Genomic DNA, 285090 nt, shown 5'->3' on the forward strand with positions numbered 1-285090 from the left:
AGCGGGATGGAGTCAGTTCCGGGCTCTCACCTCCCCTGTGACCCCCCTGCCCCTGAGCCGGGTCCCCAGCAGGATCCGGGTTTGTCTGGACTGTGACCAGGGGCAGGCGACATTTATCGATGCTGGTGACGAGGCCCCGATCTTCACTTTCCCGCTGGGTTTCCTCCCTGGGGAGAGAATCCGACCCTGGCTCCGGGTGTGGTGGGAATCCCGTCTCAGCCTGTGTCCCTGAGACACACAGCAGAGGGGAACCGGAAATCAGCCTCTCTAGCCTCATGGACCCCAGTCTCTATGATCTTGGAGGACTCCTATCTACCCAGCCCCTGGCTCCTCATCTCTATGGTCCCTGGAAGATCCTCCCCCTCCCTCTATTCAGCCCCAGGGATGGGAGGGGGAAGGGGAAGGAAGAACAACCCCTGGACCTGCAGGAGGGGCAGAGGGGCCCCGAGGGGCAGAGGTGGGGGCTGGGCAGGGGGCAGGCAGAGGTGGGGGTGGTGGGGACACAGCATGAATCAATCTGGTTTGGGAAGGTTGTGGTGAAGCAACAGCAGGGAGCATTTTGTACAGATCTAAAACAACAAGGAGTACTTGTGGCACCTTAGAGACTAACAAATTTATTTGGGCATAAGCTTTCATGGGCTACAACCCACTTCATCAGATGCTTATAATGGAACATATATTTCAAACTTTTAAGTCTGTTATTGAGTGTCCAGGGTGGTTGAAGTGTTCTCCAACTGTTTTTTAATGCTATAATTCTTGATGTCTGGTTTGTTTCCATTTATTCTTTTGTGTAGAGACTGTCCAGTTTGACCAATATACATGGCAGAGGGGCATTGCTGGCACATGATGGCATATATCACATTGGTAGATGTGCAGGTGAACGAGCCCCTGATGGCGTGGCTGATGTGATTAGGTCCTATGATGGTGTCACTTGAATAGATATGTGGACAGAGTTGGCAACAGGGTTTGTTGCAGGGATTGGTTCCTGGGTTAGTGTTTTTATTGTGTGGTGTGTAGTTGCTGGTGACTATTTGCTTCAGGTTGGGGGGCTGTCTGTAAGCAAGCACTGGCCTGCCCCCCAAGGTCTGTGAGAGTGAGGGATCATCTTTCAGGATAGGTTGTAGATCTTTGAAGATGTGCTGGAGAGGTTTTAGTTGGGGGCTGAAGGTGACGGCTAGTGGCTGTAGACTGCATTTGCTCCACTCCCTCAGACAGAGACAAACACCCGTATCTACCAAACCAGACAGTATCTACGCAAAAGTGGCAATTCTTCAACAACAAAAACTTCAAAAACAGACTCCTACGAGAAACTGCAGAACTGGAATTAATTTGCAAACTGGACACCGTCAAATTAGACCTCAATAAAGACTGGGAGTGGATGGGTCACTACAAGAACTAAAAAAAAACTAATTTCCCCATGCTAATTTGCTCCTACTGTTATGCACACCTTCTTGTTTGAAATGAGCCACCTTGATTACCACTACAAAAGTGATTTTTCATCCTGTTGATAATAGCCCACTTTAATTGATTTGTGTCAACCTCCCACTGGGTAAGGCAACTCCCATCTTTTCATATAATGTGTTATATATCTTCCTACTATATTTTCCACTCCATGCATCTGATGAAGTGGATTTTAGCCCATGAAAGCCTACGCCCAAATAAATTTGTTAGTCTATAAGGTGCCACACGGACTCCTCATTGTTTTTCCTGATACAGACTAACATGGTAGCCACTCTGAAACTTTGTATAGATCTGTGTCCTTAGCTCTCATTGGGGTCTCCCAGCCCAGGATCAGCACGAGGGGAAGGGATAAGATCAGGGAAAGAAGGGAGCAGCCGAGGGGGATGATCTGTGACAGGGAGGAGAGACACAGGGAAATAAACAGGGATGGAAAGTGAGGCTAGAACAATAATGAATAGAAAAGGACAGTATAAAAGGAAAGGGAACGTGAGCAGGACAGAGATTTATTACATTACTGAAAGTGAGACTAACGCATTAATTCCCTATATTAATCCCTGGCCATTGGTGCTATTTTAGCTCCATAAAGAAAACTGTTCTCAGTAGCTGGGGAATCTCCTTCCCATACGCTGTGGTTATTAGAGTTCCTTCTCTGCACCTTTTACCTTCCTGCTTTCCACCTACTTACTGTAAATAAAACATTACAGATAATTTTTCTTGTTTGTTCCACTTTAATGTTGTACTTAAAGTACTGCACAGGATCTTTTCAGGGGGGATAAGGCAAAACACCACATTTATTAGTAATACGTATTAATTAACATTGTATCATATGCATATGATATATATTACACTCATGCACTCGCACACACGCACACTCCATCTTGTTGTTGTTACCAACTAGTTTCTCCCCTTAACTGCACTGGCCAGGTGAGTTAGATGGGGAAGGGGTGGAGCCAGGCTTCTGCTGATCCAGCTGGATGCTCCCATGTTGACAAGACGAGACCCGGGGTCCTGTGCAAGACACCTCATATTTATAGCAGCTTCCCTCTTATGCAAAACTGTACCAGATTCAAAATTCCAAATCTGTATCTGTGTCCATTGGTCCTTTGTGCTGCTTCCTTCTGGGTGTTGTCCCAATGCTTTCAAAAGAAGGTGCTTGCTTCTAACCCCCCAGGCTGTCAATATGTCTGCTCCACTTGACAAGTTTTATTGTCCTTGGGTCTGGCTTCCACCCCCTCTCCAAGGGTTGCAGCTGTCTGGAGGTGCTGCCTTCCACCCTTTATTCATTCACACCTCGTTCATTCAACAGGGCAATTGATTAAGGGAGTGGGGGTGGGGAAGATCTTATTTTACTCCTAACAAAAAGACATTTCTTCTACTTTAACTATCCTTAGGGGCTATAACATTATACCAGGGCTTAACACATATGGGCTTGGCTACACTTGCAAATTTGCAGCGCTGCAGCAGGGTGTGAAAACACACCCTCTGCAGCGCTGCAAATTGCGGCGCTACAAAGCGCCAGTGTAGTCAAAGCCCCAGCGCTGGGAGCGCGGCTCCCAGCGCTGTCCGTTATTCCCCACAGGGAGCTGGAGTACGGACAGCGCTGGGAGAGTTTTCTCCCAGCGCTGGGGCTTTGACTACACTTAGCGCTTCAAAGCGCTGCCGCGGGAGCGCTGCCGCGGCAGCGCTTTGAAATGCAAGTGTAGCCAAAGCCAAAAAAGTTTCTACATGAGGCTCTGATACAAAGTTTCCATATACCAAGGCTCATCAGTACAAGGTTTGTTTCTATATGAGGCTTTGCTACAAAGTCTCATGAAACAGAGGTCACACCTGGGTAGACACACTACAAGGTTATATGAAGAGGCACAATGTAAAATCGTATGAAAATTATCAGATTTATCCACATTGTTCCAGCTGCAGTTGTTGTGGGCAGAGTCATGGGATTTGTTTCCTGACTTTGTTGTGTCCCCCCAACCCACACAGGGAATACCGTGCCTAGGAGGAGAGTTTGGGTTTTACTGTGATGTGTCACGATCCAGCCTTTGCTCTTGCTCTGACCTGTACACACCAGTGTACATCAGGAATTTCTCAGCTGCGCTCTGCGGAGAGGTGACTGGTTGCACAGGGTGCGATCCATGCAGGGACTCGGGTGTTGCAATGCTGAGTGTCACAGGGTCTAGTTTTAGTATTTAGGTAGTTAGAAAATCACAGGAACAGACCTGTGACTGCAAAGCTGAGTCAGGGACCTAAACTCCCTAGACAGTGCAGGAGCATCATGGGCACCTTAGAGTGCGATTCAGAAAAACACAGCTCACTAGGCAGGGGGCCATCTAAGCTAGACAAGGGGAGATGCTGACAAGGGGAGGGCTGTCCTGAGCCCTTCCCCCTTCCCAGATAGGTGACTAAATCAGGGGTGCAGAGGGGTGTCTATCCCCGCTTAACCACCCACAGACAGGAAGCCAGTCTCTGGCATTTCTTGCTGGAATGAGGTAGGCACCTGCGTTGTTTTTGTGATGTCACCCACCTTATAATTTTTACCCTCTCTGTGGTTAGAGCACTCAGCTGGCATGTGGGACAGCCAAGTTCAGTCCTCCCATCACACTGTCTAGAGTAGCTCACAAATGTGAGTACCAACCTCAGGGCAAACAGTTACAAACCAAGGCACAAATCCCACGCTGGTTGTGAGTTCTGTATTTAGATTTCACTACCAGGTATCAAGTGTGAACCCCTCAATCAGTATAGCAGCCTGAACGTGGAGTCACAGACAGTCCCCTTGGGGACTCCTGTCTATCTGGCTGTTTTTCTCCCTCTGCTGCATCTCCCTGGCCCTCCTGGTGGGGCTGCCACATTCTCAGCTGCAGAGTCAGGGAAGCTCCTGCACACAGTTTCTATGGTTAAAGCCACCAGCTGCTCTATCCTGGCCACAGAGAACGGTGGAAGAGGTGGAACAGGAGACAGCCTCTCCCCAGATCAGAAAAAACCATGAATACAAACCTGCCCACCCCAAGGCAAAGGGAGCAGGAGGTGGCAGCACTTAAGGCAGAGCCTCTCCCGCATCCAGAAACAGGAAAGAGCCCCCGTCAGCCCAAGGCAAAGGGATGTGACAGCCCTGAGGGGGAGACCTCTCCATTCATATCTCTGAATTTAATATTTCAGACATGTAGAAATAGTCACCAGAACCCACCTGGGCAGAGTTAAGAGTGTTTGGATGCTGGGCACTGAGAAGGTTTCTGCCAGGGCAGGCTCTAGGCACCAGCAAAGCAAGCAGATACTTGGGGTGGCACATTTGCAGAGGGCAGCATTCGGGCCATTTTTTTGTGCTGGGGGGCCAGCAGTAGAGCCCCATAACACTCACTTCCTCCCTTCTCACAGCGCTGCACAAGCAGAGAACCCAGGGGAGTGGACCCTGGGAGCTGTAGTTCCTTGGCTAGCTCCTTGCCTATAGAGCCAGCCCTGGAGCAGGGAAAGAACTACATTTCCCAGCAATCCCTTGGCAGCTATCAACAGGAAAGGGACGGGGAGGCAGTGAGGTAGCTGAGCCATGCCGCAGCTTGCTGTGAGTCCAGAGCTGCTAGAAGGGGGTCGCACTGTGAATGAGGAACAAGTGTGCCCAAGGAGTAGAAGGCTTTGGCCCAGATATCCCCTTCAGAAGACTTCCCCAGACTGGATTAGGGATACTGGTGTGACCTCACCTTGCAGCCCCCCAAAGAAGGAATTGGGTGGACTAAATGGACAGTGCCCTTCTCTATCTGAAGCCTAGCAAGGGAGGTACGTGGATCCCACTAGAATTTAAAATGAAAAGTAAGGGAGGGGAGGCTCTGCTAGAGGACTTGGGCAACTTTAGATACAGTACCAGGCACATAGGAGGAGCCATGGAAGCAGAAATTGACTTTTCCTTTCCAGATTTAGCTAATATTCAGAAAGGGAATCTAGCGTTTGCCTTCCAGATTTGAACATCTCAAAATTCAGGAGGGCTCAAGCTCCATTTGGGCAGCTGTTACTTCATTTCTCCCAAATCAAATATACTGATTCAATGTAACTTGCTGTAGAAAAAGTAGGATAAAATTGAGCAAGAAATGCTTCCTAGTGGTTTTTAGGACGGGAATTGCTATTTTCAACAGCCATTGCCTTTTTTTTTTAAGATTAGTTTAGTTTTATTTGTTTAAAAGGACGACAGTGATTTGCATTGGCAAATTCCCCATAGAAAGAAAGATTGGAACAAAAGAATAATAAAGTCACCTCAACTTTTCCTCATTTATGTAGGACAGTCTTATAATATGCATCCACATATCCTCCAATCACACAAGCTGAAAATTGTTCCACTTTACTGCACTTCTGTAACCATACAGGAACCAATCCTGTCTGTGTTCTATGCACATCCAAAATTCCTGCCCTCGGAGCAAGTTACCAGTTACCCAGGGCTGGGACAGCAGGAGGGTGCAGGTTGGTGGGGAAAGCCCAGGGCTGGGGCAGCATGGGGGGCAGAAGCCCAGGGCTGTCGGGGGGCACAGCCAAATTTTTTTTTGCTTGGGTCGGCAAAAAAACCTAGAGCCGGCCCTGGAGCTGACCCTCCAGACTCCCACATGCCTGAACGCACCATCTCCCAGAACTCCATGCTAAGGTGAGAGCCTGCTGGTTTCAGCTGCGCTATCTCCGGAGGCACACAGTAGTTGTGAAGCATTTAACACATGGAGAGACTCTTTGCACACGTCCAACACACTATTCCTCTCTCACTTAACCAGATAAAGCACAAGAGTTTTCAAATCATGTAGCACAAAACAACCAACCTAACTGCAGTGCCCCTCACTAGCTCACCCTTCCCTTGGGAGTCCTGGGGGCCATCTAGGCCTAGGAAAGCAGGCAGGGCCTCCAGCCTCATGAAGCAGCTGCATGCTGGGTGACTTTGATCTCTACTTTAGAGTAGGAGAGAAAGAACAGGATTCATGAAGGGACTCAGGTGAATGTCACCGCATCTAAATTCTAACTGCCTAGAAAATCACTGGAACGACACTGTGAGCCACAAAGTCTGAGTTACGGGGGGCTGTAAGTGCCTTAGAATGGGATCCAGAAAAGTCAGCCTGCTAGGCAGGGAGTTATCTCACTGATGGGAGATGCTGAGCAGAGGGGAATGGCATAGGGAGTCTAGGCCCCTCACTCAGCATTGTGGATTGCAGGGCTGTTCCTGTGGTGGTCTAGTGGCCATTGTCCCTTGATAATTTTTTTTCTAGATTTAATAATTTAGCCAGAGTGGAGCAGTTCGATCAGAAAAGATTGTGGGAGCCCCACATCAGAATATCCCAGACCCCCGTGATTAGGGCAGTCACCGGAGAGGTGGCAAATCTCTGTTCAAACCTTCCTCTCCATCAGGCAGAGCGGGGAGTAGAACCTGAGTCTCCTATATGCCAGGCGAGTGCCCTAACCACTGGGCTCAGTGTTATAAAGGAGCCTCTGCCAGCATCTCCTCTGGGTTTTGCCTGAGCCCAATCCAAAAGCTGTGCTCAGCGCACTCCTACAGGATTGGGCCCCACAGGCATGATAGGCTTTCCTCTGCCTGCCTTTTGCTAGGAGGATCCTTCTGGGGTTTAGGTGTGAGGCCGGTGTCTGGATGCCTAGAAAGAGGCAGCAGCAGTGCCCAGGCCCAGAAGCAGAAATTTAGGAACCTTGGGAAATTTTACCACAGAAATGTTGGTGCTGAGTGAGTTTAGACCCCTGCAGAGTTAGGGGCAGCCAGGCAGAGGTTTTCTGGATTTCAGTGGCACTTAATTCTGGGAGTCAGGGGTTGAAACCTGAGCTTTAGGCATCTAAGTCCAATTGCAGATCTGGGTCTTCACCGCTCTGTGCCTCAGTTTCCCATCCGTGAAATGGGGATAACATTTACCTTCACTGTAAAATGCTTGAGCTCTACAGATGACAAGTGCCACGTTAGCGCTCGGGGCGCATGAGGGTGATGAAATGGCCCATGAGTCTCCACATGTCCGTGACCTGCCATCACAGGGACAGACAGAAGCTTAGAGGAAGGAAATTGTTTCTCATTTTGACTCTCTGGGCTGGTGTATCCAGGACCAAGAGCAATTCCTGCTGGCTCAGCTGGAGGAACTGGACAGGGAGATTGGGAAGAAACTAAGTGAAAATGCCACCAACTTTTCAAGCCAATAGCTCATCTCAACAAGCTGATCAGTGAGCTGGAGGGGCAGGGCCAGCAGCCAGCAAGTGAATTCCTGCAGGTGAGACTGTTCCAGCCACCCAGATCCCTGCACAAAGACTGGACAGCTCCTGAATCCTGGGCACTGGCGTCCAGCACTCAGAGATCACAGTGTAACTCGGCGAGTGCATGGAAGAGATGGGAATTATAACTGTTCTTTGCAGAGTTACAGACGTGCAGATGATAGAGATGAAAAGCCCCATTCGCTCAGACAATCCATGGCTTTGGGGCCAGAGCAGGGTCTCCATTTCTGGTGTTTGAAAAATCCCTTCTGATCCCCGTTGATGCCTGGCGGTTACCGTTTCACTGGTTTCCTTGTTTTCTCTAATTCTTTCCCTGCAGCCTTTACTGTCCCTGAATAGTCTTGTTTCTTAGGCTGCCTCCCCCTTTCCATTCTCAGGTCAGGCTGGTTTATCCTCAGACCACGGGACAGCCCCATAGGGAGCCACTGCCTGATTCTCAGTCCTGCTCTCAGCTCAGCGTTGTCAGGGCAGTCACAGGCTAGTGCTGGCCTGGAGTTCAGTGGGCTGGACCCAGCCAGCCATTTTTATGCAGAACTCCCCAGTGTGCTGAGAGCTGCATTGATAACACCTGTATCCAGGGGCTCTGCTGGGCTGGGGCCTTTCCCAGATTGGATTCTGCAGCTGCCAGCACGTGGTTTGCTGAAATCTCATCCCCTGGTGCTGCTGCAAACTCTGATCCCTTCCCTCATTCTGTAAAGAGGGTCTAAACTTACCATGCACAGGGCAATCACCCTGGATCTCAGAGGGTGACAGCCCCACCCATAGGCAGCGACTCCCTCCCTGGGTGCTCTGGGGCTAGAGCCCCCACAGGGAAAAACTAGTGGATGCTGAGCACCCACCGGCAGCCTCCTATCAGCACCTCTCCATCCTCCCAGTGCCTCCTGCCCACAGACGGGTCCGATTAGTGCTTCCCCCTCCCCTTCCTGTGCCTCCCACCTGCCGCAACCAGCTGTTTTGTGGCATGCAGGAAGGAGGCTGAGGGGGGAAGGGAGGAGCGAGGACACGGCCCACTCAGGGGAGGGGGCAGAAATGGGCTGGATTGTAGCCCTGATGGAAGGGGTGGAGTGGGGGTGGGGCCAGGGGCAGAGATGGAAGTCGAGCACCCCCCTCCCCCGGCATAATGGAAGGCTCCCCGCTGTGTGAGGTATTAGACTGAGAGCTCTTTTCTGTCCTTTCCCCCTCTAGGACATCAGAGGCACCACGAACAGGCACGTGACTCCTTCTCACCCCCCCTCACACTCCTTGAGCCTGGGCAGGGGTTGGACACCAGGTGAAAGCCACGTCTCCCCAGGGCACCTCAGCACAGTGTGCGGCGCAGGGGTCCCATTTCCGCTACTTTCACTTTGTTCAAATTAACCTTGAGGTTCTCAGCCCATGAACAAAACAGTGAATTTACCCATCCCGCGGGAAAGATTATAAGAACATAAGAACGGCCACACTGGGTCAGACCAAAGGTCCATGTAGCCCAGTGTCCTGTCTGCTGACAGTGGCCAGTGCCAGGTGCCCCAGAGGCAACGAACAGAACAGGTAATGATCCAATGAACAGAGCAGGTCATCATCAATTATGAACTTGTTGTTCCATCCTGGGGGGACTGGCTGCCTGTAGACACTGGGGATGTAACATGGGCCTTTCACTGCCAGCTCTCTGCTTACCATAGGTGCAGACTTTTATTTTTCCCTCAAAGTGCTCCAGCCCTCCGAGCCCGCCCTCTCTACCGCTTCCTACCCCTGATCCAACCCTTCCCCAGAAGCCCCCTCCCACCTGCGGCTTGCTGCTCTCTGCCCTCACCCCAAGCGCTTTCCCCAGCTGCCAAACAGCTGATCAACGGCCCCATCGAACAGCTGTAGCAGGTGGGTTCTGAGCACCTGCTATTTTTTTCTGTGGGGGGTTGAGGTCCAGAGCACCCCTGGAGTTGGTTCCTCTTCTGCTTAGAATAATGGGATTGAGCAGTGACCAAGTATAAACAGGGATATACAATGAGTCTTAGCCCACGTACTGCTGTTAATGGGTATAACAAGGCATGCTCTTCGGGGACTGCTGAGAGGATCAATTCAGGAAAGAGCAGGGCATTCACAGCCCAAGCCTACACCCAACCAGCCAAACAGAGAGGACTTCACTTTCATCCCAGTGGCTAACCAGAAGTCAAACAAGCAATTCCCTCCAGATTCCCAGTATCACCACCAGCACCACTCTATATGGGGACGAACGGTTATGAAAACCAATACTTCAGTAAAAGAAAAAAAAAGGTTACAAGCCCCATACCCAGGTCAATATACAAGTCAAATCTTACTCACAAATCACGCTGCTGCCAATCATTTAGAATCTAAAATCTAAAGGTTTCTTCATAAGAAGAAAGAAATATAGATGAGAGTTAAAATTGGTTAACTGGAATCAAATACATACAACAATTGCAAAGTTCTTGGTTCAGGCTTATAGCAGTGATGGAATAAACTGCAAGCTCAAATCAAGTCTCTGGAGTACAATCAAAACAGCTTTGGATGGGTCATTCAGTCCTTTCTTCAGAGCTTCAGTTTCTAGCAAAGTTCCTCCAGATGTCAGAAGCAGGACTGAAGATCAAAATATAGGGGTTTCCAGGGCCTTTTATATCCTCTGCCATGTGGACGGAAACCCCTTTGTTCTTACTGTGGAAAATCACAGCAGCAAAATGGTGTTTGGAGTCACATGGGGGAGTCACAGGTCCATGCATGACTCAGTTTGCTGGTAGAGCAGCCATTGCTCACATGCTATCTTGAACGTTCCCAGGAAGGCTCCTCAGAAGTGGACTGGAGTCTCCCAAGGTCCACTGTCAGTTAAGTGTTTCTTGATTTGGCACTTACTCAGAAGAGTCCTTTCTCAAGAAGCTGACCAAATGCTTCACTGATGCTACTTAAAATCAAACACATTGAGAAACAAGCAGATAGCCACTATTCATAACTTCAAATAAAAAAACGACACACATACAGACAGCATAACCATAACCAGCAAATTACAACGTTTTCATAGACACCTTACTTGACCTTCTTTGTATAATATTTGGTGCAGCTCTAGGACCTTGGTTGCAACAATGATCTATACGGTCACAGTTCATTTCAATAACATCACAATGGGCAAATCGGTAACGCCTAAATTTTAAACAATGGCCTAATTCTGTATGTCTTGAAATACCTCTTCAAAATACGGGACTCCAGGGCACGTGTTTCAGCTGCATCCACAGCAGGAACTGGAGTCAGTGGGCGCTGCGGGTGCCCAGCCCTTTGGAGAACCAGCCCCTCAGCACTTAGGTCAGCACCCAAATTAGGACCCTAAATCAAAAGAGATTCTTGACATTTGGATCCAGCCCCTCAGTGTGCTCTGGCTCCTGTGCCAGCCAGAATGGCTGTTTGTGCCTCCTCCCCAGCAGCTGAAGGCACAGGGAGCGCCCCTGGGAGGGGCGGGAGGGAGTGGGGTTGGGGCAGGGACAGGCTGGAGGAGGGAGGGGTGGAAAGGACTAGAGGGGTGTGGCCAGGATGAAGCTGCTTCTCTTATATCCTGCACCCTGGCAAAGCCCCTTAGGACCATTAAAGCTGCGATGCGGCTCTGGCTGGAGCTCAGGACTTGCCTGGCGGTTGCTAAGGTCTGCACTGGCCCTTGCAGTCACTGAATAGGGGCCTGCTGAACCACCCCTCTCTCTGCCTCAGTTTCCCCATCTATACAATGCCTGGGTGTCTCTTGGCATTACAGTCTATGGAGGACGAGGGCCTCACGGTGCTGAGCTCTGAGCAGACGCTGAGCAAGTAGACCCAGAAAGCGAATGAGTCAGTGTCCTGATCCTGAAAAGTCTCAATTTACTGAGAAAGGGGCAGAGCACAAAAATGCCCCTCCAGCTGCCTGACTGAATGTCTCTCCGTAACCCGCTGCACACGGTACATCCCCAGGGCCGGGGAGAGAATTGACAGGTACGATATGAACCATTCCAGTCTTTTTCCTTCCTGTAACCCTGAACCAAAGCACTGAATCTGCTCTGCTCTGCAATGCTGAGTGAAGACCCAGGTACCTGAGACAGCCGCAGGAGAAAGGTGTTTGAACAATGCCTGCAAATCTCAAGCCCCGCGGAGACCAGCAAATGATCAGCACTTCCCTCTGCTGAGCTGCAACGTCTATTAACCACGTTGTTAAACTGCTGCAACGCTGGTCCCGTGTAACTAGCTGCATCCGCAGCAGCATCTCTGCCCAGCATGGCTCCCCCACCACAGCTGAATTCCCTCTCCTTGACCCCAATGGCGGCTTCCCAGACTGCCCCAGGCCTCCTCAGTCTGTCCCCACATCCCCTCCTGCAGCCGCAATGGGCAAGTGGCCTGAGAGGTCTCTGTTTATCCCATACCAGGTACCCTGCAGCCCCTAGTGCGAGCTCCCCGCACAGCCGCTGCCCTCGGCCATTGGGCCCCAGCCCTCACCTGGGGGACAGGAGCTTGGTCTCCCTGTAGTCCCTGGTCTCTCTGCCTGGACTGACAAACAGGGAGAAAATGGGGGCAGGGCCTTGCTGGGAGTGGTTGTGTTACAGGGGCACCTGTCCCACTAGGGCCCAGGCTGAGATCCCAGCACATTCCACAGGCCCCTGAGCTGCCATCAGATGGACTTTCAGCCTCGGTCTGTGTGGTGATGGGGGAGGCACTGGGTTACTGCCCAGGGGGAGCTGCTGGGGGGAAGGAGGAGATTTACCTGCTCACAGACAATTTTAACAGTTCTAAAGCTTCAACTTTTTGAATCTCAGTGTCCAGTGTCATTAAATAGTTCTGGTCTGACCAAAATATTATCTGATCCCCCCATAATTTCCCACAACCGTGAACATTTTAATTGGAATGAAAAGCTTAAAACCCAGATTGTTGTGCCGCTGTGAAAATTTAAATCAATAAATATAAAAATTGCTTAAAATAAACATCATCTGTCAAAATTATATATTATAACAAAATTCTGCCCAGCCTGACTATCACTCCTAACACACAGCTCCTGAGGATGCCTCAGTGACTTTCCACACACGCACAGGGGCTGATTGCAGGACCGGAGCCCTTGTGGTACCTTGTTTCAGTAAAGCCTCCAGGGGTGAAATTGGCTGGGTTCTCCCTGCTCTGCAAACAGCCTGAGTCATTTTCAGGCAAGGAAACACCCCCTTGCTGCTGCAGGCGGGGCATAGTGTGAATTCAGGAAATTGAAACTAACCCTGATCCACTGCCCAGAGGGAGCCATGGCTGCAGAGAACCCTGTGGAAAGTCTCCAGGATGAAGCGACATGTCCCGTCTGTCTGGAATATTTCACAGAACCTGTCAGTCTGGAGTGTGGGCACAATTTCTGCCGAGCCTGCATCAGCCAGTGCTGGGAGGGATCCGCTACAACCGCCTCCTGCCCTCAGTGCAGAGAAACTGTGCAACAGAGAAACCTCAGGCCCAACAGGCAACTGGCAAATGTCGTAGAACTCGTCAAGCAGTTGAGCTTACAGGCAGCAAAGGGAGCAGGAGGGGACGGGGTGTGTGGGGAACACCAGGAGGCTCTGAAACTGTTCTGTGAGGAAGATCAAACCCCCATCTGTGTGATCTGCAGAGAGTCCCGGGCTCACCGTGCTCACACAGTGGTCCCCATCCAGGAGGCTGCCCAGGAGTACAAGGTTGGAAATTGCTGTTAGATTTAATGGGTTAACTTTGGGGTTTTAATTTCAGGCTAATTTCACTGAGAGTTACCTGGCATATATGTTACTCATCATTCAGCTCTGTAAAGTCTTCATTGTGTGGGGAGATGCTGTAACAAAATTAATGATCTGGCAGTGTGGCAACAGAGGCAAAATATCAAATCTTGAAAGCAGGATCTACCCCCTGCCCCAGAAACACCGCTCACTCCATACCCCCCCTCTCTCCATTGCTTGCTCTCCCCCACCCTCACTCACGTTCACCGGTCTGTGGCAGGAGGTTGGGATTCAGGTGGGGGTGCAGGCTCTGGGCTGGGGCCGAGGGGTTTACAGTCGGGGAGGGGGCTCTGGGCTGAGCCTGGGGCAAGGGTTGGGGAGCAGGCGGGGGCTCCAGGCTGGGGCAGAGTGTTGGGGTGCAGGTGTGGGCACAGAGTGCTGGCTCTGGGAGGAGGGTCAGGGCTAGGGCAGGGTGTTAGGGTGCAGGAGGGGGTGAGGGAAGCTGGCTCCAGCTGGGCAGCACTGACTTACCTCAAGGTACGTCTACACTATGGGACTATTCCGAATTTGCATAAACCGGTTGTGTAAAACAGATTTTATAAAATCAAGTGCGCGCGGCCACACTAAACACATTAAATCGGTGGTGTGCGTCCATGGTCCGAGGCTAGCGTCGATTTCTGGAGCGTTGCACTGTGGGTAGCTATCCCGTAGCTATCCCATAGTTCCCGCAGCCTCCCCCGCCCCTTGGCATTTCCGGGTTGAGATCCCAGTGCCTGATGGGGCAAAAATCATTGTCGCGGGTGGTTCTGGGTACAGCCTCACCCCTCCCTCCCTGAGCAGCAGACAACCGTTTCGCGCCTTTTTTTGCTTGGTGAACTGTGCAGACGCCATAGCACAGCAAGCATGGACCCTGCTCAGCTCCATATCGCAATCGTGAATGTTTTAAACACCTCGCGCACTCTCGTGCAGTCTATGGTGAACCAGGACCTTCAATCCGAGGCGAGGAGGAGGCGGATACGGCAGCGCGGCGATGACAGTGATGAGGACGTAGACACAGAATTCTCTCAAACCGCGGGCCCCTGCACTTTGGAGATCCTGATGGTAATGGGGCAGATCCTATCCATTGAACGCCGATTTTGGGCCCGGGAAACAAGCACTGACTGGTGGGACCGCATTGTGTTGCAGGTGTGGGACGATTCCCAGTGGCTGCGAAACTTTCGCATGCGTAAGCGCACTTTCATGGAACTTTGTGACTTGCTTGCCCCTGCAAGATGAGAGCAGCCCTCACAGTAGAGAAGCGAGTGGCGATAGCCCTGTGGAAGCTTGCAACGCCAGACAGCTACCGGTCAGTCGGGAATCAATTTGGAGTTGGAAAATCAACTGTGGGGGCTGCTGTGATGCAAGTAGCCAAAGCAATCACTAAGCTGCTGCTACGAAAGGTTGTGACTCTGGGAAACGTGCAGGCCATAGTGGATGGCTTTGCTGAACTGGGATTCCCTAACTGTGGGGGGGCGATAGATGGAACCCATATCCCTATCTTGGCACCGCAGCGCCAGGGCACCCAGTACGTAAACCGGAAGGGGTACTTTTCAATGGTGCTGCAAGCACTGGTAGATCACAAGGGACGTTTCACAAACATCCATGTGGGATGGCCAGGGAGGGTTCATGACGCTCGTGTCTTCAGAAGCACTACTCTGTTTAAATGGCTGCAGCAAGGGAATTACTTCCCAGACCAGAAAATAACAGTTGGGGATGTTGAAATGCCTGTCGTTATCCTGGGGGACCCAGCCTACCCCTTGATGCCATGGCTCATGAAGCTATACACAGGCAGCCTGGACAGTGGTCAGGATCTGTTCAATTACAGGCTGAGCAAGTGCAGAATGGTGGTGGAATGTGCATTTGGCCGTTTAAAGGCGCGCTGGCGGACATTACTGACTCGCTCAGACCTCAGCCAAACCAATGTCCCCTATGTTATTACTGCTTGCTGTATTCTCCACAATCTCTGTGAGAGTAAGGGGGAGACCTTTATGGCGGGGTGGGAGGCTGAGGCAAATCACCTGGCCGCTGATTATGCGCAGCCAGACACCAGGGAGATTAGAAGAGCACACCAGGAAACGGTGCGCATCAGAGAAGCTTTGAAAACGAGCTTCATCAATGGCCAGGGTACAGTGTGACTGCTGTGTTTGTTGATGAACACCCAACCCCCTTGATTGACTCAGTCCCTGTAAGCAACTCCCCCTCCCCCTTCGAGTACAGCTTACTTATGCAAATAAAGTCACTCTCATTTAAAAAGCACAAATTCTTTATTGATTCATTATAAAAAGAGGGAGAGAAGTAAGGGTGTGGTTTGGGAGGAGGATAGGAGGGATGGAGAAGGCCATTAAAAAAAATTCACAGTAACAACATCCTTCTGGTTGGGCTGTCCACGGGGGTGGAGTGGGCGGGTGCACGGAGCCTCCCCCCACGCGTTCTTACACGTCTGGGTGAGGAGGATGTGGAACATGGTGAGGGTTGAGGGTGGTTATACAGGGGCTGCAGCGGCACTCTGTGATCCTGCTGCCGTTCCTGAAGCTCCACAAGACGCCGGAGCATGTCAGTTTGATCACGCAGCAGTCCCAGAGTTGCATCCCGCCACCGCTGATCTTCCTGCCGCCACCGCTGATTTTCCTGCCGGTCTTCCTGCCGCCACCTCTCATCTCGGTTGTCCCTCCTGTCCTCACGTTCATCCATCCTGTCCTCACGTTCACTGTCCTCTTTCCTGTAATTTGAAACCACGTCCTTCCACTCATTCAGATGAGCTCTTTCATTGCGTGTAACTTCCATAATATCCGAGAACATCTCATCTCGCATCTTCTTTTTCCTCCGCCTTATCTGTTCTAGCCTTTGGGATGGAGGAGGGATGGTTGAAAAATTTGCAGCTGCACGAGGGAGATAAATATTTAGAAAGATACATTTTACAGAACAATGGTTATACTCTTTCACAGTGAACAGCACTATTCACCTAGCACATGTGATTTCCCTACAAGGTCGCATTTTTCATCTTAATAGTGAGTGCTTGCAGCTCTGGAGTTACAGATCTCACAGACACAGGTCCAGGAATCAGAATTCAGCTTGCATGCGGCCATGGTAAGCCACTGTCTTTCGGCTTCTGTAGTGATTTACCCCTCCCGCGCAATGCATGGCTAATACCACGCTAGCTCCCTGCTAATCAACAACCTTCCCCCCCCCCCACCCCCCCACCCACTGCGTGTCTGGTAGCTTGGGGAAGATCGCCGGTTACCAAACACAGAAAAGATCATCGGCATTTTACTCCTCCCCTCCCCCCGCTTCGCTACGTGCAGGAAAGTGTTTTTTTTAAGCTGCTGCAGTCCACGAACCCAGTAGAAAAATGGCCACCCCCCTTACTTAAATTCCTGATTTTTAACCAGGCTATCCTGAACGATATCACTTTGCTGAGGATAACAGGACAAGATAAAGAGCGGATGCTTCTTGAATGCCAGCAGTCACCGGGACCATACGCTGCTATGCTTTGCCACGCAATGATCCCTGATTACTTGCTACATGCATGGCATGGTAAAGTCTCCTACCATGGTGGGCGGAACAAGGCTGCCTTGCCCAGAAACCTTCTGCAAAGGCTTCTGGAGTACCTACAGGAGCGCTTCATCGAGATGTCCCTGGAGGATTTCCTCTCAATCCCCGGACATGTTAACAAACTTTTCTAAGTAACTATACTGTCTGCGAATGCATCCCAAGTCCTCAGGGCAAATCAATCATTAAAAAAGGCTTGCTTAAAAAACAATGTTTGCTATTTGCAAAGGTACACTCACCAGAGCTCCCTTCCATGCCGTCATTGTCTGGGATAGTGGCTTGTGAGGGCTGGGAGGACGGTAAATCCGTCAGGGTGATAAAAAGCTCCTGGCTGCTGGGGCTCACGGAGTGCTGTGTGCTCTCTGCTAGGTCTTCCTCCTCTTCTTCATCTTCATCTTCCCCGTCTGCATAATCCTCAGCCATGGCAGAGATTACAACCCCCACCTCGGAATCCACGATCAGGGGTGGGGTACTTGTGGCGCAGCCCCCTAAAATTGCATGCAGCTCAGCATAGAAGCGGCATGTTTTTCGACCTGCCCCGGACCTTCCGTTTGCTTCTTTGGTTTTCTGGTAGGCTTGTCTGAGCTCCTTAACTTTCACTCTGCACTGCACTGAGTCCCTGCTGTGGCCTTTATCCATCATAGCCTTAGGCCTTGTCTACACTACAAGACTATTTCGAATCTACTCAAGTCGAATTTGTGGATTCGACCTTATGAAGTCGAATTTGTGTATCCACACTAAATACACTAATTCGAACTTCTGAGTCCACATTAACGGGGCCGGCGTCGACTTTCGAAGCGGTGCACTGTGGGAAGCTATCCCACAGTTCCCGCAGTCCCCGCTGCCCATTGGAATGCTGGGTAGAGCTCGCAATGCCTGCTGGGGGAAAAAATGTGTCGAGGGCGGTTTTGGGATACTGTCGTCATTGAACCGTCAATCACGCCCTCCCTCCCTGAAAGCACCGGCGGGAAATCTGATCGCGCCCTTCTCTGGTCGGTTACAGCGCGGACGCCACAGCACTGCGAGCATGGAGCCCGCTGCGATCATCGCTGCACTTATGGCCGTTGTCAACTCCTCGCACCTTATCGTCCACCTCTTCCACAGTCAGCTGCTGAGAAATCGGGTGAGGAGGCTCCGGCAGCACGGTGAGGAGAATGGCGCAGGCCTCTCACAAAGCAGGGTACGCCGCGCCGTGGAGATCATGGTGGCAATGGGTCAAGTTCATGGTGTGGAACGGCGATTCTGGGCCCAGGAAACAAGCACGGACTGGTGGGACCGCATAGTGCTGCAGGTCTGGGATGAAACAGAGTGGCTGCAAAACTTCAGGATGCGTAAGGGCACTTTCCTTGAACTGTGTGACTTGCTGTCCCCTGCCCTGAAGCGCCAGGACACATGGATGCGAGCAGCCCTGAGTGTGCAGAAGCGAGTGGCCATAGCCCTCTGGAAACTTGCCACGCCAGACAGCTACCGGTCAGTAGCGAACCACTTTGGCGTGGGCAAATCTACCATGGGGGTTGCTGTGATTCAAGTAGCCCACGCAATCGTTGAGCAACTGCTCTCAAAGGTAGTGACTCTCGGAAACGTCCAGGTCGTCATAGATGGCTTCGCCGCGATGGGATTCCCAAACTGCGGTGGGGCTATAGATGGGACTCACATCCCTATCCTGGCACCAGCCCACCAGGCCAGCGAGTACATTAACCAAAAGGGCTACTTTTCAATGGTGCTGCAAGCACTGGTGGACCATAGGGGACGTTTTACCAACATCTTCGTCGGGTGGCCGGGCAAGGTTCATGACGCGCGTGTGTTCAGGAACTCTGGTCTCTTCAAACGCCTCCAGGCAGGTACTTTCTTCCCGGACCACAAAATAACGGTTGGGGATGTGCAGATGCCTACAGTGATCCTCGGGGACCCGGCCTACCCGCTAATGCCCTGGCTCATGAAGCCCTATACAGGCGCCTTGGACAGTGAGAAGGAACTCTTCAACTACTGGCTGAGCAAGTGCAGAATGGTCGTGGAGTGTGCTTTCGGACGTCTCAAGGGGAGATGGCGGAGCTTACTGACTCGCTCGGACATCAGCGAAAAGAATATCCCCGTAGTTATTGCTGCTTGCTGTGTGCTCCACAATCTCTGTGAGAGCAAGGGCGAGACCTTTTTGGCCGCTTGGGAGGTTGAGGCAAATCGCCTGGCTGCTGTTTACGATCAGCCAGACACCCGTGCCGAGAGAATATCCCAGCGGGAAGCGCTGTGCATCCGGGAGGCTTTGAAAGCTAGTTTCCTCGCAGAGCAGGGTAACCTGTGACTGTCCACTTGATTTTAAGAGAGCCTGATCATGGGCCTGTGTCTGTATGTGTCGAGTTAGATCTGAGCTCACAAACCCGGTTCTCCAAGTTTCCCCCACTTCCAAAGCACGTTTTAAAACTAATAAAATGTAACAGTAATTAATAATAAATCTTTCGTTGACTTTGCATTTCTGTTCCTGGGTTGAAACATGGAAGCATACTGTGCTGGGTTCGGTGTGCACTGATGTACAGACCGCTTGTCCAATACAGGACGGACAGCCTCCTGCTCCTACATAGGTCTGTGGGGTGGGGGACGGTTTACAGTGGTTGTGCATGTAGGGGTGGGTTTGCAGGAATGGGTGGGTTTGCAGGAAGGGGCGAGGGGTGCCGTCTTTGGATAGGGGTTTGCATGACGGCTGTGGGCTGTGGGTTTGGGCGTTGGAAGGGGTGAGGGGTGTGGGGGAAGGGTGAGTATCTGTCCCTGGATGAGGGCTCTTTTTGGGGCTCAGGGCAGCGGAGAGGCTCGTGGCTACTGTCGAAGTGCATGGTAAGGGAAGCCTGCCTTTACATTCGGGGATGGCAGGCGCCAGGACCCTGGACAAGCATACACATCAACGAATGACCCGGGGCAGCATACACCACACAGACTGACCCTGGTGCCTAGTGACTGCAGTCTGTGTGTGCCCTGCAGTTGACCCTGCCCCCAAGTCTGTACCCTGGTAATGTGGGCTATGCACTGCAATTAACCCCCCCCCCCACACACACAAAGTCTTCTGACACGAGAAACGTGACGGAAACAGTGAGTAACAGCAAACCACTTTTAATAATGTTATACACAGTGGGGGGTTGAAACTTGGATTTGGGACTGGGTGATCCTGTAAGGGAAGAACTTCTACAAATTTAGAGCGCGAGAGGTGTCTTGTACATTAGCGCTCTGCTGCGGTGCAGTGAGAGTTCTCACGGACCCTACCGCCCCTCCTTCTTGTAACTTTGGGTGAGGGGGGACAGGACTTCTTGGCATTGGAGGGCGGTTGCAGATGCAGTGCAGGGGGGCTCTCTCCTCCTGCCTGCGGTCCTGCAGAACATCTACAAGGCGCCGGAGCGTGTCCGTTTGCTCCCTCATTAGCCCAAGCAGCGTTTGAGTTGCCTGCTGGTCTTCCTGCCACCACCTATCCTCCCGTTCGATGTGTGTGCAATGCTGCTGACACAGGGTCTCCCTCCACTGTCTCTGCTCTGCCGCCTCTGCTCTGGAGCAGGCCATCAGTTCCTGGAACATCTCGTCCCTAGTCTTTTTCTTTCGCCGTCTAATCTGAGCCAGCCTCTGCGAGGGGGATGCCGGGGCAGTCCGGGAAAGAGCCGAAGCTGTGTGATGCGAAAAAGTAAGTGATTTCCTTGAACAAATACAGGTTTGCGGACAGTGAACACAGTCAAGTCAGTTTAAGAGAACAAGACTATGCAGGGCACCAAGTCTCGCGAGATCTCAGAACTAGTTCGAGATTTCGGAGTACGCTCTCATTGGCGGCGCCATTGCACAGGAGAGCGGACAAGCGGGGAGAGACAGCTGAATCCGTCTTGCAGACAGTCCTGGTAAGCCTTACAGTAGATAATGCTTATCAGTTAGTGGATAGCTGTGCTCTCCTGCTAAAGGCAATGTGGAAAGCAGAAAGGACGAGCCTTTTGCAGCCCCTCCCGCCAGTGCATGGGAAAGATCAATGTATGCTTGTTCTCTGTGGCCTCTAGCACGTGGCTGTTAGGTGAGGGTCATTGTTATGCAACCTAATTTTAAACCATTAACAATAGTAACAATACACTAATTGCCCTACTTAGATGCAGTATTTCCAGAACGAGATCACCCTGAGGCGGGTCACCTGTGCCCAGAAAGAGAGGATGCTAAGGGAAGCGCTGCACCGACCAGGACCATATGCAGCAATGCTCGTGGAGGCGATGATCCCTCTGTATATTCGGATGTCCTGGCAAGGAAGAGTTTGCTTCAACGGAGCGCCCAACAAGGCACCTCTCCCAAGAAACCTCACGCGGAGGCTTTTCGAGGAACTGTATGACACCTTCGTTGAATTGTCGCTAGAGGATTTTTCTTCAATCCCTCTTTGTGTGGACCTACTTTTCATATAGTTTAATATTTACAATTTTTTATATAGTGTTTCTATTTTTTCTATACATATTTTATAAAAAATAAATGTTTACACGTCTATAGCACTTACCGCCTGATCCTTCCCCTGATTCTGAGTCCGGGTTAACGGCAGGGGAGGGTTGGTAGGGGATCTCTGTGAGGGTGATGAAGAGATCCTGGCTGTCAGGGAAAGTGGGAGTGGGTTCGCTGTCGCCTGCGCCGTCCTCCAAAGACCAGTCCTCATCTTCCCCATCAGCAAACATCGAGGAGGAACTGTCCCGGTACACTATTCCGTCCTCGGAGTCCACCGTCACTGGTGGGGCAGTGGTGGCAGACCCACCTAGAATGGCATGCAGTGCCTCGTAGAAGCGGCATGTCTGGGGCTTGGCTCCGGAGCGTCCGTTTGCCGCTCTGACTTTTTGATACCCTTGTCTTAGGTCCTTGACTTTCACGCGGCACTGCATCGCATCCCGGCTGTATCCTTTGTCTTTCATGGCTTTCGAGACCTTCTCGAAGGTCTTTGCATTCCGCTTGCTGGAGCGCAGCTCCGAGAGCACAGACTCCTCGCCCCACACAGCGATCAGATCCATGACTTCCCGGTCAGTCCATGCTGGGGACCTCTTTCTATTCTGGGATTGCCCGGACTCCTCTGCTGGAGAGCTCTGCATCGTTGCAGGTGCTGCGGAGCTCGCCCCGATGTCCAACCAGGACGTCAGATTCAAAGTGCCCAGACAGGAAAATGAATTCAAATTTTCGCGGGTCATTTCCTGTGTGGCTGGCCAGAGAATCCAAGCTCGGACTGCTGTCCAGAGCGTCAACAGAGTGGTGCAGTGTGGGATAGCTCCCGGAGCTACTAAGTTCGATTAGCATCCACACCAAGCCTAATTCGAGCTAGCCATGTCGAATTTAGCGCTACTCCACCTGTCGGGGTGGAGTACCAAATTCGAACTAAAGAGCCCTCTACTTCGAATTAAATGGCTTCCTGGTGTGGACGGTTGAGCGGTTAGTTCGAAATAACGCTGCTAAATTCGACTTAAAGTCCAAGTGTAGACCAGGCCTTAGAAATTCTTTCAAATACTTTTTCATTTCGTCTTTTGGAATGCAGTTCTGTTAGCACTGAATCCTCTCCCCAGATAGCGATCAGATCCAGTACCTCCCGTGCAGTCCATGCTGGGGCTCTTTTACGATTCTCAGGAGACTGCATTGTTAATTGTGCTGATGAGCTGTGCGTGGTCACCTGTGCTGATGAGATCTCCACGCTGGGGAAGCAGGAAATGAATTTCAAAAGTTCGCGGGGCTTTTCCTGTCTACCTGGCCAGTGCATCCGAGTTCAGAATGCTGTCCAGAGCGGTCACTGGTGCACTGTGGGATACCGCCCGGTATCCCAATACCGTCGATCAGCGGCCACACTAACTCTAATCCGATATGGTAATACCGATACTAGCGTTACTCCTCTCGTTAGGGAGGAGTACAGAAACCGGTTTAAAGAGCCATTAAAATCGATATAAGGTGCCTCCTAGTGTGGACGGTTGTGGCGTTAAATCGGTTTTACGCTCCTAAAACCGATTTAAACGCCTAGTGTAGACCAGGCTTCAGGCAGCTCCTGGTCAGTAGTGCAGCGGGGCTAAGGGCGGCCCTCTGTTCTTTGCAGAGTTCCCAACCCTGCACCACTCCTGGAAGGGGCCAATGTGCCCCTGTGGCCCCTGGAGGGGAGCATGTGGCTACACATGCTGCCCCTCTCTGCAGGAACTACTCCCGCAGCTCCCATTGGCCACAGTTCTCCATTTCTGGCCAATGGGAGCTGTGGGGGGTGGCGCTTGCAGGCAGGAGCCCCGTGAGGAGAACCCTGCCCTCACCCCAGGCTGCAGGGGCAAGCTGGCCCCTTCTGGGAGTGCCGCACAGCTGCCAGAGATTGCGATCGACTGGGAGAATCTCCAGAATCAACTAGTTGATCGCAATCGACTCGTAGGTTACCACTGGTCTAGCTAGACAAAAGGTGGGAAGGGAAACTGAGGCACAAAGCGGGGCAGTGAGTTGCACATAGTCACCGAGCATGTCAGTGACAGAGCTTAGCATAGAACCCAGATCTCCCCAGACCCAGTCCAAGACCTGAATCACTTTGCCATGCTGCTATCTTAGCATCTGCCCCACCCAGTGATGAATTGTCTCCGTTAGGTGGGAGAGATGCCTTGATAAAGGTCCCAGGCCCACCAGGGAGATGAGGTTTCTCACTGGGATTCTGAACTCCTGTGTTTCTCCATGAGGGGTTAAACTCAGCTACCGCCGTCCTGCACTAGAGGAGATCACTGGGCTAAACGCTGCATGGGACCCCGAGCACCTTCAGTCCGCACACAAAAGGGCTCCAGACAGCTCAGGTCCATGCCAAGTACCACTGTGATTTCACTGGATTGTAGCAAAACCAACCCCAGGCTGGAGCTGACCGGTGCCAGTCTGACCTGCTCTGTTGTGTACGTGGGCAAGGACCAGCCAGAGCTGTTCTGTTAGTCCCACCAGGCAGCCTGTTGTAATCTCCCAGAATGCACTGCTTCCGGGATCTTTACCAGGGAATGGGACTGTGGGGTACCTGCCCAGGGGGCAGTGCCATGGAGAGGGGTTAGGACAGCACTGGGGCAACCCCCAACCCGTCCTTTATACAAATCTGCATTATATCTAATTAGGGAGGTCACTGAGGCATCCCCAGAACATCGCCTATACCCACGTCTGCCTGCATGGGCCCGTCCTCACCAGTATCAGTCACCCTGTGTGGACCCCACCACCGTTTTTTCCAGCGTGCCACCCGCCTGCATCATTCTGCATGAAGGTGCCACCCCAGCGTTGCCCCCACCCTCACGGGTGTCCTCCTGCAGCCTCAGTCTCCTCCTCTCCCTTTTGCACCAGACAAAGCTACATCCAGTGCTGGGTCCCTGCCGGACAGGGATAGTGCTCCACAAAACAGGACTGTGCAGCTTCAAACCAGACGAATGGCCTCCCGACATCTCACGAGTTTTGCCCTGGTGCTTAGACCAGCTCTGCCCAACCAGTGCAGCCCCAGGGCTTCAGGGCTGAAATCCCAGCCCATATTTAAACCGTGGTGGCTTCTGAGATTTGTATCACTTTGTCTGTTAAACCTTCAAAAAACAGGTTTATTGATTCACCCCCATGTGACTCCAGTGCCCTTTGTTATACTCTGTACCATTAATCAATTCACAAATACCAGTAAAGCTTGGGTATAATTGAGATCTCTTGTTAATTACTAAAAACACTGAACCAGAATTGGTAACGAGTCTGAATGTGACACTCTCCTAGTTTCCATTAATGAGGTTTCATCACCTTGGTGGTCCTGATGTCCCAAAGCGATTAGAACCACAATCATCTTGGGTTTCGGTTGGAAAAACACCCACTTCCAAGCATCTCTCAACTATCCAGATGAAACTTCCCAAATCATTTCTGTTTCTTCAGGAAAGAATCCAGGCCCATTTGAAAACTCTGAGGAAAGAGAGAGAAAAGCTGCTGGGATTGAAAGCGACTGGAGAGAGGAATTGCCGGGAATATCTGGTAGGTGCCTGTTGTTATGAACCAGCTGTGGGACTGGCAGTGGGAGGTCTGATTGGAGGCAGACTCCTGTGTGGCCTACGTGAACATGGGCTTGTGTGTGTTTCTCCATGATCACGGATTGCTGGGTTTGATTCATGTGTAGACAAGCCCTAAGCTTTCATTTCAGTTGATGAGTAGCCCTTGTGGTTTGCCTGAATTCACACAAATGTCCCCGTGAAGTGCTTGTCCACTGTGTCTGGACATTTTGTGCATTTTTAAAACATTTGTTTCTTTTAACTCCCCTGACGTCTCTGTCAGTGTAGTGCTGAGTCCTGCCTCCTGCTGCTCTGGATCTGAATTTCCACAGACCATAAATAACAGAAGATGCTGACCATGACTGACAGAGAAACATCCCTTTCACAGGGATACAGGGGCCAAAAGGGAAGGTGTGAGAGAATCCCCTGCCTAGTACCCACAGGGTAGAGTCAAATGTCAGAAATCTGAGGATTTTCAAAGAAAATCACCCTCCTGCACACTCAGCTCTCCATGAAAGGACCCTGGGCTCCATCCATGTCCCTGACCAACCCTTGCCCTATTTCATACAGAAACAAACACAAACCGAGAGGCAGAAGATTGTGTCTGAATTTCAGCAAGTGCAGCAGTTCCTGGAGGAACAAGAGCGACTCCTGCTGGCCCAGCTGGAGAAGCTGGACAAGGAGATTGTGAGGATCCAGAATGAAAATGTCAGTAAACTCTCCAAGCAGATTTCCCGTCTGAGTGAGCTGATCAATGAGATGGAGGGGAAGTGTCAGAAGCCAGCGAGTAAATTCCTCCAGGTGAGACTGAATGAGAAACATAGGTGGGTGCTCCAGGACAGCCAGCTCTCCCCCTCAGTGCTACCCACCGTCAGCCCTGCTGATCAACTCCTCCCCCTTCTTCCAGCACCATCTGCCTGCTGCGATCAGCTGTTCCACTGTGTGCAGGAGATGCTGGGAGGGAGTGGGAGGAGTGGGGAGGGAGTGTGCTCATGTTAGGATTCCCTCCCCACTTTGAACTCTGGGGGACAGATGTGGGGACCCACATGAAATCTCATATTTCATCAGTTTAAGTTAAAAAGTTCCTCAAGGCACAAATTCCTTTCCTTGTCCTTGCTGCCACCACCACGTGATTTAAACAAAAAATCAGAGATGGGTCACTTGGAATCCCTATTCCCCCAAAATATCCCCCCCCAAGTCCGTTCACCCCTTTCCTGGGGAGGCTTGAGAATAATATACCAACCAATTGCCTTTAATGTTAGTACAGACCACATCCTTATCTTTAGGACACTAAAATCAATCAGGTTCTTTAAATAAGAACTTTATTATAAAGAAAAAAGTACAAGAATCACACGTGCAAAATCAGGATGGAAGGTAACTTTACAGGGCAATAAAAAGATTTCAAACACAGAGGACTCCCCTCTGGACTCAGCTTCAATGTTACAAAAACAGGACTAAATCTACCTCTTAGCATAGGGAAAATTCACATTTCCTTGCCTTAGTTAGAATTTTTGTAATCTTAGATGGATCATTTTAGGTAGGTTTTCAGGAGATGTTGTCTCTGCTTGGTCTATCTCTCTATCAGGAGAGGGAACAAACAAACAGAGCCCAAACAAAACCTACCGCAACCCACCCAATTTGAAAGTAGCTTCTTTCCTTATCGGTCCTTCTGGTCAGGAGCCAACCAGGTTATCTGAGCTTCTTAACCCCTTAGAGGTAAAGCGATTCAGTACAGCTGCAAGGAGGTATTTTATGTGACTCTTTCCTTTATATTTATGGCAGCTCACAAGAGGAGACGAGGAAGAGACAGGGTGGAGGTTGAGTGGGAGTGGGAAGAGTTGGGTTGGGGTGTGGCAAAGGTTTGGAGTGGAGGTGGGGCATGGGGTTGAGCACCCCCAGGGACAATTGGAAACCGGCACTCATCATTAGAAACATGCCAGACCCCCACAGAGGGAGGAGCGGGCTGCTGAATCATAAGCACTGGAGTCCAGCAGTCGGAGATCTCAGTGTCACTCAGCATGTGCATTGCTGACATCTGAGTGAGTATTATTCTTAGCAGAGTCACAGGGATATGAAAGATGGAAAAGCCCCATTAGCTCAGGGAATCAATGGCCCTGGGGCCAGGGCAGGGGTTCTTCCCCCATACTTCCTAAACCCCTTCCCTGGAATCCCCTGTGTGCATGTGTGTCAGAGAGGACTGAAAATCTTTTGTCTCTCTCTCCTCTAGGACGTCAGAACCACCTTGAGCAGGTATGTGGCTCCCTCGCACTCCACAATGATGGGAAGGAGCTTGATGATGAGGGTAGCACCGCACCTCCCCGGGGCTCTACAGCAAAATGTGTGGGGAGATCACGTGTTGGATACAAATCTCTCTGATCAGCTCCATCCTGGGGTGCTCACTCTTGTACAGAAGACTCTGGAATTCTCCAGTCAGTGGGAAAAACTGACCTCAAGTATTTTGTAGAGATGTCACATCCCTGGGGGACTGGCTGCCTCAGGATGGTGGAGATGGACTATGGGCCTGTCACTGCTGGGTACTGGTCACTATTCAGCCCAGGGCAGTAGTTTTCAAGAGCCTTTCCCCATCTGAGGGCTGTTTGGAGACCTGTGAGAAATGAGCTGGGGAAGGGGGAGTTGGTGTCTCAGTCTAGTTCCTAGAGGCAGATTTCTACAGCACTTCACCTGGGAACCTCCTGTCCCTGAGAGCATGGAGGCCAAGGAGTGAATTGGCCATGGAGACTCAATTCCCCTTTTATCCCCAGAGCTGGTCTCTCCAGACCAGAGTTGAAGAATATTAATGACCTTTGAAGGGAAGGTTGCTTGGCCCTGGGCTGTGTTGCACCTGCTCTGAGGCTGGGAGAAGTCGAGGAATTCTAACTCCAGGCCCATGAGAGCAGCGACTCACTAGCCAGAACTTATAATAAGTCACACAGTAAAATATAATCACGTGAAATTGTTTCCCTCCAGGTGTGAGAAGGGGAAGTTCCAGCAGCCAGAGGAGATTTCTCCTGAACTGGAAGAGCGAGTCAGTGGTTTCTCCCAGAAAACGATTGTGCTAATGGAGATTCTGGGGAAGTTCAAAGGTACCTAGAAGGGATCTAGGAATGGAAATTGGGATAAGCCTCTGAGAAGAGAATGGTGCTGATCAATTGGTTCACACTTAGATGATCCTGTTAAATTAAGAAATGATTCAAAGACTTTAAGGCCAGAAGGGACCATCATGATCATCCAGTCTGACCAACTGCACACTGCAGGCCACAGAATCTCACGCACCCACTCCTGCAATTGACCCCTAACCTCTGTCCTCAAAACATGATTTTAAAACTTCAGGTGTAACTGGTTGAGCACTCAGCAGTGCGGCGCCTCCTGCTGGTCAGTCAGGGAATTAGCTTTCCCACTGCAGAGTGCCCACTGCTGGCCAGTGTCTCTCCTGCCTCAGAGCCCCCCATTCCCCTCCTGGACTCCAGTGCCCCTTACCTTGGGGTTCTGCCCACAGCAGTACCCCCACACTCTGGGTCTCCTCTCCCAGGGGCATCTCAACCCTCTATACCCACCGTCCCTCAGTGGTTACTGCCAGTCATCTAGCCCCCTTTCTCTGGGGCAGCCTGCAGTCCACAATGTCCACTCATCATTAGCAAAGGGGTTGAACCTACTGCCTTTCTAGCCCTAATACCATCCCTGGCCCTTAACAAGGCCTCAGCCTGGGGACTTGCCAGGCCAGAGCTCCCCAGCTCTGCCTGCCCCGCCCCAGCCCTGCTCTGTGTAAGGTAACCTGTGCTCCCAGGCTGCCCTGCAGTGAGACTCTTGCCTGCCTAGCTCCCAGCCCTATGATCAGGGCCAGTTGTGGCCTAATTGGGTGTGTCCCCAGCTGCGGCTGCCTCCCCAGTCAGCCGACCTCAGCTGCTTTTCACCTTTTACCTCCTTTTATCCCAGGAACAGGGTAACTGCCCCACTGCACAAGTTACAGAGAATCCACCATTGACTCTAGTTCAAATCTGCAACTGACCTGTGCCCCAGGCTGCAGAGGAAGGAAGGAAATAAATCCCCAGGCTCTCTGTCAATCTGACTTGGGGGGAAATCCCTTCCCCACCCCAGATATGATGGTCAGTTGGATACCGAGCATTTTGGCAAGACCCAACAGCCCAACAGACACGTGGCAAAGAACTCTCAATAGCTCAGAGCCCTCCCCGTCTACTGCCCCATCTCCGGCCATGGGGCACATTTCTCAAAGTGGATCCAGCCCATCACTGAGCTCTGGTCCCGTTTGCAGCTACTTTGGGCCAAATGGGCTGTAGAGAAGGAGAAAGCCCCTCCCCCCACGGTCAGGGATCCCTCCAGCACAGGCACCTCTTGTGCCTCCTCCCCAGCAGCTACAGGCACAAGGCGTGTTCCTGAGAGGGCTAGGAATGGGGTGGGGGTGGTGAGGGCGGATGGAAGAGAGAGCAGGTGGACAAGGGACAGAGCGACATGGGACGTGTAAAGCTGGGCCTCTGACACTCTGCACAGTGGCCTAAACACACGGGGGCCATTGTCATAGGGATGTAACTCTGGCTGGCTTCAGAACTTCCTCAGCCTGTGCCAATGTTGCCGGCCCAAAAAGGCCTGAGGCAGCAAACAGTGGTTCGTTGCCCGGTGTGCGTCGCACTAATTATCACACCAGGGTGGAGAATGCAGAAAAAGTTTATTTGAGCCCAAGTAAGGTGCCAGGGAGATATTTACAATCTCAAATCCTGCACACAGATACAAGCTGTGTGTGTCTTCTTATACATGACTCCAACAAGGCATCCTCATTACCCCCCACTAGTCTCCTCCCCACTCCTATATAGTACATTCAGTGTATAGTTAACAATTACATCAAACAGGTTAAATCATCCTTGACAGCAAACAATTTATCTCGTAACTTTTCAAGGCTGTTACCTTGGTTTACTTCTGAATTTATTACCTTGTCTCCCCTCCCCTCTTTCTAAACTAAACACAAGTAGGGCCTCTTTTTACTATCTCCTGCTGTCCGTGTTGTACTGATAAGAAGCAGTTACACATTCCATTCTCACTTCTAACTTGGGAATTCAACTAGAATTTAACATAAAGGGACTCTTAGACCAGCATAAAATAACTTTGGTCCATTCAGGCCTGGTACAGAAAAGCTTCATTAATACTATATTTTTCTACCCTCCTGAGTTATCTAGGGATATGCCTAATGGCACCAACAATCCCCCCCTTTGAGAATACTCAACAAACATTTGGCTGAGTTTTCTCATACTTTGAAGACAAAAAACAATTAAACTCTAGGGAGCTGGGGTATTCAGTTCCACATTCATCCTCCCTATGGACCCGGTAGGATTCGGTATGTGGAAGCCCACACCCACCCTAACCGGTCCACATGCCCGGAAGGAGCACTGTGAATGTCCATACTTCCATCCAGAAAGTGTCCAAGTATGTCATCCCCCTGACCACAGATCAGATGGTTCCTGATAGTCTGTAAGGGCAGTGGGCCAAGTCTGGTGCTCAAGATCCATCTAAAGATACCAGATCCCACTGCAATACCTTCCCAGTCTCAGTGATTCTCAATACCATCTCTGTCAGCAACTTCTGGGTCATAGAACTAAGGGTGGAAATGACATGTAACCCACCAACTCCAGCCTGTCCTTGGGATAGCTGAGCTTTAAAAATAAGGCTAGTGGCCTTTTTCTAGGTGGCCCAATTTCTTATCATGTTCCCAGCTTTTAAAAATATTTCAAATGGTTGCTATATTATTGGCCTGAGTCCACAGAGATCTGGTCAATTCCCTCTTCTTGCAGAGGAAACAATCTAGGCTCTCTGTTGTACTAATCTAATGGCAGCCCCTTGTGAGCAATACATGCTGGAGGATTTATCCAAAACACAGGGTGCAGCCTGTAGAATAAACCCCAAAATCTAATCAATACCACAGTCTCAAACAGGGGTCCCACAGATTTCTTCCTGCCAGTGTATAATTCTTGGTTTCTACACCAGGGTCAGTCCTTAATGTCCTTTTTGGCCAGGAAATCCTGGATTCTGACACTGCACAACGCTGTTGGTGGTCACCAGGACTTAATAAGGGTCTTTCCAGCATAGAGCCAAAGCAGTCTTTCGCTGGTGGAGCTTTACATTAATCCAGTTTCCTGGTTCCAAGAAGTGGCAGGCCTCCTAGGGTCTTTGTGTAGTTTGTCTTTACCTGTGAAAAAAAGAAACCTAACACATTTCATTAGTGCCTGTCAGCGATTTGCAGACTCTACAGCTGTGTGGGCACATTTAATTAAGCCCCCCTTGTCTTGGTTGTTAGCTAAGTCTTAGCTGAGAGCAGTGTCCTGAAATGGGGCTAATGCCCTATCTTTAAACTCAGCATGTTAGTTATTTTTCCTCAGTTAATTCGTTCTTCTTCCTTTGTCCTGTTTGGCTTCTTTTAACCTACAAAGGAAACTTAGCCTTCACTTATACATCTTTTTCTAACAATGAACACATATACATTGCCTTTATACAGTACATTAGTCTTATTATTTAAAGTTTGTCACATCTATCCTTTTACTAAAAAAACTTTTCCAGAGCTTTGGGACAACAAGCTAGGACAAGCACACCCACTTTGTGAGTTTATTTCATAGAGCCTCTAGTCCAATAGTTTCCCACCATCCCCAGCCCTCTGGCTAGAAATCTGAGATAGCCAGAAGGATCCAAATACAATATGGGGAGTGGGTTAACTTTCCATATCCTTGCTTCCAAAAACTATTAGTATGCAAGTTTTACTAACAATTTTCAATTAAAAGATTTGGCCAATAAAGTTTCTCTTTCTCTTACTTAAGGAGATGTATTAGACTTTAGTATATCACATTTTTCCCAATTTATCCAAGCACTTTGTATTCCAAGTTGAACAAAACAAGTATCTGTATTCCAATCCAGACCATCCCATAAACAAAACAATTTTGGCCACCAGACAGACACCACAAGACAGAACATAAAACACAAAACATAATTTTTACTGTGCCATCAAAGGCATGGTATGTTGAATGCTGTTCAGCTAGCATCAGTTTTCTCTGATTATCTGAAAGACAAAAACAGAAGTCTACCCTTTCTGGGCAATCAATCATCACTGAAAATATACAAGTACCTTAGTTGATTTCAGGCAAAACAGGGGAATTACCCCATATTTTCATATATATGTTTCATAGGCAGCTTAGGTCTCAGTGACTTCTACTTTATCAGTTAGATAACTTGCATCAATACAGATGCTTCCTGACTTGCTCTTTACTTTTAACTCCTGCTTTTAAACACTGAAAGAAAACATCACCACTTATAGTGCCTTTAGAACCTAATAAGATTTCAATTACATAGCACTATATACATTTTTTAGATAATTCAACTAAATGGGTCATAACCAAATGATTGCAATCTAATAATTTCTTTGCCTGAATTTATTTACAAACATTTCAAAGACATCAAGAATTTTTCTCTTTAGCATTTTTACAAAGTTCAACTGCTGTTCCCTCCAGCAACTACGGAGTTAACTTTTCACACTGCCTTAAAATCACTCACTTGTTTTCTCCAACAACCACTTTTCTCAACTTAAATCACTATTACAAGTATCCTCCTGGGTATTTGAAATCCCCATGTTTATACCTATTTACTCCTTTCTTCCACTAGACCCTCAAAAGTTTCCAACCCGTTTTCCAATCTCTCCGTCTGTTACTTGGCCCGCCTGGGCCCGATCCTTCTTTTCTAGCTGAACCGTTCTTTCCCTAGACACCAATTTGCTCCACTGCCAGTTTTAACTAAGGGGGGGGTTGGCTTCTCAACTAGCCCCCACCCTTCTGGTCTTTTTCCCTAAAACATTTTAACTCACAAGACTACCTAAGTCTTCCCTTGTGAGGCTTGCCACCTGGGCAAAACACATGGCCCACTGGTGTTTAATTATTTAATTTCCCCTTGTAGCAAACACACTGCTATTACGGTGTATGCTGAGCACAAATAGTTAAATTTTGGCAAGTCCCTGAAGGACTGGTACTTGCTTAGCCAGGGCTTCCTTTTCTAACTGGAAATCCTGTCTCAAAACCTGCAACTTGCCCTGGGTGCAGGTTTGAGTTGCTGTCTGGGTCATGATCTATGCTCTTAATTGCTCAATTCTAGTTATCAAGTACATATTTGTTCTTTTTCTCCAACTACTCTATTGCCCAGTCCTGCTGCAACTGGGGGTAGATCCCCTTTCCAGTTCTCAGACTTACTGCAGCTGAGAGTAGGCTCACCTTTAATCATGCAATCCTCAACATATAACACCAACAGTTCCAAACAAAAGAAACACAACATAACAAAGGTAAAACAAATAGATGGTGTAAATTCTATAGGGCTCCCCCATTCTCAATTACTCACCAAACTGTGACAAATCTGTTACCAATTTATCTACTGCAGGACGTTGGGGGAGGACAAAACACACCATATAACCAAACCCCAAAGCTTCCCCAAGCCTTAAGCCACTTTAATACTCACACATATCCAGACTGACCACGTCTGTATATAACATTCAGAGAAGGGGAATAGGTGGACAGGAGATTATTCTGTATACAGCTTATCCAGTATTTCCAACATGCTTCCACTCTTGGGAGAGCTGTTCTTTTACACCCTGGAATCTCCTGTAGTGTCTCTTTCAGAGATTCCAGTTCAGGTCACCAAGCCATACCAGCTATGGGATTGCAAAGACTGTTAAATCTCACTGAACAGTTAAGCTTTGCAAATGCAATCTCAGTTCTGTAACTTATATTACCTTTAATTTACCTCTGTCTATATTTTCCCACAGCCAGCTAGGGCTAAAAGCAGTTTTTCTTTTGTACTTAACATAGTCTGACCTAATACACAGAGCAGCTCTCCTTATCTCTGGGCTTAGCTGAGTTTCAAATTAACCCATTCCTAGACGAATTGCTCACACTGTGTCAGAGGCTTTTCCTTTGGTAATTAAAAGCTCCTCTGAGATATATGATCTTATCTAGATTGAAGATACCTTCTAATGGACATTGTTTAGATGGATTTTCACGCGTGTAAAGATTCCAATTCTCTAAATATCTGCAGGTTTCAGGACCATAATGTACGTACATGTACTATGCTGGGGTACCCTTAGGGGGTGAGGTAGAATGTTTAGACTGTCCCTTCCCCCATTTTCCTCTTACACACACAAAGAGGGGGGCCCTGTCCGCGCTAGCGGCTCATAAACTAAGAATCTGTCCCTACAGGACACTCACACAGGAGAGATTAACGAGGATGACTGACTCTTCTACACCTCCTTTCAGCAAAGAGCTTCGGCTAGTCTCTGGGAGAGGAGCCGCTACTCTGATTGCATTCAGTGAGATGATCAAACTGTCAGTAGCCCACACGGAAAGGAAGGGGGGGAGGGAAGATAGGTTCACACATTCCTAGACCCAGGCAGCTTCCTCGCCGGACGATGCCAGGCTGAGTCAGCCCACCGTGGGTCAGATCTCCTAAAGATCCACTAGTTACTGGGCTTGCGTTAGACTACTCCTGATCATTAGCATTTGCTTCACAGGTTAATCTGGGCGTCTTCCAGTAACAGACACTCACACTGGTATACACACACACACACACCAAGACCATTATTCCCATGGACAATCCTCCTCCCAGTGCAGCTCTGGGGCATATGATGGGGGATTTTTACAAGAGCTCTTTATACAAACAGATTCAAAAGCTACCCATTCGCTAACAAAACAAAAGTAATTGAAGGATCATGTTGTAATTAAGTGATCCTTCTGGTGGCCACCTTTCCTGGCTCTCTAGTTGATATTGAGGCCAGTCTACTGTACAGAACCTTTTTAGTTTACCCTTAATCATTGGATCCAAACCAAACACTTTCCAATTTGCTAGAATGCATTCTGGGGGCATACACCGTGCCCTGCCTGTACTCTATCCCTGCCCCATACCTATGGGAAGACACTGGGCGTCCCCAGGTCTTAACAGGCAAACAAAAGGTTAACAGCACTGAACTGTTCCTACCTTATCCACAGGACTGGTTCCTCACCGTCGCCCGCAACTGCTTCTCCACTATCTGAGTGCGTTGCACCGTTGTGCCTTCCAAGGTCGGTCTGACACGTCCCTGCCGAGGCCCCCGGTAAAAGCACCGGTGCGCGCTGGCATCGGCTGTGACTGTCGTCCATCGGCCATTGGAGGAGTCCGGGCAAGGCACAATTTTGCCTCGAGCCCACCCAGGGACGCCAAGACTGTTGCCGGCCCAAAAAGGCCTGAGGCAGCAAACAGTGGTTCGTTGCCCGGTGTGCGTCGCACTAATTATCACACCAGGGTGGAGAATGCAGAAAAAGTTTATTTGAGCCCAAGTAAGGTGCCAGGGAGATATTTACAATCTCAAATCCTGCACACAGATACAAGCTGTGTGTGTCTTCTTATACATGACTCCAACAAGGCATCCTCATTACCCCCCACTAGTCTCCTCCCCACTCCTATATAGTACATTCAGTGTATAGTTAACAATTACATCAAACAGGTTAAATCATCCTTGACAGCAAACAATTTATCTCGTAACTTTTCAAGGCTGTTACCTTGGTTTACTTCTGAATTTATTACCTTGTCTCCCCTCCCCTCTTTCTAAACTAAACACAAGTAGGGCCTCTTTTTACTATCTCCTGCTGTCCGTGTTGTACTGATAAGAAGCAGTTACACATTCCATTCTCACTTCTAACTTGGGAATTCAACTAGAATTTAACATAAAGGGACTCTTAGACCAGCATAAAATAACTTTGGTCCATTCAGGCCTGGTACAGAAAAGCTTCATTAATACTATGTTTTTCTACCCTCCTGAGTTATCTAGGGATATGCCTAATGGCACCAACACCAAGGTCTGCACCGGCCCCTCCAGGCACTGAACAGCAGAGTCACAAATGGCCCCTCCCCTCTCTCCTTTTCCTGGTACAGGGGGAAATCGGACCCTTTGAGCCAGCCCTCCCCCACCTCAATTTCCAGCTTGATAAAATAATTTTACTATTATTTCCATTTCTGCCTATGGAGGACGAGGTCCCGTCGTGCTGCTCTCTGTAGAGGTGCTGAGTAGACAGACCCAACAGCTCACAATTAGAGCCAGAATTTCACAAACTCTGAACATCTGGTTAGTGTCAAAGGGACCCAAGTGGGTAAAGCCTTTAGAAAAGTCTTTGCAGGCTCTGGGTCTAGGTTACGACAAAAGGCAGTAAGTGATTGAGACAAACCAACTGGAGTCTGAAGGGAGGGAGGGAATGAGGAGGGAAAAGTAAATCTCTTACAGATTGTGTGTCCTGGGATAGTTGTGAGGCTGCAAGGCTACTGGCTCCATTGCTGAGAGATGCCTGACTGAGAGGGGAAATAGATTTCAGACCTTTTAATATTAAATACCTGAGTGTGTCTCTGGGCCTCTCTGTCTGTTTCTCTGTCATAATTATAAAACAGTTTCCGAGTGGGGATGCTCTTATGAATATGAAAGTCTGAAATCTCACCTCTCTTCTCCTTTCTCCCCCAAGACACTCTGCCGTCTGAACTGGAGAGAAAAAGGGGAGTATCATTTGGAGAACACAGACAGGGTGAGTCTGCAGATGAAGATTGCCTTTAAATTATGAGAAAATTCCAGAGAAAACGTCTTCATGAGATTGTAGCTAAAGTTACCAACCAAACTGACAGCGACCATGACACACACAGCCCTAAAAATAACGCATTAAACAGTAAGGAGATCCAGGGGCCCATGTCTCCCCCAACAACACACACACACACACACTTTTAAAGGTGGGATGACCAGGACACTTTTCAGCATGGGCATAGTTTGGGGGAAGAGGGCCACGTTGCCCCGCGACACACACTGCAAGCCTTGGGCAGGGGTGGAGCATGGCAGGCAGTATCTATGCTTTGGGCAGGGCAGCTGAGCAGCTCCTCTCTGTGTAGTGCAGCCCCTGCCCGCAGCACCAATCTCTCCCTGGTGCTGGCCTCTCTCAATGGCCCCACCCCTGCTCCTCTTTCCCTGAGGCCCTGGCCAGGCCAGAAGCCAGAACCAGGCTGCCATCCAGAGACTGCACTGGGAAGCCCTAGATCCTCCACCTGCCCAGGGTGGTGCACCCTGGGGAGTGGGGATATGGGCTGAGGACTGCTGCCAAAGGCCCATGGATCCATGTCCAGGGCAGGTGGAGTGTCAGGGGCTCTCCATAGCGAGCAAGTCTCCCAGCCTGGCCAGAAGGCAGGGCCTCAGTTAGGGCCATGGAGCAGGCGGAGACACAAAAAGAGTCCTGACACCACCCTTAGTGCTGAGTTCATCCCCATTCTGATGAACAGAAACACACTTAACTGAGTCACACGCGAACATAGCTCCCTGCCACATCCCTCTGCTTCACCCCGGTGCAGAGGGTCCCCCATCGCTCTTCTCCAACATCCTGCCTTTCCTGTGTGCAGGGCTGGGCTCTCCCATTGGAGCCGCTCCCTGCTTCCTGGATTGGGAGATGCTCTAGCTGTGAGACTGTCAGCTCCTCCTTTCGCTCTAGGCTGGAGATGGTGCTACCACACCCAGTGCCACCTCCTACTCTCTGGTTTTAAGTGGCTGTTCCCCATTGCTGCACCTTCCTCTCTGTTCCCTGGCCTAGGACTGGAAGCTGCATTAGGGGAGGGAGCTTCCCTCTGGGGTATAAAGCTGGTACCTGCCACTTCTGCTCCCTCAATACAAGCTTCTGACGCCTTCCTGGCTGTGTCTGTGCTGCTGGGAATGGGGCAACACCAGCAGCGGGATGTGGGAGCTGAAGCCTCTGTGATAAATGAGAAACTAATGAAGTGGAACCCATTACAAAGACTGAGGAGCTGCAGTGACATCTCTGCTCAGTCTCAGGGCTGGTCTACACCGGCGGGGGGGCGGGGGTGTCGATCTCAGATACGCAAATTCAGCTATGTGAATAGCGTAGATGAAGTCGAAGTATCTTAGATCGATTTACCTCTCGTCCTCACGGCGTGGGATCGACGTCTGCGGCTCCCCCTGTCGACTCCGCTACTGCTGTTCATGCTGGTGGAATTCCAGAGTCAACAGGAGCGCATTTGGGGATCAATATATCGCGTCTCAATCGATTACTACCCACCGATACAGCAGGTAGTCTAGACGTACCCTCAGGTGTCCAGCACAGAGGCTGTTCCCTGGGATCCGGGACTGTCCCAGCCAGAACGGGGCTGCTGGGGAGTGTGAGAATTGGCCCCAGACTCCCCCAGGGCTGAGCTCTGCCCCTAACGCTCTGATTCTCTCTCCAGTGAATGTGACTCTGGATCCAGACACGGCTCATCCCAAACTCATCCTGTCTGAGGATCGGAAAAGTGTGAGACGGGGAGACACGCAGCAGCGACTGCCCAACAACCCTGAGAGATTTGACACTCGGCCCTGTGTGCTGGGCTGTGAGGGATTCATCTCGGGGAGACATTGCTGGGAGGTGGAGGTGGGGGGTGGGCGATACTGGGCTGTGGGGGTGGCCAGAGAGTCTGTGGGGAGGAAGGGATGGATCAGCCATAGCCCTGAGGGGGGGATCTGGGCTGTGGAGCGATGGGAGGATCAGTTCCGGGCTCTCAGCTCCCCTGTGACCCCCCTGCCCCTGAGCCGGGCCCCCAGCAGGATCCGGGTTTGTCTGGACTGTGACCGGGGGCAGGTGACATTTATCGATGCTGGTGACGAGGCCCCGATCTTCACTTTCCCGCCGGGCTCCATCCCTGGGGGGAGAATCCAACCCTGGTTCTGGGTGGGGGGATCCCGGCTCAGACTGTGTCCCTGAGACACACAGCAGAGGGGGGAACTGGAAATCAGCCTCTCTAGCCACACACAGCCCAGTCTCTATGACCTTGGAGGACTCCCATCTACCCAGCCTCTGGTGCCTCATCTCTCTGGCCGCTGGAAGCACCTCCCCCGCCCTATCTGCAGCCCCAGGGATGGGAGGGGGAAGAACCCCTGAAGCTGCAGGAGGGGCCCTGAGGGGCAGAGGTGGGGGCTGGGCAGGGGGCAGCACTAACAGCTGGGCAGGGGGCAGACGGAGGTGGGGGTGGCAGGGTCACAGCATGAATCAATCAGGGTTTGGGGGGGTTGGGGAGAAGCAGCAGCAGCCAGGAGCATTTTGTACAGATCTGTGTCCTTAGATCTCACTGGGGGCTCCCAGCCCAGGATCAGCAGGAGGGGAAGGGATAAGATCAGGGAAAGAAGAGAGCAGCAGAGGAGGAGGATCTGCGACAGGGAGGAGAGACACAGGGAAATAAACGGGGATGGAAAGTGAGGCTAGAACAATAATGAATAGAAAAGGACAGTATGGAAGGAAAGGGAACGTGAGCGGGACGGGGAGATTTGTTACATGTTACTGAAAGTGAGTCTGTAACTCATTAATTCCCTGTATTAATTCCGGGACGACTGTCCTGTTGTTGTGCCATTAAAAAAACTCTTCTCAGTGGTTGGGGAATCTCCTTTCCATGCTGTGGTTATTAAGGCTCCTTCTCGGCTCCATTTACTTACTACCTTTAGTTACTGACTGTAAATAAAACTTTACAAACGATTCTTTGTGTTTGTTCCAATTTACTGTCCCAGCTGCAGGTGCTGGTGGCAGAGTCCTGGGATTTGCTTCCTGACTTGGTTGTGTCTCCTCAACCCCCACAGGGAATATTGAGCCCCTAGGATGAGTTTGGGTTTTACTGGGATGTGTCATGCTCCAGCCGGGTCTCTGTCTCTGTCCTTAATTTGTAGGCAACTAGAAAATCAAAGTCTGCAAAGCTGTTAGGGGCCTAAACTCCCTAGACAATGGATGGGCATCACAGGCACCTTACAGTGCGATTCACAAAAGCCAGCTCACTAGGCGGGGAGCCATCTCAGCTAGGCAATGGGAGAGGTGACAAGGGGGGAGGGGTGTCTTAAGCCCTGCCCCCTCTCACAGACAGGTGCCTAAATCAGAGCTGCAGAGGGGTGTCTACGCCTGCTTAGCAACCCAGAGACGGGAACCCAGCATCTGAAGTCAGGTGGCTCAGGCTCCTAAGGCGTTTCTTGCTGGAATGAGGTCGGCACCTGCCTCGCTCCACAGGAAAGGGTGAGGGGAGAGAAGCAGGAGGTGGTTTTGGTGCTATCACCTGCCTTATAAGAGCCCCATGGTGAGAGCACTCGGCTGGCACCTGGGAGACCCACATTCAGTTCTCCCACCAAGCTGTGTGCAGCAGCTCAGGAACATGAGTACCAACCTCAGGGCAAACAGCTATAAACCAGGGCACAGACTCCCACTGGTCGTGTGTCCTGTATTTAGACCTCACCTCCCAGGTATCAGGTGAGAACACTCAAGCACTAGAACAGCCTGAACATGGAGTCACAGACAGTCCGCTTGGGTTCTCCCGTCTGTCTCGCTGCTTTTCTGCCTCTTCTCCTGCTTTGTCTCCCTGTTTCCCCTGCCGGGGCGCCCCCCCCCCCCGTGGTACCGCAGGCCCCGTGCCGCTCTCAGAAGCGGCTGCCACAGCACCAGGGCCCTGGGGCCCCGGGGGTGTGGGGGGCAGGGGCGGGCAAAGGGCTCCATGTGTTGTTCCAGGCACCACCCCCAGCAGCTCCCATAGGCTGGGAACAGGAACTGCGGACAATAGGAGCTTCGAGGGAGGTACCTGGAGGCATGACAAGGGCAGCACACAGAGTCCTGTGCCCCTCCACCCCCTGGGGCCACGCAGGGACGTGGTGAGAGGTGCGGTGTGGAGCCAGGGCAGGCACGCAGGGAGCGCGCCGCTGCAGGTAAGCGGTGCCAGGTCAGAGCCCAAATCCCTCCTGCACCATGCCCCCAACTCTCTGCCCTGAGACCCCTGCCTGCACCTTGCACCCCTCCTGCACCCCAACCCCTGCCCTGAGCCACCTGCCTTCACCCTGTACCCCTCCCCCCTGCCCTGAACCCCCTGCCTGCACCTCGCACCCCTCCTGCACCCCAACTCCCTGTCCTGAGCCCCCTGCCTGCACCTTGCACCCCTCCTGCACCCCAACTCCCTGTCCTGAGCCCCCTGCCTGCACCTCGCACCCCAATCCTCTGCCCTGAACCACCTGCCTTCACCCGTACCCGTCCTGCACTCCAACTTCCTGTCCTGAGACCCCTGCCTGCACCTCGCACCCCTTCTGCACCCCAAGTTCCTGTCCTGAGACCCCTGCCTGCACCTCGCACCCCTCCTGCACCCCAATTTCCTGTCCTGAGACCCCTCCTGCACCTCGCACCCCTCCTGCACCCCAATTTCCTGTCCTGAGCCCCCTGCCTGCACCTCGCACCCCTCCTGCACCCCAACTCCCTGTCCTGAGCCCCTTCCTGCACACCGCACCCCCTCACACACACCAACCTTTATGATGTTCGCCTTTAAAAAAATAAAATTCCCGGGGTGAATGAAATGTGCTGCGCACGCCTGTGAGTGTGATCCTGCAGCGCCAGGAGACACAGACAGGAGGGAGCGGAAGCAGCAGGCTGCCGGCTGAGCAGCTTCCAAGCCACAGGGGGCTGCTCTGCCTTTGCTGCTGGCTCCAGCAGGGCTCCCGGAGCAAGCTCACTCCCCACCCCACTCAGCCCCGCCCCTGCCTGACCAGTAGGGCCTAAAAAATAGGAGGGCCTAAGACTAAAGCCACATTAGCCTAATGGGTAATCGGGCCCTGCCCAGAGACCTGGAGCAGGAGACAGTGTCTGCCCAGCCCAGGAAGAGCCATTAATAGAACCCACTGTACCCGATGACAAAGGGAGCAGGAGGTGGCAGCGCTGGAGGGAGAGACTCCCCCTAATCCAGGTACAGGAAAGAGCCCCCCTCAGCCCAAGGCAAAGGGATGTGGCAGCCCTGAGGGGGAGACCTCTCCATTCATGTCTCTGAATTTAATATTTCAGACATGTAGAAATAGTCACCAGAACTCAGCTGGTCAGAGTTAAGGGTGTTTGCATGCTGGGTACTGAGAGAGTTTCTGTTTATTGCGGGGGGGAGGGGGGGGTGCGTCCGTCTGACCCAGACCCGGTTAGGTGCCACCGGACTGCAGTAAGGGGAACCCAAGCAACTGGGCCCCAGGATCCTCTGATAATTCAAGCCTCTGGGACTGGAACAGAGCCCATCCACTGCTCCAGTCTTGGGATCCCAGGGCACATTCTTGGGGGGGCTCTCTAGCCCCCTATCTGAGGTGTGAAACCCGCTGCCTAACCCATAGTGCAGAGCTGACCCTGCAGACTCCCACATGCCTGAATGCACTGTCTCCCAGAACTCCATGCTAAGGTGAGAGCCTGCTGGTTTCAGCTGAATTCTCTCTGGGGGGCTCATTGTGACCATTTAACACATGGAGAGACTCTTTGCACACATCCAACATTATTGCTCTTTCACTTAACCAGCTAAAACACAAGAGAGTTCCAGGGCCGGCTCTAACACTTCTGCCGCCCCAAGCAAAAAAAAGAGTGCCACCCGCCCCCTCCCCGAGCGCCGCGTCGCACCGCCATGTCCCGCCCCAAGCGCCACGTCGCACCGCCCCAAGTCCCCAACTCCCGAGCGCCACATCGCGCCGCCCAAGTCCCCACCCCCCCGACCCACATGTTGCGCCGCCCAATTTCCCGCCCCCCTCACCCCCGCCAGTCCAAACCCAAAACAAAAACCAAACCCGATCGCGCCCCCTCCCAGGTGCCGCCCCAAGCACGTGCTTGGTAGGCTGGTGCCTGGAGCTGGCCCTGGCTGCTAAGGTCTGCACTGGCCCTTGCAGTCACTGAGTAGGGGGCCTACTGAACCACCCCTCTCTCTGCCTCAGTTTTCCCATCTATACAATGCCTGTGTGTCTCTTCGCATTACAGTCTATGGAGGACGAGGGCCTCACGGTTCTGAGCTCTGAGCAGATGCTGAGCAAGTAGACCCAGAAAGCTTATGAGTCACTGTCCTGATCCTGAAAAGTCTTTTTACTGAGAAAGGGGCAGAGCACAAAAATGCCACCCCAGCTGTCTAACTGAATGCCCTTTGGGGTTTTAATTACAGGCTAATTTCACTGAAAGTTACCTGGCACTGGTGTGATTGTACATTTTTACACTAAAGTCTCCAGGGATTAAATTGGTTGGATCCTTCCTGCTCAGCAAACAGCAGGAGTCATTTTCAGGCAAGGAAACACCCCCTTGCTGCTGCAGGCGGGGCATAGTTTGAATTCAGGAATTTGAAACAAAGCCTGTTACAAACTGCCCAGAGAGAGCCATGGCTGCAGAGAACCCCGTGGAAAGTCTCCAGGAGGAAGCGACATGTCCCGTCTGTCTGGAGTATTTCACAGAACCTGTCATTCTGGAGTGTGGGCACAATTTCTGCCGAGCCTGCATCAGCCAGTGCTGGGAGGGATCCGATACAGCCGCCTCCTGCCCTCAGTGCAGAGAAACTGTGCAGCAGAGAAACCTCAGGCCCAACAGGCAGCTGGCAAGGATCCTAGAACTCGTCAAGCAGTTGAGTTTACAGGCGGCAAAAGGAGCAGGAGGGGACGGGGTGTGTGAGAGACACCAGGAGGCTCTGAAACTGTTCTGTGAAGAGGATCAAACCCCCATCTGCGTGGTGTGCGACAGATCCCGGGCTCACCACGCTCACACGGTGATTCCCATCCAGGAGGCTGCCCAGGAGTACAAGGTAGGGAATAGCTGTCAAATTTAATGGGTTAACTTTGGGGTTTTAATGACAGGCTAATTTCACTGAAAGTTATCTGGCACAGGTGTGACTCATCATTCAGCTCTGCAAAGTCTTCATTGTGTGGGGAGATGCTATAACAAAATTAATGGTCTGGCAGTGCGGCAACAGAGGCAAAATATCAAATGATGAAAGCAGGATTTACCCCACCCCCAGAAGCACCGCTCACTCCATACCCCACCTCTCTCCATTGCTTGCTCTCTCCCACCCTCACTCACGTTCACCGGTCTGTGGCAGGAGGTTGGGATTCAGGTGGGGGTGTGGGCTCTGGGCTGGGGCTGAGGCGTTTGCAGTCTGGGAGGGGGCTCTGGGCTGAGCCTGGGGCAGAGGGTTGGGGTGCAGGAGAGGGCACAGGGTGCTGGCTCTGGGAGGAGGGTCAAGACTGGAGTAGGGGTTTGGGGTGCAGGAGGGGGTGTGGGAAGCTGACTCTAGCTGGGTGACACTGATTTACCTCAGGTGACTCCGGGTCAGTAGTGCAGCGGGGCTAACGCAGGCTCCCTGCCTGTCCCGACCCTGCGCCACTCCTTGAAGGTGCCAATGTGCCCCTTGGCGGGGGGGGGGGGGGATGTGGCTACGCACGCTGCCCCTCTCTGCAGAAACCACTCCCGCAGCTCCCATTGGCCACAGTTCCCCATTTCCAGCCAATAGGAGCTGCGGGGGCGGTGCTTGCAGGCAGGAGCCCCATGAAGAGAACCCTGCCTTCACCCCAGGCTGTGGGGACATGCTGGGCATGTCTGGGAGTGCCGCACGGCTGGGGCAGGCAGGGAGCCTGCCTGCGCTGCCGGAGATCGTGATCGACTGGGAAAATCTCCAGGATCTACTAGTCAATTGCAATTGACTGGTAGGTGATCACTGGTCTAGCTAGACAAAAGGTGGGATGGGAAACTGAGGCACAAAGCGGGGCAGCAAAGTTGCACACAGTCACCCGGCATGTCAGTGACAGAGCTTAGCGTAGAACCCAGATGTCCTTAGACCCTGGCCAAGACCCGAACCACTTTGCCATGCTGCTACCTTAGCATCAGCCCCACCCAGTGATGAATTGTGTCCGTTAGGAGGGAGAGACGCCTTGATAAAGGTCCCAGGCCCAGCAGGCAGAGGAGGTTTTTCACTGGGATTCTGAACTCCCGTGTCGCTCCACGAGGGGTTAAACTCAGATGCTGCCGCCCTGCACTAGAGGAGATCACTGGGCTAAACACTGCGTGGGACCCCGAGCACCTTCAGTCCATACACAAAAGGGCTCCAGACAGCGCAGGTCCATGCCAAGTACCACTGGGATTACACTGGGTTGTATCAAAACCAACCCCAGGCTGGAGCTGACCAGTGCCAGTCTGACCTGTTCTGTTGTGTACGTGGGCAAGGACCAGCCAAAGTCGTTCCATTAGTCCAGGGTCTCAAACACACCCCCGCGAGGTTATTTTCTGTGGCCCGCGAGCTCCTCGCGGCCTCCCCCTAGCATTTATCTAGAGCGGCTCCGGCCCCACGCGCACCAGGGGCAGGGCAGGTTCCCTTCCTGTCGGCCGGCTCTGCCCCGGCGTCGCTCCGGGAAGCGGACGGAACCTGGGGGAGCAGAGGCGCAGGGGTGTGTGTGTTGCTGTTGCTTCAGGCACCACCCCCAGCAGATCCCATTGGCTGCGGTTCCCCGTTCCCAGCCAATGGGAGATGCTGGGGGCAGTGCCTGAAGCAACAGAGACACACACACCCCATGCCCCTGCTCCCGCACGTTCCAGCGGCTTCCCGGAGCGGCGCAGGGGCAGGGCAGGCAGAGCCTGCCCTTTCCCCAGTGCACGCTGGGACAGAGCCCGCCCCTGAACTGCTCCTGCAGTCGAACCTCCTGCCCTGAGCCCCTTGCCTCATCCTGCACCCCGACCCCCTGCCACACCCCTCCTGCACCCCAACTCCCTGCCCTGAACCTCCTGCCGCACCCCGACCCCCTGCTGTACCCTGCACTCTGGCCCCCTGCCCTGAGCCCCTTCTGCACCCCAACCCCCTTCCCTGAGCTGCCAGCCGCACTCTGCACCCAACCTCCTGCCCGGAACCCCCTGCGGCACCTTGCACCCCCACCCATTGCCCTGAGCCCCCTGCCACACCTCTCCTGCACCCTAACTCCCTGCCCTGACCCCCTGCTGCACCCTTCATCCCTCCTGCACCCCAACTCCCTGCCCTGAGCCCCTGCCTCACCCCACACCCCTCCTGCACCCCCTGGGGGCAGGGAGGGGGCAGAGTTGGGGTGGGGATTTTGGGGAAGGGGTTGGAATGGGGGCAGGGAAGGGGTGGAGTGAGGGCGGGGCCGAGGGCGGCGGGACGAGGTGTCAGTAATGCGGCCCTCAGGCCAATGTACTAGTCCTCATGTGGCCTCGTGGTCATTTGAGTTTGAAACCCCTGCATGAGTCCCACCAGGCAGCCTTTTGAAATCTCCCAGAATGCACTGCTTCCGGGATCTTTACCAGGGAATGGGACAGTGGGGCCTCTGCCCAGGGGACATCACCACGGAAAGGCTTTAGGACAGTAGTAGGGCAAACCCAAAACCATTCTTTATACAAATCTGCATCATGTCTAATTAGGGTGATTACTGAGGCATCCCCAGAACATCGGACATGCCCACACCTGCCTGCATGGGCCCGTCCTCACCAGTATCAGTCACCCTGTGTGAACCCCACCACCGCTTTTTCCAGCGTGCCACCTGCTTGCATCATTCTGCATGAAGGTGCCACCCCAGCCCTGCCCCCACCCTCACGGGTGTCCTCCTGCATCCTCAGTCTCCTCCTCTCCCTTTTGCACCAGACAAAGCCACGTTCAGTGCCGAGTCCCTACCGGACAGGGACAGTGTTCCACAAAACTGGGATTGCGCAGCTTCAGACCAGACGAAGGGCCTCCCGACATCTCACGGGGTTTGCCCTGGTGCTTAAACCAGCTCTGCCCAACCAGTGCAGTCCCCAGGGCTTCAAGGGTGAAACCCGGGTGGCTTCAAGGATTTGTATCACTTGGTTCTTTAAACCTTCTACAAAACAGGTTTATTGATTCACCCCCATGTAACTCCAGTGCCCTGTTATGCTCTGTACCACTAATCAGTTCACAAATACCAGTAAAGCTTGGTTATAATTGAAATCCCTAATTACTAAAAACACTGAACTGGAATTGGTAATGAGTCTGAATGTGACACGCTCCCAATCTCTATTAATGAGGTTTGATCTCCTTGGTGGCCCTGATGTCACAAAGCGATTAGAACCACAGTCATCTTGGGTTTTGGGTGGAAAAACACCCACTTCCAAGCACCTCTCAACTATCCAGATGAAACCGCCCAAATCATTTCTGTTTCTTCAGGAAAGAATCCAGGCCCATTTGAAGACTCTGAGGGAAGAGAGAGAAAAGCTGCTGGGATTGAAAGCGACTGGAGAGGGGAATAGCCGGGAGTATCTGGTAGGTGCCTGTTCTTATGAACCAGCAGAGATTGGTAGTGGGAGGTCTGTTTGGAGGCAAACTCCTGTGTGGCCTTGGTGAACATGGGCTTATGTGTGTATTTCTCCATGACCATGGATTGTTGGGTTTGATTCATGTGTAGACAAGCCCTAAGCTTCCCTTTCAATTGATGAGTAGCCTTTGTGGCTTACCCAGAAATCCCCCCAAGTGAACTGAATGTCCCTGTGAAGTGCTGTCCACTGGGTCTAGACATTTTCTGCATTTTTAAAACGTTTGTTTCTTTTAACTCCCCTGACGTCTCTGTCACTGCAGTGCTGAGTCCTGCCTCCTGCTGCTCTGTGTCTGAATTTCCACAGACCATAAATAACAGAAGCTGCTGACCATGACTGACAGAGAAACATCCCTTTCACAGGGATACCGGGGCCAAAGAGGAAGGTGTGAGAGAATCCCCTGCCTAGTACCCACAGGGTAGAGTCAAATGTCAGAAATCTGAGGATTTTCACAGAAAATCACCCTCCTGCACACTCAGCTCTCCATGAAAGCTCCATCCATGTCCCTGACCAGCCATTGCCCTATTTCATACAGAAACAAACACAAACCGAGAGGCAGAAGATTGTGTCTGAATTTCAGCAACTGCAGCAGTTCCTGGAGGAACAAGAGCGACTCCTGCTGGCCCAGCTGGAGAAGCTGGATGAGGAGATTGTGAGGATCCAGAATGAAAATCTCAGTAAACTCTCCAAGCAGATTTCCCATCTCAGTGAGCTGATCAGTGAGCTGGAGGGGAAGTGTCAGAAGCTAGCAAGTGAATTCCTACAGGTGAGACTGAATGAGAAACATAGGTGGGTGCTCCAGGACAGCCAGCTCTTCCCCTCAGTGCTACTCACCCTCAGCCCTGCCGCTCAACTCCTCCCCCTTCTTCCAGCACCATCTGCCTGCTGCAATCAGCTGTTCCACTGTGTGCAGGAGATCCTGGGAGGAAGGGAGGGGGAGGAGCGGGGAGGGCGTGTGCTCATGTTAGGATTCCCTCCCCACTTTGAACTCTGTGGTACAGATGTGGGGACCCACATGAAAGACCCCCTAATCTTATATTCCATCAGTTTAGGTTAAAAACTTCCCCAAGGCACAAATTCCTTTCCTTGTCCTTGGACGGTATTGCTGCCACCACCACCAACTGATTTTAAACAAAAATTCAGAGATGGGTCACTTGGAACCCTATTCCGCCAAAATGTCCCCCCCAAGCGCATTCACCCCCTTTCCTGAGGAGACTTGAGAATAATATACCAACCAATTGCCTTTAATGTAAGTACAGACCAGATCCTTATCTTTAGGACACTAAAATCAATCAGGTCCTTAAAAGAAGAACTTTATTATAAAGAAAAAATACAAGAATCACACCTGCAAAATCATTGATAGAAGGTAACTTTACAGGGTAATAAAAAGACTTAAAACACAGAGGACTCCCCTCTGGACTCAGCTTCACAGTTACAAAAACAGGAATAAAACTACCTCTTAGCATAGGGAAAATTCACAAGCTAAAACAAAAAAATAAGCTAACGCATTTCCTTGCCTTAGTTAGAATTTTTGTAATCTTAGATGGATCATTTCAGGTAGATTTTCAGGAGATGTTGTAGCTGCTTGGTCTATCTCTCGATCAGGAGAGGAAACAAACAAACAGAGCCCAAACAAAACCTCCCCCAACCCACCAGATTTGAAAGTATCTTCTTTCCTTATGGGTCCTTCTGGTCAGGAGCCAACCAGGTTATCTGAGCTTCTTAACCCCTTAGAGGTAAAGCGATTCAGTACAGCTGCAAGGAGGTATTTTATGTTACTCTTTCCTTAATATTTATCGCAGCTCACAAGAGGAGGTGAGGAAGAGACAGTGTGAAGGTTGAGTGGGAGTGGGAAGAGTTGGGCTGGGGTGTGGCATTGGGGAAAGGTTTGGAGTGGAGGTGGTGCCTGGGGTTGAGCACCCCCCGGAACAATTGGAAACCAGCACTCATCATTAGAAACATGCCAGACCCCCACAGAGGGAGGAGCGGGCTGCTGAATCATAAGCACTGGAGTCCAGCAGTTGGAGATCTCAGTGTAACTCAGCATGTGCATTGCTGACATCTAAGTGAGTATTATTCTTAGCAGAGTCACAGAGATATGAAAGATTGAAAAGCCCCATAAGCTCAGGGAATCAATGGCCCTGGGGCCAGGGCAGGGTCTCTTCCCCCATACTTCCTAAATCCCTTCCCTGGGATCCCCTGTGTGTGTGTGTCAGACAGGACTGAAATTCTTTTGTCTCTCTCTCCTCTAGGATGTCAGAACCACCTTGAGCAGGTATGTGGCTCCCTCGCACTCCACAATGCTGGGAAAGAGCTTGATGATGAGGGTAGCACCGCATCTCCCCAGGGCTCTACAGCAAAATGTGTGGCGAGATCACATGTTAGATACAAATCTCTCTGATCAACTCCATCCTGGGGTGCTCACTCTTGTACAGAAGACTCTGGAATTCTCCAGTCAGTGAGAAAGACTGAGCTCAAGTATTTTGTAGAGATGTCACATCCCTGGGGGACTGGCTGCCTCAGGATTGTGGAGATGGACTATGGGCCTGTCACTGCAGGGCACTGGTCACTATTCAGCCCAGGGCAGTAGTTTTCAAGAGCCTTTCCCCATCTGAGGGCTGTTTGGAAACCTGTGAGAAATGAGCTGGGGAAGGGGTAGCTGGTGTCTCAGTCTAGTTCCTAGAGGGCAGATTTCTACAGCACTTCAACTGGGAACCTTCTGTCCCTCAGAGCATGGAGGCCAAGGAGTGAATTGGCCATGGAGACTCAATTCCCCTTTTGTCCACAGAGTTGGTCTCTCCAGGCCAGAGTTGAAGAATATTAATGACCTTTGAAGGGAAGGTTGCTTGGTCCTGGGTTGTGTTGCATCTGCTCTGAGGCTGGGAGAGGTCGAGGAATTCTAACTCCAGGCCCATTAGAGCAGCGACTCACTAGCCAGAACTTATAATGAGTCACACAGTAAAATATAATCACGTGAAATTGTTTCCCTCCAGGTGTGAGAAGGGGAAGTTCCAGCAGCCAGAGGAGATTTCTCCTGAACTGGAAGAGCGAGTCAGTGGTTTCTCCCAGAAAACGATTGTGCTAATGGAGATTCTGGGGAAGTTCAAAGGTACCTAGAAGGGATCTAGGAATGGAAATTGGGATGAGCCTCTGAGAAGAGAATGGTGCTGACCAATTGTTTCACACTTAGATGATGCTGTTAAATTAAGAAATGACTCAAAGACTTTAAGGCCAGAAGGGACCATCATGATCATCCAGTCTGACCAACTGCACACTGCAGGCCACAGAATCGCACCCACCCACTCCTGCAATTGACCCCTAACCTCTGGCCAAGTTACTGAAGTCCTTGAATCATGATTTTAAAACTTCAAGTGTAACTGGTTGAGCACTCAGCAGTGCAGCGTCTCCTGCTGGTCAGTCAGGGAATTAGCTTTCCCGCTCCAGAGCGCCCACTGCTGGCCAGTGTCTCTCCTGCCTCAAGCCCCTCCATGTCCCTCCTGGACCCCAGTGCCCCTTACCTTGGGGTTCTGCCCACAGCAGTACCCCCACACTCTGGGTCTCCCCTCCCAGGAGCATCCCAACCCTCTATACCCACCTTGCCTCAGTGGTTACTGCCAGTCATCTAGCCCCCTTTCTCTGGGGCAGCCTGCAGTCCACAATGTCCACTCATCATTAGCAAAGGGGTTGGACCTACTGCCTTTCTAGCCCTAGTACCATCCCTGGCCCTTATCAAGGCCTCAGCCTGGGGACTTGCCAGGAAAGAGCTCCCCAGCTGTGCCTGCCCCACCCCAGCCCTGCTCTGTGTAAGGTACCTTGTGCTCTGCTCCCAGGCAGCCCTGCAGTGAGACTCTTGCCTGCCTAGCTCCCAGCCCTTTGATCAGGGCCAGTTGGGGCCTAATTGGGTGTGGCCCCAGCTGTGGCTGCCTCCCCAGTCAGCCGACCTCAGCTGCTTTTCACCTTTTACCTCCTTTTATCCCAGAAACAGGATAACTGCCCTGTCCCTGTTCTTTTATTAGTTGTCCCCCGCAATTAGTGGGTTTCTGAGGCCCTGTGGAACCTCCCCTTAGGCTGGGGGGGGATCCGTTAGCATGGGGTGGGCTTTGCCCGCCCTGTTTCCCGGAAACCCAATAGATACACAAGTTACAGAGAATCCACCACTGACTCTAGTTTAAATCTGCAACTGACCCGTGCCCCAGGCTGCAGAGGAAGGAAGGAAAAAAATCCCCAGGCTCTCTGTCAATCTGACTTGGGGGGAAATTCCTTCCCCAAACCAGATATGATGGTCAGTTGGATACCGAGCATTTTGGCAAGACCCAACAGCCAGACACGTGGCAAAGAACTCTCTATAGCTCAGAGCCCTCCCTGTCTACTGGCCCATCTCCGGCCATGGGGCACATTTCTCAAAGGCGGATCCAGCCCATCACTGAGCTCTGGTCCCGTTTGCAGCTAGTTTGGGCCAAATGGGCTGGAGGGAAGGAGAAAGCCCCTCCCCCACGGTCAGGGATCCCTCCAGCCCAGGGGCCTCTGGTGCCTCCTCCCCAGCACCTGCAGGCCCAAGGCGTGTTCCTGAGAGGGCTGGGAATGGGGTGGGGGTGGTGAGGGCGGGTGGAAGAGGGAGGGGGCTGGACGAGGGATAGAGGGAGGTGGGCAGTGTGAAGCTGGGCCTCTGACACTCTGCACGCTGGGCAAGACACATGGGGGCCATTGTCATAGGGATGTAGCTCTGGCTGGCTTCAGAACTTTCCTGCTTGTGCCAAGGTCTGCACCAGCCCCTGCAGCGACTGAACAGCAGAGTCACAAAAGGCCCCTCCCCTCTCTCCTTTTCCCGGTACAGGGGGGAATCGGACCCTTTGAGCCAATCCTCCCCCACCTCAATTTCCACCTTGATAAAATAATTTTACTATTATTTCTATTTCTGCCTATGGAGGACGAGGTCCCGTCATGCTGCTCTCTGTAGCGGTGCTGAGTAAACAGACCCAACAGCTGAAAGTTAGAGCCAGGATTTCACAAATTCTGAACATCCCGTTAGTGTCAAAGGGACCCAAGTGGCTAAAGTTACTTTTATGCCAAAGTCTTTGTATGATCTGGGTCTAGGTTACGACAAAAGGCAGCAAGTGAATGAGACAAACCAACTGGAGTCTGAAGGGAGGGAGGGGATGAGGAGGGAAAAGTAAATCTCTTACAGATTGTGTGTCCTGGGATAGTTGTGAGGCTGCAAGGCTGCTGGCACCATTGCTGAGAGATGCCTGACTGAGAGGGGAAATAGGTTTCAGACCTTTTTATATTAAATACCTGAGTGTGTCTCTGTGTCTGTTTCTCTGTCATAATTATGAAACAGTTTCCGAGTGGGGATGTTCTTATGAATATGAAAGTCTGAAATCTCACCTCCTTCTCCTTTCTCCCCCAAGACACTCTGCCGTCTGAACTGGAGAGAAAAAGGGGAGTATCATTTGGAGCACACAGACAGGGTGAGTTTGCTGGTGAAGATTGCCTTTAAATTATGAGAAAATTCCAGAGAAAACATCTTCATGAGATTGTAGCTAAAGTTACCAACCAAACTGACAGCGACCATGACACACACAGCCCTAAAAATAACACATTAAACGGTAAGGAGATCCAGGGGCCCATGTCTCCCCCCACAACACACACACACTTTTAAAGGTGGGATGACCAGGACACTTTTCAGCATGGGCATAGTTTGGGGGAAAAGGGCCACGTTGCACCCCCACACTGCAAGCCTTGGCAGGGGTGGAGCATGGCCGGCAGTATCTATGCTTAGGGCAGGGCAGCTGAGCAGCTCCTCTGTGTGTAGTGCAGCCCCTGCCCACAGCACCAATCTCTTCCTGGTGCTGGCTTCTCTCAATGGCCCCACCCCTGCTCCTCTTTCCCTGAGACCCTGGCCAGGCCAGAAGCCAGAACCAGGCTGCCATCCAGGGACTGCACTGGGAATCCCTGGATCCTCCACCTGCCCAGGGTGGTGCACCCCGGGGAGTGGGGACATGGGCTGGGGACTGCTGCCAAAGGCCCATGGACCCATGTCCAGGGCAGGTGGAGTGTCAGGGGCTCTCCATAGCGGGCAAGTCTCCCAGCCTGGCCAGGGGGCAGGGCCTCAGTCAGGGCCACGGAGGGGGCGGGGACACAAAAAGAGTCCTGACACCAACCTTAGTGCTGAGTTCATGCCCATTCTGATGAACAGAAACACTCTTAACTGAGTCACACGTGAACAGAGCTCCCTGCCACATCCCTCTGCTTCACCCCGGTGCAGGGGGTCCCCCATCGCTCTTCTCCAGCATCCTGCCTTTCCTCTTGGCAGGGCTGGGCTGCCCATTGGAGCTGCTCCCTGCTTCCTGGATTGGGGAGATGCTCTTCCTGTGAGACTGGCAGCTCCTCCTTTCGCTCTAGGCTGGAGATGGTGCTACCACACCCAGTGCCACCTGCTACTCTCTGGACTTAAGTGGCTGTTCCCCATTGCTGCACCTTCCTCTTTGTTCCCTGGCCTGGGACTGGAGGCTGCATTAGGGGAGGGAGCTTCCCTCTGGGGCATAAAGCTGGTACCTGCCACTTCTGCTCCCTCAATAGAAACTTCTGACGCCTTCCTGGCTGTGTCTGTGCTGCTGGGAATGGGGCAACACCAGCAGCGGGAGGTGGGAGCTGAAGCCTCTGTGATAAATGAGAAACTAATGAAGTGGAACCCGTTACAAAGACTGAGGAGCTGCAGTGACATCTCTGCTCAGTCTCAGGGCTGGTCTCCACTGGGTGGGGGTGTGGGGTCGATCTGAGATACGCAACTTCAGCTACATGAATAGTGTAGCTGAAGTCGAAGCATCTTAGATCGTTTTACCTCTCGTCCTCACGGCGTGGGATCGACGTCCGTGGCTCCCCCTGTCGACTGCGCTACCGCCGTTCGTGCTGGTGGAATTCCGGAGTCAACAGGAGCGCGTTTGGGGATCGATATATTGTGTCTCAATCGATCGCTACCCGCCTATACGGCGGGTAGTGTAGACGTACCCTCAGGTGTCCAGGACAGAGGCAGTTCCCTGGGATCCGGGACTGTCCCAGCCTGAATGGGGCTGCTGGGGAGTGTGAGAAATGGCCCCAGACTCCCCCAGGGCTGAGCTCTGCCCCTAACGCTCTGATTCTCTCTCCAGTGAATGTGACTCTGGATCCAGACACGGCTCATCCCAACCTTGTCCTGTCTGAGGATCGGAAAAGTGTGAGAGGGGGAGACACACGACAGCAACTGCCCTACACCCCTGAGAGATTTGACACTGCGCTGTGTGTGCTGGGCTGTGAGGATTCACCTCAGGAGACATTGCTGGGAGGTGGAGGTGGGGGTCGGAGCGCCTGGGCTGCGGGGGGGGCCAGAGAGTCTGTGTGGAGGAAGGGAAGGATCAGCCTTAGCTCTGAGGGGGGGATCTGGGCTGTGGAGCGGCACTGGCTGGGTCATTTCCAGGCTCTCACCTACTGTGTGACCCCCCTGCCCCTGAGCCGGGTCCCCAGCAGGATCCGGGTTTGTCTGGACTGTGACCGGGGGCAGGTGACATTTATCGATGCTGGTGACGAGGCCCCGATCTTCACTTTCCCGCCGGGCTCCGTCCCTGGGAAGAGAATCCGACCCTGGTTCTTTGTGGGGCCAGGATCCCAGCTCTGCCTGTGTCCCTGAGACCTGCAGCAGAGGCAGGGACCAGAATTTAGCCTCTCTTGCCTCGCACACCCCAGTCTGTATGATTGTGGAGGACTCCCATCTACCCAGCCTCTGTCTCCTCATCTCTATGGCCCCTGGAAGCACCTCCCCTCCCTCTCTGCAGCCTCAGGAATGGGGGAGGAGGGGGAAGACCCCTGGGGCTGCAGGAGGGGCCCTGAGGGGCAGAGGTGGGGGCTGGGCAGGGGGTACCACTAACAGCTGGGCAGGGGACAGGCGGAGGTAGGGGTGGCAGGGACACAGCATGAATCAGTCAGGGTTGGGGTGTGGGAAGAAGCAGCAGCAGCAGGGAGCATTTTGTACAGATCTGTGTCCTTAGATCTCACTGGGGGCTCCCAGCCCTGGATCAGCACAAGGGGGGGAGGGGGGAAGGGATAAGATCAGGGAAAGAAGAGAGCAGCCGAGGGGGATGATCTGTGACAGGGAGGAGAGACACAGGGAAATAAACAGGGGTGGGAAGTGAGGCTAGAACAATGATGACTAGAAAAGGACAGTACGAAAGGAAAGGGAACATGAGCGGGGCGGGGAAATTTATTACATGTTTATGAAAGTGAGACTGTAACTCATTAATTCCCTATATTAATTCCTGGCCATTGGTGCAATTTTAGTGCCATAAAGAAAACTGTTCTCAGTAGCTGGGGATCTCCTGGCCGTGCTGTGGTTATTAAAGCTCCTTCTTAGCTCCTTTTACTTTGCTACTTTCCAGCAACTTACTGTAAATAAAACATTACAAACAATAATTCTTGTTTGTTCCACTTTAATGTTCCAGCTGCAAGGAATATTGTGCCTCTGGGAAGAGAGTTTGGATTTTACTGTGTGATGTGTCACTAACCAGCCTGTGCTCTGCCTCTGTCCTGTGCACACCCATGTCAATCAGGAATTGCTCAGCTGTGCTCTGCGGAGAGGTGACTGGTTGCACAGGGTGCGATCCATGAAGGGACTCAGGTGTTGCAATGCTGAGAATCACAGTGAGTAATTTTTAGGCAGTGAGAAAATCACAGGGACAGCAGCACTGTGACCCTCAGAGCTGAGTCAGGGGCCTAAACTCCGTAGACAATGCCAGGGCGACACAGGCACCTTACAATGTGATTCACAAAAGCCACCTGAGTAGGCTGGCAGCCATGCCAGCTAGCCAATGGGAGATGCCAACAAGGGGGGAAGGGGTGTCCTAAGTCACACCCCTCTCATGGATAGGTGCCTATATCTGGGCTGCAGAGGGGTGTGTCGCTCTGCTTAGCAACCCACAAACAGGAACCCACCGTCTGATGTCTGGGGCCTCCAGTTGCAGCAGCTGCCAATGCCTGGTAGTGATGGTGGCAGCAGCTGAGAGCCCCAGGCCCTTTGAAATCGCCCCAGCAGTCTGCAGGGCTCCTAGGCGCACATCCTGGATGGGTGCAGTGGCACATTAGGGGAAGGAAAAGCACTGGACCTTGGCAGGAGCTGCACTGAGCAGGGGTGGGGAGAAGAAGCCCTGGACCGTGGTAGCTGGGTTGGGCAGAGTGAGTAGGAGAAGCCCTGGACTCCAGCAGGAACCATGCAGGGTGGGGTGGGGGACAGAAGCTCTGACAGCTGAGTCCCTCTCTCTCCCATGCCCTCTGTGTGGAGCTGGCTCTCATAGGCGGCAGGTTTGTATAATTTTTGGTGGGGCCCAAAATGGTGGTGCCCCCCCGCTCCCGCCCTGTAAGCCGATATAAAATGAAGCTACAATGCGTCAGTGCCACAAGATTACAAGGGTCAATTAAAAGTGGAAACTCAGAAGCAGCACTTGCCTACTTCAATATACAGTATTATATTTTGTTGCACCTGTTCTGATGAAGTGGGAATGTTCTTAATATTTTCTCTGAATATTGTGTGGGTGCCTCAGTTTCCCCTGCAAGGTGCCAACTGAAGGTGTTGGGGACAAAGATCAGGTGGCCTCCTTGTCTGGAATCGAGACACAAAGGTCAGAGAAGGGAGTGTCAGTTTGGAGCTGGCTGGAGAAATGGGGAGAGGCCCAGAACTTGGGTCTGGGCTCCCCACCCCCCAAGATGGACCTGACTGAGGGGTCCTGTTTTCTGTACCCACAAGCTCTGTTCTAGACTGTGATCCTGTCATCTAATACACCTTCTGTTTTACTGGCTGGCTGAGAGTCACGTCTGACTGCAGAGTTGGGGTGCAGGGACCTCTGGCTGCCCCAGGACCCCGCCTGGGTGGACTCACTGCGGAAAGCGCATGGTGTGGAAGGGCATGCTGAATGCTCCGAGGTCAGACCCAGGAAGGTGTAAACTGCTTGCCCTGGAGACAATATGCTCAGAGAGAGGAGGCTCCCCCAGAGTCCTGACTGGCTTTGAAGGAGTGGCTCCAGAGCATCCCAGCATCCCCTTCCACACCATGCGCTTCCCAGAAGTCCGCACAGGCACTGACACTCCCTCCTCTGGCTTTTGTCAAGAAGGCTAACAACATTTTGGGCTGTATAAGTAGGGGCACTGCCAGCAGATCGAGAGACATGATCATTCTCCTCTATTCAACATTGGTGAGGCCTCATCTAGAGTACTATGTCCAGTTTTGGGCCCCACATTGCAAAGAAGGATGTGGAAAAATTGGAAAGTCCAGTGGAGGGCAACAAAAATGATTAGGGGGCTGGAGCACATGACTTCTGAGGAGAGGCTGAGGGAACTGGGATTGTTTAGTCTGCAGAAGAGAAGAATGAGGGTGGATTTGATAGCTGCTTTCAACTACCTGAAAGGGGGTTACAAAGAGGATGGATCTAGACTGTTCTCAGTGGTAGCAGAGGACAGAACAAAGAGAAATGGTCTCAAGTTGCAGTGGGGGAGGTTTAGGTTGGATATTAAGAAAAACTTTTTCACTAGGAGGGTGGTGAAGCACTGGAATGGGTTACCTAGGGAGGTGGTGGAATCTCCTTCCTTAGAGGTTTTTAAGGCCCGGCTTGACAAAGCCCTGGCTGGGATGATTTAGTTGGGAATTGGTCCTGCTTTGAGCATGAGGTTGGACTAGATACCTCCTGAGGCCCCTTCCAACCCTGATATTCTATGATAATCTAAACTGACCACCAAATTTAAGTAGCGTGTTTTTCCCGTCATGTGAGGACTCTGGGGCACGGCTGGGGATAAGGAACTTGGGGTGCAGACAGGCTGCCCCAGGGCTAGGGCCAGAGAGGACTCCCCTCCACCTTCCCTGGCAGCAGCAAGCTCCAGGGGAGGGACCCCTCCTCTCCTCCCAGTCACTGCATATGCTCCTAGGGTCCCTCTCAGGTCCAGAAAACCCACTCGCCTCCCCTATGTTGGGTACCGGGGGGGGAGTTGCCATCACGTGTGGCCTCCCTTTCTGCCACCCCTCACCATAGCCTCACTGGGGATGGGGCTGCCCCTTGCCCAGCATGGTGCAGGAGTGGGGGGTGCAGGGTGGTGGCTGGGGAGGGGCAGAGTATCACAAAATTCACCCAAGCCCCAGCTGCTCAGGTCTAGGAAGCTCCCCTCCCCAGTGGTGTAGCCAGGTTCTAACATCAGGGGGAGCGAACACGTTAAAAAAAGGTGCCAGCCAACATATCCAATTACTAATCAGGTAGTAGGGTTTACAGTGCTATAACAAGAGATTATGCTATTACCATTATCCAGTCAGCTTGCATGCTACTATTTTGAATTAGTGATAATTCAGAGAGAGATAGAAAGAAGAAAGCTGAATTTAGAGAACAATTATTAACCAGATTCCTGGTTATCCACCAGCCACTTTGCTCCAGCCCATGGCACAAAGCACCATAAACGCAGTAGAATCTGGCCAAGAGACTATTCACCTCAAATTGGCATCTGCTACACTCTCCCCTCCCCCGCCTCCAGTCCCCACTATTCAGGATGTAGCTGAGTGAAAAGGTGGCATTGTGGAAGCATTTAGCAGGTAATTGAAAACTCCTATAGAGCACTGCATAGTCCCTGAGAACATTGCTGAGTTCTGAGCACTGGGGCTGCAGCTAGTCAGCAGTGAGATGAGGAGACACAACTGGCACCTTAAAGCACCTTTACCCCCCCCCCCCCCTTCACAAGCTGCACTAAGCACCGTTTCACAGCCCCAGGTGCAACACTGAGGGAGGGTAAATGGGGGGGGCAATAACCCAAAGTCGCTCCTTTGCCTCCTGGCCCTGCTGATCCCTCAGCCCCCTCCGCTGAAGAGAGACCAGGAGAAAAAAACATCCCCCCTCCCCTTTTCCTTCCCTCTCCACGGGCACCAGCTGGGCTTCAGAGCCCCCTTCCCTGCCGAGTGGTTGCCTTGCTCTGCACGGGGCTGCTGCTCCTCAGTCCCCCGCCGCACTTGGGGGGGGGGCTGCCCTCCTGGCAGAGCCCACCCTGGCCGGCTCAGGGAACTGGGCAGCTGCGAGCGGATGGGCGCCTCCTCCTCCTCACCCCCGGGGAGCCCGGCAACCAGCCGACCTGCCTGCAGCCCCCGAGCCAGCGAGCAGGGCTGGGGCTGCAGGAGGGCGGTGCAGAGCCCAGAGCCAGCTGGCGGCCACACGCAAAACCTGGTCCAGACTTCAAGTCCGGAGCCCAGTGCTGGCTGCCTGGAAAGGTGCTGATTTTGTAAAATGTGCTCAAAGGGGAGCGGCTGCTTCCCCCCTTCCACCCCACTACGCTACTGGGTGGGCAGGGATGCTCCGGGGCTGGGGGTGGTGGTAGTGGCAGGGGCCAGTGCCTGCTCCATGCAGGGCCAGGGGAGAAATCCAGCTCCAGATATTGGTGGAGCACAATCCCCAGCCCTGAATATTCCTGGTGCTGGGGCACCTGGAGCCAATATAACTTGGCGCCTCTGGGCATAGGGTGCAACAGGGGCTGGCTGCGGGCAGGGGGTGCAGGGCTGGCTGGAGACGGGCTGGCTGCAGGGCTGGCTGGAGACAGGGGTTGGCTGCAGGCAGAGCAGTGGGTGTGGGGCTGGCTGTGGGCAGGGCAGGGCAAAGGCTCCCCTGCTTCTACCATCCTGGCCCTTTAAATAGCTGCCGGAGCCCTGGGGAAGCAGCGGGGCTCTCATGGCTATTTAAAGGGCCGGGGTGGCAGAGGCAGCTGGAGCCCCGGCCCTTGAAATAGCCCCTGGAGCCCCCCGCTACCCCAGGGTTCTGGGGGCTATTTAAAAAGTCCAGGGCTCCCGTTGCTTCTACTGCCCTGGCCCTTTAAGTAGCCACAGGAGCCCTGGGGAAGTGGCAGGGCTCCAGCGGCTATTTAATTAAAGGGCTGGGGTGGTAGAAGCAACAGGAGCTCTGAACTTTTTAAATGGCCCCCAGAGCCCCACAGCCCTACCCCAGGGCTCCAGAAGTGGGGCACTGGTGGCAGTTTAAAGGGCCTGGGGCTCTCCCCAGCACTGTGCTGAGATCTCAGAGCTGACAGGTAAATCCTGGAGGAAGGAGATTCCCTGATTTACTCTCCAGGTGGGGCAGATTCTGTCACTGACACCATCAAACCCTCCTCCAGGGATGAGCTCTGTCCCTAATGCTCTGATTCTCTCTCAGAGCGAATGTGACTCTGGATCCAGACATGGCTCATCCCCAACTCTCCTGTTTGAGGATCAGAAAAGTGTGAGATGGGGAGAGACACAGCAGGATCTGCCCGACAACCCTGAGAGATTTGACACTGAGCCCTGTGTGCTGGGCTGTGAGGGATTCACCTGGGGGAGACATTGCTGGGAGGTGGAGTGTAGGGGACGCTGGGCTGTGGGGGTGGCCAGAGAGTCTGTCGGAGGAAAGGGACCGATCAGCTGTAGCCCTGAGGGGGGATCTGGGCTGTGGGAGGCTCTCACCTCCCCTGAAACCTCTTCGCCATGAGCAGGCTGCATGACTTGCAGACGGTTCGTTTCCAGACCGCACCAAGAGAACATCTATACACACTTGTGCTCCATACCCTTCACTTCCTCACCCTCGGATCCCGCCCTGTCACGAAGTGGCAGGCCCCCCTGCCACCTTTCGAGGGTGAGGCACCCTGGTGGGCCAGCCTATGCTCTACCCTGGTCCCGAGACCTGCCGGGGTTATCAGTTGGCGGCTCCTCTACAGGGCCATGAACACGGGCGTGTACTTTGCAGGGTTTACCCTCATCCCAGACACCTGCCCTTTCTGTGGTGTGAGGGAGACCCTGGCACATATTTACCTGCAGTGTGCCAGGTTGCAGCTCCTCTTAGACATCCTGTTAACCCTTTTGGTTGCACTTTTCCCCTCACCTTGTTATTTACGCACTCCCTATCCATGGCCCCATGAAGTCACGGACCTCCTAGTCAACCTTCTCCTGGCCCTGGCTAAAATGGCCATCTGTAAAACCAGGGAGAGAAGGTTGGCCGATGGGGGTCTTCTGTGACTGTGGAGCCTATTTCCTATCCGCCATCCATTCACGCATCTGGGCAGAATTCTTCTGGGCGGCGTCCACTGGCTCACTTGTCTTTGAGGAGCAGTGGGCGCTGTCCAGGGTTCTCTGTTTGGTGTCCCAGTTACATTCCCTTCCTTTGACCCTTTGTCCACACTCCTGTCCCTGTTATTTCATTAGTTGTCCCCCGTAATCATTTTGTTTCCAGGGCCAGTGGATCCTCCCCTTAGGGTGAGGGGAGGTTCTTTAGCAGTGGGCGGGCTCTGCCTGCCTACTTCCTGGATCCCAATAGGACCCCTGAGAGATTTGTCACTAAGCCCTGTGTGCTGGGCTGTGAGGGAGTCACATCGGGGAGACATTGCTGGGAGGTGGGATGGATCAGCTGTAGCCCTGAGGGGGGGATCTGGGCTGTGGAGCAGTGCGGGGATCAGTTCAAGGCTCTGACCTCCCCTGTGACCCCCCCCTGCCCCTGAGCCAGGCCCCCAGCAGGATCCGGGTTTGTCTGGACTGTGACCGAGGGCAGGTGACATTTATCGATGCTGGTGACGAGGCCCCAATCTTCACTTTCCCGCCGGGCTCCGTCCCTGGGGGGAGAATCCGACCCTGGCTCTGGGTGTGGAGATCCCAGCTCTGCCTGTGTCCCTGAGACACACGAGGGGGGGGGGGAGGAGGGGAGAACCAGAAATCAGCCTCTCTAGCCTCACATACCCCAGTCTCTATAATCTTGGAGGACTCCCAACTACCCAGCCCCTGGCTCCTCATCTCTTTGGTCCCTGGAAGCTGCAGGAGGGGCAGAGGGGCCCTGAGGGGCAGAGGTGGGGGCTGGGCAGGGGGCAGAACTAACAGCCGGGCTGGGCACAGGCGGAGGTGGGGGTGGCAGGGACACAGCATGAATCAATCAGGGTTTGGGGGGTTGGGGAGAAGCAGCAGCAGGGAGCGGTTTGTACAGATCTGTGGGATTAGATCTCACTGGGGTCTCCCAGCCAGAGCTCCTGCTGAAGGGGCCAAAGTCACTTCAGGACAACTGGTAACACTGTAATGGTCACACACACAACGGGCGGTGGGGGGAGATGGGTAAGGGGAGCAGTTGATGGAAAAACCATTATACAACCTTAAAAAAATCATCATTGGGTCAGTCTCATGATTTTTTTTTCCAACTCCTGAGGTTGGCAGCACTGGGGGAGGCAGGGACAGGGCGGGTTTAACCAGAGGGAATTAGAAGAAGCAAGAAGGAAAATGTGAATGAAAATAAAACAAGAATAAAGGGAGAGTCCAGGAGAAATGGTGGAAAACAGGAATGAGAAGAGTGACAGGAAAATATCCCTGCCAGGGGAACCAGCCTGGGGGCAGCAAGAGGGGAAGGGATAAAATTACGGGGGAGTGAAAGGGGAGGAAAGGAGCAGCCTTGGGGGATGATCTGTGACAGGGAGGGGAGGAGAGTGGGAGAGAGACAGGAAAATAAACAGGGATCAGAAGTGAGGGTTAGAAAATACAAAAGGACAGTGTGAAAGGAAAGGGAACGTGAGTGGGACAGAGATTTAATACATGTTACTGAAAGTGAGACTGTAACTCATTAATTCCCTGTATTAATCCCTGGCCTTTGGTGCTATTTTAGCTCCAAAAGAAAACTGTTCTCAGTAGCTCGGGATCTCCTTGTCATGCTGTGGTTATTAAGGCTCCTTCTCAGCTCCATTTACTTACCACCTTTAGTTACTTAGTGTAAATAAAACATTACAAACAATTATTCTTGTTTGTTCCACTTTAATGTTCCAGCTGCACACACACGCATTGTCTCTTGCTCCTCGAATATGCACACACTCTCCCCCTAACACACACTTGTATTATTGTTGTTACTTCCTGTTGAAATGAGCAAGGCACCTATGTTCTCTGTCATTATATTCTATTGAAGTTGGTTAAGGATTTCAGTGCTGTTATTTTAGGGGGTTTTTTTTGACTGGTTTGTGCATTTCATAATTTTATTTCTCTCTAATGCTTAAATTTAATTCTTTCAGCTTTATTTAATTATTTAATTCCGGGGCTTTTAACATCACTGCCCGTTGTGCTCGCCCCCATTGGCGGTGCTGCCGGTAGAGTCCAGCAGCTTCTGGATGCTACAGACAGGGTCACCAACGGCAGGAAACAAAAGGGCAGCTGCCCTGGGGAGGCCCCAGCAATTTAAAAGGGCTCAGGGCTCTCAGTCGCTGCAGCAGTGGTGGCCATGAAGGGCTGGCTGTGGGAGTCTGGTCCCCAGCCCCACCCCTTCCAACCAAGGCCCTGCCCCTTCGGGGGGGCCAGAGCCACCCTCCACCTTATCCAGAAGGGACCCAGCGTACTCGTAAGTCCCTCTACTTACTTTCACCCCTGCCTGGAATCACGGTTAAAGTTGTCCCCCCTCCCCCTCAAAAGAAATCTGAAATGGTGCCTTGGTGAGCCAGGAGTGGCCAGGGGGCTGTGGGAGGGCCATGGGCTCTGGCCAGATGCAGTCCCCATGTGACAGCATGAAACCCTCAAATAATCCCCTATTTCCTCACCTTGGAGTCACAGCTCTCCCAAGCTGCTCCAACTAATTCCTCCACCATTTGGTCTAGCTCAGGGGTCAGCAACCTTTCAGAAGTGGTGGGCCGAGTCTTCATTTATTCACTCTAATTAAAGGATTCTCGTGCTGGTGATACATTTTAACGTTTTTAGAAGGTCTCTCTCTTTATAAATCTATAAACTATTGTTGTATGTAAAGTAAATAAGTTTTTAAAAATGTTTGAAAAGCTTAATTTAAATTTAAATTAAAATGCAGATCTTATCAGTTTAGTGCAGTGGTTCTTAACCTGGGGTGCGCACACACCCTGGGGCAGGGCCGGTGCAAGGATATTTTGTGCCCTAGGCAAAACTTCCACCTTGCGCCCCCCTCCCCCGCACATTGGTTCATTGAGGGGCAAATCCCAGTGAGCCTTTATAGACCCCAGGGGCCGGCCATGCCCAGGGGCTGCTCCCCAGACCAGGTTCCCCGCTCCCCATGCCCTGAACTCCCCTGGAGGGTGCAGAGCCCCCCTGTGATGCCTCCCTGTCCCACCCTGGTGGCTTCTGCCCCGAGTCCACTCACTGGCTTTGCCGGACTTGGGCCACTGCAGCAGCTCGGCAGGGAGGAGCCGCCTTCCAGAGGCAGCGGAGAGCCAGAGCGTCCCGCTTGCAGCAGCACCGAGCCCCAGCCATGGAGGAGCCGGCGCAGTGCAGGAGGGCAGCAGCTCCGCAAAGGTGGCGGTGCTGCTAGCAGGGAGCAGCTGTGCCCCCCTGCCCCTCCTGCCCAGGCTGCGGCCTGGTGCCCCCCGGGGGCTCCTGCAGGCTGCAGTTGATGTATGTGGGCACCAGCCCCCCAGCTCCCCTCTCTCCTAAGTTATCCCTGCTGGGACCCCGTCAAAACCGTTAGAATCGGGCCTTGCACTTCCTAAATCCAGCCCTGCACATCAGGGTTGCAAAATTGTATTGGGGGCTGGGTAGGGAAGGCTGTGCCTCCCAAAACAGCCTGTCCCCCTCATCCGACCCTCACCTATGTCCTGCCCCGACTGCCCCCCTCAGAACCCGCAAGGGTCACAAGCAACCCATCAACCCCCCGTGCTCCTTGTCCCCTGAGACCCCCTCTGAGACCCCCTCCCTAACTGCCCCCCAGAACCCCTCCCCACTCCCTACCCAACTTGCCCCACTCCCTGTCCCCTGACTCCCCCAACCCCATCAGATCCCCTGACAGATCCCCAGAACCACCACCCCAACAGATCCCCAGAACTCATGTCTACCCGAACCCCCTGTTCCCCGTCCCCTGACCGATCCTCCAACCGCCCCCTGCCTGCCTGGTCCCTGCCTTATCCAACCCTCCTCCCAGCTCCGGCCAACTCCCTCACCATGCTGCTCAGGGCAGCGTGTAATGATGCCGTGCGGCCCACTACAGCTCGCAGCCCTGCCCCTCCCCTTAGCATGCCACTCAAAGCGGCAGGAGCTGCAGAGCTTCCCAGAGCGCTGGCACTGGTGGGTCGACACGCTGTGGCTCTGCAGGGGGGCGGGGAGCGGGCAGGGCCGGCTCCAGACCCCAGCGCGCCAAGCACGCACGTGGGTCGGCATTTTGCCGGGAGGGCGGCAGGCAGCTCCGGCGGACCTTCCGCAGTCATGCCTGCGGGAGGTCCACTGGAACCGCGGGACCAGTGGACCCTCCACAGGCACATCTGCAAGAAGTCCCCTGGAGCCACGGGACCAGCGACCGGCAGCGCACCGCCTGCGGCGTGCCGCCGTGCTTGGGGCGGCCAAATTCCTAGAGCCACCCCTGGGAGCGGGGGAAGGGCCAGGGGAGCCTCCCCAGCTGGGAGCTCAGGTGGGCCAGAGACAGGACGTTCCTGCGGGCCGGATGTGGCCCGTGGACTGGAGTTGTTTGCCCGCCCCTTTAACAGCTGGTTCTACACCGGCTTCTAAATTTAACAACTGGTTCTTACGAACCGGTGGGAACCAGCTCCAGCTCACCACTGGCCGGGGGGCGTGTCTGCCTGCTGCGGCCCGGTGCCCCCCCCCGGGGGGGGGGCTCCTGCAGCAGATGCATGCGGACAGTGGGCCCCAAGCGCCCCCCGGATCCCTCCTCGCCGTGTTCGGGCTCTGAAGCTCCCAGGAATGTGAGCCACCGCCACCGCCCCTCCTGCAGCAGGCTCAGTGCCCTGGCCCTGGCAACTCACGCTCCTGGGAGCCGCAGAACCCGAGTGCGGTGAGGGAGGAGCCGGGGGGGTGTGCCTGCCGCCAGTCTGGGGTCCCGTCCACTGGCCCCGCTCAGCCTCTGCCGGCCTGGGGTTCCGTTAACTCAGCCAGCTGTGTGCTGAGTGGGGCCGGCGGCCCGATCCCTGGCTGGCAGCCGTGTGCCAGGAAAAATAGGCTCGCGTGCCAAAGGTGACACGTGTGCCGTAGGTTGCCGACCCCTGGTCTAGCTACACCTCACACTAGGAATACAGCTGAGGTGCATACAGATAATTTCCCAGTGACTAGTGACAGCCCCATGAGGGCAGGGTTAACGTTGCACTGGCTGGTACCTTAACTCTGTATTTCTTGGTTTTCAGACGTTTGAGTTTTGATGAACTTAAATCAGGTGGGGGAGATGGTCACATAAAAGATTCTAACTCCTGTTGTTGAGAGAGACGAGCTTTGGAGCTGCACCAAGCTCTTCTTTAGGTCTGTGTTGCTGGAAAGCTCATCGCTGTCCCCAAAAGAAGTTGATCCAATAAAAGATCTCACATCATCCACCTTGTCTCTGTAATATACCGGAGCCAACATGGCTGCAACAACACAGCAAATCACTTCTGATGAACCTGATGTTTTGAAAGGACTGTTTATTACATCTAATACACTATACTTATTGCTTGGACAGATTATTAAAAACACAAGGAGTAAATAATCCTGTGATATTTGTTTCTGTCTTTATGGAAACTTTACAGTAAATCTACATTCAAAGTGATTTGCTGTCAAATACATCGCAGATTGTTTTCATAGCAATGTAACATTTTCATAGCAATGTAACATGAGACTTTTACAGCTTGTGGAATTAGTCATCTCTTTGTTTTGCTGAATTTTATTCAAGAACAGTGGGCCCAATACTCCTCTTGGGGGAGATTTGTAGCAAATAACTTCCTATATTGTCAATACAGGACATTTACTGCACCAAATCCAGCAACCAGTCTAATTTTCTGCCTGTGCTGTTATTGCAGTTTTTTATCTCTGTGTGTGTGTGTGGGGGGGGGTGAATCCTTTTTTTCTTGTAAAAAAATAGAATTATGCTCAGAATCAATTGAAACAGAAACCTGCCTCCTTTTCTCCTTCTGACCTCAGTGGGAATTCAGCATGTGCCTGAAGTTGATCATGTGTTCAAGAGTGTCACTGAGTAGGGACTTCAGGCCATACTAAAAAAGGAAATTTATACATTGTGTAACAGATTATCTCCTCCTGTGTGAAAAGCCATTTAAGGGGCAATATCATGAGGAAACCAATCAGAGTGCAGCTATTTAAAAATGGCAGTAGGGTTGTGAAATTGTTTTTTTGTTTTGTATAAAACAATTTGCTTATTTTTCACATTTTAATCACATTATTGGAGAAAAAATAGATTTTAGTTTTTCTTTCTTTCAGTTTTCATTTTTGCTCCCTTTTCTCCTTTGAGACAGGATAAGAGATGGGCGAATAAAATGTTTTTATTCCATTTGATTAAGGGTTCTCATTTTGAATCAATTTGAAATGTTTTTTTTTCATTTAGCATCATTTCATTGAAAAATTAGAAACATTAAAATAGGAAAAAATCATTTTTCCAAAAAATGTCTAAAAACCATTTTCTATTGAAAAAATCATTTTTGTTTAAACATTTTTTACCAGCTGCATTGTTGTCAACTCTCATAAGTTATTGTGGGTTTTATTTTAAGTCTCACAGTATTCCGTAATTTTCTGTAAGTCCGAATGCTCTAGTTATGAGTTTTTGAGAATCTCAGATTTCATTTAAAGTAAAAATAAATTTCTAGCTTTTATGATTGCAGGGGGAAGTTTAAGATTCTGACCTGAGTGCACACTCAGGGGTCAGAAACCAAATGGCAAAAAAATAGAAACTCAAAATGTATTTTTTTAAATATTGATTTTAAGTCAATCACTTCTTTTTTGACCCAATTGTGATTTTTTTTCAATTATGTATGTGCATGCGACGCAGGGAGAGGAGGTTTAGAGAGGCCCGGGCCACTTCCATCTTTTGAGGTCCCTCGCCATAACAAAAAGATTTTGTCAGCAGACGAGTAGGAAAGGCATGATGATCAGCATCTCGTGGAATGTTACTTGGAATTTCAAAATGACAAATTTGAAGAAAGCTTTCGCAACTTGCCCAAATGCAATCCTATCCAATTCCAAAAAAATTAACAATTGTCACACTCTGAAGATGGGCTGGGGCAGGGGGAGTCCATCAAACATCAAGAGACTGACCTAAAAATTTTTTTAAATGTAATGATTTATTGGGCCAATCTCATGATTTTTGGGAGGGTCAGCTCATGCATTTTGATCTCTTGTAGAACCATTCTTTAAAAGGGGACTCAGGGAATTATAGACAAGTCAGCCTAAACTTTGATACTTGGAAAGACACTGGAGCACATAATTTCTATTGTCCTCACTGGCCATATGGGTGAATGGATCCAAGGTCTTCGCTGTCAGCAATGGAAACACTGTAATATGGCCTCATGTCCCACCCTGTTCAGTTCACAACTCACTTCAAAAGCATTTTAAAATAAATCTGCATTTTCCCTGGCCGAAAAGAATACAATAATTTAACTGGAAACTGATGGAGAAAGCAGCTGTGAATAATCATTAATATTTATCTGTGTAAATGTAAACTCAGAAATCCAGAGTTAAAGTTTGTGACGATGCTGCCTGTGGGAGCCAGCTGAGGTTACTCTATTAGGGTGAACTGCAAACAAAGCTGGTGGATATTCCAATACTTAGATTTACCAAGCCAGCACAAAACAGCTTCTGTATTACCTCACTGCTTACCCAGAAGTCCAAACAATGCAGTTCCCTTAAAGTGCCCAGCCTAAGGCCTCCATCCAGACACACATGTCAGATATGATGATGATTACTGAAAATGTTATCTCATCAGATAAAAGGAAAAGTTCTTCTGATCCCAAAGGACCAGCCACACACACAGGTCCAATTATAACTTAGATTTTTCCCAAAATAATCGATTATAGTCAATTCTTGTTAACTAAACTAAATTTTATTAAAAAAGAGAAAGTGTTGGTTAAAAGATCAATATACATAGAGACTTGAATTCAATTCATGAGGTTCAAATACATAGCAGAGATCACAGGCATCAACTTTCCTTGGCACCAGTGGGTGCTGGTGCCCCTCCCCCCGCATTCCAATCCCTGTCCCCGGTCCCGCCCTGACTCCAGACACCTCCCTGTCCCAATTGGACCCCACCCCAAATCCCCGCCTTGGCACCCACCAATTTTTCCCTGTGGGTGCTCCATCCCCAGAGCACCCATGGAGTTGGCACCTATGGCAGAGATGAGTTTGTAGTTGCCAAAAGTCCTTTTAGAAATAGTCCTTAGGTGGTTATAGTCCAATGTCCATGTTCAGGGTGGCTCCAGTCAATGACTGGGGATCTCAATCCTTGTAGCTTAAGGTTTCCCCCACTTGAAACCCAAAGCAGATCTGAAATGAAGAAGGATCATGTCCCAGGGTTTTTATACATTTCCAGCAGCCTTTTGGCCTGAGAAAACAATAGGCTTAACTTTCCTTCAGCTATAGACATGTTTGCTTAGGTCACAAGACCTGAACAAACATCTACTCTTCTATCTCTAACAATGCAGGCTTGCATTGCAAAGCTCTATTCATTTACATATCTTCCTAACCAGTCTTTAAAGTTCGGCCATGGGTCAGGTCAGTCTGTGAGTTAATTAACTCTTTCTGGCCCTGTGTCACCTTTCAATGAGATATTATATCACTCCTTAGACACCCAGCTCCTGCTCCTCCAGGTTCAGCCTCACAGGTGGATGCCCCAGTGACCCTCCCCACCAGCTCAGGGGCTGATTGCAGGCCGAGAGCCCTTTGGGGTTTTAATTACATGCTGATTTCACTGCAAGTTACCTGTCACCCGTGTGATTGTACATTTTTACACTAAAGCCTCCAGGGGTGAAATTGTTTGGGTCCTTCCTGCTCAGCAAACAGCATGAGTCATTTTCAGGCAAGGAAACACCCCCTTGCTGCTGCAGGCGGGGCATAGTGTGAATTCCGGAATTTGAAACAAAGCCTGTTACAAACTGCCCAGAGGAAGCCATGGCTGCAGAGAACCCCGTGGAAAGGCTCCAGGAGGAAGCGACATGTCCCATCTGTCTGGAGTATTTCACAGAACCTGTCACTCTGGAGTGTGGGCACAATTTCTGCAGAGCCTGCATCAGCCAGTGCTGGGAGGGATCCGATACAGCTGCCTCCTGCCCTCAGTGCAGAGAAACTGTGCAACAGGGAAACCTCAGGCCCAACAGGCAGCTGGCAAATATCCTAGAACTCTTCAAGCAGTTGAGCTTACAGGCAGCAAAAGGAGCAGGAAGGGACGGGGTGTGTGAGAGGCACCAGGAGGCTCTGAAACTGTTCTGTGAAGAGGATCAACCCCCCATCTGTGTGATCTGCAGAGAGTCCCAGGCTCACCGCGCTCACACGGTGGTCCCCATACAGGAGGCTGCCCAGGAGTACAAGGTAGGGAACTGCTGTGAAATTTAATGGGTTAACTTTGGGGGTTTAATGACAGGCTAATTTCACTGAGAGTTCCCTGTCACAAGTGTGACTCATCATTCAGCTCTGTAAAGTCTTCCTTGTGTGGGGAGATGCCACACTGCCTGACCATTAATTTTGTTATAGCAACAGAGGCAAAATATCTTGAAAGCAGGATCTACACCCCCACCCCCCGCTCAGAAGCACCGCTCACTCCATGCCCCTCCCCTCCATTGCTCTCCCCCACCCTCGCTCACGTTCACCGGTCTGTGGCAGGAGGTTGGGATTCAGGTGGGGGTGCAGGCTCTGGGCTGGGGCCGAGGGGTTTGCAGTCTGGGAGGAGGCTCTGGGCTGAGCCTGGGGCAGAGGGTTGGGGTGCAGGTGAGGGCACAGGGTGCTGGCTCTGGGAGGAGGGTCAGGGCTGGAGTAGGGGGTTGGGGGGCAGTAGGGGGTGAGGGAAGCTGGCTCCAGCTGGGCAGCACTGATTTACCTCAGGTGGCTCCCGGTCAGTAGTGCAGTGGGGCTAACGCAGGCTCCCTGCCTGTCCCAACCCTGCGCCATTCCTGGAAGGGGCCAATGTGCCCCTGTGGCCCCTGGAGGGGAGCATGTGGCTACACACGCTGCCCCTCTCTGCAGGAACCACTCCTGCAGCTCCCATTGGCCACAGTTCCCCATTTCTGGCCAATGGGAGCTGTGGGGATGGTCCTTGCACGCGAGAGCCACGTGAAGAGAAAGCTGCCCTCACCCCAGGCTGTGGGGACATGCTGGCCACGTCTGGGAGTGCGGCACGGTTGGGGCAGGCAGGGAAGGGAAACTGAGGCACAAACTGGGGCAGTGAGTTGCACACAGTCACCCGGCATGTCAGTGACAGAGCTTAGCATAGAACCCAGATGTCCTTAGACCCTGTCCAAGGCCCAAACCACTTTGCCATGCTGCCATCTTAGCATCAGCCCCACCCAGTGATGAATTGTGTCCGTTAGGAGGGAGAGACGCCTTGATAAGGGTCCCAGGCCCACCAGGGAGAGGAGGTTTCTCACTGGGATTCTGAACTCCTGTGCTGCTCCACGAGGGATTAAACTCAGATGCTGCCGGCCTGCACTAGAGGAGATCACTGGGCTAAACGCTGTGTGGGACCCCGAGCACCTTCAGTCCGCACACAAAAGGGCTCCAGACAGCTCAGGTCCATGCCAAGTACCACTGGGATTTCACTGGGTTGTAGCAAAACCAACCCCAGGCTGGAGCTCACTGGTGCCAGTCTGACCTGTTCTGTTGTGTACGTGGGCAAGGACCAGCCAAAGTGGTTCCATTAGTCTGTGGTCTCAAACACGTGCCTGCGAGATTATTTCCTGTGGCCCGCGAGCTCCTCGCGGCCTCCCCCTAGCGTTTATCTAGAGCGGCTCCGGCCCCACGCGCACCAGGGGCAGGGCAGGTTCCCTTCCTGTCGGCCGGCTCTGCCCCGGCGCCGCTCCGGGAAGCGGACGGAACCTGGGGGAGCAGAGGCGCAGGGGTGTGTGTGTTGCTGTTGCTTCAGGCACCACCCGCAGCAGATCCCATTGGCTGCGGTTCCCCGTTCCCAACCAATGGGAGATGTTGGGGGCAGTGCCTGAAGCAACAGAGACACACCCACCCCGTGCCCCTGCTCCCACACGTTCCAGCGGCTTCCCGGAGTGGCGCAGGGGCAGGGCAGGCAGAGCCTGCCCTTCCCCCGGTGCACGCTGGGCCAGAGCCCGCCCCCCGAACTGCTCCTGCAGTCGAACCTCCTGCCCTGAGCCCCTTGCCGCATCCTGCACCCCGACCCCCTGCCACACCCCTCCTGCACCCCAACTCCCTGCCCTGACCCCCTGCTATACCCCACACCCCAACCCATTGCCCTGAGCCCCCTGCCGCATCCCTCCTGCACCCTGACCCCCTGCCACACCCCTCCTGCACCTCAACTCCCTGCCCTGAACCTCCTGCCGCACCCCGACCCCCTGCTGTACCCTGCACTCTGGCCCCCTGCCCTGAGCCCCTTGCTGCACCCCTCCTGCACCCCAACCCCCTTCCCTGAGCTACCTGCCGCACTCTGCACCTGACCTCCTGCCCTGAACCCCCTGCTGCACCTTGCACCCCAACCCATTGCCCTGAGCCCCCTGCCACACCCCTCCTGCACCCTAACTCCCTGCCCTGACCCCCTGCTGCACCCTTCATCCCTCCTGCACCCCCCACCCCAACTCCCTGCCCTGAGCCCCTGCCTCACCCCACACCCCTCCTGCACCCCCTGGGGGCAGGGAGGGGGCGGAGTTGCAGTGGGGATTTTGGGGAAGGGGTTGGAATGGGGGCAGGGAAGGGGTGGAGTGAGGGCGGGGCCGAGGGCGGTGTGGGGAGGTGTCAGTAATGCGGCCCTCAGGCCAATGTACTAGTCCTCATGTGGCCCTCGTGGTCATTTGAGTTTGAAACCCCTGCATGAGTCCCACCAGGCAGACTTTTGAAATCTCCCAGAATGCACTGCTTCCGGGATCTTTACCAGGGAATGGGACAGTGGGGCCTCTGCCCAGGGGACATCACCATGGAAAGGCTTTAGGACAGTCGTAGGGCAAACCCAAAGCCATTCTTTATACAAATCTGCATCATGTCTAATTAGGGTGATTACTGAGGCATCCCCTGAACTTCGGACATGCCCACACCTGCCTGCATGGGCCCGTCCTCACCAGTATCAGTCACCCTGTGTGGACCCCACCACCGTTTTTTTCAGCGTGTCCCCACCTGCATCATTCTGCATGAAGGTGCCACCTCGAGCCCCGCCCCCACCCTCACGGGTGTTCTCCTGCATCCTCAGTCTCCTCCTCTCCCTTTTGCACCAGACAAAGCCACGTTCAGTGCTGGGTCCCTGCCGGACAGGGACAGTGCTCCACAAAACTGGGATTGCGCAGCTTCAAACCAGACGAATGGCCTCCCAAAGTCTCATGGGGTTTGCCCTGATGCTTAAACCAGCTCTGCCCAACCAGTGCAGTCCCCAGGGCTTCAAGGGTGAAACCCGGGTGGCTTCGAGGATTTGTATCACTTGGTTCTTTAAACCTTCTACAAAACAGGTTTATTGATTCACCCCATGTAACTCCAGTGCCCTGTTATGCTCTGTACCACTAATCAGTTCACAAATACCAGTAAAGCTTGGTTATAACTGAAATCTCTAATTACTAAAACACTGAACCGGAATTGGTAATGAGTCTGAATGTGACACGCTCCCAGTCTCTATTAATGAGGTTTGATCTCCTTGGTGGCCCTGATGTCACAAAGCGATTAGAACCACAGTCATCTTGGGCTTTGGGTGGAAAAACACCCACTTCCAAGCACCTCTCAACTATCCAGATGAAACCGCACAAATCATTTCTGTTTCTTCAGGAAAGAATCCAGGCCCATTTGAAGACTCTGAGGGAAGAGAGAGAAAAGCTGCTGGGATTGAAAGCGACTGGAGAGGGGAATAGCCAGAAGTATCTGGTAGGTGCCTGTTGTTATGAACCAGCAGGGACTGGTAGTGGGAGGTCTGTTTGGAGGCAAACTCCTGTGTGGCCTTGGTAAACATGGGCTTATATGTGTGTTTCTCCATGACCATGGATTGTTGTGTTTGATTCACGTGTAGAATCAAACCCAAGCCCTAAGCTTCCCTTTCAATTGATGAGTAGCCTTTGTGGCTTACCCAGAAATCCCCCCAAGTGAACTGAATGTCCCTGTGAAGTGCTGTCCACTGGGTCTAGACATTTTGTGCATTTTTAAAACGTTTGTTTCTTTTAACTCCTCTGACGTCTCTGTTAGTGTAGTGCTCAGTCCTGCCTCCTGCTGCTCTGGGTCTGAATTTCCACAGACCATAAATAACTGAAGATGCTGACCATGACTGACAGAAACTTCCCTTTCAGGGGGATACCGGGGCCAAAGGGGAAGGTGTGAGAGAATCCCCTGCCTAGTACCCAAAGGGTAGAGTCAAATGTCAGAAATTGTAGGATTTTCACAGAAAATCACCCTCCTGCACACTCAGCTCTCCATGAAAGGACCCTGGGCTCCATCCATGTCCCTGACCAGCCCTTGCCCTATTTCATACAGAAACAAACACAAACCGAGAGGCAGAAGATTGTGTCTGAATTTCAGCAACTGCAGCAGTTCCTGGAGGAACAAGAGCGACTCCTGCTGGCCCAGCTGGAGAAGCTGGATGAGGAGATTGTGAGGATCCAGAATGAAAATGTCAGTAAACTCTCTGAGCAGATTTCCCATCTCAGTGAGCTGATCAGTGAGCTGGAGGGGAGGTGTCAGAAGCCAGCGAGTGAATTCCTACAGGTGAGACTGATTGAGAAACATAGGTGGGTGCTCCAGGACAGCCAGCTCTCCCCCTCAGTGCTACCCACTGTCAGCCCTGCCGATCAACTCCTCCCCCTTCTTCCAGCACCATCTGCCTGCTGCAGTCAGCTGTTCCACTGTGTGCAGGAGATGCTTGGAAGGAGGGGAAGGAGCAGGGAGGGAGTGTGCTCATGTTAGGATTCCCTCCCCGCTTTGAACTCTGGGGGACAGATGTGGGGACCCACATGAAAGACCCCCTTTTCTCATATTCCTTCAGCTTAGGTTAAAAACTTCCCCAAGGCCTAAATTCCTTTCCTTGTCCTTGGAAGGTATTGCTGCCACCACCACCAACTGATTTTGAACAAAAATTCAGAGATGGGTCACTTGTCCTCCCAAAATATCCCCCCAAGCGCCTTCACCCCCTTTCCTGGGGAGACTTGAGAATAATATACCAACCAATTGCCTTTAATGTAAGTACAGACCAGATCCTTATCTTTAGGACACTAAAATCAATCAGGTCCTTAAAAGAAGAACTTTATTATAAAGAAAAATTACAAGAATCACACCTGCAAAATCATTGATAGAAGGTAAGTTTACAGGGTAATAAAAAGACTTAAAACATAGAGGACTCCCCTCTGGATTCAGCTTCACAGTTACAAAAACAGGAATAAAACTACCTCTTCGCATAGGGAAAATTCACAAGCTAAAACAAAAAAAAACACCTAACGCATTTCCTTGCCTTATTTAGACTTTTTGTAATCTTAGATGGATCATATCAGGTAGGTTTTCAGGAGATGTTTTACCTGCTTGGTCTATCTCTCTATCAGGAGAGGGAACAAACAAACAGAGCCCAAACAAAACCTCCCGCAACCCACCAGATTTAAAAGTATCTTCTTTCCTTATCGGTCCTTCTGGTCAGGAGCCAACCAGGTTATCTGAGCTTCTTAACCCCTTAGAGGTAAAGCGATTCAGTACAGCTGCAAGGAGGTATTTTATGTTACTCTTTCCTTAATATTTATGGCAGCTCACAAGAGGAGGCGAGGAAGAGACAGGGTGGAGGTTGAGTGGGAGGGGGAAGAGTTGGGTTGGGGTGTGGCATTGGGGAAAGTTTTGGAGTGGAGGTGGGGCATGGGGTTGAGCACCCCCAGGGACAATTGGAAACCGGCACTCATCATTAGAAACATGCCAGACCCCCACAGAGGGAGGAGCGGGCTGCTGAATCATAAGCACTGGAGTCCAGCAGCCGGAGATCTCAGTGTAACTCGGCATGTGCATTGCTGACATCTGAGTGAGTATTCTTAGCAGAGTCACAGAGATATGAAAGATGGAAAAGCCCCATTAGCTCAGGGAATCAATGGCCCTGGGGCCTGGACAGGGTCTCTTCCCCCATACTTCCTAAATCCCTTCCCTGGAATCCCCTGTGTGTGTGTGTCAGAGAGGACTGAAATTCTTTTGTCTCTCTCTCCTCTAGGATGTCAGAACCACCTTGAGCAGGTATGTGGCTCCCTTGCACTCCACAATGCTGGGAAAGAGCTTGATGATGAGGGTAGCACCGCATCTCCCCGGGGCTCTACAGCAAAATGTGTGGGGAGATCACATGTAGGATACAAATCTCTCTGATCAGCTCCATCCTGGGGTGCTCACTCTTGTACAGAAGATTCTGGAATTCTCCAGTCAGTGGGAAAGGCTGACCTCAAGTATTTTGTAGAGATGTCACATCCCTGGGGGACTGGCTGCCTCAGGATTGTGGAGATGGAATATGGGCCTGTCACTGCAGGGCACTGGTCACTATTCAGCCCAGGGCAGTAGTTTTCAAGAGCCTTTCCCCATCTCAGGGCTGTTTGGAGACCTGTGAGAAATGAGCTGGGGAGGAGGGAGTTGGTGTCTCAGTCTAGTTCCTAGAGGCAGATTTCTACAGCACTTCACCTGAGAACCTCCTGTCCCTCAGAGAATGGAGGCCAAGGAGCGAATTGGCCATGGAGACTCAATTCCTCTTTTGTCCCCAGAGCTGGTCTCTCCAGGCCAGAGTTGAAGAATATTAATGAACTTTGAAGGGAAGGTTGCTTGGCCCTGGGCTGTGTTGCACCTGCTCTTAGGCTGGGAGAAGTCGAGGAATTCTAACTCCAGGCCCATTAGAGCAGCGACTCACTAGCCAGAACTTATAATGAGTCACACAGTAAAATATAATCACGTGAAATTGTTTCCCTCCAGGTGTGAGAAGGGGAAGTTCCAGCAGCCAGAGGAGATTGCTCCTGAACTGGAAGAGCGAGTCAGTGGTTTCTCCCAGAAAACGATTGTGCTAATGGAGGTTCTGGGGAAGTTCAAAGGTACCTAGAAGGAATCTAGGAATGAAAATTGGGATAAGCCTCTGAGAAGAGAATGGTGCTGATCAACTGGTTCACACTTAGATGATGCTGTTAAAATAAGAAATGACTCAAAGACTTTAAGGCCAGAAGGGACCATCATGATCATCCAGTCTCACCAACTGCACACTGTAGGCCACAGAAGCTCACCCACCCCCTCCTGCAATTGACCCCTAACCTCTGGCCAAGTTACTGAAGTCCTTAAATCATGATTTTAAAACTTCAAGTGTAACTGGTTGAGCACTCAGCAGTGCGGCGCCTCCTGTTGGTCAGTCAGGGAATTAGCTTTCCCGCTCCAGAGCGCCCACTGCTGGCCAGTGTCTCTCCCGCCTCAGGCCCCTCCATGTCCCTCCTGGACCCCAGTGCCCCTTCCCTTGGGGTTCTGCCCACAGCAGTACCCCCACACTCTGGGTCTCCTCTCCCAGGGGCATCCCAACCCTCTATACCCACCTTGCCTCAGTGGTTACTGCCAGTCATCTAGCCCCTTTCTCTGGGGCAGCCTGCAATCCACAATGTCCACTCATCATTAGCAAAGGGGTTGGACCTACTGCCTTTCTAACCCTAGTACCATCCCTGGCCCTTAACAAGGCCTCAGCCTGGGGACTTGCCAGGCCAGAGCTCCCCAGCTCTGCCTGCCCCGGCCCAGCCCTGCTCTGTGTAAGGTACCCTGTGCTCCCAGGCAGCCCTGCAGTGAGACTCTTGCCTGCCTAGCTCCCAGCCCTTTGATCAGGGCCAGCTGTGACCTAATTGGGTGTGGCCCCAGCTGTGGCTGCCTCCCCAGTCAGCTGACCTCAGCTGCTTTTCACCTTTTACCTCCTTTTATCCCAGGAGGGTGATAACTGCCCCGCTACACAAGTTACAGAGAATCCACCATTGATTCTAGGTTAAAACTGCAACTGACCCGTGCCCCAGGCTACAGAGGAAGGAAGGAAAAAAATCCCCATGCTCTCTGTCAATGTGACTTGGGGGGAAATTCCTTCCCCACCCCAGATATGGTTGTCAGTTGGATACCGAGTATTTTGGCAAAACCCAACAGCCAGACATGCGGCAAAGAACTCTCTATAGCTCAGAGCCCTCCCTGTCTACTGCCCCATCACCAGCCATGGGGCACATTTCTCAAAGGTGGATCCAGCACATCTCTGAGCTCTGGTCCCATTTGCAGCTAGTTTCTGCCAAATGGGCTGGAGGGAAGGAGAAAGCCCCTCCCCCACGGCGAGGGATCCCTCCAGCACAGGCGCCTCTTGTGCCTCCTCCCCAGCAGCTACAGGCACAAGGCGGGTTCCTGAGAGGGCTGGGAATGGGGTGGGGGTGGTGAGGGCAGGTGGAAGAGAGAGCAGGTGGACAAGGGACAGAGCGACATGGGCCGTTGAAAGCTGGGCCTCAGACACTCTGCACAGTGGCCTAAACACACGGGGGCCATTGTCATAGGGATGTAGCTCTGGCTGGCTTCAAAACTTCCTCTACTTGTGCCAAGGTCTGCACCGGCCCCTGCAGCCACTGAATAGCAGAGTCACAAATGGCCCCTCCCCTCTCTCCTTTTGTGGGTACAAAGGTGAATCTGGTCCATGGAGCCAGCCTTCCTCCGCCTCAGTGTCCACATGGATAAAATGATATTATTATTCCAATTTCTGCCTATGGATGAGAAGGCCCCATCATGCTCCTCTCTGTGGAGAAACTGAGACCCAACAGCTCACCATTAGAGCCAGGATTTCACAAACTCTGAACATCCCGTTAGTGTCAAAGGGACCAAAGCGGGTAAAATTACTTTTATGCCAAAGTCTTTGCAGGCTCTGGGTCTAGGTTACGACAAAAGGCAGTAAGTGAATGAGACAAAGCAACTGGAGTCTGAAGGGAGGGAGGGGATGAGGAGGGAAAAGTAAATCTCTTACAGATTGTGTGTCCTGGGATAGTTGTGAGGCTGCAAGGCTGCTGGCTCCATTGCTGAGAGATGCCTGATTGAGAGGGGAAATAGATTTCAGACCTTTTTATATTAAATATCTGAGTGTGTCTCTGGGCCTCTCTGTCTGTTTCTCTGTCATAATTATAAAACAGTTTCAGAGTGGGGATGCTCTTATGAATATGAAAGTCTGAAATCTCACCTCTCTTCTCCTTTCTCCCCCAAGACACTCTGCCGTCTGAATTGGAGAGAAAAAGAGGAGAATTCTTTGGAGCACACAGACAGGGTGAGTTTGCGGGTGAAGATTGCCTTTAAATTATGAGAAAATTCCAGAGAAAACGTCTTCATGAGATTGTAGCTAAAGTTACCAACCAAACTGACAGCGACCATGACACATACAGCCTAAAAATAACACATTAAACGGTAAGGCGATCCAGGAGCCCATGTCTCCCCCCCCACCCCCACACTTTTAAAGATGGGATGACCAGAACACTTTTTAGCATGCGCATAGTTTGGGGATAGAGGGCCACATTGCCTTGGGCAGGTGTGGAGCATCGCAGGCAGTATCTATGCTTAGGGCAGGGCAGCTGAGCAGCTCCTATCTATTGTGATAAACTCAGGACAGACAGTTGCAAGCCGGGGAGTAGGAGTCAGTCCCAGAGGGTTAAAAGGCCCTCCTCCTTATCAACTGGGAGGCAACTACAGATCAGTCAGGTTCAGCTGAGAAAGGGTAGCAAATTAGAATCAACTGAGGGGGAGCAGAGGGAGAAGGAGCCCGGCTGCCAGGAGTGTTGGAGCAGCAAGGCAGCGAGCCTCTCCAGGCAGTACGCTCTCCCACAAAGCAGGGTAAAAATACTTTAAACAAGACTGGTGGAGAGACAGGGAACAGACTTCCCCTGAGTCCTAAGGGGGACTGCATTACTCAAGCCTGTCTCACCAGGGCTAAAAACAGCAGAGGCTGGGGAGACTGAGAAGGTACTTTGCCACACTATGTAGTGCAGCCCCTACCCGCAGCACCAATCTCTCCCTGGTGCTGGCCTCTCTCAGTGGCGCCACCCCTGCTCCTCTTTACCTGAGGCCCTGCCCCCTGGCCAGGCCAGAAGCCAGAACCAGGCTGCCATCCAGGGACTGCACTGGGGAGCCCTGGATCCTCCACCTGCCCAGGGTGGTGCACCCCGGGGAGTGGGGACATGGGCTGGGGACTGCTGCCAAAGGCCCATGGACCCATGTCCAGGGCAGGTGGAGTGTCAGGGGCTCTCCATCGCGGGCAAGTCTCCCAGCCTGGCCAGGGGGCAGGGCCTCAGTCAGGGCCATGGAGCGGGCGGGGACACAAAAACAGTCCTGACACCACCCTTAGTGCTGAGTTCATGCCCATTCTGATGAACAGAAACACTCTTAACTGAGTCACACGCGAACAGAGCTCTCTGCCACACAGGGCCGGGTCCAGACACCAGCCTACCAAGCATGTGCTTGGGGCGGCACCTTGGGACGGGGCGGCGCTCGGGGTTTATTTTTGGTTTTTTTGGTTTGGCCGGGCAGCGTTTGGGGGGAGGGGGTCGGACTTGAGCGACACGACGCGACACTCGGGGGAGTGGGGACTTGGGCGGTGAGACGCGACGTGACACTCGGGGCAGCGGGGACTTGGGCGGCGCGATGCAACACTCGGGGGCGGGGACTTTGGCGACGCGACGCTCGGGGGGGCAGGGACTTGGGCAGCGCGACGTTCGGGAGGGGTGGGGGGCTTAGGCAACATGGCGCTCGGGGGGTGGGAACTTGGGTGGCGTGGTGCGGTGCACGGGAGGGGTGGGGGCCTTGGGCGATACGACGCTTGGGGCAGGGCCAGCTCTAACATTTATGCCGCCCCAAGCAAACAAAAAGAGCGCTGCCCTGCCCCTGCGAGCGCCGCGCCACCGAACCCCTCCCCGAGCACCGCCCAAGCCCTCCGCCCCCCCGAGCGTCATGTCATGCCGCCCAAATCCCCGCCCCGCCGAGCGCCGTGCTGCCCAAGTTTTTTTGGTTTGGCCCCCTAGCGCTGCCCGGCCAAACCGAAAAAAACAAAAACAAACCCCGATCGCCGCCCCCTCCCAAGGTGCCGCCCCAAGCACGTGCTTGGTGGGCTGGTGTCTGGAGCCGGCCCTGGCTTGTGGGGGCGGGGACTTGGTCTGTGCTGCTGGGAATGGGGCAGCCCCAGCAGAGGGAGCAGGGAGCTGAAGCCTCTGTGATAAATGAGAAACTAATGAAGTGGGACCCGTTACAAAGACTGAGGAGCTGCAGTGACATCTCTGCTCAGTCTCAGGTGTCCAGGAAAGAGGCAGTTCCCTGGGATCCGGGACTGTCCCAGCCAGAACGGGGCTGCTGGGGAGTGTGAGAAATGGCCCCAGACTCCCCCAGGGCTGAGCTCTGCCCCTAACGCTCTGATTCTCTCTCCAGTGAATGTGACTCTGGATCCAGACACGGCTCATCATGACCTCGTCCTGTCTGAGGATCAGAAAAGTGTGAGATGGGAAGACACACGACAGCAACTGCCCAACAACCCTAAGAGATTTGACGCTGCTCCATGTGTGCTGGGCTGTGAGGGATTCACCTCAGGGAGACATTGCTGGGAGGTGGAGGTGGGGGATGGGCCATACTGGGCCGTGGGGGTGGCCAGAGAGTCTGTGGGGAGGAAGGGAGGGATCAGCCTCAGCCCTGAGGGGGGGATCTGGGCTGTGGAGCGATGGGGGGATCAGTTCCAGGCTCTCACCTCCCCTGAGACCCCCCTGCCCCTGAGCCAGGCCCCCAGCAGGATCCGGGTTTGTCTGGACTGTGACCGGGGGCAGGTGACATTTATCGATGCTGGTGACGAGGCCCCGATCTTCACTTTCCCGTCGGGCTCCATCCCTAGGGGGAGAATCCGACCCTGGTTCTGGGTGGGGACATGGGGATCCCAGCTCAGACTGTGTCCCTGAGACACACAGTTGAGGGGGGAACCAGAACTCAACCTCTCTTGCCTCGCACAGCCCAGTCTCTATGACCCTGCAGGACTCCCATCTACCCAGCCTCTGGCTCCTCATCTCTATGGCCCCTGGAAGTGCCTCCCCCTCCCTCTCGGCAGCCCCAGGGATGAGAGGGGGGAAGAACCTCTGAAGCTGCAGGAGGGGCAGAGGGGCTCTGAGGGGCAGAGGTGGGGGCTGGGCAGGGGGCAGAACTAACAGCCGGGCAGGGAACAGGCGACGGTGGGGGTGGCAGGGACACAGCATGAATCAATCAGGGTTGGGGGGTGGGAGAAGCAGCAGCAGCAGGGAGTGTTTTGTACAGATCTGTGGGATTAGATCTCATGGGGGTCGCCCAGCCAGAGCTCCTGCCATTGTTGTCAGTAGCTGGGGATCTCCTGGCCGTGCTGTGGTTATTAAAGCTCCTTCTCAGCTCCTTTTATTTTGCTACTTTCCAGCAACTTACTGTAAATAAAACATTGCAAACAATTCTTCTTGTTTCTTCCACTTTAATGTTCCAGCTGCAAGGAATATTGAGCCTCTGGGAAGAGAGTTTGGGTTTTACTGTGTGATGTGTCACTCTCCAGCCTGTGCTCTGTCTCTGTCCTGTGCAGACCCATGTCAATCAGGAATTGCTCAGCTGTGCTCTGCGGAGAGGTGACTGGTTGCACAGGGTGCGGTCCATGAAGGGACTCGGGTGCTGCAATGCTGAGTGTCACAGTGCATAATTTTTAGGCAGCGAGAAAATCACAGGGACAGCAGCACTGTGACCCTCAGAGCTGAGTCAGGGGTCTAAACTCCCTAGACCAGGGGCGGGCAAACTTTTTGGCCTGAGGGCCGCATCGGGTTTCGTAAATTGTATGGAGGGCCGGTTAGGGGAGGGGGTCATGGCCCAGACCCCACCTCCTATCTACCACCCCCCCCCGGCCAGGACTCCTGCCCCATCCAACTGCCCCATTCCCTGATGGTCCCTCTGGGACCCCTGCCCCATCCACACACACCTGCTCCCTGTCCCCTGACTGCCCCTGGGCCCCTGCCGCCCCATCCAACCCCTCCTCTCATTCCTGACGGCCCTCCCGGGACCCCTGCCCCATCCACACCCCTTCTCCCTGTCCCCGACTGCCCCAGAACCCCTGCCCCTCACTGCCCCTGCCACCCCACCCAACCCCCTCCTTCCTGACTACCCCGGGACCCCTGCCCCATCCACCCACCCCTTCTCCCTGTCCCCGACTGCCCCAGAACCCCTGCCCCTCACTGCCCCTGCCACCCCATCCAACCCCCTCCTTCCTGACTATCCCCGGGACCCCTGCCCCCATTCAACCCCTGTTCCCCAACCCCTATCCACACCCCTGCCCCTGACCACCACCCGGACTCTCCTGCCTCTATCCAACCCACCCTGCTCCCTGCCTCCTTACCGTGCTGCCTGGAGCACCAGTGGCTGGCAGTGTTACAGCCGCGCCACCCGGCTGGGCAGGACATGCCACCACCGCCACCGCGCAGCTCAGAGCACTGGATCAGGCCGGGCTCTGCAGCTGCACTGCCCAAGGAGCTCACAGCAGAGCCTTGTGCCGGCTCCGGCAGTGGAGCGAGCGAGCGAGCTGAGGCGGTGGGCGAGGGGAACAGTGTGGGAGGGGCCGGGCGAGTCTCGGGCTAGAAGCTCGGGGGCTCAGCAGGACAGTCCCGCGGGTCGGATGTGGCCTGCAGGCCATAGTTTGCCCACCCCTGTTCTACACTCACTTGCTATCTTGCGTTTCTTCGGTGCTGCCATTTCTGGTGACTCGTGGTAACTATTTTTCTTTGCTTAATTTTGTTTAGTGGAGAAGCACCTTTTCTGTGACTGGCTCCATCTAGTGTTGAAACTGAGAAGTGCAACAGAGTTGAGCTCAAGCGCCATGTGCGGGCCATATTCAATTATATTTTCAGAATTTGCTGCGGGCCAATAAAAACTGACCCGCGGGCCGCAGTTGGCCCGCGGGCCGTAGTTTGGACACCCCTTCCCTAGACAATCCATGGGCAACACAGGCACCTTACAATGCAATTCACAAAAGCCACCTCGGTAGGCGGGGAGCCATGTCAGCTAGCCAATGGGAGATGCCGACAAGGGGGAAAGGGATGTCCTAAGCCACACCCCTCTCATGGATAGGTGCCTAAATCTGAGCTGCAGAGGAGTGTCTGTCTCTGATTAGCAACCCACAAACAAGAACCCACTGTCATAGGCGCCAGGTTATATGGGCTCCAGGTGCCCCGGCACCTGGAATATTTCAATTGAGAATGGTAATTACAGATACACAAAGTAAGAACAAGGCTGATTGAGAACTTATTCGAGTTTGATTGAAGGACAGTGACTCTGCATCTTTTGACAGGTGATGCAACCATCTGTGTTTTCATAGTTATAAAGCTTCAACTTTTTGAATCTCGGTGTCTAGTAACATTAAATCATTGGGGTCTGACGTGCTATTGATGGATCCTCCCATAATTTCCCGCAACTGTGAAAACTGAAATTGAGAACAATTGGACGGAAATGCTAAACCCAGAGTTTTGTGCAATTGTGAAAATGTAACTCAATAAATATTGAAAAAATGCTTAAAACTAGCTGCAATACTATCTGTTAATTATGTATATATATATATAAAGAATTCTGCCAAGCCTGACTATTCTTCCTTAGACACACACACTCTGCTCCTTCAAGGGCACCAGGATAGGGGGATGCCCCCCAGCCACAGGGCCCCTGCACATAGGCGGCAGGTTTGTATAATTTTTGGTCTTTGGAAAGTCACTTCACCTCTGTGTACCCTAGATCCCATCTGCCAAATGCGGCTAATGCTGACTCTGCCTCCTAAGCTGAATCCCTTCATAGCTTTGTGGTGAGGGGGGAAATGGAGATACCAAGGTGAGTAGATTTGGGCTGAATTTCTCTACAGCCTGAGAGTTAGAGCCAGCTCTGAGCAGGGGGCAGGGGAGAGGGACTCAGGCCATCTCTGAACAGAAGGGGGTCAGGCTTCAGCCCCACATCTTCTGCCCCCCCACCCGACCCTGCATAGTTCCTGCTGGAGTCCAGGGCTTCTGCTACCCACCCTGCCCAACCGCCTGCCCAGCTACCACGGTCCAGGGCTTCTTCTCCCCACCCCTGGCCAGTGCAGCTCCTGCCGGGGTTCAGGGCTTATCCTCCCTCCCCGCCCAGCATGGCTCCTGCCAGGGTCCGGGGCTTCACCTTCCCCTAATGTGCCACTGCACCCACCCAGCGCGTGCGCCTAGGAGCCCTGCAGCCTGCTGGGGTGAATTCAAAGGGCCTGGGGCTCCCAGCCGCCGCCATCACTACCAGGCACTGGCAGCTGCCATAACTGGAGGCCCCGGACATCAGATGGTGGCTGCAGCCCCTAGTGCGAGCTCCCCGTACACCCGCTACCCTCGGCCATTGGGCCCCAGCCCTCACCTGGGGGACAGGAGCTTGGTCTCTCTGCCTGGACTGACAAACGGAGAAAATGGGGGCAGGGTCTTGCTGGGAGTGGTTGCGTTACAGGGCACCTGCCCCACTTGGGCCCAGGCTGAGCTCCCAGCACATTCCACAGGCCCCTAAGCCACCATCAGATGGACTTTCAGCCTCGGTCCGTGTGGTGGTGGGGGAGGCTCTGGGTTACTGCCCTGGGGGAGCTGCTGGGGGAGGGAGGAGATTTACCTGCTCACAGGCAATTTTAACAGTTCTAAAGCTTCAACATTTTTGACTCTCAGTGTCCAATGTCATTAAATAGTTCTGGTCTGACCAAAATATTATCTGATCCCCCCATAATTTCCCACAACCGTGAACATTTTAATTGGAATGAAATGCTTAAAACCCAGTTTGTTGTGCAGCTGTGAAAGTTTAAATCGATAAATATAAAAATTGCTTAAAATAAAGATTATCTGTCAAAATTAGTTATTATAAACAAAATTCTGCCCAGCCTGACTCTCACTCCTTAGACACCCAGCTCCTGCTCCTCCAGGTTCAGCCTCACAGGGCCATGCCTCAGTGAACCTCCCCAACAGCTCAGGGGCTGATTGCAGGCCAGGATCCCTTTGGGGTTTTAATTACATGCTGATTTCACTGAAAGTTACCTGTCACTGGTGTGATTGTACATTTTTACACTAAAGCCTCCAAGGGTAAAATTGGCTGGGTCCTTCCTGCTCAGCAAACAGCAGGAGTCATTTTCAGGCAAGGAAACACCCCCTTGCTGCTGCAGGCGGGGCATAGTTTGAATTCAGGAATTTGAAACAAAGCCTGTTACAAACTGCCCAGAGGGAGCCATGGCTGCAGAGAACCCCGTGGAAAGGCTCCAGGAGGAAGCGACATGTCCCGTCTGTCTGGAGTATTTCACAGGTCCTGTCAGTCTGGAGTGTGGGCACAATTTCTGCAGAGCCTGCATCAGCCAGTGCTGGGAGGGATCCGCTACAGCCGCCTCCTGCCCTCAGTGCAGAGAAACTGTGCAACAGGGAAACCTCAGGCCCAACAGGCAGCTGGCAAATGTGGTAGAAATCACCAAGCAGTTGAGTTTACAGGCAGTAAAGGGAGCAGGAGGGGACGGGGTGTGTGAGAGACACCAGGAGGCTCTGAAACTGTTCTGTGAAGAGGATCAAACCCCCATCTGTGTGGTGTGCGACAGATCCCGGGCTCACCGCACTCACACGGTGGTCCCCATCGAGGAGGCTGCCCAGGAGTACAAGGTAGGGAATTGCTGTGAAATTTAATGGGTTAACTTCTGGGGTTTAATGACAGGCTAATTTCACTGAGAGTTCCCTGTCACGGGTGTGACTCATCATTCAGCCTGTAAAGTCTTCATTGTGCGGGGAGATGCTGTAACAAAATTAATGATCTGGCAGTGCCAACAGAGGCAAAATATCAAATCTTGAAAGCAGGATCTGCACACACCCCACAGAAGGGCTACTCACTCCATACCCCCCCTCTCTCCTTTGCTCTCCCCGACCCTCACTCACGGTCACCGATCTGTGGCAGGAGGTTGGGATTCAGGTGGGGGTGCGGGCTTTGGGCTGGGGCCGAGGAGTTTGCAGTTGGGAGGGGGCTCTGAGCTGAGCCTGGGGCAGGGGGTTGGGGTGCAGGAGGGGGCTCCAAGCTGAGGCAGAGGGTTGGGGTGCAGGTGAGGGCACAAGGTGCTGGCTCTGGGAGGAGGGTCAGGGCTGGAGTAGGGGGTGGGGGTGCAGGAGGGGGTCTGGGAAGCTGGCTCCAGCTGGGCAGCACTGACTTACCTCAGGCAGCTTCTGGTCAGTAGTGCAGTGGGGCTAAGGGCGGCCCTCTGTTCTTTGCAGAATTCCCAACCCTGCCCCACTCCTGGAAGGGGCCAATGTGCCCCTGTGGCCCCTGGAGGGGAGCATGTGGCTACGCACCTGCCTCTCTCTGCAGGAACCACTCCCGCAGCTCCCATTGGCCACAGTTCCCCATTTCCGGCCAATAGGAGCTGCGGGGACGGTGCTTTCAGGCAGGAGCCCCATGAAGAGAACCCTGCCCTCACCCCAGGCTGTGGGGGCAAGCTGGCCCCTTCTGGGGGTGCCGCACGGCTGCCAGAGATTGCGATCGACTGGGAGAATCCCCAGGATCAACTAGTTGATTGCAATCGACTGGTAGATGACCACTGGTCTAGCTAGACAAAAGGTGGGAAGGGAAACTGAGGCACAAAGCGGGGCAGCGAGTTGCCCACAGTCACCCAGCATGTCAGTGACAGAGCTTAGCATAGAACCCAGATCTCCCCAGTCCAAGACCTGAATCACTTTGCCATGCTGACATCTTAGCATCAGCCCCACCCAGTGATGAAGTGTGTCCGTTAGGAGGGAGAGACGCCTTGATAAAGGTCCCAGGCCCACCAAGGAGAGGAGGTTTCCCACTGGGATTCTGAACTCCTGTGCTGCTCCATGAGGGGTTAAACTCAGATGCTGCCGGCCTGTTCTAGAGGAGATCACTGGGCTAAACACTGTGTGGGACCCCGAGCACCTTCCGTCCGCACACAAAAGGGCTCCAGACAGCTCAGGTCCATGCCCAGTATCACTGGGATTACACTGGGTTGTAGCAAAACCAACCCCAGGCTGGAGCTGACCAGTGCCAGTCTGACCTGCTCTGTTGTGTACGTGGGCAAGGACCAGCCAGAGTGATTCCATTAGTCCGACCAGGCAGCCTTTTGATATCTCCCAGAATGCACTGCTTCCGGGATCTTTACCAGGGAATGGGACCGTGGGGTACCTGCCCAGGGGGCATTGCCATGGAGAGGGGTTAGGACAGCACTGGGGCAACCTCCAACCCGTTCTTCATACAAATCTGCATCCTGTCTAATTAGGGTGGTCACTGAGGCATCCCCAGAACATCGGATATACCCACACCTGCCTGCATGGGCCCGTCCTCACCAGTATCAGTCACCCTGTGTGGACCCCAGCACCGTTTTTTCCAGCGTGCCACCCGCCTGCATCATTCTGCATGAAGGTGCCACCCCAGCCCTGCCCCCACCCTCACGGGTGTCCTCCTGCATCCTCAGTCTCCTCCTCTCCCTTTTGCACCAGACAAAGCCACGTCCAGTGCTGAGTCCCTACCGGACAGGGACAGTGCTCCCCAAAACTGGGACTGCGCAGCTTCAAACCAGACGAATGGCCTCCCGACATCTCAGTTTTGCCCTGGTGCTTAGACCAGCTCTGCCCAACCAGTGCAGCTTCAGGGCTGAAATCCCAGCCCATATTTCAACCCTGGTGGCTTCTGAGATTTGTATCACTTTGTTTGTTAAACCTTCAAAAAACAGGTTTATTGATTCACCCACATGTGACTCCAGTGCCCTGTTATGCTCTGTACTATTAATCAATTCACAAATACCAGTAAAGCTTGGGTATAATTGAGATCTCTTGCTAATTACTAAAAACATTGAAGCAGAATTGGTAACGAGTCTGAATGTGACACTCTCCTAGTTTCCATTAATGAGGTTTCATCTCCTTGGTGGTCCTGATGTCACAAAGTGATTAGAACCACAGTCATCTTGGGTTTCGGGTGGAAAAACACCCACTTCCAAGCACCTCTCAACTATCCAGATGAAACCTCCCAAATCATTTCTGTTTCTTCAGGAAAGAATCCAGGCCCACTTGAAAACTCTGAGGGAAGAGAGAGAAAAGCTGCTGGGATTGAAAGTGACTGGAGAGAGGAATTGCCGGGAATATCTGGTAGGTGCCTGTTGTTATGAATCAGCTGTGAGACTGGCAGTGGGAGGTCTGTTTGGAGGCAGACTCCTGTGTGGCCTACGTGAACATGGGCTTTGTGTGTGTTTCTCCATAATCATGGATTGCTGGGTTTGATTCATGTGTAGACAAGCCCTAAGCTTCCATTTCAGTTGATGAGTAGCCTTTGTGTCTTGCCTGAATTCACACAAATGTCCCCGTGAAGTGCTTGTCCACTGGGTCTAGACATTTTGTGCATTTTTAAAACATTTGTTTCTTTTAACTCCCCTGTCGTCTCTGTCAGTGTAGTGCTGAGTCCTGCCTCCTGCTCCTCTGGGTCTGAATTTCCACAGACCATAAATAACAGAAGATGCTGACCATGACTGACAGAGAAACATCCCTTTCACAGGGATACAGAGCACACTCAGCTCTCCATGAATGGACCCTGGGCTCCGTCCATGTCCCTGACCAGCCCTTGCCCTATTTCATACAGAAACAAACACAAACCGAGAGGCAGAAGATTGTGTCTGAATTTCAGCAACTGCAGCAGTTCCTGGAGGAACAAGAGCGACTCCTGCTGGCCCAGCTGGAGAAGCTGGACGAGGAGATTGTGAGGATCCAGAATGAAAATGTCAGTAAACTCTCTGAGCAGATTTCCCGTCTGAGTGAGCTGATCAGTGAGCTGCAGGGGAAGTGTCAGAAGCCAGCGAGTCAGTTCCTACAGGTGAGACTGAATAAGAAATATAGGTGGGTGCTCCAGGACAGTCAGCTCTCCCACTCAGTACTACCCACCATCGGCCCTGCGGATCAACTCCTCCACTTTCTTCCAGCACCATCTGCATGCTGCAATCAGCTGTTCCACTGTGCGCAGGAGATGCTGGGAGCAGGGCCGGCTCCAGACCCCAGCGCGGCAAGCACGCGCGTGGGGCTGCCCTTTCCCGGGGGACGGCAGGCTGGGCCGGCGGACCTGCCGCAGTCATGCCTGCGGGAGGTCCACCGGAGCCCCGGGACGACGGGACCTGCCACAGGCATGACTGCGGAGGGGGCGCTCATCCCACGGCTCCAGTGGACCTGCCGCAGGCATGACTGCGGACGGTTCGCTGGTCCTGCGGCTCGGCTGGACCTCCCGCAGGCATGCCTGCGGCAGCTCAAGCAGAGCCGCCGGACCTGTGATTCGTCCGCAGCTGCGGGAGGTCCAGCTGAGCCGCGCGACCAGCGGACCCTCCGCAGTCATGCCCGCGGGAGGTCCGCTGCTCCCGGGGCTCTGGGGCACCTCCCGCGCATGACTGCTTGGGGCGGCCAAATAGGTAGAGCCGCCCCTGGCTGGGAGGGAGGTGGAGGAGCGGGGAGGGACTGTGCTCATGTTAGGATTCCCTCCCCACTTTGAACTCTGGGGGACAGATGTGGGGACCCACATGAAAGACCCCCCTAATCTTATATTCCATCAGCTTAGGTTAAACACTTCTCCAAGGCACAAATTCCTTTCCTTGTCCTTGCTGCCACCACCAAGTGATTTAAACAAAAATTCAGAGATGGGTCACTTGGAATCCCTCTTCCCCCAAAATATCCCCCAAGCCCCTTCACCCCGTTTCCTGGGGAGGCTTGAGAATAATATACCAACCAATTGCCTTTAATGTAAGTACAGACCAGATCCTTATCTTTAGGACACTAAAATCAATCCACATTTCCTTGCCTTAGTTAGAATTTTTGTAATCTTATATGGATCATTTCAGGTAGCTTTTCAGGAGATGTTGTACCTGCTTGGTCTATCTCTCTATCAGGAGAGGGAACAAACAAACAGAGGCCAAATAAAACCTCCCCCAACCCACCAGATTTGAAAGTAGCTTCTTTCCTTACTGGTCCTTCTGGTCAGGAGCCAACCAGGTTATCTGAGCTTCTTAACCCCTTAGAGGTAAAGCGATTCAGTACAGCTGCAAGGAGGTATTTTATGTTACTCTTTCCTTAATATTTATGGCAGCTCACAAGAGGAGGCGAGGAAGAGACAGGGTGGAGGTTGAGTGGGAGTGGGAAGAGTTGGGTTGGGGTGTGGCATTGGGGAAAGGTTTAGAGTGGAGGTGGGGCATGGGGTTGAGCACCCCCAGGGACAATTGGAAACTGGCACTCATCATTAGAAACATGCCAGACCCCCACAGAGGGAGGAGCGGGCTGCTGAATCATAAGCACTGGAGTCCAGCAGTCGGAGATCTCAGTGTAACTCGGCATGTGCATTGCTGACATCTGAGTGAGTATTATTCTTAGCAGAGCCACAGAGATATGAAAAATGGAAAAGCCCCATTCGCTCAGGGAATCAATGGCCCTGGGGCCAGGGCAGGGTCTCTTCCCCCATACTTCCTAAATCCCTTCCCTGGAATCCCCTGTGTGTGTATGTCAGAGAGGACTGAAATTCTTTTGTCTCTCTCTCCTCTAGGATGTCAGAACCACCTTGAGCAGGTATGTGGCTCCCTCGCACTCCACAATGCTGGGAAAGAGCTTGATGATGAGGGTAGCACCGCATCTCCCCGGGGCTCTACAGCAAAATGTGTGGGGAGATCACATGTTGGATACAAATCTCTCTGATCAACTCCATCCTGGGGTGCTAACACTTGTACAGAAGACTCTGGAATTCTCCAGTCAGTGGGAAGGACTGACCTCAAGTATTTTCTAGAGATGTCCCATCCCTGGGGGACTGGCCGCCTCAGGATTGTGGGGATGGACTATGGGCCTGTCACTGCTGGGCACTGGTCACTATTCAGCCCAGGGCAGTAGTTTTCAAGAGCCTTTCCCCATCTGAGGGCTGTTTGGAGACCTGTGAGAAATGAGCTGGGGAAGGGGTAGTTGGTGTCTCAGTCTAGTTCCTAGAGGCAGATTTCTGCAGCACTTCACCTGGGAACCTCCTGACCCTCAGAGCATGGAGGCCAAGGTGCGAATTGGCAATGGAGACTCAATTCCCCTTTTGTCCCCAGAGTTGAAGAATATTAATGACCTTTGAAGAGAAGGTTGCTTGGCCCTGGGTTGTGTTCCACCTGCTCTGAGGCTGGGAGAAGTCGAGGAATTCTAACTCCAGGCCCATTAGAGCAGCAACTCACTAGCCAGAACTTATAATGAGTCACACAGTAAAATATAATCACGTGAAATTGTTTCCCTCCAGGTGTGAGAAGGGGAAGTTCCAGCAGCCAGAGGAGATTTCTCCTCAACTGGAAGAGCGAGTCAGTGGTTTCTGCCAGAAAACGATTGTGCTAATGGAGATTCTGGGGAAGTTCAAAGGTACTTAGAAGGGATCTAGGAATGGAAATTGGGATAAGCCTCTGAGAAGAGAATGGTGCTGATCAATTGGTTCACACTTAGATGATGCTGTTAAATTAAGAAATGACTCAAAGACTTTAAGGCCAGACGGGACCATCATGATCATCCAGTCTGACCAACTGCACACTGCAGGCCACAGAATCTCACCCACCGACTCCTGCAATTGACCCCTAACCTCTGGCCAAGTTACTGAAGTCCTTAAATCATGATTTTAAAACTTCAAGTGTAACTGGTTGAGCACTCAGCAGTTCGGCGCCTCCTGCTGGTCAGTCAGGGAATTAGCTTTCCCGCTCCAGAGCGCCCACTGCTGGTCAGTGTCTCTCCTGACTCAGGCCCCTCCATGTCCCTCCTGGACCCCAGTGCCCCTTACCTTGGGGTTCTGCCCACAGCAGTACCCCCACACTCTATGTAGGACGAGGTCCCGTCATGCTGCTCTCTGTAGAGGCGCTGAGTAAACAGACCCAACAGCTCACAATTAGAGCCAGGATTTCACAAACTCTGAACATTCCGTTAGTGTCAAAGGGACCTATGTGGGTAAAGTTACTTTTATGCCAAAGTCTTTGTATGATCTGGGTCTAGGTTACGACAAAAGGCAGTAAGTGAATGAAACAAACCAACTGCGGTCTGAAGCGTGGGAGGGGTGATGAGGGGAAAAGTAAATCTCACTTACAGATTGTGGGTTCTGGGCTGGTTGTGAGGCTGCAGGGATGCTGGCTCCATTGCTGAGAGATGCCTGATTGACATGGGAAAATAGATTTCAGACCTTTTTATATTAAAAATCTGAGTGTGTCTCTGGGCCTCTCTGTCTGTTTCTCTGTCATAATTTTGAAACAGTTTCAGAGTGGGGATGCTCTTATGAATATGAAAGTCTGAAATCTCACCTCTCTTCTCCTTTCTCCCCCAAGACACTCTGCCGTCTGAACTGGAGAGAAAAAGGGGAGAATTATTTGGAGCACACAGACAGGGTGAGTCTGCGGGTGAAGTTTGCCTTTAAATTGTGAGAAAATTCCAGAGAAAACATCTTCATGAGATTGTAGCTAAAGTTACCAACCAAACTGACAGCGATCATGACACACACAGCCCTAAAAATAACACATTAAACGGTAAGGAGATCCAGGGGCCCATGTCTCCCCCCACGACACACACACACACTTTTAAAGGTGGGATGACCAGGACACGTTTCAGCATGGGCATAGTTTGGGGGAAGAGGGCCACGTTGCCCCCCACACACACTGCAAGCCTTGGCAGGGGTGGAGCATGGCAGGCAGTGTCTGTGCTTAGGGCAGGGCAACTGATCAGCTCCTCTCTGTGTAGTGCAGCCCCTTCCCGCAGCACCAACCTCTCCCTGGTGCTGGCCTCTCTCAGTGACCCCACCCCTGCTCCTCCTTCCCTGAGGCCCTGGCCAGGCCAGAAGCCAGAACCGGGACACCATCCAGGGACTGCACTGGGGAGCCCTGGATCCTCCACCTGCAGAGGGTGGTGCACCCTGGGAGACATGGGCCGGGGGCTGCTCTCAGAGCCCCCGGACCCATTTCCAGGGCAGATGGAGTGTCAGGGGCTCTCCATAGCGGGCAAGTCTCCCAGGCTGGATGGGGGCAGGGCCTCAGTCAGAGCCACGGAGGGGGCGGGGACACAAAAACAGTCCTGACACCACCCTTAGTGCTGAGTTCATGCCCATTCTGATGAACAGAAACATTCTTAACTGAGTCGTCCGCAAACAGAGCTCCCTGCCACATCCCTCTGCTTCAGCCCGGTGCAGGAGGTCTCCCCATCGCTCTTCTCCAACGTCCTGCCTTTCCTCTGGGCAGGGCTGGGTTCGCCCACTGGAACTGCTCACTGCTTCCTAGATTGGGGAGATGCTCTCCCTGTGATGCTGGCAGCTCCTCCCCTCTCTCTGGACTGGGGATGGGGCTACCCCACCCAATGCCACCTCCTACTCTCTGGTCTTAAGTGGCTGTTCCCCATTGCTGCCCCTTCCTCCCTGTTCCCTGGCCTGGGAGTGGAGGCTGCATTAGGGGAGGGAGCTTCCCTGTGGGGTATAAAGCTGGTACCTGCCACTTCTGCTCCCTCAATAAAAGCTTCTGACGCCTTCCTGGCTGAGTCTGTGCTGCTGGGAATGGGGCAGCACCAGCAGCGGGATGTGGGAGCTGAAGCCTCTGTGATAAATGAGAAACTAATGAAGTGGGAGCCATTACAAAGACTGAGGAGCTGCAGTGACACCTCTGCTCAGTCTCAAGTGCCCAGGACAGAGGAAGCTTCCTGGGATCAAGGCTTGTCCCAGCCAGGACGGGGCTGCTGGGGAGTGTGAGAAATGGTCCCAGCCTCCCCCAGGGCTGAGCTCTGCCCCTAACTCTCTGATTCTCTCTTCCCCCAGTGAATGTGACTCTGGATCCAGACACGGCTCATCCCATCCTCATCCTGTCTGAGGATCGGAAAAGTGTGAGGTGGGGAGACACGCAGCAGCAACTGCCCAACAATCCTGAGAGATTTGACACTGTGCCCTATGTGCTGGGCTGTGAGGGATTCACCTCGGGGAGACATTGCTGGGAGGTGGAGGCGGGGGCTGGGCGATGCTGGGTTGTGGGGGTGGCCAGAGAATCTGTGGGGAGGAAGGGACGGATCAGCCCTAGCCCTGAGGGGGGGATCTGGGCTGTGGAGCGATGGGAGGGTCAGTTCCAGGCTCTCACCTCCCCTGTGACCCCCCTGCCCCTGAGCTGGGTCCCCAGCAAGATCCGGGTTTGTCTGGACTGTGACCGGGGGCAGGTGACATTTATCAATGCTGGTGACGAGGCCCCGATCTTCACTTTCCCGCCGGGCTCCGTCCCTGGGGAGAGAATCCGACCCTGGTTCTGGGTTTGGCGGGGATCCCGGCTCTGCCTGTGTCCCTGAGACACACAGCAGAGGGGGGAACTTGAAATCAGCCTCTCTAGCCACACACAGCCCAGTCTCTATGACCTTGGAGGACTCTCGTCTACCCAGCCTCTGGCTCCTCATCTCTATGGCCCCTGGAAGCAACTCCCCCGCCCTCTTTGCAGCCCCAGGGATGGGAGGGGGAAGAACCCCTGAAGCTGCAGGAGGGGCCCTGAGGGGCAGAGGTGGGGGCTTGGCAGGGGGCAGAACTAACAGCCAGGCTGGGGACAGGCGGAGGTGGGGGTGGCAGGGACACAGCATTGATCAATCAGGGTTTGGAGGGTTGGGGAGAAGCAGCAGCAGCCAGGAGCTTTTTGTACAGATCTGTGTCCTTAGATCTCACTGGGGGCTCCCAGCCCAGGATCAGCACGAGGGGAAGGGATAAGATCAGGGAAAGAAGAGAACAGCCGAGGGGGATGATCTGTGACAGGGAGGAGAGACACAGGGAAATAAACGGGGATAGGAAGTGAGGCTAGAACAATGAATAGAAAAGGACAGTATGGAAGGAAAGGGAACGTGAGCGGGACGGGGAGATTTGTTACATGTTACTGAAAGTGAGACTGTAACTCATTAATTCCCTGTATTAATTCCGGGACAACTGTCCTGTTGTTGTGCCATTAAAAAAACTGTTCTCAGTGGTTGGGGAATCTCCTTTCCATGCTGTGGTTATTAAGGCTCCTTCTCGGCTCCATTTACTTACCACCTTTAGTTACTGACTGTAAATAAAACATTACAAACGATTCTTTGTGTTTGTTCCAATTTACTGTCCCAGCTGCAGGTGCTGGTGGCAGAGTCCTGGGATTTGCTTCCTAACTTGGTTGTGCCCCCCCCAACCCCCACAGGGAATATTGTGCCCCTAATAGTTTGGGGTTTACTGGGATGTGTCATGCTCCAGCCAGGGCTCTGTCTCTGTTCTTAATTTGTAGGCAACTAGAAAATCAGACTCTGTAAAGCTGAGTTAGGGGCTAAACTCCCTAGACAATGGATGGGCATCACAGGCACCTTACAGTGCGATGCACAAAAGCCAGCTCACTAGGCGGGGAGCCATCTCAGCTAGGCAATGGGAGAGGCGACAAGGGGGGAGGGGTGTCCTAAGCCCTGCCCCCTCTCACAGACAGGTGCCTAAATCGGGGCTGCAGAGAGGTGTCTACGTCTGCTTAGCCACCCAGAGACGGGAACCCAGCATCTGACGTCAGGTGGCTCAGGCGCCTAAGGCATTTCTTGCTGGAATGAAATCAGCACCTGCCTCGTTCCACAGGAAAGGGTGCGGGGAGAGAAGCAGGAGGTGGTTTTGGTGCTATCATCTGCCTTATAACAGCCCCATGGTGAGAGCACTCAGCTGGCACCTGTGAGACCCACGTTCAGTTCTCCCATCAAGCTGTGGGCAGCAGCTCACGAACATGAGCACCAACCTCAGGGCAAACAGTTATAAACCAGGGCACAGACTCCCACTGGTCGTGTGTCCTGTATTTAGACCTCACCTCCCAGGTATCAAGTGAGAACACTCAAGTACATAAGAACATAAGAAAGGCCGTACCAGGTCAGACCAAAGGTCCATCTAGCCCAGTATCTGTCTACCGACAGTGGCCAATGCCAGGTGCCCCTGAGGGAGTGAATCTAACAGGCAATGATCAAGTGATCTCTCTCCTGCCATCCATCTCCATCCTCTGACGAACAGAGGCTAGGGACACCATTCCTTACCCATCCTGGCTAATAGCCATTTATGGACTTAGTCACCATGAATTTATCCAGTCCCCTTTTAAACATTGTTATAGTCCTAGCCTTCACAACCTCCTCAGGTAAGGAGTTCCACAAGTTGACTGTGCGCTGCGTGAAGAAGAACTTCCTTTTATTTGTTTTAAACCTGCTGCCTATTAATTTCATTTGGTGACCCCTAGTTCTTGTATTATGGGAATAAGTAAATAACTTTTCCTTATCCACTTTCTCAACCTCACTCATGATTTTATATACCTCTATCATGTCCCCCCTTAGTCTCCTCTTTTCCAAACTGAAGAGTCCTAGCCTCTTTAATCTTTCCTCATATGGGACCCTCTCTAAACCCCTAATCATTTTAGTTGCTCTTTTCTGAACCTTTTCTAGTGCTAGAATATCTTTTTTGAGGTGAGGAGACCACATCTGTACACAGTATTCGAGGTGTGGGCGTACCATGGATTTATATAAGGGCAATAATATATTCTCAGTCTTATTCTCTATCCCCTTTTTAATGATTCCTAACATCCTGTTTGCTTTTTTGACCGCCTCTGCACACTGCGTGGACATCTTCAGAGAACTATCCACGATAACTCCAAGATCTTTTTCCTGACTCGTTGTAGCTAAATTAGCCCCCATCATGTTGTATGTATAGTTGGGGTTATTTTTTCCAATGTGCATTACTTTACATTTATCCACATTAAATTTCATTTGCCATTTTGTTGCCCAATCACTTAGTTTTGTGAGATCTTTTTGAAGTTCTTCACAGTCTGCTTTGGTCTTAACTATCTTGAGTAGTTTAGTATCATCATCATCATCAGTACTAGAACAGCCTGAACATGGAGTCACAGACAGTCCCCTGGGGTTCTCCCGTGTGTCTCGCTGCTTTTCTGCCTCCTCCCCTGCTGCATCTCCCTGCTCCCCCGGCCGGGGCGGCCCCCCATGGTATCGCAGGCACCGTGCCGCTCTCAGAAGCGGCTGGCACAGCAGCAGGTCCCTGGGGCCCAGGGGCGGGGTAAAGGGCTCCATGTGTTGGTCCAGGCACCACCCCCAGCAGCTCCCATAGGCTGGGAACAGGAACTGCGGCCAATGGGAGCTTCGAGGGAGGTACCTGGAGGCATGACAAGGGCAGCACACAGAGTCCTGTGCCCCTCCCCCAACCCCAGGGGCCACGCAGGGACGTGGTGAGTGGTGCAGTGTGGAGCCAGGGCAGGCAGGCAGGGAGCGCGCCGCTGCAGGTAAGCGGTGCCAGGTCAGAGCCCAAATCCCTCCTGCACCATGCCCCCCAACTCTCTGCCCTGAGACCCCTGCCTGCACCTTGCACCCCTCCTGCACCCCAACCCCTGCCCTGAGCCACCTGCCTTCACCCTGTACCCCTCCTGCACCCCAACCCCCTGCCCTGAACCACCTGCCTGCACCTTGCACCCCTCCTGTACCCCAACTCCCTGTCCTGAGCCCCCTGCCTGCACCTTGCACCCCTCCTGCACCCCAACTCCCTGTCCTGAGCCCCCTGCCTGCACCTCGCACCCCAATCCCCTGCCCTGAACCACCTGCCTTCACCCGTACCCGTCCTGCACTCCAACTTCCTGTCCTGAGACCCCTGCCTGCACCTCGCACCCCTTCTGCACCCCAATTTCCTGTCCTGAGACCCCTGCCTGCACCTCGCACCCCTCCTGCACCCCAATTTCCTGTCCTGAGCCCCCTGCCTGCACCTCGCACCCCTCCTGCACCCCAACTCCCTGTCCTGAGCCCCTTCCTGCACACCACACCCCCTCACACACACCAACCTTTATGATGTTCGCCTTTAAAAAAATAAATAAAATTCCCGGGGTGCACACCCGAATGGAATGTGCTGTGCACGCCTGTGAGTGTGATCCTGCAGTGCCAGGAGACACAGACAGGAGGGAGCGGAAGCAGCAGGCTGCCGGCTGAGCAGCTTCCAAGCCACAGGGGGCTGCTCTGCCTTTGCTGCTGGCTCCAGCAGGGCTCCCGGAGCAAGCTCACTCCCCACCCCACTCAGCCCCGCCCCGGCCTGACCAGTAGGGCCTAAAAAATAGGAGGGCCTAAGGCTAAAGCCACATTAGCCTAATGGGTAATCGGGCCCTGCCTGGAGACCTGGAGCAGGAGACAGTGTCTGCCCAGCCCAGGAAGAGCCATTAATAGAACCCACTGTACCCGATGACAAAGGGAGCAGGAGGTGGCAGCGCTGGAGGGAGAGACTCTCCCTAATCCAGGAACAGGAAAGAGCCCCCCTCAGCCCAAGGCAAAGGGATGTGGCAGCCCTGAGGGGGAGACCTCTTCATTCATGTCTCTGAATTTAATATTTCAGACATGTAGAAATAGTCACCAGAACTCAGCTGGTCAGAGTTAAGGGTGTTTGCATGCTGGGTACTGAGAGAGTTTCTGTTTATTGCGGGGGGGGGTGCGTCCGTCTGACCCAGACCCGGTTAGGTGCCACCGGACTGCAGTAAGGGGAACCCAAGCAACTGGGCCCCAGGATCCTCTGATAATTCAAGCCTCTGGGACTGGAACAGAGCCCATCCACTGCTCCAGTCTTGGGATCCCAGGGCACATTCTTGGGGGGGCTCTCTAGCCCCCTATCTGAGGTGTGAAACCCGCTGCCTAACCCATAGTGCAGAGCTGACCCTGCAGACTCCCACATGCCTGAATGCACTGTCTCCCAGAACTCCAGGCCAAGGTGAGAGCCTGCTGGTTTCAGCTGAATTCTCTCTGGGGGGCTCATTGTGACCATTTAACACATGGAGAGACTCTTTGCACACATCCAACATTATTGCTCTTTCACTTAACCAGCTAAAACACAAGAGAGTTCCAGGGCCGGCTCTAACACTTCTGCCGCCCCAAGCAAAAAAAAGAGTGCCACCCGCCCCCTCCCCGAGCGCCGCGTCGCACCGCCCATGTCCCCGGCCCCCAAGCGCCACGTCGCACCGCCCAAGTCCCCAACTCCCCGAGCGCCACATCGCGCTGCCCAAGTCCCCACCCCCCCGACCATCATGTTGCGCTGCCCAAGTTCCCGCCCCCCTCAGCGCCGCCTGTCCAAACCAAAAACAAAAAAACCAAACCCCGATCGCCGTCCCCTCCCAAGGTGCCGCCCCAAGCACGTGCTTGGTAGGCTGGTGCCTGGAGCTGGCCCTGGCTGCTAAGGTCTGCACTGGCCCTTGCAGTCACTGAGTAGGGGGCCTACTGAACCACCCCTCTCTCTGCCTCAGTTTTCCCATCTATACAATGCCTGTGTGTCTCTTCGCATTACAGTCTATGGAGGACGAGGGCCTCACGGTTCTGAGCTCTGAGCAGATGCTGAGCAAGTAGACCCAGAAAGCTTATGAGTCACTGTCCTGATCCTGAAAAGTCTGTTTACTGAGAAAGGGGCAGAGCACAAAAATGCCACCCCAGCTGTCTAACTGAATGCCCTTTGGGGTTTTAATTACAGGCTAATTTCACTGAAAGTTACCTGGCACTGGTGTGATTGTACATTTTTACACTAAAGCCTCCAGGGGTGAAATTGTTTGGGTCCTTCCTGCTCAGCAAACAGCAGGAGTCATTTTCAGGCAAGGAAACACCCCCTTGCTGCTGCAGGCGGGGCATAGTGTGAATTCAGGAATTTGAAACAAAGCCTGTTACAAACTGCCCAGAGGGAGCCATGGCTGCAGAGAACCCCATGGAAAGTCTCCAGGAGGAAGCGACATGTCCCGTCTGTCTGGAGTATTTCACAGAACCTGTCAGTGTGGAGTGTGGGCACAATTTCTGCCGAGCCTGCATCAGCCAGTGCTGGGAGGGATCCGATACAGCCGCCTCCTGCCCTCAGTGCAGAGAAACTGTGCAGCAGAGAAACCTCAGGCCCAACAGGCAGCTGGCAAGGATCCTAGAACTCGTCAAGCAGTTGAGTTTACAGGTGGCAAAAGGAGCAGGAGGGGACGGGGTGTGTGAGAGACACCAGGAGGCTCTGAAACTGTTCTGTGAAGAGGATCAAACCCCCATCTGCGTGGTGTGCGACAGATCCCGGGCTCACCACGCTCACACCGTGGTTCCCATCCAGGAGGCTGCCCAGGAGTACAAGGTAGGGAATAGCTGTCAAATTTAATGGGTTAACTTTGGGGTTTTAATGACAGGCTAATTTCACTGAAAGTTATCTGGCACAGGTGTGACTCATCATTCAGCTCTGCAAAGTCTTCATTGTGTGGGGAGATGCTATAACAAAATTAATGGTCTGGCAGTGCGGCAACAGAGGCAAAATATCAAATGATGAAAGCAGGATTTACCCCACCCCCAGAAGCACCGCTCACTCCATACCCCACCTCTCTCCATTGCTTGCTCTCTCCCACCCTCACTCTCGGTCACCGGTCTGTGGCAGGAGGTTGGGATTCAGGTGGGGGTGCGGGCTCTGGGCTGGGGCTGAGGCGTTTGCAGTCTGGGAGGGGGCTCTGGGCTGAGCCTGGGGCAGAGGGTTGGGGTGCAGGAGAGGGCTCCAGGCTGGGGCAGAGGGTTGGGGTGCAGCTGAGGGCACAGGGTGCTGGCTCTGGGAGGAGGGTCAAGACTGGAGTAGGGGTTTGGGGTGCAGGAGGGGGTGTGGGAAGCTGACTCTAGCTGGGTGACACTGATTTACCTCAGGTGACTCCGGGTCAGTAGTGCAGCGGGGCTAACGCAGGCTCCCTGCCTGTCCCGACCCTGCGCCACTCCTTGAAGGTGCCAATGTGCCCCTTGGCGGGGGGGGGGGGGGAGGGATGTGGCTACGCATGCTGCCCCTCTCTGCAGAAACCACTCCCGCAGCTCCCATTGGCCACAGTTCCCCATTTCCAGCCAATAGGAGCTGCGGGGGCGGTGCTTGCAGGCAGGAGCCCCATGAAGAGAACCCTGCCCTCACCCCAGGCTGTGGGGACATGCTGGGCATGTCTGGGAGTGCTGCACGGCTGGGGCAGGCAGGGAGCCTGCCTGCGCTGCCGGAGATCGTGATCGACTGGGAAAATCTCCAGGATCTACTAGTCAATTGCAATTGACTGGTAGGTGATCACTGGTCTAGCTAGACAAAAGGTGGGATGGGAAACTGAGGCACAAAGCGGGGCAGCAAAGTTGCACACAGTCACCCGGCATGTCAGTGACAGAGCTTAGCATAGAACCCAGATGTCCTTAGACCCTGGCCAAGGCCCAAACCACTTTGCCATGCTGCCATCTTAGCATCAGCCCCACCCAGTGATGAATTGTCTCCGTTAGGAGGGAGAGACACCTTGATAAAGGTCCCAGGCCCAGCAGGCAGAGGAGGTTTTTCACTGGGATTCTGAACTCCCGTGTCGCTCCATGAGGGGTTAAACTCAGATGCTGCCGCCCTGCACTAGAGGAGATCACTGGGCTAAACCCTGCATGGGACCCCGAGCACCTTCAGTCCGTACACAAAAGGGCTCCAGACAGCGCAGGTCCATGCCAAGTACCACTGGGATTACACTGGGTTGTATCAAAACCAACCCCAGGCTGGAGCTGACCAGTGTCAGTCTGACCTGTTCTGTTGTGTACGTGGGCAAGGACCAGCCAAAGTCGTTCCATTAGTCCAGGGTCTCAAACACGCCCCCGCGAGGTTATTTTCTGTGGCCCGCGAGCTCCTCGCGGCCTCCCCCAAGTATTTATCTAGAGCGGCTCCGGCCCCACGCGCACCAGGGGCAGGGCAGGTTCCCTTCCTGTCGGCCGGCTCTGCCCCGGCGTCGCTCCGGGAAGCGGACGGAACCTGGGGGAGCAGAGGCGCAGGGGTGTGTGTGTTGCTGTTGCTTCAGGCACCACCCCCAGCAGATCCCATTGGCTGCGGTTCCCCGTTCCCAGCCAATGGGAGATGCTGGGGGCAGTGCCTGAAGCAACAGCGACACACACACCCCGTGCCCCTGCTCCCACACGTTCCAGCGGCTTCCCGGAGCGGCGCAGGGGCAGGGCAGGCAGAGCCTGCCCTTTCCCCAGTGCACGCTGGGACAGAGCCCGCCCCCTGAACTGCTCCTGCAGTCGAACCTCCTGCCCTGAGCCCCTTGCCTCATCCTGCACCCCGACCCCCTGCCACACCCCTCCTGCACCCCAACTCCCTGCCCTGACCCCCTGCTGTACCCCACACCCCAACCCATTGCCCTGAGCCGCCTGCCGCATCCCTCCTGCACCCTGACCCCCTGCCACACCCCTCCTGTACCTCAGCTCACTGCCCTGAACCTCCTGCCGCACCCCGACCCCCTGCTGTACCCTGCACTCTGGCCCCCTGCCCTGAGCCCCTTGCTGCACCCCTTCTGCACCCCAACCCCCTTCCCTGAGCTGCCTGCCGCACTCTGCACCCGACCTCCTGCCCTGAACCCCCTGCTGCACCTTGCACCCCAACCCATTGCCCTGAGCCCCCTGCCACACCCCTCCTGCACCCTAACTCCCTGCCCTGACCCCCTGCTGCACCCTTCATCCCTCCTACACCCCACACCCCAACTCCCTGCCCTGAGCCCCTGCCTCACCCCACACCCCTCCTGCACCCCCTGGGGGCAGGGAGGGGGCAGAGTTGGGGTGGGGATTTTGGGGAAGGGGTTGGAATGGGGGCAGGGAAGGGGTGGAGTGAGGGCGGGGCCGAGGGCGGCGGGACGAGGTGTCAGTAATGCGGCCCTCAGGCCAATGTACTAGTCCTCATGTGGCCCTTGTGGTCATTTGAGTTTGAAACCCCTGCATGAGTCCCACCAGGCAGCCTTTTGAAATCTCCCAGAATGCACTGCTTCCGGGATCTTTACCAGGGAATGGGACAGTGGGGCCTCTGCCCAGGGGACATCACCACGGAAAGGCTTTAGGACAGTAGTAGGGCAAACCCAAAACCATTCTTTATACAAATCTGCATCATGTCTAATTAGGGTGATTACTGAGGCATCCCCAGAACATCGGACATGCCCACACCTGCCTGCATGGGCCCGTCCTCACCAGTATCAGTCACCCTGTGTGGACCCCACCACCGCTTTTTCCAGCGTGCCACCTGCTTGCATCATTCTGCATGAAGGTGCCACCCCAGCCCTGCCCCCACCCTCACGGGTGTCCTCCTGCATCCTCAGTCTCCTCCTCTCCCTTTTGCACCAGACAAAGCCACGTTCAGTGCTGGGTCCCTGCCGGACAGGGACAGTGCTCCACAAAACTGGGATTGCGCAGCTTCAGACCAGACGAATGGCCTCCCGACATCTCACGGGGTTTGCCCTGGTGCTTAGACCAGCTCTGCCCAACCAGTGCAGCCCCAGGGCTTCAAGGGTGAAACCCGGGTGGCTTCAAGGATTTGTATCACTTGGTTCTTTAAACTTTCTACAAAACAGGTTTATTGATTCACCCCCATGTGACTCCAGTGCCCTGTTATGCTCTGTACCACTAATCAGTCCACAAATACCAGTAAAGCTTGGTTATAATTCAGATCTCTCACTAATTACTAAAAAGACTGCACCAGAATTGGTAACAAGTCTGAATGTGACACACTTCCAGTCTCCATTAGTAAGATTTTTATCTCCTTGGTCGCCATGATGTCACAAAGCAATTAGAACCACAGTCATCTTGGGTTTTGGGTGGAAAAACACCCACTTCCAAGCACCTCTCAACTATCCAGATGAAAGCTCCCAAATCATTTCTGTTTCTTCAGGAAAGAATCCAGGCCCATTTGAAGACTCTGAGGGAAGAGAGAGAAAAGCTGCTGGGATTGAAAGTGATTGGAGAGGGGAAAAGCCAGGAGTATCTGGTAGGTACCTGTTGTTATGAACCAGCAGAGATTGGTAGTGGGAGGTCTGTTTGGAGGCAAACTCCTGTGTGGCCTTGGTGAACATGGGCTTATGTGTGTATTTCTCCATGATCATGGATTGTTGGTTTTGATTCATGTGTAGACAAGTCCTAAGCTTCCCTTTCAATTGATGAGTAGCCTTTGTGGCTTACCCAGAAATCCCCCCAAGTGAACTGAATGTCCCTGTGAAGTGCTGTCCACTGGGTCTGGACATTTTGTGCATTTTTAAAACGTTTCTTTGTTTTAACTCCCCTGACGTCTTTGTCACTGTAGTGCTGAGTCCTGCATCCTGCTGCTCTGGGTCTGAATTTCCACAGACCATAAATAACAGAAGATGCTGACCATGACTGACAGAGAAACTTCCCTTTCAGGGGGATACCGGGAAGGGGAAGGTGTGAGAGAATCCCCTGCCTAGTACCCACAGGGTAGAGTCAAATGTCAGAAATCTGAGGATTTTCACAGAAAATCACCCTCCTGCACACTCAGCTCTCCATGAAAGCTCCATCCATGTCCCTGACCAGCCATTGCCCTATTTCATACAGAAACAAACACAAACCGAGAGGCAGAAGATTGTGTCTGAATTTCAGCAACTGCAACAGTTCCTGGAGGAACAAGAGCGACTCCTGCTGGCCCAGCTGGAGAAGCTGGACAAGGAGATTGTGAGGATCCAGAATGAAAATGTCAGTAAACTCTCCGAGCAGATTTCCCATCTCAGTGAGCTGATCAGTGAGCTGGAGGGGAAGTGTCAGAAGCCAGCAAGTGAATTCCTACAGGTGAGACTGAATGAGAAACATAGGTGGGTGCTCCAGGACAGCCAGCTCTTCCCCTCAGTGCTACTCACCCTCAGCCCTGCCGCTCAACTCCTCCCCCTTCTTCCAGCACCATCTGCCTGCTGCAATCAGCTGTTCCACTGTGTGCAGGAGATCCTGGGAGGAAGGGAGGGGGAGGAGCGGGGAGGGCGTGTGCTCATGTTAGGATTCCCTCCCCACTTTGAACTCTGTGGTACAGATGTGGGGACCCACATGAAAGACCCCCTAATTTTATATTCCATCAGTTTAGGTTAAAAACTTCCCCAAGGCACAAATTCCTTTCCTTGTCCTTGGACGGTATTGCTGCCACCACCACCAACTGATTTTAAACAAAAATTCAGAGATGGGTCGCTTGGAATCCCTATTCCGCCAAAATATCCCCCCAAGCGCATTCACCCCCTTTCCTGAGGAGACTTGAGAATAATATACCAACCAATTGCCTTTAATGTAAGTACAGACCAGACCTTTATCTTTAGGACACTAAAATCAATCAGGTCCTTAAAAGAACTTTATTATAAAGAAAAAATACAAGAATCACACCTGCAAAATCATTGATAGAAGGTAACTTTACAGGGTAATAAAAAAGACTTAAAACACAGAGGACTCCCCTCTGGACTCAGCTTCACAGTTACAAAAACAGGAATAAAACTACCTCTTCGCATAGGGAAAATTCACAAGCTAAAACAAAAAAATAAGCTAACGCATTTCCTTGCCTTAGTTAGAATTTTTGTAATCTTAGATGGATCATTTCAGGTAGATTTTCAGGAGATGTTGTAGCTGCTTGGTCTATCTCTCGATCAGGAGAGGAAACAAACAAACAGAGCCCAAACAAAACCTCCCGCAACCCACCAGATTTGAAAGTATCTTCTTTCCTTATCGGTCCTTCTGGTCAGGAGCCAACCAGGTTATCTGAGCTTCTTAACCCCTTAGAGGTAAAGTGATTCAGTACAGCTGCAAGGAGGTATTTTATGTTACTCTTTCCTTAATATTTATGGCAGCTCACAAGAGGAGGTGAGGAAGAGACAGTGTGAAGGTTGAGTGGGAGTGGGAAGAGTTGGGCTGGGGTGTGGCATTGGGGAAAGGTTTGGAGTGGAGGTGGTGCCTGGGGTTGAGCACCCCCCGGAACAATTGGAAACCAGCACTCATCATTAGAAACATGCCAGACCCCCACAGAGGGAGGAGCGGGCTGCTGAATCATAAGCACTGGAGTCCAGCAGTCGGAGATCCCAGTGTAACTCGGCATGTGCATTGCTGACATCTGAGTGAGTATTATTCTTAGCAGAGCCACAGAGATATGAAAGATGGAAAAGCCCCATAAGCTCAGGGAATCAATGGCCCTGGGGCCAGGGCAGGGTCTCTTCCCCCATACTTCCTAAACCCCTAGCCTGGAATCCCCTGTGTGTGTGTGTCAGAGAGGACTGAAATTCTTTTGTCTCTCTCTCCTCTAGGATGTCAGAACCACCTTGAGCAGGTATGTGGCTCCCTAACACTCCACAATGCTGGGAAAGAGCTTGATGATGAGGGTAGCACCGCATCTCCCCAGGGCTCTACAGCAAAATGTGTGGGGAGATCACATGTTAGATACAAATCTCTCTGATCAGCTCCATCCTGGGGTGCTCACTCTTGTACAGAAGACTCTGGAATTCTCCAGTCAGTGAGAAAGACTGAGCTCAAGTATTTTGTAGAGATGTCCCATCCCTGGGGGACTGGCTGCCTCAGGATTGTGGAGATGGACTATGGGCCTGTCACTGCAGGGCACTGGTCACTATTCAGCCCAGGGCAGTAGTTTTCAAGAGCCTTTCCCCATCTGAGGGCTGTTTGGAAACCTGTGAGAAATGAGCTGGGGAAGGGGTAGCTGGTGTCTCAGTCTAGTTCCTAGAGGCAGATTTCTACAGCACTTCACCTGGGAACCTTCTGTCCCTCAGAGCATGGAGGCCAAGGAGTGAATTGGCCATGGAGACTCAATTCCCCTTTTGTCCACAGAGCTGGTCTCTCCAGGCCAGAGTTGAAGAATATTAATGACCTTTGAAGGGAAGGCTGCTTGGTCCTGGGTTGTGTTGCATCTGCTCTGAGGCTGGGAGAAGTCGAGGAATTCTAACTCCAGGCCCATTAGAGCAGCGACTCACTAGCCAGAAGTTATAATGAGTCACACAGTAAAATATAATCACGTGAAATTGTTTCCCTCCAGGTGTGAGAAGGGGAAGTTCCAGCAGCCAGAGGAGATTTCTCCTGAACTGGAAGAGCGAGTCAGTGGTTTCTCCCAGAAAACGATTGTGCTAATGGAGATTCTGGGGAAGTTCAAAGGTACCTAGAAGGGATCTAGGAATGGAAATTGGGATGAGCCTCTGAGAAGAGAATGGTGCTGACCAATTGGTTCACACTTAGATGATGCTGTTAAATTAAGAAATGACTCAAAGACTTTAAGGCCAGACGGGACCATCATGATCATCCAGTCTGACCAACTGCACACTGCAGGCCACAGAATCTCACCCACCCCCTCCTGCAATTGACCCCTAACCTCTGGCCAAGTTACTGAAGTCCTTGAATCATGATTTTAAAACTTCAAGTGTAACTGGTTGAGCACTCAGCAGTGCGGCGCCTCCTGCTGGTCAGTCAGGGAATTAGCTTTCCCGCTCCAGAGTGCCCCCTGCTGGCCAGTGTCTCTCCTGCCTCAAGCCCCTCCATGTCCCTCCTGGACCCCAGTGCCCCTTACCTTGGGGTTCTGCCCACAGCAGTACCCCCACACTCTGGGTCTCCCCTCCCAGGGGCATCCCAACCCTCTATACCTACCTTGCCTCAGTGGTTACTGCCAGTCATCTAGCCCCCTTTCTCTGGGGCAGCCTGCAGTCCACAATGTCCACTCATCATTAGCAAAGGGGTTGGACCTACTGCCTTTCTAGCCTTAGTACCATCCCTGGCCCTTATCAAGGCCTCAGCCTGGGGACTTGCCAGGAAAGAGCTCCCCAGCTGTGCCTGCCCCACCCCAGCCCTGCTCTGTGTAAGGTACCTTGTGCTCTGCTCCCAGGCAGCCCTGCAGTGAGACTCCTGCCTGCCTAGCTCCCAGCACTTTGATCAGGGCCAGTTGGGGCCTAATTGGGTGTGGCCCCAACTGTGGCTGCCTCCCCAGTCAGCCGACCTCAGCTGCTTTTCACCTTTTACCTCCTTTTATCCCAGAAACAGGATAACTGCCCTGTCCCTGTTCTTTTATTAGTTCTCCCCCGCAATTAGTGGGTTTCTGAAGCCCTGTGGAACCTCCCCTTAGGCTGGGGGGGGATCCGTTAGCATGGGGCGGGCTTTGCCCGCCCCGTTTCCCAGAAACCCAATAGATACACAAGTTACAGAGAATCCACCACTGACTCTAGTTTAAATCTGCAACTGACCCGTGCCCCAGGCTGCAGAGGAAGGAAGGAAAAAAATCCCCAGGCTCTCTGTCAATCTGACTTGGGGGGAAATTCCTTCCCCACCCCAGATATGATGGTCAGTTGGATACCGAGCATTTTGGCAAGACCCAACAGCCAGACACGTGGCAAAGAATTGTCTATAGCTCAGAGCCCTCCCCATCTACTGTCCCATCACCAGCCATGGGGCACATTTCTCAAAGGCGGATCCAGCCCATCACTGAGCTCTGGTCCCGTTTGCAGCTAGTTTGGGCCAAATGGGCTGGAGGGAAGGAGAAAGCCCCTCCCCCACGGTCAGGGATCCCTCCAGCCCAGGGGCCTCTGGTGCCTCCTCCCCAGCACCTGCAGGCCCAAGGCGTGTTCCTGAGAGGGCTGGGAATGGGGTGGGGTGGTGAGGCGGGTGGAAGAGGAGGGGCTGGACGAGGGATAGAGGGAGGTGGGCAGTGTGAAGCTGGGCCTCTGACACTCTGCACGCTGGGCAAGACACATGGGGGCCATTGTCATAGGGATGTAGCTCTGGCTGGCTTCAGAACTTTCCTGCTTGTGCCAAGGTCTGCACCGGCCCCTGCAGCCACTGAACAGCAGAGTCACAAATGGCCCCTCCCCTCTCTCCTTTTCCTGGTACAGGGGGGAATCGGACCCTTTGAGCCAATCCTCCCCCACCTCAATTTCCACCTTGATAAAATAATTTTACTATTATTTCTATTTCTGCCTATGGAGGACGAGGTCCCGTCATGCTGCTCTCTGTAGCGGTGCTGAGTAAACAGACCCAACAGCTGAAAGTTAGAGCCAGGATTTCACAAATTCTGAACATCCCGTTAGTGTCAAAGGGACCCAAGTGGCTAAAGTTACTTTTATGCCAAAGTCTTTGTATGATCTGGGTCTAGGTTATGACAAAAGGCAGCAAGTGAATGAGACAAACCAACTGGAGTCTGAAGGGAGGGAGGGGATGAGGAGGGAAAAGTAAATCTCTTACAGATTGTGTGTCCTGGGATAGTTGTGAAGCTGCAAGGCTGCTGGCACCATTGCTGAGAGATGCCTGACTGAGAGGGGAAATAGGTTTCAGACCTTTTTATATTAAATACCTGAGTGTGTCTCTGTGTCTGTTTCTCTGTCATAATTATGAAACAGTTTCCGAGTGGGGATGTTCTTATGAATATGAAAGTCTGAAATCTCACCTCTCTTCTCCTTTCTCCCCCAAGACACTCTGCCGTCTGAACTGGAGAGAAAAAGGGGAGTATCATTTGGAGCACACAGACAGGGTGAGTTTGCTGGTGAAGATTGCCTTTAAATAATGAGAAAATTCCAGAGAAAACATCTTCATGAGATTGTAGCTAAAGTTACCAACCAAACTGACAGCAACCATGACACACACAGCCCTAAACATAACACATTAAACGGTAAGGAGATCCAGGGGCCCATGTCTCCCCCCACAACACACACACACTTTTAAAGGTGGGATGACCAGGACACTTTTCAGCATGGGCATAGTTTGGGGGAAAAGGGCCACGTTGCCCCCCCACACTGCAAGCCTTGGCAGGGGTGGAGCATGGCCGGCAGTATCTATGCTTAGGGCAGGGCAGCTGAGCAGCTCCTCTCTGTGTAGTGCAGCCCCTGCCCACAGCACCAATCTCTTCCTGGTGCTGGCCTCTCTCAATGGCCCCACCCCTGCTCCTCTTTCCCTGAGACCCTGGCCAGGCCAGAAGCCAGAACCAGGCTGCCATCCAGGGACTGCACTGGGAAGCCCTGGATCCTCCACCTGCCCAGGGTGGTGCACCCCGGGGAGTGGGGACATGGGCTGGGGACTGCTGCCAAAGGCCCATGGACCCATGTCCAGGGCAGGTGGAGTGTCAGGGGCTCTCCATAGCGGGCAAGTCTCCCAGCCTGGCCAGGGGGCAGGGCCTCAGTCAGGGCCACGGAGGGGGCGGGGACACAAAAAGAGTCCTGACACCACCCTTAGTGCTGAGTTCATGCCCATTCTGATGAACAGAAACACTCTTAACTGAGTCACACGTGAACAGAGCTCCCTGCCACATCCCTCTGCTTCACCCCGGTGCAGGGGGTCTCCCCATCGCTCTTCTCCAACATCCTGCCTTTCCTCTGGGCAGGGCTGGGCTGCCCATTGGAGCTGCTCCCTGCTTCCTGGATTGGGGAGATGCTCTTCCTGTGAGACTGGCAGCTCCTCCTTTCGGTCTAGGCTGGAGATGGTGCTACCACACCCAGTGCCACCTCCTACTCTCTGGACTTAAGTGGCTGTTCCCCATTGCTGCACCTTCCTCTTTGTTCCCTGGCCTGGGACTGGAGGCTGCATTAGGGGAGGGAGCTTCCCTCTGGGGCATAAAGCTGGTACCTGCCACTTCTGCTCCCTCAATAAAAACTTCTGACACCTTCCTTGCTGTGTCTGTGCTGCTGGGAATGGGGCAACACCAGCAGCGGGATGTGGGAGCTGAAGCCTCTGTGATAAATGAGAAACTAATGAAGTGGAACCCGTTACAAAGACTGAGGAGCTGCAGTGACATATCTGCTCAATCTCAGGGCTGGTCTACACTGGGTGGGGGTGTGGGGTCGATCTGAGATACGCAACTTCAGCTACGTGAATAGCTTAACTGAAGTTGAAGTATCTTAGATCAATTTACCTCTCGTCCTCACGGCGTGGGATCGACGTCCGCGGCTCCCCGTCAACTGCGCTACCGCCGTTCGTGCTGGTGGAGTTCCAGAGTCAACAGGAGCACTTTCGGGGATCGATATATTGTGTCTCAATCGTCCACTACCCGCCTATACGGCGGGTAGTCTAGACGTACCCTCAGGTGTCCAGGACAGAGGCAGTTCCCTGGGATCCGGGACTGTCCCAGCCTGAATGGGGCTGCTGGGGAGTGTGAGAAATGGCCCCAGCCTCCCCCAGGGCTGAGCTCTGCCCCTAACGCTCTGATTCTCTCTCCAGGGAATGTGACTCTGGATCCAGACACGGCTCATCCCGAACTCGTCCTGTCTGAGGATCGGAAAAGTGTGAGAGGGGGAGACACTCGACAGCGACTACCCAACAACCCTGAGAGATTTGACACTGAGCTCTGTGTGCTGGGCTGTGAGGGATTCACCTCGGGGAGACATTGCTGGGAGGTGGAGGTGGGGGATCGGAGAGACTGGGCTGTGGGGGTGGCCAGCGAGTCTGTGAGGAGGAAGGGAAGGATCAGGTATAGCCCTGAGTGGGAGATCTGGGCTGTGGAACGGCACTGGCTGGGTCAGTTCCAGGCTCTCTCCCGTGTGACCCCCGTGCCCCTGAGCCGGGCCCCCAGCAGGATCTGGGTTTGTCTGGACTGTGACCGGGGGCAGGTGACATTTATCGATGCTGGTGACGAGGCCCCGATCTTCACTTTCCCGCCGGGCTCCGTCCCTGGGGGGAGAATCCGACCCTGGTTCTTTGTGGGGCGGGGATCCCGGCTCTGCCTGTGTCCCTGAGACATGCAGCAGAGGCAGGAACTGGAAATCAGCCTCTCTAGCCTCAGGGACCCCAGTCTCTATGACCTTAGAGGACTCCCATCTACCCAGCCTCTGGCCCCTCATCTCTATTGCCCCTGGAAGCACCTCCCCCTCCCTCTCTGCAGCCTCAGGGATGGGAGGGGGAAGAACCCCTGGGGCTACAGGAGGGGCCCTGAGGGGCAGAGGTGGGGGCTGGGCAGGGGGTGGCACTAACAGCCGGGCAGGGGGCAGGCGGAGGTGGGGGTGGCAGGGACACAGCATGAATCAATCAATTGGGGGGGTTGGGGAGAAGCAGCAGCAGCCAGGAGCATTTTGTATAGATCTGTGTCCTTAGATCTCACTGGGGGTTCCCAGTCCGGGATCAGCAGGAGGGGAAGGGATAAGATCAGGGAAAGAAGAGAGCAGCCGAGGGGGATGATCTGTGACAGGGAGGAGACACACAGGGAAATAAAGAGGGATGGAAAGTGAGGCTAGAACAATAATGAATAGAAAAGGACAGTACAAAAGGAAAGGGAATGTGAGCAGGACGGGGAGATTTATTTCATGTTACTGACAGTGAGACTGTAACTCATTAATTCCCTATATTAATTCCTGGCCATTGGTGCAATTTTAGTGCCATAAAGAAAACTGTTCTCAGTAGCTGGGGATCTCCTTGCCCTGCTGCAGTTATTAAAGCTCCTTCTCAGCTCCTTTTACTTTGCTACTTACTGGAAATAAAACATTACAAATAATTCTTCGTGTTTGTTCCACTTTAATGTTCCAGCTGCAAGGAATATTGTGCCTCTGGGAAGAGAGTTTGGATTTTACTGTGTGATGTGTCACTAACCAGCCTGTGCTCTGCCTCTGTCCTGTGCACACCCATGTCAATCAGGAATTGCTCAGCTGTGCTCTGCGGAGAGGTGACTGGTTACACAGGGGGAAATCCATGAAGGGACTCAGGTGTTGCAGTGCTGAGCATCACAGTGAGTAATTTTTAGGCAGTGAGAAAATCGCAAGGACAGCAGCACTGTGACCCTCAGAGCTGAGTCAGGGGCCTACACTCCCTAGACAATGCCACAGGGCGACACAGGCACCTTACAATGCGATTCACAAAAGCCACCTCAGTAGGCGGGCAGCCATGTCAGCTAGCCAATGGGAGATGCCGACAAGGGAGGAAGTGGTGCCCTAAGTCACATCCCTCTCATGGATAGGTGCCTATATCTGGGCTGCAGAGGGGTGTCTCTCTGCTTAGTAACCCACAAACAGGAACCCACCGTCTGACATCGGGGCCTCCAGTCGCGGCAGCTGCCAGTGCCTGGTAGTGGTGGCAGCAGCTGGGAGCCCCAGGCCCTTTGAAATCGCCCCAGCAGGCTGCAGGGCTCCTAGGCGCACGCGCTAGATGGGTGCAGTGGCACATTAGGGGAAGGAGAAGCACTGGACCTTGGCAGGAGCCGCACTGAGCAGGGGTGGGGAGAAGAAGCCCTGGGCTGTGGTAGCTGGGCAGGGGGTTGGGCAGGGTGAGTAGGAGAAGCCCTGGACTCCAGCAGGAACCATGCAGGGTGGTGTGGGGGGCTGAAGCTCTGACAGCTGAGTCCCTCTCTCTCCCATGCCCTCTGTGTGGAGCTGGCTCTCACTCTCCGGCTGTGGAGAAATTCAGCCCAAACTACTCACCTTGGTATCTCCAGTTCCCCCCTCACCACACAGCCATGAAGGGATTCAGCCTCGGAGGCAGGGTCAGCATTAGCCCAACGTGGCAGGTTGGATCTAGGGTACACAGAGGTGAAGTGACTTTCCCAAGGCTAAGCAGGGAGTCAGTGGCAGAGCAGAGACTCAAACCCAGCACACCTGAGCCCCAGGCCTGTGCTTGAACCACTAGGCCACCCTTCCTACCTGAGGAGGGGGAACCTCCTCTGCTGTTTTGAGTGGGTGGGTGGGAGCGGGCACTAGACAGAGCCCCCAGGAGATGGGGAGCAGAGAGACATGAGAAAATAGACATGGGTGCATAGGCGGCAGGTTTGTATAATTTTTGGTGGTGCCCAAAATGGTGGTTCCCCCCGCTCTCGCCCTGTAAGCCGATATAAAATGAAGCTACAACGCGTTGGCACCACAAGATTACAAGGGTCAATTAAAAGTGGAAAGTCAGGAGCAGCACTTACCTGCTTCAATATACGGTATTATATTTTGTTGCACCTGTTGTGACAAAGTGGGAATGTTCTTAATGTTTTCTCTGAATCCTGTGTGGGTGCCTCAGTTTCCCCTGCAAGGTACCAACTGAAGGTGTTGGGGACAAAGAGATCAGGTGGCCTCCTTGCCCAGAAGAGAGACAAAGGCTAGAGGAGGGAGTGTCAGTTTGGAGCTGGCTGGGGAAATGGGGAGAGACCCAGAACTTGGGTCTGGGCTCCCCACCCTCCAAGATGGACCTGACTGAGGGGTCCTGTTTTCTGTACCTACAAGCTCTGTTTTAGACTGTGATCCTGTCGTCTAATAAATCTTCTGTTTCACCGGCTGGCTGAGAGTCACGTCTGACTGCAGAGTAGGGGTGCAGGGACCTCTGGTTGCCCCAGGACCTGCCTGGGCAGACTCGCTGCGGAAAGCGCACGGTGTGGAAGGGCTGAATGCTCCGAGGTCAGACCCAGGAAGGTGTAAACTTCTTGCCCTAGAGACAGTCTGCTCAGAGAGAGGAGGCTCCCCCAGAGTCCTGACTGGCTTTGTATGGAGTTGTTCCAAAGCATCCCAGCATCCCCTTCCATACTATGTGCTTCCCGGAAGTCCGCACAGGCACTGACACTCCCTCCTCTGGCCTTTGTCTCTTTTCCAGGCATTAGGAGGCCACCTGATCTCTTTGTTCTCCAACACCTTCAGTTGGCAGCTTGCAGGAGTGTGGCCCAGGCCATCAGTTGCCCGGAGAAAGGGTTTCGGCCATTCTCTGTGCAGACGGCATCACATTGGCACTCTAGGGCTCTACAACAATCACACCCCCTTATCCCACCATCTAGATCCTTGAGAAATGCATAGGGGAAACTGAGGCACCAACACACTATTCAGAGAAACCATTAAGAACATTCCCACTTTGTAACACCTGTATATGACTATATACTTTAAAGGGGTGTAAAATAATCAAGTATTGTGCTAAACACAATGATACTCCAAACTGACCACCAAGTTTAAGTTGCACGTTTTTCCCCTCAGGTGAGGGCTCTGGGGTGGGGCTGGTGATGAGGGGTTCACAGTGCAGGAGGGTGCTCAGGGCTGGAGTGCTGGGGGCGCAGGCTCTGGGGTGAGGCAGGGCTGGGGATAAGGAACTTGGGATGCAGACAGGCTGCCCCAGGGCTAGGGCCAGAGAGGACTCCCCCTCCACCCCGTTACCGGCAGCAGCAAGCTCTAGGGGAGGGACCCCTCCTCTCCCCCCTCCGCAGCACATTCACTCTCCACCACAGTCAAGGCACATGCTCCTAGGGACTCTCTTAGGTCCAGAAAGGCCACTCGCCTCCCCTATGGTGGGTACCGGGTGTCATGGAGTCCCCGGGTGATGCTCTGGAACTGCTCCCCGCAAAGCCAGTCAGGACTTTGGGAGCCTCCTCTCCCTTGGAGCAGACTTTTTCAAGGCAAGAAGCTCACATGTCTTCACCTCCTGGGTCTCTCCTTGGAGCATTCAGCATCCTCTGCCCCTCCGTGCGCTTCCCCCAGTGAGCCCGCCCCGGTGGGTTCCTGGGGAAGCCAAAGGGTCCTGCACCCCCACTTTGCAGTCAGACGTGACTCTCGGCCAGCCAGCCAGTCAAACAGAGGTTTATTCGATGACAGGAACACAGTCTAACACAGAGCTTGTAGGTACAGGGTCCATTCTGGGCGCAGTGAGCCAGATCCGCCCTCTCTGCACTTCACTCCTCGTTCCCAGCCAGCTCCAGACTCCCAAACACCCTCCAGCCCCTCCTCTCTGCTCAGTTTCTTTCCGGGCCAGGAGGTCACCTGACCTCTTTGTCTCCAACACCTTCAGCTGGCACCTTTGCTCTGTAGCAATCACACACCCTTATTCCACCACCTGGATACTTAAGAACTGCATAGGGGACACTGAGGCACCAACACAGTATTCAGAGAAAACATTAAGAACATTCCCAGTTCATCACACCGGGGTGGGGGGGTTGCCATCATGGGTGGCCTCCCCACCCCTGCTGCTGCCCCTGGGTGCCGGGGCAGCGGAGAGAACTCCCAAGCACCTGTGTGCCTCCTTCCTGCTCCTCTCTCCCTCTTCCCCTCCCCCGGTGCTCCAAGAGGCTGCCGGCCACTGATCTTTATAGCCTTAGGCAGAAGCAACACAAACAAAGGAGAGAGGCACTGGCTGTTTTCTTTCAGGCAGGGAAGCTCGGAGGTGGGGGCAGGAGGGAACCCAGCTCCAAATATTGGTGGAGCAGAGCCCTCAGCCTTGAATATTCCTGGTGCTTAAGCACGTCGAGCCCATATAAGATGCCGCCCCTGGTCCCCAGTGCTTCAGGGCTGAAATCCCAGCCCCTATTTAAACCCTGGTGGCTTCTGGAATTTGTATCACTTGGTTTGTGAAACCTTCTACAAAACTGGTTTATTGATTCACCCTCATGTGACTTTGGTGCCCTGTTACGTGTTGTACCCCTAATCAATTCACAAATACCAGTAAAGCTTGGGTATAATTGAGATCTCTCGCTAATTACTAAAAAGACTGAACTGGAATTGTTAACAAGTCATAATAGAACATGCTCCCAGTCTCCATTAGTAAGATTTTATCTCCTTGGTGGTCCTGATGTCACAAAGCGATTAGAACCACAGTCATCTTGGGTTTTGGGTGGAAAAACACCCACTTCCCAGCACCTCTCAACTATCCAGATGAAACCTCCTAAATCATTTCTGTTTCTTCAGGAAAGAATCCAGGCCCATTTGAAGACTCTGAGGGAAGAGAGAGAAAAGCTGCTGGGATTGAAAGCGACTGGAGAGGGGAATTGCCGGGAATATCTGGTAGGTGCCTGTTGTTATGAACCAGCTGGGACTGGCAGTGGGAGGCCTGCTGGAGGCAGACTCCTGTGTGGCCTACGTGAACATGGGACTTGTGTGTGTTTCTCCATGATCCTGGATTGCTGGGTTAGATCCATGTGTAGACAAGCCCTAAGCTTCCATTGCAGTTGATGAGTTAATGTCTAGCCCTTGTGGCTTTCCTAGAAATCCTCCCCAAGTGAACTGAATGTCCCTGTGAAGTGCTGTCCGCTGTGTCTGGTCATTTTGTGCATTTTAAAAATGTTTTCTCCTTTTATCTTCCCTGGTGTCTCTGTCAGTGTAGTGCTGAGTCCTGCCAGAGATCATAAATAACAGAAGATGCTGACCATGACAGGCATAGAAACATCCCTTTCAGAGATACAGGGGCCAAAGGGGAAGGTGTGAGAGAATCCCCTGCCTAGTACCCACAGGCTAGAGTCAAATGTCAGAAATCTGAGGATTTTCAATGAAGTTCTTTCTCCTGCACACTCAGCTCTCCATGAAAGGACCCCGGGCTCCACCCATGTGCCTGACCAGCCCTTTTCCTATTTTCATACAGAAACAAACACAAACCGAGAGGCAGAAGATTGTGTCTGAATTTCACCAACTGCAGCAGTTCCTGGAGGAACAAGAGTGACTCCTGCTGGCCCAGCTGGAGAAGCTGGATGAGGAGATTGTGAAGATACAGAATGAAAATGTCAGTAAATTCTCTGAGCAGATTTCCCATCTGAGTGAGCTGATCAGTGAGATGGAGGGGAAGTGTCAGAAGCCAGCGAGTGAATTCCTGCAGGTGAGACTGAATGAGAAACATAGGTGGGTGCTCCAGGGCAGGCAGCTCTCCCCCTCACTGCTGCCCACCAGCAGCCCTGCCGATCAACTCCTCCCCCTTCTTCTAGCATCATCTGCCTGCTGCAGTCAGCTGTTCGACTGTGTGCAGGAGATGCTGGAAGGGACAGGGAGGAGCGGATAGGGAGTGTGCTCATGAGAGGAGGCGGGGAAGAGGCAGGGTGGGGGTAGAGTGGGAGCAGGAAGAGTAGCGCTAGGGTTTCGCATTGCGGGAAGGGGTGGAGTGGGGGTGAGGGTGGAGTCGAGCACCTCCAGGGACAATTGGAAACCGGCACCTGTTGTTAGAAACATGCCAGACCCCCACACTGGGAAGGGAGGGCTCCTGAATCCTAAGCACTGGAGTCCAGCAGTCGGAGACCATGGTGTAACTCGGCATGTGCATTGCTGACGTGAATAACTATTATTCTTTGCAAAGTCACAGACACAGAGATATGAGAGATGGAAAACCCCCATTAGCTCAGGGAGTCCATGATGCTGGACCAGGACAGGGCCTCCCTTCCCCATATTTGCAAAATCCCTTCCCTGGAATCCTGTGTGTGTGTCAGAGGGGACTGAAATTCTTTTGTCTCTCTCTCTTCTAGGATATTAGAAGCACCTTGAGCAGGTACATGGCTCTCTCTCATTCCCCCTCACACCTCACAGCGCTGGGAAGGAACTTGGTGGTGATGTTAGCACTGCATCTCCCCAGGGATCTACAGCAAAATGTGTGAGGAAGGTCACATGTTGGATACGAATCTCTCTGATCAACTTCATCCTGAGGTTCTCACCCTTGTATAGAAGACTCTCTGCAATTCTCCATTCAGTGGGAAGGACTGACCTCAAGTATTTCCTAGAGATGTCACCTCCCTGGGGGACTGGCCTCCTCAGGATTGTGGGGATGGAATATGGGCCTGTCACTGCTGGGGCACTGGTCACTATTCAGCCCAGGCCAGCAGTTGTCAAGAATGTTTCCAACCTGAGGACTGTTTGGAGACCTGTGAGAAATGAGCTGGGGAAGGGGTAGCTGGTGTCTCAGTCTAGTTCCTAGAGGCAGATTTCTACAGCACTTCACCTGGGAACCTCCTGTCCCTCAGAGCATGGAGGCCAAGGAGTGAATTGGCCATGGAGACTCAATTCCCCTTTTGTCCCCAGAGCTGGTCTCTCCAGACCAGAGTTGAAGAATATTAATGACCTTTGAAGGGAAGGCTGCTTGGCCCTGGGCTGTGCTGCACCTGCTCTGAGGCTGGAAGAAGTTGAAGAATTCTAACTCCAGGCCCATTAGAGTAGCAACTCACTAGCCAGAACTTATAAGGAGTCACCCAGTGAAATATAATCACCTGAAATTGTTTCTCTCTAGGTGTGAGAAGAGGACGTTCCAGCAGCCAGAGAAGATTTCTTCTGAACTGGAAGAGCAAGTCAGTGGTTTCTCCCAGAAAACTATTGTGCTATTGGAGACTCTGGGGAAGTTCAAAGGTACCTAGAAGGGATCTGGGAATGGAAATTGGGATGAGCCTCTGAGAGTGAGGGAGGAGAGTGTCTCTGGCCAATTGGTTCACAATTAGATGATGCTTCTATTTACTTGTTGGGTGAGAATGTCACGCACTTGGGGTCCAAGTCACTCAGGATGATTAATTCAAACCTTTATTTCTACCAAAAATATTCCCTGCCGTGACAATTACTGTTAAAGAAAGAAATGACTCAGACTCATAGACTTTATGGCCAAAAGGGATCATCATGATCATCCAGTCTGACCTCCTGCACATTGCAGGCCCCAGAACCTCACCCACCCACTCCTGCAATAGACCCCTAATCTCTGACTGAGTTACTGGAGTCCTCAAATCATGATTTAATGACTTCAGGTTACAGAGACTCCACCATTGACACTAGTTTAAATCTGCAAGTGACCCATGCCCCACACCACAGAGGAAGGCAGAAACCTCCCCAAACTCTCTGCCAATCTGACTTGGGGGAAAATTCCTTCCCGACCCCAGATATAGTGGTGAGTTGGATACCGAGCATTTTTGCAAGACCCAACAGCGAGACATGCAGCAAAGAATTCTCTATAGCTCAGAGCCCTCCCCGTCTACTGCCCCATCGGAAACCATGGGGCACACTTCTCAAAGGTGGACCTAACCCATCACTGAGCTCTGGTCCCATACGGCAGCTAGTCGGGGCCAAATGGGCTGTAGGGAAGGAGAAAACCCCTCCCCCATGGTCAGGGATCCCTCCAGCACAGGAGCCTCTGGTGCCTCCTCCCCAGCAGCTGTAGGCACAAGGTATGTTCCTGAGAGGGCTGGGAATGGGGTGAGGGTGGTGAGGGGGGGTGGAAGAGGGAGGGCGGTGGACAAGGGACAGAGGGATGTGGGCAGTGTAAAGCTGGGCCTCTGACACTCTGCACGCTGGGCAAGACACACGGGGGCCATTGTCACAGGGATGTAGCTCTGGCTGGCTTCAGAACTTCCTCAGCCTGTGCCAAGGTCTACACCGGCCCCTGCAGCCACTGAACAGCAGAGTCACCCCTCTCCTGCTGGCACAGGGGTGAATTTGTCCCATTGAATCAACCTTCCCCACCTCAGTTTCCACAATTATAAAATGATGATTATTATTATTTCTATTTCTGCCTATGGAGGACGAGGCCATGTTGTGCTGCTCTCTGTAGAGGCGCTGAGTAAACAGACCCAACAGCTCACAATTAGAGCCAGGATTTCACAAACTCTCAACATCCCGTTAGTGTCAAAGGGACCAAAGTGGGAAAAGTTACTTTTATGCCAAAGTCTTTGTATGATCTGGGTCTACGTTACGACAAAAGGCAGTAAGTGAATGAGACAAACCAACTGGAGTCTGAAGGTTGGGAGGGGATGAGGAGGGGAAAAGTAAATCTCACTGACAGATTGTGGGTCCTGGGATGGTTGTGAGGCTGCAAGGACATTGGTTCCATTGCTGGGAGATGCCTGAATGAGAGAGGAAATAGACGGTTTCAGACCTTTTTATATTAAATATCTGAGTGTTTCTTGGTGTGTTTCACTGTCATAATTAAAAGACAGTTCTATGAATTGAGAGTGGGGACACTGTTATAAATATGAAAGGCTGAAATCTCATCTCCTTTCTCCTTCCCCCCTCCAGACACTCTGCCGTCTGCACTAGAGATGAAAAGAGGAGGATCCCTAGGAACATTCAGACAGGGTGAGATTGCAGCTGGAGATTGTTTTTAAATGATCAGAAAACGTCTTCATGAGATTGTAGCTAAAGTTACCAACCAAACCGATACCAACTATGACACACACAGCCCTAAAAACAACACACTGAGCAGTGAGGCGCTCCCTGAGTTCACTCCCACACAGCTGCCCAGAAAAACTCTGCCTGAACAGCCTGTGAACAGAGCTCTCTGCCCTGAGGACTGACACATCCCTCTGCTTTACCATGGTGCAGGGTGTCTTCCTCATCCACTTCTCCAACATCCTGCCTTTCCTCTGGGCAGGGCTGGGCTTTCCCATTGGAGCTGCTCACTGCTTCCTGGGTTGGGGAGATGCTCTCCCTATGATGCTGGCAGCTCCTCCCTTCTCTCTAGGGATGGGGCTATCCCACCCAATACCACCTACTCACTGCTCTTAAGCAGCTCTTCCCCAATGCGGCATCTTCCTCTCTGTTCCCTGGTCTGGGATTGGAGGCTGCATTAGGGGAGGGAGCTTCTCTCTGGGGTTCAAAGCTGGTACCTTCCTCCTCTGCTCCCTCCTCACTAAAACCTTCCTTGCTGTGACTCTGATGCTGGGTGTGGAGCAGCCCCAGCAGAGGGACGAGGGAGTTGAAGCCTCAGCAAGCAAATGAAAAACTAATGAAGTGGGTCCCATTACACAGCCTGAGGAACTGCAGTGACGTCCCCGCTCAGTCTCAGGTGCCCAGGACAGAGGCAGCTCCCTGGGATCCAGGCCTGTCCCAGCCAGGATGGGGCTGTTGGGGAGTGTGAGAAATGGTCCCAACCTCCCCCAGGGCCGAGCTCTGCCCCTCACATTCTGATTCTCTCTCTCTCCAGCAAATGTGACTCTGGATCCAGATACGGCTCATCCCCAATTCGTCCTATCTGAGGATGGGAAAAGTGTGAGCTTGGCAGACATGTGGCAATATCTGCCTGACAACCCTGAGAGATTTGACTATTGGGCCTGTGTGCTGGGCTGTGAGGGATTCACCTCGGGGAAACATTGCTGGGAGATGGAGGTCGGGGATGGGGAAAGCTGGGCTGTGGGGGTGGCCAGAGAATCTGTGAGGAGGAAGGGATGGATCAGCCTTAGCCCTGAGGGTGGGATCTGGGCTGTGGAGTGGTGGGAGCATCACTTCCAGGTTCTCACTGACCCTGTGACCCCCCTGACCCTTAGCCGGGTCCCCAGCAGGATCCGGGTTTGTCTGGACTGTGACCGGGGGCAGGTGACATTTATCGATGCTGGTGATGAGGCCCTGATCTTCACTTTCCCGCCGGGCTCTGTCCGTGGGGAGAGAATCCGACCCTGGTTCCGGGTGTGGCTGGGAGCCCGGCTCCGACTGTGTCCCTGAGAGGGGTGGGGAATATCCCACTGGAGAACCAGAAATCAGTCTTTCTAGCCTCACACACCCCAGTCTCTATCACCTTGGAGGACTTCTGTCTACCCAGCCTCTGACTCCTCATGTCTATGACCTGTGGAAGACTCTCTCCTTCCCTGCAGCCCCAGGGATGGATTGGGGAGGGGGGAAGAACCCCTGGGGCTGCAGGAGGAGCAGAGGGGCCCTGAGGGGCAGAGGTGGGGTCTGGGCAGGGGGCAGAACTAACAGCCGGGCTGCGCACAGGCAGCTGTGAGGCGGCAAGGATATATGGTCTGGGTACACTTGCAGCTGTACAGCGCTGGGAGTTAAACCTGTCTTCGAACAGCTGAGTAGGGAAAGCGCTGCAGTCTGGCCACACTGACAGCTACCAGTGCACTGTCATGGCCACATTTGCAGCATCTGCAGCGGCATTGGGAGTGGTGCATTATGGGCAGCTATCCCAGCATTCAAGTGGCTGCAATGTACTTTTCAAAAGTGGGGGTGGGGTGGAGTGTGACAGGGAGCCTGGGTGGGAGAGAGAGAGTGGGTTTTTGGAGCTGACACTGTGTCCGCAGCTGCCTTGCAAGTTCCGACCCCCTCCCCGACCTCTCTCTCTCTCACTCACTGAAAGCAAACAGCTTTTTTTCCTCACAGACCAGATAAGCAGCCACTCCAAAACAGACCCCCTCCCCCCTGCCTGCCTAGTCACAGCAAACTGTAGCTGTGTTTGTTTTTTTAGATAAGCCGCTCCAGGAGCCTGGAGTTCATAACAAAACAGAGGGATCCCAACAAAACAGATTTATCTTTACTTAAAAGGATTATGGGAAGCTTCCAGAGGTCAGTCACAGCGTACTAAGAATATTCCCTGTTTACACTGGCATCCCAGCGCTGCAGCAGCAGCGCTATACTCTTTATTCCTCTCATGCAGGTGGAGTACAAGCAGCGCTGTAGCCACGGAGATACAGGGCTGTATGTGCCTTGACAGTGTGGATGGGGAGAGAGTTACAGCACTGTAAATCCACCACCAGCGCTGCAACTCTCAAGTGTAGCCAAGGCCATAGCTTGAATCAATCAGGGTTTGGGGAGAAGCAGCAGCAGGGAGCGGTTTGTACAGATCTGTGGGATTAGATCTCACTGGGGTCTCCCAGCCAGAGCTCCTGCCGCAGGATCCCAAGTCACCTTGGGACAGCTGGTAACCCAGTAATTGTCACAAAAGATGCAGGAGGGGAAGATGGGTGCAGATTGATTAAAAAAACCATAACCTTAAAAAAATGATGGTGTCAGTTTCATGATTTTTTTTTAAACTCCTGAGGTTTGCAGCACTGGGGGAGGCAGGGACAGGGAAGGTTTAACCAGAGGGAATTAGAAGAAGAAAGAAGAAAAATTAAATTAAAATAAAAGAAGAATAAAGGGAGAGTCGATGAGAAATGGTGGAAAACAGAAATGAGAGGAGTGACAGGAAAATATCCCTGCCAGGGGAAGAAGCCAGGGGCAGCAAGAGGAGAAGGGATAAAGTCAGGGGAAATGGAGCACCCATGGGGGATGATCTGTAACTGGGGTGCGGGTCGCATGGACATGCCTTGATCAATCAGGGTTTGGGGCCATGGAGAGAAGCAGCAGGGAGTGTTTTGTACAGATCTGTGTCCTTAGAGCTTGTTGGTGTCTCCCAGCCTGGGATCAGCACAAGGCAAAGAGATAAGATCAGGGAAGGAAGAGAGCAGCCGAGGGGGATGATCTGTGACAGGGAGGAGAGACACAGGGAAATAAAGAGGCATGGAAAGTGAGGCTAGAACAATGATGAATAGAAAAGGACAGTATGGAAGGAAAGGGAACGTGAGCGGGACGGGGAGATTTATTACATGTTACTGAAAGTGAGACTGTAACTCATTAATTCCCTATATTAATCCCTGGCCATTGGTGCAATTTTAGTGCCATAAAGAAAACTGTTCTCAGTAGCTGGGGATCTCCTTGCCGTGCTGTGGTTATTAAAGCTCCTTCTTAGCTCCTTTTACTTTGCTACTTTCCAACTACTTACTGTAAATAAACCATTACAAACAATTCTTCTTGTGTGTTCCACTTTACTGTCCCAGCTGCAGGTGCTAGGAGCAGCATCATGGATTAATGGGATTTGCTTCCTAATTTAGTTGTGACCCCCCCCCACAGGGAATATTGCACCTCTAGGAGGAGAGTTTGGGTTTTACTGTGTGATGTGTCACTAACCAGCCTGTGCTCTGTCTCTGTCCTGTGCACACCCATGTCAATCAGGAATTGCTCAGCTGTGCTCTGTGGAGAGGTGACTGGTTACACAGGGGGAAATCCATGCAGGGACTCGGGTGTTGCAATGCTGAGTGTCACAGTGAGTAATTTTTAGGCAGTGAGAAAAATCACAGGAACAGCAACACTGTGACCCTCAGAGCTGAGTCAGGGGTCTAAACTCCCTAGACAATGCCAATCTATGGGTAACACAGGCACCTCAGTAGGCGGGGAGCCATGTAAGCTAGCCAATGGGAGATGCTGATAAGGGGGGGAAGGGGTGTCCTAAGCCTCACCCATCTCATGGATAGGTGCCTAAATCTGGGCTGCAGAGGAGTGTCTGTCTCTGCTTTGCAACCCACAAACAGGAACCCAACACCTGATGTCCGGGGCCTCCAGTCGTGGCAGCTGCCAGTGCCTGGTAGTGGTGGCAGCAGCTGGGAGCCCCAGGCCCTTTGAAATCACCCCTGCAGGGCTCCTAGGCGCACGCACTGGGTGGGTGCAGTGGCACATTAGGGGAAGGAAAAGTCCTAGACCCTGGCAGGAGTGGGGAGAAGAAACCCTGGACACTGGCTGCTGGGTGGGGGCAGGGGAAGTCCCAGACCATGACAAAAGCCATGCAGGGTGGGTGGGAGAAGCCCTGGACCCCAGCAGGAGCCACAATGGGCAGGGGGAGAGAAAGAAGCCCATGACCCTGTCAGAAGATGTCTGCATGGAGCCCAATCTCCATTCCCCCCCATCACCACACAGCCATGAAGGGATTCAGCCTAGGAGGCAGGGTCAGCATTAGCCCCATGTGGCAGGTGGGATCCAGGGCACCCAGAAGTGAAGTGACTTTCCCAAGACTAAGCAGGGAGTCAGTGGCAGAGCAGAGAACCAAACAGGACACCTGAGCCCCAGGCCTGTGCTGTAACCACTGGGTCACCCTTCCTACCAGAGGAGGTGGAATCTTCTCTGCTGCTTTGAGTATGTGGATGGGAGCGGGCACTAGACGGAGCCCCCAGGAGATGGGGAGTAGAGAGAGATGAGAAAAAGGACATGGGTGGGAAGCAAGAAGGGGGAAACATCAGGAAGGGGAGCAAGGACTTAGAAAAGAAACAAGAGCGAGGGAAAGGGGCAGGGAGAACGATAGGAAGGGAGCGGAGAAAAGAGGAAGGGAGCGGGAAAGACTCCCCACTGCTCGTGCCTCCCATTCACCTTCTTCCCACAGCAGCCCTCAGCTCCTGAACAGGCGCTAAGCTGAGGTAAGGCACAGAGTGAACACAGATTTCAGTGGTAGCCATGTTAGTCTGTATCAGCATGTGGAAGCCCTGGCCATGCCCTAAGAGTGCAACCAGCAGCACAACCGGCAGCTCGCTGGGCACCAGCCAGTGCACGCGCCGCCCAAATGTCAGGCAGACAGTGTCCCCGTGGGCACAGTGTGTGCATGTGGGCACCAGCAGGGGCCCATTGACTGTTCTGCCCTGGGGCCCGGAATTGCTGTCAGCAGGCCTGGGGGGGACTGTGCTCATGTCCTGCTTGGGGCCCACAGGCCAGCTCCGTGTGCGTTCCCATAGCTTCCCCTCTGTGTCCGTTCCCCTTTCTGTTCACTGTGCTGGTTTAGATCAACGATGACACTCATTTAGGGGGCTTCCCTTGGGTAACAGAGAGATTTACAGTCTGAATTCTCACTGGCACAGAGCTTTAAAAATCTTAAGCAGGCCAGCCCCCCAAACTCATGAGGTTTAATAAGAACAATATAGTAAGTATTAGTATTATTTTATTTGGCTTTTGGTGTCTCAGGGCTTTAGACTGCACTGGGGTGAACTTTTTAAGTGTTTCTCTCCAACAAAGCGAACTAGATACTTTCTTTGTTTAGAAAGCAAAAGCTGAGAGTCTCACCTCCTCACAGGAGCTGGGACTTCAACAAACACACCAAATATCACAAGACTCATGATAAAATCATGAAAGTTGGTGATGCTGCAGCCCCTTTCCACTGAGACAAGCACTGTTAGTGTAAATGAGAATCAGGTCTTGAAAACACTTATTCCAGTTTAACCAAGCTTTTAGCCTGAGAGCTTATCTTCACAAGGCTTGGAAGAATTAGCTTTTATTCATAAATGTTCACAAACATTGCTTTTTCTCTCTACACGCAGACCAATTAAAATATTTCAATTGATAATAAATGATAATTACAGATATGCAAAGTAAGAAGAAGGCTGCTTGAGAACTTATTCGCGTTTGATTGAAGGACAGTGACTCTGCATCTTTTGACAGGTGATGCAACCATCTGTGTTTTCATGGTTATAAAGCTTCAACTTTTTGAATCTCTGTGTCTGCTGACATTAAATCATTGGGGTCTGACTCGCTATTGACATATCCCCCCCCCATAATATCCCATAACCATGAAAGCTGAAATTGAGAACAATCAGAAAGAAATGCTAAACCCAGAGTTTTGTGCAACTGTGAAAATTTAACTCAATGAATATTGAAAAAAATGCTTAAAACTAGCTACAATACAATCTGTTAATATTATATATTGTGACAAAGTTCTGTCCTTGACTCTATGGGTTCTGCATTTCCTGGCAGATTTTTGCTAGCTTCAGAGGCTCCCTATGACCCTCCCTGTAGGGCCTTCTCTCTCTGTGGGCAAGGGTCACAGCTTACTGAGCCATTTTCATCATAGGCCAACAAGGGAGGTGAGGAGAAGTAATCCTCCCTCACACAGTCTCTGTTGTCTCCTAGTCTCAGTGATTAATCAGGGAGGGGAGGAGGGAGCCCAGGCCCAGGCCCAGGCCCACCCTCTACTCCAGGCTCCAGCCCAGGGACCCTAAAATTAGCAGCTATAGTAGCTGACTTTTTGGAAATAGGACTTGTACAATTCCCTGGGCCACTTCTTCACAGCAGGCCCCACTCAATATCTCCTTCACAGTTACCTCAGGGCTTTCTTCCTTGCACCTGATATGGATTCCTGTTACTTCATTCCTCCAACAGCACAACTCTCTCCTATAGCTCCTGCCACCCACCCTTCACTGACTAACTGGGAGGCTTTTAACTAGTTCCAGCCAGCCCTTGATTGGCTTCAAGAGTCCCAAACAATCTAGCTATTTCCACTGCCTTCTAGAAGGATCTTAATTAGCCACCGGTGTCTTGATTACCCTGGAGCAACTGCCATTTGGTTACCATGGTACCAGGGATTTGTTTAGCCTGGGGCTAACATACCTGTTCCTCACTACTTTACTGTAGCCACCTGGCCTTGCCCCATCACAATATTTCTCTCTCAATGAATTCTGCCAAGCCTGACTATTCTTCCTTAGCAGGGCTGGTGCAACCACTAGGATAACTAGGCAGCCGCCTAGGGCACCAAGATTTGGGGGCGCCGCCGCCAATCAAGATGCTGGTTGCAGATTGCAGACTGTAGGGAGGGAGGACATATATGATAAGAACCACACTCCCAGTGAATTGCTTTCCTGCCATTTAGAAAGCCAGCGAAGGCCTTTGATTGTGAATCAATACAGATAGGTACATTTACACAGTAATAGCTCCTTTCCCTTGTAGATTGAACAGCAGCCAGAAGGAGAGTGGAGCAGATTGCGGCGGGAAGTGTAAGACCCCTGCTGGATAGGGCTGGTGCAAGGATATTTTGCACCCTAGGCAAAAATTCCACCTTGTGTCCCCCTCACCTCTTCTCTCCCCCCGGAGCATCGCTTATTATAAACTTTCAAAAATTAATACTGCATAATGTGGCATTGTTCATTAGAATTAATACACGTTTGGCTTGAAAATTTAATTTCATTATTCAGTCTACATTTAATAAAAATAAATGAATAACCTGACAGTGTTGACATTGTTACTGTTTTCACTTTGCACAACATAGCATGGATCTTAAAATAAATCACATACATTATACACAATACACTGTCACTTCCTTCCTTCATTCTTTCATATCAAAGTCTACTACATTTTATCTGAAGCAGTTAGTGATACGTATAGATTGTAAGAAGGAGCTTCTGTAAAAAGATACTACTTTATTTGTACATATTTGAAAACTGTCATCATATTATCTCAATCCTATGCCATTATCTCAATCGTTAAGATTTTGAATAGAAACATATCCATACCATTGTTATCAGGGCCGGCTCCAGGCACCAGCCTACCAAGCACGTGCTTGGGGCAGCACCTTCGGAGGGGGCGGCGATCGGGGATTGTTTTTGTTGTTTTTGGTTTGGCCAGGCGGTGCTGGGGGGGGGGCGAGACTTGGGCGGTGCGACGCGGCGCTGGGGGGGCAGGGACTTGGGCTGCGTGACACAGCGCTGGGGGGCGGGGACTTGGGCAGTGCAATGTGACGTGGCGCTGGGGACGGGGACTTGGGCGGCGCAATGTGGCGCTGGGGGCGGGACTTGGACGGCGCAACGAAGCACTGGGGCGGGGACTTGGGCAGTGCGGCGCTGGGGGCGGGAAGTTGGGTGGCACGACGCGGCACTGGGGCGGGACTTGGGCGGCATGGCGCTGGGGCGGGAGTTTGGTGGTGCGATGTGGCGCGGGGGGCAGGGACTTGGGCGGCGCGGGGACTTGGGTGGCCCCACATGATGCTCGGGGGGCGGGGACTTGGGGGACACGATGCGGCGCTCAGGGAGGGGTGGGGCGGCGCTCGCGGGGGCGGGGTGGCGCCCTTTTTTTTTGCTTGGGGTGGCAAAAATATTAGAGCCGGCCCTGATTGTTATGCCCATCTTATTTATTGTTATGCCAATCTTGGCTTCATTTCCATAGTTTGTTTATGATAAGGTCATGTAGGCTTGTTATGCTGTTAAAGAAAGTGATCAGGTTGGTTTTACATGTGCGAATGCTTGAAATACCGTTTTTAGCAAAGTTTGACCTTTCCCTGCTGCGGGTAGCACGGTCCTACAGATAGCATTTTCACACACATATGTGTATGAAACTGCAAACTACAGAGATGTGCTCCCTGTAGCACTGCAATGTGATGAAGCTAATTCCTACAGGCAGCTACATCTCATGGCCTTTTTTTTTTTTTTTTTTAGCAAAGTTGGATCTCTCGTTGTAGGAATTAGCTTCATCACATTGGGACCATGCTACCCACAGCAGTGAGAGGTCCAACTTTGCTAAAAAAAAGCCCATCAGATGTAGCTGATTCTTACAGAGAGCAGTCTCACATGCATACAGGTTGGATAAACACAGTCAACAGCCATCTTGCATAAAGTATATATTAGCTATGTCATATCCATATCATAAACATATTTTCATAAAGAATGTAGAGTATAATGTCACACTCTACGTGTATGTTTGCTGCTCTGAAAATAGTAAAGGAGCATGCACCTTTGAGTGCAAATGCTCGTGACAATACTACAGAGCCATGCAAGCTCCATGATTCTGTGTGAGATGGCAAACAGTGAGGAGCAGGGCCGGCTCTAGCGATTTTGCCGCCCCAAGCATGGTGGCACGCCGCGGGGGGTGCTCTGCTGCTTGCCAGTCCCGCGGCTCCGGTGGACCTGCCACAGGCACGCCTGCGGGACGTCCACCAGAGCCGCCTGCCACCCTCCCAGCGACCAGCAGAGCGCCCCAAGCACGCCCTTGGAGCGCTGGTGCCTGGTGAGGAGAGCCAGGCAGGTTAGTGGGTTTAGAAAAAAAGGTGTATACATTATGTATATGTTTATGCATTATAAGAAGTTTGATCCCCTGGGCACAACAACCCCTGTCTGACCTGTTTGGTACCCTGCATACACTGCTAAACCAAAGCTTCCCAAAATACAGTGCATACATATAAAATACATGCAAAATACAAGTGACATAGTAACTATAGTGACTCTATGGTGACATAACTTGAGTTAACCCCTCACTTAAACTGTAGGTATGGCCTTAGGTATATTAAATGTTTGGGAGAATGAGGGTAGACTACAATTCATTCAGGTGTTTTGGCTCAAGGCATTGGAACTGGCCTTACTGCACCCTACAGGCTCAGGAACAAAGAGTCCCAAGAAAAGAGATCATTTACTTATTACAATTTCTTGACTTGAGGGTGTATAACTCACGATTTTAAAATTCTTGTGGTTGTAAAAGTATCTTGGGGGTGTAGATGTGTGTTCATTATATTTTGAAAGGAAAAACTATGAGTGGGTTGAACATAGGGTGACCAGACAGTAAGTGTGAAAAATCGGGACGGGGGTGGGGGGTAATTGGAGCCTATATAAGAAAAAGACCCCAAAATTGGGACTGTCCCTATAAAATCGGGACATCTGGTCACCCTAATTGAACAAAGAATTAGATCAGTCCCTCAGGATAAGTACATTGGCTATTAGCCAAGATAATCAGGGATGCAGGCCCAGGCTCTGCATGTCCCTAAACTGCCAGATTTTGGGAGTGGACAATGGGATGGTTCACTGAGTCATTGCCTGGTCTGATCATTCCCTTAGAAGCACCTGGCATTGGCCACTGTCACAAGACAGGATACTAGCTGAGGTGGACTATTGATCTGACCACCAATATTTACATCATTGGTGGACTGACTCAAAACAAAGTTTTGACAATAGGCCAGAAATTCAGTCAGAGTGGAAGTCAGATGATCCAACGGAATAAACATCTGCTCTAAAAATTAGAATAAAAAATTCAGGGAATTCAGGGAATCCCAGCAGCAGATAAGACAACTTGGGAAACTGCTGAGAGACTCTGAGCAAACAGATACAATGATGAGGGATTCTTTGTTTCTGAGGTGATCTGTGTAAAATGTTTCACTGAATTAAGTATCAGGGGGTAGCCGTGTTAGTCTGTATCTACAAAAACAACAAGGAGTCCGGTGGCACCTTAAAGATTAACAGATTTATTTGGGCATAAGCTTTTATGAGTAAAAACCTCACTTCTTCACACACCCTGAGTGCAGCAAGTTTGAGCACTTTAAAGCACTAGTGTGGACAGGCTCCTCTCCCAGTGCTCAGAGCTAATCCCCTCGTCGAGGTGGATTACCAGGAGCACAGCGCTTTGAACTCTGTAGTGTAGCCATAGCCTCAGTAGGTTAGATCAGAGGAAGAGGAGCTGCACTGATGTGCCTGTGCCTTTAAGAACCCAGCCCTGGGAAGCTGATGCTGAGAGGTCCTGTCTGTGAGAGGGGAAATAAAAAAGCCCCTCTGCCCCCCCTGTGCAAACACTGGGGTTTGTCACCGTTACCCCCTCTGCCCCTGACTGTGCTGGGTTTTGCCCTTGGTCACCCGCTGCCAGCGCCTCACCCCGAACTTAACGCCCCCTCCTCCCCGCACCCCGATTTTGCCCTTTAGCCCCTCGCCTAACCCTGCCTCCCGCTGCCTGACCCCCCTGACCAGTCAATTTCCGACCCCTGCTCAGACCCTGGCCACCCCCCTGCTCCGATTCACCCCCTTTGAACCCCTGTGAATAGCAGTCAGCAGAATCCTACAGCTAATAAGGGCAGGGTGAGGGGCAGTGGCTTCAGCAGATGTACCGAGCATGCTCAGATGAATTGCTCAGGATGCTCAGTTCGCCGTAAGTAGCACATTTCTACGGGAGCAGTGTCCTTCCTTACACCTGCCTGGGCATGGTAAGGGGAGTCCCGAAGGGGCTGTCAGGGGCGCGGAGGGGGTTGGGAGTTGGGGGTCTGTCAGGGGCGGGGAGGTTGGATGGGTGCGGAGTTCGGGCTGGGGTCTGTCAGGGGGCGGGTTGGATGGGTTGGAGGGTTTGTTATTTCTTTGTTTTGCTGAATTTTACTGAATAACAGGGGGGCCAATACCGTTCTTGGGGGAGATTTGTAGCTTCCTACATTTTGAATTCCAGAAATTTACTGCACCAAACCCAGCTGCCATCAGTCTGGTTTTCTCTCTCTGCTGACATTGCAGTTTTCTGCCTCTTGACTGAGGGGGCGGGGCAGGGTGAATCCTTTTGTTTTTGTAAAAAATAAAATTATGCTCAGAATCAATCGAAACAGAAAACTGCCTCCTTTTCTCTTTCTGAACATAGTGGGAATTAAGCATGTGCCTAATGTTGATCCTGTGTTTGAGTGTCACTGAGTAAGGACTTCAGGCCATACTAAAAACGGGAAATTTATACATTGTGTAACAGATTATCTCCTAGTGTGTGAAGAGCCATTCAAGGGGCAATATCATGAAGAAAGCTATAGGAGTGCAGCTATTTAAAAATGGCAGCATTGTTGGGAAATTATGTTTTTCTTTTAAACAATTTGCTTATTTTTCAAATTTTAATCACATATTATTGAACAAAAAATTAGATGTTTTTTTCAGTTTTCATTTTTGCTCCCATTTCTCCTTTGAGACAGGGTAAGAGATGGGTGAATGTTTTTATTCCATTTGAATAGGGTTTCTCATTTTGAATCAATTTTAATTTTTTTCATGTAGCATCATTTCACTGAAAACTTAGAAGCATTAAAATAATAGGAAATATTTATGGTTGCAGGGGAAAGTTTCAGATTATGACCAGTGTGACCTGAGGACTCAGAAACCAAAGGGCAAAAAATAGGAACTCAAAATGTATTTTTTTAAATATTGATTTTAAGTCAATTACTTATCTTTTTTGACCCTGTTGTGATTTATTTTTTTCAGTTATGTGTGTATGGGTCAGAGAGAGGGGAGGATTTTTTGAATTAATTTTCTTCACGAGTTGGGAATAGCTTTCCCTCCAATGCACTTACTGCCTCTCTTCTCTCAGGCCTGGGGTGGGGCTACCTCACACGATGCCACTTCCTCCTTCATAGTCTTTGGCCTGGAGCAGCTCCTCCCCAATGCCCAGGCCCTCTCAGAGGTCCAGAGAGGCCCGGGCAGTGATTTCCCTATACCCCCACTGAATTTCCCCAACACCCCAGTTTTGTGAACTAGTTACATGCCAAACTTTGAACTTTGCGACTTTGTCCTCACCCACAACTATTTCACATTTGGGGACAATATATACCTTCAGGTCAGCAGCACTGCTATGGGTACCCGCATGGCCCATAGTATGCCAACATTTTTATGGCTGACTTAGAACAACGCTTCCTTAACTCTCATCCCCTAATGCCCCTACTCTGCACTGATGACATCTTCATCATCTGGACCCATGGAAAAGAAGCCCTTGAGGAACTCCACCATGATTTCAACAATTTCCATCCCACCATCAACCTCAGACTAGTCCAATCCACACAAGCGATCCATTTCATTGACACTACTGTGCTGATAAGCGATGGTTACATAAACACCACCCTATACTGGAAACCTGCTGACCACTGTACTTAACTACATGCCTCCAGCTTCCATCCAGAACACACCACATGATCCATTGTCTACAGCCAAGCTCTAAAATACAACCACATTTGCTCCAATCCCTCAGACAGAGACAAACACCTACAAGATCTCTATCAAGCATTCTTAAAACTACAATACCCACCTGCTGAAGTGAAAAAACAGATTGACAGAGCCAAAAGGGTACCCAGAAGTCACCTACTACAGGATAGGCCCAACATAGAAAATAACAGAATGCCACTAGCTGTTACCTTCAGCCCTCAACTAAAACCTCTCCAGCGCATCATCAAAGATCTACAACCTATCCTGAAAGATGATCCCTCACTCTCACAGATCTTGGGAGACAGACCTGTCCTTGCTTACAGACAGCCCCCCCAACCTGAAGCAAATACTCACCAGCAACCACACAACAAAAACACTAACCTAGGAACCTATCCTTGCAACAAAGCCCATTGCCAACTCTGTCCACATTTCTATTCAAGTGACTCCATAATAGGACCTAATCACATCAGCCACGCCATCAGGGGCTCGTTCACCTGCACATCTACCAATGTGATATATGCCATCATGTGCCAGCAATGCCTCTCTGCCATGTACATTGGCCAAACCGGACAGTCTTTATGCAAAAGAATAAATGGGATGCAAGTCAGACATCAAGAATTATAACATCCAAACACCAGTAGGAGAACACTTCAACCTTTCTGGCCATTCAGTAAAAGATTTAAAGGTGGCAATTTTGCAACAGAAAAGCTTCAAAAACAGACTCCAACGAGAAACAGCTGAACTTGAATTAATATGCAAACTAGATACAGTCAATTTAGGCTTAAGTAGAGACTGGGAATGGCTGAGCCATTACACACATTGAATCTATTTCCCCATGTTAAGTATCCTCACACCTTCTTGTCAAAATATCTTAAATGGGTCATCTTGATTATCACTACAAATGTTGTTTTTTCTTCTGCTGAGAATAGCTCATCTTAATTAATTAGCCTCTTAGGGTAGGTCTATACTTACCCGCTGGGTCGACGCGTTGAGTTCGACTTCTCGGAGTTCAAACTATCGCGTCTAATCTAGACGCGATAGTTCTAACTCCGAACGCGCTCCCATCGACTCCGGAACTCCACCACCGCAAACGGCGGTGGCGGAGTCGACGGGGGAGCCGCGGACTTCGATGCCGCGGCGTCAGGACGGGTAAGTCAGTCAAACTAGGTAGTTCGACTATTCACATAGCTGAAGTCGCGTACCTTAGTTCGACCCCCCCCCCCCCAGTGTGGACCAGGCCTTAGAGTTGGTTGGGCAACTCCCACCTTTTCATGTTCTCTGTATGTCTATATATATCTCCTCACTATATGTTTCATTCTGTGCATCCGATGAAGTGGGCTGTAGCCCACAAAAGCTTATGCTTAAATAAATGTTAGTCTCAAAGGTGCCACAAGGACTCCTGTTCTTTTTGCAGATACAGACTAACACCGCTGCTACTCTGAAACATGCCAATTTAGTGACTGGAAATTTGAATTGAAATTGAAACATTAATACACACTTTAAAAGCAGATATAGTGTATGATAAAATACATATATCTGAAAAAGTGTAATAGATTTCAAAAGTATGAGCATAGACTAGCTTTCTTATACAGCTGTTTTTTATGACCATGTCAGTGCGTTCATTTCGGTGATGTTGGCCAACTTAATAATTTCAAATGATGATTTGTAAGCAAAGTCTAAATGAGCTCTCCCTGACAGCTAGTGATGAGCTGGGGGCTGGAGGGAAAGGCTTCAGGACCAGATTGTATTTACATTCACACGTAATCTACCTGGGTATCCAGCAAACAGAGCTGTGTTGACCAAGTGATCGATTTTGGCTGGGGTTGGGTTACAAATCACTTGAATGCGGGGGGTGGGGGTGGGGGGTGGGAAATGAAATGTTGTTCTTATTGTATGAGTAAAGGTCAGTAGAACTGTACTTAGCCTGTGCTGATTGACCTCTATCGTATTCCCCCCCTTCGTCGTCTCTTTTCTAAACTGAAAATTCCCAGTCATTTTAATTTCTCCTCCTGTTTCATACCCCTAATCATTTCAGTTGCCCATCTCTGTACCTTTTCCATTTCCAATATATCTCTTTTGGGATGGGATGACCAGATCCGCACACAGTATTCAAGGTGTACACATACCATAGATTTATATAGAGGCAATATGATATTTTCTGTCATCTTATCTAACCCTTTCTTAATGATTTCCATCATTCTGTTTGCTTTTTTGGCTGCCACTGCACATTGAGTGGATGTTTTCAGAGAACTATCCACAACGACTCCAAGATCTCTTTCTTGAGTGGTAACAGCTAATTCAGACTCCTTCATTTTGTATGTATAGTTGAGATTGTTTTCCAATGTGCATTACTTTGCATTTATCAACATTGAATTTCATCTGCCATTTTATTGCCCAGTCACCCAGTTTTGTGAGATCCCTTTGTAACTCTTCACAGTCTGCCTGGGACTTAACTATCTTGAATAGTTTTGTATCATCTGAACATTTTGTCACGTCACTGTTTACCCATTTTTCCAGATCATTTATGAGTATGTTGAACAATAATGGTCCCAGTACCGACACCTCTGGGATACCACTATTTATCTCTCTCCATTCTGAAAACTGATAATTTATTCCTACCCATCGTTTCTCATATTTTAACCAGTTACTGATCCAGGAGAGGACTTCCCTCTTCTCCCATGATGGTTTACTTTTCATAAGTCAATTTAAATTAAATACATTTAAAATATATATATATATTTTTTAGAAATCTAGACCAGTTATGTGTAACTTGCATTATCCTTATGTTAAATTTGCATTATCCTAACAAAACATTTACTTTATTCATAGCTCTTTTATAGATCTCATTAGCCCTGACACCCCCCTTGTAAATTCGAACACTCCCCCTAATTTCAATTCCTGGGGAAGCTACTGGTGTCACCCATTCTAAAGCACTTACATCTCCCCAGCACTCTCGCTTTGTGGCTCACGGTGTCATTCCAGTGACTTTCTAGGCAGCTGCAGTTTAGACCCGGTGACATTCAGCTTTGTAATACCTGAGTCCCTACCTGAATCTCGCTCTTTGTCTCCAACTCAGAAGGAGAGAGCAAAATCTCCCAGCATGCAGCAGGTTCATGAAGCCGGGGGCCCTGCCTGCTTTTCCTGAGCCCAGATGGCCCCCAGGACTCCCAAGGGAAGGGGGAGCTAGTGAGGGGCACTGCAGTTAGGTTGCTCATTCTGTGCTACGTGATTTGAACTTTCTTGTGCTTTATGAAAGAGCAATGGTGTGTTGGACGTGTGCAAAGAGTCTCTCTGTGTGTGAAATGCAGGGCCGGTGCAAGGATATTTTATGCCCTAGGCAAAACTTCCACCTTGCGCCCCCCTCCCCTTCCCCCGGAGCATCACTTATTATAAACTTTCAAAAATAAATACTGCATAATGTGGCATTGTTCATTAGAATTAATACACGTTCGGCTTGAAAATTTATTTATTTTTATTAAATATGTAGACTAAATAATGAAATTAACGAATAACCGGACAGTGTTGACATTATTACTGTTTTCACTTTGCACAACATAGCATGGATCTTAAAATAAACCACATACATTATACACAACACACTATCACTTCCTTCCTTCATTCTTTCATATCAAAGTCTACTACATTTTATTCTACCTTTATAATATCCAATTATTGTTATTAATAAAATGTATAAAATTAGAGCCTTGCTTGGTGTCAGGTATCAGGGGGTAGCCGTGTTAATCTGTATTCACAAAAAACAAGGAGTCCACCAGCAACTACACACCACACCACAGAAACACTAACCCAGGAACCAATCCCTGAAGCAAACCTCGTTGCTTTTTCTCTGTCCCCAGATCTACTCTAGCGACACCATCAGAGGACCCAACCACATCAGCCACACCATCAAGGCCTCGTTCACCTGCACGTCTACTAATGTGATATATGCCATCATGTGCCAGCAATGCCCCTCTGCCAGGTACATTGGCCAAATCGGACCGTCCCTATGTAAAAGAATAAATAGACACAAATCGGACCTCAGGAATGGTAACATACAAAAGACAGTAGGTGAACGCTTCAATCTCCCTGGACATTCTATAACAGATTTAAAAGTCACTGTTCTTGAACAAAAAACTTCAGAAACAGACTTCCAAGAGAAACAGCAGAACTAAAATTCATTTGCAAATTTAACACCATTAATTTGGGCTTGACTAGGAGTGGCTGGCTCATTACAGAAGCAGCTTTGCCTCTCCTGGAATTGACACTTCCTCGTCTATTATTGGGAGTGGACCACATCCACCCTGATCGAATTGGCCCTGTCAGCACTGGTTCTCCACTTGTGAGGTAACTCCCTTCTCTTCATGTGCCAGTATGAAGGGAACGCGGGGAGGCGGCCAGGAGGGTCTGGCGGGGACCCGGGACGGTAGGTGGGGCACGGCAGGGCCGGGGGTGCGGCCAGAGCCGGGCGGCCGCGGCCAGAGCCGGGCGGCCGGGAGGGGTTCGGGAGTCGGGGACGCAGGGCCAGGCAGGGTCACGGCCGGGGAGGCAGGGATGGGCCGCGGCCAGGGACCGGCCGGGGCACACGCCCCCCCTAGTTTCCTACCTTAGGGTCGTCTTCCTGGGCCGGGGAAGCCTGCCTGCTTCTCAGCCCTCCCAGGCTTCCCGCGCGAACAGCTGATTCGCGGGAAGCCGTGGGGGAGGAGAAGCAAGGAGGAGCTTCATGGCAGGAGGTGGAGGCAGAATTTGCAACGGTTCGCGCCAACCGTTTGCTAAAATTAGACGCCGGACAGAGAACTTTAACATCGGGTTCTCTGTCCGGCGTCTAATTTTAGCAAACGGTTCGCGCGAACCGTTGCGAACCGTCTGCAGCTCACCCCTGCCTCCCTCCCTACAGTCTGCTATCTGCAGCCAGTGTCTTGATTGGCAGTGGCGCCCCCAAGTCTTGGCCCCCTAGGCGGCTGCCTAGTTTGCCTAGTGGTTGCACCGGCCCTGCAACCATGGAGCTTCCATGCTGTGAGGTGAAGAGACTTGAGGTTCACGTGCTGAAGCCAACTGTGATCTTGCATGAGAAGTTCTGGGAAAAGTGACCAGTTCCTCCATTGACAGGGGTGACCAGTGCCTCCATTGACATTGACATTGTCTAGGAGAGATATGTACCAGTGCTAACAGGCCCAGGCTGGTGCTATCAATATGACCTGAGCTCATTTCCTCTGGATTTTGAGGAGTACCTTGTGAACTAGCGGTATGGGCGGAAATGTGTACAGGAGGGAACCTCCCCAATGCAGAAAGAATGCGTCCATGACAGAGCTGGGATGTGATTCTGGAAGGATCAGAACTTCTGGCACTTCCTATTGTTTTGCATACCAAATAGGTCTATCTGGGGATATCCCCATCCCTGGAAATTTGAATTTGTGATGTCCGGGTGAAGGGATTACTCATGGCCATGGAACAACCTGCTGAGGTGGTCAACCAGCTCATTCTGTACCCCTGGGAGGTATGAAGCTTGTAGGTGTATTGAATGTTCTACCCAGAAGTCCCACAGCATGGGGGCTTCTCGGCACAGGGGAGAGGAGCGTTTACCTCGGTTTGTTGATATAGAACATTGCTGCTGTATTGTCCATCATAACTGATACACAGTGACCTATTAGGTATGCCTGGAAGGTTGGGCATGATAGTCGTACTGCTCTCAGCTCTCTGACATTGATGTGGAGAGACAGGTCGGCCTGAGACCAGAGACCTTGAGTCCTGAGGTCCCCCGGATGAGCCCCCCATCCCAAGTCTGGTGCATCCATCACAGGTGACAGAGACGGCTGTGGAGCAGCGACGGGGACCCCTGAGCAAACCTCCTGAAGGTGACCCACCACAGGAGGGAGTCAAGGACAGGGCAAGGCAGGGTCACAATTCTGTCCAAGCTGTCCTGGGCTGGTCAATACACTGACTCCAGCTACAACTGAAGAGGTCTAAGCCTGAGCCTGGCGCGCTGCACCACATAGGTACAGGCAGCCATGTGTCCCAGGAGCTTCAGACAATTTCTCACCATGGTGGTGGGAAACTGTCTGAGGTCTCGAATGATATCGGTCAGGACATGAAACCATACTGCTGGCAGGTATGCCCTGGCCTGGGTCAAGTCCAATACTGCCCCTATAAACTCTATCCTCTGGACAGGGGACAGAGTGGATTTTGTCTTGTTTAAAGGAGACCCAGGTTGTCGAAGGTGGCTCTGATGAATTTGACTTGAGCTTCCACCTGAGTCCTGGAGCGGCCTTTGATCAGCCACTCGTTGAGGTATGTAAACACCTGTATCTGGTGTCTGCACAGGAATGCAGTGACAACTGCCATGCTCTTGGTGAAAACCCGAGGTGCTACTGACATGCCAAACGGGAGGACTGCATATTGGTAGTGGGTGTTGTCCACTATGAACCTGAGGACTTCCTGTGGGGTTGAGTGATCGCGATATGAAAGTTCACGACCTTCAAGTCGAGGGCAGCACACCAGTCAGCTGGATCCAATAAGGGGATGATGGAGGCCAAAGAGATCGTGTGGAACTTGAGTTTCTACAGGAACTTGTTGAGTTCTCGCAGGTCCAAGATAGGCCTGAGGTCACCTTTGGCTTTTGGAATTAGGAAATGCCATGAATAAAAGCCCTCATCCCTGTGCTCCTGAGGGACCTCCTCCACTGCCCCTAGAGATAGGACTGACTGCACCTCCTAGATAAGGAGTTGCTTGTGAGAAAGGTCCGTGAAGAGGGACAGGGAAGGAGGGTGGAAGGGCAGGAAGGCACAGAACTGGATGGAGCATCCCCTCTCTACTGTGCAGAGTATCCAACGGTCCGAGATGATATGGGACCATGCATGGTAGAAAGGGGATAGTTGGGACAAGAAGGTAAGGTGGAATGGATCCAGACTGTGGTGTGAGACACCGTCCTTGACTGCCTTCACAAGGCCGGTTTGGCCCCCAAAGATGGCTTAGGGTGACCTGAGCGATGGCCAGAGGTTTGCTGCGGCCTCCTCCTGCTGCTATGATTTTTCCTTCTGGAGCCATCCTGATGGCTCTGCTGATCGAACTGCTGCTGGGGCTGTGGGCAGAAGTGTCTCCTCTGAGCTGACGGAGTGTAGAGGCCCAGTGACCTGAGGGTGGCTCTAGAGTCTTTAAGGCTGTTTATCCTTATGTCAGTTTTCTCTGAGAAGAGTCTCACCCTTGAAGGGAAGGTCCTGAATGGTTCTCTTTACCTCCTAGGAGAGGACAGAAACCTGGAGCATGGCCACTCCTGTAGACATAATCCTGGTGGCCACCAGTGGCATAGCCAGGTTCTAACATCAGGAGGAGCGAACACACAAAAAAAATGTGCCACCTGACATATCAAATGACTAATTACATACTTTTCAATTAGTTATACATATTTATTTTGTACTTAAAATACAAACACAAGAATGATATTGTTTTACAAGTATGTGAGCCCACTTGACAAGTTTTATTGTCCTTGGGTCTGGCTTCCATCCCCCCTCCAACTGTTGCAGCTGTCTGGAGGTGCTGCCTTCCACGCCTTCCTCATTCACACCTCGTTCATTCAACAGGGCAATTTATTAAGAGGTGGGGGGAAATCTTAGTCTATTCTTAGCAAAGAGACATTTTTCTTCTAGCTTATTCTATCCTTAGGAGCTATAACATTATAACAAGGGCAATGCAAAGTTTCTGCATGAGGCTCTGATACAAAGGGTATGGCTACACTTGCAAGTTGCAACGCTGGTGGAGGCTTTCCAGTGCTACAATTAGTAAGTGTCCACACCTGCAGGGCACATCCAGCGCTGCAACTCCCTGGCTGCAGCGCTGGCCGTACACCTGGTTCAGCATGGGGAATAAGGATTGCAGCGCTGGTAATCCAGCGCTGGTCATCAAGTGTGGCCACACAGCAGTGCTGTTATTGGCCTCCAGGGTATAAGGATGTATCCCAGAATGCTTTTAACTAAATTACTCCCTTTGTTTTGTTATGCAGCCTCTCTTTGTTTTGTTGTGAACTCCCGTTGCTACTGGAGCTGCTTATGCTGTGATCAATCTGTATCCTCCTCCCTGCGTGATTCACAGGGGTTGAGTGTTTGCTTTTTGCTTGACCAACAGCGAGAAAGCGAGTTGGCAGCTGCTTATCTGGTCTGCAGGCTTTTGCAGTTAAAGAATAAGGGGTTGGGTTTTGTTGTCAACTCCGTGCACCCAGAGCTGCTTCAAACACAGCTCCTGTTTGCTGTCATCAATCTGTAACTACTGTCAACAATGAAATGAGAGAACCCCCTGCCTGTCTCATTCACAGGGGTTGAATGTTTGCTTTGCTTGAGAGAAACGGGGGGAGGGGGCAGAGGGGGGAAAGGGAGTATGTTGGATGCAGGCTGTTTGCAGTTAACAGTAAGGGGATGGGAAAATTTTCTGATTTTGCACAGTGTCGGTTCCAAAAATCCACTCTCTCTCTCCCCCCCGGTCCCTGTCACACTGCCCCACACCCCCCTCTTTTGAAAAGCACGTTGCTGCCACTTGAATGCTGGGATAGCTGCCCATAATTCATCACTCCCAACAGCGCTGCAAATGCTGCAAATGTGGCCACAGTGCAGCGCTGGTAGCTGTGAGTGTGGCCACATACCAGCGCTGGCCCTGCACAGCTGGACGACCAGCGCTGCAACTACCAGCGCTGCAGATTTGTAAGTGTAGCCATACCCAAAGTTTCCATATACCAAGGCTCATCAGTTCAAGGTTTCTATGGGCTTGGCTACACTTACAAGTTGCAGCGCTGGTGGAGGCTTTCCAGCGCTGCAACAACACCCCGTCCACACTTGCAGGGCACAACCAGCGCTGCAACTCCCTGGTTGCAGCGCTGGCTGAAAACCCATCCCGGCAGGGGTATAAGGAGTGCAGCGCTGGTGATCCAGCGCTGCTCAGCAGGTGTGGACACTCACCAGCGCTTTACTTGTCCTCCAGGGAATAAGGAGTTATCCCAGAATTCCTGTTCAGCCACTCTGCACATCAGTTTGCACTCTACTGCTCTTGCCTCAGGTGACCCGCCCTTTAAATGCCCCGGGAAATTTAAAAATCTCCTTCCTGTTTGTTGCAGCCAGGTGTGGAGTGCAATCAGTTAATCAGTTACAGGTGACCATGCCTCCATGCGGCAAACGAGCCCCAGCATGGAGCACTGGTGAATTGCAGGACCTCATCAGTGTTTGGGGTGAGGCATCTGTTCAGGCACAGCTGCGCTCCGGCCGTAGGAATTACGATATCTTTGAGCAGATATCAAGGGCCATGCTGGATCGGGGCCATGATCGGGACGCACTACAATGCAGGGTGAAAGTTAAAGAGCTGTGGAGTGCCTATTACAAAGCCCGAGAGGGGAATCGACGATCCGGAGCTGCTCCCACGACCTGCCGTTTTTACAGGGAGATGGACGATATACTTGGGGGTGACCCCACTGCCAATCCCAGGATAACGATGGACACTTCTGAGCAGGCTGGGGGACAGGAGGAGGAGGCGGCGGGGGGGGAGAGGAAACCGCGAGTGAAGCTCCTGGGATGGGGGAAGAAACCGCAGATTCCCTGGAGGCATGCAGCCAGGAGCTCTTCTCAAGCCAGGAGGAAAGTACCCAATCGCAGCAGCCAGCAGTTGCAGAAGGACAAGCAGAGGAGCGGGTTACCGGTAAGCGGCTTTTATTTTCTGGGTGGAAATGTTTCTGGAGAGGAAGGGGGGTTATGGCTGCATGCATGCCAGCCTCTAAATGTGGAATAGCCCGTTGATGTGGTCTATCACGTCGCGGTAATCTGCTTCAGTTATCTCAGCAAAAGCTTCATCCAGAGCGTGGGCAATATGCCTGCGCAGGTTTATAGGCAGAGCCACTGTGTCCCTTGTCCCAGTGACGGTGACGCGTCCGCGCCACTCTGCTGCCAGTGTTGGGGGTACCATTTCTGAACACAGGCACGCCGCATAGGGTCCCGGGCGGAATCCACATTGCTCTAAAAGAGCCCCCCGCTGTTCCCTAGTGACTCGCAGTAGGGAAACATCTTCCAGGATTAAGTCCTGTGAAAAATGTTGGGAGACTCTTTAGTGAAGAGATAGGGAGATAAGATCACCCCTGCATCTGCATCTTCACTCAACCCCTCTAGCACTCCAGATTACCCGAAGCAACCAGCCCCCCTCTATCACTCAAGCCCCACTTCTCCCTATATAAGTAAGCACTCCTCACTCACCATTTCGTGGCTTCTGTTGTGTTATGCGTGTGTGGAAAAGAATGCTGAAGTGAGAACTCCCTCAGTGTAACAATTCATGTCTGGAGATAGTGGATACAATGCTGCCCGTGTTAAATGTTGTCATTTCTGTTTCTACAGTGACCTTGACTACTGGACTGCCCAGATGTTCAACATCACAGAGGCTTCAAAATTTGAGAAAAAATCCCCGAAAGAGCAAAGAGGACATGCTGAAAGCTGTTCTTAATCACTCTGCTCGAGAGAGTAAAGAATTGAAGGAGTGGCGAGAGAAAGAAAGCAAGTTCCGCCAGAGGGAAAGCAGGAACCGGCAGAGAAATGCAGTGGCCAAGAGGAAAAGCACGGAGCGGCTGCTAAGCATCCTGGAGCGCCAAGCGGAGTCTATAGAGTCACTCGTTGCCATGCAAGCAGAGCACCACCGTGCTACTCCCCCACCCGCCCCGTCCTTTGTGCCTTGTGCCCCAATGTCAGCTCAAACCACCTTTCCCCAGCATCCAGGTTCTTACCACCACCAGCTGCCTCCAACACCTGTACGTTCCCCAACCAGCCCTGATACCTACCACCACCCTTACCCTCTGCATTCAACCCCCATCACCATGCAGTATATGCACCCTGAAGTGCAGGATTCATTAAACAGCAATCCAGACAGGGCATATGCAAACTTGTGACTGTACAGTTCACCAACCCACACCCCTGCCCTCTTGTGTTCATGAAATGTTGTGTGTCTGTCTGTCTGTCAAAGAAGTTTTTTTCTTTTCAATAAAACAATTCTTGGCTTTGAAAACAGTCTTTATTATAGCAGATAGTGAAAGATACCTTAGCCCAGTAAAGAAAGAGGCACTGCAAATCATATTATTATTATGGATAATAGAATAACAGTGTAAGCAGTGCAATTCACTCCCATGCAAGGCAGCAAACATTACTGTTGGCTTTCAGCCTCAAATTCTTCCCTCAAGGCATCCCTAATCCTTGTAGCCCTGTGCTGGGCCTCTCTATTAGCCCTGCTCTCTGGCTGTGCATATTCAGCCTCCAGGACTTGAACCTCGGTGGTCCATGCCTCACTGAATGTTTCACCCTTCCCTTCACAAATATTATGGAGGGTACAGCAAGCGCTTATAACCGCGGGGATGCTGCTTTCCCCCAAGTCTAGCTTCCCATACAAACATCTCCAGCGAGCTTTTAAACGCCCAAAAGCACACTCCACAGTCATTCTGCACCGGCTCAGCCTGTAGTTGAACCAGTCCTTGCTCCTGTCAAGCTTCCCTGTATAGGGTTTCATGAGCCAAGGCAGTAACGGGTACGCGGGGTCTCCAAGGATCACAGTGGGCATTTCGACATCCCCTACTGTGATTTTCCTGTCTGGGAAAAAAGTCCCTGCCTGCATCTTCCTGAACAGGCCACTGTTCCGAAAGATGCGTGCATCATGCACCTTTCCAGGCCAGCCTGTGTAAATGTCAATGAAACGCCCGCGGTGATCCACAAGCGCCTGGAGAACCATAGAGAAATACCCCTTACGATTAACGTACTCTGATGCCAGGTGGGGGGGGGGGGCAGAATAGGAATATGCGTCCCATCTATCGCCCCTCCACAGTTAGGGAAACCCATTTGTGCAAAGCCATCCACAATGTCCTGCACGCTCCCCAGAGTCACGGTCTTTCTTAGCAGGATGCGATTAATTGCCTTGCAAACTTGCATCAAAACGATTCCCACGGTCGACTTTCCCACACCAAACTGGTTCCCGACCAACCGGTAGCTGTCTGGATTTGCCATCTTCCAGATTGCAATAGCCACCCACTTTTCCACCGTCAGGGCAGCTCTCAATCTTGTGTCCTTGCGCCGCAGAGTGGGGGCGAGCTCAGCACACAGTCCCATGAAAGTGGCTTTTCTCATACGAAAGTTCTGCAGCCACTGCTCGTCATCCCAGACTTCCATGACGATGTGATCCCACCACTCAGTGCTTGTTTCCCGAGCCCAAAAGCGGCGTTCAACGGTGCTGAGCATTTCTGTGAATGCCACAAGCACTTTGGTGTCACACGCGGCAGGAGAATCGATATCGATATCATCGTCAGACTCCTCACTGTCACTTTGGAGCTGAAGGAATAGCTCGACTGCCAAACGTGTTGTGCTGGCGACACTCATCAGCACAGTCCTCAGCAGCTCGGGCTCCATTTGCCACAGAAATCGCGATTCACACAGAGAGTAAAACAGAAAGACACTCACAATGGCGCCAAACGCTGCCGGAAAGAGTGAATGCTGGGATGTGAAGCGATGCACCACGGGGCGCTGGCAAACAGGAAGCGGAATGACCCGCACACTTCCTTCCCCTTCCCACAATACTCAGCGCCAAAATGGGACGAGGTGCTCTGTGGGATAGCTGCCCACAATGCACCTCTCAATACAGCGCTGGAAAGTGCTGCAAGTGTGGCCACACTGCAGCGCTGGTAGCTGTCAGTGTGGCCACACTCCAGCGCTGGCCCTACACAGCTGCATGACCAGCGCTGTAACTCCCAGCGCTGCAAATTGTAAGTGTAGCCAAGCCCTAGGGTAGACCTACTACAAGGTTATATGAAGAGGCACAATGTAAAGTCATATGAAAATTATCAGATTTATCTACAGAAGCCCATCATTGGGGAATCAGGGGGGGCTGGCCGGCCCTGCTGCTCTCCTGTTCTACAGGAACAGAGGTGACTCTAGGTACCAGAGCCATAAATCCATCACCTCTCTCCAGTGCGCCATTCAGTCAAAAAACAAACAAAACGAAAAAACTTAAAAAAAAAAAGCCTCCCAATTTCCAGTTACTGCAGCAAAATGTCTTCAAAAGATCAGACAAAGGTATTACCAGTGACATGCCCAGAATATCAACTAGAAACCCATTCGGGAAGGCAGTGAGCAATTCCAAGTTGCTGAAGGCTTAGTGCAGAGAGGCAAGAGAGATGCCTGAGAGCTTGAATTAGGTGTCTGGGTTTTATTGCTGGAGCCTACATTGTGCATAAAAGAACCTGTGGCGATGGGTGCTGGGTATCTGCATATCTGCGATGGGTGCCACCAACCCAGATATGCAGGGGGACTGCATGATATGTGAGAGGAATTCAGTGGGGACCAGCCCATCTTCTGTGCCGGCGTGGGGGAGAGAGTTCATCCTGAATGTATTTTTAGTGAAAGGGTGGTGGGGGGAGTCAGATTCACTCATCTATGGGTGTAACCATTGGGTAGGCTGTGGGAGTGTGGTGCCCCCTAGTGGCTGGTTCCACTTACTCCCAAGTAGCCAATGAGGTAGTTCCCTTGGCTCAAGGGGGTTGGTACTTGTGGGGCTACAGGTACAGGGTACAATCTCTGCAGCGGTAGTGGGGGGGGGGTATTGTAAATATAGCATTTAAAGCAGCCAATCCTGCTGCTGCTAGAGAAAACTCAGCTGCCATCTTGGGAAGTGTGGGGTGCAGGATTTAGATTGTACATTTACCTTTTATTTTCTTTGGTAAAAATCTCTGACCTTTTATGCCTAGCACTTATAACCACTTAAAATCGATCTTTCTGTAGATAATAAATCTATTTTATATTTTACCCAAAACAGTGTGTTTTGATGGACGTGCCTGGGAAATCTCAGCTCAGTTTACAAAAGCTGATGCATGTGCTCTTCACATTGAAGGGGTGGGGGGTGGACTGGGTAATAAACGTACACTGGTCAGGCTTCTGGCCAGGACAAGATGGTACAACTCTGGGGAGTAAGGCTGGGACCTGGGTGAATTCGCTGGTTCCTTTCTCTGTGTGATTCATGAGTGGCTCTGGGAGCATTCAGACAATCTAGCGGGGTGTGGGGCTCCCCCTGCTGTTCTGCTGAGTGATAACAGCTCCTGGAGGGGGTTGTTTCTTGTCACTAGCAAAGCATTGTGAGAGACACCCTAGGCTGGAGAGTTAAGGGAGCACAGCAGTACCCCAGTTCCAGATTGTGCCCTGGGGATCCTGTCACAAAGAGAGCACCAGGTCTGCTGACCAATCAGAACTTAGAATCAATTAACACCGTTTGATCCCTGTTTAACTCCTACCTGAGAACAGAGATGGGTTGGGCTTTAACCTTCAACCTTAGAGCAATAAAGACACTCCCTTCACCATAAACTCCAGTGTAGCAGGACAAAGGCTGTTTATTACTGAAGTAATTAAAAGGAGAGTTTCCATCTGGGTAATGCTTATGATGACAGAATTTAGCAGTTCTCGAGGAGTAAGAAGCTGAGCTTTGAAATTCTCATTGCCTTCAGCCAGATTGGGGGCACTTGGATATTTGACTCTGCTGCCACCAACACTGGCACCCTAGGAGGACTTCTTTGGGAGAGGATCCTTATCTCTAAACCGGAACAAGAGTGTGATAGGGACTGAAATCACCATAGCATTCCAGTTCCTTTTCTACTTTTGCAAGGTATCGAGAGAGACACTTCAGTTTCCAGCAAGAAATAAACACCATTTTGGCAGGAATACAGAAGGAAAGACCAGGATTCAACTCGCTGTCTCTGTAATATCTTACTAATGTTACTGAAATATTGGGTCTGCCTAGCTGAGAGCCAATAACAGCCTGACAGGGATAAGGAAAAAATGCTTTATTCTGCAGAAGAAAGGAGAGCTCTGTAATAGCTCCACCTACTGCCTCCATCTACTGGCCATTTGCAAAACTATTAATGGGGGGGGGTACTAAATAGCTTTCACAGTTCCCCCGTTCGGGCCTGAGAAGCTCAGATTATCAGGTCCGTTACGTAACTTACGATCAAGCTGAAGAGACAGGTATTGGGTTGTCTTACGGACAACAGAGTTTTTGGTTACAGTATTACACAGACTTTTTGCACATTGAATCATTATCCAACTAACACATAGGAAAAACAGACAGAAAACAATCCATTTAACAATTGTACGGTAAAGGCCAGTGAACCAAGACCCAAGGTCTGGGAGGAGGTTCTCAAAACTAAAGGTGTGATCAAGAGATACAGCATGAAATACAACAGCAGCATTCTTAATAGCTTGTAAATCCTTTTCAATTAAGCCAGAGTGATTAACATAAAAACAACATTTTTCCCCAATGCGAGCACAAGCCCCCCGTTTCAGCATTCATGGCATCTAACACACGTCTATTTTGCAAAGCCACTTCTGTACCAGTCGCTGCAAGGATTCAACCGCTGGGTGGGGGTTGGCATGTACAAAGGGCAAACTGAAAGCAAGTAACCATTGTCCCACCACCCAGAAATTCATAGTCAGTAAAAGTCTCAGGGCTTATTCCGTTGGAACAGGAGCTTTAGTCCCTCGAGAGGCTCAGCCTTCCAGGTATCGTCTGCTTCAGGCTCTTCCGGGTCGCGGTGGGAAGAGCTGGCAGGGCTCCCTCAAGGTCCGGAGTCATCTGCTTCTGGCCCCGGCCTAGGGGCTAGCTTGACTCGGGTGTAATGAATCCAAGTGTTACGCTCTCGCACTCGAACTGCAGTGTGAGAAGTAAGGAGGACTTGGAAAGGGCCCGCCCACCGAGGTTGGAGAGGCTCGTGTTTCCACTCTTTCACATAGACCCAGTCTCCCGGAGCAATCCGATGGGCAGGGACATCAGCGGGTAGGGACTGAAGTTGAGCTGCGTACCTGTGGAGAGAAGTGAGAGTAGTTTGGAGGGAAACAACATATCTGGTTAGTTCGTCATCACCCCAAGTGGCTAAATCAGACACAGGTCCTGGATCAGCAAATCCAGTGTATGGCCTGCCAAACAAAAGTTCAAAGGGTGAGAGACGGAGCCGGCCTCTGGGGGCAGTTCGAACTGCCAAAAGAGCTAGAGGCAGGGCCTGAAGCCATTTCAGCCCAGTCTGAGCGCACAGTTTAGAGAGTTTAAGTTTCAGAGTCTGATTCATTCTTTCCACTTGCCCCGAAGATGGTGGTCTCTAAGGGGTATGCAAAATCCAGGTAATACCCAGGGCCTTTGCAAGGGCCTGAATAACCTGGGCAGTGAAATGAGTCCCTTGGTCGGAGTCAATAGACCTAGGAGGGCCAAATCTAGGAATGACATGGTTCAATAGGGTCTTCCCCACCTCCAAGGCAGTTGCTCGTCTCGTTGGGAATGCCAGTTTTACGGGGTTCGGTAACCACCAATGAAGTGTTAACACGACATGGTCTTTGTCTGAAAGTGTATTGGCACACAATTACAAGAAGGTATTTGTAGCCTTGACACACAGGCATTTCCGAATAGTCAATCTGGAGTCGTTCAAAGGGTGTGTATGCCCATAACCTGGCTCCGGGGGGCCTTTAGGTCCCCCCTTGGATTGAATTTTGCACAGATGTCACAGGTAGCAAGGGTTCTTTTAGCTTCCTGGAATACTCCAGGGGCATACCAAAGTCTATTCACAGTAGCTGCCATAGCTTCTGCCCCACCGTGTGTTTCCTGGTGTAGTCTAAGTAGGGCAGGCCGCATAGCAGCTTGGGGCAATGCCCGTCTTCCATCAGGTAGTTGCCATTCCCCCTGTGGCATCTCAGTGGCTCCCATACTTTCCAAATGCTACTTCTAATGGCTCAGGGGTAAAGGAGACCAGAACTGGAGTTGGTGGGGGAGAGAGTGTGAGTGCCATCTGGTGGGTAACATAGGGCTGTAGGGAAGCTGTTTTTGAAGCTGAATCGGCCAGTCGGTTGCCACAGACAGTGGGATCATTCCCTTTCCGATGGGCCCGAACATGGACGATGGCAACCTGAGATGGCAAATGAATGGCTTCCAATAATCTCAGAATCAAGGGTCCATGTGCAATCTTAGTGCCACTGGAGGTGATAAACTCGCGTTCTGCCCACAGTTGGCCTGTGGCGTGACAAACACCAAAGGCATATTTCGAGTCAGTATATATGTTCACCAACTGACCTGCTGCCAGCTCACATGCTCGGGTGAGGGCTACCAATTCTGCTGCCTGGGCTGAGGTGGAGAGTCCCAGGGGAGCAGACTGTAATATATCATATTGAGTAGTTACTGCAAATCCAGATACCCGTTGGCCTTCCACGGCTCGTGCAGAGCCATCTGTGCATAGCTCCAGGTCAGCATTTGGAATGGGCACATCTGAGAGATCTGGACGAGGTTTTTCTTGATGTAGTATCACCTGAAGGCAATCATGTGAGGGCTCATGTTCGTTGTCCGGGAAAGGCAACAGGGTAGCAGGGTTCAAGGTATGGCACTGTTCAATTTTCAAGTTGGTCCTAGATAACAAAGAAACTTCCAAGTGCGTTAGTCTCTGACTGGTTAAATGCTGAGTGCCTTTTTGGACTAACAGTTGTTGGCTGCATGAAGGGTCCGTAGGGTCACTGGATGGCCCAAGGTAATCTTTTCTGCTTGGGGTACCAGGAGACCAGCTGCAACCACTGCTCAGAGACAGCCAGGAAAACCCTGTGCTACAGCATCCAATTTCTGGGAATAATAAGCCACAGGTCATTCCTTAGGCTCAAAGGTCTGTGTAAGGACACCAGAGGCCATCCCTAGCCGCTCATGTACATAGAAAACAAAAGGCTTTCGATAATCAGGGAGTCCAAGGGCTGGGGCTGAGGCCAAAGCTGTTTTAATCCCCTTGAAGGCTTTTACAGCCCCAGAGTCCCAATATAGGGGTTCCTCGGCATCATGAGTGATCAGTTCAAAAAGGGGTTTTGCCATCTCCCCAAAACCTGGAATCCAGGAACGGCAAAATCCTGCAAGGCCTAGAAATCCCCGCATTTCACGTTTTGTCTCTGGTCGGGGGATATTGAGGATTGACTGGACACGGAAGCTGGATAACACCCGATGCCCTGGAGTGAGCACATGGCCAAGATAAGTGACCTTATCCTTAGCAAACTGAAGTTTAGAGGGAGATACTTTATGTCCCTTCTCTGCTAGGCAATTTAACAGGCAAATAGTGTCCGTTTCACATGTTACCTGATCCGGGGAACAAACCAGGACATCATCCACATACAATAGATACGTAGACCCACCCGGTAAGTTGATATCAGCCAAATCACGTGCCAGGATGGAGGAAAAAATAGTTGGGGACTCAACATATCCCTGTGGTAGCCGAGTCCAGGTCAGTTGTTCTGCTCTCCCGGTCTCTGGGTCCGTCCATGTAAATGCAAAGGTATCCCAGCTGTCTTGATCTAGAGGAATACTAAAAAAGGCATTACACAGATCTATTACTGAATAACAAGCAGTACCTGCTGGAATGGCAGTCAGAATTGTGTGAGGATTAGGTACGACATTGTGTCTAGCCTGAACAACTTTATTCACTGCACGCAAGTCCTGCACAAATCGGTATACTGGTTTTCCTTCTGGATCCAGGTCAGGTTTTCTAACAGGCAGAATGGGGGCGTTGAAAGGGGATGAAGTACGAATAAGCACTCCCAACTGTAGGAATGTGTTGATAAGATTCCGGAGGCCCAGCAGAGCTTCTTGGGGAATGTCAATGTCTGGCTTCAGGGTTATTCGCACAGGCTCTGCTCGGAGAGTGCCAAGGTTTGTTTTGGAAGTGCCCCATAGGGAGGCGTGTACTTCTCGTCTGGCAGGTTCATCGGGCTCGCAGGCAGGATCGGGTCCTCGGTAGCCTGGGTTAATGCGGCACATAGCTGGGGAAGTTGATTTTGAGGCAACCGAAGAATGATTTTATCAGCTGAAAAGAAAATCTGAGAGCGTAATTTACACAGCAAGTTTCTGCCTAGAAGATTAACTGGGCTGTCAGGAGCTAACAAAAATGCATGGGAGGCTGAGACACCAGAGATTTCTACAGCAGCCTCCTGCAATACAGAACACTCAAATGGCTTTCCACCTATACCCATTACTGGAATGCTTTTATCTGTGAGGTTTCCTTTCTTTGGCTTGGCAATAACAGTGGAAAGGGCAGCCCCCGAGTCTAAAAGACAAGAATAAGCGGTTCCTCCCAGAGTTAAATGGACCTGGGGGTCTGTGGAGGAACAAACATAAGTGGTAAAGTCATCTGAGTAGGTAACAAGTGGACCTCTGGGTCACTGTCATTCCTCACTATTGACAGCGTCTGTTCTTTCTCCTTCCATCTGATATCAAGGTTGGGGCTGTCGTCCAGTACATCGGTTTGGGCACTCTCTCCTCCAGTGACCAAGTTGCTTACAGTAATGGCATATATCATTTGCACGGCTTGGGCCCCCACCCCCGATCTGCCTTCGGTTGCCACTTGGGGGGTCCCCACCTCCCTCCTTGTCTTTCGCTCCCCGCGTTCACAAGGGCTGCTAGCATTCTCACCTGTTTGGTCTCTTGAATTTTGTCTCTTGTGTGATACACACGGGTGGCTATGCTTACCAGTTCCTCCAGGGATTTTCCCTCAGCGCCTTTGAGCTGCTGCAACCACTGCTTAATGTCCGGAGCTGACTGAGAGATAAAAATAAGCCTGACCTGGACTGTATGTCCACAGCCTTGGGGTCTATATTAGTAAAAGTACAAAATGCTTTACAAAGTCTCTCATAAAAGTCAGAATGGTGTTCTTCTTTCCTTTGCACAGTATTATGGACTTTTGACCAACCTAGAGTTCTTTCTCCTGCTTGTTTTATACCTGTCAAAACATGGGTTAAGAATTTCTTTAAGTTTGTCTGGTGGGTTGAATTATTCGGATTCCATTTGGTAGGGTTAGTGAGAGCTATCAAATCACGCCCGTCACCGGCAGCCTCTACTGCCTCCCGGGCCCCCCTTAGGACCCGCTCTTTCTCCTCCGTGCGCAGTAGGCAATCTAAAAGTTGGCCCATGTCTTGCCAATCAGGATTATGAGACTGAAAAATAGCACGGAATCGCCTGTGAACGACGTCCGGGTCGTCTCTGAGGCGAGGCATAGTGTTTTGCCAATTCATACGATCTGCTGTAGTAAAAGGGACATGTACATAACGGTCTACAACCTCTCCATCTGTAGTGGGTACCGGGATGGTCCGAAGGGGTGCCTGGGTTTTAACTGCATCCTCCCCATAGACTACTCCCTGTCTCGTACGAGACGAACTAATGGTGGTAGACAGATCAGAAGTGTACCCATTACCCATCACTCCACTAGTTGATTCATTAACTTGAATTGTGGTTGCCTCAGTCTTCGGGGGGGGGGGGGCACTGTCTTGGGCCCCGTAGACAAGGAAACCTTATCCGTCACAGCCTGTGATATTGCTGCCGAGGGTGGCCGCGGTCTAGGACAATACATGCGGGGGGGTATCTTCCCAACAATCGGCTTCACTTGGGGCAGAAGCTTTCGGGAATGGGGGGGTCTGGATTTTTACCTTCTTTAAGCGACGATGAGCCTCATCGTCCCACAAAAATCAATAGTCCATTTGACCAGGCGCTTGATTCTCTAATATCAGGCGCAGAGGAGTTAAATAAGTCGGAATATCAAAGGAGCCAAATTTGGGCCATGCAGTCCCTGGGGTTGGCCAGTCCTGGGTGCAAAGTTGTACAAAGTGCTTCCTTGATATACCTTTCTGAACACCGGGTAAAGGCCATTTACTTAACATATAATCTAAAGGGCTATCCTTAGAGGGTTTTTCCAGAGACCCACCCATCTGTCTACTGACACTCAACCTGAAAAGAGAATTACTCAGAGATCAGTAGGAATTATGGTCTAATCCAGGTTTTCCTACTTCTATTACACTGTCCATTACAGGGGACGGGACAGAAGGATCTCAATACAACCTCAGAGCTTCATCGCACACATGGCTTCCACTCTGAGGAATTACGAACGAGAAGTTCAGTTCCGCCCACACACCTAACACCCAAATGAACAGAGCAGAAAAACAGCAGTAACCGGTTAAACAGAACAGAACCAGATAGTGCACCAGAACCAGATAGTGTTTCCTTATCCTATTAGGACTCACCTTATCGGAACACGAACCCCAGGGGCTGCGGTAAAGCAGAGAAAGAGGGGCCAAACACCCCGTTGGTGCCGTTCCCAGTTCACCGCAGCCGTCCGGAGTCCAATGTCCGAGCTAGGAGAGTCCCGTCTGGAGTCGCCAAAAACTGTTACCGAAATATCGGGTCTGCCTAGCTGAGAGCCAATAACAGCCTGACAGGGATAAGGAAAAATGCTTTATTCTGCAGAAGAAAGGAGACCTCTGTAATAGATACAGAAAACTCTACTGCACACAAGTTTCACAAGCTTTTTATACACTTTCAGACAAAGACCATGCCGTGTTAACACTTCATTGGTGGTTACCGAACCCCGTAAAACCGTTATCTGGTCAGGAAAAACTGGCTTGAAGCAGGATTTTTTCTGCCTTTGGCAGCAAAAGGAAGATTAATTGAAAAGTTCAAGGTACTGTGTACGTGAGGCCTTTTGGAGGCTTCTGCCTCCACCTACTGGCCGTTTGCAAAACTATTAAAAGGGTGGGGAGAGGGCACCAAATAGCTTTCACAACCTAAAATCTCAGATACCAAAAGGCAACTTTAAAAAAAAAAACCACATGTATTTTTTTGTCTGTGTGGAAGAACAGAGCTCCATGAGTGAGGGGATCTCCTACATGGGCAGAGATCTGGATTTTGTTACATGTTTGTACAGTGCCTTGCTCAATGGGGTCCTGATCAGCGACTGGTGCCTACATGCTATGGCAATAAAAACAAAATACCATAATATGTTCTGGTCCTATCTATTTCCCACCTGCTGTGTTTTATGTACAGCGTATTCAACTTACCTATTATACAGGCTTATTGTTTCCCATGATGGGAACAGAAAATCTGTGTCTGAGAGAGGGGGGGTTATGGAATTGTTGTGAAGAAAACATTCTAAAGCTGTCGTTTTAATTACAAAACTGAGATCTCCTAACACCAACTATTTTAGGGTCAGATTATTAAAACTTCTCAGTCTTGGTCTAACCTTGCTGCCTTGTTAGTCATTCCAAGTTTTCCCATTGACTTCAGTGGGGCACCAATAGGCCAGTGCTCAGTGATTTTCAAAATCCTGCTCTTAATTCTCATTCAGAGGAGTTCATTCTCTCTCTCTCTCTCTCTTTGGGGTCATGGGACATTAATATTTTACACTGATCTGCTCTTTTTTGTGTAGACTATGGGATGACTGCTGTCACTGCATAATATGCAAATGAGTTCACATAATGCATTTATCCCTATTTAGAGAGAGAGAGATACCTATCTCGTAGAACTGAAAGGGACCTTGAAAGATCATTGAATCCAGTCTGCTGCCTTCATTAGCAGGACCAATTTTTGTCCCAGATCCCTAAGTGGCCCCCTCAAGGATTGAATTCACAACCCTGGCTTTAGCTCAAACCACTGAGCTATCCCTCTCCCCCTATTTAATGGGTCCTTTGCAATCTTCTATTCCTTGAACTCTGATATCCAGCTTGTCCTAATCACTGCAGCCTACTCATGAAGTTATACTGTTGTTGTGTTCTCTTTACTCTTCCTGTTGTAGATGACGTTTCAGTGAAGATGATGATTCTCTCATTCTGGCAGAGCTCCAGATTCAGCTCCTCTCTGCCTGGTGCTATTATTTTTTTTATAACTGTTTATGTTCACAAGTTGGAACCAGGTAGGAATCCTCACGGCCTCTACGGCTTCCTAGAGGTTTTTGTTTAGGCCCCAGGCCTGCAGTGCTTTACAACTGGGCTGAACTTTATGCACTATGAGCAGTCCCAGTGAAGTCAATGGAAGTAATCCCAGTGTGTAAATGTAAGCACAGAGTGGGAACAGGGCCTTACTTGTTGTTTTTTAGCTGTGGTTTCTGTTGGTGCTGGACTATTTGATATGACCTGGGGGTAATTGTCAGTCTGTTCATACATGTATTTTGTAAAGATTGCCAAGAAGGCCCAGCTCATTGGATGGACACACTTTTACTGTGGAGTAATACAAACCTAAAGCATTAAAATGATTAGGTTTTATATTCATAAAGAGAGCCCATCACTCTCTCTTTAGTTGCAAATACAAAGGTGAATGGACCAATAGCAGTTTGGTTTGTTTTTGTTTGGTTTGTTTTAAAAACACCCTCCTACCTCCCAGGGTCGGTTCTACCATTTTTGCTGCCCCAAGCGAAAAAAAAACAAAACAAACCACCCGGACTATGCCACCGCGAGAATGGATGGAATAAATGCCACCCCTTAGCATGTGCCACCCCAGGCACATGCTTCCTCCACTGGTGCCTGGAGTCGGCCCTGCTGTCTCCCAAAGCCTTCAGGACTAATAACTCCCCAACACACCTTATCTCAATTGCATCCTCTTCCAGCCATTCTCTTCCCAACAGAGAATGGACTCTAGATGTACCAGACCAATGGGGTGTTACAGAGCTGAAGATCCTTCACTGAAAGCTTCTCACCACCATTCTTCTCCCACTAAATCCAGTGGGACTGTAAGACTGAGCATCCCAGCTGCTCTCCACCACCATCAGGAGAGAGGGGGTAGCCTGGTCCTAAATAATTTAGTGTTTCATGTGTCAAAAACCAGACACCTTGAATTGCACCAGAAATATACTGGGAGCCAGAGCAGATCCCAGCACTAGGGTCACAGATTTCTGTTTGAAGAGCACAGATAAGGGAACAGGAGGTGACAGTCTGCAGAAGCTGCCAACTAGTCCTCAGGTGATAACGGGATTCCTACACTGCAAACCTGAAAAGCTGGAAAGCTGGCAAGGTCCTGAGGTGCTGATCCAAATCCCATTGAAATCACTGGGATTCTTTCCATTGACATCAGCAGGATTGGGATCAGGTCCCCAGCCACCTAAAATTTCCTCCACTTTCTTTCCCTAGTTTACCAGGCCTAATCCTACTTTCTATGCAGAACACGCTACTGCCAGGGGCAGAAGAATTGAGTGGGTAGATGTAAAATATATTTTCTCTTTGAATTACTTTTTGTTTGTGTCCTGGTCAGGGCTGGATTTAGGGACAGGTGACTGCCTGGGGTGCCGGACATGGGGGGTGCCAGGCTCTGGGTGCTGTTTTTGTTGTTAGCGATAAAAGGGAAAATAGAATGTTTGAAGTAAAATGCCCCTAAATCTGGCCCTGTTACCATTCTAAGTCTGTCACCTTCTGTAACACTATTTAATATCGGTCCACCCAATGTTGGTGCACAGTTCAATTTCTTGATGTTAGTACATTTCAGTTATTCTTAAAATTTAAAAGTTTCTATAAGATTTACAGATTCTAGCATGCAAATTTATCATCTTACGTGACAGAGATAAATTGTGCATCAAAGTCATGAAATGAGATACAAATGTGATTTAAAAAGGTATTCAACGGTTTAATAAATGGAAGAATGTGTGTCAAAGATGCGTCATTTGGTGTAGGGCTGGCCCTGGTCCTGGTACCTATAACACCACAGTGTATTTATGTGTCTGGTACTTCCATTTCTTCAACTGATATGCTCATTAGTTCATTCACATGATCAGGCAGAAGGCGACTTCTTTCAGAACACACAATTCTATTCAATGATGAAAAAGAACATTCAGCTGCAGCTGTTGTGACTGGGAGTAACAAGAGATGAATTCCTACTTCTTTCATCCCAGGAAACATAGCACAAAGATCGAGTTGAGCCACTAGTGATGATAAAAAAGAAGTTGAAGTTAAATATTCATTCATTCCTCGTATGATATTCCACTCTGTGTTCAAATTCTTTATTCTGTCCTGAGCACATGGCAGCCCCCATTGCTGGTAGTGCCTCACTCCACTCAACTGTCAGTGTTTTATGGACAGGGATCTGTAAAAGCTATGTAGAGGTTGAGTAGAATCTAGAACTCACTGTTGTAGATTTTTAAGAATCAAGTCTATGTGCTTTTTCAGTTGTCTTAACAAACTCTTCTTGTCCTTTTCACTTCAGGATTCAATATAAATGCCTTCATTAGTCAACTTCTGGACTGAAGTCTTTGCTTCTTCCAGTACTTTTTCAATGGGTAGCTCTCTGATTGATCCATATATAGCTTCTATTGCTGGACAAAGATCTACTACTGTTGTACCAGATGCCTGGATGGCATTGTTTAATGACCCAAGTGGTTTCAACAGTAGACTTATAAGAGAGAGAATGGCAATAGTCTTCTCTGAACATAGTAGCAAAAGTAATCTACCAGCCTCAGTACTTAGATCCATCCCATCTTGGTAGATACTTTCCAAAGCCAGTAATAACGGCTGGAGTAATTTTAAGACAACAGCCAAAGATCGCTCATGAGAAAGCCAGAAGGTTTTCCCAGGTTGGACTAATTTGAACTTCAGTCCCAGTGTATATTCTATATTTTCCAAGATATTCAGTCTTTTTGGACTCTTGCTGAAAAAAGAATATAATGAAGACATTAAATGTATAGCTTTTTTAATGTATTTTGAAGAGTCTGCAGCTCGTACTAGCACTAGTTGGAGTAGATGACCTCTGCAGTGTGTATAGGAGAGATTAGGGTTATACTTTTCTCTGAGCAAAGCTCGTACTCCACCCTGTCTTCCAGAGAAGTTTGCAGCTCCATCAAATGCACAAGCAGCCATTTGTTTGGGATCCATCTGACAAGCATTTAATTATTCATAATATGCTCAAATGTCCCCCAGAATCCATACATTGTCACATGCCCTAAATGCTCCAGGGAAGACACCTGGTAATGCTTGTTGAGTTTTGCAAGGCCTTTTGGACCTTTTTTGGCACTGACTTGCTCCAGGGTTTTCAGGAGAGCGTCAGGGAGATGATATTACCATTTGTTGTTGTCGAGCAATTCTCACCCCTTTTCTTAAAGAAGGGGAACCTTGGGGAGGTAAAAGGTCTGTGTCTCTGCGTTGCTCCAGCTATATACTTTTCTCAAAGGCCTTGGCAAATGGACTGAAAACTGTGATTGAGTTGGTTTTGTGCCATGACCAGACCCATTGTATCTTCAATAGTCCACTTTTAACAACCTTTGCCTACTGTGGGATATTTTTGGCTAAGAAAAATTTGATTTGCACATTGGTTGGTTTCCCTTGCTCAGGAGACAGCTTTTGATGATGCCGGGAGTATTCCATGAAATGTTGGGCTTGATAAGATGCAAGCTTCAGAACGTTATTGAAAGTTACATAGAACCAGAGAAATGCAATTAAGTTGAGTGCTGCAGGGTTTTGTTTTGCCAATAATGTACCTTGTTCATAATTTTCCATTTTCTCTGCATCCAGGTTGCCTTCAATCATTGTTACTGTGTTACACTCAATACATTTTTGTTGTTATTTTATCCCCCTGTCCTGTCATTTAGATCAAGTTACACTGAGATGAAGGGTCTTTCAGTCTGCCACAGCTCCATAAACAGCTCCTCTCTACCTGATTTCATCATTTTCTTCATTACATTTTATGTTCAGAAACTGGAATCAGGTAATGTCTGTAGCGTCTGCTGCTTCTTACAAGATTTATTCATTTGTATGATTTCTGCAATTGTGATGGGTTCCCTCGTCAGGACCTGTCACTTGATGTGCTGAGATACCACTGAACCTAACCCTTCTGCCAGCCTGGGCACCCTTTGCCTCTGTCTTGCTGAGCCAGACCCTCCAGGCCTCCTCCAGCACAGACACAGAGACAGGGCCACAGCCCTCTCCAAAATACAGACACTGAGATCAACTCAGCTCTGGGAAGGGTCAGTTAAAAGGGACTTGCCTCAGCACCCCAGTGCAGAGCCCCAATGGGACCTGAACTCCAGATAAATTCATTTTACACTGTATAAAGTTTTATATGTATAAGTTCATATTGTTTGCCCTCTTTCTCGAAGTGAAGAGAGATATGCACAGACTGTTTGCCCCCCAGGTAACAATGACTTATACTGGCCTTATTAATAAACAAAAGTGATTTTATTAAGTACAAAAGGTAGGATTTAAGTGATCATAAGAGGTAACAGATAGAACAAAGTTAGTTACTAAGCAAAATAAAACAAACACACAAGGCTAAGCTTAATGCACTAAGAAACTGGTTACATGTAATATCTCACCCTCAAAGATAATCTTCCAATAAGCTGCTTTCACGGACCAGACTCATTTCTATTCCGGCCCAATCTGTTCAGTCTCTGTTAGTTCCAGCAGGCATCTTGGGTGGTAAGCAGGGGTGTCCTCATGATTCCCCCTTTATCCAGCCTCATACCCTTTTATAGATTTGGCAAAAGGCAGGAATCCTTTGTCTCTTTCTTTAAACTTTCCCCCCACTTTGTGGAAAAATATAAAATCTAAGATGGATTCCAGCATCAGCTGACAGACACATGTCTTCACAGGGACCCATAAATGTTGACTCCGTGGGTGCTGCAGGGCTGGAGCATCCATAGGGAAAAATTAGCAGATGCTCCACACCCACTGGCAGCCAAGCTCCCCCTACCCCTGACTCGCCTCCTCCCATCTTCCCCTACTGGGTGTGCTACGTCCCTGTTCCTCCCCTTCCCTCCCAGCACTTATCCCACCACCTAACAGCTGTTTGGTAGCACTTAGGACTTTCCAAGGGAGGGGGAAGGAGTGGGGATGCAGTAGGCTCGGGGGAGGAGGCACAGAAGAGGCAGGGCAGAGGCGGGGACTTGGGGAAGGGGTGGAATGTGGGTGGGGAGGGGGAAAGGGTTGGCTGGGGTGGGAAAAGGCAGGGTGGGCAGGGATTTTGTGAAAGGGGGTAGAATTGGGGTGGGGTGAGGGTGATGCAGGGGTGGGGCCATGGGAGGAGGAGTTGAGCACCCACAGGGCAGAGGGGAAGTCAGCACCTATGCAGGGACCCCCATCGCCCCTCCTCCTCACAGGCATCCCACAGACTTACAGGAAAACAAATTCATCAACATCCCATCATTTCTTGCTTAAGAGTCATCAAGTTCCTGAAGTACCTTAATGGCCCTCACTTGGCATAACTACATTAGTAACAGTAACATCAGTTTACACTTCATATTTCTAACTTCATACATAGAAATGATACATGCATACAAATAGGATGAACACATTCAGGAGTTTATAACCTTTCTAAGGTGTAGATGAGCGGACTAACCCCTGCGGCATCTCCTGCTGAGCCAGACTTCGCAGGATTCCCTCCTGGGAATTACCGGTAGCTTGATTCCAGCTCTGGAGCACCCTCTGCAGGCCGGTGATCCATCTGTCCTCTGGCCCTCGTGTCCCTCCCTGGACCCAATGCCCTTTTACATGGGATGTTGCCCCCGGCAGTAACCCCTTTTTCTCAGGGTCTTCCCTCCCCAGGGAACCCCCACCCTCTATCTTCACCTTGCTTCAGTATAAGGCTACTGCCAGTCACTGTCTAGCCCCACGGCCTGGGGCAGACTGCAGTATCAGTCACTCATCACTGGCAAGGTTGGGTTTGGACCTGCTGCCTTGGCCTACCCCTGGGCTGCCCTCTGCAACCCCCAGTACCTGTTAGCCCTCTGCTAGGCCGCAGCCTGGGGCTTTCCAGGCTAGAGCTCCCCAGCTCCCCTGCCTTTCCCCAGCCCTGCTCCACTCAGGTACTTTGTCTGTAGCTCCCTGCAGCCAGGCCCTTCTCCCTCTATAGCTAGAGAGAGACTTCCTTGGCCTCTGGTTTCCCTGGCCGCCTTATTAGGCCCTGTTGCTCAGTTTGGGGGGTGGCCCCAGCTGCAGCCACTTTCCCCAATCAACCCAGCCTAAAGGCTGCTTTCTCCAGCCACAGCCCCTTCCCAGGACTCTTTTTAACCCCTTCAGGGCTTGAGCAGGGGTCCACCCTGCTACACAAGGATATGTTTCACATATCCTTGTGTAGCATAACCCTGCTTCACATAACTGGAAATGCTTTATTCAAACTCTGTCATGTCATATTCATAAGCATATTTCCATAAAGAATATGGAGTGCAACATAACAACAATAACCCTATTTAACTACACTATGCAAAACTGAACAAAAACCAGCACAAGTTCCCAAGCGTATCAACATCAGTAAAAAATAAATGAATTATTATGAGCTGGGCGACATCTTGTTCTGTATTGAGTTGACCTTGTTCAAATTGGTGTTGAGTGCACCCTTTCGCTTAATATATCTGTAAAAGAGAGTAAAGTAGCCATACCTAAAACAAGGCTAAATGGAGTATGTGCAGAGGCTAGGGCTATGTCCACACTATAGACCTTAGAGAGGCACAGCTGTAGCACTGCAGCTGCGCCAGTGTAAAGTCTCCCCAGTAGCTGCTCTATGCATAATTAAACCACCCCTAATGAGCAGCAGAAACTCCACCAGAGAGGTCCTTTGGGGCCATCTGCCTGTCCCAAGTCAGGGTAAAGGAGGAGGGTTGGGCGTGGGGCTAGCAACTCCACCCTGTAAAAATCAGCTTGCTACAGAAACGCCAACAATAGAGTTAACAGAGACTTTTAGCCTAGAAAAAGAAGGGTCTTCAACTCGAAGATGCATGACGCTGGGTGGTGAAAGCCGCGAGGAAGCCACTAAGCCGATCACCCTTCTTGCAGCCAGGAGGATTACCATTGGCACATGGAACGTGAGGACCATGTACGAGTCAGGAAAGACAGCGCAGGTTGCAGCAGAGATGAGGAGCAACAACCTGACCCTACTAGGCATTAGCGAGACAAGATGGACGCAAGCTGGACAGAGATGACTGTTGACAGGAGAGCTGTTGCTGTATTCAGGACATGAAGAGAGCGACGCACACCACACACAGGGAGTAGGCTTCATGTTGTCCAAGCAGGCACAGAGAGCACTGATTGGTTGGGAGGCACATGGTCCCAGGATCATCACAGCATCCTTCAGAACTAAAATGAAGAGGATTAAGATGAATGTTGTTCAGTGCTACGCTCCAACCAATGACAGTGAAGAGGAGGACAAAGACTACTTTTACAACAGACTCCAGAAAATATTAGAGACTCTCCCAGACAAAGACATTACCATCCTTATGGGAGACTTTAATGCCAAAATTGGACCTGATAACACAGGATACGAACAAGTCATGGGGACCCATGCTCTAGGAGAGATGAGTGAGAATGGAGAGAGATTTGTGGATCTGTGTGCACTTAACAATCTGGTCATAGGAGGCAGCATCTTTCCTCACAAGCGGATCCACAAGAGTACCTGGGTATTTCCAGCAGGCATGACAGAAAACCAGATCGACCATGTCTGCATTAGCAAGAAGTTCAGAAGATCTTTGCAGGACGTTAGAGTTAAAAGAGGAGCAGACGTGGCGTCCGACCATCACTTAGTGGTGGCCAGATTGAAGCTGAAGCTGAAGAAGAACTGGATAGACGCGTCAGACAGAAGAGCGAAGTACAACATCAACCTTCTGAAGGACCATAAGACCAAGGAAGATTTTGGATTGATGCTGAAGAATAAGTTCTCAGTACTACAGGATCGGTCTGAGGAAGAGGAAGACAGTGTACTCAACAGATGGCAGAAAGTGAGAGACACACTTAGGTCAGCATGCCAGGAAGTGCTTGGAATTAAGAAACACCAGCAGAAAGAGTGGATCACAGCAGAGTCCTTGACAAAGATAGAAGACAGAAAGAAGAAGAAGGCAGCAGTCAACAACAGCAGGACTAGAGCAGCAAAGGCCAAAGCTCAAAAGAGTATGCTGAAGCCCACAGAGCAGTGAAGAGGAATATTAGGAAGGACAAGAGAGATTATGTGGATGGACTGGCAGCAGAAGCAGAGCAGGCAGCATACAGCGGTAACATGAAACAGCTGTATGATACTACCAAGCGACTGTCTGGAAAGTTCAGCAAGCCAGAACGTCCCGTTAAAGACAAGCAGGGAAAGTCTATAACAGGAATAGAACTACAGATGAACAGATGGGCGGAGCACTTTGAGGAACTCCTGAACAGACCAGCACCACCAAATCCACCAGACATCGACCCAGCCAACGAGGACCTCCCAATCAATTGCGATAAACCAACCAGAGACGAGATCAGAAAAGCCATCACCATGATGAAGAACAGGAAGGCGGCTGGACCTGACGATATCCCAGCAGAGGCCCTGAAAGCAGACCTGGATGCCTCAGTGGAAATGCTGTACCCTCTTTGAGAAAATATGGGAAGAAGAAGTGATTCCGGCTGACTGGAAAGAGGGATATCTCATCAAAATCCCCAAGAAAGGAGACCTCAGCAACTGTGCCAACTATAGAGGAATCACACTCCTGTCGGTGCCAGGGAAGGTCTTCAACCGAGTCCTCTTAGAGAGAATGAAGGATGCCGTCGATCCACAGCTACGAGATGAACAGGCAGGTTTCCAGCAGAACAGATCATGCACGGACCAGATAGCAATGCTCCGCATCATAGTCGAGCAGTCTATGGAGTGGAACTCCTCGTTGTACATCAACTTTGTTGACTATGAGAAAGCATTCGATAGCGTGGATCGAGAGACCCTCTGGAAGCTCCTTCGGCACTATGGCATCCCAGCAAAGGTGGTCAACCTGATCAAGAATTCATACGACGGCATACACTGTAGAGTGATCCATGGAGGGCAGCTCACAAACAGCTTCCAGGTGCGAACCGGAGTCAGACAAGGATGCTTGTTGTCACCACTTCTCTTTCTTCTCGTCATCGATTGGATTATGAAGACATCCACTTACAAGCGTAGGAATGGAATCCAATGGTCATTGTGGACCCAGCTTGATGACCTGGACTTTGCCGACGACCTTGCACTCCTTTCGCACAGTAAACAGCAGATGCAAGAGAAGACCAACGTAGTGGCAGCCACGTCATCACAGGTTGGCCTCAACATCCACAAGGACAAGACCAAGATCCTTAGGATCAATTCCATCAGCTACGACCCAGTCACACTGAATGGAAGCCCCCTGGAAGAAGTGCAGTCCTTCACCTACCTAGGTAGCATCATCGACCAGCAGGGTGGCACAGACGCAGACATCAAAGTAAGGATTGGTAAGGCAAGAGCAGCCTTCTTACAGCTCAAGAACATCTGGAGCTCCAGAGAGCTGTCTTTGGCAATAAAGATTCGACTGTTCAACTCCAACGTGAAATCAGTCTTACTGTATGGAGCTGAAACCTGGAGGACAACCAAAACAACCACCAGGAAGATCCAGACCTTCATTAATAGCTGCCTCAGAAGGATTCTCCAGATCCGCTGGCCAGACACCATCAGTAACATCCACCTCTTGGAGAGGACCCATCAACTCCCAGCAGAGGAAGAAATTAGAAGGAGAAGGTGGGGCTGGATAGGACATACACTACGCAAGCAGCCAACCAACATCACCAGACAGGCACTGCAGTGGAACCCCCAAGGCAAGCGGAAAAGAGGCCGCCCAAGAAATACCTGGCGACGCGACCTTCAGGTTGATAGCAAAAAAATGGGCTATACCTGGAACCAGCTAGAGCGAATGGCCCAGGATAGAAGACTATGGAGATCTGTTGTTGGCGGCCCATACCCCGGTTGGGGTGACGGGCATGAATGATGAATGAATGAATGAGCAGCAGAGGAGACATTCTCTTGCCGACACAGTTCTGTCCACACCGGCGCTTTTATCGGTGAATCTTATGTCGGTCAGGGGGGTGACCTGCCTAACAAAAGTTTGACTGACAAAAATGTTAGTGTAGACCACACCTAGTACTGTGGATGTGTTGGGTGTGGGGGTGTGTGTGTGGAGGAGGTTGCAAAGACAGGGAGAAGGTTTTCCACTGGGTATTGTGACCCAGTGAGTGTGGGAATGTGAGATTTGAGAGAGTGAACACACAGAACCGACAACAGGCAAGAACAGAGAGAGAGGCGGAGACAAAAAAAAGCAAAGAAGCCAAGCAGGAGCCTGTGACCACAGTGTGACCCTGGAAAAAGCTACAGAGAGAACTTCTGAGTCTGTTGGCTAGAAAGGCTTGGGGCTGTAAGCTACAAAACTTCTCCTTTCGCTTTTGGTTCCTCCTGCATTTGGAGAAGCAGGACTTGGTACATTCCTTATAAATAAAAAAGATTGCAGCAAAGAAAGTACAATGCTCTATCAATGTCAACTTCTAACAGGCTACAAAATTGGACTAGCTGCTGAGGTCAAAAGGGGTAACATTACAGTAAAATGTCTCCCCAGGCCTTCAGGATTAATAACTACACCTCATCCATCCAGTTTTTTAATATGGCCCTTCTTGTGTGTCCTCAACATGCCCATTTTCTTCTCAAAAACCTAATCAGCTTGGACTGTGCAGATGCAGATTCCATAGGAACCAGAGGGCAAAGGAGTTCTAGTATTTAAGACTCTTCATTGAAGGTTTCCTGGCCACCTATCTCCCATTTTAAAACTGATGGGAGAGGCAGGGAGGGACGTATTAGCTCAAACATCCCAGCTGACTTCACAGAGCTCATGAGCAAAGTACTCCCTGTGATCATCAAGTCAAGCAAGTGGTTAGCTGTAGGAAACCTTCTTTTCTTTCTCTCAGTTGATGCCAGTTGAACAGTTTCGGAGTGAAACAGGGGTTCTGTGGAAAGGCCAGTAATGAGGTCCTATAACAGAAGACTGTATCGTACACAAAAGGAGGCAGAAATAACATAGCACAATCTGGCATCTCCTAATATTTAAGTGCTTTGTCTGGCAACCTTAGCTCCTGATTGAGTAAAGCAGGGATTCTCAAACTAGTGGTCATGACCCCGCAGGGGTTGCGAGGGTATTATATGGGGGTCACATGCTGTAAGTCTCCACCCCCAAGCCCTACTTTGCCTCCAGCATTTATAATAGTGTTTAGTGTTTAAAAGATGTGTTTTTAATTTATAAAGGAGCTCACACTCAGGGGCTTGCTGTGTGAAAAGGGTCACCAATACAAAAGTGCGAGAACCACTGGAGTAAAGCATTTAAGCTTATGCTTAAAGTTAAACACATGCTTAAGTTTCCTTCCTGAAGAAAGATTATTTCCTGAACTCGAATTAATAGGCAAATTAGATACAATTAACTTAGGTTTAAACAGAGACTGGGAATGGTTAGGTCATTACACTAATTGAATCTATTTCCCTATGTTAAGTTCTCCTCACACCTTCTATGGGTCATCTCAGTTATCACTTCAAAGGTTTTTTTTCTCCTGCTGATGATAGCTCATCTCAATTGATGGGACTCTTCCAGTTGGTATGGCTGCTTCCGCCTTTTCATGTTCTCTGTACGTATAAATATCTCCTGTCTGTGTGTTCCATTCTGTGCATCCGAAGAAGTGAGCTGTAGCCCACGAAAGCTTATGCTGAAATAAATGTGTTAGTCTCTAAGGCCTGGTCTACACTAGGACTTTAATTCGACTTTAGCAGCGTTAATTCGAATTAACCGCGCACCTGTCCACACCATGAAGCCATTTAATTCGACATAGAGGGCTCTTTAGTTCGAATTCTGTACTCCTCACCGACGAGGGGAGTAGCGCTAAATTCGACATGGCTATGTCGAATTAGGCTAGGTGTGGATGCAAATCGAACTTAGTAGCTCCGGGAGCTATCCCACAGTGCACCACTCTGTTGACGCTCTGGACAGCAGTCCGAGCCTGGATGCTCTGACCAGCCACACAGGAAACGACCTGGGAAAATTTGAATTCCTTTTCCTGTCTGGGCACTTTGAATCTCATGTCCTGGTTGGACATCGGGGCAAGCTCAGCAGCACCGGCAACGATGCAGAGCTCTCCAGCAGAGGAGTCCAGGCAATCCCAGAATAGAAAGAGGTCCCCAGCATGGACTGACCGGGAAGTCTTGGATCTGATCGGTGTGTGGGGCGATGAGTCTGTGCTTTCGGAGCTGCGCTCCAACAAATGGAATGCGAAGACCTACGAGAAGGTCTCCAAAGCCATGACAGACAGAGGATACAGCCGGGATGCAATGCAGTGCCGCGTGAAAGTCAAGGAGCTGAGACAAGGCTACCATAAAATCAAAGCGGCAAACATAAGTACACTGTGGTGTTATAGGTACCAGGACCAGCCCCAGACATGCCGCTTCTACGAGGCACTGCATGCCATTCTTGGTGGGTCTGCCACCACTGCCCCACCAGTGTGCGTGGACTCTGACGAAGGGATAGTGTCGACGGCCAGTTCCTCGTCGACGTTTGCAGATGGGGAAGATGAGGAAGGAGATGAGGAGGGGGAGGCAGTCGACAGCGCTTACAGCGCTGATTTCCCCGACAGCCAGGATCTCTTCATCACCCTCACTGAGATCCCCTACCAACCCTCCGCAGCCGTTACCACGGACCCTGAATCAGGAGAAGGATCAGTGGGTAAGTGCTTTAAACATGTTAACATTTATTTCTTAAAGGAACAGGAAAATAGACTAGGCGAACAGAAGGTCTATATGCAGGGGAATGGAATAGGCATCTTCCGCGGAGATCTCCAGGAAGCTCTCCTGGAGGTAGTCAAAAAGCCTATGGAGGAGGTTCCTGGGGAGAGCTGGCTTATTGGGTGCTCCGAGGTAGCACACTTTTCCGCGCCACGCTCTCAGCTGGTACTCCGGGACCAGTGCCTTGACGAGCATCGCAGCATAGGGCCCTGGCTTGTGCTGGCTTTCATTCAGCATGCGCTCTCTCTTTCTCTGTGACACCCTCCTCAGGGTGATCTCGCGCGCAGACTCCTGCATGTAAGTAGAGTAATTTGTGTACTATTAGTATTGGTAGTGCTTCACTGTTCCTTAGAACAACAAGAAGCGTCACTTTAGAGCCACGTGCTGGAGGCTACAGAGTGGCAGCATACAGGGATCTTTTCCAAGGGAAAACCGTGAGGGGGTGGAACAGGGGCAGAGCTTATGCTTTCAGGATTGCCTGCAGCAAGAGGACAGAGCTGGACATTGACTTTTAAGCAGCCAAAAGCCTTTGGCTTACCATGCCTGGCTGCTCCATGGATTCAGCTTTCCTGCCCCGCTTGTCTGGTCTGCAGTGCAATACCCCAGGCAATGAAAGCGAATGCAGAGAAATCGAACTTTCCCTGAGTGAGTGCGCATGAGATAGGTGCCGTCCATGGTCTGGTTCACAGACAATGAGTAGACTATGTTACATTTTCTCAAAAATGAATCTTTGTAAGCAATTCACTCCCTTTTCCCCATCACACAGCTGCAACAGTATCCCGACCTGCTCCACCATGCCCCTCACAGAGGCTGGCGCAGATTAGGCGTCGTAAGAAAAGGACACGGGACAAGATGTTTGCTGAACTTATGGGCTGCTCCAGAGCAGAGGTGGACCAGCAGAGCCAGTGGAGGGAGAACCTCACACAGCAGCAGCGCTCACACAGCGAACGGGAGGACAGATGGCGTCAGGAGGACCAGCAGGCGACTCAAACGCTGCTTGGACTACTGAGGGAGCAAACGGACATGCTCAGGTGCCTTGTCGATGTTCTGCAGGACCGCAGGCAGGAGGACAGAGCCCCCCTGCACTGTGTCTGCAACCGTCCTCCCCCGCCACACACTCCAATACCCACCTCACCCAGAATAACAAGAAGGAGGGGCACCAAGTGCCGTGAAAACTGTCACTGCACCACAGCGGACTGCTAAATTACCCAAAAGTTCTCAGTCCCTAGATTTTGAAAAGTTCTTACCTTTACTGTGTTGTCGAGTATTAAAAGTAGTTTGCTGTTAATTACTGTTTCTGTCATGTTTGTTTGCTGAAGACTTTCTGTGAAGGGGGGAGAGGGGTTTGGTAATTGCATAGGACATTCACCATGAACAGGGTACAGACATGGGGGCAGGATCGACAGCAGGTTACTCACTGAGTGCAGTCACTAGACACCCTGGTCAGTCTGTGAGGTGTTTTTAATGTTCTGTTCATAGGCGGCAGGTGCCCTGCTCCAGGTATACTTGGAGGTGGGTCTCTCCCCGGGCCCTGCCTGGATCGGGCCCTGGCCCACGCGGGTCTCCCCCTGCCCCGTCAATTCCCTGCCTGGAGCAGGTCCCAGCGCCCACCTGCCACCCCTCCCCCGGCGTGTCGTTTCCCCCCCATCCCCCCCCCCGCGCTGCGTCCCTACCTGACAGTAGAGCGGCTACCGGCAGAAATGCTGTCTGCTGCCCAGGGTTCTAGCGCCTGCCATCCACAAATGGCAAGGCAGGTTGCCCTCACCCTGCCCTTCTACCGTAGCCCTGAGCATCTACAATGCCCCAAACCCTCAGCCCCAGCCACAGCCCGCAACCCCCTACGCCTCCGCCCCCGTCCCACACACCCCGCACCCCATCCGACGCCCCCACCCCCCGCCCACCGGCTGCACCCAAACACCGGCCCAAAGCCGACACCCCGCACCCCTTCCTGCACACCCACCTGTAACCGTCCTCCCCCCAGAGACCGCTGTAGGAGCAGTAGCCTATCATTCCTAGAGTCTAGAAGCGGTCTCTACATCACTGCACACCCTACCCACCACAGTCTGCGTCCCTGTTTCAACCCCTTAACGCGAAATCATTATTAAAGAAAAGGTTTTTAAATAACAATGTTCCATTAACTTTATTTTTACACGTGTGTTGGAAGGGGGCAAACGGGGTGAACGGGGTATGAAACTGCAGAGGAGAGTCAACAGTAACTGGGTAAAGAAACATGGCCAGGTTCAGCTTCTCTGTAAAGAAACTGAACAGCCACAGGTCACGCTGCTCCCTGAGGAACCTAGCTTTCAAAGCCTCCCGGATGCACAGCGCTTCCCGCTGGGCTCTTCTAATCGCACGGCTGTCTGGCTGAGCATAATCAGCAGCCAGGCGATTTGCCTCAACCTCCCATCCCGCCATAAAGGTCTCCCCCTTGCTCTCACAGAGATTGTGGATCACACAGCAAGCTGCAATAACAATGGGGATATTGTTTTCGCTGAGATCCGAGCGAGTCAGTAAGCTCCGCCATCTCCCCTTGAGACGTCCGAAAGCACACTCCACCACCATTCTGCACTTGCTCAGCCGGTAGTTGAAGAGTTCCTTCTCACTGTCTAAGGCGCCTGTATAGGGCTTCATGAGCCAGGGCATTAGCGGGTAGGCTGGGTCCCTGAGGATCACTGTAGGCATCTGCACATCCCCAACAGTTATTTTGTGGTCTGGGAAGAAAGTACCTGCCTGGAGGCATTTAAACAGACCAGAGTTCCTGAACACACGCGCGTCATGAACCTTGCCCGGCCACCCGACGTTGATGTTGGTAAAGCATCCCCTATGGTCTACCAGTGCTTGCAGCACCATTGAAAAGTAGCCCTTTCGGTTAATGTACTGGCTGGCCTGGTGGTCCGGTCCCAGGATAGGGATGTGAGTCCCATCTATAGCCCCACCGCAGTTTGGGAATCCCATCGCAGCGAAGCCAGCTATGACGACCTGGACGTTTCCCAGGGTCACTACCTTCGAGAGCAGGAGTTCAACGATTGCGTTGGCTACTTGCATCACAGCAACCCCCACGGTAGATTTGCCCACGCCAAAGTGGTTCGCTACTGACCGGTAGCTGTCTGGCGTGGCAAGTTTCCAGAGGGCTATGGCCACTCGCTTCTGCACAGTCAGGGCTGCTCGCATGCGGGTGTCCTTGCGCTTCAGGCCAGGGGACAGCAAGTCACACAGTTCAAGGAAAGTGCCCTTACGCATCCTGAAGTTTCGCAGCCACTGTGATTCATCCCAGACCTGCAGCACTATGCGGTCCCACCAGTCTGTGCTTGTTTCCCGGGCCCAGAATCGCCGTCCCATAGCATGAACATGACTCAGTACCACCATGATCTCCACGGCGCGGCGTACCATGCTTTCTGAGAGGTCTGTGCCAGTCTGAGACTTCATGTCCTCACCGCGCTGCCGTTGCCTCCTCGCCCGATTTCTCAGCATCTGACTGTGGAAAAGGTGGACGATAAGGTGCGAGGAGTTGTCAACGGCCATAAGTGCAGCGATGATCGCAGCGGGCTCCATGATCGCAGTGGAGTGCTGTGGCGTCCGTGCTGTCACTTATAACAGGAAAAGTGCGCAAACTGATTTCCCGCCGGCGGGAGTGACGGTTGAATGCTGACAGTTACCAAGGACCACCCTCGACACAGTTTTCCCCCCAGCAGGCATTGGGAGCTATACCCAGAATTCCAATGGGCAGCGGGAAGTGCGGGGACTGTGGGATAGCTTCCCACAGTGCACCGCTTCCAAAGTCGACGCTTGCCCCGTTAATGTGGACTCACAAAGTCGAATTAGTGTCCTTAGTGTGGATACACAAATTCGACTTCGTAAGGTCGATTCCACAAATTCGACTTAAGTTGATTCGAAATAGTCTTGTAGTGTAGACATACCCTAAGGTGCCACAAGTACTCCTGTTCTTTTTGCAGATACAGACTAACATGGCTTCTACTCTGAAACCTGTCTTTCCTGAATGGTACCCTAATAATGTTCTTTAATGTAGTTTATATGTTTTTATAACATTAAAAAAACTTAAACTGTTTCAAACAGAAAGCAACGATTTGAAAGGTTTGCAAATGCAAGTTAATTCTGTCTGGAGCTGCTTGTAAGGATAATGGTTGAAAGTATTTCAGCTTCCATTAAAACTAATATAAATTATGGTTATTCAAATACATTGTTGATTGTAAAATTCATATATAAATTCAGGACACATCCTAGTCAATGACAGAGCACTGCAATAGAGGCACAGAATAGGAAATACGCACAAGATTCTAATTTATGAGTGTCATTGATTAATAGGGAATATGATGTACATTCACTTTATTTGTTTTATCTTCTTTGTGCCTTTGGCAGCTCGGTTCACAGTGATTGGACCTGGTCACCCTGTCACTGCCATTGTGGGTGAGGCCACTGTGTTACCCTGTCACCTGTCCCCCAGGATGAGCGCTGAGAACATGGAGGTGAGATGGTTCCGATCTGAGTTCACTTCATTTGTGCATCTGTATCAGCATGGGAAGGATGAGTATGAGCAGCAGATGCCAGAATATCATGAAAGGACAGAGCTTTTGAAAGCCAGCATCATGGATGGGAATGTTGCCTTGAGGATTGTGAATGTCAGACCCTCTGACGAAGGACAGTACCGCTGTTTTGTTCAAGATGGTGTCTTTCATGAAGAAGCTGTATTGGAACTGACGGTAGAAGGTCAGTAAAATGTGTCTGTAAAAGTTGATAAAAGTACTTAGGCACCTAACTCCCCATGTCAGACACTGAAGTCCAAAATTCAGGTGCCCCTGAAATCCTCCAGTTAGTCATTAAATGAGATCCTAAATTAGTCATTGGGCCAGAGAAAGAGAGTGAGAATAATCTGTAGGCTGATGATCAGGGTTCTCACGTATTAGAAGGAGACCCAAGGTCTAATCCTCCTTCATCAATGACTGCAAATGATTATTTGTCCTAAGTGAAACAGCTTCAGTGGGAGAGAATGAAAGAGCCCCACATCAGAATATCCCAGAGCCCAGGGTCAGAGCACACTCATGGGCAGTAGGCAGGGTCATCCCTAGCCATTTTGGTGCCCTACGCAGCCCCTCCGTGGCGGGAGCGGGCTGGAGCTGGGTCACTCCACTTCCTGCTGTGCAGGGCAACCAGGCCCGACCACACACTAACGGGGTGGCGGAAAGTGGAGTGACCTGGCCCCAGCCCGCTCCACTCTGCTCCCCTGGCTCCCAGCCTTGGGGGGCAGGGGGAAACCACCCCCTAGCACTCACCGGCGGCATGTCTGGGAGCCGAGGGATCAGAGCAAGCTGGGGCCAGGTTGTTCCACTTACCGCTGCCAATGAGTGCAGGGTGCCTGACCCCTGCTGCAGTCCTCAGGGGAGTGAGGGCAGAGCAGGGGTGGGGGCTTTGGAGAAGGGATAGAGTGGGGGTGGGGCTGGGGCAGAACAGGGGTGGGAAGAAGCAGGGCTGGGATGGATCAGAGGTAGGAAGGGGCGGAGCAGGGTGGGGGTTTGCGGGAAGGTGTAGAGTGAGGGCGGGGACCATCGGGAAGAGGCAGAGCAGGGGCTGGAGTAGTACGCAGCTGCGTAGGGCACCAGGATATTTGGGGCACCAAATTTTCTGGTGCCCCAAATGTCCTGGTGCTCTATGCAGCTGCATACTTTGTGTATGGATAGGGACAGCCCTGGCAATAGGAGGCCCCTGTTCACATCCTTTTCCCCTTCATTTAAGCAGGGGGGTCGTTGAACCAGGGGTCTCCCACATCTTCAGCAAGTGCTCTAAAAACTGGGACAAAAATTCTATGGGAAGTACCAGCACCAGTGCAGATTGTAAAAAGTGACTTAGGTGACTGACTCCAGGAGAGTGTGCCAGACTGTGGGTCACAAGCAGAAATAGGGGCCTCAATCCAACCTGGGTTCAGGCTCTGAAATCTGGCACAGAGGACCGCTAGGATACACCTCTCTTATCAACATCTGTTCTGGGCTGTTTTAGGCAGCTTCCTCCCTAGATGCTGGGTTTTGTGGGTCCCATTCTTAGGCACTCATCTCTCCCGTGACTCAGGCTTTGTGGATTCCAGTGGTTGTCTAAGCATCTTAAAAGTTAGGCCATTTGGTGCTTGGTGTTGCAACATCAATTCTCTTTGTGGAGTTGGGCCTTAGTGTTTATCATTTTGCATGTTGTTACCCTTAAATCCCCTTTCACTTCCCTGTTTCCTCTATCAGCAGTGCTGGTGTTTGCACCTTGAAACATTTCAGCCTCTGTACAGGCTTTCTATCCAAATAAGGGAATGGACAAAATCCCTAGACATTAGGGAATTGCGTCTCCTCAAAAGACAGAGACACTCACAAATAGTGGGTTTCTTTTTATCCCAGGGGTGAGGGAGATCCTCACTGGGTATTTAGCAATAGCAGCAGCTGGTTCTTAGTTACTGTCCCAAGCTCAGTTTCTTTTCGAAGCTGAATTCTGTCCCCCTTATAGAATTCAGGAAGAAAATGGAAAATGCCTAACGTTTCCTATGGCAACGGGTTCAGTCTCTGACTCACTTCACACTAAACAGCCAGAAGAGGAAATGATGGTGCCAGATAGGGCTGGATAACGCAGGGGCTTTAGTGGCTGCAGCCCAGGGCCCTGGGGCTAATGGGGCCCCTGCAAAATGATCTGGACTTTGGCAACCCAGAGATCTTTTTGCAGGGCCCCCTTGGCGTGGGGCCCTGGGCTGCAGTCCCTAAAGCCCCAACATTAATCCTTCCCTGTCTGGCTCCAGGTGTCTGGTTCCCATTCATGGATCACCAGGAGAGACGGGAACCTCCCTGCAGCCTGCACTTAACCGTCCATCTGTCAGTGGGGGGGTGGGGCTTAGGACACACCTCTGTGGCTGACATTTCCAATTGGCTGGCTTAGGCACCATCATGTTTCAAGGTGCAAACACCAAGCACCAAATGGCCTAACTTTTAAGATGCTTAGACAACCACTGGAATCCACAAAGCCTGAGTCATGGGAGAGATCAGTGCCTGAGAATGGGACCCACAAAACCCAGCATCTAGGGAGGAAGCTGCCTAAAACAGCCCAGAACAGATGTCGATAAGAGAGGTGTATCCTAGCGGTCCTCTGTGCCAGATTCCCCAGAGCCTAGGGGAAGCCCTGAGCCTTTGCCCCCCATGTTATCAAGTTGTTTTAAATTAGGAAGGCAACTTGTATACAGGGAGGGACCCCAGAAAATCTGATAACTCTTCTGAGGACCTGGGGCTAATCCGGCCCTGCATTTCTTGCAGGAATTAATTACAGTAACTCTTCACTTAACGTTGCCCCAGTTAACATTGTTTCATTGTTATGTTGCTGATCTATTAGAGAAAATGCTCCTTTAAAGTTGCACAATGCTCCCTTATAATGTCTTTTGGCAGCTGCCTGCTTTGTCCACTGCTTGCAGGACTCCCCGGAAGACCAGCCCCTCCTTGGGGGTATTAGAACCATGGGGGGTTAGAAGCCCCCCCATCAGCGCCTCTAAATTCCCTGTAAGGTATGCGGCTCGGCAGCTGCGCAGCAGCAGTTCAGGTGGCTCTCCCCCCACTGCCATGCTGCTCCTGCCCTCTTCCTTGCTGCTGCTCTCAGGAGCTTCCTGCTTGCTGGGGGGTTAGGAGGGAGGGGAAGAGGGGTGCTGATGTCAAGATGTCCCCTTGCTCCTGTCCCCCCACTCTGTACCCCCTCTCCACAAAGCAGAGGAGGGGGACAGGGCTCTGGGACAGAATGGAGGGAGCTTGCTGGAAGCCGATGCTTCCTGTCTGAACTGCTTAAAAAGGCAGCATGCTTGAAGTGGGATCAGCGTACTTAAAGGGGTAATGCACGTCTCTCTCTTTCACTCATGCATGCACCCCCCAGCACTTTGGAAAGTCAGCACCTGTGCAGCCATGCATGTGCCGCCAGGAGGAGGGAGTGGTGCGCTCCAGCTGGATAGTGTGGGCTCATCATCATGTTCAGTTTTTGCAGGGAAGTGTTTGCAGCCACAGCCCTGAATCTATTGTGTTTCCTCCCTCCTGCCTCAGTCCATGCTGCCTTGTAATGTGTGAGGTTACATTAACAGCAGAGTGTTGATCCTTGAGGGCTCAGCCGAGTGCTAGTTCATCATTCAGCACTAAGGCATTCCCTGGGAAATATCCCACCCTCTGACTCCTCCACCTCAACCAAGCTTCATATCATTCATTGCTGTGTACAATATTAAACTGTTTAAAATTGTTTAAAACTTATACAGTATATGTATATAATGTCTTTTGTCTGGCAAAAAAAAAATCCCTGGAACCTACCCTCCCCCCACATTTACATTAATTCTCATGGGAAATTGGATTCGCTTAACATCGTTTTGCATGAAGTCGTATTTTTCAGGAACAGAACTACAACGTTAAATGAGGAGTTACTGTAGGTGCCTGCCCCACTCCACGCAAAATAACCAGAGGAGGAGGTGCCCACCTTATAACTTTTAGCCCAGTGGTTAGAGCACTCAGCTGGGCTGTGTAACACCCAGCTTCAATTCCTCTTTCTGCAGGGTGGAGAAAGGAATCAAACAGGGTCATCCATCTCTAAGGAGAGTGCTCTAAACACTGAGCTATGGGAAATTCTAATGTGAGGCTCCGTCAATCTCTGCTGTTGAAGTTGTTCCAGGTTGGATAAATAGTGAAAGAGTGACTGGAGCAGGGGGACTGGACTCAGGATTTTCACCTCCGAGGGGGATGCACTAACCTCTGGGCAATGGAGCCTGTCTCTCTGGCCCAGCGACTATTTAAGTATTTGTACACAATAGAACAGTCATTGGGAAAGAAAGAGAGGCAAGATTTTTCTGTGTCATAACCCTTCACTTTATCTGATCATGCTAAGAAGTTAGAGGCTAAATATTCAATGCCACTCTTCATTGCAGGTATAAGTTGATCTCGGGTGCGACAGTAGTGGAAAAAAAACACATTTTCCTCACCTCCAGTACAATCAAAACAAAAACTTTATTCAGCGAGAGTTACAATTGCATCAGGACCCACTGCACCAACTTGAACACCGCTAGTGAAAAGGAGTGTGCTAGGACAGCCACAGCTTTTGGACTTGAATTAATTCATGGAAGACATATGGCCTGTGTGATCCAGGAGGTCAGACTGGATGATCACAGTGGTCCTTTCTGACCTTAAAAATCTATTGAATCTGTGAACAAAAAACCTTCAAAGCCTAGAAATCAGAAATCCAAGGGAAATTCTTTTGCATTCCTTGCCCAATTCACATCACATGCTGATTACACACTCCCATGCTCTGTAAGGCTTTCACTTCCATCTCTGAGGTCGCGGGACTGCAAAATGCTTATCAAGTACTTAAGTCTCATTAAAGTCAAGTTTCCTGTTTCTACAAATAGCCATCATAAAGTGTATTCAATCAATTTATTGAAAATGTAAACTTTTATATGCTAGGCTGTATATGTATATCATTAACACTGATTCATTTTACTCTAGCTTCAGGCTCTGCACCTCAAATCTCTGTTGAGGGTTATCAGGCTGGAGGGATCCGAGTTGTGTGTCAGTCGGCTGGATGGTACCCAGAGCCCGAGGTGCTGTGGCGAGATCGCAGTGGGCAGCTTTTATCTTCCTCTACTAAAACAAAATCCAAAGATGGACGTGGGCTCTTTGAAATAAAAGGTTCTATCATTATAACAGAAAATTCAAACCAGAATTTATCCTGTTCTATAAGGAATGCTTACTTCAACCTAGAAAAGGAACCCTCAACTTTTTATATATCAGGTGAGTTACCACCAAAGCCAAACACTGATATCCCAAACTGGGGAGAAAAAAAAAGAAGAAATAAAATCTACGTTGCTAAATAATACAAAAGTTAAAATATTTCCTCACCAAAAACTACATTAAGTTAAGGTTCAGAACACAATTTAGGTTAAAATACATTCCAGGGATATAGTAATTATCCCAGAAACAAGCAGTTTTGACACAGGAAATTCAGAATTAAGGTTGCATTTAAAAGAAATCCAAATGTATTTCTGCCTAGTAATGCTCTATGGGTATGATTGTAATAAAAAACAAGATGGTTGGTATTTGAAATCCCATATACGAATAAACTGGTCTTTTATTTACATCTATTTTTCTATATGTATGTTTAAGCTGAAATTCGATTTCTTTTTCTCATACAGCCATCACAGGGCAGTGTTAAGGTATATTGGGGGTCCTATTGATTGGTTGGACTTTCCACCTCGTGGTGGTCTGGTGGATCAAGGACTAGGCTTCTTGCCCCAATGACTATGGAGAGGGAGATGTGATGTGCTGTGATCTCTTCAACATGGAGGAAATTTGTGACTGTTGAGACTCTGGCTCATGAAGGGTCAGAAGCAAGGCAGGGCCAAGAAAGTCTGGAGCCCTGGGAACAGTCATGTGAGTGTGTCACTCACTACAAGTTCCAAGTTTAGTATGAAATTTGGTTTCTCACCCTCTAGCAAACTTCACACAGGGAAGGGTGTTGCCATAACAACAAAATGTTGTGGGCCTGATCCAAAGCCCATTAAAGATGTTAATAGGATTTGGATCAGTTCCTACACACCCATTTAGCAGATTAGCTCCTATCCCAGCTGAAGTGAAGAGTATTTTAATATTTATCTACCCTCCATTATTTATTTCCACTCTTAAATCACCAAATTTTCTTTTATTATGGAAGTTTCTTGCTGTTACAAAAGTTTTAATTTTACTTAAATATAAGATTTCTGTTGGGAAATGTAATGGTTACCTACAATTTCTCTTCCTATATGTTTTAACCGTAGCATTAATTTCCCCTGAATTGGCTCCTGGGTTGGATGATAGGTTCAGAAGCCCGGTTATCCAACAGCATGAAGACTGTGCATAAGGACAACCAGAATTAAAATATAAACAGAGAGACGCACTATTCATACACATCATCGGAGAAAAATAACGTTTTTACTTTTTTGTTGGGTGCAGCAAAGTCAGATATTATTTTTAAGCAATTGCATAGAGGGAGAGAGTGCACTAGGAGACGGGGTTTTTTTTAGGCAGGTCTTTTTATAGGTAAACAATTACAGCAGCATTTACACCTTTTGTTGCTCATTATTGTATGTAACAGCTGCATTTTGTTTATACATAGGTCATTCTGATATTTCATTTTTTACGTTTATTTAGACTTTAGTCTACATTTTATATTTATTTACACAAGGTCGCAACAACTTCTCACACAGTTCTTTCCCATTCGCCTCACACAATCCTCGCTTCTACAAATCTTGCATTATTAGGCTAACAGCTAGCCTGACTCTTGCTCACAGAGGTGACTGTTTTCATTGAAATCCCCTTCAAATCCCTGTCAGTTCTTGCTCTACTTCCATACACACACCTTTTGTACTTCTAGTATAACTAACGTTTTTAAACCTTCATTTGCATTAAGCTTTGGATTTTAGATTAAATGCTTTAACCTTAGGGGTTTTGTTTGGATGCAATGACAGTGCATTATTAGCATGGGCATGAAAGGTATTACTATTATGTTTTTTACAATAACAATAACATAATTTAAAACCAAATAACAAAAAAAGCAATAACTTTTTTACAGTTTTAGTTACAAAGCACAATACGTTATACTTAGTACATAAAGTAGACACTTTATAAGCTGTATGAAAGGCATTTTTTTTACTTGATAAATATTTTGAAGTATATGAATTTGCTTTTGTAATTTAGAGATTTTTTTGAACATTTGGTAACAGTGAATGCAAATTTTGAAATTGATTAGGCACTAAACTAGTTCAGTTAAAGGGTATTTGAAACCTAAGGGCTACTTGCAAGATTTTATTTGCAGGCCAGTAAATAATATGATTGCCTGCAGCAGAAGTGAGATTAAAATGTATATGTTGCAACATGATGGTTTTAACATACACATAGCTATTATTAGCTTGAAAAAGTAGGTGCTCTGTTAGGGTAGGTTTTTTTTGTTTTTTGTTTTTTTTGTTTTTTTTAGCAAATTTTATTATGAACAGTGACAACTTTTTTTGGCTTCAGTTTACGTATACACTGAAGCTGCGGAGGTTTTAACGGCCAAAATGTTTATTGACTTTTTATTTTTATTTAAATGTTGGGTGTTATTCCAGGAGCACTAACAACAAATTGGCTAGACATACCAGGTGGTTTAATTTTTTTAGATATTACGGTGACTAATTCAGTCCCATATGCATCCTCCCCATGGACCCGGCAGGGTTCAGTATGTGGGAGCCCATACGCCTCCTATATGCTTGGGAGGAGCACTGTGAGCATATACAACTTTATTCTGAAAAATTGTAAGTATGTTTTTATGGCTACGCATTAGATGGCATTTTTGAGGTATTTGTAAGGGCAGTAGGCTATGCCTCGTGCTCGAGATTACTCCGAATGGTCATTAGCTGGTCATTTAGGAAATTTTGAATTTTGAACATGTCAAATTTCACTGCAATTTTTTTTTACCCTTAGTGATTTTTAATACAATTGTTGTTAATAGCTTTTGGTTATTAACTAAGAGTAAAAATAACATGTAATTTACCAACTTTAGCTTGCGCCTAGGTCAGCTGTGCTCCAGTAATAAGACCAGTGGCCTTTGCTAGTTGCCCCAATTTTTTATGTTTTTCGCTTTTAAAAATAGTTTAAATTGCTGCTGCACTATTGGCCCCATTTCATAGAGATTTGTTTACGTCCCCCTCCCCCCCCCCTTTTTTTAAAGAGGAACTAACCCAGGCTGTTTGTTGTGCTAATTTAATGGCAGCTTTATGTGAGCAACTTGGGTATGTAGAGGTGATTTGGAAACTGGATAAGGGCAATGTAAATTTGACAGGTTTTAGTGTAGTATTAATTACAGTTTATTGATATTTTAATACATTTTTTTTGGTGGTGTACTATATTACATTTGTTGATTGTACACCTTTATATACTTTTGGGGGGCATTAATATTAATGTCATAAATGGGGTGTATATTGCAATAGAGTTACATTATCAGTCACTGGAATAATTTTAATACAGGTAAAATTTGTGGTGGCAGAACAAACTTTTTGGGTATTTGTTTAATTATTTACTAATTGGGTGACCAAATAACAATAAGGGCCTATTTAATTTAACACATTGCAAACTTTAGAGACAGCCATCATATTTATTTTACTATAGATTTTATTAATTTTAATTACAAATTTTGGGGTTTATTTGTAGTGATATTATATACTTATTTATTTATTTTTTTTACTTAATTGTTTGCTTATATTGGATATTTTGAACCTTAAAAATAATTTTTAAACAATATTTAAATAAATTACTAAAGTGTGAAGGCCTTGGCCATTGGTTTTATTGAATATTTGGCATTGTTTGTATTTGGATGTATTACAGGGGTAATAGTGTAATGGAGGAGATGGCAGGGGCAGTGGCAACAAGGTGCCTTTGGTACTTGTTTAAAATTTAACTAGGGAGAGCAATACGTGCTGAAGGACTTATTTAAATCACAGGGCGCAGCCTGTAGAATAAACCCCAAAATTCAATTAATACCACATTTTTAAGCATGGGTTCCATAAGGTTTTTTTTGACAGTGTATACTTTTTTGTTTTTTTATTAGGGTTAGTTTTTAATGTTTTTTGTAGGCAGGAATTTTTGGACTTTGGTGGTTTTAATGGAGCGAGTTGGTTTTTGTTTGTTTTTGAAACAGTTGTGGTTTAGCATCATACAGGGGAGAGGTTACCAGCACATCAGCCTGTAATGGTTTTGCTTTTTTAGAAAAATTTAAAGGCATAGTAGGTTTGTCAGTGGACAAGGGAGAGGTTACAAACACTTTACCTTGTTCTTTTTTTTTTCCCCTCCTGCTTAGAAGGCACAGCAGAGCTAGAAGGAGAAATAGGCTAATTAGTAGTAGGAGCATTTTTTTTGACGTGGAGGGGTCTTTTTTTTTTTTTGTTTTTTTTTGCAGTGAGGAGCATGGGTCCCGGCAGGTAGTCCTTGGCACTTTACGGCAGTGTTGGTGGTTAACAGGACTTGGAAAGGGCCCTTCCAGCGTGGAGCCAGGGCAGTTTTTTACTGATGGACCTTTACATAGATTTAATTTTTTGGTTCCAAGGAGTGGCAGAGCTGCTAGGGTTTTTTGATAGCACATTTTTACCGGTGAGAAAAGAAACCTGACACATTTCATTAATGCCTGGCAGTGTTTTGCAAATCTTATAGCTGCTTGGGTACATTCAGGCCCCCCCTTTTCTTAGTTGTCAGCCAAGTCTTAGCTGTGAACAGTATCCTTGAACAGGGACAGCATTTTATTTTTGGGTTGAGCTTGCTAGCTATTTTTTTTTAGTTAATTTGTTTTGGGTTTTTTGGCTTTTTTTACCCTACAAAGGAAACTTTTATTTTTTACTTATACATTTTTTTAATCAGTGAACACATACACATTGCCATTATACAGTACATTAGTTTTATTATTTAATGTATGCCACATATATTTTTTCAGTAAAATAACTTCATTACAGAGCTTTGGAGCAACAAGCCAGGACAAGCACATTTACTTTTGAGGAGTCCACTCAGTACAACCTTTGGTGTTCAATAGCTTTCCTTTTTTTTTCAGCCCTCTGGCTAGAAATTTGAGGTAGCCAGAAAGATCCCATGTGCTATATGGGGAGTGGGTTAACCTTTCATGTCCTTGCTTCCAAAGACTGTTGGCATGCAAATTTTAACAACAATTTTTTAATTAAAAGATTTGGTCAATGACGTTTTTTAAATTTTTTTATTTAAGCAAATATATTAGATTTTAGTATATTACATTTTTTTGATTTATTCAAACACTTCGTATTTCAAGTTGAATAAAACAAGTACTTGCTTTTTGATTTAACCCTTTTATTTAATTTTGAACTAGACTATTTTATGAAAATATTAAACACAATAATTTTGGCCATGAGACAAACACCACAAGACAGGACATAAAACACAGAACATAATTCCTATTGTGCCAGTAAATGTGTGGTACGTTTAATGCTGTTCAGCTGGAATCCGTTTTTTTGTTGGGTTTTTTTTGATTATTTGAAAGACAAAAGAACAGAGGTTTATCCCTCCTGGGCAGTCAGTTATTGCTTAAAATATTTTTTATATACAAATACTCTTGTTGATTTTAGGCAAAACAGAGGAATTACCCATATTTTATTGTATTTGTCAGTTCCTGCTCTACTTCCGCAACATGCTCAGCCATGTGCACACATACAAAACACCTTCAATGAAAATTGGATTCAAAAGTTAGGAAATACAAGAATTCAGGTTCCCTGTGCATTCTAAATTTGGACCCCCTTTTTTATGCACTATGATACAGTTTCTAATGCCATGATCACATACTATTTCCCCTTGCCTCCAAAAGGGCCACTGAACTGCCATACCCATGAGACCTCCCTTTCTCTTCCTGGAATTTCCTGCCTCATTCTTTCCACACTTTCCAACTTTTGAAAGAAATGAGGCCCGAGTCCTACAAGCAACACCCTCCTTCACTGCACAACCCAGATTCATCCCCAGAGCAGGTGCCTCCAGTGCACTGAATGAGGCAAGAGTTCTGGTGTGGGGAAGGGGGAAATAGCATGTGATCATTTAATTAAAGATTGTGTCATAAGGCATATGCACAAAGGGACCAAATTAAGGTTAACATAAGAATGGACATATTGGGTCAGACTAAAGGTCCATCTAGCCCAGTATCCTGTCTTCTGACCTTGGCCAGTGCCAGGTGCCCCAGAGGGAATGAACAGAACAGAGAATCATCAAGTGATCCATCCCCTGTCGCCCATTCCCAGCTTCTGGCAAACAGAGCCTAAGGACGCCATCCCTGCCCATCTTGGCTAACAGCCATTGATGGACCTATCCTCCATGAATTTATCTAGTTCTTTTTTTCAACCCTGTTATGGTCTTGGCCTTCACAACATCTTCTGACAAGGAGTTCCACAGGTTGACTGTGCGTTGTGTGAAGAAATACTTCCTTTTATTTGTTTTAAACCTGTTGCCTATTAATTTCATTTGGTGACTCCTAGTTCTTGTGTTATGAGAAATAGTAAACAACACTTATCTACTTTCTCTACACCAGTCATAATTTTATAAACCTCAATCATATCTCCCCTTAGCCGTCTCTTTTCCAAGCTGAAAAGTCCCAGTCTTATTAATCTCTCCACATACAGAAACTGTTCCATACTCTTAATAATTTTTATTGCCCTTTTCTGAACCTTTTCCAATTCCAATATATCTTTTTTGAGATGGTGTGACCTCATCTGCACGCAGTATTCAAGATGTGGGCATACCATGGATTTATATAGAGGCAATATGATATTTTCAGTCTATTATCTGTCCCTTTCTTAATTATTCCCAACATTCTGTTTGCTTTTTCGACTGCCGCTGCACATTCAGTGGCTGTTTTCAGAGAACTATCCGCAATGACTCCAAGATCTCTTTCTTGAGTGGTAACAGCTCATTTAGACCCCATCATTTTATATGTATAGTTGAGATTATGTTTTCCAATGTGCATTACTTTGCATTTATCAACATTAAATTTCATCTGCCATTTTGTTACCCAGTCACCCAGTTCTGAGAGATCCTTTTGTAGCTCTTCACAGTCTGCCTGGGTCTTAACTATAGTTAGTAATTTTGTAGCATCTGCAAATTTGGCACTTCACTGTTTACCCCTTTTTCCAGATCATGTATAAATATGTTGAATAGGAGTGGTCCCAGAATAGACCCCTGGGGGACACCACTATTTACCTCTCTCCATTCTGAAAGCTGGTCCAACCAGCCTCAGATGTAACCCCACACTCCAGCTCCTTGTCAGATTTGACTCCCCTTCCTCTTCCCTGTTCCCCTACTGGTTCCCAGTCCCAGTCTCCTTGTCAGGCCTTGTTCTAGTCCGTCCCTTTGCCCCTGTTCCCCATCTGGTCTCAGTTCTCATGTTCAGTCCTGCCACACCCATTCACCTCACTAGTTCCCTGTCTTCTTACCCAGTGTCCAGCTCCACCTCATTCCCAATCACAGTTACTCTCTCACTCCAGAACCAGCCTCACCAAGCACTTTGTTATAATCTATTCCTTAACCTCCTTCCAGGTCTAGCTTTCCCCCCCCCCACCCCCGTCTTATATTCTAGTCAGTCACCTACCTCCGTTCTGCCTAGACACCAGCAGAGTGGGCACTGAGAGCACAGGAGAGAGGCCCCCTGCTGTCCATTCTAGTGCCCAACCCCACACCAGCTTGGAGCAGCAGTTGCAGTGAAAGCTCAGCTTTGCCCTTTTAACCTTGACCTGGAGTGTGGGGATGTCACATGTGAAGTCGGGTCAGCAGTAGGGGCTGTGAGGGTATGGAGCAGGCTCAGTGAGGATAAAATCTTCAGAGCATTTCACTGTTAAACTCTAAGAACTCTGAGTGTGCACAAAACTACAATTTTTCAGAGGCTTATCACTTGGCCAGTTATTGGATGGACTTTCACAAGGAGAGGGCACATCCCTGACACAAAGGTCACACCCTGCTGAATATCAAGTTTCTGCTCAAAAGCCTGGGGCACTAAAGCTTCTCCTAGAAAAGGTCATCAGATTTTTTTTTAGAATGTGAAAACAATGTGTTATTCTCTGATCTCATTCTTAGGAACAGTGGAACCATTTTGGCTGAAACTTGTTTAAAAAAATAAATAAATAAAAAAGTCCGCCTGAGGCAGATACCCAGCATGGAACTTTTCTGCCCAGATGGCTAAAGTTTGGCAAAGCAGTGAGCAACTGAAAAGAAGGCCCTATAATGGGAAGGCTGGAGCTACCTTAATAACAGGTCATCTGACCAGGCCCACCTATATATGCTGTCAGAGGCGGAGGGGTGACGTGGATCACGTGAAGCCCTCGCATCAGCATGGCATGGCCCATGCAGGTCCCTCCCCTTTTTCCCATGGCCCATGCCCCCCCCCCCCACACACACACACTTTTCTGGCGGTGCCCTCTAGGCCCTTTTTTCTACTGGTGCCTCTGTATGCTGGAGAGAGGAAGACGGAGACAGGGAGAGGCTGGTAGCATGTCACATAGTATTGAATGGTGTATTAAATACTATCAAAAGTGTGTGAACAGAACCTCTCTTTAAAATTGGTTTCTGCCAATTTTTATCTTTCAGGGAGCATTTTTTCCCTGGTTTCAAACAAATCCTGAAGTAATACATTTTTCTAGAATAAAAGTACACACTGTTTGTCATTCCAAACTATAGTATAGTGTTTATTATTTCCAAACTAATGTGGGCTTTGTCTTTCAGATTTCTTTTTCCCAAGAATGTCTCCTTGGCCGGTGGTTTGCAGTTTGACTGTGGTGATTTCATTGGTGTTCATCAGCCTTACTCTTTTTCTCTTCAAATTAAGAGGTAAAGCTCTAATGGGGAAAATGCAGTGTAATCAGAATGAGATTTTCTCCTTAGAAAAGACCATTTAGAGTTTTCTACATGGAAAAGTTACATCTGCTTAAAGTGTGAAATTAAATGGATTTTGTTAAACCAATGCAAACCTCTGTGCGGACACATCTATTTAAGTGGCGTTTATATCAGGTTAACTTAAACCAGTTCCTATTCATCTTAAAGTAAGCCTAACACTTGATTTGCAGCAGTTTAATTAGATTGTCAATGGAGTCTGAGGGAGTTAGGTTCCCAACTCCCCCTGTAATTCAGTGTGGTTCGGGTTTTTAAGTACCCTTGGCTCAAACAAAAGTCCTTGTCTTATGGAATTTCTGCTGTTTAATTCTAGTGTGTTCAAAAGATTATTACAGTATTAAGGAATGGCTTGTTATTTTTGTTATTATGGAAGGCTCCATCCATGCTAGTACCCAGTCTTCCAAGTTTTTATTTTATTTTACTTTGTTTTAGTGTGTGAGCAAATGGTCAGTCTTGGGGAAGACAGGCTGTGGTGGTGGTGGTGGTGTTAGTTTCGAGTTCTGCAAAGTTTCAGGAAGAGGGAGCTGAACAAGAAACAGGAGAGTTTTTTCTCATTGTCTTGATCTCAAGTTAGAGTCAATTCTTGAGATTCTCTAGGAACCAAATGTCATGGATCCACACTCTAGCTCTTAAACAGTCTCTTGGAGGAACCCCTTCAGTCTGCCACACACCCAAAGGATCTCACTCTTCCTTCACAGTAGGTCTCATGGACTGATCACCTCCTTAACTGAACCTCTGGGCTCCAGCACTCGGGTTTTCACACCAAGAGCTCTCCCCAGCTAGTCTACACTTAGATTCCTGAACAGAGTCTTGTATGCTTTTCAGGGACTTATGTGCCACAGCAAGTTTTTGCAGTGACACGAAACAGCCTTTTCAAAACAGAGTAAGATTTATTAGTCAACTGGCATCAATTCTTGGTGTTCCCTGGGAACCAAGCCCTGGTGCTTGGTGAAGTTCTTGAGGGACAGGATTGCCTGTGTGCTGTTTGTGACCATTGCTGTTCTAGGACAGGTCTATGTGTGTAAATAACTCAAATTACACTTAGAAAGTACCCAATTTCTCCTTCACTGGGCACGCAACCTGCAAGTCCCTGGAGAGCTGCAACGGCTTGGTAGGCAGTGTCATTATTATTATACAAGGACTCATAATGAAAAGATCCTTTTCAATCTAGAGTCACTGAAAAAGTCCTCACATAATTTTATTTATATTTTCTTTTTTAGGGAAACATCTCGACACTATCAGTAAGTTCCATTTTCTTCTGTTAGAACCAATGATATGCTCAGAAAGATTTTTGAATGAATGTGACAATGTCAACTTGAAAATCATAAGTAATACTAATTGCATAACTTGTTATATCGGTAATGGGTCGGAAGCCAGTATTGGACATGTCTCTTCAGGAGGCAGCATGGAGTGGGTGACCGGGGGGACTGTGCACTTGATGCCCATGGCAAAAATGACTCCAGGCCAGCTCCATAAAAAGAACTTCTGAGAGGGGCTGGTGGCAGCCCAGGATCAAAGTGAGGATGTGGTCACCTGGGTCACTGAGTGCCCACAGCCCTGGCACGTAGGTGAGGCATGTGAGTTATAAGTGTGACCTTTCACTCAGCTCGAGGCTGGCATAAAGGCCTCTGAGAGAATTTTGGGCTGCCTTCTCCTTTCCTTATAGAGCTGCACCTGGTCAGACCCCTAATGCAGCTACACCAGTGTGAAAAGTGACTTGCGCTGGTTTGGCTTATCCTGCGTCCAATCCCTAGGATTGTACTGATGTAAAACAATGCACAGTAGATAGGCCAATTGATCAATGATTGGGGGGCAGGCAGTGGTTAATTCCACCCAGAAGAAGCTTTTACAGGATGTCCTTTTGTTTCTGTTTATTATTTAGGTAAACTTCAAGTAGACCTAGGTAAGGGCATTTTTTTGTTTTGTTTCTCTCTCTCATGCAGCCTTTTCTGTGATAATGATTCCTATTGATGCTGAATTTGTCTGGCTTAATTCTCATCCCCATCTATGTGTTTGCTTCTAGAGTGGAGGAGATCCCTAAGCAATGCAGGTAATTACAACTCATATTTAATCAATGGGAGATCCTGCTTCCTTTCACTGCACAAAAAACGAGGGAAGTGTAGTATAATATTGTTCCTGTTGAGAGAAGACAGAGTCCTGAAGTTCAAAGGACGCAGAGGAAAGGACTACCACAACACGCCCTCCTTACACATTTCTCCCATAATCCTGCTCCAAGTGACTGAGCAGTTATTGTCCGTTAGGATCCCAGCCCTGGTGTCAGGTGGAGGAACAAAAGTGACCAGCCCCCAGAGTTCAAACCAAGGAGTCACTCTACTCAGACTTCAAATTCTGCATCTTTTGTCTTCTCTCCTTTTTCCTCTCTCCACCAAATCCCAACTTTCTGCTGTTTTTAACCATCCTTGCCACCTTCTCCTTCATGGAGTAATTTCCAAACCCTCTTTTTCCTCTCCCCACCCCTAACTTCCGTCTCTTGGGCCTGGTCTACACTAGGCGTTTAAATCGGTTTTAGGAGCGTAAAACCGATTTAACGCCACACCCGTCCACACTAGGAGGCACCTTATATCGATTTTAATGGCTCTTTAAATCGGTTTCTGTACTCCTCCCTGACGAGAGGAGTAGCGCTAATATCGGGATTAACATATCGGAATAGGGTTAGTGTGGCCGCAAATCGACGGTATTGGCCTCCGGGCGGTATCCCACAGTGCACCACTGACCGCTCTGGACAGCATTCTGAACTCGGATGCACTGGCCAGGTAGACAGGAAAAGCCCCGCGAACTTTTGAAATTCATTTCCTGCTTCCCCAGCGTGGAGAGCTCATCAGCACAGGTGACCACGCACAGCTCATCTGCACAGGTAACAATGCAGTCTCCTGAGAATCGAAAAGAGCCCCAGCATGGACTGCACGGGAGGTACTGGATCTGATCGCTATATGGGGAGAGGATTCAGTGCTAACAGAACTGCGTTCCAAAAGACGAAATGAAAAAGTATTTGAAAGAATTTCTAAGGCTATGACGGATAAAGGCCACAGCAGGGACTCAGTGCAGTGCAGAGTGAAAGTTAAGGAGTTCAGACAAGCCTACCAGAAAACCAAAGAAGCAAACGGAAGGTCCGGGGCAGGTCGAAAAACATGCCGCTTCTATGCTGAGCTGCATGCAATTTTAGGGGGCTGCGCCACAAGTACCCCACCCCTGACCGTGGATTCCGAGGTGGGGGTTATAATCTCTGCCATGGCTGAGGATTATGCAGATGGGGAAGATGAAGATGAAGAAGAGGAGGAAGACCTAGCAGAGAGCACACAGCAGTCCGTGAGCCCCAGCAGCCAGGAGCTTTTTATCACCCTGACGGAATTACCCTCCTCCCAGCCCTCACAAGCAACTATCCCAGACAATGACGCCATGGAAGGGACCTCTGGTGAGTGTACCTTTGTAAATAGCAAACATTGTTTTTTAAGCAAGCGTTTTTTAATGATTGATTTGCCCTGAGGACTTGGGATGCATTCGCAGACAGTATAGTTACTTAGAAAAGTTTGTTAACATGTCCGGGGATTGAGAGAAAATCCTCCAGGGACATCTCGATGAAGCGCTCCTGTAGGTACTCCAGAAGCCTTTGCAGAAGGTTTCTGGGCAAGGCAACCTTGTTCCGCCCACCATGGTAGGACACTTTACCACGCCATGCATGTAGCAAGTAATCAGGTATCATTGCGTGGCAAAGCATAGCAGCGTATGGTCCCAGTGACTGCTGGCATTCAAGAAGCATCCGTTCTTTATCTTGTTGTGTTATCCTCAGCAAAGTGATATCGTTCAGGATAACCTGGTTAAAAATCAGGAATTTAATTAAGAGGGATGGCCATTTTCCTACTGGGTTCGTGGAATGCAGCAGCTTAAAAAAAAAAACCTTTCCTGCACGTAGCGAAGCGGGGGGAGGGGAGGAGTGAAATGCCGATGATCTTTTTCGCGTTTGGTCACCGGGGATCTTCCCCAAGCTACCAGCCATGCAGTGGGTGGGGGGGTGGGAAGGGTGTTGATTAGCAGGGAGCTAGCGTGGTATTAGCCATGCATTGGGGGGAGGGGTAAATCACTGCAGAAGCCGAAAGACAGTGGCTTACCATGGCCGCATGCAAGTTGAATTCTGATGCCTGGACCTGTGTCTGTGAGATCTGTAACTCCAGAGCTGCAGGCACTCACTATTAAGATGAAAAATGCGACCTTGTAGGGAAATCACATGTGCTATGTACGGTGAATAGTGCTGTTCACTGTGAAAGAGTATAACAATTGTTCTGTAAAATGTATCTTTTTAAACATTTCTCTCCCTCATGCAGCTGCAACTATTTCAAGCGTCCCTCCTCCATCCCAAAGGCTAGCACAGATAAGGCGGAGGAAAAAGAAGACGAGAGATGAAATGTTCTCGGATATTATGGAAGTTACACGCAATGAAAGAGCTCATCTGAATGAGTGGAAGGACGTGGTATCAAATTACAGGAAAGATGCCAGTGAACGTGAGGACAGGAGAGACACCCGAGATGAGAGGTGGCGGCAGGAAGATCAGCGGTGGCGGGATGCAACTCTGGGGCTGCTGCGTGATCAAACTGACATGCTCCGGCGTCTGGTGGAGCTTCAGGAACGGCAGCAGGATCACAGAGTGCCGCTGCAGCCCCTGTATAACCACCCTCAACCCTCACCATGTTCCACATCCTCCTCACCCAGACGTGTAAGAACGCGTGGGGGGAGGCTCCGTGCACCCGCCCACTCCACCCCCGTGGACAGCCCAACCAGAAGGCTGTCGTTAATGTGAAATTTTTTTAATGGCCTTCTCCATCCTTCCTATCCTCCTCCCAAACCACACCCTTACTTCTCTCCCTCTTTTTATAATGAATTAATAAAGAATTCATGATTTTTAAACGAGAGTGACTTTATTTGCATAAGGAAGCTGTACTCGAAGGGGGAGGGGGAGTTGCTTACAGGGAATGAGTCAATCAAGGGGGTTGGGTGTTCATCAACAAACGCAGCAGTCACACTGTACCCTGGCCATTGATGAAGCTCGTTTTCAAAGCTTCTCTGATGCGCACCGCTTCCTGGTGTGCTCTTCTAATCTCCCTGGTGTCTGGCTGCGCGTAATCAGCGGCCAGGTGATTTGCCTCAGCCTCCCACCCCGCCATAAAGGTCTCCCCCCTTACTCTCACAGAGATTGTGGAGAATACAGCAAGCAGTAATAACATAGGGGACATTGGTTTGGCTGAGGTCTGAGCGAGTCAGTAATGTGCGTAGCCAGCCTTAAACGGCCAAATGCACATTCCACCACCATTCTGCACTTGCTCAGCCTGTAATTGAACAGATCCTGACCACTGTCCAGGCTGCCTGTGTATGGCTTCATGAGCCATGGCATCAAGGGGTAGGCTGGGTCCCCCAGGATAACGACAGGCATTTCAACATCCCCAACTGTTATTTTCTGGTCTGGGAAGTAATTCCCTTGCTGCAGCCGTTTAAACAGAGTAGTGCTTCTGAATACGCGAGCGTCATGAACCCTCCCTGGCCATCCCACGTGGATGTTGGTGAAACGTCCCTTGTGATCCACCAGTGCTTGCAGCACCATAGAAAAGTACCCCTTGCGGTTTACATACTGGGTGCCCTGGTGCTCCGGTACCAAGATAGGGATATGGGTTCCATCTATCGCCCCCCCCCAGTTAGGGAATCCCAGTGCAGCAAAGCCATCCACTATGGCCTGCACGTTTCCCAGAGTCACAGCCTTTCGTAGCATCAGCTTAGTGATTGCTTTGGCTACTTGCATCACAGCAGCCCCCACAGTAGATTTTCCAACTCCAAATTGATTCCCGACTGACCAGTAACTGTCTGGCGTTGCAAGCTTCCACAGGGCTATCGCCACTCGCTTCTCTACTGTGAGGGCTGCTCTCATCTTGGTATTATGGCGTTTCAGGGCAGGGGAAAGCAAGTCACAAAGTTCCATGAAAGTGCCCTTACGCATGCGAAAGTTTCGCAGCCACTGGGAATCGTCCCACATCTGCAACACAATGCGGTCCCACCAGTCAGTGCTTGTTTCACGGGCCCAAAATCGGCGTTCAATGGATAGAATCTGCCCCATTACCATCAGGATCTCCAAAGCTCCGGGGCCCGCGGTTTGAGAGAATTCTGTGTCTACGTCCTCATCACTGTCATCGCCGCGCTGCCGTATCCGCCTCCTCCTAGCCTCGGTTTGAAGGTCCTGGTTCAGCATAGACTGCACGAGAGTGCGTGAGGTGTTTAAAACATGCACGATTGCGGTATTGAGCTGAGCAGGGTCCATGCTTGCTGTGTTATGGCGTCTGCACAGTTCACCAAGCAAAAAAGGCGCGAAACGCTTGTCTGCTGCTTTCAGGGAGGGAGGGGTGAGGCTGTACCCAGAACCACCCGCGACAATGATTTTTGCCCCATCAGGCACTGGGATCTCAACCCGGAAATGCCAAGGGGCGGAGGAAGCTGCGGGAACTATGGGATAGCTACGGGATAGCTACCCACAGTGCAACGCTCCAGAAATCGACGCTAGCCTCGGACCATGGACGCACACCACCGATTTAATGTGTTTCATGTGGCCGCGCGCACTCGATTTTATACAATCTGTTTTGCAAAACCGGTTTATGTAAATTCGGAATAATCCCGTAGTGTAGACGTACCCTTGGAGAAGCTCCTTGCTTCTAAATCAAAATCCCAATTTTAAAAACTGAAATCTGGACTGATCATTCTCATTGGCTGGCCCTGATGACTAGCTACAGAACTTCAGTTTGAGATTTATTGAAATCTTGTCATTATCTACAGAGCTCAGATATGTGGCAGGATGGAGCAGGCATCATGCTGGCATCAACAAGAGAGAGCTAAGCTCCAGGGTTTTAAAATGAAGTGAGGGAGGGCACATCAGGGAAAAAAATAATTGTGACAATGTGAATATGAGTGGAAATCTATTGGGGCTTCCCCATGATTCCAGAGTCTCTAGTCCCCATCAGGGGAAGAACAGGATGAGAAACATTTGGAGTCTCAGTCTCGGCTCAGCAAATCTTGCTCTGTCGCCTCCCTGAAGAGTGACTCTCCCTTGCACTGTGCTGACATCTCAGAGCTGCTCCCCGTCAGAGTCGGGTACATCCTGGAGGAAGAAGGTTCCCTGAGTCACTCTCCAGCTGGGACAGATTCTGTCACTGACTCCATCAAACCCTCCCCCAGGGCCGAGCTCTGCCCCTAATGCTCTGATTCTCTCTCTCCCCAGTGACTGTGACTCTGGATCCAGACACGGCTCATCCCAACCTCATCCTGTCTGAGGATTGGAAAAGTGTGAGATGGGGGGAGACACGGCAGCGACTGCCTGACACCCCTGAGAGATTTGACACTTGGCCCTGTGTGCTGGGCTGTGAGGGATTCACCTCGGGGAGACATTGCTGGGAGGTGGAAGTGGAGGTGGGGGGTGGAGGATGCTGGGCTGTGGGGGTGGCCAGAGAGTCTGTGGGGAGGAAGGGAGGGATCAGCCTTAGCCCTGAGGGGGGGATCTGGGCTGTGGAGCGGTGGGAGGATACGTTCCAGGCTCTCACGTCCCGTGTGACCCCCCTGCCCCTGAGCCGGGCCCCCAGCAGGATCCGGGTTTGTCTGGACTGTGACCGGGGGCAGGTGACATTTATCCATGCTGGTGACAAGGCCCCGATCTTCACTTTCCCACCGGGCTCCGTCCCTGGGGAGAGAATCCGACCCTGGTTCTGGGTGCTGGGATCCCGGCTCAGCCTGTGTCCCTGAGACACACAGCAGAGGGGGGACCGGAAATCAGCCTCTCTAGCCTCATGAACCCCAGTCTCTATGATCTTGGAGGACTCCCATCTACCCAATCCCTGGCTCCTCATCTCTATGGCCCCGGAAGCTCCTCCCCCTCCCTCCCTTCAGCCCCAGGGATGCGAGGGGGGAAGAACCCCTGGAGCTGCAGGAGGGGCAGGGAGGGGGGGCTGGGTAGGGGGTAGTACTGACGGCCAGGTTGGGGACAGGCAAATATGGGGGTGGCAGGGACACAGAATTAATGAATCGGGTTTGGGGGGTTGAGGAGCAGCTGGACTCTCCAGGGAGCATTTTGTTCAGATCTGTGGGATTAGGTCTCCTGGGGGCATCAAGAGGGGAAGGGATAAGATCAGGGGAAAGAAGGGAGAAGCCAAGGAGGATGAGTGGGAGGGAGGAGTGGGAGGGAGGAGAGGAGAGTGGAAGAGACACAGGAAGATAAACAGGGATCAAAAGTGAAGGCTAGAAAAATGGTGAGGCTGGTCCTTGCTCACATACATCACAGAACAGGTCAGACTGACCCAGGTCAGTACCGACCAGGGGTTAGTTTTGCTGCAATCCAGTGTAATCCCAGTGGTATTTGGCAGGGACCTGAGCTGGCTGGAGCCTTTTTGTGTGTATATTCAAGGTGCTAAGGTCAATGCAGCATTTAGCCCAGTGATCTCCTCTAGTGCAGGCTGGCATCTGAGTTTAACCCCTCATGGAGAAACACAGGAGTTCAGAATCCCAGTGAGAAACCTCATCTCCCTGCTGGGCCTGGGGTGTTTATCAAGGAGTCTTTCCTTCCGAATGGTTGCACTTCATCACTGCTCAATGCTGCGGTGGGGGTGGCACCTGGTCTAGCAATTCGGGCACTGGACTGGGCCTTCAGATACCTTAGTTGTATTCCCAATTCTGCCACTGACCTGCTGCATGACTTTGGACAAGTCACTGCCCTCTCTGTGCCTCAGTTTCCCTCCTCACCCTTTGTCTTGTCTTCTTTGTGTGCAACCTGCTGAAGGTGGACATTGTCCCTCATTGTGTTTTATGCAGGGCCCAGATCTCATTTGGGGGCTGTGGGAGCTGCTGTGATCCAAATAAAACTAATAATAAGTTTTATGATACAAATCAGTAACAACATCAACAGCTTGTAACTTCCCCATCTCCAGCCTGAAGGCAACACTCTCAGATAGACCGGCCTGCAGCTCTTGTGATTCAAGCCTCACTGATCATTTAACAGCTTCTATTCTGTAAAAAGCACATGTGCCAACTTTCCAATGTGTCGGTTGGGGGAGAGGGGCTCACCCCACCCCCACTCCACCCCTTTCCCAAAGCCCACCCCAACTCTACTCTCACCATTCTGCCCTGTCCCCTGAGGGCACCACTCCTTACTCCTCCTGAGCTTAACAGCTGGGAGGCACGGGGCAGGGTTGCCCAGAGGGGGTGGCAAGTGGGGTATTCTATAGTATTGCAACTCTTTTTTTATGGAAGGGGCCCCAAAAATTGCTTTGCCCCAGGTCCCGTGAATCCTCTGGGCAGCCCTGGCACGGGGAGGCACTGATCAGCAGGGCCTGCCAGCAGGACTCACGCGGTTGGCACCTATGGTAAAAAAAATCCTTATTTCCCCAGTGGAAGCTGGTTTTGACAAGGATTCAGCTTCTCAGATAAAAGTCCCCCATGTCAGGTACCTTTAAAGACTATTTTTTCCCCCTTCTTGCCATTCTGCCAGATCATTTATTTTTAATAGTATCTCCCATTCAGTGAAGGCTTTGGAGAGCTGAATGATGCAGATAAACTCAGGGCCGGCTCCAGGCACCAGCCTACCAAGCATGTGCTTGGGGCGGCACCTTGGGAGGGGGCGGCACTCGGAGTTTGTTTTTGTTTTTTTTTTGTTTGGCCAGGTGGCGCTGGGGGGAGGCGGGGCTTAGAAGGCACGGTGCCATGTTGGGGCGGGGACTTGGGCGGTGCTTGGCTGGGGCGGGGACTTGGGCGGCACGACGCAACACTTGGGGGGGCGGGGACTTGGGCGACGCGACGCTCGGGGGGCGGGGACTTGGGCGACACGACGCTCAGGGTGGGGACTGGGTGGGGCGCCGCTCGGGGGTGGGGCCTTGGGCGGCGTGACGCTCAGAGGGGGGCGGCGCTCTTTGTTTTCGCTTGGGGTGCCAAAAATGTTAGAGCCGGCCCTGGATACACTTGTGACAGGCAACTTCCAGTGAAATTAGTCTTGTAACTAAAATCCAAAGTTATTACCCATTAAATTTGGCAGCAGTTCCCTACCTTGTACTCCTGGGCAGCTTCCTCTATAGGAACCACTGTGTGAGTTCTGTGTGCCTGGGGTCTGTCACGCACCAGACAGATGGGGATTTGAGCCTCTTCACAGAACAGTTTTGGAGCCTCCTGGTGCTCCCCACACACCCCATCCCCTCCTGCTCCTTTTGCTGCCTGAAAAGTCAGCCCTTTGGCTATGTCTACATTTGCCAGCTGCCTGTTGGACCTGAGGTTTGCACAGTTTCTTTGCACTGAGGGCAGGAGGCAGCTATATCTGATCCCTCCCAGCACTGGCTGATGCAGGCGCTGCAGAAATTTTGCCCACACTGCAGAGCGACAGGTGTGATGAAGTGGGAATGTTCTTAATGTTTTATCTAAATACTGTGTGGGTGCCTCAGTTTCCCCTATGCATTTCTCAAGGATCTAGATGGTGGGATAAGGGGGTGTGATTGTTGCAGAGCCCTAGAGGGCAGGGGTGTGCAGGGGTCTGCACAGAGAATGGCCGACACCCTGTCTCCTGGCAATTGATAGCCTGGGCCCCTTCCCTGCAAGGTGCCAACTGAAGGTGTCAGAGAACAAAGAAGTCAGGTGGCCTCCTTGCCTGAGAAAGAGACAATGATCAGAGGGGAGGGGCTGGAGGGAGTTTCAGTTTGGAGCTGGCTGGGGAGATGCGGCGATGAACCTGACTGAGGGGTCCTGTTTTCTGTACCTACAAGCTCTGTTTTAGACCATGTTCCTGTCATCTAATAAATCTGTTTTACTTCCTGGCTGAGAGTCACAGTGAATTGAAGGAAATGGGGGGTGCACGGCCCTGACTCCCCAACACTCCATGCCAACTGTTGGAAGTGGTGGGATCTACTGCACCCCGTGGATGGCGTTTCCTGCAGTAAGTGACTGGGGAACAGTAAAACGAAGGGGGATTAATGAGAACCAGGCATGCTGAAGGCTGAGAGAGGAGTGGTTTCAGGTGGCGAAGGAGCCACGCTTAACCCCTGGAAGTGTGTGATCAGCAAGAATGACTGTTGCAGTAACAGGGTCCCACTGAGGACTGCAGTGAGTAGTTCCAGGGGTGGAGGAGTCTGCTGCTTCACCCTGGGGGAGAGGTGGTGACCTTGAGAAGGGCTGGCACACTAGAGGTTCTTCCTGGAAACTGTGGGGAGCTGAGAGCACACAGGCCTGTGAGTCCACAACAGCTTGGGAACAGCAAAGTGATGGCCTATCAACATCTCCTTAAGAAGGACATTGTAAACCTGTGCAAAAAGAGAGGGTTATGCATTGGAAAGTTCACCAAACCACAGTGGAGGATGACGACCACTCTAAGGAGCAGATTCCTGACCCAAATGGGGCTACAAGAGGATGTGGGAGCAGCTGGAGCAGTAGCCAGGCATCCCCAAGACTCCTGTCCCCAACCAGATAGGGGGTCTTCACGATCGGGTTCCCCATCAGGGGATCTGAGAAGGATGGGATTGGAGCTGAGTCTGAGATAGCTGGAGGACAGTGAGAAGGAGCGAGAGGACTGTGAAAGCGGGAGCCCAAGAAAGAGCTATAGGAGAAGCAGTAGCAGCAGCATGAACTGGCGATGGAGCGGAGAGGCATAGGGGACTTCCCAGGGGTGAGGGAACCTTGATACTAAATTGCTGCCCCTGGTTAAGGGGTGGGGTGGGGGGAATGTGGATGCTCACCTCACTGCTTTTGAGCAGGCTGGAGATTTGAACCAGGGGAACCCTGTGGAAGAGCCCCAGAATCTAGCTCCCTTGCTGGGTCCCAAGGCTATAGATGCCATCAGCCAGATGGGTGAGGTGGTGGACAGGCTTCCACTCTTGGCCCAGGCCTATATGTCTGTGTGGACTCTCCTGGACTCAGGCCCCTTGGACCCACAGTGGGATCAGAAGGTGATGGACATTCCTGGGGTGGCGAGATTCTGGGACAGAGAAAACTTGTCAGAACCTGGGTGGTGCAGCTCCCCCAGATGCTGCAGGGCTGTGTGACCTGGGTGAAGGTCCCAGGTATGAAGCCATTTGCCCTGCCTATGGCTCAGATCACTGTGCAGACCCAGGAGAGGTCAGGCTGGCTGGTCATTGGGGTTCTCCAAGATATCAGCTGTGATGTCCTATTGGGGGATGACTGTCTCTCTTTGGGACAGGATCCAGACCCTGCTCCTGTCATGGCCGAGGATTTGAATTTGAATCCAGAGAACCAATTGGCTGAGACTGAAATTGTCAGTGAAAATGCAAATGACCTGGCTGGCAGCGGGGGAGGAGCTGCTAGGCCCAGGATACCTGCCTACCTGTAACCAGACCCCTGGGGCTGAGTGTGTTGGAGAGATGCTCCCCGCCCCCCTGCACACCAGAGAGGGGGCTCATGCTGGCTCTGATGCTGTGACCAAAGCAGTGAGCTCGCTGCCTGCTGTCACTGGGACAGTAAGGGCAGCGCTCAGCATGGGGGGAGCTGAGACCCCAGCAGAGTCAGAGGGGGGACACAGGCAGGGTAGGACAGCTGCCAACCAGGTTTGCCTGGTCCAGACATGCTGCTGGGAGGTGATCCAATGGGCACGGCAGGGAGGGAGCAACCAGGGTCAAGGCTCAGCAGGGCTGTGACCAGTGGTGAGCTGGAGCCGATTCCCACAGGTTCCCAAGAACCGGTTGCTAAAATTAGACCTCCGTGGAGAACTGGTTGTTAAAGGGCCAGGGAGTGGGCAAAGAACTCTGGTCTGTGGGCCGGACCATCCTGTTGCTCCCAGGATTCCCAGCTGGGGAGACTGAGGCTCCCCCGGCCCTTCCCCTGCTTTGCCCCAGCTGCAGCGTGGCCAGCTGCCGGCATCAGCTGGGCAGCTCAGCTGAGCTCCGGAGTCATCCTGCTGCTGCTTTTTGAGAGGCCCAGCAAGGTGGCGGGGGAAGCCTGCTGCAAGCTCCAGGGCTGGCTAGAGGGGAGGGGGGCAAGTGGGGCAATTGGCTCAGGGCCTGCAGGGGTCCCTGGCCCCACGAGTCCTCTGGGCCCTCCCCCGCTTCCCTCAACCCTAAGAGCCACAGCATGGCCAGCAGCTGGGCAGCTCAGCTGAGCTCCTGAGTCGTCCTGCTGCTTTGAGCTGCAGGCAAAGTAAGGGGCAGGGGACTGCAAGTTCTAGGGTTGCCGGGGAGGCCAGGCTCTGCAGGGGCTCCCAGCCCCACGGGTATGTCTCCCCTTGCCCAAGCCCCTTCCCCACTTAAATCAGAACTTTTTATAGGGAACCGGTTGTTAAGATTTTGGCAGCTCATCACTGGCTATGACCCCAGGCCCAGCCAGCATGAGGGAACAGGTCCCACTCCTTTCCTCAGCAGCTGAATCTCAGACCAAGCTGCAGAAGGATCCCTCCTTGGAGAAGCTGAGGGAACTTGCTGGCCACAGCGCTGCAAACCCCTTTGGGGCAGACTGCAGGGACAGAGTCTTGTGGGAGAAGGGATTCCTGTACCAGAAATGGGCTCCCCAAAGGGAAGTAGAACTGTGGGGAAGGGGGAGGCAGATGGTGGCCCCCCAGACATACCGCCGCAGGCTATTGTACCTGGCCCATGATTTCCCTCTCTTCGGAACATCAGAGAATCCAGCACACCAGGCAGCAGCTGCTGCAGAACTTTTACTGGCCTGGAGTCTGTGACATCATCCAACAGTACTGAGGGTGCCAGAGGGTGAGGCAGGCCTGGGATAAGGGTGAAGCTCCGTTGAGACCCCTGCCCATCAAAGAGGAACTTTTCCTGAATGTGGCTTTGGACACAGTGGGGCTCCTCAGCAAGGCGACCCGGTCAAGGAAGTGATGGTTTTTGTGACCCACTACCTTGAGGCAGTAGCTCTGTCCTCCACTGAGGCAGACATCATGGCAGACGTGCTGCTGACCATCTTCAGCAGAGTGGGGGTCCCCAGCGAGGTCCTTACGGACCAGGGGTTCAATGTCATATCAGCCCTTCTCCAGGGCTTGTGGGAGAAATGTGGGGTCTGGCCCATCTGGGTCTCTGCATATCACCCTCAGTCCAAGAGGCTGGTGGAGAGATTTTATGGGACCCTGAGGATGATGCTGAGGACTTTTATGACTCAGCATCTGCAGGACTAGGACAAGTACCTGCACCACCTGTGGTATGGGAAAGTGCCCCAGGAATCCACAGGGTTCTTCCCTTTTGAGCTGCTGTATGGGAGGAGACTGAGGGGACCTCTGGACCGGGCAAGGGAGGATTGGGAGGAGAAGGGGGGAGACCCCCGGGATGGATCTCTTCACTGAGGTGGGAGCCAATCCTCCCATCAGGTGTCCCCTGTTCAGAATCACTGGGAGAACAGCCCAGAACCTGGAGAGAGAGGTCAAGGACATCCTGGTTTTAGAGGTGATCCAGCTGTTCAACAGCCCATGGGCCTCACCTGTGGGGCTGGACCCCAAGAAAGACGGGTCACTCTGATTGTGTGTGGGCTATTGGAAACTTAATGCCGATGCCTACCCCATGCCTAGGCCTGGTGAGATTCTAAACAAGCTGGGGGTGGGGCAGGGAGGGGTGGGGGGGCTCATTACCTCTCTGCTATGTATCTCACCAATGGCGACTGGCAGGTGCCTTTGGATCCAGATGCCAGGTTGAAATCTGCCTTCACCACCCCTTTGAAGCTCTTTGAGTTCCTGGTCCTGCCTTTCGACCTCAAGGGGGCATCGGCCAATTCCCAGCGCCAGGTGCATTGGTTACTGAGGGGGATGGGAACGTGGCCTTGCCGTACATTGGTGACTTCTGTGTCTTTAGCCAGACCTGGGAGGAACACGTGTCCCAGGTGAAGAGGGGGCTGGGCTGCCTCAAGGAGGCAGGACTGAGGGTAAAAGCTGGAAAGTGTAAGGTGGGGTTGACAAAGGTGTTGTAACTGGGCCGCAAAGTGGAATGACTGCCCAAGCCCAGAGGTGGAGATGATCAGACATCAGCCCATTCTCCAGACCAAGAAACAGGTCCAGGCCTTTATTGGGATGGTGGGGTACTACCAGAGGCTTGTACCCCACTGTTGCTCCCTAGCTGCCCCCATCACTGAGCTATGTGAGAGGGGTAAGCTAGAGGAGGTGGTCTGGACTGAACAGTGCCAGAGGGCTCTCTATATTTAAGGAGGCTCTAATCCAGGGCCCGGTAAATCTGGTAAACCCAGACTTTGCCAAGCCCTTTACAGTGTTCACCGACGCCTCAGATGCAGGGCTGGGCACAGCGCTGATGCAAGACGATGCAAATGGGGAGAGACACCTCATTGGGTACTTCAGCAAGAAGCTGCTGTCCCAGGAGCAGCACTATGTGGCCTCAGAGAAGAAATGCCTGGCCATGGTGCAGGCTCTTAAAAAGCTGCAGCTGTATCTATTTGGGCAGCGCTTTGCTGTGTATACTGACCACTCTCCTCTGTCGTGGCTGCACCAAATGAAAGGTGCTGATGCCGAGCTGCTGGAGCCAGAGACACCTGTTCAGAGGGTGGCCAAGGTCAAGATGGGGGCTCTTAACCAAGAGAACCCGAATCACAGCCCTCCAGACTGGAGTGCTGGGAGAAGACCTGATCTAAGTTTGAACCCATGGGGTTCTGGGGTGGCAAAAGGGCATGGGCTGCATAAACCTTCCCACATGCAGCCTGCGAGTGCCATCAAGCACACTCGACCTACAGGAGGGCTTGAAACTGGAAGGGCCTGGTGTAACTCCCACCAAGGAATGGGAGAGGACCAGAGCTGTCCCCCGCTCCTCTCCCCTCCCCCAACCACGTGCCCAGAGGCCCGGCAAGTCTGTCAGCAGCCCTGGTGTCAGGCAACTTGTGATGCCATTAACCTGTAATTAAAATCCAAAGTTATTACCCATGAGAGTGAACAGCAACTCTGTATCTTGTGCTCCCGGACAGCTTGCTTGATGGGAACCACCGTGTGAGCTCTGTGAGCCCAGGACAGATGGGAAACCCGACAAATTGAACTTAGATCCTCTTCACACAGAACAGTTTCAGAGCCTCTTCCTGGTGTTCCCCACACACCCTCTTCCCTCCTGCCCCCTGTGCAGCCTCTACACTCAGCTGTTTCTATGGGGGCAGGACCCCAGCCCCTGAGCACCCCCAATCTCCCACTCACCCGCTAAGTGGGCAGAATGTGGCCCCAGCCCCCCATGGCCCCGGAGCAGAGGGATGGTGCGTGGCCCCAGCCTGAAGCCCAGGCAGCCCCAGGAGACTGAGTGTCCAGGAGCAGTGGCGGAAGCAGGGGAGGTGCCTGGGGGCAGAGTGTGGGTGGGGCTACGCCTGGCAGTTTGGGAAGGCATTGCCTTCCCCTGCCTCTGGTACCCGCCGCCCATGCTGACAGGGGTGTGAGGAGCACAGCTCATGCCTTCCATGCCTGGCCTGGCAGCAGCACAGACATGTTTCAGTCCTGTGTGTGAGGAAAGTGCCTCACATGGAGCTCTAGTGCCCACATCTCCCTAATGACAGGCTGGGTGCCGGCCATCAGTGGCCAAGGCTCCCTGCACCTGCCCAGAGGAAGGAGCCTGCAGGGCAGAGATTTAGGTGGAGCCAGGAATCAGGGAGAAAATCTGGGAAATTAGGAGATTCTGTGGCTCTGAGTGACTGAGGCCTGGTCTACACTAGGACTTTAATTCGAATTTAGCAGCGTTAATTCGAACTAACCGCTCAACCGTCCACACCAGGAAGCCATTTAATTCGAACTAGAGGGCTCTTTAGTTCGAATTTGGTACTCCACCCCGGCAGGTGGAGTAACGCTAAATTTGACATGGCTAGCTCGAATTAGGCTAGGTGTGGATGCTAATCGAACTTAGTAGCTCCGGGAGCTATCCCACAGTGCACCACTCTGTTGACGCTCTGGACAGCAGTCCGAGCTTTGATTCTCTGACCAGCCACACAGGAAATGACCCGGGAAAATTTGAATTCCTTTTCCTGTCTGGGCACTTTGAATCTGACGTCCTGGCTGGACATCGGGGCGAGCTCCGCAGCACCTGCAATGCTGCAGAGCTCTCCAGCAGAGGAGTTCATGTAATCTCTGAATAGAAAGAAGGACCCAGCATAGACTGACTGGGAACTCTTGGATCTGATCGGTGTGTGGGGCGAGGAGTCTGTGCTTTCGGAGCTGCGCTCCAAAACAGGGAATGCGAAGACCTACGAGAAGGTCTCCAAAGCCATGAGAGACAGAGGATACAGCCGGGATGCAACGCAGCGCCGCGTGAAAATCAAGGACCCCAGACAAGGCTACCAAAAAATCAAAGCGGCAAACGGACGCTACGGAGCCTGCAACCACTGCCCCACCAGTGACCGTGGACTCTGACGATGGGACAGTGTCGACGGACAGTTCCTCGGCGATGTTCACAGACGGGGAAGATGAGGAAGGGTTTGTGGAGGACGAGGCAGGTGACAGCGCTTACAACGCTGGTTTCCCCGACAGCCAGGATCTCTTCATCACCGTCACGGAGATCCCCTACCAACCCTCCCCGGCCGTTAACCCGGACCCTGAATCAGGGGAAGGAGCAGTCGGTAAGTGCTTTAAACATGTAAACTTTTATTCTTAATATAACAGGAATCTGAAGTATGTGAAAAGGAGGTCTCTATATATATGGGGATAGAACAGAAATCCTCCTGGGAGATCTCCACGAAGCTCTCCTGGAGGTAATCGAAAAGCCTCCGCAGGAGGTTCCTGGGGAGAGCTGCCTTATTGGGTGCTCCGTGGTAGCACAGTTTTCCGCGCCAGGCTTTCATGAGGTACTCAGGGAGCACTGCCTCCCCGAGCACGGCTGCATCGGGCCCTGGTTCGTGCGAGCTTTCACGCAGCATGCGCTCTATATCTCCTTCAGTGACCCTCCTCAGGGTGATCTCGCTCGGAGACTCCTGCATCTAATTAGGGTAATTACTGTAATGTTACGCCTGGTCCAAAGTATTTTTAAAAAATCTACGGACACACGGCATAGCACAGACTCAGCACGCAGCTGCGTGACGAGCGTAATGGAAAGCCAAAGAATATAATGGACGCTCATGGAGGGAGGGGGGAATGAGGACGCAAGGTATCCCACAGTTCCTGCTGTCTCCGAAAAGTATTTGCATTCTTGGATGAGCTCCAAATGCTTCTAGGGTCAAACACAGTGTCTGCGGTGGGTCAGGGCATAGTTCGGCAATTTGCGCACACACCACACCCACCACCAGAAGTGAAAACAATCCTCTGTTGAGTCTTTTACATGTCACCCTATCTTTACTGAATGCTGCAGATAGACGCGATGGTGCAGCACTCAACACCAACATCCTTGCTCCCCCCACGCTATGGATGGCTGATGGTACAAAATGATGGAAATCCGTCCTCATCATCAGCCTCTTGGCACATGGGGCAGTGCAAAAGGGCTGGTAACCATGCCGACTAGTATCAGTAAGGTCGATCAAGGGCATCTGTCCCTAATTTTTGATGGCTGATGGTACAATATGGCTGGTAACCGTCCTCATCATTGCAACAGGGGGCTGAGCTCCATCAGCCCCCCCCCTTCATTGTAAATAAAAGATTCAATTGCTCCTGGACTAGCAGAGGGATGATGGGCTCTTTCATCCACACTCCTTAATGTCCTGCCTGGACTATCATTGCAGCTGGAGGCTTCCTTCCAGTCATTTCTCACAAACAAGTCACTGTGTCTTATTCCTGCATTATTTATTACTTCATCACAGAAGTGGGGGGACAATGGTATGGTAGCCCAGGAAGGCCGGGGTAAGAACGGAATGAACAGGTGGTGTTGTTGCAGGAGCACCCCCTGTGAATAGCATACAGCTCATAATTTATGCAGGATCAGACACAGAGCAGCTGTGCTCTCTGGTTCTATGATACAGTGGTTCTCTAGTACACTTGCCCATAATCTAGGCAGGACTGATTCTATTTTTAGATACCAAAAAGGAGGAATTGACTCAGGGAGTCATTCCCAGTTTTTGCTTTTGCGCCCCTGGCTGCTTGGCCAGGGGCACTTATGACAGCAGCAAATGGTGCAGTGCAAAAGGACAGGTAACCATGCCCATCTTATTACCATCTTATTACCAATTTATGGTATGGTTGATGGTACAATATGGCTGGTAACCATCTCTGCTGTCATGCAAAAGCAAACTCATGCTGCTATGTAGCGCTGCTGGCCCGCCTCTGTCAGCGGCATCTAGTACACATACGGGGACATACACAAAAGGCAAAACAGTGTCCATGGTTGCCACGCTATGGCGTATGCCAGGGCAATTCTGGGAAAACGGGCTTGAAATGATTGTCTGCCATTGCTTTCCCAGAGGAAGGAATGACTGGCGACATTTACCCAGAATCCACCGCGAAAATGATTTGTGCCCCAGCAGGCACAGGGGTCTCAACCCAGAATTCACAGAGACAGCCTAGACTCAGTTAATTGTTCGCCAAAATGTATCTTTGCAAGGAATTCACTCCCTGTTTCCCATCTCACAGCTTCCACTGTCTCCAGACCTGCCACAGCATCCCCTGCAGAGGCTGGCAAAGATTAGGCGCGAAAGAAAAGACAAGGGACAAGATGTTCGAGGAACGTATGGGCTGCTACCTAGCAGAGGCGGACCAGCAGAGCCAGTGGAGGGAGATCGTCTCTCTGTGCCAGCGCTCACACAGCGAACGGGAGGAGAGGTGGCGTGAGGAAGACAAGCAGGCGACTGAAACGCTGCTTGGACTAGTGAGGGAGCAAACGGACACGCTCAGGCGCCTTGTGGATGTTCTGCAGGACCGCAGGAGGACAGAGACACCCTGCAGTGTATCTGCAACCGCACTCCCCTGCCACAAAGTCCCATACCCCCCTCAACGAAAGTAATCAGGAGGAGGGGCGGCCGGGGACGTGAATACTGTCACTGCACCACAGCACAGTGCTCAAGTACCCAAAGCTCTCATACCCTACCTTTGCCGAAGTCCTTCACTTCCACACTCACAGTAGTCCCAATCCCAGTCCCATCCCTAACTGTGTACTTAATTAATAAAAATGCTTTGCTGTTAATTACTGTTTCCGTTATGTTTTTCAAAGAAGACTGTGTTTGAATGGGGGCGTGGGGAAGGGGGTGGTTAATTGCATAGGACAGTCACCTTTCCCAGGTACAGACACGGGGCTGGATCAGCTGTGGGTCACACACTCGGTGCTGTCAGTAGGCACCCGGGTCGTTTTTTGGTGGTGGTTTCCAGGATGTGTGTGGGGGGGGGAGTTGTGACTTTGCAGCGGGGGAGGGCGGTTACAGATCTTATACAGCGGTCCTTGTCCTGGACCGCTGAGTCACGCAGCTGAGGAATCTGTATCCGTCCTCCTCCACCACAAGGTCACATATCCGCCCGCACACACAATTCCATAAAGAGGAATGGCAGGCTCCGTTGAAAGAAGCATTCCGGCACTGCGGACCGCTCTAGGAGCAGGAGCCTGTCATTTCTTGAGTTTAGAGGCGGTCTTTACATCACCGCACACCCTACCCAGCACAGCCTGCGTCCCAGTTTCAACCCTTTCACGAAAAGTCATGAATAAAGAAACCTTTGTTAAGTAATAATGGGACATGTATTTTATTTTTACACGTGTGCTGGAAGTGGGGGTAACGGGGTGAACAGGGTATGTAACCGAAGAGGAGAGTCAACAGTAACTGGGTAAAGAAACAGGGGCAGGTTCAGCTTCTCTGTAAAGAAACTGAACAGTCACAGGTCACGCTGCTCGCTGCTCGCTGGTATTTGAAGCGTTCCTTGTCGCTGTCCCAGGCGCCTGTATAGGGCTTCATGAGCAAGTGCATTAGCGGGCAGGCTAGGTCCCCGAGGATGACTATAGGCATCTGCACATCCACAACAGTTATTTCGTGGTCCGGGAAGAAACTACCTTCCTGCAGGCGTCTGAGCAGCCCACAGTTCCTGAAAACACACGCATCATGAACCTTGCCCGGCCACCCGACGTTGATGTTTGTAAAACGTCCCCTATGGTCCCCCAGTGCTTGCAGCACCATTGAAAAGTGGCCCAATTTCTCAGCAGCTGACTGTGGAAGAGGTGGACGATAAAGTGCGAGGAGGAGAAAACGGCGATGATCGCAGCGGGCTCCATGCTTGCAGTGCTGTGGCGTCCGCGCTGTCACTGACCAGAAAAGTGCACGAACAGATTGCCCGCAGGTGCTTCAAGGAGGGAGGGACGGAGGTTGTGATTGACGGTTCAATGACGACACTTATCCAAAACCACCCTCGACACATTTCTCCCCCCAGCAGGCATTGGGGGCTCTACCCAGCATTCCAATGGGCAGCGGGGACTGCGGGAACTGTGGGCAGGGCCGCCCAGAGGGGGGGCAAGAGGGGCAATTTGCCCCAGGCCCCGCGTCCCGCAGGGGCCCCCACGAGTGTTTTTCCCGTCTTCCCGCGGCTCCGGTTGAGAGCTCCCTGCGGCAGGTCCACCGGAGCCCAGGACGAGTGGACCTGCCGCAGGCATGACTGCGGAGGGGGGGCGCTCGTCCCGCGGCTCAGCTGGACCTCCCGCAGGCATGACTGCGGCAGGTCAACCGGAGCCGCGGGACCACGGCACCCGCCGCAGTCATGCCTGCGGCAGGTCCACTCATCCCGGGCTCCGCAGCTCAACCGGAGCCAAATGCCGCCCCCCAGGGAAAGGGCCGCCCCACGTGCCTGCTTGATCTAGAGCCGCCCCTGAGCGGGGGCCCCCCACCGCCGAAGACCCCGGGCCCCCGGAATTCTCTGGGCGGCCCTGACTGTGGGATAGCTTCCCACAGTGCACCGCTTCCAAAGTCGACGCTGGCCCCGTTAGTGTGGACTCACAAAGTCGAATTAGTGTATTTAGTATGGATACACAAATTCGACTTCATAAGGTCGAATCCACAAATTCGAACTAAGTTGATTCGAAATAGTCTTGTAGTGTAGACAAGGCCTGAGTCTGAAAAGGAAAGAATTGAATTAAGCCAAATCCACACTGTGTCCTATCTTGTATTTCCAGGCAGCCTCCTCCATGAGCAGCACCATGTGAGATCTGTGCTCCGGGGATCTCTCACAAACCACACACACGGCTTCCCCATCCTCTGCACAGAACAGATCCAGGGCTTTGCCGTGTCTCTCACACAGAGTCTCTTTTCCTGGTTTGAAATCCAGTTGTTTGATTTTTTCCACTATATTTGCTCGCTGATAATTATGCAGGGGAGCCCTTTCTGGATTCGGGCTCTGCAGCTGTAACAAAATAAGGACCCTCTTAGGGATATTTTGTAGAAGTTTAGGAACGAAAAAGAATTAAGATACTAGCCTGTCCTTTTAAAAATAGTGTTTTTAAAGTACCAAAACAACTGGGTAAGAATATGAAAACTGGCAATTGAGGGAACTTTACATATGTGTTTTAATTTAAAAAAAAACCAAGATTGCTTTTTAAAGTGTGGATTTATACAAAAAACACTGTTCTCTCTAACCCAACGGTTAACAAAATAAGGGGTATATAAACCATCTGTTACTAAAAACCTGGGGTTTTAAACCTGGGGTGCTTCTGCCTGCTTTTTTACATTTTAATGAAACACTTATGCCAAGGGGGCAAAATAAAAAAAAAAGTGTCTTCAGGTAGCCTGTTTTTCAAAGGAATCTTCTTCTTTTCTAATCCACTACCTTCAAAAGGCTGTTTCAAGTGGTTTTCACTAAAAAACTTGGGGGGGGGGACTTTTTCTTAGTAAGGATTTTGTGGGTTTAGGTCTGGGGTGCTTCTGCATCCTTTTTTTATTGAAACACCCTTACAAATAAAGGAATGTGTCTTCGGATAGGTTTGTTATTTCATGTGTTTATTTAATATGTTAAAAAGAGGAGGTTTCAGACATTACTTCAAAAAACACATTTTATAGTATGCATTGTTCAGCTTTTGTTACAGGGTCCTGGTTGTTTAGATAAGAGCAGAGCAGGGCTTTGCTGCAGCTTCACAGTTTTTACTAAAAAAAATAACCAGTGCTAGTCTAAAACCTGGTGGGGGGGGGGAGAGGGGGTTTGTCACTATACATTACTTTTATAACCCTAGACTGTTTCTAAATCCTCTTTTTTTATTAAAAAGCCTATACCAAAGGACTGTGTCTTCATTTCGGCATATCTTTTCAAGTGTTTATTTCTTTCCAAGACTTTTACCTCTCTTTGTTAAAAAGTGGGAGAAGAAGCAATTTTCTCAGTAGTTTACAAAATAAGGGGTATATAAACTAACTGTTACTAAAAACCTGGGGTTTTAAGCCTAGGGTGCTTCTGCCTGCTCTTTTTTCATTACAACACATACAAAAGGGATGTGTTTTAGGTTTATCTTTTCAAGTCATTATCCCTTTGCAAAACTTAATGTAACTTTAACATGTGTTTGTTAAAAAGCAGGTGAAGAAGCAAACTCCTTCTCTGTGATCCACTGACTCACAGATGCTGTTTTTGCTGACAGCTGCTTTGCTGCAAAAGCCTGCTGTCCTTACTAAAAAAAATGATCAGTGCTAGCCTAAACCTAGGAGAAAACTTTTATAAACAGGCTTTCTGTGTTTTTAAGCCCAGGTTGTTTCTGCAGACTTACATGTTATTGAAACACCTATGCCAAAGGGACTAAATGAAGGTATGGGTCTTCAGGTAGGCTTGTCTTTTCAACTGTTTCTTCCTTTCCAAGTCTTTCACCTCTATTTGTTAAAAAATGGGGAAAGAAACAAACTTCTTCTCTCTGATCCACTGGTTTACAAAATGAGGAGACTATAAACTGTCTGTCATTAAAAACTTGGGGTTTTAAACCTAGGATGCTTCTGCCTGCTCTTTTTTTATTACAACACATTCAAAAGGGATGTATTTTAGGTTTGTCTTTTCAAGTCATTATCCCTTCCCAAAACTTAATGTAACTTTAACTTGTGTTTGTTAAAAAGTTTGGGAAAAAAGCAGCCTTCTTATCTCTGATCTACTGACTCACAGAGGCTGCTTTGCTAGAAGGTGCTTTGCTTCTTTGTCAGGCCTGGTCTACACTAGGCGTTTAAATCGGTTTTAGGAGCGTAAAACTGATTTAACGCCAAAACCGTCCACACTAGGAGGCACCTTATATCGATTTTAATGGCTCTTTAAACCGGTTTCTGTACTCCTCCCTAACGAGAGGAGTAACGCTAGTATCGGTATTAACATATCGGATTAGGGTTAGTGTGGACGCTGATCGACGGTATTGGCCTCCGGGAGCTATCCCACAGTGCACCAGTGACCGCTCTGGACCGCAATCTGAACTCGGATGCAGTGGTAGGTAAACAGGAAAAGCCCCGCGAACTTTTGAATATTTCCTGTTTGCCCAGCGTGGAGCTCCGATCAGCACGGGTGGTGATGCAGTCCGAAATCAAAATAAAAAAAGAGCTCCCGCATGGACCATGCGGATGTGATCGCTGTAAGGGCAGGCAAATCCGTTCTATCAGCGCTCCGTTACAGAAGATGAAATTCAGAATCCTTTTTTAAAAATCTCCAGACAGACGCCATAGCAGGGACTCAGCGCACTGCAGCGTGACAAGCGTAACGGAAAGCCAAAGAATCAAATGGATGCTCATGGACTGGAGGACTGAAGCTATCCCACAGTTCCTGCAGCCTCCGAAAAGTATTTGCATTCTTGGCTGAGCTCCAAATGCTTCTAGGGTCAAACACAGTGTCCGCGGGTCAGGGCATAGCTTGGCAATCTACTCACCCACCCCCACCCACCCCAGAAGCGAAAGGTAAAACAATCCTCTGACTCTTTTACATGTCACCCTATCTTTACTGAATGCTGCAGATAGACGCGATAGTGCAGCACTCAACACCAACATCCTCGCTCCCCCCACCCGCCATGGGCGGCTGATGGTACAATATGATGGAAATCCATCCTCATCATCAGCCTCAGCTGATGGTACAATAAGCTGGAAATCCATCCTCATCATCAGCCTATTGGCCCTAATTTTTTCTGGTGGATGGATGGTGCAATATGGCTGGTAACCATCCTCATCATAGCAACAGGGGGCTGAGCTCCATCAGCCCCCACCCTTCATGTGTAAAGATTCAGTTGCCCCTGGCCTAGCAGTGGGATGCTGGGCTTCTCTCCTACACACTGCTTAATGTCCTGTCTGGACTATCATAGCAGCTGGAGGCTGCCTTCCACTCATTTCTCACTAACAAGTCAGTGTGTCTTATTCCTGCATTCTTTATTAATTCATCACACAAGTGGGGGGACAATGCTACGGTAGCCAAGAAAGGCTGGGGGAAGAACGGAATCAACAGGTGGGGTTGTTACAGGAGCATCCCCTGTGAATAGCATACAGATCATAATTTCTGCAGGCTCTGACACAGAGCAGCTGGTTCTATGATACGGTGGTTCTCTAGTACACTTGCCTATATTAGGCAGCACTGATTCTATTTTTAGATACCAAAAAGGAGGGATTGACTCAAGGAGTCATTCCCAATTTTTGCTTTTGTGCCCCTGGCTGATCAGCCAGGGGCACTTATGACAGCAGCTAATGGTACAAAATGATGGAAGGTGCAATATGGCTAGTAACCAATCTTGGTTTTTGCGCCCCTGGCTGATCGGCCAGGGGCACTAGCAGCAAATGGTACAAAAGGACTGGTAGCCATGATCATCCTCAGTTCCAATTTATGGAAGGGTTTGGATGGTGCAATATGGCTAGTAACCATCTCTGCTGTCATGCAAAAGCAAAAGCATGCTTCTGTGTAGCGCTGCTGAATCGCCTCTGTGAGCGGCATCTAGTACACATACGGTGAGAGTCACAAACGGCAAAACAAGCTCCATGATTGCCATGCTATGGCATCTGCCAGGGCAATCCAGGGGAAAAAGGCAGAAAATGGTTGTCTGCCGTTGCTTTCCCAGACGAAGGAGTGACTGACGACATTTACCCAGAACCACCCGCGACAATGATTTTTGCCCCATCAGGCACTGGGATCTCAACCCGGAAGTTCCAAGGGGCGGGGGAGGCTGCGGGAACTATGGGATAGCTAGGGAATAGCTACCCACAGTGCAACGCTCCAGAAATCGACGCTAGCCACGGACCATGGACGCACACCACCGATTTAATGTGCTTAGTATGGCCGCGCTCCACCCGATTTTATAAATTCTGTTTTACAAAACCGGTTTATGCAAATTCGGAATAATCCCGTAGTGTAGACGTACCCTTTGTCTTTCTAATCATCTGGTTTACAAAATAAGGGGTATGTAAACTGTCTTTTACTAAAAACCTGGGGTTTTAAACCTAAGGTGTTTCTGCCTGTTCTTTTTCATTGAAATACTTATGCTAAGGGGGTTAAATAAAAAAGTGTCTTCATTTAGGCATGTCTTTTCAAGTGTTTATTCCCTTAAAAGTCTTAATATAAAACTTTCACCTCTCTTTGTTAAAAAGTGGAGGAAGAAGCAATCTTCTTCTTTCTAATTCAATGGTTTACAAAGTAAGGGGTTTATAAACTGTCTGTTACTAAAAACCTGGGACACTTCTGCCTGCTCCTGTTTTATTACAACACATACAAAAGGAATGTGTCTTAGGTTTGTCTTTTTAAGTCATTATCCCTTTGCAAAACTTAATGTAACTTTAACATGTGTTTGTTAAAAAGCAGGTAAAGAAGCAAACTCCTTATTAAAAAGCAGGTAAAGAAGCAAAATCCTTCTCTCTGATCCACACACTCACAAAGGCTGCTTTGCTAACAGGAGCTTTGCTTCTCTGTGATCCACTGAACTCACAGAGGCTGCTTTGCTAACAGGAGCTTTGCTGCAGCTTCACAGTTTTTACTAAAAAAATAACACCTGTTAGTCTAAAACCTAGGGGGAAAAAACTTTTAAAAATAGTGTGTTACTAAAAGCTTATGGTTTTAACTTTTATAAAAACTCCTCTGTAAAAGGGCTACATGGTGAAAAAAATGTTGGAGGTTATTTCTTTAGATAAGAATAAAACAGTTATAAGGGAGGGGAGGGGAGGGGAAAAAGGAGGGAGCTGGATCTTGTTTAAAATCTTGGGACTCCAGGATTGGTTCAGGAAAAAGAATTTTATGACGCTGCTGTAAAACAACCTCTGATTGGGCTGATCCAAAGGCAGTGATAACAAGTCTGAGAGGGTCTGAACCAGAAAAGTTGCCTCATTCTACAGAAAGACTTAAAAGGTGAGAGTTCTCTCTCTCTTTCTGATTCCACCATGTGCTCCCTATCTTTGCCCTTTGCAAAGGGAGCTCTCTTTCTTGCCCTGTTCTTTCTTTTTACCTCTCCCTTTTTTTCTTAACCTACCCTGATACTGAATGCTTTTCTATTTACTTTTTCACTCTGTGCTTACCAAACAGGCTCTGCCTGCTTCTTTCTCTCTCTTATTCTTTCTCTCATTTTGATTTCACCACGTGTACTCTATCTTTGCTCTTTGCAAAGAGGGCTCTCTTTTCTTGACCTGCTCTTTTTTTTAACCTCTTTTTTTTCTTAACCTACATTGGTATTGAATAGTTTCAATGCTTTTTTATTTATGTTTTTACCCTCTGCTTACCAAACAGGCTCTGCCTTAGTAAATTCCTGTTTTAAACCCTAGTTTTTAATGTTTTTAAATGCTTTTTAATCACTCTTTTTACCATGTGCTTACCAATCAGGTTTTGCCTTTCCCTTTTTAAACCTAGTTTTCAATATTATTTAACTCTTTTCTTGAACTAACTCTTTTTAAAAACAAATATTTCCTTTTTTCTTTAAGTTCTATCTTTCTGTTCTTGAATAACTTGCCTTTACCAGCCTCTCTCCTCACTCAGTCACATCCAATAACTTTTCTTTCCTTTTTTCTCTAAACCCTACTCAAACTTTCTTTTTTTCATCTTTACACTCTCTCACTCTCTTCTTTCAACCTTTTTCTCTCAATGTAACCAAGCACAAACACAACACATCCCCTATTCAAACCCAATTTTTTTTCAAAATGGCTGATGGCGCCAAACTTTGGCGCCAATGTCATTTTCTCTCTCTCTTTTTTGGATTCCACCATGTGCTGTCTATCTTTGCCCTTTGCAAAGGGGGCTCTCTTTTCCCTTTTCTTGCCCTGTTCTTTCTTTTAACTCTCTTTTTTTTTAAACCTACACTGGTATTGAATAGTTTCAATGCTTTTTTTATTCACTTTTTTACCCTGTGCTTACCAAACAGGCTCTGCCTTAGTAAATTCCCTTTTCAATATTATTTAACTTTTTTCTTAACCCAGCCTGATGTTTAATACATCTTTTACATTTATCTCAAAAATTTCTATTCTTTAATAGCTACCAAACTAAGCATTTACCATCATCTCTCCTTACTCAAACTCACTAAAAATCTCTCTTCTTTCAAATTAACTAACCCTTTAAAAACAAAAATCTTTCTATTCTTTCATAACTTGCCTTTACCAGCCTCTTTTCTTCAATAACTTACGTCTCTTCTTTCAAATGTCCTTTTTTCTCTAAACCTTATTCAAACTTTCTTTTTTCATCTTTAAACTCTCTCACACTCTTCTTTCAACCTTTTTCTCTCCATGTACTCAAGCAGAAACATATACAACATTTTCCCTACTCAAACACATACACATTTTTTCAAAATGGCTGCAGGTGCCACACTTCAGTGACAATGGAAATGGGGTGGGAAGGTGGGACATAAGCCCTAAAAGGAGCGTGGAAACCTGTCAAAAATCCATGGTGACGAATGCTATTGAGAGGTATACTACTGACATTCTTTTGAGTTGATTCATTAAAAAAATAAAATTGTAAAAATGAAACATAATTTTGCGCATGTGCATTCTGTTCTGGTGATTGTTAATAAAAAGAGGTTAAATAGGGTATTACTGTATAAGGCTCTTTCACTTGTAAAAGACTCCCCACACCTGTACAGTATAAGGTTACACCTCAGCCCTAGGAATGAGTGGGTGCCCCTAGACTGTGTGAGTAACAGAGAATTTTGTGTGGGTAACAGAGTGCCTGGGGCTCCCCACAGAAGCCCAGACTCCCAGGGTGGCTCTTACCACTGCCCAACTCTGGCTTCCAGCCTGGGTGGTACCTCAGGGGGAGGAGGAAGACCAGTGGACAGAGCCAGGGTTCTCATGCCGGTGGCACCCCCACTTCTGCACAGGTACTGGCATTCCTAATTCAGTGCCTCTGTTGTAATAAAAGTTCCCTCGGCACCTATGGTTTGAGCTCTGGGCACCTGCTCTGCTGTCTCCCTCCTGGCATCCAGGCTAAGCCCCAGAGTGATTCATAAACTCTGGAAAGATGGGCATTCAGCCACCTAATTCATGTGACCCTCTGGCTGGGAGAAGCTAGCCCCCAGCCCCACCCTTAGGTGAAAGTCCCACCATTTTCAGGAGCCCAACCCCCAGCTGCCAGCCCTCATCCCAGGCTGGCTAGTGCCTGCAGCAGGGTGCCCCCCACCCAAATACATTGGGGCAGGCACAGGGTAGGCAGTGGTGCTGCAGCACCCACCTGAGACACTGGAGCCCAGTAGCTCTGCCAAAGCAGGGCCCTGGGAGGTGGAGTGTGGGTGGGGCCATGCCTGGCCATTTGGGGAAATTCAGCCTCCCCCAGCCTCCCCTACCCACTGCAAATGGGTGGGGCCATGTCTGGTAGCATCATCTGAGTATGCCTAAAGGATCGGGCTTTGCAGGCAAGTTCACACGGAACACCTGGGGGCAGAGGGGAGATAAGAAGAAAGGAAGAGAGGAGGAGCCTCCCCTCATAACTTTTATCCCAGAACTTCGGGCACTCCCCTGAGATGTGGGACCCCTCTGCTTCAAGTCCCCCCAACTTCAACATGCTGCCTACACAGCTGTTTTAGAGCACTAATGCAAGTGCCAGTTTGTCAACCCAGACTGGGAAGCTCAGAGCCATGGACTGTGTAGACGTAGCCCAGAGGCCTCTCTCTCTCTCCTCATTCTTTTTTTTTTAAATAGGAGCTAGGTTGTCCCAGACCAGAGCCCCCTCCTGCACCCCAAATCTCCCATAGAATCATAGAACTGGAAGGGATCTCGAGAGGTCATCAAGTCCAGTCTCCTGCACTCATGTCAGGACTAGGTATTATCTAGACCAGTGTTTCTCTACCTGGGGTCTGGGCCCACCCAGGGGGCCTCAAGCTGGTTTCAGGGGGGCCTCAAAGCAGGGCCCAGGGCATTAGACTTGCTGGGGCCCAGGGCAGAAAGCTGAAGCCCCACTGCATGGGGCAATGTGGCTTCATGAGGGTCCCTGTGGCATGGGGCCCCAGGCAATTACCCTGCTTGCTACCCACCAACACCAACTCCAGCTTTTATATACAGAAAACCAATTATTGTGGCACAAGTGAGCCATGGAGCTTTTATAGCGTGTCGGGGGGGGGGGGGGAGCTCAGAAAGGAAAAAGTTGAGAACCTCGGATCTAGACCATCCCTGACAAGTGTTTGTCTAACCTGCTCTTAAAAATCTCCAATAAAGGAGATCCCACAACCTCCCTAGGCAATTTATTCCAGTGCCTAACCACCCTGACAGTTAGGAAGTTTTTCCTAATGTTTTCCTAACCCCTCCCCCCTTTGCTGTAATTTAAGTCAGTCTTTGCTGAGCTAGGGTGGGGGGACAGGAGTCTGTGCTGCTGCCTCAGGGTCAGGAATGGGAGCTGCTGGCCACTGCTGCTGGACTGAAGAAGCCTTCAAGGTTTGGCTACACTTGCAGCTGTACAGCGCTGGGAGTTAAACCTGTCTTCGTACAGCTGTATAGGAAAAGCGCTGCAGTGGGGCCACACTGACAGCTACCAGCGCTGCAGTGTGACCACATTTTCAGCTTTTGCAGCGGTGTTGGGAGTGGTGCATTATGGGCAGCTATCCCATAGAGCACTTCTTCCCATTCTGGCGCCGTGGGTTGTGGGAAGGGGGCGGAGGGTGCGGGTCATTCTGGTTCCTGTCCCAACACCCCGTGATGCATCACTTCACATCCCAGAAATCCTTGTTTTCCATCCACATTTGGCGCCATCTTTCCATGGTTTCTGTGCAGTGCAATTCTGTGTTTCATTTCGGTCTGCAGGAAATGGAATCCGAACTGCTGAGGAATATGCTGACGAGTCTCGCCAGCACATCACATTTGGCAGTTGAGCTATTCCTCTAAGATCCAAAGTGACAGTGAGGAGTCCGACGAGGATAGCAAGTCACGTAAAGCATACAACACAAAATTGCTTATGGCATTCACAGACATGCTCAGCACCATGGAACACCGCTTTTGGGCTCGGGAAACAAGCACTGAGTGGTGGGATCACATTGTCATGGAAGTCTGGGATGATGAGCAGTGGCTGCAGAACTTTCGGATGAGAAAAGCCACTTTCATGGGACTGTGTGAGGAGCTCGCCCCCTCCGCCCCGCCCCGCGGCGCAAGGACATGAGATTGAGAGCTGCCCTGCCAGTGGAGAAGTGAGTGGCTATTGCAATCTGGAAGCTGGCAACTCCAGACAGCTACCGATCGTTCAGGAACCAGTTTGGAGTGGGAAAGTTGACAGTTGGAATCGTGTTGATGCAAGTTTGCAGGGCCATTAATCGCATCCTGCTAAGAAGAACCATGACTCTGGGGAACATGCAGGACATTGTGGATGTGTCACAGGTTTATTCCCCACTTGGAACATTAGCGTCCACAAGATGGGGACCTGCATGGGCTCCTCTAAACTTAAATCCTAGTTTAGATCTGGTAATGCTGCCACCAGCTAGAAATTCCAGTGTCTAGCACACTCCCTGTTCCCCCAAAACTTTCCCGGGGGAACACCGATCCAAACTCCTTGGATCTTAACACAAAGAGAAATAGCCCATTCCCCCCCCTCCCCCTCCCTTAGCCGTCAGGAGAGATCACCTTGATTCAAACTCCTTGAATCAAACAAAGAGGGATTCCCTTTCCCCCCTCCTCTTCCCCTGAGATTCCAAACAAGGGAAGAAATCAATCAGGTTCTTAAAAGGAAAGATTTTATTAAAGAAAGAAAGAAAGAAAGAAAGAAAGAAAGAAAGAAAGTAACACTATCTCTGTAACACCAAGATGAAAAATATACAGGGTCTATCTTATAACCCTAGCGAGACTCCCCCACTTCTCAGAATAATCAAAAGTAACAGAAAACAGAAATAAAGAGATTTCTCCAGCAAACACACATTTGCAAATACAGAAATTAATCACAAAACTAATCCGCCTTGCTAATACTCACTATACTGAATAGAAGGAAATATTTCAGGAAGCTTGGAGAGCCTGGATGTACGTCTGACCTCTCTTAATCCCAAGAGAGAACAGCCCCCAAAACAAAGAAAACAAACAAAGACTTCCCTCCACAGAGATTTGAAATTATCTTGTCCCTTGATTGGTCCTCTGATCAGGTGTCCGTCAGGTTTACTGAGCTTATTAACCCTTTACAGGTAAAAGAGACATTAACCCTTAACTATCTGTTTATGACAGGATGGCTTTGCACAAATGGGTTTCCCTAACTGTGGAGGGGCGATAGATGGGACGCATATTCCTATTTTAGCACCACCCCACCTAGCGTCTGAATACATTAATCGGAAGGGGCATTTCTCTATGGTTCTCCAGGCGCTTGTGGATCACTGTGGGTGTTTCATTGACATTAACACAGGCTGGCCCGGAAAGGTGCATGACGCACACATCTTTCAGAACACTGGCCTGTTCAGGAAGCTGCGAGCAGGGACTTTCTTTCCAGACCGGAAGATCACAGTAGGGGACATCAAAATGTCCATTGTGATCCTTGGAGACCCTGCTTACCCATTAATCCGTTGCTCATGAAACAGTACACAGGGAGCCTTGACAGCAGCAAGGAATGATTCAACTACAGGCTGAGCCGATGCCGAATGACAGTGGAGTATGCTTTTGGCCGTTTAAAGGGGCGCTGGCGATCTCTGTACGGGAAGTTGAACTTGGGGAAAAGCAGCATCCCTGCAGTTATATCCACATGCTGTACCCTCCATAAAATTTGTGAAGGGAAGGGTGAAAGATTCAGTCAGGCATGGACCTCCAAGGCTCAACACCTGGAGGCTGAATTTGCACAGCCAGAGAGCAGGTCTACTAGAGAGGCCCAGCACAGGGTTGCAAGGATTAGGGATGCCTTGAGGGAGGAATTTGAGGCTGAAAAGCAACAGTAATGTTTGGTGCCTTGCACGGGAGTAAAGTGCAGTGGTTACAATGTTAGTAGAAATCTGTGTTTCCTAAGCTGATTTGCAGTGCCTGTTTCTTTCCTGGGCTAAGGTATCTTTAACTTTCTGCAATAATAAAGACTGTTTTCAAAGCCAAAAATTCATTTATTGAAAAGAAAATTACTTTACTGAAAGACACACAACTTTTTTGGAATCTGAAAGGGCAAAGGGGTGGGGTGGGGAACAGTACAATCACAGGTTTGCATATGTCCTGCCTGGAGTTGCATATGTCCTGTCTGGAGTGCTGTGCAGTGACTGCTGCACTTCAGGATGGCTATACTGCATGGTGATGGGGGCTGAGTGCAGAGGGTAAGGGTCGTAGTTCTCAGGGCTGGTTGGTGAATGTAAAGGTGTTGGAGGGAGCTGGTAGTGGTAAGAACCCAGATGCTGGGGAAGGGGGTTTGGAGGTGACATGGGGGCACAAGGGAAAGAGCTTTGGGACTAGGACAGCAGGGGAGGGGTGGGGGGTGGTAGTGCTCCGCCTGCATGGCTACGAGTGCCTGGATAGAGTCCGCTTGGTGCTCCAGGATGCTTATCAGCCCCTCCATGCTTTGCTTCCTGTGTGCTGTGTTTTCCTTGGGGATCCTGCTTTCCCTCTCCCTCCACTCCTGTGCTTTTTGATTCTCTGTGAGAGATTGGTGCATCACTTCTTGCAGCATGTCGTCTTTGCTTTTTCGTGGCCTCTTCCAGAGGTTTTGTAGTCTCTCAGCTGGTGATAACACGGACAGCCGAGATCTCAAGGTTGCATCTGTAAAGGCAAAATGCAACACTTAACAGAGGCAGCATTGTTTATACCAGACAGAGTAATTCCCCCGCACTGAAGCAGGGCACATTAACAGTCTTCACAATAGCATAATTTTCCCATCCCAAAGAGAGCGCACATAACCCACGGAAGCCCTGAAATGGTGAGTAAGGGGGACTGATTGGTTCAGGGCTGTACTGTCCTCTGGGTTTCTGTGCCTTGGGGACAGCCAACAGCTTCAGGGGGGCACCTACACCAAACACTATCCCAACATTTTCCACAGGAGTTTATCCTGGAAGCTATCTCGCTGCTGCAGGTCACCTGGGAAGGGGGGATGATTGGTTCAGGGCTGTAATGTCCTCTGGGTTTCTGTGCATTGGGGAGAGCACACAGCTTCAGGGGGGCACCTACACTGAACACTCTCTCAACATTTTCCACAGGAGTTTATCCTGGAAGATATTTCACTGGTGCGGGTCACCTGGGAAGCACGGGAGAGTCTTCTACTGCAATGCGGATTCCGCCCTGGCCCCTCTGCAGCTTGCCTGTGTGCAGCAATGGTCCCCCCACCCCTCGCGGCACAGTGGTGCGGACGCGTTAGCCTGACTGCGACAAGGACCACAGTGGCTCTCCCAATAAACCTGCACAAGTGCATTGCCCTCGCTCTGGATGAGACTTTTGAAGAGATTACCGAGGCCGATTACCGCAATGTGATAGACCACATCAAAGCATTATTCCGCATCTAGGCATGCATGCATGCAGCCCTAACCCTCCCTCCTCTCCCGAAAAATTTCCATCCTGAAAATAAAAGCCGCTTACCGGGAACCCGCTCCTCTGCTTCTCCTTCATCAAGTACCGGCTGCTGCGACTGGCTACCTTCCTCCTGGCTTGAGAAGAGCTCCTGGCTGCATGCCTCCAGGGACTCCAGGGTGTCTGCCTCCACCCCAGTACCCTCACTCTCACTTTCCTCCTCCTCCTCCCCCCACTCTGAAGTGTCCTTTGTGGTCCTCGGAGTGGAGGTGGGGTCACCCCCCAAGTATCGCATCCAGTTCTTTGTAGAAACGGCAGGTTGTGGGGGCAGCACCGGAGCGGCGGTTTCCCTCGCAGGCTTTGCAGTAGGCACTCTGCAGCTCCTTCACTTTAACCCTGCACTGCAGCATGCCCTGGTCATGGCCCCTTTCCATCATGGCCCTTGATACCTGCCCAAAGGTATCGTAATTCCTACGGCTGGAGCACAGTTGGGACTGCACAGCTTCCTCCCCCCAAACACTGATGAATTCCAGCAACTCGCCATTGCTCCATGCTGAGGCTCATTTGCCACGTGAAGCCATGGTCACCTGGAAGGATTCACTGATTTCACTCCACACCTGGCTGAGCAAACAGGAAGGGGATTTTTAAAATTCCCGGGGCATTTAAAGTGCGGGTCTGACGGTTGGTCACCTGAGGCCAGGGCAGTAGAGGTCGACCTGATGAGCAGAGTGGCTAGAACAGGCATTCTGAGATACCTCCGAATACTTCTGGAGGCCAATAACTGTGCTTTTGGGGGCCACACTGCCGGGGCTGTGCTGCATCAGCAGCGCTATAGTCTTTATTCCCCTTGTCAAGATGGAGTACAACCAGCGCTGTAGCCAGGGAGATACAGCTCTGTATGTGCCTTGCAATTGTGGACGGTGATTCAGTTGCAACGCTGTAAAGCCACCACCAGCACTGCAACTCTCCAGCATAGCCAAGCCCTCAGACTAGTGAGTGCTATACTTAAAGAGACAGCGTGCTGGCTCTCATGCTGTCCCTCATACTCTGTCTCTTTCTCACCCCACAACACACACTTGTATTGTTTGTGTTGTTGTTACTTCTTGGTACTTCCTGGCAAAATGTGCAATGCACATATATTCTCTGTAATTTTATTCTTTCAAAGTTGGGTAAGGATCACAGAGCAGTTATTTCAGTGTTTTGACTGGCCTGTGCATTTCATAATTTTATTTTTTTCTTAAGCTTAAATTTAATTCTTTGAGGAGTGAGTTCTAAATACCTAACCTGTCCTGGCTGGAGTAATTCTCATTACTACTTGTATTATCATACTGTGCTTTGTCATTCATTATTTAAGGTGATACAATCGCATAATAGTATCCTTCTAGAACGCAAATTTAGCTTGTACTCCCCTTAGCAATGCCAGTTTTTTTTAAAAATTAACTAAACTTTAGACACTGTGCAGATGAAGGTTGCTTATTTTCAAGTTGTATTTTTAGTTATATCTGTAAACTAACTTACAATTTGTTCGAAAATAAATGCCATTCCACGTCTGATGCTAATAGCAATGATGGAGTCAAATGTTCATGAGCCATGTACATGATTCTGATTGGTAAACATAAATGCCAAAATAATTAGAAAAATAAATTCCTGTTCTTCATAAAAGAGCAAAACCCCGTAATTATGTATGTTAAAACTAAGTAAATACATTTTAGTGAAAAAAACATGACTAAAATAGAATAGATAATGACAGTAACAGAGTATGTCTGTTAGAAAAAGTAAGCAGATTTTATCAATTTTTATTTATCTCTACTAAAGATAGTGTACAAAGTACCAAACGTTTGTTTCTGATACCATGTTAAAGCTCAAGAACTGATACCTCAAAGTTTGGGATTGGGAATATCTTGCTGTATTAACTCCTGATTGTTCTAAATGTACATAGAAACTTAAAATGTCGCTTTAATTGGAATTTCTATATTTTTTAAATCTTTCATTGTATAGGAATTAGATACAGTGCTCCTGTCAGCTAATTCCTAAATTACTATGTGCAAAAAATGCTGGAGTTTTCAAGTGCCTAAGCAGCCCCTGGAATCACAGTTAAAGTTGCCTCTCACCCCTGAAAAACTAGAATGGAGCCCCTAGTGAACCAGGAGAGGCCAGAGGGCTGTGGAAGGCCATGGGCGCTTGCAAGATGCAACCCACTATCAGGGTTGCCAAACCAGTGCCTCATTTCTTCTGGGGCTGAGCTCTGGCACCTCTTTCAATACAAATTAAGCACTGGGGGGAGGCAGTGGAGCCCTGGATATGATGCAGGGGGAACCCCAGGAAGACTGTAAGGACCAGGGGTGTCGGAGAAGGTGCCATTCTTATGTTCTAAAATGAAAGCCACTTACCGGGCACCTCCTCTGGTGTTTGTCCTTCCCTAAGCACATGCCACTGCGACTGCCTACCTTTCTCCTGGCTTGAGAACAGCTCCTGGCTGCATGCATCTAGGGATGCCGGGGTGTCTCCCTCCTCCCCAGCATCCTCACCCCTGCTTTCCTCCTCCTCCTCCTCCTGCCTTATTGAACTGGGCTCTGAAGTGTCTGTGGTGGTCCTCAGAGTGGAGGTGGGGTCGCCCTCAAGCATCGTGTCCAGCTCTTTGTAGAAACAACAGGTCATGGGGGCAGCACCGGAGCTGCCATTTGCTTCATGGGCTTTGTGGTAGGCATTCCACAGCTCCTTCACTTTAACCCTGCACTGCTGTGAGTCCCAGTCATGGCCCCTTTCCATCATTATCATAATTCCTATGGCTGGAGTGCAGCTGGGATTGGACAACTTCCTCCCTCCAAACACTGATGAGGTCCAGCACCTTGCCATTGCTCCATACTGGGGATCGTCTGGTGTGTGGAAGCATGATCACCTGGAAAGATTTGCTGAGAGCACTCCACGCCTGGCTGAGCAAACAGGAAGGGCAATTTCAAAATTCCCAGAGAATTTAAAGGGTGGGTCTGATGGTTGGTCACCTGAGGGCAGGGCAATAGAGTTCAAAATGATGACTAGAGTGGCTAGAGGAGCATTGTGGGACACTTCTGGAGTCCGATCAGAGCACATTAACAAACCAGGGCATCCACACTGGTGCTACGTCACTCCAGCCGGGGCTCAGCAAGCATTATGCTTCTTGTGAAGATGGATTACCAGGATCACTCCAGCCACGGAGTCTGGGCGCTCTACGTGCCTTGCCAGTGTGATGTGTCGTGAGTTAGGGCGCCCAGGGCTGCTTTAATGGGCTCTAACTCGCAAGTGTAGCCATGCCCTAAGAAAAGAAATTTGAACATTTTTTACAAGGTTAAAGCAGGTAAACATGCACACACAAATGTGTCTAACAGAAGCTTCTGTAATATGCAAGCTCCATATGTCCTTTAGGTCTAATCCCTGGGGAGCTCTTGCTTATGCTTAGAAATCTTCACCCCTCAGAGTTCAAGCAACCTAGAGAAAACAATTTCTTTTTGACAAGCATTTTATTCCCTTCCCCGCCCCACCAGAGGTCAAGCTGATGGGATGAGAATTTGTGCACATCTCCTCTTCATGGGTGTGTGGGGAGGAATCAACAAAGCCTTTTTTCTACTGATGTTCCATTATGGTTTGTCTGGTGTCTATGGACCTTCTTTCACTGGAGAGGAGTTGACACCTCTTGTGGTAATCTAGTATTTCACCCTTGGTGATGCTTCCCTCCTCACTGGGTTTACAGTCTTACAGCAAATACTTTTATAGTTACTAAGCAAACACTTAACGATTACCATATAACGAGGGATACAGATATAAATGAAGTTAACGCAGGCAGCTACTCACAAGCATTTCATAAAATCTAAACACATTTTCATAAATCAAATCCCTATTTTAACAAAACTAACACACAGGTGAGCCAGACTGGATTCCGGCCAGGCATTTTCAGTGAGGCCTAGGGGCCTTGGTGTAAACTGGTGCTGGGTTTGCCGGTGTCACACCTGAAAGGGAGAAAGTATTTGAACAAGAGTCCCTCACTTCTCAGGAGAGTGTGCTAACCACTAGGCAAGTGTTTCTCAAATTGGGGGGGGCCTCATCCAAAAGGGGGTCAAAGGCTAGGAGTGGGGGAGGTGAGAGATCACAAAAAATATTGCAGTAACCAAGGCTACAAGTGGGTCCTGCAGGTCATGGATTCTGTGATTTTTATTTCTTTTTACATGACCTTTGTGATTTCAGCCCTGTACAGCGGGACTTTGTGTGCAGCCCCAGGCTTCAGGGCTTGTGCTGTCAGCGGGCTCAGGCTTCAGCCCCACATGGCGGGTTCAGGCTGTCAGCTCCAGGTGGCAGGGGTCAGGCTCTCAACCCCGGGCCGAGAGGCTCCGACTCAGCTTTACACTTTTTGAAAGGTTTCAGCACTTTTGACTGCAGCGATAATGATTACGTTTCATTTAGCGGGTATAATGGATCATATACTGACTAGTAATATACAAGCCAATGAATAAGCATTGTATAAGCAACAGTGGCCTGATTTAGTGGGGGTCAAGAAAACCTTTGATTAGCCCTTTTGGGAAGGAGTGCAAACGAAGCCCTCTTGACTTACTCAATATCCTTGCTATTCGGTGGTTGGAACGGCCCCGAATGGTCCTGATTTGGGTACAGGGCAAAGCAGAGGTCACTGGGACCTGCCAGACATGCTCAGGGTAAACCAGGAAAGTCCCTGACAAATAATAAGATCAATAGCTTTGCTGCTCTTGGTAAGCAGATAAACATGTTATATAATCTAGTGTGTGATGCGGAATTTCATATTTGGTCATAAATATTATTGTTATACAACAAATCAGTGGAGGGGGGTTGATAAAATTAGGGGGGCAGCTTGGTTGGAACTGGGAAGCAGGGGAGCTGAGTGCCGGGGCTATCAAGTGTTTGGGACTCATGGGATAAGAGGTGAGGAAGAGCATAGGGGTAGAGAGGTGCTGCCTCTCCTCACTCAGCCCCTCTTACCCTTCTCCCTGATTTCTACAGGGCCTTTTGTGGGAAGCCTGGAGATCCCACTCTGCCTCTGCTGAATCACTCACCTACTCTGCTGAATCAAAGTTCTGTCTGTGGTAGGAAAAGTGGTTGGGATTAGTTAGGATGTCTCCTCTGGGACCCATCACCACTTATCCTTGTCCGGCCGACCTCACCTGAGGCTAGCCAGGAGCACTTACGGGATGATGATGACAATGGATAGCAGTCATATTGTACCATCTGCCACCGTGGAGGGGAGAGGACCCAGAATTCCAATGGGTGTAGGAGACTGCGGGAGCTATGGGATAGCTTTAAAAGAGAGGACTGAGAGGGGACATAATACAAATACAGAATATTGCACAAATCCCCTGAACAGAATATGATTTAGGCTGCAATGTTGAAGACTTGAGAGTTAGTTAATGCCGGTTTTATGTTTGCCTGTACACCCTTAATTCTCACCCCTTGTGCATCCATCCTGGCCAGTGAAAGAATGAGGCAGGGGTCCTGTGGCAAAAACAGTGTGTGATCATGTAACTGGCGATTGTATGATAATACACACACAGAGAGAGGACACTGGCTAATGGTCCACCCGAGGGACACAATATGTTGCCACAGAACACAACAGGAGGGTAGCAAGAGTGGAGAAAGGAGTGTAAGCAGAGTCAGGATGAGCCCTACCCTGACATCTGGTGGTAAATTATGAGGAGTGGGCAAAGGAATTTCAGGAATGCACATTTGCATTGGTAAACCCACTCCACTTAGCATAACACACAGCAGCATGGGATGGTTATTTTCACAGCTGTGGAATCCCCAATTTCTTTGTTATTGGGGCAGGAAGGGAAAAAAAAGGGGCTGTTACCTTAATTATGTGAATGAGGAACTATGAGACTGCTTTATGACAGAAATGACTCAACCTACATTAAATAGTACTTGCTAGACAAGGGACATGGGTTCCAAAACCCAGTGAAGGGAGAGAGGTTGGGGACTGGTGTGTGTACCTGATGGTATGGGCCCCCTTTGAGGGCCTGGAACACCAATTGCACTTCTTCCTCTCTCCACTGTTAAAGAGCAGAGCTGATTTTGAATCCTTTAGGAGTCCATCAAGAGCTTGCTGACCTGAACTCATGTTGGGCCATGTGGCACTGGGGCTCTCCTACTACAAGTTGAAATCACTAAGAGCTGAAATCACTAAAAGCGCTAAGCTTACTGAGCTGAGATCACTGAGTGCTGTGTTAAGTAGTGGGAGAGCCTGAAGATCTATCACCAAGCAGCTGGCAGAGCGGAGCAGTCTGCAGCACGTTGGAGCAGCCCATGGAACAGTGAGCAGTGTGGAGCGGTTTGCGGGGACGGCTGACGTGGTTCATGGGTCTGCTGAAGGAGCGGCACAGCTGGTGGAGTGGAGCCAGTCGTGGTGAAGGCTGCAGCAGAACTCCACGGAGAAGCGGGGCAGTCGGCCCTGGCCCACGTAAGGTGTCCCTTAGCACCCTGTGTGCGTGACACCCCCCCCCCGCCATTTCCACCCAGGCTGGGGGGGGAGGTAAAACTCTGCAGATAAACTTTTGAACTCTGGGGTGGCACTGACCAGAGACTGAGACTTTTGGGTTGTTGGACTTTGGGGTGATTGGACTTAAGACCCTAAGGACAGTGCCAAATGTACTTGGAGGTGGGTTTTGCTTATGGTTTGTGTATAGTCCTGTTTGTGGTGTCTCTCCAACGTGATGCCGCATTGTTTCCCTCCTTTATTAAAAGGATTTTGCTACACTCAGACTTCGTGCTTGCGAGTGGGGAAGTATTGCCTCCTAGAGGCGCCCGGGGGGGGGGTAGGTAATTGTCCCAGGTCACTGGGTGGGGGCTCGAGCCGGTTTTGCATTGCGTTATTGAAACGGAACCCCTGGATACTGAACCCGGCCCTTGTTGCTGCCAACTTAGAGGGGCAGAAGGGTTATAGGAGTAACAGGTACAGACACTGGGAACTGGTGGGCATCATTTCAATTATTGCAGCTCCTCATGTACCTCTGGCCTGTGGTCTTTGCAATCAGTGTGTGACGGGGCTAATACAGCATCGGGCTGAACCAATGGGTGTCTGTGTGTATGTTAACGAGTCTGCTGAGTTAGTCCGGTCTTTGCCACTGTCAGACAGGAAGATGAACCATCCAGCTTTGGAAATTAACAGGACAGCAGAGGGATGTGAGCCAAAGAAATGGACACACGTTATTTGCATTTGTTTATTTTTGCATCACAAACCACATGCTTGCCAGAGAGTTTCTTTATCTTTTGTGCGTATTAAGAATCAGTGCACTAAGAGAGAGAGACATCTATGCCAGCCACCTACCCAACTCCTAAACTGAACAGCACAGACTGGGTGGGACAGATTGGTCAGTGAAGGAGGTAAAAGCCTGAGAAGTAGGTCAGGGTCAGTAGACTGGGGAAGGGTAACACAGACATGAGTTTGGTGGTGGGGAGAGAAGACTGGACTTAAACTCCCAGGATCCTTTGGAAAATGGGGCCTAGGTACTTCATGGATTTTGAAAATGGTACCCAAAGCCAACAAGTTCATGCTCATTCTCTATCTTTAGTTAAGGAGGGTGACCCCGGACCCCAGCGACTGTCTGCAGGGACAAAAACCTGCTCCAGACAGTGGACAACTTGGAAGGGAAAATATCAAATCTTCTCCTATACCCCAGCTGCCCTCTGGCCTTTATATCATATTCACAGGAGCCAAAAGAAAACCCTTTTCTCCCACTCAGGGCTGAAGAGGCAAAAGGGGCAACTGCCCTGGGGCCTGGAGATTATTAAGGGCCTCTGACCGCCATGGCTGTGGCCACAGTCCCAGGCCCTTTACATCACTGCCAGAGTCCTGGGCCGCGGGCCGGTCAGCACTGCAGGGTTGGGTGAGAGAAACTATCCCTCAATTCTGTTTTTCTGAATTATTCTCAGTTCAGCCCTGCTCCCATCCCTTTCAAAATTCCCCTCCGTGCCTCAGGCCTCCCATTGAATTCCAGGGGAGACTGGCCAGCAACATGAATGGCAGCCGGACCACGTCTTTGGTAGCAGGCTGGCAATGTCACCGCAGAGTGTCAGGAGGGAAAGTCTAAATCATGATTATTAATCATTATAAAAGTGATAGAAATTCTCCTAAGGAAAAAAGAGTCTGTTAAAATTGTAGCCACTAACAGAGAAATGCTCACACGTGTATTTGGGGATTGTTTACTTTATGCTGAACTCTAGAACGTATCTTTTTCCCAGTGTAACATTTTATATACATAAGGAGCCACTCATTCACTCCCAGAAGGCTGGACATTTCCAGACTGTCGGGTTTGGTTTGAGTCACCCTGTGCCACCCCATCCTCATTGGCGTGATGGTGCGTGTGAGGTCATGCCGCATTTTTCAGAGATGGAGGGGGCGGAGTGATGTCCCCCATCCAGCACTGGACAAAATCACATCCATTTGAGAGCCGGTGCTGGATATCGGATAAACCTCTCAAACAGAGGCCTGTCCATTTAAATCCCGGACGAGTGCCTTCCTCTCTACAACACTAATTTCTGTTAATGTGCTTGTTCAGATGAGCTCTTATCTCTGATTCTGTGTTTCCAGGGCTGGAAAGTTCTGCGCCACCTGTACAAGAAGGTAACTGAAGTTCAGATTCTATCAATGTGCCAGTCTCAGCAGCAGTTAGAACGTTTTGCTGCTTTCCCCTGACTGTGGCCATGGGAGTGGCGTTCGTTGCTCAGGGCAGAGCTCACAAGCATCCCACATTTCGCAGCACATCGGGATGGGAGGGAGGTTGTGTAGCCATGGTCTGAGTACAGCAGTAAATCCAGACACTATTAGAGAGAGAAACAAAGATATTTCAAATGACAAAACGGGGAGGTGAGGAAATAAAATATGCAAAGTTATGAGAACCCTGGTTCTAGAGTACAAGGAGAGCCCAGGGGGAAAGTCATGAGAATGCAAAGAGGGAGACACATCGGGATTGGGAAGAGCCCAGAAGGCTGAGGGATGGGACGGCGTTTGGAAGGGTCTGGAGGGACGGCAGTGCCTGGCAGGAACAGGAGGGTGGGGAGAGCAGCAGGCCATCAGCTGAATGGGGCTGGTGCAGAGGCTGTAGGAGTGGGGGCAGGTGGAGGGGCCTGGAGGTTTGGTGATGGTGGCTGCTTGGAGAGAAGAGGCAGGGAGTTGCTGTTTTCACATTCATAGCAAATACTCTATAATCTTCCACGTGCTGCTGCTGCCCTGGGCCTCCGCTGCCCTGGGCCTCCCCTGCCCCTCCTCCTCATCCAATATGGTTTTCTCTCCTCTCTGGGATCCCTTCCTTCATGTCTCCGTTCATCTCTCTGCTTGCTTTCCCTCCTTCTCCCTCAACACTCCCCTTGCTTTCACGTAGGCTGAGGGCACAGGGCTTGGATGTATCTGTTTTCTCTGCCCAGTGATGATCTCTCTCATCTGGGAATATGGGGTTTAAGATGGGAAACTGCAGGGAGAGGTGAGGCGGGTCAGTGAGCACTGAGCAGAGGGAGCTCAGTTTCTCACCACTCCAGGCCCCCCCGTGACACCTGGGGCTCTAGTCCCCTCCCTGGAGAGATGTGCAGCAGGACCTGAAAGAGCCTGAGTCCCAGACCTGGCTCAAGTGACCCTTTTGCTGCAGGGCCCATCTCTGCCAGGGGCGTGACTCTCCCCTACACTGTGCTGACATCTCAGAGCTGCTCCCCACTCAGAGCTGATGGGTAAATCCAGCGGGAAGGAGATTCTAAGTCACTCCCCAGCTGGGGCAGATTCTGTCACTGACACCATCAAACCCTCCCCCAGGGCTGAGCTCTGCCCCTAATGCTCTGATTCTCTCTCCAGTGAATGTGACTCTGGATCCAGACATGGCTCATCCCCACCTCGTCCTGTCTGAGGATCGGAAAAGTGTGAGGGGGGAGACACATGGCAAGATCTGCCCAACAACCCTGAGAGATTTGACACTGAGCCCTGTGTGCTGGGCTGTGAGGGATTCACCTCAGGGAGACGTTGCGTGGAGGTGGAGGTGGGGGATGGGCGATTCTGGGCTGTGGGGGTGGCCAGAGGGTCTGTGGGGAGGAAGGGATGGATCAACCTCAGCCCTCAGGATGGGATCTGGGCTGTGGAGCGGTGCTGGAGTCAGTTCCAGGCTCTCACCTCCCCTGTGACCCCCCTGCCCCTGAGCCAGGCCCCCAGCAGGATCCAGGTTTGTCTGGACTGTGACCGGGGGCAGGTGACATTTATCGATGCTGGTGACGAGGCCCCGATCTTCACTTTCCCGCCGGGCTCCGTCCCTGGGGAGAGAATCCGACCCTGGTTCTGGGTGTGGGACAGAGACACCTGGCTCCAGGTGCTGGGGGTAGGATCCCGGTTCAGATTGTGTCCCTGAGACATGCAGCAGAGGCAGGAACCGGAAATCAGCCTCTCTAGCCTCATGGACCCCAGTCTCTATGATCTTGGAGGACTCCTGTCCAGCCAGAACCTGGCTCCTCATCTGTTTGACCTCTGGAAGCTCCTCCCCCTCTTTGCAGCCTAGGGAGGAAGGGGGAGGGGTAAGACCCTGGAGCTGCAGTAGGGGAAGAGGAGCTGATGTGGGGGGCTGGGCAGGGGGCAGAACTAACAGCTGGGCTGGGCACAGGCAGAGGTGGGGGTGGCAGGGACACAGAGTAAATCAATCAGGGTTTGGGGGGTTGGTGAGAAGCAGCAGCAGGGAGCGTTTTGTACAGATCTGTGTCCTTAGATCTCAATGAGCTCCCAGTCCAGGATCAGCACGAGGGGAAGGGGTAAGATCAGGGGCGGCTGTAGGCATTTCACCGTCCCAAGCACAGCAGACTTGGCGTGCTGGGGACTGGAGCCGCCCCTGGATAAGATCAGGGAAGGAAGAGCACAGCCGAGGGGGATGATCTGTGACAGGGAGTGAAAGAAACAGGGATGGAAGGTGAGGACTAGAACAATAATAAATAGAAAAGGACAGTGTGGAAGGAAAGGGAATGTAAATGGGACGGGGAGATTTATTACATGTTACTGAAAGTGAGACTGTAACTCATTAATTCCCTATATTAATTCCTGGCCACTGGTGCTAGTTTAGTGCCATTAAGAAAACTGTTCTCAGTAGCTGGGGATCTCCTTGCCATGCTGTGGTTATTAAAGCTCCTTCTTAGCTCGTTTTACTTTGCTATTTTCCAGCTACTTACTGTAAATAAAACATTACAAACAATTCTTCTTCTTTGTTCCACTTTACTGTCCCAGCTGCAGGTGCTGGGGCAGCTTCATGGGATTTGCTTCCCAACTTGGTTGTGTCCCCCCAGCACCCACAGGGAATATTGCACCCAGGGCCGGCTGCAGGCACCAGCGAAGGAAGCAGGTGCCTGAGGCGGCCTATAGAAAGTGGCGGCAGTGCATCAGTTGTCAGGCCAGCACGTCCAGATCAGCGGCAGCAGCTTTATCTGTCCACTTCAGAGTTTGGCAGCAATTCGGCGGTGGGTCTTTCACTCACTGTCTTCCTCTTCTGCGGCAGCTCAATCGGGTTCTTCCTTTTTTCTTTTTTTTTTCGCCACTCGGAGAGGCAAAAAAGCTGGAGCCAGCACTGAGTGCACCTCTAGGAAGAGAGTTTGGGTTTTACTGTGTGATGTGTCACTAAGCAGCCTGTGCTCTGTCTCTGTCCTGTGCACACCCATGTCAATCAGGAATTGTTCAGCTGTGCTCTGCGGAGAGGTGACTGGTTGCACAGGGTGCAATCCATGAAGGGACTTGGGTGTTGTAATGATGCGGATCACTGTGAATAACTTTTAGGCAGCGAGAAAATCACAGGGACAGCCAGGGGCGGCTCTAGACATTTCGCCACTCCAAGCACGGTGGCATGCCGCAGGGAGCGCTCAGCAGGTCGCCGGTCCCGCAGCTCCAGTGGACACCTGCGGAGGGTCCTCTGGTCCCGCGACTCCACCGAAGCCGCGGGACCAGCAGACCATCCGTAGGCATGCCGCCAAAGGCACCCTGCCTGCCACCATCCCGGCGACCAGCAGCGCGCCCCCCACGGCATGCTGCCCCAAGCATGCGCTTGGCATGCTGGGGCCTGGAGCCGCCCCTGGGGACAGCAGCACTGTGCCCCTCAGAGCTGAGTCAGGGGTCTAAACTCCCTAGACAATGCCAATCTATGGGTAACACAGGCATCTCAGTAGGCGGGGAGCCATGTAAGTTAGCCAATGGTAGATGCTGACATGTCTGAAATATTAAATTCAGAGACATGAATGGGGAGGCCTCCCCCTCAAGGCTGTCACATCCCTTCCCCTTTGACTGTGGAGGGCTCTTTCCTGGATGCTTCTCCTGGTTTCTGTATTGGGAGAGGCTCTCCTGCCAGTGCTGCCACCTCCTGCTCCCTTTGCCTTGAGTTGGGAAGGGGTATTCCTGGGCTGGGAAGAGACTTCCTCCTGTTCTACATCTTCCACCATCCTCTGTGGCTAGGAGAGAGCAGCTGGTAACTTTTAACCCCCAACCTGCTGTGTTCGGCCCCTCCCCCACCCTCTTCCCAGAAGACACTCCCCCGTCTGCTCATCACATCCCTCCTCACACCCCCATTTCCAGGTGACCTGTCCACCAGTTTTGCTGCATCCTTCCTCACCCCTCTTTCCCTTTGAGACACTTCCCCCCTACCCCTTCTCAACTCCCACACTCACAGGGGCAGGAGAGAAGGGATACGGTGAGTCATGGTGGCTGAGCAGGGAGGGGGTGGAGCCTGGAGTGGAGCAGGGGCGGAATGTGGGGGCAAGAAGTGGGACAGGGAACTAGGCTCCCCCAGGGGAAGCTTCACCCACTGCCATGTTAAGGCAGTTTTAGTGCTTGAGGGGTTCACATTTGATACCTGGCGAGTGAAATCTAAACACAGAACTCACAACCCGTGTGGGGTTTGTGCCCTGCTTTGTAACTGCTCTGAGGTTGGTCCTCACGTTCCTCAGCTACTGTAGGCCAGGGGTTTTCAAAGTCTGGGTCATGGCTGGTTAGGGAAAGCCGCTGGAAAGATGCTTTGTTTAACTGAGGCCTGGTCTACACTAGGACTTTAATTCAAATTTATCAGCGTTAATTCGAACTAACCGCTCAACCGTCCACACCAGGAAGCCATTTAATTCGAACTAGAGGGCTCTTTAGTTCGAATTTGGTACTCCACCCCGGCAGGTGGAGTAACGCTAAATTCGACATGGCTAGCTCGAATTAGGCTTGGTGTGGATGCTAATCGAACTTAGTAGCTCCGGGAGCTATCCCACACTGCACCACTCTGTTGACGCTCTGGACAGCAGTCCGAGCTTGGATTCTCTGGCCAGCCACACAGGAAATGACCCGCGAAAATTTGAATTCATTTTCCTGTCTGGGCGGTTTGAATCTGACGTTCTGGTTGCACATCGGGGTGAGCTCCGCAGCACCTGCAACGATGCAGAGCTCTCCAGCAGAGGAGTCCGGGCAATCCCAGAATAGAAAGAGGTCCCCAGCATGGACTGACAGGGAAGTCATGGATCTGATCGCTGTGTGGGGCGAGGAGTCTGTGCTCTCGGAGCTGCGCTCCAGCAAGCGGAACGCGAAGACCTTCGAGAAGGTCTCGAAAGCCATGAAAGAGAAAGGATACAGCCGGGATGCGATGCAGTGCCGCGTGAAAGTGAAGGACCTAAGACAAGGGTATCAAAAAGTCAGAGCGGCAAACGGACGCTCCGGAGCCCAGCCCCAGACATGCCGCTTCTACGAGGCACTGCATGCCATTCTAGGTGGGTCTGCCACAACTGCCCCACCAGTGACGGTGGACTCCGAGGATGGAATAGTGTACCGGGACAGTTCCCCCTCCCTGTTCGCCGATGGGGAAGATGAGGAAGGGTCTTTTGAGGACGGCGCAGGCGACAGCGAACCCACTCCCGCTTTCCCTGACAGCCAGGATCTCTTCATCACCCTCACAGAGATCCCCTACCAACCGTCCCCGCCCGTTAACCCGGACTCGGAATCAGGGGAAGGATCAGGCGGTAAGTGAAACACACGTATAAACATTTATTTTTTATAACATTGTTATAGAAAAAATAGAAACAGTATTTACAAAATTCTAAATATTAAACTATAATATATATTAAACTATATGAAGAGAAGGTCCACACAAATGGACTTTAAAAAATTCTAAATATTTACAATTTAAAAAATTCTAAATATTAAACTATAATATATATTAAACTATATGAAGAGAAGGTCCACACAAATGGGGATAGAAAAATAATCCTCTAGCGACATTTCCACGAAGGTGTCATTCAGTTCCTCGCAAAGCCTCCGCATGAGGTTCGTCGGAAGAAGTGCCTTGTTGGGCGCTCCGTGGAAGCAGACTCTTCCACGCCAGGACATCCGAATATACATTGGAACCATTGCCTGGACTAGCATTGCTGCATATGGTCCTGGTCTGTGCAGTGCGTCCCGTAACATCCTGTCTTTCTGGGCAGTGACCGCCTCAGGGTGATCTCGTTCTGCAAATACTGCATCTAAGTAGGGCAATTAGTGTAGTGTTACTATTGTTAATGGTTTACAATTAGGTTGCATAACAATGACCCACGCCTAACAGCCACGTGCGAGAGGCCACAGAGAACAAGCATCCATTGATCGTTCCCGTGCACTGGCGGGAGGGGCTGCAAAAAGCTCATCCTTTCTGCTTTGCACATTGCCTTTAGCAGGAGAGCACAGCTAACCACTAACTGATAAGCAGTATGTACTGTAAGGCTTACCAGGACTTTGTGCAAGAGGGATGCAGCTGTCTTTCCTCGCTTGTGCGCTCTCCAGTGCAATGGCGCCGCCAATGAGAGCGTATTCCGAAATCTCGGACTAGTTCTGAGATCTCCTGATACTTGGTGCCCTGTTTGGTCTTGTTAACTGAAACTGACTATACTGTGTTCACTGTTGGCAAACATGTATGTGTTCAAGGAAATCACCTACTTTTTCGCATCACACAGCTTCGGCTCTTTCCCGGACTGCCCCGGCATCCCCCTCGCAGAGGCTGGCTCAGATTAGACGCCGAAAGAAAAAGACTAGGGACGACATGTTCCAGGAACTGATGGCCTGCTCCAGAGCGGAGGCGGCAGAGCAGAGACAGTGGAGGGAGAGCCTGTGTCAGCAGCATCGCACACACATGGAACGGGAGGATAGGTGGCGGCAGGAAGACCAGCAGGCGACTCAAACGCTGCTTGGTCTAATGAGGGAGCAAACGGACACGCTCCGGCGCCTTGTAGATGTTCTGCAAGACCGCAGGCAGGAGGAGAGAGCCCCCCTGCAGTGCATCTGCAACCGCCCTCCAACGCCAAGAAGTCCTGTCCCCCCCTCACCCAAAGTTACAAGAAGGAGGGGCGGTAGGGGCCGTGAGAACTGTCCCTGCACCGCAGCAGACCGCTAATGTTCGAGACAACTCTCGCGCTGTAAATTTGTACAAGTTCTTTCCTTACAGCATCAACCAGTCCCAACTCCAAGTTTAAACCCCCCACTGTGTACTACATTATTAAAAGCGGTTTGGTGTTATTCACTGTTTCCGTCACGTTTCTCGTGTCAGAAGACTTTCTGTGGGTGTGTGTGTGGGGGGGGGAATTGTAATTGCAGTGCATAGCCCACAGTACCATGGTACAGACTTGGGTGCAGGGTCAACTGCAGGGCACACACAGACTGCAGTCACTAGGCACCAGGGACAGTCTGTGTGGTGTATGCTGCCCCGGGTCTTTCCTTGATGTGTATGCTTGTCCAGGGTCCTGGTGCCTGCCATCCCCGAATGTAAAGGCAGGCTTCCCTTCACATGCACTTCGACCGTAGCCACGATCCTCCCCGGTGCCCTGAGCCCCAAAAAGAGCCCTTATCCAGGGGCAAATACTCACCCTTCCCCCACACCCCTCACCCCTTCCAACGCCCAAACCCACAGCCCACAGCCGTCATGTAAACCCCTATCCAAAGACGGCACCCCTCGCCCCTTCCTGCAAACCCACCCATTCCTGCAACCCTCCCCCTACATGCACAACCACCGTAAACCGTCCCCCACCCCACAGACCTATGTAGGAGCAGGAGGCTGTCCGTCCTGTTTTGGACAAGCGGTCTGTACATCAGTGCACACCGAACCCAGCACAGTATGCTTCCATGTTTCAACCCAGGAACAGAAATGCAAAGTCAACGAAAGATTTATTATTAATTACTGAAACATTTCCTTAGTTTTAAAACGTCCTTTGGAAGTGGGGGAAACTTGGTTTGTGAGCTCAGATCTAACTCGACACATACAGACACAGGCCCATGATCAGGCTCTCTTAAAATCAAGTGGACAGTCACAGGTTACCCTGCTCTGCGAGGAAACTCGCTTTCAAAGCCTCCCTGATGCACATCGCTTCCTGCTGGGATATTCTCTCGGCACGGGTGTCTGGCTGATCGTAAACAGCAGCCAGGCGATTTGCCTCAACCTCCCAAGCGGCCAAAAAGGTCTCGCCCTTGCTCTCACATAGATTGTGGAGCACACAGCAAGCAGCAATAACTACGGGGATATTCTTTTCGCTGATGTCCGAGCGAGTCAGTAAGCTCCGCCATCTCCCCTTGAGACGTCCGAAAGCACACTCCACCACCATTCTGCACTTGCTCAGCCGGTAGTTGAAGAGTTCCTTCTCACTGTCCAAGGCGCCTGTATAGGGCTTCATGAGCCAGGGCATTAGCGGGTAGGCCGGGTCCCCGAGGATCACTGTAGGCATCTGCACATCCCCAACCGTTATTTTGTGGTCCGGGAAGAAAGTACCTGCCTGGAGGCGTCTAAACAGACCAGAGTTCCTGAATACACGCACATCATGAACCTTGCCCGCCCACCCGACGTTGATGTTGGTAAAACGTCCCCTATGGTCCACCACAGCTTGCAGCACCATTGAAAAGTAGCCCTTTCAGTTAATGTACTCGCTGGCCTGGTGGGCTGGTGCCAGGATAGGGATGTGAGTCCCATCTATAGCCCCACCGCAGTTTGGGAATCCCATCGCGGCAAAGCCGTCTATGATGACCTGGACATTTCCGAGAGTCACTACCTTTGAGAGCAGTTGCTCAACGATTGCGTGGGCTACTTGAATGACAGCAATCCCCACGGTAGATTTGCCCACGCCAAAGTGGTTCACTACTGACCGGTAGCTGTCTGGCGTGGCAAGTTTCCAGAGGGCTATGGCCACTCGCTTCTGCACACTCAGGGCTGCTCGCATCCGTGTGTCCTGGCGCTTCAGGGCAGGGGACAGCAAGTCACACAGTTCAAGGAAAGTGCCCTTACGCATCCTGAAGTTTCGCAGCCACTGTGATTCATCCCAGACCTGCAGCACTATGCGGTCCCACCAGTCCGTGCTTGTTTTCTGGGCCCAGAATCGCCGTTCCACACCATGAACGTGACCCATTGCCACCATGATCTCCACTGCCCGGCGTACCCTGGTTTCTGAGAGGTCTGTGCCACTCTCCTCACCGCGCTGCCGCAGCCTCCTCGCCCGGTTTCTCAGCAGCTGACTGTGGAAGAGGTGGACGATAAGGTGTGAGGAGTTGACAACGGCCATAAGTGCAGCGATGATCGCAGCGGGCTCCATGCTCGCAGTGCTGTGGCGTCCGCGCTGTAACTGACCAGACAAGGGCGCGAACAGATTTCCCGCCGGCGCTTTCAGGGAGGGAGGGCGTGATTGACGGTTCAATGACGACACTAACCCAAAACCACCCTCGGCACATTTTTTCCCCCAGCAGGCATTGCGAGCTCTACCCAGCATTCCAATGGGCAGCGGGGACTGCGGGAACTGTGGGATAGCTTCCCACAGTGCACCGCTTCCAAAGTCGACGCTGGCCCCGTGAATGTGGACTCAGAAGTTCAAATTTGTGTATTTAGTATGGATACACAAATTCGACTTCATAAGGTCGAATCCACAAATTCGACTTAAGTAGATTCGAAATAGTCCTGTAGTGTAGACAAGGCCTGAGCATCCACAGGCACCACCATTCGCAGCACCCAGTGGCTGTGGTTCGTCGTTCCCCTTCCTCTGCCAATCTGCCCTGGAGGAAAATTCCTTCCCAATCCCAAATATGGTGATCAGCTAAACCCTGAGCATGTGGGCAAGACTCACCAGCCAGACACCCAGGAAAGAATTCTCTGTAGTAACTTAGGCCTGGTCTACACTAGGACTTTAATTCGAATTTAGCAGCGTTAATTCGAATTAACCGCGCACCCGTCCACACCAGGAAGCCATTTAATTCGACCTAGAGGGCTCTTTAGTTCGAATTCGGTACTCCACCCCGACGAGGGGAGTAGCGCTAAATTCGACATGGCTATGTCGAATTAGGTTAGGTGTGGATGCAAATCGAACTTAGTAGCTCCGGGAGCTATCCCACACTGCACCACTCTGTTGACGCTCTGGACAGCAGTCCGAGCTTGGATGCTCTGACCAGCCACACAGGAAAAGTCCTGGGAAAATTTGAATTCCTTTTCCTGTCTGGCCAGTTTGAATCTCAATTCCTGGTTGGACATCGGGGCAAGCTCAGCAGCACTGGCAGCGATGCAGAGCTCTCCAGCAGAGGAGTCCATGCAATCTCAGAGTAGAAAGAGGGCCCCAGCATGGACTGACTGGGAAGTCTTGGATCTGATCGCTGTGTGGGGCGATGAGTCTGTGCTTTCGGAGCTGCACTCCAAAAAACGGAATGCAAAGACCTACGAGAAGGTCTCCAAAGCCATGGCACTCAGAGGATACAGCCGGGATGCAACGCAGTGCCGCGTGAAAATCAAGGACCTGAGACAAGGCTACCAAAAAATCAAAGCGGCAAATGGACGCTCCGGAGCCCAGCCCCAGACATGCCGCTTCTACGAGGCACTGCATGCCATTCTCGGTGGGTCTGCCACCACTGCCCCACCAGTGACCGTGGACTCTGAGGATGGGATAGTGTCGACGGGCAGTTTCTCGGCGATGTTCGCCGATGGGGAAGATGAGGAAGGAGATGAGGAGGATGAGGCAGTCGACAGCGCTTACAACGCTGATTTCCCTGACAGCCAGGATCTCTTCATCACCCTCATGGAGATCCCCTACCAACCCTCCCCGGCCGTTAACCTGGACTCTGAATCAGGGGAAGGATCAGTCGGTAAGTGCTATAAACATGTAAACATTTATTTTTTTAAAAACAGGAATAAAAACTATATGAAAAGAAGTTCAATACATATAGGGATCGAACAGAAATCCTCTTGGGACAGTTCCACGAAGCTCTTAGAGGTACTCGAAAAGACTCCGCAGGAGGTTCCTGGGGAGAGGTGCCTTATTGGGTGCTCCGTGGAAGCACACTCTTCCGCGCCAGGCCATCCTGAGGTACAGTGGGAGCATTGCCTCGACCAGCATGGCAGCATAGGGCCCTGGTCTGTGCAGGGATTCACGCAGCATGCGCTCTCTGTCTCTCCTAGTGACCCGCCTCAGGGTGATCTCGCTCGGCGACTGCTGCATCTAATTAGGGGAATTACTGTAATGTTACTATTGTGAATGCTTGACTTTTCCTTTGCATAACAATGACCGTCGTTTAACAGCCACGTGGTGGAGGCTGCAGAGGAAAAGCATACAGGGATCTTTCCCGGGGACAGCCGCGAGGGGCTGGAACAGGGTCAGACTTTATGCTTTCCAGATTGCCTGCAGCAGGAGGGCACTGCTATCCATTAACTGTTAAGCAGCCTAAAGTTTACGGCTTACCAGGCCTGGCTGCTACACGGATTCTGCTGTCCTGCCCCGCTTGTCCGATCTCCAGTGCAAGACCCCAGGCAATGAAAGCGAATGCCGAAAATTCGAACTTGTCCTGAGAGCACATGAGATAGGTGCCCTGTATGGTCTTGTTCACAGAAACTGAGTAGACTGTGTTCAGTGTTCGCAAACATGTATCTTTGCAAGGAAATCACTTCCTTTTTCCCATCACACAGCTGCGGCTCTTTCCCGAACTGCCCCGGCATCCCCCTCACAGAGGCTGGCGCACATTAGGCGGTGAAAGAAAAAGACTCGGGACGAGATGTTCGCTGAACTGATGGCCTGCTCCAGAGCCGAGGCGGCCCAGCAGAGCCAGTGGAGGGAGACCCTCTCTCAGCAGCAGCGCTCACACAGCGAACGGGAGGACAGGTGGTGGCAGGAAGACCAGCAGGCGACTCAAACGCTGCTTGGACTAATGAGGGAGCAAACGGACACACTCCGGCGCCTTGTGGATGTTCTGCAGGACCGCAGGCAGGAGCAGAGAGCCCCCCTGAACTGTATCTGCAACCGCCCTCCCCCGCCACAAAGTCCTGTCCCCCCCTCACCCAAAATCACAAGAAGGAGGGGCACTAGGGGCCATGAAAACTGTAACTCCACCCCAGCAGAGCGCTCATGTACCAAACAGCTCTCATTCCCTAAAGTATGAGAATTGCTTCCCTTCCTGGCTCACCCGATCCAAAATCCCAGTTTCATCCCCCAACTGTGTAGTTGAGTATTAAAAATAGTTTGCTGTTCATTACTGTTTCCGTCATGTTTCTTTGCAGAAGACTTTGTGTGAAGGGGAGATAGGGGTTTGTTAATTGCATAGGACAGCCACCATTACCAGGGTACAGACATGGGGGCAGGATCAACAGCAGGTCACACACAGACTGCAGTCGCTAGGCACCTGGGTCACTCTGGGAGGTGTCTGCTGCCCCAGGTCAGTCTGGGAGGTGTATGCTGCCCCAGGGTCTGAGCGCCTGGCATCCACAAATGGCAAGGCAGGCTGCCCTTACCATGCCCTTCCACCCTAGCCATGAACCTCTCCGATGCCCTGAGCCCCAGCCAGAGCCATCATCCCCCTACACCTACTCACCCTTCCCACACACCCCTCACCCCTTCCTGCAAACCCACCCCTTCCTGCACACCCTCCTGTAACCGTCCTCCCCCCAGAGACCGCTGTAGGAGCAGAAGCCTGTCAGTCCTCGAGTGTAGAAGCGGTCTGTACATCACTGCACACCGTACCCACCACAGTCTGCGTCCCTGTTTGAACCCTTTAACGTGAATTCGTTAGTAAAGAAAACGTTGTTAATTAAAAATGTTCCAGTAACTTTATTTTTAAACGTCTGTTGGAAGGGGGGAAACCTGGTGAACGGGGTATGTAACCGCTGAAAAAAGTCAATAGTAACTGAAACAGGGGCAGGTTCAGCTTCTCTGTAAAGAGACTGGACAGTCATAGGTTACCCTGTTCTCTGAGGAACCTAGCTTTCAAAGCCTCCCAGATGCACAGCGCTTCCCGCTGGGCTCTTCTAATCGCACGGCTGTCTGGCTGAGCGTAATCAGCAGCCAGGCGATTTGCCTCAACCTCCCATCCCGCCATAAAGGTCTCCCCCTTGCTCTCACAGAGATTGTGGAGCACACAGCAAGCTGCAATAACAATGGGGATATTGGTTTCGCTGAGATCCGAGCAAGTCAGTAAGCTCCTCCATCTCCCCTTGAGACGTCCGAAAGCACACTCCACCACCATTCTGCACTTGCTCAGCCGGTAGTTGAAGAGCTCCTTGTCACTGTCCAGGGCGCCTGTATAGGGCTTCATGAGCCAGGGCATTAGCGGGTAGGCTGGGTCCCCGAGGATCACTGTAGGCATCTCCACATCCCCAACACTTGTTTTGTGGTCCGGGAAGAAACTACCTTCCTGCAGGCGTCTAAACAGACCAGAGTTCCTGAAAACACGCGCGTCATGAACCTTGCCCGGCCACCCGACGTTGATGTTGGTAAAACGTCCCCTATGGTCCACCAGTGCTTGCAGCACCATTGAAAAGTAGCCCTTTCAGTTAATATACTGGCTGGCCTGGTGGGCCGGTCCCAGGATAGGGATGTGAGTGCCATCTATAGCCCCACCGCAGTTTGGGAATCCCATCGCGGCGAAGCCATCTATGACGACCTGGACGTTTCCCAGGGTCACTACCTTTGAGAGCAGTAGGTCAACGATTGCGTGGGCTACTTGCATCACAGCAACCCCCACGGTAGATTTGCCCACGCCAAAGTGGTTCGCTACTGACCAGTAGCTGTCTGGCGTTGCAAGTTTCCAGAGGGCTATGGCCACTCACTTCTGCACAGTCAGGGCTGCTCACATCCGGGTGTCCTGGCGCTTCAGGGCAGGGGCCAGCAAGTCACACAGTTCAAGAAAAGTGCCCTTACGCATCCTGAAGTTTCGCAGCCACTGTGATTCATCCCAGACCTGCAGCACTATGCGGTCCCACCAGTCCGTGCTTGTTTCCCGGGCCCAGAATCGCCGTTCCAGAGCATGAACGTGACCCATTGCCACCATGAGCTCCGCGGCGTGGGATCCCGTGCTTTGTGAGAGGTCTGTGCCACTCTGACACTTCATGTCCTCACCGCGCTGCCGGAGCCTCCTCGCCTGATTTCTCAGCAGCTGACTGTGGAAGAGGTGGACGATAAGGTGCGAGGAGTTGACAACGGCCATAAGTGCAGCGATGATCGCAGCGGGCTCCATGCTCGCAGTGCTGTGGCGTCCGCGCTGTCACTGACCAGAAAAGTGCGGTAACAGATTTCCCGCCGGCGCTTTCAGAGAGAGAGGGCGGGAGTGACGGTTGAATGACGACAGTTACCCAAAACCACCCTCGACACATTTTTCCCCCAGCAGGCATTGGGGGCTCTACCCAGCATTCCAATGGGAAGCGGGGACTGCGGGAACTGTGGGATAGCTGCCCAGAATGCACCGCTTCCAATGTCGACGCTTGCCCCGTTAGTGTGGACTCACAAAGTCGAATTAGTGTCCTTAGTGTGGATACACAAATTTGAATTCATAAAGTCGAATCCACAAATTCGACCTAAGTTAAATCGAACTACTCTTGTAGTGTAGACATACCCCTAGACTCTGACAGCCCCACCCCACTGTGTGACGTATTGGTCCGAGTGCTCTTTTCTCTCTTTTTCCGTTCTAGGACATCAGAGGCACCTCGACCAGACATGTGGCTCCTTCTCACTCCCCTTCACATTTCTTGAGACTGGGCAGGGCTTGGACACCAGGTGAAAGCCACGTCTCCCGTCAGCACAGTGTGGACAGGAGCCACATTTCTGTTACTTTCACTCTGTTCAAGTTATTCTCAAGGTTCTTGCTCTGTGAACAAAACGGAGGATTTACGCATCCCATGGGAAAGATTATGAACTTGTTACATCCCTGGGGGACTGGCTGCCTGTACATACTGGGGATGTAATATGGGGCTTTCACTGCTAGGTCTCTGCTTACCATAGGCGCTGACTTTTATTTTTCCCCAGAGGGCTCTACCCCTGCTCTGCCCTCGGGCCCCACCCCCACTATGCCCCTCCCCTGAGGCCCTGCCCTCGCTCCACCTCTTCCTGACCCCACTCGGCCTCCTCCCCTAAGGCCGTGCCCTCTGTCTGCCTCTTCCCGCCCCTGCTCCAACCCTTCCCTGAAGCTGCAGCCAATCTGCAGCTCGCTGCTCTCCGCCCTCCCCCAGGCACCTCCCCTAGCCACCAAACAGCTGATTGGCAGCCCCGCAGAACAGCTGTGGCTGGTGAGTGCTGAGCTCTTCCAATATTTTTTTCTGCAGGGGTTTGAGCTCCGGAGCCAGGGCCGGCTCCAGGCACCAGCCTACCAAGCACGTGCTTGGGGCGGCACCTTGGGAGGGGGCGGCGATTGGGGTTTGTTTTTGTTGGTTTTGGTTTGGCCAGGCAGCGCTGGGGGGGGCGGGGGCTTGGGCAGCGCAATGTGGCGCTCTTTTTTTTTTTTTGCTTGGGGTGGCAAAAATGTTAGAGCCGGGTGCTGAGCTCCCCCTATATTTGTTCCACAGGGGTTTGAGCTCTGGAGCACCCCTGGGGTCAGCACCTCCGCTGCTACAATCATGGGACCGAGCAGTGACCAAGTATAAACAGCGACTTACAATGAGACTTAGCCAGAGGTGAAAGTAAGCTGGTATGGTACGGTGCGGCATACCAGCAAGAGCCAATACACTGTGCCGGACCGCACTGGCTTCCATGGCGGGGCTTTAAAGGGCCGCAGCGGGGAGCCCAGAGCCCTTTGAATCCTGCCCGCGGCTCCGGCGGCTGGGCTGGGGCCAAAATTTAAAGGGCTCAGAGCTCCCCGCAGCGGCAGGAGCTCCAGGCCCTTTAAATCCCACCTGCAGCTCCGGCTGCTGGAGCTGCGGTGGGGATTTAAAGGGCCTGAAGCTCCTCAGCAGCCGGAGCCCGGGCCTTTTAATTTGCCCCTGAGCCCCGGGGGCTCCCAGCCACCTCTGCAGCTGAGAGCCTCGGTTTGATTTTTAAAGGCCCTGGGGCTCCCAGTCACAGCCGGTGCACCAGGGCCTTTAAATCTTGAGAGGCCCCACCTCTTCTGGATGAGGCCACGCCCCCCTCGGGACTCCGGCAGTACCGGTAAGTCCTGTAAGTTACTTTCACCCCTGGACTTAGCCCACGTACTGCTGTTAATGGGCAAGTCGGTAAGGCCTAAATTTACAACAGTGGCCTAACTGTGGGTGTCTCGGTTTATCTCCTCAAAATACAGGAGTTCAGGGCACGTGTTCCACCTGCATTCCCAGCTGCAGCCGGAGTCAGTGGGCGCTGCGGGTGCCCAGCCCCTTGGAGAACCAGCCCCTAGGCACTTAGGTTAGTATCCCAAATTTGGACCCTAAATCAAAAGAGATTCTTGACAGTTGGACCCAGCCCCTCGGTGTGCTCTGGCTCCTGGGCCGGCCAGCACGGCTGTTTGTGCTTCCTCCCCAGCAGCTGCAGGCACAGGGAGTGCTCCTGGTTGGGGCGGTCGGGAGTGGGTTTGGGGCATGGACAGGCTGGAGGAGGAAGGGATGGAAGGGGATAGAGGGGTGTGGCCAGGGTGAAGCTGCACCTCTTGTACTCTGCTGAGCTGCAACGTCTCTATTAAGCACGTTGTTAAACTGCTGCAACACTGGACTCAGGTAACTAGCTGCATCTGCAGCAGCATCTCTGCCCAGCACGGCTCCCCCACCACAGCTGAATTCCCTCTCCTTGTCCCCGATGGCGGCTTCCCAGACTGCACCAGGTCTCTTCGGTCTGTCCCCACATCCCCTCCTGCAGCTGCAATGGGCAAGTGGCCTGAGAGGTCTCTGTTTATCCCACACCAGGTATCCTGCAGCCCCTAGTGCGAGCTCCCCACACACCCGCTGCCCTCAGCCATTGGGCCCCAGCCCTCACCTGGGGGACAGGAGTTTGGTCTCCCTGCAGTCCCTGGTCTCTCTGCTGGGACTGACAAACAGGGAGAAAATGGGGGCAGGGCCTTGCTGGGAGTGTTGTGTTACAGGGGCACCTGCCCCACTAGGGCCCAGGCTGAGATCCCAGCACATTCCACAGGCCCCTGAGCCGCCATCAGATGGACTTTCAGCCTCGGTCCGTGTGGTGGTGGGGGGGGAGGCTCTGGGTTACTGCCCTGGGGGAGCTGCTGGGGGAGGGAGGAGATTTACCTGCTCACAGACAATTTTAACAGATTTAAACCTTCAACTTTTTAAATCTCAGTGTCCAGTGTCATTAAATAGTTCTGGTCTGACCAAAATATTCTCTGATCCCCCCATAATTTCCCACAACCGTGAACATTTTAATTGGAATGAAATGCTTAAAACCCAATTTGTTGTGAAAGTTTAAATCAATAAATATAAAAATTGCTTAAAATAAACATCATCTGTCAAAATTAGATATTATAAAAAAAATTCTGCCCAGCCTATCACTCCTTAGACACACAGCTCCTGCTCCTCCAGGCTCATCCTCACAGGGGGCTGCCTCACTGACCCTCCCCACCAGCACAGGGGCTGATTGCAGGACCGGAGTCCTAGTCGTAAATTTTTTACCAAAGCCTCCAGGGGTGAAATTGGCTGGGTTCTTCCTGCTCAGCAAACAGCATGAGTCATTTTCAGGCAAGGAAACACCCCCTTGCTGCTGCAGGCGGGGCATAGTGTGAATTCAGGAAATTGAAACTAATCCTGATCCACTGCCCAGAGGGAGCCATGGCTGCAGAGAACCCCATGGAAAGTCTCCAGGAGGAAGCGACATGTCCCGTCTGTCTGGAGTATTTCACTGAACCTGTCACTCTGGAATGTGGGCACAATTTCTGCCGAGCCTGCATCAGCCAGTGCTGGGAGGGATCCGATACAGGCGCCTCCTGTCCTCAGTGCAGAGAAACTGTGCAACAGAGAAACCTCAGGCCCAACAGGCAGCTAGCAAATGTCCTAGAAATTGCCAAGCGACTGAGTTTACAGGCAGCAAAGGGAACAGGAGGGGATGGGGTGTGTGGGGAACACCAAGAGGCTCTGAAACTGTTCTGTGAAGAGGATCAAACCCCCATCTGTGTGATCTGCAGAGAGTCCTGGGCTCACCGGGTTCACACAGTGGTTCCCATACAGGAGGCTGCCCAGGAATACAAGGTACCGAGTTGCTGTCCAGTCTAATGGGTAATAACTTTGGATGTTGATTATAGGTTAATGGTTTAACTGTGTCACTGAGCTGTGTGTAGCCTTCATTGCTTGAAAGCTGATAGGGGGAGTTACAAGCCGTGGCTGGTATTACTGGTTGTATCACAGTGTTTATTGTTGTTTGCATACCCTACAGACCCCAGATAAGCTCTGACCTCGATTGTAGGAGGTCTTGCACAAAACCCAGTGAGGGACAATCCCTGAGCCATTTACAGTCCAACTGGACAAGACAGACAAAGGGTGGGAAGGGAAACTGAGGCACAGAGAGGGGAAGTGACTTGTCCAAGGTGACTCAGCAGATCCGTGGCAGAGCTGGATATAAAAACCTGGTTTTTCAAGGCCCAGTTCAGTGCCCTAACCACTAGCTACTCTGCCCCTTTCAGCAGCACTGAGCAGTGAAGAAGTGCAGAGATTAGGAGGAAAAGACGCCTTGATACAGGCCCTAGGCCCAGCAGGGAGATGAGGTTTCCCATTGGGATTGTGAACTCCTGTGCTGCTCCACAAGGAGTTAAACGCAGATGCTGCGGGCCTGCACTAGAGGAGATCACTGGGCTAAACACTGTGTGGGACCCTGAGCACCTTGAGTCCGCACACAAAAGGGCTCCAGACAGCACAGGTCCATGCCAAGTACCACTGGGATTCGACTTATCTTCAGCAAAACTAACCCCTGGGCAGTGCGGACCTGTGTCAGTCTGACCTGTTCTCGTGTGTTCGTGGGCAAGGACCAGCCAACGTGGTTCCATTAGTCCCACAAGGCAGCTTTTTAAAATCTCCCAGAATCCACTGCTTCCGGAGTCTTTGCTGGGGATTTTGGGGGAGCTACCCAGAGGCCACTGCCACGGAAAGGGGCTAGGACAGCACTAGGGCAAACCCCAGCTGTTCCTAACACAAACCAACACATCTAATGGGCTTTGCCCTAGGCCTTAGATCAGTGCTGTCCAACCCGTCCAATCCCCAGGGAGCTGAAAGTCAATGGAGTTGGATTCCTTTGAGCATCCCGGCCTGTATGGCTGCCCCCGGAGGCTTCTGGGATTGGTATCACTGTTTCTGAAATCTGCTAAAAAACAGCTTTATAAATTCACCACCATGGGACACCAGTTTCCTGCTGGTTTAAATTGATGGAGAAAGTGGATGTAAGAACTCAACTCTGAATATAAAACACTCCCAGTTTCCATAAATAAGGTTTCATTCCCTTGGTGTCTCTGAGGTCCTACCTCTAGAAAGACCCACTGTTGTACACAGTATTGTAACTGTGTTGGTCCCGGGATATTAGAGAGACAAGGTAGGTGATGTAATTCTCGGCCTTCTGGCTGGGAAAGCATTATCTAAATTGTATCTGCTCATGGCCAACTTCTGTGGGTGAATGACAAGCTTTCAAACTTACACAGAGCTCTTCTTCAGACCTTGGAAAAAGTATGTTCCCCAGAGCTGAGTTGTGTGTAACTCTCTTACCAACAGGAGCTGGGCCAGCAGAAGATATTGCCTTACCCACCTAGTCTATCTAGGACGACTGACTGTTATCTTGAATTTTGGGTGGAAAAACACCTCATCCACCCCCTACAACCCTCAAAATAAACCCACCAAATCATTTCTGTTTGTCAGGAAAGAATCCAGGCCCATTTGAAGACTCTGAGGGAAGAGAGTGAAAAGCTGCTGGGATTTAAAGTGACTGGAGGGAAGAGAAGCCAGGAGTATCTGGTAGGTGCCTATTGTTCTTCGCTTGCTGGGACATGGAGGGATGTTTATTGGTAGATTTCTCTGTGGCCTTGTGTGTGTTTCTCCATGATCATGGGATACTGTGTGTGTGTGTGTGTGTGTGTGTGTGTGTGTACAGGTGTGCATATCACAAATGTTCTCTCCCTGGAGAAGGACAACAGCATCTTCTGCAGGTTCTACGATGCATTTTAATTAATGAGTTAATTACGACCCCTTGTGGCTTTCACAACATTTTTCCCAAACTGCACTGACTATACCCCAGTAGACGTGGAGACAGCCCTTTCAGAGAGATTGGGGCCCAATGGGAAGCTGTAAGAGAATCCTCTCCCTTGTGATCACAGTGTATAGTCAGGATGTGAAAAATGGTGGGTTTTGAACCTCAGTCCACAGAGACTGTCATTACAACCCAACCGCTCTTCAGAGCCAGCAGGAGAGGGGCTAGTGGAACTCTGGCTCCACCCGAGGATCTGCCTACAAAGGTCCCGATTGGAGCAGCTGTTTGGATGCATGAATTACATCAGCAGGAGTCATGTGAAGTTGTCCAAACAACTGCATGAACTCCCGATCTGCTGCTGGACTGGACCCTGATTCTGGCTTGGCCATGGCATTGTCCCTGACTCAGGTTTGACCTGCAGTACTGTTATCTGACTCCAGCTTAACCCTTCGTGTGGCTCCCTGACTCCAACTCCAGTCCCGATCTCTGGTGTGATTCCAGACACTGATTCTGACTCAGCCGTTGGCATGACTCCTGAGCTCGACTGTAGCCCTAACCCTCGCTGAGATCCTGACTTTGACTCCAGCTCTGATTTTGGCTGCAGTTCCCGATTTCCAAGTGCAGCTCTGAGCACTAGGTCTGACGGCTCATGTCCTGGTCTCTACACAGATGTGTTAGAGATTGTAAAGAAACTCTCTTGTAAGACTGTATGGAAGGTCATCAGGCTCCATCCATGTTCCTGACCAGCCCTTTCCTTATTTCTTATAGAAACAGACAGAAACCGAGAGGCAGAAGATTCTGTCTGAATTTCAGCAACTCCGGAAGTTCCTGGAGGAACAAGAGCGACTCCTGCTGGCCCAGCTAGAGAAGCTGGACGAGGAGATTGTGAAGATACAGAATGAAAATATCACCAAACTCTCTGAGGAGATTTCCTGTCTCAGTGAGCTGATCAGTGACATGGAGGGGAAGTGTCAGAAGCCAGCATGTGAATTCCTGCAGGTGAGATTGAACTGGAAACATCCCAAATCCCAACACAGGGACAGGACAGCTCCTGAACCACAGGCACAGGAGTCCAGCAATCAGAGATCTCAGTGTAACTCAAATGTGTGCATTGCTGACATGAGAATGACGATTGTTCTTTGCAGACTCACAGACACATTGATATTAGAGATGGAAAAACCCCATTAGCTCAGTGAAACCATGGCCCTGGGGCCAGGGCAGGGCTGATTTTTCCTGTATTTGCAAAATCTCTTTCCTGGAATCCCAAGTGTATGTCAGGTGGTACTGAGATTTATATTTAATCTCTCTCTCCTCTCTCTCGTCTAGGATGTCAGAAGCACCTTAAGCAGGTATGTGGCTCTCTCTCCCTCCCACACATACTTGGCAATGCTGGGAAAGATCATGGAGATGATGTTAGCACTGCATCTCCACAGCAACATGTGTGGGGAAGGTCACATTTTGGATACAAATCTCTCAGATAAACTTAATCCTGAGGTTCTCACCCTGGTTCAGAAGACTCTAGAATTCTCCATTCAGTGGCAAGGCCTGACTTCAAGTGTTTCCTAGAGATGTCACATCCCTGGGGGACTGGCCGCCTCAGGATTGTGGGGATGGAATATGGGCCTGTCACTGCTGGGGCCCTGGTTACCATTCAGCCCAGAGCAGCAGTGGTCAAGAGTCTTTCCCACCAGAGTCTTTCCCAGCCTGAGGGTTGTTAGGAGACCTGTGAGGAATGATCTGGGGAGGGGGGAGTTCATGTCTCAGTCTAGTTCCTAGAGGACAGATTTCTACAGCACTTCACATAGGAACCTCCTGTCCCTCAGAGCATGGCGGCCAAGGAGTAAATTGGCCATGGAGACTTAATTCCCCTTTTGTCCCCAGAGCTGATCTCGCCAGACCAGAGTTGCACAATATTAATGAATCCTTTGAAGGGAAGGTTGTACGGCCATGGCCTGTGTTGCACCTGCTCTGAGGCTGGGAGAAGTCGAGGAATTCAAACTCCAGGCCCATTAGAGCAGCGACTCACTAGCCAGAACTTATGAGTCACAAATGAAATATAATCACATGAATTTTTTTCTCTCTAGATGTGAGAAGGGGAAGTTCCAGCAGCCAAAGGAGATTTCTCCTGAACTGGAAGAGCGAGTCAGCAATTTCTCCCAGAAAACTTTTGTGGTATCTGAGACTTTGAGGAAGTTCAAAGGTACCTAAAATGGATCAAGGAATGCAAACTGGGATGAGTTTCTGAGACTGTGGGAAGAAAATGGTGCTGGTCAATTGGTTCACACTTAGATGATGCTTCTATTTAATGGTTGGGTGTGAATGCCAGATACTTGGGTCTAGAACACTCAGGTTGATTCATTCAAACCTTTGTTTGCACCAAAAACATGCCTTTCTATTACAATTACAAAATAAGAAATGACTCAGACTTTAATGTCAGAAGGGACTATCATGATCCATCTGCTCTGACCCCCGGTAAACTTTGGCTGACTTACTGAAGTCCTCAAATACTGATTTAAAGACTTCAAGTTACAGAGAGTCCACCATTTATTGTAGTTTAACATCTGTAAATGATGCATGCCCCATATGAGAGAGGAAGGGGGAAAAAAAAAAAACCAACCAACCAAACATGGTCTCTGGCAATTTGACTTGCTGGAAAATTCCTTCCCTATCCCAAATATGTTGGTCAGCTGGACACTGAGCATTTCAGCAAAACCCAACAGTCAGACACCTGGGAAAAATTTCTCTCTAACTCAGAGCCCTCCCCGTCTAGTGCCCCATCACCAGCCATTGGGATATTTGCTACCAGCCCCTACATATAGAAAGAAGTTCTGGCCAGTTCCCTTCTTTCGGGGCATAGGTGGGTCATGGGGGATTTCTCCTATGATGTTCTGATTACCCCTTACAATGTCTGACATATTATACACATCCAAATTGCATATTTACTAGTTCTTTTCCAGTCACCTTTGAGTGATATGAATATGAAGTACCTTATATAGGTCAGACACTGCACATGCATGAACTTTTCATTGGCAGGGCTTTTTTTTCTTCAAGCTATTTTCATGTTCTTGTTCTCTTCTCTCATTGGTTTATTACCACTGATTATGCACACGTCACTTTGACCTTTGTCTCCACACAGGGGGTATTGGACTTCTCTGTGGCTGGATGCACAGCCCCCCTCAGCCTAGCTCCAGCCCCTCAGTGCTACCCCTCCCCCAGCCTAGCTCCCCAGCAGCAGCAGGGATGAGGGACAATGGGAAGCCACTTCAGGGAGCCACCAGAAGTGAGTCCCCCGCCCCCACCAAGAATTTGTTCCACCCTGGCCCCTGCTCACAACAGACCTCCACCCACAGCCAGAACTTGTCCCTATATCCTGCTCAGGAGGTAGAGGAGGTTCCCACCCACCCTGGGATAACCCCTGCCCGGAGAGGGGTGCCCTGGTCACAGTGAGGGGGTGGGAAACCCTGCTCCCCTGAGAGACCCCCCTCCTCTGCTTCCCACATCCTGTGACATGATGGGGGATCTCCCATGTAAGGGACACAGACAGGGGAGAGAAATGGGGTAAGTGGTGTAGAGGTGAGATACACACACACACACACACTCCTTCTCCCATAAGGCATATTATTTAAACAAGAAAAATAGTAGTGACAACAACGCACTGAAATATGGTTTTAGGATAAATATTTATTTCAATGCCCCATCCTAAAAAAAAAAAGACTTTGGCAGTGAGGTACATTCAAAAACACTAAAGTGAGTTGAATTTATTATTATTATTATTGTTTATTATTTATTAACTACATAGCTAGGTTATGTTTTTTTCAGTGTGGAAAATTGTGTTATTTTACGGGTTGAATGATGACTGAATGACATAACACCCCACCAGTGTCCACCACTAAGTTCAGGATTTTTGTCAAGTGTCCATCACACAATATGATGCTGCCGACCCCTGGCCAAAGGGACCAAAGTGGGTAAAGTTACTTTTATGACAAAGTCTTTGTATGATCTGGGTCTAGAGTATGACAAAAAGCAGTGAGTGAATGAGACAAACCAACTGGAGTCTGAGGGGCGGGAGGGGATTATGAGGGGAAAAGTAAATCTCCCTTACAGATTGTGTGTCCTGGGATGGATGTGAGGCTGCAAGGACGTTTCCATTGCTGGGAGATGCCTGAATGAGAGAGGAAATAGAAGGTTTCAGATAGTTTATATTAAATGCCTGAGTGTGTCTCTGGGCTCTCGCTCTGTTTCTCTGTCATGATGAAAACACAGCTCTTTGCGATCAGAGTGGGGACACTGTTATAAATATGATAGCCTGAAATCTCATCTCCTTTCCCCCGCCAGACACTCTGAAGACACAAATTGAGGAATCCCTAGAAGCCCACAGACAGGGTGAGTTTGCAGCTGGAGATTGTCTTTACATTATGAGAAAATGCCAGTGAAAACATCTTCATGAGATTGTAACTAAAGTTACCAACAAAATCAACACACACACAGCCCTAAAAATAACCCATTAAACAGTGAGGAGATCCAGGGGCACTGGAACATGGGGGGCCAGGGGGCCAAGCCCACCCACTTTTTAACATGGGCATAGTTTGGGGACAGAGGGCCATGTTGCCCCCACCCCCCCACAACGGCAAGCCTTGGGCAGGCGTGGAGCATCGCAGGCAATGGCTGTGCTTCGTGGAGGGGCAGCTGATCAGCTCCCCCTTTTTAGTGCAGCTTCTTCCCGGTGCTGGCCCCTCTCAGTGGCCCCACTCCTGCTCCTCTTCCCCTGGACTCTCCACCTGCCCTGGGTGGTGCACGCCGGAGAGTGGGGACATGGGAAGATGGAGGGTCAGGGGCTCTCCAGAGTGGCCAAGGCTCCCATCCTGGCCAGGGGCAGGGCCTCGGCGGGCAGATGAAGGTGGGGCAGGGCCATGGAGAGGGCAGGGCGACCTAGTACCTCTCTCCCCAACTTCTACCAAGGTGCTGGAACACCTGGGGAGATCCCAAGCTGACATCACACAAATAGTCCTAGGGTGACCAGAAGAGAGACGTGGAATATCGGGATGCGGTGCGGGGGTGCCACTGGAGGAAAAAAAAAAAACAAGAGCTGGCGGCGGAGGGGAACAAACAAACAAACAAGAGCCGCCGGAGCATAGGAAAAATTGGTGGGGGCTGAGAACCCACTGGCAGCTCCACGCCCCATCCCCCAGCACCAGCTCACCTCCGCTCCACCTCCCCTGAGCAGGCTGCCGCGTCCTGCTTCTCCTCCCTCCCTCCAGCACTTGCTCCGCCATACAGCTGAGTAGCGCAATCCTGGGAGGAATGGGGAGGAAGAGGAATGCGGTGTGCTTGAGGAAGAGGCAGGGCCAGGGTAGGGAATTTGGGGATGGATCCAGTATGGGAGGGAGGAGGCGGAGTTGGGGCGGAACCGGGCAGAGTTGGGGCGGGCGCGAGCCTGTGTGCTGGAGGGCAAAATATTGAGACAATTTGCATCCCGACCGATTTTGGTTGGGACACAGGATAAACAAGTAAATATTGGGACAGTCCCAATAAAATCTGGATGTCTGGTCACCCTAAATAGTCCTGACACCGACCTTAGTGCTGAATTCATGCCCACGCTGCTGAACAGAAACACTCTCCCTGAGCAGCCTGTGAACAAAGCTCTCTGCAATGAGGGCTGACACATCCCTCTGCTTTATCTCAGTGCAGGGGAGGGTCTCCCCATCGCTCTTCTCCAACATCCTGCCTTTCCTTTGGGCAGGGTTGGGCTGCTCCCTCCTTCCTGGATTGGGGAGATGCTCTTCCCGTGACGCTGGCAGCTCCTCCCTTCTCCCTGGGCTGGGGATGGTGCTACCTCACTCAATGCCACCTCCTACACTCTGATATTAAGTGGCTCTTTCCCAATGCTGCACTTTCCTGTCTGTTCCCAGCCCTGGGAGTGAAGGCTGCATTAGAGGAGGGAGATTCCCTCCGGACTTCAAAACTGTACCTGCTTCCTCTGCTCCCTCCTCACTAACAGTGGCGGCTCTAGCTATTCCGCCACCCTAAGCACAGCAGGCAGGCTGCCTTCGGTGGCTTGCCTGTGGGAGGTCCCCGGTCCCGCGGATTCGGCGGCATGCCTGCAGGAGGTCCTCCGGGCTTGCAGCTTCAGTGTACCCACTGCCGAATTGCTGCCGAAGCAGCAGGACTGACGGACCTCCCGCAGGCATGCCACTGAAGGCTGCCTGACTGCTCCCCTCGCAGCGACCAGCAGGGCGACCCCTTCAGCTTGCTGCCCCAGGCACACGTTTGGAGCGTTGGTGCCTGGAGCTGCCACTGCTCACTAAAACCTTTCTTGATGTCTCTCTCATGCTGGTAATGGAACAGAACAAGAGGGGTAGCTGGGAGCTGAAGCTTATGGAAGCAAATGGGAAACTAATGAAGTGGGTCTCCTTACAGAGACTGAGGAACTGCAGTGACATCCCTGTTCAGTCTCAGGTGCCCAGGACAGAGGCAACTCTCTTAGATTCAGGCCTGTCCCAGCCAGGACAGGGCTGCTGGGGAAGCATGAGAAATGGTCCCAGCCTCCCCCAGGGCTGAGCTCTGCCCCTAACGCTCTGATTCTCTCCCCAGTGAATGTGACTCTGGATCCAGACACGGCTCATCCCAACCTCGTCCTGTCTGAGGATCGGAAAAGTGTGAGATGGGGAGACATGCGGCAGCGACTGCCCAACAACCCTGAGAGATTTGACACTTGGCCCTGTGTGCTGGGCTGTGAGGGATTCACCTCAGGGAGACATTGCTGGGAGGTGGAGGTGGGGGATGGGGGATGCTGGGCTATGGGGGTGGCCAGAGAATCTGTGAGGAGGAAGGGAGAGATCAGCTGTACCCCTGAGGGGGGGATCTGGGCTGTGCAGTGGGAGGATCAGTTCCGGGCTCTCACATCCCCTGTGACCCCCCTGCCCCTGAGCCGGGTCCCCAGCAGGATCCGGGTTTGTCTGGACTGTGACCGGGGGCAGGTGACATTTATCGATGCTGGTGACGAGGCCCCGATCTTCACTTTCCCGCCGGGCTCCGTCCCTCGGGGGAGAATCCGACCCTGGTTCTGGGTGGCGTGGGGATCCCAGCTCAGACTGTGTCCCTGAGACACACAGCAGAGGGAGGAACTGGAAATCAGCCTCTCTAGCCTCATGGACCCCAGTCTCTATGACCTTGGAGGACTCCCATCTACCCAGCCCCTGGTGCCTCATCTCTATGACCCCTGGAACCTCTTCCCCCTCCCTCCCTGCATCACCAGGGAGGGGAAGGGGAGGGAGGAAGAACCCCTGGGGCTGCAGGAGGAGCAGAGGGGCCCTGAGGGGCAGAGGTGGGGGCTGGGCAGGGGGTGGCACAAGCAGCCAGGCTGGGGACAGGCAGAGGTGGGGGTGGCAGGGACACAGCGTGAGTCAATAAGGGTTTGGGGGGTTAGGGAGAAGCAGCAGCAGCAGGGAGCGGTTTGTACAGATCGGTGGGATTAGATCTCATAGGGGTCTCCCAGCCAGAGCTCCTGCCGCAGGGGCCACAGTCACTTCAGGACAACTGGTCACACACACATGGGGGAGGGGTGACGGAGGGGTAAGGTGTGCAGATTGATGGGAAAACCATTACATAACCTTAAAAAAAATCATTGTTGAGTTAGTCTCATGATTTTTTTAAAAACTCCTGAGGTTGGCAGCACTGGGGGAGGCAGGGACAGGGGGGGTTTAACCAGAGGGAATTAGAAGCAGCAAGAAGGAAAATGTGAATGAAAATAAAACAAGAATAAAGGGAGAGTCCAGGAGAAATGGTGGAAAACAGGAATGAGAAGAGTGACAGGAAAATATCCCTGACAGGGGAACCAGCCGGGGGCAGCAAGAGGGGAAGGGATAAAATCGGGCGGGGGCACAGGAGCCATGGGGGATGATCTGTAACTGGGAGGGGAGGAGGGTGGTAGAGACACAGGAAAATAAACAGGGATCAAAAGTGAGGGTTAGGAAAATGAGTAGAAAAGGACAGCGTGAAAGGAAAGGGAACATGAGAGCGTTTAGGGGAGGAAAGTGAATGAGATTTTGCTTATACCCGGTGTGGAAAAGCAGAAGACACCAAAATCTATTTGTGTGCAGTAGGAAAGGAAAGAGAACAGAGGGATTTATGACATGTTGCTGAAAGTGAGACTGTAACTCATTCATTCCTGGCCATTGGAGCTATTTTAGTGCCGTTAAGAAAACTGTTCTCAGTAGCTGGGGATCTTCCTTCCATGCTGTGGTTATTAAGGCTCCATTTACTAACCATCTTTAATTACTTACTGTAAATAAAACATTACAAACAATTCTTCTTGTTTGTTCCACTTTAATGTCCCAGCTGCAGGTGCTGGGGGCAGCATCATGGGATTTGCTTCCCAACTTTTTTGTGTCACCCCAACTTTCAAAGGGAATATTGCACCTCCAGGATGAGAGTTTGGGTTTACTGTGATGTGTCACTCCGCATGGCTCTGTCCTATGCACACCCATGTCAATCAGGAATTGCTCAGCTGTGCTCTGGGGAGGGGTGACTGGTTGCACAGGGGGCAATCCATGAAGGGACTCGGGTGTTACAATGCTGAGAATCACAGTAATTTTTTGGCAGCAAGAAAATCACAGGGATGGCAGCACTGTGACCCTCAGAGCTGACTCAAGTGCCTAAACTCCCTAGACAATATATGGGCAACACAGGCACCTTAGAATGCGCTTCACAGACGCCACCTCAGTAGCTGGGGAGCCCTGTAAGCTAGCCAATGGGAGAGGCTGACAAGGGGGAAAGGTGTATTGTAAGCCACACCCCTCTCATGAGTAGGCACCTAAATCTGGGCTGCAGCGTGCTGTCTTACGACCCTTCAAACAGGAACCCACCACCTGATGTCCAGGGCCTCCAGTCACGGCTGCTGCCAGTGCCTGGTAGTGGTGGTGGCAGCTGGGAGCCCCAGGCCCTTTGAAGTTACCCCAGCAGACTGCAGGGCTCCTAGGTGCACGCGGTGGATGGGTGCAGTGGCACATTAGGGGAAGGAGAAGCCCCAGACCCAGGCAGGAGCTGCACTGGGCGGGGCGGGGGGCAAGAAGAAGCCCATGACCCTGGCAGATGTAGGGCTGAATCCCCAATCCCCCTGTGTGCCTAGCTGGCCTGAGCCCCTCCCTCTCCTGTGCAGAGCTGGCATCCATTCTCAGGCTGTGGAGAAATTCAGCCCAAATGTACTCACCTTGGTATCTGCATTTCCCCCATCACCACACAGCTCTGAATGGATTTAGCCTAGGAGGCAGGGCCAAGCATTAGACCCATATAGCAGGTGGGAGCTAGGAAACCCAGAGGTCAAGTGTCTTTCCCAAGACTAAGCAGGGAGTCAGTGGCAGAGCAGAGAACCAAACCCAGCACACCTGAGCCCCAGGCCTGTGCCGTAACCACTGGGCCCCTTCCTACCTGAGGGGGAACCTCCTCTGGGGACACTAGACAGAGCCCCCAGGAGGTGGGGAGTAGAGAGATGGGTAAAAGGACATTGGTGGGAAGTACGAAGAGGGAAACATCAGGAAAGGGATCAAGGACTTAGGGGGAGGGATAGCTCAGTGGTTTGAGCATTGGCCTGCTAAACCCAGCATTGTGAGTTCAATCTTTAAGGGGGCCACTTAGGAATCTGGGGCAAAAATTGGTCCTGCTAGTGAAGGCAGGGGGCTGGACTCAATGACCTTTTGAGGTCCCTTCCAGTTCTAGGAGATTGGTATATGTCCAATTATTACCTTTTAGAAAAGAAACAAGAGGGAGGGAAAGGGGCCGGGAGCAGAGAAAAGAGGAAGGGAGAGGGGAAAGACTCCCCACTGCTTGTGAGTCCCATCCACCTTCTTCCCACAGCCAACAGTGGCCCTCAACTCCCAAACAGGCGCTAAGCTGGGGTGACGCACAGAGTGAACACAGTGTCTTTACACAGGGGTGTCAGTGAAGGCAGCTTGTAGCTGAGTGTAATGATTTTAACACACTGTAATTCATGGTAATGTAATGATGTAGCTCATTGCTATTTTATTAATGATTGTTATGATACCAGTGATAGACACATATTCAATAACTAGAATATGAAGGAAGTGTGTGTATAAATATGCTGGAAATTGCCATTTCAGACAAGGCAACTGAACCAAACACACAAACCTCACCCTTAAAGCAGGAGGGGCAGAAAAGAGTTGGCAGTGGGCAGGAGGCGCTTGGGGGAGAGGACCTAGGGGGCAGAGCGGGGGAGGAAGAGGTGAAGTGGGGGCTTGGCCTTTGGGAAAGGGGCAGAGCCGAGAGGGGGCACCCACTGGCAAAACCAAAATTCAGCACCTATGGCGTGTGGAACGATAGCAGTGGTGGCGAAGGCAGCCGGGGGGCATATGGAAGGCCTGGCCCTCCTGGAAGAGCACGCCCAGCAGCACAGCCAGCAGCTCGCTGGGCACCAGCCAGAACAGGCGCAGCACCACCCAAATGTCAGGTGGATGGAGTCCACATGGGCGCAGCTTGTGCATGTCGGCACCAGTGGGGGCCCATTGACTGTTCTGCCCTGGGGCCTGGAATTGCTGTTGTTGGGCCTGGGGGGACTCTGCTCATGTCCTGCTTGAGGCCCACAGCCCAGCTCTGCATGTTCCCATAGCTTGTCCTCTGTGTCCGTTCCCCTTTCTGTTAACTGTGCTGGTTTAGATCAACGATGACACTCATTTAGGGGGCTTCCCTTGGGTAACAGAGAGATTTACAGTCTGAATTCTCATGGCACAGTGCTTTAAAAATCTTAATCAGGCCAACCCCCCAAAATCATGAGGTTTAATAAGTACAATATAATAAGTATTAGTATTATTTTATTTGCCTTTTGGTGTCTCAGAGCTTTAGACAGCACTGGGGTGAAATTTTTAAGTGTTTCTCTGCAACAAAGAGAACTAGATACTTCCTTTGTTGAGAAAACAAAAGCCAAGAGTCTCACCTCCTCACATGATTCCAGGAGCTGGAGCTTCATCAAACATACCAAATATCACAACACTCATGATAAAATCATGGAAGTTGGTGATGCTGCAGCCCCTTTCCACTGGGGCAAGCAGCGTTAGTGTAAACAAGAATCGTGTCTTGAAAAACACTGATTCCAGCTTAACCAAGCTTTTAGCCTGAGAGTTTATCATCATCAGGCTTGGAAGAATTAGCTTTTATTCATAAATGTTGGCAAACATTGCTTTTTCTGTCTACACACAGACCAATGAAAAATATTTCAATTGATAATAAATGAAAATTACAGATATGCCAAGTAAGAACAAGGCTGCTTGAGAACTTATTTGAGTTTAATTGAAGGACAGTGACTCTGCATCTTTTGACAGGTGCTTTATAACCATCAAAACAGATGGTCACATCTTCAACTTTTTGAGTCTCGGTGTCTAGTGACATTAAATCATTGTGGTCTGACTCACTATTGACATATCCCCCCCATAATTTCCTACAACTGTGAAAACTGAAATTGAGAACATTTGGAAGGAAATGCTAAACCCAGAGTTTTGTGCAATTGTGAAAATTTAACTCAATGAATATTGAGACAAATGCTTAAAACTAGCTGCAATACTATCTGTTAATATTATATATTGTGACAAAGTTCTGTCCCTGACTCCACAGGTCCTGCATTTCCTAGAAGATTTTTGCTAGCCTCAGAGGCTCCCTGTGACCCTCCACATAGCCCTTCTCTCTCTCTCTAGAGGCAAGGGTTACAGCTTACTGAGCCATTTTCATCATAAGCCAACAACAGAGGTTAGGAAAAACAATCCTCACTCACACAGTCTCTGTTGTCTCCTAGTCTCAGTGATTAATTAGGGAGGAAAGAGGAGAACCCAGGCCCACCCTCTACTCCAGGCTCCAGCCCAGGGACCCTACAATTAGCAGCTATGGTAGCTGACTTTTTTGGAAATAGGACATGTAAAATTCCCTGGGCCACTTCCCCACAGCAGCCCCCACTCAATATCTCCTTCACAGTTACCTCAGGGCCTCCTTCCTTGCACCTGATATGACTTCATACAGCTTCATTCCTCCAACAGCACAGCTCCCTCCTATAACTCCTAGCACCCACACCTCACTGACTAACTGGGAGGCTTTTAATTAGTTCCAACCATCCCTTGATTGGCTTCAAGTGTCCCAATCAATCTAGCTATCTCCACTGTCTTCTAGAAGGATCTTAATTGGCCCCTGGTGTCTTCATTAACCTGGAGCAACTGCCATTTGGTTACCATGGTACCAGGGATTTGTTTAGCCTGGGGCTAACATACCTGTTCCTCACTACTTTACTGTAGCCATCTGGCCTTGCCCCACCACAATATATAGATATATCTCAATGAATTCTGCCAAGCCTCACTATTCTTCCTTAGCAGTTCCAGTGCAACCACTAGGCAAACTAGGGGGCCGCCTAGGGCACCAAGATTTGGGGGCACCACCGCCAATCAAGACGCTGGCTACAGATCACAGATTGTAGGGAGGGAGGACGTATATGATAAAAACCACGCTCCCAGTGAATTGCTTTACTGCCATTTAAAAAGCCAGCGAAGGCCTTTGATTGTGAATCGATACAGATAGGTACAATTACACAGTAATAGCTCCTTTCCCTTTCCTCCTTTCTCCTTTCCTGTGTAGATTGTACAGCAGCCAGAAGGAGAGTGGAGCAGCTTGCGGCGGGAAGTGTAAGACCCCTGCTGAGCAGGGCCGGTGCAAGGATATTTTGCGTCCTAGGCAAAACGTCCATCTTGCACCTCCCTCCCCCCTTTTCTCCCCCCAGAGCATCGCTTATTATAAACTTTCAAAATTGAATACTGCATAATGTGGCATTGTCATTAGAATTAATACACGTTTGGCTTGAAAATTTATTACTTTCATTATTTAATCTACATATTTAATAAAAATAAATGAATAACCTGACAGTGTTGACATTGTTACTGTTTTCACTTTGCACAACATAGCATGGATCTTAAAATAAATCACATACATTATATACAATACACTGTCACTTCCTTCCTTCATATCAAAGTCTACTACATTTTATTCTACATTTATAATATCCAATTATTGTTATTAATAACATTTATAAAATTAAAGCCTTGCATGGTGTCAAGTATCGGGGTAGCCGTGTTAGTCTGTATCCACAAAAACAACAAGGAGTCCGCCAGCAACTACACACCACACCACAGAAACACTAACCCAGGAACCAATCCCTGTAACAAACCTCGTTGCCTTTTCTCTGTCCCCAGATTACTCTGGCGACACCATCAGAGGACCCAACCACATCAGCCACACCATCAAGGGCTCATTCACCTGCACGTCTACTAATGTGATATATGCCATCCTGTGCCAGCAATGTCCCTCTGCCAGGTACATTGGCCAAACCGGACAGTCTCTATGCAAAAGAATAAATGCACACAAATCGGACATCAGGAATGATAACATATAAAAGCCAGTAAGTGAACACTTCAATCCTGTTGGCCTCCAGCAGGTCATTCTATAACAGATGTAAAAGTCACTGTTCTTGAACAAAAAAAACTTCAGAAACAGACTTCCAAGAGAAACAGCAGAACTAAAATTTATTTGCAAATTTAACCCCATTAATTTTGGCTTGACTAGGGACTGGGAGTGGCTGGCTCATTACAGAAACAGCTTTGCCTCTCCTGGAATTGACACCTCCTCATCTATTATTGGGAATGGACCACATCCACCCTGATTGAATTGGCCCTGTCAACACTAGTTCTCCATTTGTGAGGTAACTCCCTTCTCTTCATGTATTATTATATAATGCCTGCATCTGTAACTTTCACTCCATGCAGGGCCAGTGCAACCTCTAGGCAAACTAGGCGATCGCCTAAGATGCCAAGTGGTTGGGGGGCATCTGGGATTTTTCCTCCCTCCCCTTCCTCCCCTCACGCAGAGTGTGGTGCGGCTGATTGGGCTCCGGGGCCTGATTTAGCTGCGCCTGTTGGCCTCCAGCAGGCAGAGTCCCTCCCCTGCTCCCCACTCCCCCTGCCTCAGTGTCGTGTCACCAGCAAGCTGCAGGGTAGGGGCTGTGTTTTCTGCAGCCTGTTTGGTTTCGCTCCATGTGGAGCCAGCCGCTGACGGGTGTAGTGAAAGATACTGCTCCTTGTAGGAATGTGCTACCAGCAGCACATTCCGATACTTATATATGTTAGAAGCTGCTATTGTATTAAACTGTTACCTGATGTAGCAAATGCTGACAAGTATCAGTTTCTTGCACTATATTCATATGTGAAGCTAACTCCTACAGGCAGCTACATCCCATGGCCTTTATTTTATTTTTTTAAGCAAAGCTGGACTTCTCGTTGTAGGAATTAGCTTCATCACATTGCAGTGCTACAGGAAGCACATCCCTATAGTTTGCAGTTTCATACACATATGTGTGTATGAAAATGCTAACTGTAGGATCACGCTACCCACAGCAGCGAGAGGTCCAACTTTGCTAAAAAAAAAAGCCTATCTGATTCCTACAGAGAGCAGTCTCATATGCATACAGGTTGGAAAAACACAGTCAACAGCCATCTTGCATAAAGTATATATTAGTTATGTCATATCCATATCATAAACATATTTTCATAAAGAATGTAGAGTATAATATCACACCCCACGTCTATGTTTCCTGCGCTGCAAATAATAAAGGAGCATGCATCTTTGGGTGCAAACGCTTATGACAATAGTACAGAGCCGTGCAAGCTCTATGATTCTGTGTGAGATGGCAGACAGTGAGGAGGGTCAGGCAGGTTAGTGGGTTTAGAAAAAAAGGTGTAAACATTATCTATACGTTTATGCATTATAAGAAGTTTGATCCCCTGACCACAACCACCCCTGTCTGACCTGTTTGGTACCCAGCATACACTGCTAAACCCAGGAGTGGTGCCAGAGTTCCTGGCACCCTAGGCAGAATTCGGGGGGCGGCATTTTGTGCGCTCCCCACGGGGCGCATTGGAGCTTCCGGTTCCACTCCCATCGCACCGCCGAAGAAGGACCCTCTGCCGAAATGCCACAGGCAACAGTGGCAGTCATTAAGCTGCTCAATTGCCTACCGCTGTTTTCCGTGGCACGTCAGCAGAAGGTCCTTCTTCGGCAGCGTGAGGGGAGCGGAACTGGAAGCTCCAATGCACCCCGTGGGGAGCGCACAAAATGCCGCCCTCCGAATCCTGGCGCCCTAGGCAACCGCCTAGTGTCTCCTAATGGAAGCGCCGGCCCTGGCTAAACCAAAGCTTCCCAAAATACAGTGCATACATACAAAACACATGCAAAATACAAGTGACATAGTAACTGTAGTGACTCTGTGGTGACATAACTTGAGTTAACCCACACTTAAACTGTAGGTATGGCCTTAGGTATATTAAATGTTTGGGAGAATGAGGGTAGACTATGATTCATTCAGGTGTTTTGGCTCAAGGCATTGGAACTGGCCTTACTGCACCCTACAGGCTCAGAAACAAAGAGGCCCAAGAAAAGAGATCATTTATTTATTACAATTTCTTGACTTGAGGGTGTATAACTCATGATTTTAAAATTCTTGTAGTTGTCAAGGTATCTTGGGGTTGTAGATGTGTGTTCATTATATTTTGAAAGGAAAAACTATGAATGGGTTGAACAAAGAATTAGATCAGACCTTCAGGATAAGTACATTGGCTATTAGCCAAGATAATCAGGGATGCGGGCCCAGGCTCTGCATGTCCCTAAACTGCCAGATGGTGGGAGTAGACAATGGGATGGTTCACTGAGTCATTGCCTGGTCTGATCATTCCCTTAGAAGCACCTGGCATTGGCCCTGTCACAAGACAGGATTCTAGATGAGGTGGTCAATATTTACAACATTGGTGAATTGACTCAAAACAAAGTTTTGACAATAGGCTAGAAATTCAGTCAGAGTGGAAGTCAGATGATCCAACAGAATAAATATCTGCTCTAAAAATTAGAATAAAAAATTCGGGGAATTCAGGGAATCCCAGCAGCAGATAAGACAACTAGGGAAACTGCTCGGAGACTCTGTGCAATCACAATGATAAGGGATTCTTTGTTTCTGAGGGGATATATGTAAAATGTTTCACTGAATTAAGTATCAAGGGGTAGCCATGTTAGTCTGTATCTACAAAAACAACAAGGAGTCCGGTGGCACCTTAAAGACTAACAGATTTTTTGGGTATAAGCTTTTGTGGATAAAAACCTCACTTCTTCACACACCCTGAGTGCAGCAAGTTTGAGCACTTTAAAGCACTAGTGTGGACAGGCTCATCTCCCAGTGCTCAGAGCTAATCCCCTCGTCAAGGTGGATTACCAGGAGCACAGCACTTTGAACTTTGTAATGTAGCCATAGCCTCAGTAGGTTAGATCAGACAAAGAGGAGTTGCATTGATGTGCCTGTGCCTTTAAGAACCCAGCCCTAGGAAGCTGATGCTGAGAGGTCCTGTCTGTGAGAGGGGAAAAGAAAAAAGCCCCTCTGCCCCCCCCACAATTTTTGCAAACACTCTGACACCCTCTGCCCGCACCTCACCCCAAACTTAACACCCGCTCCTCCCCCCACCCTGATTTTGCCCTTTAGCCCCTCTCCTAACCCTACCTCCAGCTGCCTGACCACCCTGACCAGTCAATTTCGGACCCCTGCTCAGACCCTGGCCACCTCCCTGCTCCAATTCACCCCCTTTGAACCCCTGTAAATAGCAGTCAGCAGAATCCTACAGCTAATAAGGCAGGGTGAGGGGCAGTGGCTTCAGCAGCTCTTACTGAGCATGCTCAGTTTGTGTGAACATACAAAAAGCCACTTTTTGCTCAAATAAAAAAGCTTCTTGCTCCACCAATAAACTAGTTTGCCAGCACTGGTGTCCCAGTGCCACTGGGGTAACTGCTGCCCCCTCTGCCCCTGCCCCTGCCGGGTTTTGCCCTCTGACACCCTCTGCCAGCGCCCCCCACCCTTGGGCTTAACCCCCTCTTCCCCCCATTCCTGATTTTGCCCTTAGCCCCTCTTCTAACCCTGCCTCCAGCTTCTTGACCCGCTCCCCCGACCAGTAAATTTCCACCCCTGGCCACCCGCCTGCTCCCATTCGCCCCGTTTGCCACTTTTTAACCCCTATCCAAAGCAGTCAGCAGAATCCTACGGGTATAAGGCAGAGGGAAGGGCAGTGGCTTCAGCAGATGTACCGAGCATGCTCAGATGAGCTGCTCAGGATGCTTAGGATGCCGTAAGTAGCACATTGCTACAGGAGCAGTGTCATTCCTTACACCTGCCTGGGCATGGTAATGGGAGTCCCGGAGGGGCTGGCGGGGGAGGGTTGAATCAGTGGGGAGTTCGGGGGGGACTGGCAGGGGGTTGGGGGAGAGTTGGATGAGTCGGGAGTTGTGGGGGCTGTCAGGGGACAGGGAGGGTTGGATGGGGGGGGGGGTTGATTTGTCATTTCTTTGTTTTGCTGAATTTTACTGAATAACAGGGGGCCCAATACTGTTCTGGGGGGAGATTCGTAGCTTCCTACATTTTGAATTCCGGAAATTTACTGCACCAAACCCAGCTGCCATCAGTCTGGTTTTCTCTCTCTGCTGACATTGCAGTTTTCTGCCTCTTGACTGGAGGGCGGGGTGAATCCTTTTGTTTTTGTAAAAAAAAATTATGCTCAGAATCAATCGAAACAGAAAACTGCCTCCTTTTCTCTTTCTGAACATAGTGGGAATTAAGCATGTGCTTAATGTTGATCCTGTGTTTGAGTGTCACTGAGTAGCAGGGCCGCCCAGAGAATTCCGGGGGCCCGGGGTCTTCGGCGGTGGGGGGCCCCCGCTCAGGGGCGGCTCTAGATCAAGCAGGCACGTGGGGCGGCCCTTTCCCTGGGGGGCGGCATTTGGCTCCGGTTGAGCTGCGGAGCCCGGGATGAGTGGACCTGCCGCAGGCATGACTGCGGCGGGTGCCGTGGTCCCGCGGCTCCGGTTGACCTGCCGCAGTCATGCCTGCGGGAGGTCCAGCCGAGCTGCGGGACGAGCGCCCCCCCCTCCGCAGTCATGCCTGCGGCAGGTCCACTCGTCCTGGGCTCCGGTGGACCTGCCGCAGGGAGCTCTCAACCGGAGCCGCGGGAAGACGGGAAAAACACTCGTGGGGGCCCCTGCGGGACGCGGGGCCTGGGGCAAATTGCCCCTCTTGCCCCCCCCTCTGGGCGGCCCTGCTGAGTAGGGACTTCAGGCCATACTAAAAAAGGGAAATTTAATCTGTTACACAATGTATATCGCCTAGTGTGTGAAGAGCCATTTAAGGGGCAATATCATGAAGAAACCTGTAGGAGTGCAGCTATTTGAAAAATGGCAGTAGTGTTGGGGAAATTATGTTTTTCTTTGAAACAATTTGCTTCTTTTTCAAATTTTAATAACATAATATTGAACAAAAAAATTAGATTTTTTTTCAGTTTTCATTTTTGCTCCCATTTCTCCTTTGAGACAGGGTAAGAGATGGGAGAATGTTTTTATTCTATTTGAATAGGGTTTCTCATTTTGAATCAATTTGAATTTTTTTTCATGTAGCATCATTTCATTGAAAACTTAGAAGCATTAAAATAATAGGAAAAAATCAGTTTTTAAAAAAAAGTCTAAAAGCCATTTTTGTTTAAACATTTTTGACCAACTGCAGTGTTGGCATCTCTCATAATTTTTTGTGATTTTTATTTTGTCTCGCAGTATTCAGTAATTTTCTGAAAGCCCTAATGCTCTAGTTATGAGTTTGTGAGAATCTCAGATTTCATTTAAAGTAAAAATAAATTTCTAGTTTTTACGGTTGCAGGGGAAAGTTTCACATTATGACCAGAGTGACCTGAGGACTCGGAAACAAAAGGACAAAAAATAGGAACTCAAAATGTATTTTTTTAAATATTGATTTTAAGTCAACTACTTATCTTTTTTGACTCTATTGTGATTTATTTTTTTCAGTTATGTGTTTATGGGTCAGAGAGAGGGGAGGATTTTTTGGATTAATTTTCTTCATGAGTTGGGAACAGCTTTCCCTCCAGTGCAGCTACTGCCTCTCTTCTCTCAGGCCTGGGGAGGGGCTGCCTCACACGATGCCACCTCCTCCTTCATAGTCCTTGGCCTGGAGCAGCTCCTCCCCAATGCCTAGGCCCTCTCAGAGGTCCAGAGAGGCCCGGGCAGTGATTTCCCTACACCCCCCCCTGAATTTCCCCAACACCCCCACCCCCCAGGTTTGTGAACTAGTTACATGCTGAACTTTGAACTTTGCGACTTTGTCCTCACCCACAACTATTTCACATTTGGGGACAATATATACCTTCAGGTCAGCAGCACTGCTATGGGTACCCGCATGGCCCATAGAATGCCAACATTTTTATGGCTGACTTAGAACAACGCTTCCTTAACTCTCATCCCCTAATGCCCCTACTCTACACTGATGACATCTTCATCATCTGGACCCATGGAAAAGAAGCCCTTGAGGAACTCCACCATGATTTCAACAATTTCCATCCCATCATCAACCTCAGCCTAGACCAATCCACACAAGAGATCCACTTCCTGGACACTACTGTGCTGATAAGCGGTGGTTACATAAACACCACCCTATACTGAAAACCTACTGACCACTGTACTTACCTACATGCCTCCAGCTTCCATCCAGGACACACCACATGATCCATTGTCTACAGCCAAGCTCTAAGATACAACCACATTTGCTCCAATCCTTCAGACAGAGACAAACACCTACAAGATCTCTATCAAGCATTCTTAAAACTACAATACTCACCTGCTGAAGTGAAAAAACAGATTGACAGAGCCAGAAGGGTACCCAGAAGTCACCTACTACAAGACAGGCCCAACATAGAAAATAACAGAACGCCACTAGCCATTACCTTCATCCCTCAACTAAAAACTCTCCAGCGCATCATCAAAGATCTACAACCTATCCTGAAAGATGATCCCTCACTCTCACAGATCTTGGGAGACAGACCTGTCCTTGCTTACAGCCCCCCCAACCTGATGCAAATACTCACGAGCAACCACACAACAAAAACACTAACCCAGGAACCTATCCTTGCAACAAAGCCCATTGCCAACTCTGTCCACATTTCTATTCAAGTGACACCATCATAGGACCTAATCACATCAGCCACGCCATCGGGGCTCGTTCACCTGCACATCTACCAATGTGATTTATGCCATCATGTGCCAGCAATGCCTCTCTGCCATGTACATTGGCCAAACCGGACAGTCTCTATGCAAAAGAATAAATGGGACACGAATCAGACATCAAGAATTATAACATTCAAACACCAGTAGGAGAACACTTCAACCTCTCTGGCCATTCAGTAAAAGATTTAAAGGTGGCAATTTTGCAACAGAAAAGCTTCAAAAACAAACTCCAACGAGAAACAGCTGAACTTGAATTAATATGCAAACTAGATACAATCAATTTAGGCTTAAGTAGAGACTGGGAATGGCTGAGCCATTACACACATTGAATCTATTTCCCCATGCTAAGTATCCTCACACCTTCTTGTCAAACTATCTTAAATGGGTAATCTTGATTATCACTACAAATTTGATTTTTCTCCTGCTGAGAATAGCTCGTCTTAATTAATTAGCCTCTTAGAGTTGGTTGGGCAATTCCCACCTTTTCATGTTCTCTGTATGTCTATATATATCTCCTCACTATATGTTCCATTCTATGCATCCGATGAAGTGGGCTGTGGCCCACAAAAGCTTATGCTCAAATAAATGTTAGTCTCTAATGTGCCACAAGTACTCCTGTTCTTTTTGCAGATACAGACTAACACCGCTGCTACTCTGAAACATGCCAATTTAGTGACTGGAAATTTAAATTGAAATTGAAACATTAATACACACTTTAAAAGCAGATACAGTGTATGATAAAATACATATATTTGAAAAAGTGTAATGGATTTCAAAAGTATAAACATAGACTAGCTTTCTTATACAGCTGTTTTTTATGACAATGTCAGTGCATTCATTTCGGTGATGTTGGCCAACTTAATAATGTCAAATGATGATTTGTAAGCAAAGTCTAAATGAGTTCTCCCTGACAGCTAGTGATGAGCTGGAGGGAAAGGCTTCAGGACCAGATTGTATTTACATTCACACCTAATCTACCTAGGTATCCAGCAAACAGAGCTGTGTTGCCCAAGTGATCGATTTTGGCTGGGGTTGGGTCACAAATCACTTGAATGTGGGGGATGGGAAATGAAACGTTGTTCTTATTGTATGAGTAAAGGTCAGTAGAACTGTACTTAGCCTGTGCTGATTGACCTCTATCGTATCCCCCCTTCGTTGTCTCTTTTCTAAACTGAAAATTCCCAGTCATTTTAATTTCTCCTCCTGTTTCATACCCCTAATCATTTCAGTTGCCCATCTCTGTACTTTTCCATTTCCAATATATCTCTTTTGGGATGGGATGACCAGATCTGCACACAGTATTCAAGGTGTACACATACCATAGATTTATATAGAGGCAATATGATATTTTCTGTCTTATTATCTATTCCTTTCTTAATGATTCCCAACATTCTCTTTGCTTTTTTGGCTGCCGCTGCACATTGAGTGGATGTTTTCAGAGAACTACCCACAACGACTCTAAGATCTTTCTTGAGTGGTAACAGCTAATTCAGACTCCTTCATTTTGTATGTATAGTTGAGATTGTTTTCCAATGTGCATTAGTTTGCATTTATCAACATTGAATTTCATCTGCTATTTTATTGCCCAGTCACCCAGTTTTGTGAGATCCCTTTGTAACACTTGGCAGTCTGCCTGGGACTTAATTATCTTGAATAGTTTTGTATCATCTGAAAATTTTGTCACGTCACTGTTTACCTATTTTTCCAGATCATTTATGAGTATGTTGAACAATAATGATCCCAGTACCGACCCCTCTGGGATACCATTATTTATCTCTCTCCATTCTGAAAACTGATAATTTATTCCTACCTTTTGTTTCCCATATTTTAACCAGTTACTGATCCATGAGAGGACTTCCCTCTTATCCCATGATGGTTTACTTTTCATAAGTCAATTTAATTTTTTTTAAATGTATTTAATTTATATATTTTTTCAGAAATCTAGACCTGTTATGTGTAGCTTGCATTATCCTTATGTTAAATTTGCATTATCCTAACAAAACATTTACTTTTATTCATAGCTCTTTTATAGATCTCATTGGCCCTGACACCCCCCTTGTAAATTCGAACACCCCCCCCCCCAAATTTCAATTCCTGGGAAAACTACTAGTGTCACCCATTCTAAAGCACTTACATCTCCCCAGCACTCAAGCTTTGTGGCTCACGGTGTCATTCCGGTGACTTTCTAGGCAGCTGCAGTTTAGACCCGGTGACATTCAGCTTTGTAATACCTGAGTCCCTACCTGGATCTCGCTCTTTGTCTCCAACTCAGAAGGAGAGAGCAAAGTCCCCCAGCATACAGCAGGTTCATGAAGCCGGGGGCCCTGCCTGCTTTTCCTGAGCCCAGATGGCCCCCAGGACTCCCAAGGGAAGGGGGAGCTAGTGAGGGGCACTGCAGTTAGGTTCCTCATTCTGTGCTACGTGATTTGAACTCTCTTGTGCTTTATGAAAGAGCAATGGTGTGCAAAGAGTCTGTCTGTGTGTGAAATGCAGGGCCGGTGCAAGGATATTTTGCGTCCTAGGCAAAACTTCCACCTTGCGCCCCCCTCCCCTTCCCCCGGAGCATCGCTTATTATAAACTTTCAAAAATAAATACTGCATAATGTGGCATTGTTCATTAGAATTAATACACGTTCGGCTTGAAAATTTATTTATTTTTATTAAATATGTAGACTAAATAATGAAATTAACGAATAACCTGACAGTGTTGACATTATTACTGTTTTCACTTTGCACAACATAGCATGGATCTTAAAATAAATCACATACATTATACACAATACACTGTCACTTCCTTTCTTCATTCTTTCATATCAAAGTCTACTACATTTTATTCTACCTTTATAATATCCAATTATTGTTGTTAATAATCTTTATAAAATTAGAGCCTTGCATGGTGTCAAGTATCAGGGGGTAGCCGTGTTAATCTGTATTCACAAAAAACAAGGAGTCCACCAGCAACTACACACCACACCACAGAAACACTAACCCAGGAACCAATCCCTGTAGCAAACCTCGTTGCCTTTTCTCTGTCCCCAGATCTACTCTAGCGACACCATCAGAGGACCCAACCACATCAGCCACACCATAAAGGCCTCGTTCACCTGCATGTCTACTAATGTGATATATGCCATCCTGTGCCAGCAATGCCCCTCTGCCAGGTACATTGGCCAAACCGGACCGTCCCTACATAAAAGAATAAATAGACACAAATTGGACCTCAGGAATGGTAACATACAAAAGGCAGTAGGTGAACACTTCAACCTCCCTGGACATTCTATAACAGATATAAAAGTCACTGTTCTTGAACAAAAACACTTCAGAAACAGACTTCCAAGAGAAAAAGCAGAGCTAAAATTCATTTGCAAATGTAACACCATTAATTTGGGCTTGAATAGGGACTAGGAGTGGCTGGCTCATTACAGAAGCAGCTTTGCCTCTCCTGGAATTGACACCTCCTCATCTGTTATTGGGAATGGACCACATCCACCCTGATCGAATTGGCCCTGTCAGCACTGGTTCTCCACTTGTGAGGTAACTCCCTTCTCTTCATGTGCCAGTATATAGTGCCTGCATCTGTAACTTTCACTCCATGCATCTGAAGAAGTGGGGTTTTTTTACCACAAAAGCTTATGCCTAAATAAATCTGTTAGTCTTTAAGGTGCCACTGGACTCCTTGTTGTTTTTATAAAATTAGAATGGCAGATACTCTGTCAGGCTGGGGGATTGGGTTTGGTGGGGAAGGGAAGTAGACTGGATTGAGTCAGAGAGGGGATCGGGTTTGATAGGGAAGGGAAGCAGGCTGGGTTCAGTCAGTGGGGGTTCAGGTTTGGCTCGGGAGTGCAAGGGGAGCAGACGATGCAAACAGGGTTCGGTCACTGTCTGGGAGGATCGGGTTTGGCTGGGGAGGGGAAGGGAAGCAGACTGGGTTCGGTCAGAGGAGGAATTGGGTTTGGTGGGGAAGGGAAGCAGACCGGGTTTGGTCAGTTGGGGTTTGGGTTCAGCTGGGGAGTGCAAGGGGAGCAGACTGGTTTGGTAACTGAGAGGATTGGGTTTGGCTGGGGAGGGGAAGGGAAGCAGACCAGGTTTGGGTGTGGAGGGGGGAGAAGGCGCACTCTGGGTTTGGCGGGGGATGGGGGGTGGGGGGGTGGCGGGCGGGGTAGGATTCAAAGAGCCGCAAGGTGAAAGGGGCGCTCTCCTCTCCAGTCCCTGGCATGCAGCAGCAGCGGGCCAAGTGCAATTGCAACAGGGCAATGGGAGCTGTCGCCTGCTTTGCCTTCACAAGTTTGTCCTGCAGCCGGGCTGGAGAGTTGAATGCTGGGTTCTCGCTCTGGCATGAGGGCGTGGGGCAGGCAGGTCTGTGAGGCAGACAGTGCGCTGCTCTCAGCCAAAGCAGGGTCGGGAGGGTAGAAAGCTGGGGTGCAGGGAGGTGGGTTAAAGTGGCTTTGCCGCCCCTCCACACGAGAGAGCCCGCAGAGCTGCCAGCCGCGGCGTCCCTCCCTTCTCTCCCCAGGGAGCAGCAGAGCCTCTGCCTGGAAATCCTGCAGCCCGCTCTCCGAGCACGCCATGCAAACCGCCCCAGCTAAACCGCACTGACAGCACAGCTCAGCCCCAGCAGGGGTCTTACACTTCCCACCGCAAACTGCTCCAGTCTGCTTCTGGCTGCTGTGCAATCTACAAGAGAAAGGTACATTTACACAGTAATAGCTCCTATCTGTATTGATTTACAAACAAAGGCCTTCACTGGCTTTCTAAATGGCAGGAAAGCAATTCACTTGGCATGTGGTTCTTATCATATATGTCCTCCCTCCCTAAAGTCTGCGATCTGCAGCCAGCGTCTTGATTGGCAGCAGTGCTCCCAAATCTTGGCCCCCTAGGCGGCTGCCTAGTTTGCCTAGTGGTTGCACCGGCCCTGCAACCATGGAGCTTCCATGCTGTGAAGTGAAGGGACTTGAGGTTCATGTGCTGAAGCCAACTGTGATCTTGCAGGAGAAGTTCTGGGAAGTGACCAGTGCCTCCATTGACAGGGGTCACCAGTGCCTCCATTGACATTGTCTAGGAGAGATATGTACCAGTGCTAACAGGCCCAGGCTGGTGCCATCAATATGACCTGAGCTCATTTCCTCCGGATTTTGAGGCGTACCTTGTGAACTAGTGGCGTGGGCAGAAATGTGTACAGGAGGGAACCTCCCCAATGCAGAAAGAATGCGTCCATGGCAGAGCTGGGATGTGATTCTGGAAAGATCAGAACTGCTGGCACTTCCTATTGTTTCGCATACCAAATAGGTCTATCTGGGGATATCTCCATCCCTGGAAAATTGAATTTGTGATGCTTGGGTGAAGGGACTACTCTTGGCGATGGAACAACCTGCTGAGGTGGTAAACCAGCTCATTCTGTACCCCAGGGAGGTATGAAGCTTGTAGGTGTATTGTAGGTGTATCCTCGGCACAGAGGAGAGGGGCGTTTACCTCAGTTTGTTGATATAGAAGATTGCTGCTGTATTGTCCATCATAACTGATACACAATGACCCATTAGGTGTGCCCGGAAGGACAAGCATGATAGTTATACCGATATAGCTCTCTGACATTGATGTGGAGAGACAGGTCGGCCTGAGACCAGAGACCTTGAATCCTGAGGTCCCCCAGATGAGCCCCCCATCCCAAGTCTGGTGCATCCATCACAGGTGACAGAGACGGCTGTGGAGCAGCGACGGGGACCCCTGAGCAAACCTCCTGAAGGTGACCCACCACAGGAGGGAGTCGAGGACCGGGCAAGGCAGGATCACAATTCTATCCAAGCTGTCCTGGGCTGGTCAATACACTGACTCCAGCTACAACTGAAGAGGTCTGAGCCTGAGCCTGGCACACTGCACCACATAGGTACAGGCAGCCATGTGTCCCAGGAGCTTCAGACAATTTCTCGCCGTGGTGGTGGGAAACTGTCTGAGGTCTCGAATGATATCGGTCAGGACCTGAAACCATACTGCTGGCAGGTATGCCCTGGCCTGGGTCAAGTCCAATACTGCCCCTATAAACTCTATCCTCTGGACAGGGGACAGAGTGGATTTTGTCTCGTTTATAAGGAGACCCAGGTTGTCGAAGGTGCCTCCTTTTCTCCTTCTGAATTCAGTGGGAATTAAGCATGTGCCTAATGTTGATCCTGTGTTCAAGAGTGTAACTGAGTAGGGACTTCAGGCTATATTAAAAAGGGGAAATTTATACACTGTATAACAGAGTATCTCCTAGTGTGTGAAGAGCCATTTAAGGGGCAATATCATGAAGAAACCTATAGGAGTGCAGCTATTTTAAAATGGCAGTAGTGTTGGGAAATTGTTTTTTGTTCTGTTTAAAACATTTTGCTTATTTTTAATCACGTATTATTGCACAAAATATTAGATTTTAGTTTTCCTTTTTTCCAGTTTTCCTTTTTTCTCCCTTTTCTCCTTTGAGACGGGATAAGGGATGGATGAATAAAATGTTTTTATTCCATTTGATTAGGGTTTCTTATTTTGAATCAATTTGAAATATTTTTTTCATTTAGCATCATTTTGTGGAAAAAAATTAGAAACATGAAAATAATAGGAAAAATCTGTTTTAAAAAAATTCTAAACGCCATATTCTATTGAAATATCATTTTTGTTTAAGTATTTTTGACCAGGTTCAGTATTGTCGACTCTCAGAGTTATTTGTGATTTTTGTGATTTTTATTTTGTCTCACAGTATTCGGTACTTTTCTGAAAGCCCTAATGTTCTAGTTTTGAGTTTATGTGAGACTACTTGATTTCATTTAAAGTAAAAAATAAATTTTTAGCCTTTATAGTTGCAGGGGAAAGTTTAAAATTGAGTGTATGCTCAAAGCTCAGCAACCAAATGGCAAAAAATAGGAACTCAGAATGTACATCTCTACCTTGATATAATGCTGTCCTTGGGAGCCAAAAACTCTTACTGCTTTATAGGTGAAACCGTGTTATATTGAACTTGCTTTGATCCACCGGACTGCGCAGTCCTGCCCCCCCCACAGATTTTAAAGTCAATAACATAACTTTTTTGACCCAATTTGTGATTATTTTTTTAAATGTGTGTGTGTGGGGGGGCAGATTTTTTGTATTGATTTTCATAAAGTAATGGGGGGAGGGATAGCTCAGTGGTTTGAGCATTGGCCTGCTAAACCCAGGGTTGTGAGTTCAATCCTTGAGGGGGCCATTTGGGGAACTGAGTTAAAAATCTGGGCAGGGGGTTGGACTAGATGACCTCCTGAGGTCCCTTCCAACTCTAATATTCTATGAAATATTTTAAAGCACAAAAAAACCACTCCACAAAAATGTACAGCTTGTATATGTTCCCATAATTATGCAGTTTTACAGCTAATCAAAGCTACAAGACCAGAAAATCATAGGTGCAGGAAGTAGGGGTGTGTGTGTGGGGGGGTGCATTGTCCCCAGGTTTTATGTGGGGCTCTATTCCTGGTCCCAGGGCTCCAATCCTGGCCCTGCACATGGGGATCCACTCCTGCCCGCCACTAGCTGTGGCCACAGCCTCAGTCTCTTTACCCCTGTCTGTGCCCCACCCTTCTGGAGATACAGCCCTGCTCCCAGCCCCAGCTCTGAGGGGAGGGCGTGTGGGGTGTGAACAGGGGTAAAGGGGGCATGAGGTAAAAATTTTGGGGGCTCTTTCACTGGCTTTCAGCACCCCCACTGTAAAAACTGTTCAAGTGCCACTGCAGACAACACAAGACCATACAATACCACACACACCTAACACATTAGGGTGGGGGTGACACTGACTTTTGAATCCTGGGTTTGGCAGTGCTTCTGCTCTGTTTTTGAAAGGCACGAACAAATTTCATTTTCTGCAATAATTCATCCAATCTGCACAAACCCAACATATCACCCCTATTAATTTAATTCATCAAAGTGCTGTAGCCCTTTGGCAATAAGGGTCTGAAGGAAATGTCAGACTCTCAGGATGGATGAAAATTAATCTTTAAAAAATGATTTAAAAAATCAGAGGCTTTTCTTTCACTTGGCTTTTTTTAATTTAAATTAAATACTGGTTTATCTTTCAGATTAAAATTATGACAACTGATGCTAAGGCATATATACATTCAAGCAGTATATATTTGCTTCAAAAGTTTTAAAGAAAATCAGATCAATGAAGTGGTGGCAGTCACTCGCTAAGCACCTGGAAGCAGAATTTGTTGAAGGGCTCACCCAGCTTTTGACAGCAATAGCCTGTTCTGCAGGTACAGAGAAAATATTTTATTCATTTCAATGTACCCAACTAGCTCAATTCAATGACTCGTCCATTCAAAATTGAGAAATCAGTTGGGAGTTGAAAAATCAGGAAAGTTTGTTTTCCACTCTGAAATTGTCATTAAAAACAAGGTGTGAGAGGATGAGATCTACCAGCTCTAAACTCTTGAAGGACATGGTGACCAGAAACAATCAGTTCAATTCACTAACTACAGATAATAGTTCCTTTTTCTAACAAATCAGATTTGAATGCAAAATATGTTTTAGTAAAGTATTTTTCTCTTCCCTATCCTGTTGTCCAGATCAAGTTACAGTGAAGATGAAGGTTCTTTCGTTCTGTCCTAGCTCCACAATGAGCACTTCTCTACCTAATTTGATCATTTTCTTCATTACTTATCACATTCACAAGTTGGAATCAGGTAAGAATCCCACTGGTCCTGCTGCTGCTTGTAGGATTTGTTTCATGGTAGTGATTTATAAATCACGCCTATTCCACTCCTTTGTACAAAACTGAAAAAAAAACGAACCAAAACAAAAAAAGAAACCAATAAAACACCCAAACCCACCCTACAACAAATTTCAGATTGGCAGTTGTCACAGAGTGTGGGGGGGAGACTAGGCCCGGCACCCCCGGCTTCCTGCAATTCACCATGACTCTCAGTCAGCCAGCCAGTGAAACAGAAGGTTTATTTAGATGACAGGAACACAGTCCAAAACAGGTCTTGCCGGTACAGACAACAGGACCCCCTTTAGGTAGGTCCCTCTGGGGCGCCCAGGGAAGCCCAAGCCCCGTTGGGGCACCCCTCTCCATTTCCCAGCCAGCTCCAAACTGAAACTTCCTCCAGCCTCTCACTCTGCCTCCCCCCGGCTCCTCCCCCAGCCTTTGCGTCCTTTGTCCAGTGTCCCAGGCAGAGGTGTTACCTGGCCTTGAACCCCCCTCCTGGGTTCTCAGGTTACATGCGCAGGTATTCTGCCTTCCCCAATGCAGGCAGCCCTAGCAAAACTGCCCTGCAACCTTCCCAGGTCAATACTCCCCACTCAGCATTCACATAACACGTCAAGAATATTCCCACTTCATCACAGCTCATTATCAGTAAATAAGTCTCCACTTCCTCCCCAACCCTTCTGGAGGAGTAATTCTCCACCTGCTGCATATGAGGCAACTCAGTTTCTCTGTCTAGGTACTTATATCATCGTATCTGAGTGTGAGGCTGTATGGAATATGGGTGACCATTGATACCAATATGACAAAATCACAATAAATCTTATACAAGATATGCCACAATAAGTAATTATGTCGCTCTACCCTGCGCTGATTAGGCCTCAACTGGAGTCTTGTGCCCAGTTCTGGGTGCCACATTTCAGAAAAGATATGGACAAATTGGAGCAAGTCTAGAGAAGAGCAACGATGATTAGGGGTCTGGAAAACATTTCTTATGAGGGAAAATTGAAAGAACTGGGTTTGTTTACTCTGGAAAAGAGAAGACTGAGAGGGGACATGATAACAGTTTTCAAATACCTAAAAGGTTGTTATAAGGAGGAGGGAGAAAAATTGTTCTCCTTAACATCTGAGGATAGGACAAGAAGCAGTGGGCTTAAATTGCAGCAAGAGAAGTTTAGGTTGGATATTAGGAAAAAATTCCTAACTGTCAGGGTGGCTGAGCACTGGAATAAATTGCCTAGGGAGGTTGTGGAATCTCCATCATTGGAGATTTTTAAGAGCAGGTTAGACAAACACCTGTCAGGGATGGTCTAGATGGTGCTAGTCCTGCCATGACTGCAGGGGTTTGGACTTGACCTCTCAAGGTCCCTTCCAGGTCTATGATTCTATGTAAGGTATCAGTGGAAAAGGCTTGATTTGCTAAATATGATAAGCTTGTTTACAGGTCTGTGCCATCTTTGCATGGTGAGCTATAAATATGTGTGATATATTTGTGCCTCGAACTTGTGCTGTGCATTTGGGTGACACCCCCAGACAGACCGGCATCAGCACTATCCAGCCTGCTGCAGAATGAACCATTGAGAGAAGCCAGGGGCTAAGAGTCAGCAGGACATATAGACAAGTATCAGGGGGTAGCTATGTTAGTTTGTATCCACAAAAACAACGAGGAGTCCAGTGGTACCTTAAAGACTAACAGATTTATTTGGGAAGAGCTTATGCCCAAAATAAGTCTGTCTTTAAGGTGCCACTGGACTCCTTGTTGTTCTTCAGGACATGTAGGGACATGCATAGGTGCCAACTTCTACTGGTGCCGGTGGGTGCTTGACCCAGCCCCACCCCCTCCCTTCCCCATTCCAACTCCTTCCCCAGACCCAACTCCTTCCCCAGACCCACCTCTTCCCTGCCTCTTCCCCTGAGCATGCCACGTTCCCACTCCTCCCTCCTCCCTCCCAGCGCTACAGCTGTTTGGCAGCAGCAAGCGCTGGGAGATAGGCAGAGGAGGAGGTGTTGTGGGGTGGGAAGTTTGGCTGCCAGTGGGTGCTAATTTTTCTCTGTGGGTGCTCCAGCCCCAGATCACCCACGGAGTCAGCGCCTATGGGGACATGCCGATGGACAGGGGACTCCAAGTACCTTTTCATGCCCATGTGCTGAGAGTTTGTGTTTGGGACAAAGGATGTACATGCCACGTGGCAAAGGATATAAAAAGGCAGCTGCATCTTCTCCATTTTGTCTGCAGTCCTGCTTCTCACCTCTGGAATAACTTCTCTACAAACTGAAGCTTTGAACAAAGGACTGATAGACCCATCCAAGCTTTAGATGTGTTCCAGAGGGACTTTGCAAGCTAGCAAACTCACCAGTGCTGCTAAGAACCTGATATATCGATTCTGAAGTGTCTCTCTCTCTCTGTATATATGAAAGTATCTGACTGCTTTGACCATTTAGCAACTCTCTTCTTTTTAGTTCCTTTTCTTTTCTAATAAAACCTTTAGATTTAGATACTAAAGAATGGGCTAGCAGCATGGTTTTTTGGGTAAGATTCAACCTAGTATTGATCTGGTAATGTGTCTGGTCGTTTGGGGAATTAAAATAACATTTTGTAAAGTGAATAGAGTTTTAAGTAACTTCTCACTGTACTGAACCTATTCGCTGATTGGGATCCAGGGACTGGAATGCAGTAAAGGGGGCTGTGTGATTTCTTTTCTTGATAACCAGTGTGGGGGATCAGGAGCACAGTTTGTGACTGGTTGGTGAATCTAACTATGGTGTAAACCACCAGTTTTGGGAGAATCTTCTCTCCTCTTTGCAGCTTTCCCTGATGTTGGCATTTCCACTGTGGGCTGCCTTACTCACCTCTGGTCATGCTGAGCCTCCTACTTCACATGCTTGCATCCTCTATGACCCAGTCCTTTCTCAAACACCAAGGCAACTGGCCTAAAGCTGAAGTGATCTGGGGTCAGTGAGGCCAAGGCAAGTGAGTCCCAGGGTTGAAGACCCTGGACTGAAAATGTCCTGGCAGTGACCCCGTCTCACTGAAAACAGGTGGAGGGGGGCAAAGGAGGAAAACTCAAGAACCTCAGCTCATCTCAATGAAAATTGTGTCCTCATACTAGGTGAGAGGTGGTGGTCTCCAAAGAAGCTGGGTCCCAAAACATTAGGGTGAAATTCTAGGTGATCTGTGTTGACTTCAGTGGAGTCAGGATTTCATCTTTTCACCCTTCTCATATTACAACCAACACTGAGAATTACATCAGAAATATAAAAAAACAGGAGTACTTGTGGCACCTTAAAGACTAACAAATTTATTTAAGCATGAGCTTTCATGAGCTGCAGCTCAAAATATAGTGAAGGGCGGATCAGATCACAGAACTCAGGAATACAGTGTATATCCTCAGGTCACCCTGTCCAGTCACGGGCCACTGAAATGGCTCTGTGGCATGTCAAATTAATATAAGGGGAGTTATCAGTGACACCTATACCTGAGCTGGCCTGTCACTTTTTTAATGTATCTCTCTCTCTCTCTCCCCACCCCCCTTTCAGTTGTTTGTTATTGTGCCAAATCTTCAATGTTCAGGCTGGAAATTTGATTGCCAGGTGTCTGCCCCAGGCTGAATTTTTGGAAACTTTGAACCTATTGAACCCTCTGAGCTTCTTCTCTTTTTGCTTTGGTGTATTTAACAGCCCAGTTCAGCGTGACCGGTCCAGGTCACCCTGTCACTGCTGTTGTGGGTGAGGCCGCTGTGTTACCCTGTCACCTGTCCCCCAGGATGAGCGCTGAGAACATGGAGGTGAGATGGTTCCAATCAGATTTCCTTTCATTTGTGCACCTGTATCAGCATGGGAAGGATCAATACAGGAACCAGATGCCAGACTATCGTGGAAGGACAGAGCTTTTGAAAGCTGGCATCACGGCTGGGAATGTTTCCTTGCAGATTCTTAATATCAGACTCTCAGATGAAGGACAATACCACTGTTTTGTTCAAGATGGTTCTTTTTATGAAGAAGCCCCATTGGAACTGAAAGTAGCAGGTCAGCTGCTCTTGTCTGTATTATCTTAGTCTGGGCTGCAGTTCTTGTTCTTTTCTACAGTGTGACTAGATTTCAGCACACGACCACGTTCATACACTTTGGAAAATATGCTGAAAACTTTCCCAACGTTTTATTAAAGACCTCTTCAGAATGGTCAAGAGATTTCCTTGCCCAAAAGATGTTTTTGGCTGACTTCAAAAGGAGGGAGAGAAACGAGGGAAAAGACATCTAGACAAATATGGGCCTGGTTTATACTAGAAAAGTGGGTCAATTTAACTATGTCACTCAGGGGTGTGAAAAATACACACCCCATGAGTGACATAACTAAGCTGACCTAAGTCCCCATGCATGCAGCGCTGGGTCAACAGAAGAATTCTTCTGTTAACCCAGCTACTGCCTCTCAGAGTGGTGTATTGCCTATGACACCAGGAGAAGTCCTGCCGTTGGTGTAAGCAGTGTCTCCACTGAAGCACCACAGCGGTGAAGCTGTGCTGCTGTAGCCTTTCAAGTGTGGACAGCCTGTGGTCTTCCAATTTCTCTGCAATCATTCTGAGGCATGGCTAAAGTGGGACTGCCAGGTTTATAGGACCTTCTGACGTGGTCACTACAGGTAGTTAGTTGGGGTGCAGTCAAAATCAGTTGTAGCTTTCTGATTGGCTGAGGCCACATAAAGATGGTGGTGGGGGAGGGAGACATTATGTATTTACCGCTAGTGGATGAGTCAGAGCGTTTGTCCCCTTCTGCTCCGACACAGGAACCATGGAGCCACTTAGATTGATTTTATTTGTTTAAAAATAGAACAAACAAAATGTTTATCCAATATACTAAAAACTGGCTTTCTAAAAAATTCATATCCACTAGGCTAGGTATTTAAATGAAGTGACCAGATTTCCAAATTTGTTCAGTGCTCCATTGCTCTTGGGTGGAGAGGACAATATCTCTCCCTTATTCAGTGAAATTATTTTAAATATTTGTTCACATCTTTTCCTGTGTCCATGCGTATTGGGAATTCAGAAATTCCAGTGTTCATTTATCCCTTCTACGTGATCAAGTGATCTCTAGTGGGAGTAAGGGATCCACAATCTCTCACTCATCCTTTTAGCTGTTAAGTTACCCCATTGATTTATCACACATGTATGTAATTTTCTTCTAGCTTTGGGCTCCAATCCTCTCATCTCTGTGGAGAGTCACCAGGATGG

The 285090-nt window shown here is 50.4% G+C and overlaps 7 protein-coding genes, 1 long non-coding RNA gene and 1 pseudogene across 8 annotated transcripts in view; 8 read left to right on the top strand and 1 right to left on the bottom strand.

The window, feature by feature from the left end:
• The first annotated feature begins 12878 nt into the window (after positions 1-12878).
• Positions 12879-38811, top strand: LOC120392854 (zinc finger protein RFP-like). Its single transcript, XM_039517532.1, has 7 exons — positions 12879-13322; positions 24792-24887; positions 25472-25702; positions 27129-27151; positions 27869-27984; positions 36418-36477; positions 38171-38811. The coding sequence occupies exons 1-7, from the start codon at positions 12906-12908 to the stop codon at positions 38680-38682; spliced, it is 1455 nt and encodes a 484-aa protein (XP_039373466.1). The 5' UTR covers positions 12879-12905; the 3' UTR covers positions 38683-38811.
• Positions 38812-43059: 4248 nt separating this feature from the next.
• LOC120392843 lies at positions 43060-54872 on the top strand (annotated as a pseudogene).
• Positions 54873-69799: 14927 nt separating this feature from the next.
• LOC120392841 (zinc finger protein RFP-like) lies at positions 69800-82055 on the top strand. Its single transcript, XM_039517523.1, has 7 exons — positions 69800-70306; positions 73700-73795; positions 74396-74626; positions 76098-76120; positions 76838-76953; positions 79113-79172; positions 81317-82055. Exons 1-7 carry the CDS (start codon positions 69890-69892, stop codon positions 81832-81834), a joined length of 1461 nt encoding a protein of 486 aa, XP_039373457.1. The 5' UTR covers positions 69800-69889; the 3' UTR covers positions 81835-82055.
• A 3987-nt stretch (positions 82056-86042) lies between these two features.
• On the top strand, positions 86043-95405 carry LOC120392844 (zinc finger protein RFP-like). Its single transcript, XM_039517525.1, has 7 exons — positions 86043-86556; positions 88945-89040; positions 89528-89758; positions 91463-91485; positions 92183-92298; positions 93243-93302; positions 94712-95405. The coding sequence occupies exons 1-7, from the start codon at positions 86140-86142 to the stop codon at positions 95224-95226; spliced, it is 1458 nt and encodes a 485-aa protein (XP_039373459.1). The 5' UTR covers positions 86043-86139; the 3' UTR covers positions 95227-95405.
• LOC120392862 lies at positions 88794-93252 on the bottom strand. Its single transcript, XR_005591808.1, has 3 exons — positions 93219-93252; positions 93008-93070; positions 88794-88971 (listed from the first exon to the last, which is right to left on the bottom strand). It is a non-coding gene; the product is annotated as an uncharacterized LOC120392862 (long non-coding RNA).
• A 5210-nt stretch (positions 95406-100615) lies between the features above and the next one.
• LOC120392848 (zinc finger protein RFP-like) lies at positions 100616-122797 on the top strand. Its single transcript, XM_039517527.1, has 8 exons — positions 100616-101032; positions 104588-104683; positions 105265-105495; positions 106980-107002; positions 107720-107835; positions 110132-110191; positions 111871-112052; positions 122421-122797. The coding sequence occupies exons 1-8, from the start codon at positions 100616-100618 to the stop codon at positions 122751-122753; spliced, it is 1458 nt and encodes a 485-aa protein (XP_039373461.1). The 3' UTR covers positions 122754-122797.
• A 9708-nt stretch (positions 122798-132505) lies between these two features.
• LOC120392849 (butyrophilin subfamily 1 member A1-like) lies at positions 132506-196000 on the top strand. Its single transcript, XM_039517528.1, has 9 exons — positions 132506-132552; positions 160653-160768; positions 173978-174325; positions 179098-179382; positions 187873-187977; positions 189261-189281; positions 189923-189943; positions 190064-190090; positions 195311-196000. Exons 2-9 carry the CDS (start codon positions 160669-160671, stop codon positions 195826-195828), a joined length of 1425 nt encoding a protein of 474 aa, XP_039373462.1. The 5' UTR covers positions 132506-132552; positions 160653-160668; the 3' UTR covers positions 195829-196000.
• A 52610-nt stretch (positions 196001-248610) lies between these two features.
• LOC120392845 (zinc finger protein RFP-like) lies at positions 248611-258338 on the top strand. The gene is made up of 7 exons (XM_039517526.1): positions 248611-249062; positions 250713-250808; positions 251809-252039; positions 252367-252389; positions 253125-253240; positions 255376-255423; positions 257632-258338. Exons 1-7 carry the CDS (start codon positions 248646-248648, stop codon positions 258141-258143), a joined length of 1443 nt encoding a protein of 480 aa, XP_039373460.1. The 5' UTR covers positions 248611-248645; the 3' UTR covers positions 258144-258338.
• Positions 258339-279742: 21404 nt separating this feature from the next.
• Positions 279743-285090, top strand: part of LOC120392850 (butyrophilin subfamily 1 member A1-like) — a 25295-nt gene continuing 19947 nt past the window's right edge. The window contains exons 1-3 of the mRNA XM_039517529.1: positions 279743-279842; positions 283544-283891; positions 285045-285090. The exon at positions 285045-285090 is cut by the window's right edge and continues 236 nt beyond it. Of these exons, the coding sequence (XP_039373463.1) occupies positions 279743-279842; positions 283544-283891; positions 285045-285090 (494 nt within the window). The remainder of the gene's footprint in view (positions 279843-283543; positions 283892-285044) is intronic.

This window comes from Mauremys reevesii, unplaced genomic scaffold, assembly GCF_016161935.1.
Source record: "Mauremys reevesii isolate NIE-2019 unplaced genomic scaffold, ASM1616193v1 Contig12, whole genome shotgun sequence".
Lineage (NCBI taxonomy): Eukaryota > Metazoa > Chordata > Testudines > Geoemydidae > Mauremys > Mauremys reevesii.

Coding starts and splice junctions, on each gene's coding strand:
- LOC120392841 (XM_039517523.1), top strand. CDS start 69,890: ATGGCTGCAGAGAACCCCGTGGAAAGGCTCCAGGAGGAAGCGACATGT. Junction 76,121..76,837: donor GTCAGAACCACCTTGAGCAG/GTATGTGGCTCC, acceptor GTTTCCCTCCAG/GTGTGAGAAGGGGAAGTTCC. Junction 79,173..81,316: donor CTTTGGAGCACACAGACAGG/GTGAGTTTGCGG, acceptor TTCTCTCTCCAG/TGAATGTGACTCTGGATCCA.
- LOC120392844 (XM_039517525.1), top strand. CDS start 86,140: ATGGCTGCAGAGAACCCCGTGGAAAGGCTCCAGGAGGAAGCGACATGT. Junction 89,041..89,527: donor GGAATTGCCGGGAATATCTG/GTAGGTGCCTGT, acceptor TATTTCATACAG/AAACAAACACAAACCGAGAG. Junction 89,759..91,462: donor CAGCGAGTCAGTTCCTACAG/GTGAGACTGAAT, acceptor TCTCTCCTCTAG/GATGTCAGAACCACCTTGAG.
- LOC120392845 (XM_039517526.1), top strand. CDS start 248,646: ATGGCTGCAGAGAACCCCATGGAAAGTCTCCAGGAGGAAGCGACATGT. Junction 252,040..252,366: donor CAGCATGTGAATTCCTGCAG/GTGAGATTGAAC, acceptor TCTCTCGTCTAG/GATGTCAGAAGCACCTTAAG. Junction 255,424..257,631: donor CCTAGAAGCCCACAGACAGG/GTGAGTTTGCAG, acceptor TTCTCTCCCCAG/TGAATGTGACTCTGGATCCA.
- LOC120392849 (XM_039517528.1), top strand. CDS start 160,669: ATGAAGGGTCTTTCAGTCTGCCACAGCTCCATAAACAGCTCCTCTCTA. Junction 179,383..187,872: donor CTCAACTTTTTATATATCAG/GTGAGTTACCAC, acceptor TTTGTCTTTCAG/ATTTCTTTTTCCCAAGAATG. Junction 190,091..195,310: donor GAGATCCCTAAGCAATGCAG/GTAATTACAACT, acceptor CTCTCTCCCCAG/TGACTGTGACTCTGGATCCA.
- LOC120392848 (XM_039517527.1), top strand. CDS start 100,616: ATGGCTGCAGAGAACCCCATGGAAAGTCTCCAGGAGGAAGCGACATGT. Junction 101,033..104,587: donor AGGCTGCCCAGGAGTACAAG/GTAGGGAATAGC, acceptor CTGTTTCTTCAG/GAAAGAATCCAGGCCCATTT. Junction 105,496..106,979: donor CAGCAAGTGAATTCCTACAG/GTGAGACTGAAT, acceptor TCTCTCCTCTAG/GATGTCAGAACCACCTTGAG.
- LOC120392854 (XM_039517532.1), top strand. CDS start 12,906: ATGGCTGCAGAGAACCCTGTGGAAAGTCTCCAGGATGAAGCGACATGT. Junction 13,323..24,791: donor AGGCTGCCCAGGAGTACAAG/GTTGGAAATTGC, acceptor CTGTTTCTTCAG/GAAAGAATCCAGGCCCATTT. Junction 27,985..36,417: donor GATTCTGGGGAAGTTCAAAG/GTACCTAGAAGG, acceptor TTCTCCCCCAAG/ACACTCTGCCGTCTGAACTG.